Below are 288,358 nucleotides of genomic sequence, written 5' to 3' on the forward strand. Positions count from 1 at the left end.
ATTAACAACAACAACAACAATAAAACCGAACTACAAGCCAGCAGGCAGAAAAACAAACAAACAGGCATCCCTATTACAGTGCACCCCAAGGTCAGGAATTGGCAGAATAGGTACTGTGGGTAATAATGGTGAAAGTGGAGCCAAAAGCAGGATTGGTGGAAAAGCAACTGCTTTGAAAACTGATGGACAGGTGAGCGTAGGCACATTCTGTAACCATTCAAAATGACATTTACACAAGGTCTTTCATTGGGCATTGTTTGTGATAACACGAAATTTAAAGGAACCTAAATGTCCATTGTTTAGGGAACTGGTTGAATACACTAAAGTACAATCACACAGTGGAGTACTAGGCAGCCATAAAAAGCAACGAGGAAAAACTAATGGCTGGTATGGGCTGGTTGCCAGAATATACTGTTCAATGAAAAGCAGCAAGGTCCAAGCAGTGTGAAGAGGTGACAATGACCCCTTGACCAACCAAACCCGACGCATGCAGGAGGCAGCCGATTGAGAGATCGATGTTTCTATCTTTCTATCCTTCCTCTCTCTCCAAAACACCAATAAAAATATATATTTTTTTAAAAAGTTGAAGAAGAAGACATGGCCAACTGTGCTGGGTGTTAGAAAACCTTGCATTTGTACGGCCCTTTTAGCACCTACGGTTCACTCGCATGCGTATTTCATCATTTAATTCTCAGGACACCTCTAGCAGGCAGATTTTTGTCTTTAAAATGAAGGCAAGACAATAACTCTTGGACTTGGGCTCTGCGATCAGTGCTCTCTGCCATGGCTGCCTGCATCATTCTGGCGGCCTGCCTTTGGCTCAGCCCAGTCTTGGAGGGTCCATCGCCACCTCCGGCTGGAGGTGAGATGACAGTCCCCCAGGAAAAGCCAGGGACCTGGGATTTGCTTCTGCCACCCAAGAAAAATCTTAAGTTCTACCATGAGTGTTTGAGACACACAACATCACGAAAGACTCAGAATGGCTTTGATAATGATTATGACCTTCCAAATTAGATAAACCATCTTCCAGCAGAAGTCAATCCTTCAGGGACAAAGAACACAGAAAAGGAGGCCGAGAAACGTAGCATCTGCTTCCAAAGGAAGCCCCGTGACAATTTAAAGCACGGGGGATTTTTGACACATGGAATCTGGTGATTAATTCTGAAGTGGCCCTGGAACAATACAGTTTGTAGCAGGGCAACCCTTCTGCTCTGCCAGCGAGGGGACTCACTCGATGCCAACAAGCTGCAGACGTGCGCACAGAAATGGGAAACGGGGGGGAAGGGTTCCCATGGGTCCTGGGGCAGAAGAGGGGCACCAGGACAGACCCTCAGGAGTCCTGCTAGTGCTAGGATCCCGGAGCTACTCGGAGAAATGGGAAAGGAATTTCTCATACCTGGCACCGCGGACAATACTCGCCCAAAGAAGACAGACAAAGGCTTTCCTGCGTTCTGGGAAGTCTGGGCAGAAACTCTTTTTTTTTTTTTTTACAAGTTTTACATTTTGATGTTACCTATATCCTTTTCTGTGTTTTTAAAAGAAACGCTTTTCTTTTTGAATAGTTTTAAAGTTTTGTTTTCGTGCTCAGATCTTGAAATCATCTGGAATTTACTTTTTGTGTGTGGTATGGAATGGAGATTTTTTTAAAACTTTTTACAGAAAACCAATTTTCCTACTACCATTTATTAAACACCCATACTTTACCGCTGATTAGTGAGACCACACCCATCACATACCGATCTCAGACTACCTGGGTTCTCTGTTTATGGTCTCTCCGTTCTGGTCCACTCATCTGTTTGCTTATTCCTGCACCATATCCACCATTTAAATTACGCTAGACATTAATCTTTTACATGAATTTAAGAATCATCTGTCAAAGGGCCACACAAAAATCTATTGGGAATTTTTGTGAGGGTCACATTGAATTTATAGATCAATTTGGGCAGAGTTGTTATTTCAAGATTACTAGAGTCTTCCCTTCCATAAACATGATTTATTGTTATTCTTACACGTCCTTTAAAAGAACTCATATTGTTTTTTAATAGGAGTTTGCATTTCATGTCTAAGTATCTTATTTATCTTGCTAATGTTAATGGTGACTGTTTCCACATTCTCTCTTATGTTTCTACATGTGTTCCAATTGGTTACTTCTCATGCAAAGAAATGGTATTGCTTTTTTAAAATATTGAGCTTGAATGCAGCCACCTCGAAAATACCCATATTAGTTCTACTACTTTGTCGATTTTCTGGTAATACTGTGTGACTGGGACCGCCAGCACAGTGCTGTCTACTAGTAATAATCACACGTCCTTGTCCTGCTCCTGATCTTAGTGGAAACGCTTCTAAAACTTAACCACTGAGAATGACGTTTGCTGTCAGCTTTGGTAGATATCTTTTTATCAAGTTAAGAAGGCCCCTTTGATTCCTAGTTTGCCGAGAAATGTTATCACAAATGGGCGTTCAGGTTTGCTAAATGCCTTTTCGGAACCTATTTAAATCATAAGGTTTCTCCATAAGGAAGACATCCAGCGTAGGGTCCAGGAAGTTGAAAAGTACAAAGCCGAAGATGAGAAGCAGCGGGGCCAAGTGTCTTCCAAGAATTCACTTAATCCTCTATATTCGACATGAAAGCAGCTGTTGAAGATGAAACACTTCAAGGCAAGATCAACGATGAGGCCAGACGGAAGACTCTTGACAAGTGTAATGAAATTATCAACTGGCTTGACGAGAACCAGACTGCAGGGAAGGAAGAAGCTGAACATCTGCAGCAAGAGCCGGGGAAAGTCTGCAGCCCCATCAGGACCAAGCTGCCAGGGGGAATGCCTCCAGGCTTCCCCGTGGGCGCGGGCGGAGCTCCTCCATCTGGTGGTGCCTCCGCTGGGCCACCATCGAAGAGGCCGACTACGCCAACCTGAGCACAGGTTTAGCTGTGCTCCACACAACAAATTTGTAGCAAATTCCATGGCAGTTTTAAAGCTGAGCTGTTCTGGTAAATAACGGGTAAATATAGTAAATCAGATTCCTGATACTGTACTTGACTGTGGACTATGTGCACAGAATAATAAAGCACTCCTTCTAAGCACTGTGCTGTAAGTGGGGAATGCAATGCCTTAAGTAAAACTGTATTAAAAATTGGCACCAAAAACTCTGTTGATTTTAATCATTTATTTATTTTAACATATTAACTAATTTAATATACTTTCTAATATTATCCTGAAATATAGTTTTCAGCTTTCCAGCCGCTGTAGTCAGAAAGATAACACTTGAAGAAGGTAGAACTGACTGCTGAGTGCCAACCAACTGTCTCTAATACATCCCATGATTTTAAAAAATCTCTACTATCCATGCATTTACGGGCACTCTGTTATCCTCCTAGTATTTATCTCTGCCTCCTCTCCTTTTTCAATTGGTTTGCCAGATATCTGCCTATTTTATCTTTCCAAAAATACTGCTTTGGGTTTCATCAGTCCTTTCTTTTTTATTTTCTGTTTCAATTTGTACCTTTAACTTTATCCTTTCATCCCTTCTGCATTCGTTGGATTCAGTCTCTAGCCTTAAGGTGAACACTAAAGGATGTTTTCAATCTTCCCTATTTCCAACTAAATGCACTGCTCTACCTGCATCCCTCAATGTTGGGTGTGTTTTACAGGGTTTTGTTGTTATTCAGTGTTTTTTCCTGGTTTCTCCTTTGTCTTTTGACTTTGATTTGCTTATGGTGGCCTCTCCCCCCCCCCCCCCCCCCCATTGTGCAGAACTTTGTGGTCAAATTTGGAAAGACCTTCTTCACTCTACAGTTATGAAAGAATTTTCATGTTTCCTTCTAGCAGTTTTATGCTTTTGTGTTGTACATTCATCTTCAGTCTTTAACCACTTTGAAGCTTTGCAGTATATGCTTTGTGGTAGAGATTCAGCTTTTTTTCCAGATGGCTCCCTGATTGTCTCACTACAATTTATTGAATAACCTATCTTTTCCCCCCTACTGATCTGTGACAATCTCTTTAACATACATAAATTTTTTTTTGTATTTTAATCTTTTTTATTTTTTAATTCTATTTCATTGCTTTGTGTCTAGTCACTCATCAATACTCTATTGATTTCATTTTTGAGAGTATGTGTGTTTTTGAGAGTTTAAGGTCTGGGGGGCTAGTTCCCATTCATCCACCTACTTTTTCCATCTTCTTTTCTTTTTTTGTTGTTGTTGTTAATCCTCATCCAAGGATATTTTTCCACTGATTTTCAGAGAGAGTGGAAGGGAGAGGAAGAAGACAGAAAGAAACACAGATGTGAGAGAGACACGTCAATTGGTTGCCTCCTGCACACTCCCAGACCAGGGCCTGGATCAAGCCTGCAACCAAGGTACGTGCCCTTGACCAGAATCGAACCCGGGACCTTTCAGTCTGCAGGCCAACATTCTATCCACCGAGTCAAACCCGCTAGAGCATACTTTTTCTGTTCGCCACACTATTCTTATTTATTTTTCCATATGAATCACAGCATCAGCAACTTCTGGCCCTAAATAAGGGTTTGCATTTTTATTGCTTGTGCATTACTTTGATAAATTCACTTAGAGACTTGACCTCTTTACGCTGCTGAGTCTTCTGATCCAAGAACATGGAATGTTTTTCATTTGTTCAGGTCTCCTACAATGGTCTTCAGCAATATTTTAGTTTGCTCCATGTGGATATTATACATTTCTTATTAAGTTTGTTCTTAGGAACTTTGTTTGACAAGGGTCAATTGGCACATGACATTCACTTGACATTCATTCCCATCTACAGGAGGCAACCAATCGATGTCTCTCACATTGATGTTTCTCTCTCTCTCTCTGTGTCTCTCCCCCTCCCTTCCACTCTCTCTTAAAAAATCAATGGAAAAAATGCTTCCTTTTGATAAGAATGGGGATAAACATGAGATAATAAATCGATGCAAATATGTTTTTAACAATTATTAGTAAAAGCTTAGGGTGGCTACCCTAATCAGCCAGCCGCAGATTCTCCATAAATGAAGAGCATTTATTAAAAATTAAACACACTGCAGGAAGCTCTATACAACTAAATGAAGACTCTTGCACGTAATACTACCCCTTTTATCTCCTTTAATTCTCCTATTCTTCTGTATCAGATGTTATGGCTCATAATGATTAATGATTATTAGTAAAACAGTCCTTTTTGAACAAAACTTAAGCTTATTAGAGTGCCACATTCCCTGAGTCTAAATGTGATTAAGAATACACTCAGCTTCAGCCTCATGTTTGTAGTAAAATGCTACCCTTGGGTAAACTGCCCTTGGTTTTTAACTGAAAGTGCCACTGTGGTTTCAGCTGTGCAAACGCTGTAACATTATTCCTGACGGGCCCATGGGACGTTCCCAGGTGATTAGAATAAAGTTCAAATGGTGCTTCTTCATATCCTTGGAAAAGGTTAGACACAAGGAAATGGGAACTCTGCGTCTAAGGTTTGCTAAATCAGAGTGGAAAAGCCTGGTCCTAGCACTCAGCTACCTTCATCTTTCATTCAATACAACTTGAACTTTCGGCCCTTTGATAAAAAGGATCACCCATTTATTTCATGTTCTGGGCTTGTTGGACATAGCTGCTACAATATACCTCGGGCTACGTCTCACTCAACATACGTCGTTTCGTGGTTTCATTGCCATCTTCCATTTATTTATAAAAAAAAAGTTCCATCATTTCGACGTATGTACATATGTGCTTTATGTCTTTTATTATTTATTTACCACAAATAAAGGTCAGGAATTGTTATTTTTCTTTTAATTTTTTTTTATTGTTTCACTTCATTACTGCTGCGTATGTGCTCCATGTGAGTGCCGTAGGTGCTTCTGTAGGTGGGTTCCGACTTATGGCAAAAATTGTTTTACGTCGCACCCGTAGGAGTGGATCTCCGACATAACCCGAGGACCTACTGTAAATAACTGCTCACGAATAACCAACAGCAGCACCGAGGAGACAACAGTCATGAGCGTTGTCTCAGCTACATCCAGAGCTGATTTCCAGGCCAGCAGGACTCCCAGAGCCCAGGCTGCAGGTCATCGCAAACAGAGATTCCCACCCTACTCTGGGGCAGTGCATATACAATGAGGATTCAGTGTTAGAAGGCCTAGTTCTGAGCCACAGAGAGCTCGTGTGCTTTTGGACAAATTATCTAACTACCCCGAGACAGTTTCTGTATCTGTAAAAAGGGGGTTAACAATGCCCAACTTCCAGGATCACGGCAAAGACTAAGCAACATCATGTGTGTAAAAGGGCGCTGGAAAGGCTGGTTGTCATTGTCCTTCCTCCTTCATCATTTGATTTGGGTCCCCAGGGGGCCACCATCCAAGTGACAAATCATTCTGACCTTTCCAACAACTGATCCGTTTAGAAAATTTGACTTTTTAAGGAAAACAAAACCTGAATGACCAACTATTTAAATTCTCTAAGTCCCAGCTTGTATCTTTAACCCAGACCAGCTATTATTCATATGTGTGTGTTGTTAGAAACAAAGGGGACTGTTGTATGAATAATAGTGGATCATCACAAAACTCTAGGCTGCCAGGCAAAAATGACTCAATGAGAGTGAAAAACAAACAACAAAACGGTAGTATAAACTGATCTCACTTTTGGAAGGAAAAGTCATTTTGGTATACAGATGTATACACAGAACAAAAACATTAAAAAAAATGCCACAATATTTTTTAAAAGGGATTATCTGAGTTTATGCACTCAACTATTGAGCACCCATTATGTGCTGGCCTCTGTGCTATGTATTGGTGATACAGTCATTAATTATCCATATAAGGTGACTGCTCTAATGAAGTATATACAGTTCAGGAGTGATTATAATAAAAGAAGCCAATGAGATGACAGGAGATCTGATGAACCTACTCAATTACAGGTTCCACAAGGCCCTCTGAGAAAGGGACATGTACACTAAGCCCTGAAGGATAAGTGGAAGTTAGCTGGAAACCAGGGTAGAAGTATGGTAACAGCAATATAGATCATGTTCTTCTTTCTGATTTTTTAAAATGAACATAATACTTAGAGTCCTTATTGTTCTATTAGTAATATCTTCACACGCCAAGGCAGAATGTTTTCTGCTCATACCCAGTGTAGGTCAGTCAATTTCCTGGTGTTTATTTGGGGCCAGTGATAGGCCCTACACTCTTAGGCACTGGAAGAGGCAACGGGAGAACAAAGCTAAATCGCCCAGAACCTTAGAATTGGAAAGAACCTTGGAAAACATCGACTAATTGTCTTAGTCCAGAAACAGGCCCAGCAACATTAAGCATTTAGCCAGGACCACACTGCAAGAGCCACTGCTGACCCCATGGCAATGGTCAGCAGGACTTGACGTTTGTTTTTGTTTCATTTTAAAATCCCCAGTCCTCCAATATGTGATTTTTTATCTGACCGGCTAGAGACTGACTCTGAGACATGCTATTGGTAACCAAGGCATTATTGCAACTGACACAGTGAGAAGTCACTGCTCATTGACTGCACTGGGAAAATAATACTGATGAGGGTGAGGTGAACCTGACGCCATCAGTCCATTGATGATGATAACACTGCAAATTGTTATCACACCCAAGTGAAAATCAGCATGACACTGTATTTCAAAAGCCATGAAAACAGGATTCTTGGGCCCAGTAATTCCATTTGTACCCTAAGGAAATAAGTTCTGGTACATCCATAGGGAAATATTAAAAGTAATGACTATGGCCCGGCTGTCATGGCTCAGTGGTTGAGCGTCAACCTACAAAACAGGAGGACATGGTTCCATTCCCGGTCAGGGCACATGCCGGGGTTGTGGGCTCGATCCCCAGTGTGGGGCATGCAGGAGGCAGCCGATCAATGATTCTCTCTCATCATTGATGTTTCTATCCCTCTCTCCTTCTCTCTTCCTCTCTAAAATCAATATATATAAGTATATATATTTAAAGTAACGGCTATCGAGAGCCAATAAGAACAGGGTGAAGTTTACAAACTAATTTTGAAGCCATTCTAAATATCCACTATATTTATAAACATATTTATGAAGAAGCCTATAGCCTGCATCTGTGCCCTAAGCCACCAGAGTAGCTTTCTCCAAAGTCCCCTAAAATTCCTAGTTGCTGAATGCAATGACTACGTTTCAGTCTTCCACTCACCGGAGTGTTGGAAGGTAGTTAACATCCCCACCTCCCTGCTGGGCCCTACAGCTTCTTTTCCTCCTCTTTCCCCATTGGGTAGTCTCCTGAAGCCGAGCTCAATTACTTCATCTATTCCCTCAGCTTTCTCTTTCAGAGGAATTTCCTTCATATCCTATTCCAAACTAGCTTCTAGTTCCATCTATGTGCCAAGGATTCCAAATCCTGACCATTTGGATAACTAGATTGTACTCTCCCTGGCCTCAAGGCACGGCGTCACTAGCCTGCTGCATATTTTCATGTGGATGCTGCCCAGGCTCCTGAAATTTAGTAAGTCTTAAATGGAACTAGCTCTTCCCCACCAAAAGCTGCTCACTCTCCTCATGTCTTTCCTCTTTGCTACGGGATCCTCTCTCATCACTCCCTCCTACCAGGAGGACAACCGCAACCATTTCTTAAATGACCTCACTGTCCCCAGTCTCTCTCCACCCTCAACTTAGTTGAATGAATGATTCCCCCTTCAGGACAAATCCCTGCCAGGTCATTCCCCTGACTTAGTCCTTCAAAGGCTCGCTCTGCCTGCAGCAGAGAACCCGCCTCCTTGGCTGGCACACGAGGCCTTTCCTAATCTGGCCTCTGCACCCCCAAGAGCACCGCTCACACACGCTTTTCTGTGTCCTTGCCCGACCAAGTGCAATTGCCAGAACAAGCCACGTTCTACTGCTCTGGTACTTGTTGAACCCTGTAAATGTCGCAAATCCCTGTCTGTCCCCCTAAACTGAAATGAAGCATCACCCCGCCAGGATGCCTTCCTTGACTCCTGAGCTAACTGAGGTGAGTGCCCTCTGGGAGTCACAGCAGCCTTTCCTCACCTTTACCCCACCCCTAGACCACTTTCATGTTTTATTACTGTGGGTTTTTTCTCCACCAGGAGCTCCCTAAGGACAGAGTGTGTCTTCCACATGTGTGCCTAGAGCCCCGCGCAGAGAGAAATGAGGCAAGAGAAAGAAAATAAAGCCAAGCGGTGACAGTACCTTGTTACACTGATGGGGGAATATGTGCTTATTTTTCCCTTCCTGTTTTCTATATTCTCCAGTATGTGGACCCCACTATTTTCATACATTTTTAAAACTCGGTTCATTTTCAAGATGTGTCCAGTCTCTCCTACATAACTCTAATAAAAGAATTCACGCCCTAACTGGTTTGGCTCAGTGGATAGAGCATCGGCCTGCGGACTCAAGGGTCCCAGGTTCGAATCCGGTCAAAGGCATGTACCTTGGTTGCGGGCACATCCCCAGTGGGGAGTGTGCAGGAGGCAGCTGATCGATGTTTCTCTCTCATCGATGTTTCTAACTCTCTATCCCTCTCCCGTCCTCTCTGTAAAAAATCAATAAAATATTAAAAAAAAAAAAAAAGAATTCACTGCCTCGGTAAAGTCAAGTTCCTCTCTCCTAGACCTCTCTAGCTCCTCAAAACCCCCCACCTCAACCTCCATGAATTCTTCAGAACTTAGCAAAGTAGAAACACTTCCTTCACCACTTTTAGCAGACAGAAGGACCACCCACACACCAAAAAATTCTTTGGCCTTGAAAAGGTTACATTGCTCTAGTAGCTGAGTGCCAAACCCATTTTCGGCCAAACATTCGTCAGAACCTCACTGTATTCACAGCCTAACACAAAGGATGAGGTAGATTCACAGAACCTGCCGAAGACTTAGAGAGCTTGGAGATGATGCAATTTCTGAGTGACAGATCTTTCACCATGCCAACTTGAGACATCAATGAAAGAAGAGGGGGGAGGTTCCTCTGAAAGTTCTTCCCATTTTGGGGGTGGTTGTTGTTTACCAAAACATTATCTTCTAGGGTATCGGCATTTTCAATCATACACAATGGCTTGTAATTCTTTTAAATTTGTGAAAAACAACCCAACCACATATTATTGTTCAGGCTGACATTTGCTATTATTTTTCCTTAAAAGAAAACAAAAACCTAATGATTAGTTAAAAAAAACAAACCCAAAGAAACCCCAGTTGAGAAGCAAACCCTGTGGCTTAGCAATCATCACTCTCGTTAATAGCACATAAGTGTTGCCTGACGAATGGACTCCTATCATAAATGCAATTAACACACAGTTCTTGTGATTCCCCACAGTGTTTAGAATTTGGGCCCAGCTCTGGAAGCGATGACTTTAATAGCAATAAATCAAAGGGAACCTCACCTAGGGCACTTGGGCAGAGTACACTGTTTTCCACCTCAACTGAAATGTTGGACCCTGGCTCAACAGCTGTCCGAGAAGGTACCCACCTCCTACCCTCAGAAATCCTGGCATCTACGCCGGGAAGGGTGCTTTTCCCAGTGAAGCCCATTGTCAGGGTCTACCGAGATCACCAGGACAAGCACGGTCTCTGCCCTCAGGAAGTCCCTGCCTGAGGCACTGCTGGCCTCCATCCTGGGGATGACTCCACCTCAGCTGGTGGTGCCAGAGCAAGGCATTTCTGGCAGCAAGAATGAAACACCGTCCAAATTAAAGGGCCACTGAAGTACAAGAATGTCAAATCTGAGCTCACTGCCTGCAGGAAGTCAGGGGTGTGGAGAAAGATGAGGGATGAAGGGAAGGAGGGAGGTCACGTGGCCTTTTCACTGAAAACATACCATAAACAGGTAGCCGCATTTAGAATGTATACTTTCCAAGGTTTTGATTTAACTCCACACACATTACGTGCCTATAGGTACCCATGATCATTGCCTGGGAACTTACCTCACAGAGATTATTTATGTTCTTATGACAGAGAAGAGGACTAGTTAAAAGGGAGAAAAAGGGAATGTGAAAACAGGTCAGAGGAAGATGAAATGATTGATTCAAAGCCACGTGACCGTCAGAGGCGCTGTCACAGCCAGGAGACACCTGTTGTGCTTCATCCACCATTAGTTTATTGCAAAGTGAAGTTCTGGCAGAACAAAGGGCAAGTAAGTCCACTAAGAATGAATTACACTAATGAATGAAGTCAACTCAACAGATAGTACTTGTATTTAGTATCAGCTGTAGGTGGTTTGCAAAGTCAAAATTTATTAACTATTCAAATGTCCAAGCTGTACAGATTTTTTCCAGATATACATACAACATATTTATATCATAACAAAGTTAAATTTTTATAAAATAATTCCTTAAGGACTAAAGATGCTAAAAAGCTTCAATCACCAATTAATTAAATATTTGATATACATTTACAGGTACTTTTAAAGATCTGACATAAATACATAAGTCACACAGATAAAAAAAAAAAAGAGCTATGACTCATATGATTGCACTTTTTACCTACCCCATATTAAAGCAGAAAACAAAATTATGCCACATAAATTGAGCTGATTTTAATAACCTTTTTATTTGAAGATAAACCACCATTATGTCCATTTAAACCATCATTCTTAAAAGAGCTACCAAACAATAAAATTATTACCTTAAATCCCAAACTACAGTACAATCTTGACTGTTCTAATTACCTTCCCTATTGGTTGATACAGGACATCTGATCCCTCCATGACATACGCAGTGGCAACTGATGAGGACAATTAGCAGTAGTTTTGTATATACAGTGGAAGTAGTATACACAGTTGAATCACTACTTCCACTGAGAATAGGGTCAATAAAAATAAAGGTTAAAAGCATTACACATTTTGGCTACCCAATCACTTGCAATCTTTAGCAGTAAATCCCACACAACCGGCATATTATTTGTTCCATAAAATCTTTACATGTCGAAAATACTTTCTAGTCCAGGTTCAGATTATTAACAATGAAAAAACGTTCATCTTCTTTCTTACCTCCATGGACTATCTGCCCCTCATTCACCAGATACATAGAAAGACGAGTAACTGGACAGACAAGTTGACCATAGAATGTTTGCAAAACAGAAACGCTCTATTTTAAGGCAAGTATCTTTATCACATACATACATAGCAATTTCTCCAGTGGTGAACTTTATCACATAACAGTACAAAATTCAACAAAAAAACTGAGGTATAACTTTAGTTAACATAAATACAAATGTCAGAAGTGTTAAGACATTCTCAATATACTTCACATATTTTACCCATGACTAGAGAACTTTTCTCAAAGTTCTTATTATGTCCAGAAATACCCGAGATTCTGTATTCTAAAGATAACACTAGAAATTAAATACTCTAAAATCTGTGCAATAAGGCTCTCCACATAAGGCTAACCTTTGATATAAGGCTATGTCAACTTGGTTCCTGAAAATAGCACAAATGTGTGCAAAATTCAAGCTATTCTGAACTAACGTAAGAGGAATTAGTCTCATGAGAGATGATGAACTGATAAGTTTATTGAGCAAAATTAAACTTAGGCAATAAGCAAAGTTTAAAATACATCAAATAAAAACGTTTCCTATCATATTTCACCATAAAACTGACCTATTGTGCTATAAACATGGTTGAATATGTAAGGTACTTTTTAGTGTAAAACAGACATACATTTACCTCTACCTAAATAATTTAAGTGGCTTAAATCGATAACTTGGTATGTATAATATATTTAAAAATCTACATTCTATGACCTTTATAAAAGTAGATCTGTTCTTTACTTTCAAGTTAGAGATAGTTTAATAGTTTATCTTTGGATATGTCCACTCAATAGGTATATAAAATGAAAGATAATACAAATCTAAGTCATCACCATTAGGTGCATTAATATGTAAGCCATCATCAGTTTTGGGCCCTGAAAGTGAAAAATTATTGAAACTACATAAAGTGGAAAAATATAAACCCCAGATTTCTGCTCTCATCCAGAAACTTATAGTCAATATATATTTTTAATTATTGAATAGTTTGATGCAATGACATTCAGTGAAAAAATTGGATTACTGATTATATTCATGTTAAAAATGTTGTCCTTAAATGTAGGTAGACAGTATTCATTATGCCTAAATACAAAGGTAAACTAATGACAAGGTAGATTTTTTTTTTTAAATCTTTACCCAAGGATATGTTTAGAGGGAAGAAGGGGGGGTTGGGGGGGAGAAACATCGATGTAGAAGAGAAACATCAATCAGTTGCCTCCCGTGCATGCCCCGTGCCCACCAAGGATCGAACCCACAACCTAGGTATGTGCCCTGACTGGGAATGGAATCCGAAACCTTTTGGTGTACGGGATGACACTCCAACCAACTGAGCCAACAAGCCAGGGCTAGATTTTCTTAAGTATGAAAATTACTGCACTCGTTTCCTTTGCCAAACTCCCAGTAACATTAGAAGGAAAAAAAAATCTAATTTTGTTCACCTAATAATTTAATCAAGCACTCTAGAAAACTATTGCTCTGAGGAGAAGTTAAGCAGGAATTTCTCATTAAATTTCCAAATTGAAGCAAAGTAAGGGATTCAAAAAATTAGACTATGTAACTGAATATATTATAACTACAGAGACAAATGATATACAAAATTTGGAAAACTCCAGAGCAAACATTTCGGTAACTTTATTCTTGTGCTTGCACATGATGAAAAGGAATTTAAGGTTGTAGATGGAGAAATGAAAGTTCCCATTAAAACAGCTGCACACAGAATAACCAGAAAGATCCACAACCCAAATTCCACTTCCACGGTGATGTCAGGCATCATGCGCTCGTGGGTTGTGGGAGTTCCTCCTGACTCCTACAGAACAGGCACGAAGCCTGACAAGTTTTCCCTGGCACCAAACTCAGATAGTTGCTCCTTTGCAAAAATGTCCGAATATACTGGTTAATAGTGGACGTGGGGAAAGAGGACCTGTGAGAGTAAATACCGGAAGTGCACCTTCCTTTCAAGGGATCTAGACATCTTTATGTACTGACCTCACATACCTGCTCTTCTAGAGACAGCCACAAATCAGCCACGGCTTCTGCCCACAGAATGAGTCGCTCTTGTGGTGACGGTGACTCATCACAACAGCAGTTGGGTAAAATCAGTTTTCTGCTTTGAGTACACCAGACAAGGCCAAGCACCAAGTACTGGCTTCTGCCTGCTCGTCGTGTCTAATCAGCAAGATGCCACAAACTTAGTGGCCCAGGGTGTGGTTCTGTGCAATGTCTCTGCAGACCACGTTATGGCAGTTCCAACATTTCCTTCTACAGACAACTGCCCTCAATCTCCCCACCTCCAACTCGGGAGATGGTCAGACTAGTCTGGGATTTGAATAGGCCAAGAAGAAGGCGAATCCACCAGGGATACCAAGTGGAGAAGACCCTGGAAGAGGTGCAGGCAGCAGAGACGCCCACTGCCAACCCTGAGAGGCAGGAAGAGACCATCAGACCCACAGGCTCAGTCAGGCAGCTGCTGTGCTTTACAATAAACACCCACTGCCTCTGGGGGCCTACATGTTCCCTGTAACAAATGAACCTATTAATACAGTAAGAATGATGTATTTTTGAGTTACTGTTGGCTATACTTTTTTTTTTCTCAGCTAATTTTATTTTTTAAGGATAACCAACTAGGGTCAGATTTATTTTCAGAATACTTAATAAAAGTATTAAGCAAAATTAAAATAATTATAGAACGTTAGGACATTCATTTTAATGAAAAAGTTGCCATAATTTTCATTACTCTATAAACTTTTGGAATTGAAACCATTTTCCAAGCATTCACTGAATGACTAGTAACGAGGAATCATACTATCCCTAAGAATGGTTGCTATGAGTATTACTGAATACACATTTATTTTATATTTGTAACAAAGTATACCTCTCTTTGAAACCTTTCATTCCTAATATTTTAGCAAAAAAAAAATGTAGCATACCCCAAATCTTGGATCATAACTCCTTTAGGCTTGAAGATTATGAACATTTGCATTCAAGCTTATTAACATCCACCCAGCATATTCATGTGATTTATTTAAAATGTAGCCATTAGCCAAGACCTTTGGGGTATAGGTACAAAATTAAAGAACAGTAAGTATTCAGGCAAACACTATATTAGCAATACTAATCATGAAAAAAATGCCAGTGGGGCTCTATCCATTAGAAGTTAGTCAGACTGAAAAACTCGATCTTGCAAGGTGATCTTCTAAGCCACTTGAGGAAGTGTTGTTTATAAATAACACTGGATTTTTCTCCAATTATTTTAACTGACATAATTTCTTGGGGGAATTGCAGAATGATTCCTTTCATGGAGAGGGATTACATAAAAAAAAAATCTGGGCTTAGTATTTGTACAAAGCAGCCTCAGGTTAAATCACAGAATGGATCTTCTGCCCAGAACTTAAGGGGTTTTTCAAAGGGCATCTGTCAGGGTGAGACCAGCTGGTGGTCATCTCTGTGCACCCCATAGGGTGCAGCACAGCACTGACCTGTATTAGGTAAAGGCTCCTACTATGTGCACACAAAGGATTTTTTTTTTTCCTATAGCAATACTAGGTTAATCAACTACCAAGTCTTGTTTTTTAAATGAATGGCTTCTTCCCCCAGAAATTCAGTGATACTTGCACTTTCTAGAAAATGCAAACTTTAAAACACTAGGAAACCCAATTCCAGGAAGCTCTGACAGGCCCTGTGTTTCTCCAGTTTTTCTCCCAAGGCCATCTCCAAGACAGACAGAGGCAGAGAGCTGTAGGAGCTCGACCGCTGACTGTCCAGGGGGACAGCCTGTGTTTCTCCACAGTCTGGCATCCTCCTAGTGCTCCTGGAGCATCTGAGTATGAGAAGCACAAGGTCAGGGAATAATGAGGAATTAAAATAAACCAACAAACAGAAACAAAGCATCTTATCTCTTTTGTGTCTGTGTGTCTCTGTATCTTTAGGCAAGTAAATACAAACTTAAATGAACTTGGGTTAATGAAGAGGATCCGTTTAATAGTCTTAGAATCCATTAGATGTCTACCAGCTGACAAACTGTAAAATCCAGCAATGAGCACTTCTATGGCTTCGAGCTGATTAGTATCCTGTCTAGATTTAGAAACTCATTTCAACCAAGTTTATTTCTTTTTAAAAAATATATATATTTATTGATTTTTTACAGAGAGGAAGGGAGAGGGATAGAGAGTTAGAAACGTCGATGAGAGAGAAGCATCGATCAGCTGCCTGCTGCACACCCCTTACAGGGGATGATCCTGCAACCAAGGTACATGCCCTTGACTGGAATTGAACCTGGGACCCTTCAGTCCGAAGGCCGACACTCTATACAGTGAGCCAAACCAGCTAGGGCAACCAAGTTTATTTCCTAACACAGACAGTACAACAACTCAACTCACAGAAAAATCTGTCCATCTCTTCATTGAAACATATCATTAGAGTTCAACATCCTTTCATGATGAAAACACTCAACAAACTAGAAATATAAGGAACTTCTTCAACATGACCAAGGGTATCCATGAAAAACTCACAGCTAACCTCATGCTTAATGGTGAAGACTGGAAGTCGTACCCCTAAGATCAGGAATAAGACAAGGATGTCCCCTCTCACCACTTCTACTTAACATTGTACTAGAAGTTCTAGCCAGGGTAATTAGACAAGGTAAAAAAATAAAAGGGAGGAATAAGTAAAACTCTCTCTCTTTGTAGACGATATGACCTTATACATAGAAAACTGTAAAAAATTCTCAAAACTACTTTTAGAGCTAATCAACAAGTTCAACAAGGTCACTGGATACAGGATCAATATACAAATACCTGGTACACTAGCAATAAACAATCTGAAAATAAAATTAAGAAAACAATTCCATTTACAATAGCATGAAAAATTATAAATACTTAAGAATAAATTAAACCCAAGAAGTGAAAGGCTTATACACTGAAAACTATGAAACACTGGAATAAATTAAAGAAGACTTAAGTAAATGGAAAAACAGTGTGTCCAAGGATTGGAAAGCTTAATGTTGTTAAGATGGTACTACTTCCTTAATTGATCTACAATCGCTATCAAAATTCAAAGTGCCTTTTTCTTGTAGAAATGGACAACCTACCCTAGCTGGTTTGGCTCAGTGAACAGAGCGACAGCCTGCTGACCAAAGGGTCCCGGGTTCCATTCCGGTTAAGGGTACATATCTTGGTTGCAGGCTCCTCCTCAGCCCAGGCCCCGGTCGGGGCTCATGTAGGTGGCAACCAACTGATGTATTTCTCTCACATTGATATTTCTCTCTGTCTTTCCCTCTCTCTTCCACTCTCTCTAAAAATCAATGGAAAAAATCCTCAGGTGAGAAAAAAAAATAGAAATGAACAACCTGACATAAAAATTCACATAAAAATGCAAGGGATCCAGAATAGTCAAAACGATCTTATAAAATAAGAGCAACTCACACTTTCTGAACCCCTACCTCACACCATATCACCAACCTGAAAGGGCTAATACTATAAATTCTTTATAAGAAAACAGAGCAGTAAATTTTGAATTTCTTAGATACAACACCAAAAGCACAAGAGAAAAAAAAATATTGGACTACATAAAAAAGTAAAACTTGTGTGCTGTAAATGATATAATTAAGAAAATGAAAAAATAACCCTCAAACTGAGAGAAAAATATTTGGAAATAATGTATCTGCTATATAAAGCACTCCTAGAATTCAACAATGAAAACACAAATAACCCATTTTTTTTAATGGGCAAAGGATTTGAATAGACATTTTACCCAAAGAGATATACAAATAATCAATAAATACATTAAAAATGTTCAATATCATCAGTCATTAGGAAAATACAAATTAAATGAGATAATACTTCATACCCACTAGGATGGGCATTATACCCCCAAAAAGGGAAAATAAGCATTGGGGAGGGCATGGAGAAACTGAAACCCTCACATACTGCTAATGGGAATGTTAAGTGGTTCAGCTACTTTGCAATATGATATGACCTTCCTCAAAAATTAAACTTATTGTTACCAGTAACCTAGTAATTCCCTTCCTAGATATATACACAAGAGAATGAAAAACATATGTTCACACAAAAACTTGTATGTGATGTTTATAGCAGCATTGTTCATAACATCCAAAGAGGGAAAATAACCCAAATGTCCAACAAAAGAGAAATAAACAAAATGTGGTATATCCATTCAACAGAATATTATTTAGCAGTAAAATGAATGAAGTACTGATACGTGCTACCATATGGATGAACCCTGAAAACATGTTAAGTGAAAGAAGCCAGACACAAAAGACCATTTGTTTCCATTTGTATGCTATGTCTACAGGCAAATCCATAGAGGCAGAAAGTCGATTAGTGGTTACCAGGGTGATGGGTGAGGGGGAAGTAGGGAGTGACTACTAATGAGTATGAGGTACACGAAGCCTTCTGGAGTTAGACGGTGGTGATAACTGCAAAGCTCTGTGTACTAGTATATACCAAACAACCACAGAATTGTACACTTCAAAATGATAAATGTTATGGTATGTGAATTACATCTCTCTCTTTTAAAAAAAATTTTTTTATTGATTTCAGAGAGGAAGGGAGAGAGATAGAAACATCAATGATGAGAGAGAATCACTGATCGGTGGCCTCCTACACACCCCACACTGGAGATAGCCCACAACCTGGGCATGTGCTCTGACCAGGAATCAAACCGTGACCTCCTGGTTCATAGGTCGATGCTCAACCACTGAGCCACACCGGACAGGCTCTCTTTCTCTCCTTTTTTAAATGCATTGTTAGAACTGCCTCTTGTTTATTTAGTTTCATTTTTTTAACTTCCCTAAATACTAGTAGTCTTCCAAAATAGCCTAAAACTTATCAACAAAATCACAATGCTAACAAGTGATTGGTCAATTTAGCTAAATATCCAGTAACTATTTCTCACTCCCTTCCCTAGCCACTCACTTGCCTTTTGGCATAGTGAAGACATACCTAACCTCACTTGTGTGGTTTTCAACAGAATAGGAATGTGGGTCACTAATTTGAGATAAGGAAAAGCAGCAAAGATCTAGAACAGGTAATAGAAAGAAGATATCCATCTACCATCCCCAGCTACCCCTTAGAAAACTTTTGTGAGGACCAGAAAACCACACCTTTTTATTAGCTGAAAAAAGCCTCGTTATTAAGACAAGTGTCATGATAATTTCTCAAATCTGATTTGATACATAGAAGCTTTTCAATAATTTGATCTAAATCTGATCCCCATGAGGTATGCCCTTCTCAAGAAGACATCTCATTCTTACGTACTTGAAAAATCAAATCTAAAAATCATAGACTTTAGGGGATAGTAACACAACAGAAGGATGACTCGCAGATTAAAAGGACTCCCTAACTAAGTTCCTGTATTTAAAGTATAATGTTTCCAAACCTTTTTTTTTTTCATACACATGTTTGGAAACCTATTAGAAAGTGGGATGCACCTAATTACTTCTTGCATGCCACATTGTTCCTATCTCTGCCTTGTATTGCAGCACAGAAAAAATAATAAATTTTAAAATGTTAAGAAAAAGACACAAATATACTTATATTCAATTTCTATCTGACCTTTTAAACTGAGTTGACTGGAAGGTAATAAATGGTGATTTCCCTTAATTACAAGATTACAAGCCATATCTTACCAAGAAGGGGGCTATGACCCATTATCCTAACTTTACAACTATACTACTTATATTATTTGTGTGTTTTTTAAAAAACTTCTAAATGGTAAAATTTTCTGACTAAAGATACAGATATTAGATAATTTATCTAGAAATAAAAAAAATCTAAACTTTCCATTTCTGTCCTATGAACCAAAACAAACAGCTTTCACATGGCCCTGAAAGCGAAGCCTCAGAGTGACTTCATAATGTTGCATTTTACTTCCAAGCGTTTCATATGAAAGAGGAGCAGTGGCTAAACACCTAAGACAAAATAAATATATGCATAGCTACGGACACACACATTTCTCTAGTATCAGAGTTTCAGTAGCTCAGATACTGCTCTCCACTAAGGAAGTGAAGGCCTCCTGCCCTCTGTCCATAGAGAAGGAAAGCATGAAAGTCCATCACAGCTGCAAGGTCAAGCTTGTTAACACACAGTAAAAAGCAATATGTAAGCTAAACAAATCCTTTGTAATACAGGAAAAACACCTGTCATTACTTATGCTTCCTTTCTTTAAAAAAACAAAGCACTTTATAACAATACCCCCTACGGATGGCCTCTACTGGGTCATGGGCATGGTCGCAGAATTATTTCAAAACAAATTAAACCTATGGGAGAAAAAAAAAACACCTACCTAATACAAAAATTATGGGGAATTTTAGTTTTAGTTTTAACACAAGGTTGCATAAATAAAGCAAGAGCAACACTTCAGATATAAATGACATAGCATTACTTAGTCCTGGTCGGTGAAACCCAAATTCTATTTATTCCCCCTGGCTTCCGGAACCCACTAAATGTCATTTATGCTTTCACTGTACTTGGTACAGTATTGATATTTAATATAAATCAAAGGATCCTCACCAAAGTTACTTAAAATTAATTTGCTTAAATTACAGCATAGATGCAGATAATCAAGTTCAATCCCCTAAATAAAGAATAAACTGACAACTGCACTTACACTAATGGTCAAAAGTTGAAGTGCTTATTGGGATACAATTGGAAAAATCTAAATGTTTAGACGTAAGTGGGGAATTGCTAAAAGGAAAAACGTTAGTCACAGGATAGGACAATATAATTGTGCTTGCCGATGGCATTTCCACGAGTCTTTGGAAGGCTCCACAGCATAGAGCAGTAAATCATTAATTTACTTTCAGGGGCAGAACTGATATGCCATGCTCTGAGTACAGATGGGACTAGAAAGGCAGGAAGCAAAACACCATATGAAACATGCTGAACAAACAGAGAAGTGCATGCATCCTGACCAAAATGGAACTTTTCCAGAACATTCCATTCAAGCTTCAATCCATGTTACTTCCCATTCAGCTATGACACTGCTCAACCTGTACCTTCTAAATACTGCAGTGGTAACCAGGAACCACACTTGTTTGTATATACATAAATGGGTACATAACTGAGAATTTTTGCAATTTAAAAACTCTACTGAAAATTTGGCTTCCCTATACACTGGTCCCAAACCCTCCTTCCTGACTTCTAGGGTGTCTAAAAGCAACATTTGCTTTTTATATGACCTATAACAAGGTGTCCCAAAGAAAATATTTTAAATTGTTAGTCACAGAATAAAAAACAAAAAATAAAAAATAAAATAATCCTATATAATAAAAGGCTAATATGCAAATTGTCCCCTCCACTGGGAGTTTGACCAGGAGTTCAACCTGGAGTTTGACCAGGGGATGGGGCCGGCTGGCCAACTGCTTGTAGCCCCTCCCTCTGGCTGGCCCTGCCCCTGATTGCCCCCCCGCCCCCTGCCCACATCAGGAGCGGGGCTGGCCCTCCATCTGCCCGTGGCCCCATTGCTTGATCGGGGCAGGCTAGCTGGACTCCACCCGTGCATGAATTCATGCACCAGGCCTCTAGTATGTAATAAAATAAAATAGAAATATGTCCAGAGAGCACTGAACCAAAAGTCTAAAAGCGAGGTTTCTGGGTCCTGCCCTGACATTAGGATGCCAACTCGCCTTAGACTAAGGGGTTTCCCAGGGTGGGGCACTTTCAGTGCTAAAACCAAGAAAGTCGCAGGCAAATAGGGACAAGTTGGTCTCCCTATGGGTGACAATGGCTAAATCACAACCCATTGGGAGCACAGTGCCCTCGTTGCTAACATCTGGATGGGACCAGAGGTTTCCAGGGCCCTTTAGTTCTAATTTCCTATGACCCTGAACACTATTTACACCATAACTGATTGTATTATACATTGTACACCATAAGTGAATAGAGCTTTATGGAGGGTCAGGGGGCTCTGGAAATATTTTGGGAAGCTATGCATTGTCTGGCGTTATGTAAGCTTAACAGTAAACAGAGCTAGGAGTTTTCAGTTTTTTATTTTTCATTTCTATAGCAAAGAGGAAATAAGCTGCTTCTTGAAAATATCAAGCCAACAAAGAAAATCCTTCCAACACCAACATTCAATTTAATCCATCCTCCCTCACCTCCTAGCTTCCCAGCTCATGGGAGACCTGGGCAAGACATCGGGACAAAAGCTTAAAAACAGGAAATATTACTTTAATTTACTGACAGCCACTGTGAAAGAATATATTTCTACATTTTTAAGAAAGTAAAAACTTACAAAGGTGTGGCCACAAGTAACTGCAAAACCCAAAAGCAAAGCAAATGCAACTGTTTCACCAGCAACCCACAATAACAATAGTCATAAAAGCAAAAGATAAATAAGGCCTTGAATACTTTCAAATGTGTTCTCTAATTTTAGCTTTAATCCTGGAAAAAAATCCTATTTTAGAGAATAAAAAACAAGTCCTACATAAAATCAGAACCATTCCTCTTTCCTCGCTGGGCGTTCTAACTAGGATACTATCTGACTTCTTGCTACTAATAAAGATCCTAAATGAAAGCATTTGTGCCAGGAAGACTGAGTTAGGAAAAATGTCTAAAAGCACAACCAAGAAAGAAGTCCTATTGAATGATTTTTTAAAGGCAATAACATTTAGGGGAAGTTATTATAAAATGCCTCTGTCCTAAAAACAATTACAATATCCATTATATATATTACTCATAAGTGAACTACTCTACCATGTCTCGTCATCATTCTTAGTAAATAGGTAGCTGAACTGTCTTTAGAATTTTTCCCACATGCTCCTTTATGAGGAGTCTGGCAGCACCAACAAGAGATTTCTTACTGGTTATTTAAGAACAGCCTCAAGGTCTATGTGTGTATTCTCAAGCACATGCATAGGAGTTTGCTTCTCCTTGCCTCTTCACACAGGAGCTTCTCCCCCCTCATCAGTGCACAGTTTCTGTCCAAATCTGTCATAGACACTGCGGGAATATGAAATTGTGTGCAAGAAAGAGGATCCCAGTCCTCAAGACACTTCTAATTTACTTGGGGAAGATAAGACATAGTATTCCCACAACGAGTTCCCTGTGCCAGCAAAATGGATGGCGATCATATCTTAATTAGTAATGTTGGGATGCTGTCATCTGCATACTATTTGTATGGCTCACAAAGCCTTAATCCAAATAGGTAAGGAAAATTAAATCCATGCCATTTAATTCAAATATATTAAAATACAATAAATAACAGAATTTATTTTGAGTAGTGACAAGTAGCATACCACTAGTAGTAGGGAAGATGGAGTGAGATTTTTTTTAAAAAATGTATTTTTATTAATTTCAGAGAGGAAGAGAGGGAGAAAGAGAGAAACATCAATGATGAGAGAGAATCATTGATTTACTGCCTCCTGTACTTCCCTTACTGGGGACTGAGCCTGCAACCTGGGCATGTGCCCTGACTGGGATTCAAACCTTGACCTTCTGGTTCATAGGTTGATGCTCAACCACTGAGCTATACTGTCTGGGTGGGGTGAGATTCTTAAAATATTTTTTTTTCATTGATTTCAGAGAGGAAGGGAGAGAGATAGAGAGATAGAAACATCAATGATGAGAGAGAATCATTGATTGGCTGCCTCCTGTATGCCCCCTACTGGGGGAGAGGGAGGGTGGATCGAGCCCACAACCCGGGCATGTGCCCTTGGCAAAAACAGAACCTAGGACCCTTTAGCCCACAGGCTGACATTCTATCCACTGAGCCAAATCGGGTAGGCTGGGTGGGTTGAGATTCTTAATGGCCAAAATATCACATAAACTCAGGAAAGAAATAGGGGGAAAGGAACAGTTTTGCTATTATTACCTCAGCAATGGCACTGGCAAAGAAGTGTGGCTTCTCAAAACCCAGAATTTGTTAAAAATAAGCTGCTGGACTCGATTTCTAGAGATCCAGGTGTTAGCCCTAACTCCTTCACAATCATATCCTCTCTTGCCCTGGTTTTCTACCTAAACCAGACAATGGCTGATATTCCTTTAATGAACACTTCTGGTAATCCTTTCTTGGATAAATGTATCAAGGTCCCACCCCTCCCAGCCCCCCTCCCCCCTCCCCCCGCCCGCCGACTAAATTACAGTGTACAACATTAAATTATTCAATAATCAATGACTTTAACTTTTTGTGTATATACACTGACTTCTTTATGGCAGCTGGTTAACAAAGCAAAAATCTTAATTCACTTTGCTAGAGTTTAGCACTAAACAGTCATCAGTTTTACATCTAGGCCTAATAATCTAGCCAAATTAATGTGGCATATTATTCAGTATTATTGCAAGAAGCTTTGGTGTGGTCATAATTTATGATGGTGAAAATCAGATCAAATGAGTATGTATTCATTGCTCTCAGCTGGCTTAAAATGGCTTAGCTACACAGCAACCAAGAGTAAGAAAATATTTCATTTCTCTTTTTATGTTAATCCAGTGATAACATCTAAGTATGACTTTGGTATATATAAAAATCCTTTCACCTGGTAAGACTTAAACCCATGTTGTTTAGGTGGGGGGAAAAAGCAGAAGAAGAAAAATATGGGTTGTAATATCAAACCACTTCTATTATTTCTTATGTGGAAATCTTGTTTGGACATCTGAATGTTAGGACAATTATCACCTAGTAACAGCAATGAATTCAAATACAATAAACTCCAATAAAATACTAAATAATACAAGCTCTCTTCATTCTAAAATACTTGTTTGAGTCCTTTCAGCAAAGAGATAAAAGAAACCCAGAATGAAAAAGTAAGGGCATACCCAAGCTTCCATGAAGCTGCATGATAAAGTGAATAATAGGAACAAAAATAAACCCGAGAATTGAGAAATTCTGGAAAAGTTTTCCAAATACTATTCTTGCTTGTATCTAGCTCCATTATACAGTTTAAATTCAGCCAAATTTTGTAAGTATTTGTTAAACAGTTCTTGCATGTGACATATGTTTCCGGGATACTTCTGACATTGATATGAGAGATTATAAAACATTTAGAAACGAAAATGTTACTCTCCAACAAAAAACACCATAACTTCCAAGACTCTTCTAAATTCATAAGATAGAAAAACATTTGGACAATAGTAGCTTTCCATTTTAAAATGTTCAAATAATATACTTCAAAACAAAAAAAAAAGTGTCATTGTTCAAGGCAAGGAGGAGGAAACAAGTCTAAATAAAATAAGATATTAAAATTAACTCTAGAAATCATTGCTTTTCCTTTGCAGCCTCAATCTTGTTTACTCCATAATAAGTAAATTGCTTTATCCCTTCATCTGGGAAGGATAATTCTTACCCTACCAAGATGATGACAGTACCACACTGCAGTGCTCACCGAGCAAGAAACACATGAATATGAAGTAGCAGTAAGTCTTTCTAACAAACAAGGTGTATGCAAGACTTGATTTGCGATGCATTAATTTAGGAACTCCGTGGAGAGGCTCCTACTATATCTAGCTGATCTAAATTTGAGCTCATGATAACACTGCACAAAGCTATGGTAGATGAAAGTGATAGGCAATGCCAACAGAACAATTCCACTGACAACACAAACTCCTCCAAGAATTCTTCCAGGCATTGTGATAGGATACATATCTCCATAGCCAACTGTAGTCATAGAGATAATCACCCACCAGCAGGCAGCAGGGATGCTGGCGAAGTCCTTGTTGGATGCTTCCAGGTCCAACCCATGTTCAAGAAGCTGAGAAAGTGCACTGAAGATTGCCATGGCAACACAAATGAAGACAAGTAGCATAACCATCTCTCGGTAGCATCGTTTGAGAGTCAAACCAAGTGTCTGAAGACCAATGAAGTGACGGGCAAGCTTAATCACCCAAAAAATCCTCATCATTCTAAGCACCCTCAAGGTGACCCCGGCCCTCTGGAGCTGAGAGTTCTCGCCTGTAAATACTGTCATCAACACGGAGATGTAATACGGCGTGATTGCCAGTAAGTCAATGATGTTCAGGGGTCTCTTGACAAACTCACACTTGTTTTTGGAGATGATGAACCTCACGATGCACTCTGCCGTGAACCAACCTATGCAGATAGCTTCAATTATCCTGTCAAGAGAACAAAAGAAGAATTGATCATTTTATTTTTAAGCATTTTAATAGCTCTTTGAGTTCTTCAGATAGTACTACACTGACATATTAATTCAGTTACTGACTCCAGAAAACATAAAGGACAGCATTACCAACGTCATCAGACCCACCAGGACGTAACAGAACAACAAATATTACAGTTCAAATGACAATTGAATTTGATAAAGCTCTTATTTATATACTGCATGTAATACCACTGCATTGTTTTTCGCTTGTCACTAATACTTAAAATCTCTTACTTGGCGGATTGAAAATGAACTTGGACTCAACTAGCCACAATACGAAATGTGACATCAGTTATGAGAGGGGTCAGAGAACTCTGCTCCTATAGAGCAGACACACCCGAGTTTTCAATCATGCATTTCTCGGTAAATTGGAGTGAACTCAGGATCATCTCCTAAAATGTGACTCTGCCTTCTTTTCTGGCTTTGTGTGGGAGACACTGAAGCTGAGCCTGCTTCTGGGGCTTTGCAGGAAGGAGTGTCAGCAGCCTCCCCAGCACAGAGCCACCATCCATGCCGAGTGTCGCAGTGGGAAAGGGGCTGAGGACTCCTGCACTGGAGCCAAACCATCACTGTGGTTTTCCCCAAAGACCCAACTGGTTGGTTTGTTTTTTATAGCTATTTTGTGCAACAGACATTTTAAAAATATAAGGCCACATTTTAGCCAGAGCAGTATTTCCCAACCTTTCCACGTCACTGCACACACTAAACTGAAGATAATAGTATTTACACAACATAGTGGCATCAAGGGGTTCTATTCTTGAAGCGGAAGCCACCAGCCTGGGGGCTCTGGCCACTCTCGCCCCTGACCACAGTCACCAAGGCTGAGAAAATGAAATCTCAGCACACCGGTCAGGAAGCTTAGATCCAGAATGAGAGGTAATTCGGAGGTAATTTTTAATTAAATTGCATTTTTAGATTCTAATTAAAAGTTACAATTATTACACCATCATTCATTTTCCTTCACATAATTCTTTCCCCTCACTGACCCAGACCCAAACATCAGAAGTACAATGGAAAGAAAAGACATTAGAGTAGGCGAGATGGTAAGGTCCGTGGGGCAACATTTTGAGAAGAAGTCCTCAAAATGCATGTCACAGAGCATAAGTTATACTGGTTGTTAGTCAGGGAAATAGACACACAAAATTAACCATGATTCACAGGGCTGTAAAGATTGCTTTTATTTTTGAAGCTTTACTCATGTTTGTCCCCTGCCATTATAAATAAAGGTACATGCTATTCACTGAGGAAAAAAAAAAAAAAAAGATTGCTTTTATTTATTATTTGAATAGGTAGTACATTCACATAGTTCAAATTTTAAAGGTAAAAATGGGGGATATAAAAAAATTCTCACTCCGACCCCATTCCCCAACCACCGTTCCCCAGTCTTCACTCCAGCCACCAAATCCTCCGGGCACTGGTTATAACAGCAATAGCCACTGATCACCAAGAAACTGAGAACCCAAGTATATGTTTCCTATGGCAGCTATAGGAAATTACCACAGCCCAGCCAGCATGGCTCAGTGATTGAGCATTGATCTATGAACCAGGAGGCCACGGTTCGGTTCCCAGGATGGAGCCCCGGTGTGGGGCATGCAGGAGGCAGCTGATCAATGATTCTCCTCATTGATGTTTCTATCTCTCTCTCCCTCACCTTTCCTCTCTGAAAGCAATTAAAAAACATATTTTTTAAAAATTACCACAAACTTGGTGGCATAAAACAACAGAAAATTATTTCTCCCTCGTTCTAGAGGTCAGACGTGCAAAATCGATACCACTGGGCCAAAATCAAATGTTAGGAGGGCCACACTCCCTTTGGGGCTCTAGGAGAGAATCCACTCCTTGCCTCTTCCAGCTTCCGGTGGCTGTCGGCATTCCTTGGTTCACAGCCATCTCATTTCAGTCTCTGCCTCGGTGGTTCCACTGTCTCCTCCTCTTCTGTCACTGTGTCAAATGTCCCTCTGCATCCTTCTTCTGAGGATGTGACACTATTTAGAGCCCGCTGGGATAACCCAGGAAAATCCCACCATCTCAAGATCCTTAATTTAATCCCATCTGTACCAGCCCTTCTGCCAGGTACAGTATGGTAACATCCACTAGTTCCAGGGATTAGGAGCTTATATCTTTGGGGGCAGAGAAGGGGTATTTTTCAACCTACCGCACCAAGTAAACACACAGTGTCAGCAGATGAAGTCGCAGCTGCCCCCACTATTTCTCTTCCGTATTCTCTGCCGCTCTGCTCACGGGCCCCATGACCCTGTGGTTGGCGGCAGCTTCCCTGTCCCCACCAGACTATCAGTAAAAGCTGCTGCCATGATGGCCTCTATGAACCTGGAGGCTTAGGAAAGTGGGAGAGTGATGAAACGTGGTCGATCTAGAGAATAAGAAGCTACATTTTTTTTTCAATCTATAGTTTTAACATATATATTACCATAGTATCACTCTCCCTGGTGACGGTCATCAAATACTCCATATGCCCCTTCTCCCCATATTTCCACCACTCTGCAATTAGGCAGGGTTATATGACCAGTTCTGACAGATGAGCTGTGAGCAAAACGACTCTATCACCTCTGGGCAGAAGCATAGAGGAGTGAGTGCGGATCCCCCACCACGGCAACTGGAAGGCATGTGTCCTAACTGGCTACAAGATGCGGCCCAAGTCCCTGAGGGTCTGCACAGAGAAGAGCCCGACTCGGATTGAACATGACATGTGAGCAACAGATAAATCTTCGTTGTGTTAAGCCACTGAGAACTCTAAATGGGGTGCAATCCTAGGTAATAAAGTGATGCATGCAGTCAGGTCCGCATAGACTAGTAACAGGAATGGTTTTCTTCGAGTGCCTATGGTTAAAACATCTCCAGTTCTCCAGCTCACGTGGGCAGGAGCGCTGACTCCCGCTCTGAAGGACTCCCACCTATCCAGTGGCAGATTGCACCGATCTCCTAAGGGCTCTCTCAGCAATAAAATCCTGGGATTCTATTAAATTAAGAAGAGTAAAAAACTTTAAATTGTGCCAGATACCAGAACACTTTCTGTTTAATTATTTCTACCAGCAGCCAAAGTTGTTCAGATGAAAAAGGAGGAAATTCAAATTGTGCAGAATAATTCCTCAGTAGAGGGGATTTCAAAGAGGTAAACTCCTCCATAATGAGGCCCTCTGGGCTCCTCCTGCCCACCCCCCAAGTCAGATGCAGTTTAGCCAGAATTCTATGCTAAGGAGATGAATCAATGAGAAACCCCAGGCCTCCCTCTCTCACCTAGGATTATGCCAAGGCAGACGCCAACAGCAAACACCACTAAACCTGCCAACATTCCCCATGTTTCCGAATAACACTCTTGCCAATGCCACCACCGACAACTGTTGGAAAAATGAGTACTTTACTGAGCACTAGAGCCAACAATTGGGCCTTCCCAAAGGTCACTTCCATAAAAAACAAATAGGTAAAAAGAGCTAAAAGAAGCTACTAGGGGACAACATATATTTTGAAGCCCATTCTGATTCCTTTGAGGCCCAAACATAGAAGTTCATGGATTCATGGCTAATAAAAATATTTACCACTTACTGAGGCCTTTCAGTTGGCCACTGTGCTAAGAAGCACTTCACAGACACCATCTCATTTAATCCTTTCCGAGAAGTCTATGAAGTGCGTATTTCCCCTACTATCTCCATTTTACAGATGACACAACTGAGGCTGAAAAGTTCAACATCTTTCCCAAGGTCACACAACTAAGAAATTACAGTGGCACCTGTAATAAAACTTGACTCTGTTGAGCTTGGAAATTCTAAGGAACATGTGAAAACGCTCATGATTTTATGACAGTGTGCCCTGTTAATACTAAATGATGTATGTCAAACAGCAGCATTTTTCAACTGTCGGTTCTTAGCCCGTTGATGGATCAAAACTGACAATTCTCAGAAATTACAGAGAAAATATTAGAGTGCATCAAAGTATAGTTTCACGAAGCTTTGTTTCGTTTAGCTGTAACTTTATACCAAGTTATGATGTAAAATGTATTCCCTGCTGTAGTTCTGGAGGCCCTCAACAATGGCAAGCATCAGTTATTGGAATTACTCTGATCCGTCATGACTGAAGGTACATCTGGGAATGACTCAGAGGTTTACAAACAGGCTCCAAAGGAGAACAAATGCTTTTATTGCTAACCAGATCTACTCCCACCACCTAACAACCTCCAAAAAAAAAAGAGAGAGAGAGAGAGAGCAGGACAAGATATAAGAGGCCATTAACTGTGCTGTGTGAGGGTCAGTCTCCCTAGATGCTATCTTCTCATCTTTTTCCATCAACATTTTATTACAAAAATTTTCAAACATGAAGCAAATTCATTTATATTTTAAATATACTTGCTTATCACCTATTCATCTCTCTCCATCTATTAATCTATTTTATATATATTTTTAATTGATTTCAGAGAGGAAGGGAAAGGGAGAGAGAGACAGAAACATCCATGGTGAGAGAGAATCATTGATCGGCTGGCTTCCACACACCTTGCACTAGGGATCGAGGCTGCAACCCGGGCATGTGGCCTGATCGGAAATCGAACTGTAGCCTCCTGGTTCATAGGTCAATGCTCAACCACTGATCCATGCCCACCGGTTTAATCTATTTTTTGGATGCATTTTAAAGTAAATTGCAAACATCAGTGTACTTTCCTCTAAAAACTTCAGAGTACATATCATTGACTAGAATTCAATTATTTGTTTCTATATTCTTTTGATGTAAACCTTACATGCAATGAAAGCACAAACCTTAGTGTACATTCACTGAGTTTTGAAAAATGCATAACCTCTAAAACCCAAACTCCTATTAAGATATGAAGCATTCATATCACCTGAGAGTTCTCTGCCTTATTCATCTTTGTATCTCCTGCCCTTACTTCCCAAACCCATCAGACACTTAGCAAGTGCTTAATAGGTGTTTGTCCAGCACAATGTGAGTGACTTTGATAGAACCTTAAGCCCTGGTATAACCACAGCCACAAGAAGCCTCTTTGGCTGAAACCGGTTTGGCTCGGTGGATAGAGTGTCGGCCTGCGGACTGAAAGGTCCCGGGTTCGATTCCGGTCAAGGGCATGTGCCTGGGTTGCGGGCACATCCCCAGTGGGAGATGTGCAGGAGGCAGCTGATCGATGTTTCTCTCTCATCGATGTTTCTAGCTCTCTATCTCTCTCCCTTCCTCTCTGTAAAAAAATCAATAACATATATTTAATAAAAAAAAAAAAAAAAAAAGAAGCCTCTTTGTTCTTCTGGAACCCCTAACCCCTAAGGCAGCAGTTCTCAACCTGTGGGTCGCGACCCCTTTGGCGGTCGAACGACCCTTTCACAGGGGTCGCCTAAGACCATCCTGCATATCAGATATTTACATTACAATTCATAACAGTAGCAACATTACAGTTATGAAGTAGCAATGAAAATAATTTTATGGTTGGGTCACAACATGAGAAACTGTATTTAAAGGGCCAGAAGGTTGAGAACCACTGTGTTAAATGCTTTACAGGTCACATATTATTTTTCTAATTAAAAAAATGTTTTTGAGAAAAAGTGAAAAGCATGATCAACTAGAAGAGCAATCACCATGATGGAGCTGTCAGCAGCTTGAATCAACCAGCTCAACCCCAGAAGTGCCACCTCAGGAAAAGTTACACCCTTCCTACCCCAAGCTTTCAGACTTAAACGTACAAGGCACTTCCAATCACAGTTCTAACAGGCACATACAGCGTGGTAATAGATGGTATAATAAAAATGTCCAACAGGCCCAGCCGGTGTAGCTCAGTGGTTGAGTGGTTGAGCATCAACCCATGAATCAGGAGGTCACGGTTCCCAGTCAGGGCACATGCCCGGCTTCCAGACTTGATCCCCAGTAGGGAGGGTATGCAGGAGGCAACCGATCAATGATGCTCTTTCTCATCATGGATGTTTCTATCTCTCTCTCTCTCTCTCTTCCTCGCTCTGAAATAAATAAAAACATTTTTTAAAATGGCCTACCAATTGCACATCAGCGTCCACCAAATTACCTACAGTCTCTGTCATGTCCATACGTGTGTTTTCTCCACAACTGTAAATTAAATGGGGGAGAAAGGCAAGTTTTGTTGACTTTTGTTCTTAATGCACTTTAATGACCTTCCAGAAAGAAGCCATACCACGCATCTTCCAATCTGGATCACTAATGAGAATAAAAACACACATGAAGCACTTACTCCAGCACCACGCATCTTCCTATAAGTTTACATGCATTAATTCAACTCTCACAACAACTGAAATGAATAGGCTTTGCTATGTTCCCCCCTTTCACATGAGGAAACTGCAGCAAAGAGAAGTCATTTGCTTGAGGCACCCAGCTAATAAATACATGGCAGATTAATAATAGATACTCATTGGTTACATAATACATGAAACCCTGGCTGGGATTTATGTCTACCTCGTAGTTGTGATCAAGGTATACTTATTTTATGTCCCTTGCTTGATATATTTGGTTTATTTATGCCCCTATTTGGATGGCCATTTCTTAAGGATCTGTGCAGGATAAGGACACTGAGGACTGGCTGTGGAGGACTCGGGAGTTTTTATGGGGCTGCTATTATTCTGCAGGATCTCTCCTCCCTATAACCACCTCCACTTGGCTCTCCTTGCTTTTCTCACTTAGCAGACAGGAACATGTAGCTCTCCCCCTTGCCTGGGTAAACGGGGGCCCTACCTCCTGACTGCACAGCAGCTTCTCTTCTGACCTCTGTTTCAGCAACACAGGCGCCAGATCCATATGCTTTCCTAATGGATAAACAGGGACCAATGACCCTCCACAACGAAACTACCTAGTTCTTGACTGTATATCCAAGGGGCTACTCATAGTATATCAATCTCCACCAAAAATCAGAGTGTGGCCCTAGCCGATTTGGCTCAGTAGATAGAGCAGCGGCCTGTGGACTGAAGGGTCCCAGGCTCGATTCTGGCCAAGGGCGCATGCCTGGGTTGCGGGCTTGATCCCCAGTAGGGGGCATGCAGGAGGCAGCCGATCAATGATTCTCTCTCATCATTGATGTTTCTATCTATCTATCCCTTTCCCTTCCTCTCTAAAATCAATAAAAATATATATTTTTAAAAATCAGAGTGTGGAGGGGAAGAGGATGGAGAGGACAGAAAGAGATCAACAAAAGAATATGCACATATGCATAGCCCATGGACACAGACACTAATGTGGTAAAAGCCTGGGGGTTAGGGGGGTGGAGGCAGGGTAGAGGGAGGCAAAAAGGGTAAAAATGGAGGACATTTTAATAGAGCCAACAAAAATAAATATCTCTGTGAGGAGAAAAAAAAATGTGTTTCCATGAAAACTCTCAGGCAATTACTACAAATAACCCTTACCTTCTCTGACTCTTTCTAGCATAATCAATTCCATTTTCAATCCTAAAACACGCATTAAGTGCATTTTGGTAGAATCTGAGGTACAGACATTCCTCAGAGTTATTGGGGGCCTGGTCCCAGACCACCAAAACAGAGCGAGTATCACAACCAAGCCAGCTGTAATCCTTTTGCTGGTGGAGGGTCCTGCCTTCAGTTTGTAAAAAATATGCAATACCTGTGAAGCACAATCAAGCGAAGCACAAGAAAAAGAGCTATGCCCACAGCATATTTCTTGCTGGGAACACTGCCTTGCTAGTGTGACTCAGTGGTGATGAATTCTAAAACCTGAGGACGAAATGATTATGATGCTTTCTCAATGTGGCAGTATTTTTTAGCTTTTGAGATGGCGAATTGAGACCATTCAGCATACAAAAGAAGACAGAACGATATTACGAGCCAACAAGTACGCGGCCCCCATCAACCATCAGCCAATTCCACACCTGCATCCACTTCCCTCCTCCAGCATTATTTTGAAATAAACCTCAAATGTGGGCTTTTATTCCAGAACGCTTTTTTTTTTTCATCCTTCCTGCCTGGTAGGTCAACCAAGTGTTCACAAAGGGAGGCATGAAAAGTCCCTGACTTCAGTCTGGGTCTTGTGAGACAGGCCAGTGCTAGCCGGTCCTGGAGTAAGGATGGGATGACAGTCCATTGATGTGGATGTGTTCTAAGCTTGTGGAGCACACTAATTCATTCATCGAGCAATAAAGCTTACCAGTGCCTACTGAATGCCAGGCTCTACAGAGCCACCAGGAGGCCTATGAAGATGAGGTAAAGATAGAACTTAACTATAGTTATGTAAGATGTTATTATTGGGGGAAGCTGAATTTAAGGGCACGCTGGAACTCTCTGTACTATTTTTGCAACTTCTTGTGAGGATAAAGTTTTTTTCAAAATAAAAACTTTAAAACAACCACAAAAGTTACACTTTAGCTTTAAAAATTTTACAACTTAGTGAAAGGCAAAATACGCCCTCCTTTACAACAACCTTACTCATCTCATCTCTAATATAAAATGCAGACGGTGATCAAGGTACATGAACTTCAGAAAAAGGTGAGTTTTCCTTCCTCTGGGGGATGATGGAAAGCTTCTTTGATAAAATGGCAATTACAGGGTGGGGCAAAAGTAGGCTTACAGTTGTTCATATGGAATATAATACAATAATTAATAAATAATACAAGAATAAACCCTGTGTTCCGTGCACTCACAACTGAAACTGACTTTTGCCTCACCCTGTCTTTTGGAAAGACCAGGAGGAGGATTAAAAATGGCAGCAGAGTAAGTGGATGCTGCACCGACATGCTCCCAGGAACAAACTGGAATTACAACTAAAATACAGAAAAACTTCCTGAATAATCAACGGAAAACTTGCAGGAGAGAACCCTCATACCCGAGGACGCAAAGTGGAGGCTGCATAGAGACTGGTAGGAGGGGCAGATGTGCGAAAGTGCTGGCCGGGCACCCACAGATGGCAAGTCCCGGAGAGATATCTCAGCTGTGGGAGGCTACCACTGAGAACTCTGGGATCGAATCCCCAAGCCGGGCCCCACGGCAGAAAGCACCAAACTAAGGAGAGTACTCACATAACATCTGGCTATGAAAGCAGTGGGGTGCTGTATGTCAGGGAGTGACAGCTGAAAATTCAGGCACCCTCTTAAAGGGCCAATGCACAAAATTCCCTGTGGAGCCACCCACCTTGTGCTCCAGCAGAGGGAGGGTGAAGTGGACTGGAGCTGTGAGAGCAGAAGCCAGGATTAGGGACTCGGGGGATAGAGCTCAGAAGGCAGACACCCCAAGTTTCTTGGGCTGAATCATTCCCTCACACAGTGGAGAACATCTTTCCCACACAGACATTTGCCTTGCCTGGGGGGGAAACAGTTGACACACCCTATTGGAAAATACCTTGCTCTGAGGCCACTCAAAAGATTAAAAATGACAATTAGCCTCCAGCAGAAGCAACTGCCCCACCTATTAAAAAAATCTCTAGCCACACCTGAGGACAATTGCCTGGGGGGGGGGGGGTAATTCAAGCTGAAATCCTACCAGTCTGTAGGCAGAGGTGGTCTCTGGAGGCTTTGAGTCTTTACCTGATCTAATTAGTCAGAAACAGCCTTTAACACTGTCCTGCACTAGAGAGTGAGAGAAGTAGAGGATCTACCTAATACATAGTCAAACTCAGACAGCCAAAATGAGGAGACAAAAACAAAACAAAAACAAAAACAAACCCCAATGAAAGAACTAGAGAATTCTCCAGAAGAAGAAGAGATAAATGAAGCAGAGATAAGAAATTTACCTGAAACAGAGTTCAGAGTAATGAGGGTAAAGATGCTCAACAGCATGAAAAAAGATATAGTAACTATGAAAAAAGAACAGTCTGAGATAAAGAATGACATAACACAAACAAAGAACACATTGGAAGGAATACACAGCAGATTAGGGGAAGCTGAGGATCGATTCAGTGAATTAGAAGACAGAGATGAAAATATCACTCAATCAGAGAACCAAAAAGGAAAAAACAATTAAAAAATTGAAAAGACCAGCACAAGTAAAGTCATGAAAGTGCTGGGTAAATCTGAGGTAGTGAAAGCAATTACATTTAAAAGTTAAAAAAAGAAAAAAAAAGCCTAAGGGAGGTAGCAGGTGATAAAGATAATAAAGATGGAAAGGTAAATTGGAGCCTGAAGTTGATTTGATGGCAATAATCATGGGTACCATTTATTGAAATAACTGCTTTGAGGCTGATGCTTTAAATATACTGTGTCATATTTATAGGCACATATGTACCCTGAAGAGAAACCAGGTTATTGTTAACAGTGGTTGTTCAAGGAGAAAGAAGGAGATTAGTAGGTAGAGAATTGTAAAGGTAGAAATCCTTTTTATTTTTTTTAAGGATATGAATAGTTGATATTTTCACAATTGGAATGTCTTCAAGTATTAACTATGTGGTTTTTAAAATAACTTTTTCGATTTTTAAAATTGCTTTTTACAGAGAGAGGAAGGGAAAGGGAGAGAGAAACATCGATGTGAGAGCGTAACATTGATCAACTGCCTCCTATACAGACCCTACTGTAATCAAGCCTGCAACCTGGGCATGTGCCCTGACTGGGAATTGAACCAGCAATCCCCAGGTGAATGGGACAACACCCAGCCAACTGAGTCACACCAGCCAGGGCAAAAAATAAGCTTTAAGTATATATTATTATTACTCTTCAGGGCCCACAAGTTGGTCATCACTATTACCCCCTATTTTATAAACAAGCTCCAGGCGAAGTCAGTGGCATAGCTGGGGTGCTGGGTTGGCAGCATGAACGTTTCTGCTGGGGGAGAACCTGTAAACAGGTCTGATTAGGGGACTACTAAAATATTCAAACATAAAAATAAAAGCATAAAGCAGTGATCTTGGGAAAAGGAGAAGAGGGGCCAGATCAGAAAAGCGACACTGGCAGAAAAGCATCATGGTGCTCAGAGAACATGCAGCCTCGCTTGGCTGCAAAGTGAGGGTGCAGTGGGAAGAGGGAGTGATTGTAGGAATTACGGTTGGGTGTGTACACTGAAGTCTTATGGCAAAGCTGATGGGTTTTGAAAGTCAAGTCACCACTTTAAAAGCAAAGGGAACCCATTAAATTTGGTGACAGCTGGATTCATTTATTCAATAAGCATTTCTTAAGAGGTTACTATGCGCCAGGCATATTGCCAGGCCAGCCAGCAGTGAAGAGGCCAAGTGTACTGTGGGGAATAGCCATCAGGCAGGAGTTTGTGGGACTGGAAGGTGTGCACAGTCAGGAGGCTCTGACACAGGCAACAAAAGTGGGAGATCCGAACTGGTGGAATGGAATGAAATGAAATGGTGATGTACAGATGCCAGAAGCCTACAACAAGACCCTGCCTGCCGCTGGCTGTGAGAGGCACAGAGCCATGGGTACAAGGATGTGAGCAGACATTCCTCACCACCCCAAACCTCCTGGAGAAATGTGAGGGTTGGAAGGAACCAGACAAAACCCCTAAGGCTGTCCCTAAATCAAAAGGCAAGTGAAGAAAGGAAAACCACTTAGAAAAATCTTATTACAAGAGATGGCCACTCTGAACCATTCTCTTTTCTTAGCAGCATCTTTTCAGAGTGAAATTACATAAAGAATTTCAGCAGCACCATACTTCAGTGTTCGTGTTCATTCCCCTCTAATCGAGGACTTTGGCTCTGGGCTGACTGTGAGGAAACCATGCGTGGTTCTGTGTGTGACTCACCTGAGGCTCTCAAAGTCAAAGCCATCAGGGTAGCTTCTCTTCACCAGATGTTAAGAAATTTGTTTTTAGAAGACCACCATCTTCTAGGTGGACACACACATACATATGAGTGATGAGCCCCCAAATCTGTGGCTCTGATGGTCACTTCTAAAAACTTCCCAGAGATGACAGCAACAGAAACCCAGACCCATCAGCATCTGCCTGCCCAGGCCACCTGCAATCTCCACTCCAGGTGAGCCCCCCTTCATCCTGCAGGTGCAGTAATCTCTCCCAGCACCTTCACCACTGCCCCGAACAGACACAAATTCAGGTAAATAATGCTACAAGGAAATCAATCTCTGTGTGAGAATTAATCTGTTCCCATGTATAACTATCAGATGGGTTCTAATCCCTGTTCATTTAATTGGCAATTCATTAGTAAGAAGAATCAAGAAACTAGAAGGAATATCAATAGACCATCTTCCAGCTCTGGCTGGTGTTGCTCAGTTTCTGGAGCATCATTCGTGCACCGACAGGTCGCCTGTTCAATTCCCGTTCAGGGCACATGCCTGGGTTACAGGTTCAACCCCTGGTCAGAGTGTGTACAGGCTCCAACTGATCAATGTTTCTCTCTCTCTCTCTCTCTCTCTCTCTCTCCTCTCTCTCTCTTCCTCTCTCCCTCCCTTCCTCCCTATGTCCCTCTCCCTTTCTTTTCCTCTCTCTTTAAAATCAGTACAAACATATTTATTTTATTTTTGTTAAATATATTTTTTATTGTTGATAGTATTACAGATATCTCCCATTAGTACAAACATATTTTTTTTAAATACTTTAAAAAAAGAGAAAGAGCCGTAACCGGTTTGGCTCAATGGATAGAGCGTCAGCCTGCGGACTCAAGGGTCCCAGGTTCGATTCCGGTCAAGGGCATGTACCTGGGTTGCGGGCACATGCCTAGGAGGGAGAGTGCAGGATGCAGCTGGTCGATGTTTCTCTCTCATCGATGTTTCTAACTCTCTATCCCTCTCCCTTCCTCTCTGTAAAAAATCAATAAAATATATATATATATAAAAAAGAATAACACAATAAAAAAAAACAAAAACAAAAAAAAGAGAAAGAAATGGCAAGGATTGGGCAACAGTACTCTTATTCACTACCGGTGAGAAAAGAAATCAGTACAATTACTCTGCAGATGGCCTTGGCTATTAGCAACATTTAGGAGAGATGCTCATATTTTTCAACAGAGCACCTCCAGTGATAGGAGATATATTAAAGACATTTTCCTATATGTGCACTGAGACATGAACAAAACTAATCACTGCAGCACTACATAATAGCAAAATTTCCACTGACAGAAGAACAAATAAATCAATGCTTATTACATTATAGTTCAAATGAAAGAGCTATAGGTACAGATACAAACATGCACAAATCTCAAAAACATAAAGTTGAGCTAAAATTCCATTGATGATACCATTTTACAAAACTGGTTTTAACTAACAAAACAATCCTATAATTTATGTGTAGATACATACTTGTATATGCAAGCATACATAAAAATATTGTGAAATATGTGGAAATAACATTGAAATCAGGAAGGTGGTTATTTCTGTGGAAAAGGAAGAGATTTCATCGGGAGAGAAACACCCAGTGGACTAAACTGTGTTTTTTTTATCTCTTACTAGAGGCCCGGTGCATAAGATTCATGCACTTGGGGAAGTCCCTCTGTCCGGCCTGCACCCTCTCACAGTCCGGGAGCCCTTAGGGGATGTCCAACTGAAGGTTTATTGGACATCCTTAGTGCTCCCACAAGGCGGGAGAGGCTCCCGCCACTGCCACTGCACTCACCAGCTGTGAGCCCAGCTTCTGGCTGAGCAGTGCTCCCCTTGCGGGAGCACACTGACCACCAGGGGGCAGCTCCTGCGTTGAGCGTCTGCCCCTTGGTGGTCAGTGCACGTCATAGGGACATGTCATTCTGCCACTTGGTCAATTTGCATATTCGCCTTTTATCATATTGGATTTCTTAAGTTGTGTAGTAGGCACACAGGTGTTCATTGTACTAGAATCTATATTTTTTACATGCCTGAAAGACTTTGTGATGGTTTTATGCAAAATTTCCTCTCCTACCTTTGTAGAAATGTGTTTCTTTTATTTCACAGATTGATTTGTTCTGCTTCTTAGGTTTTTGGTAGTTGTAATCAAGGAAAACACATTTTGAGTGGCATAAGGGATTCTACTTTTTTTAATGCTTAAGTGTTGCTTTATTTGGGGTAGGGGGTACTTTATTTTTAATAGTCTCATAGTTGAAAAAAATTCCTCAGAGTATTAGCTGTAATGTCTTAAAACACCAAAATTTAAATAAATTATACAGATTAATTGAGAAAGAGGGACAAATTATCTTAAAAGCCTTTTGTATATTGTACTGTTACCCAGTAAAACTTTATTTTTATCTTTATAGAGACTGAAAAAATCTCTTTCATTTACTTGTTCTTCAATGATATGTGTAAAAATAACTATCAATTCAATCCAATGTGATCCTTAATTTAGTTCTTGGGATGCGAGTCAAAGTTCCCCACACATCATCTACATGCCCAAAGGCAGAGTTACTGCCGCACAGAAAGCAATGGAGCTTCAGACAAGCACGTAAGCTCCGGAAACAGCCCCAGGCAGATTCCCAACTCTGCTGTTTATGTTCTGTGACCCACAGTCACCTGACTTCTCCATTGCCTTACCTGTAACCTGACATACTAATAACCTCAGAGTGCTTTGTCTAAAGAAGGCAATTCTGCCCGGCCGGTGTGGCTCAGTGGTTGAGTGTCCACCTATGAACCGGGAGGTCAGGGTTCGATTCCCGGTCGGGGGACGTGCCTGGGTTGTGGGCTCCATCCCCGGTGTGGGGCGTGCAGGAGGCAGCCGATCCATGATTCTCTCTCATCATTGATGTTTCTCTCTCTCTCTCTCTCTCTCTCTCCCTCTCTAAAATCAATAAAAATATTAAAAAAATAAAAATAAAAACTAAAAATAAAGAAGGCAATTCATGTGTTGCTGGTTATATAGTGGAGGCCTCTGTAATATTTACTTCACCTGCTCCCATCTCCTGCACACAAGGAAATACGCACATACGCAAAGGTGCTCATGAGATGACATGCAGACTAGTCACACTGCTTCAGTTTCCTGTAAAGTGACACAAATGAAAATGTTTGTTTTCCTTCAAAACATCTTACATCATACCATACAACCATATTCTTGGTGACCATAAATTAGTGCACATTAATAGTAAATAAATAAATGGGTGGATAAAATCCAAACTTAATGTTGTCTCCCAGGCATTTCAGTATTGTTATTCAGGGTTTAAGTGCTTCCTTGGCACCCTCTCCCCTTCATGTAACGGTAAAGTTACTGTTTTACTTGGGTGGCTGTTGCCCTGCCTGACACCCCCTCGCCGAGCATCTCCTGACACTTCATGACACTATAGCAATTCAGTCCCCCCAAACCATCCTAGCAGCTGTTTCTGCCTCTAGCCCACTTGAACACAGGGGTCCCCAAACTTTTGGCTCATGTGACCCGAGTGTGATCACTGTATTGTTAGATAGGAAAATGTCCTGACTTTTAGAAATGCTTAAGTATTTAGAGCTGAAGAGTCAAGATGCTTGTAACCAACTCCTAAATTTTTCAGCAGTGTAATAATAATTATAGATAGACAAATAGAAGAAATGAATAATAATTACGATTATACTAGTGGCCCAGTGCACAGATTTGTGCACATTGAAAAGAAATTAATTAGAAGAAATAATTTAATATTTAGTTGGTCTTCAGATACATTCTGTCAATGACGCTGGCTTCTTTCGGCTTCAGAGGTACATTGTGCCAATAGTTGGTCTTCAGACATATTCTGTCGACAACGCCTCTTTCTTTCAGCTTCAGAATGTCAACAAAAACAACCAAATTCACGTTTGGCAATGACAGACTGAAACACACGTGTGCAATTGGCACTAGTGAGAGATTTATATGTATCATGCATGCGCAAGTCAACGTTTATTTTTAAATTGCCAATGCATATGTGCCGGCCAGTCATTTGGTTGGACAGTCAGACAGACGGAGGCTGGACAGATGGATGGTCAGTCACTTAGTCTTTTATATAGAGAGATTATGACAGATAGATAGAACAAATGAGGCAAAATCTTCACAATTAACGAATCTGAGTGAAAGATATAAGGCTGTTCATTGCATTTTTCTTGCAACTTTCCTATAGGTTTGATATTTATACAATTAAAAATTGGGGGGGTAATATTTTTAATGATTTATCTACTGTGAAATCAATTATGTTCTTCAAACCTGTAAAAGCACAAATTGACAATCACCTAACTTGCAATCAAATTTGTTGCCCATAATTAGAATCATCCACTTTCTCACTTCCTAGGACAGTGATGGTGAACCTATGACACATGAACTCATTTTTTTGATTGATTTTTCTTTGTTAAATGGCATTTAAATATATAAAATAAATATCAAAAATATAAATCTTTGTTTTACTATGGTTGCAAATATCAAAAAATTTCTATATGTGACACGGCACCAGAGTTAAGTTACGGTTTTTCAAAATGCTGACACGCCGAGCTCAAAAGGTTCACCATTACTGTCCTAGGAGGTACTGCATGAAAAAAACAACACTTAGACCAAGACTTATCCAGTGACTGCTAAATATACCAGTTACTCTTCTACTTTGAGGCACCAGTTCTAAATCTGATAATATTAGAAAAGGTTGGGATATTAAAATATTTCAGTACATCTTTGTCAACACAACATTTTAAATTAAATATGTGTATCTTGTCATGTGCTTTCAATATATTTTCATCAAAACCTTTGAACTGCACATCTAGCTTATTCAGCTTATGGAAAATGCTCACCATGTAATTATGCAAAGTCAATCCTCGCTGTCAAACCAATCATTCAAATTGATGTACTTTCTTAAGGAATAGACTGATTTATTTTTTTCAATTCAAATGATGTGTAAATAGTACATTTTCCTAAGACAACCCTTCTCACTTTTGAATTGTACCACAGAGAGGAAAAGAGTGGGCGACAGGGGTAGGGAAAGAAGAGAGAACTGAAAAAAAAAGAAAAGATGTTTGATAGAAAAAAAGGAAAAGACAAGAAGGCAGTACTGGATTATAATTTTGAAAAGAAAGAAGAGATGATTGAGCATTGTCATGACTCTGCTGCCTGAGTGAAATAAGGTACTTCTGGGAACTTTCTCATGGATCTTACTGATTCTCTCAGTATTTCTTACCAAAGTTCTCTTTGTTTTGCTGTCAAATGACTCTGTTTCAGAGAATGGCAAAGGCTTTATTTTTTTAATATTCTGAGTGGTCTCTTTTGGTAGTATCCATAGGTTTTGACTTAATAAGACTCAGGATGGTAAGAGGAATGCTCTTTTTAAAATGTTAGAAGGAGCCGAAACCGGTTTGGCTCAGTGGATAGAGCGTCGGCCTGCGGACTGAAGGGTCCCAGGTTTGATTCCGGTCAAGGGCATGTACCTGGGTTGCGGGCACATCCCCAGTAGGAGATGTGCAGGAGGCAGCTGATCGATGTTTCTTTCTCATCAATGTTTCTAACTCTCTATCTCTCTCCCTTCCTCTCTGTAAAAAATCAATAAAATATATTTTTAAAAAAATGTTAGAAGGAATTGTGAAAGAGCACTGCCTCACCACAGGCATGTTCTCAGGCAGACTGGTTTTATGGAAGTGAACATATTGAAGTTGAGGGCTTGGAAACTGGTGCCTTTAAAATCATGGTTCTCAGATTTTTTGCTCTCAGATGATCCCTTTACACTTAAACATTACTGAGGTCCCCAAAGAGCTTTTGTTTTAGGTAGGTTATCTTTATCAAAATTTACCATGTTAGATATTAAAACTAGCAATTTAGCCCTAGCTGGTTTGGCTTAGTGGACAGAGCATCGGCCTGCGGACTGTAGGGTCCCGAGTTCGATTCCAGTGAAGGGCTCATGCCTGGGTTTCGGGCTTGATCCCCAGAGAGGGGCATGCAGGAGGCAGCCAATCAATGATTCTCATCATTGATGTTTCTCTCTCTCTCTCTTTCTCTCTCTCCCCCTTCCTCTCTGAAATTTAAAATATATATATATACTAGCAATTTTTTAAAAAAATTATTTATTTATTCAACTTAAAACAACAAATATATTACATATACATGCCATATTTTTATGAGAAATAAGTATATTTTCCACACACCAAAAAAGTGAGTAAAGATAGTCTTTTACCTTTCTGCAATTCTCATTACTGTCTGGCTTCATATAGGAAGCTGAATTATCCTATCTGTTTCCACATTAAATATGTTGTGCTATGATATTTTAAAGTATATGAAGAGAATTTAGCCTCACAAAAACAAGGTAATTGAAAAAGGGAAGAACACTTTAATAGCCTTTTCTGATAAATGTGGATATACTGTTTTATACTACACCAAAATGCATAGAGTGGTAGTTTCTTAAAGGTTAGTAGCCATGTGGAAACTGAAATCATATCACTGAACTTTTGGTATTTGGTTACATTAAAGTCCATGGGTCCCTCTGACACTCAGAGTGGATCTTTTGCCCTCACATTGTTTTGTAACATCAAGTATTAGTCATTCGGGATGGTTATTGAATGATGGATGCTGACCTTCCAATGTTAACACATTTCATTTTATGATATTTTACAAATCACACTGATTAATATCATCACCAATCACAGAAGAAAAGTTGTTAAGTATTGGGAAGCTGGCAAGCATGCAATGGCAGATTCAAGTTTTTAAATGTCTATTTTTTACTTGAAATCTCAAATCTTATCATTGGCAACAAATACTGTCCGTTGTTTTTCTTGAAGTGACAGACTCACCTAATTCACTTATGAGAAAATGTCTGCTATATACTCAGGTCTAAATAAACCACAGTTTGTCTGTCGTTCTTTCAAATAAAAATGGTGTTTCATGAAAAAGCTGCTAGTTTAGCTTGCAGCTCATCCAACGGCACCAGAGCTTTCCCTCGAGGCCGCCTCAGTATTTCTGTCTGTAGCAGAGTGCTTTCTGCAACTTCCCACTTCATCGCACAGAAGATTTTACAATATATAGTTAGAAGTCAGGGTGTAATACAATTAACAGTTTTGATTGCTTTGTCAGGGGCATTCTTAGGCAAAACTTTTTTTAACTGTAAGTGGTGGTGGAGAATACAACTTCTAACACGTTAAGTGCCTCTGCCACTTTCATTGTGTTCCTGTGCCTGGCACTCGGGAAAGCAGCGTAGACCTAAATGAGGCCATACACCAGAAGCCCTCCCATGACACCCACGGTTGCCCTGCTCCCACACCTGTGCTCTCGGTTTAGCCGCATCATCTCACCTTATCCTTATTCAGGATGCTAGCTCTTCCTCCGAATGTACAGGAAGCTGCTAGAGAGGGAGGGCAAAGACTGTCTTGGTTATATAACCTCAAGGCGTTATTCGTATATTAGTAAATACGACTCACTTCCTATTTTTAAATCAACTTCCCATTTTATTTCCTATAAAATCATGAACGTTTAACATGTTACAAAAACACAGTCCCCAATTTAATAGGACCTGTCTGATAAATCCAAGTTTTGACCATCTGTCCCTTCCCACCCACCTCTCACATTTAACAATTCAAAGTAAACAGGTAACTCTAAATCTATAATCTGAAATCAATACAGACCGTCCCTAATTTATAAGTACTTGATTTCCCATACCAGCCATAAATATTAATAAAAGCCTCCACTCACCAGAACTGCCATGACTGAATAGTATAATGTGGTTAGGGAAAGTTCTTTGGGAAAATAGAACAATCTGAGTCAGGGTGGGCCTCACTGAGACCCAAAGGCAGAGTTTGGGGCATCAAACTGGTTAGAAGACAAGAATTAGTAATCAAATCCTGGATCCTCAATTCTCAAAACAGAGGTACTATCACTATCCTTATTTTACACATAAAGAAACTCAGGCTTAGAAAAGAATGTGCCTGAGGAAGCACAGCTGGGAAGGCCAGGGCCTTGTGACAGACCATTATAGACCAGGGGGGGTGACACTCTTATCCTGCAAAGCACCAGATGTTGTAAGCTTTGCAGGCCATTCAGTCTCTGTTGCAACTACTCAACTCTGCTGAAGTAGCGGGAAAGCTGCCATAGACAGTATGTAAATGAATTAGCGTGGCTATGCTCCAATAGAACTCTATTTATGGACACTAAAATTTGAATGTCAGATAATTTTCACAAGTCATAAAACAGTATTCTTCTTTTGTTTCTTGGGTGTGTGTTTTGTTTTGTTACCATTTAAAAATGTTTTTTACATTCTTAGCTCAGGGGCTGTACAAAAACAGAGCATCTGAATTGTATGCAGACCATAGTCTCTGGACCACCCACCAGTCCTGCAACAGGGTGTGAAGGACAAGTAGAGACCCGTGTCATAGAACGATGTCAAAAAAAAAAAAAAAAAGAATGTCAGAGGCAAACTTGGCCGATTACAATAATATCTTTACCCAAAAAATGAAGGGGGGGGGGGGGGTAGGGGGAAGCTGCCACCACAACCTGGATCAACATGGCCATTAGCTGCCTGTACCCAGGACCCAAGGCAGCCCTGGGAGTGTCAAGGTGAAAAGGTGTCCTAAAGGCATCACTGGTTCCACTCTTGCCTCCACACCAGGCCACAGTGATCTTTTAAAATTAAGTCAAATTATGTCTTCTGCTTAAAACCCACATTCATATGCAAATCCAAAGTACTTACCATTTTCTCTTTTAACAAAGAAGACTATCAAAAATAAATCCTTTTAGTTGGTGCATCTCTAAGGCTGTACAAGATCTACTTTCCCCTACCTTGCCCCCAATTCCCTACCACTTGCTTCCTTGCTATTATATCAACGGCACACCCAACTCAGGGGGTTGCACTCTGTGCCTGGAACTCTCTTGCCCAGATATCTTCCCGGGCACCTCCTGTATCCCTCTGGCCCTTGTATCACCTTATCAGACAGGCCTTTCCTGACCGTGGCTCATACTTACTCTGTAAATGCCTTATTCTGCTTTATTTCTTCATGGTATTTACCTCCACATATGACATATTTATTTATTAGAATAGCTGGTTCTTGAGGGCAGGGGCTCTGTTTTGTTCACTGCCATATCCCTAGCGCCTAAAAAAGAAGACGTGGTATCTATGCACAATGGAATACTACTCAGCCCTGAGAAAGGATGAAATAGCGTCATTTACAACAACATGGATGGACTTTGAGAACATTGTGCTAAGTGAAATAAGTCAGACAGAAAAAGCTAAGAACCATACAATTTCACTCATAGGTGGGATATAAAACTGAAACATATGAACACAAACAGCAGTGAGGTGGTTGCCAGGGGAAGGGGAGAGAAGGGTTCCTAATATGAGGTGACAGGAGAAGCCTTGACTTTGGGTGATAGACATATGGTGCTATATACAGATTTTGTAACTTACAAATCCACACACGAAACCTATATGTTCATGTTGACCAATGTCACCCCGATAAAATTTAATTTAAAAATAAAGAAGGTATACTAAATAATTCTGTGTGTAAAGTTCGAAAACAAGTAGATTCATCTATAGTGTGAGATCAGGATACACTTGAGGGGTTAGTGACTCAGAAAGGGGCATGAAAGAGGCCTCTGGGTGCTGGTAGTGATCTAGTTCTGTGTTTGAGTCCTGGTTACATGGATGTGTTTACCAAAATTCATTCAGCTGTGCACGCTCCTGTAATTTATATTTCAATAAAAGTTTACTTTAAAAAAAGTCTCAGATACTTGGTAATCACTCAATAAATGTTTGTTGAACTTAATGAATAAATGACTGGGGGCAATAAAACCAATTTGCAATTGATTTCTTAGGTTGAAGACCATTTATGAGTTGTCTCCTATCAAAAATTAAGATGCTGTTGTATTTGCATGGGTCTTTCACATGTATAACTCATTTAAAAATATATACTGAGCCAGTGGTTAAGCGTCGACCTATGAACCAGGAGGTCATGGTTCGATTCCGGGTCAGGGCACATGCCTGGGTTGTGGGCTCAATCCCCAGTGTGGGGTGTGCAGGAGGCAGCTGATCAATGATTCTCTCTCAATATTGATGTTTCCATCTCTCTCTTCCTCTCCCTTCCTCTCTGAAATCTAAATAAATAAGTGCCTATCCATGTTCAAGGTATTGAACTATGTGTTGTGAAGCACAGAATTTCCGTTCTCAAGAACTTCTATACTAAAAGGGAGCTAAGACATAATCATATGCAATCTGAAAAAAAGATAAACAGTGAAACAGGGAAAGATAAAGACCTAAGGAAGTTTAGCTTCTGTTGAGGGTTCAGTCTTCATTCTTTCATTTGACCCTCTGTATGCTACCTCCACTTAACAGGTGACAGGACAGGCCCAGAGTAGGGCAGTGAATTAACTGTCCAAGAAAATCTCCAAACTTCAATTTCTAGATTCTTTCCATCAGAGCCTTTTCCTTTGACATATTTTTTGTCTGATAAAGTTAGATGGTTGCCTCAATTACATACTAGTACCTCCCTTTACAAGTAAAAGCTAAAGTTGAGGAGTTCTTGCAACTCTCAAGCTAAGAAAATAATTAAATATGCATAACTATTCCAAACACTCCAACAAAACCAACCAGCTCACAAATTAATTAATTTAAACACAAATGTTTTGCCTGTTGCTTTGTCTGATTCACCTGCCCAGCCAAAATGCCCACATCCCCTTCTTAGCCATTCATGTGAACATTATATACTCCTTCAAATACACCACCAAACCATTATGTTTAAAACAGTATGGGTGGTGATGGCGATACAACTCCATGAATATACTAAAAGCCACTGACTTGTGCACTTTAAAAGGTGAGCTTGTTGGTATGTGAATTACATCTCAAAAAAGCTGTTACATTTTTAAAAGGCTATTTCCAAGTGTTTGCCATTAAAATATTAGTAATATTAGTATTCTATTCAGTATTAATTGCATTTTTATAATGGCTATTATTATTCATAAAGAGTAGTGCTAAATTTCATTCATCCTTTTAACCCAGCCATTTTCCCCCTTTGGAATTTATACAACATATACTCACACATCAATTTGCAAAGATCTATGAAAAAGATTGTGTTCTGCACCAATGTTTGCATTCTTTAAAAACTAGAGTCAAACTAACCATTTTACAGCAGAGTAAAGCAGGGACGTGTATATCAAATACCAGGTCACCACTTAATATGTGAGTTTGGACATATTACATCATCTATCTAAACTCAGTCATAAAATGGGGATAATAACAGTACTACTTTACAAGCCTGCTATGAGACTTAGATGACTAAATACATGTAAAAACTTAACAGGTGACTAGCATAGGTTAAGTACTACTCATTAAATATTGCCTATTAAAGCCATTACTATTATTGACTGGACAGACACTTGTTAAATGAATTATGACCTAGCCATACTATAGTATAGTATACATACTATACAGATTTTCAAAGAATGAGGAAGATTTATGCAAACTGATATGGAAAGAGTTCCAAGATATTAAGTGAAAAACGAAAACTGCTTCCCAGCAGGTGTGGCTCAGTGGTTGAGCATCAACTCAAGAACCAAGAGGTCGAAGCTCAACCCCTGGTAAGGGGCATGCAGTAGGTAACCAATCAATGATGTTCCTCTCTCATCAATGTTTCTATTGCTCTATCCCACTCCCTTCTTCTCTCTCTAAAAACCAATAAAAGCATATTTTTAAACTGATAAATGAGATTATAGAATGATCCCAGTTACAAATTCTTTTACATCTATATAATGTGTAAATATAATTATACTAGTGGCTTGGTGCACAAATTCGTGCACATTGAAAGGAAATTAATTAGAAGAAATATTTTAATATCGCTATTCACCCTTTCTCTATTTATAATAGAGTGTCAACCAAATTCATGATCAACAATGACAGATAGAAACACATGTGGGCAATTGGTGCCAGCCAGAGCTTTATATGTATCATGCATGCACGAGTCAACTTAGCCTTTTATAGATGTAGAATAAACTTGCTTAATTAGACCTGCTTTCTGATGTAGCTAAACATTTTCCAGCCCAGTTTGGCACCCCAACTTTTCTCTCAGGTAATTGTCAGCAACACAGCAGTAAATATCAACACAAAGCAGATTATTATTGTAGATCATGCAGGGAGAACAAAGGGTAAAATATTTAACTGCAGCAGTGTTTGATTGTATTCTGTGCAGTGAGAAAACCTGAAGTCATTTTCAAGGTCCACCATTTCTTACTTCTTTTCATTCAGGTCAAGTTTCTAAATCCCCGTTTTCCAGTTAATGAAAAGAAAATAGGATTCTACCAAGTCTCCTATCTACCTACTCCAGGACTTCTGTGAGGATCAGATGAGATAAGGCACACGAAAACGCTTCACAGACATTGGTTACAATGTGAAATGTTTCCACTTGGCTATAAAGGAAGCCGTGTTCCTGGACTGAAGAAATTGCAAGGAGGCTAGTCGCTAGGGAGAGGAAGCCGAGCAATGCTACATGACATCATTACCCGGATGGACACTTAGCATATTAGCCTTTTATATATAGAGAGAGGCCTGGTGCATGAAATTCGTGCACCGGCGGGGGGCCCTCAGCCCGGCCTGCACACTCTCCAATCCAGGGCCCCTCAGGGGATATGCCTCTCATAATCCCGGACCGCTGGCTCCTAACTGCTCACCTGCCTACCTGCCTGATCACCCCTAACCACTCTGCCTGACTGCCTAATGCCCCTAACTGCTCCCCTGCCTGCCTGATCACCCCTAACCACTCTGCCTGCCTGCCTGATGCCACTAACTGCTCCCCTGCCTGCCTGATCACCCCTAACTGCCTCTGCCTGCCAGCCTGATTGCCCTAACCACCTCTGCCTGCCTGCCTGATAGCCCCTAACTGCCTCTGCCTCTCAGCCTGGTCACCCCCAACTGCCCTCCCCTGCCGGCCTGGTTGCCACTAACTGCCCTCCCCTGCTGGCCTGATAGCCCCTAACTGCCTCTGCCTGCTGGCCTGGTTGCCCCTAACTGACCTCCCCTGCCAGCCTGGTGGCCCCTCACTGCCCTCCCCTGCTGGCCTGGTCACCCCTAACCGCCTCTGCCTCAACCGCTGCCACTGTGGTTTTGTCCAGAAGGACATCCGAATGGATGTCTGGTCTAATTAGCATATTACCCTTTTATTAGTATAGATATGCATATGTGTGAAAGAGTGTGTATGTTTGTACGTGTATAGAAAATTTCTGGAAGAATACTCAGAAACTAGGTAATGGGAGTGAGAAGAAAGGGGCATTTTTACTCTTCACTTCATAACCCTTAGAACCATACTTTTTTCCCAATGAGCAAAGTTTTCATTTTTTTAAAAATCAAGAGAAAAAATGTTGATGATGACTTGCTTACTAAAAGAGAGGGGAAAAGCACCTTGATTAAAGAAAAGGTATTGACAAAAGAAAGCTTCCACTGAACTCTAAAATTGGCAGCAGATAGAAAAACTCTATCGACATATTAAAAGAAACAGTCCACTGTGAAAGAATAGAATTTAACTGAGGTCTGAGTTATGTTCAATACTATCAGAGATCTTTTAATTAATGGCTTCTGAAAATATCCACCTTATCTGCAAAGTAAAATCACTGAGACTTCCATCTTCAGTTTCAAAGGCTGCTTTTTATTTTTAAAGTACTTAAAAACCTATTGGATTTATGTAATACTAGCCTACAAGGCAACATAAATAATATGATTGGTTTTTAAATTTCCATCAGCTGGTGTTTCATTGTGATGATTTCATTTTTTAAACTTGGGCTTAAAATAACATTACAAGAAATCTTAACATCTTTACATCTCCTCAAATTCTCACCACCACAACATAAAGCAATACAAATTAAAGATCAAAGTTCCAACACGAAGCAACTGCTGGAAATAATTTCTAAAAAAACAGATTAAAACCACAGCAAGACCTTGCATGCTACAGAGATTTAAAACTCAAAAGAGAACACCGCTGCTGAGACTGACTGAGGGGACACAAGTTCAGGGGCAAAAGGGACCAAAAGTAAAAAGGACAGCTACTTTACATCTCACCCTCTTTCTCACCGTTCTGACAAGCAAGCAGCATCTTTTTATGAAACAGGCAGCAATGCTTAGTAACTTTAAAAGATGACTACTGGTATATATGTTCAAATACCAAAAGAACATTAATCTCTCTGGCAGTGTTGAAATGATTACTCAAATGTTACTAGAAGTCAAATTGCCTGAAAAATCTTCAGTCTGCCTTATCAATCAGATATAACATTAAGAGCATCATCATTCTAAGATTAGTTATCAGAATTGTACACGAAGGGAAGTTGTGAATGTTTTCACCTAAGATCTTTAACAGAAGGGGCGGGCAGTTTTCTCAATGAGATGCTTTTGGTTGTACAAAAAGGAAAATGGTACATGATCCCTCTCCCATCCACCCTCAGGAGATCCCTCCACTAGCGCCTTCTCCTCACAATACCCCAAATGGGAAGCAGACCCTACATAGAAAAGAACTGGATTCCCAGCTCACTACATGTGGGCCAAGGCAGTTAAGCAAGAGGGACCCTAATGTCTGTGGGTCCAACACCCCTTCATCCAATAAATGATACCTCGTATACTGTCTAGCACTGGCAAATGAGTCATCAATAGCAGCACCCACATTTTTACCTAAATCCAATCACTTCTCACCATCTTCAGTGCTACTGCCCTGTATCAAGCCCCACATTATCCCACCTGCCAGGTCTTGACACCTCTATGTTGCCCTCTCAGGGCATTCTCCACCCAGGGGTCACTAGTGTTTTTAAAATACATCAGATCCTATCTTCCTTCTGCTTTAAAACCTTCCAAAGTCTTAGCTGTCACGCTTGGAATAAAAGCCAAACTCCTTCCCAGGGCACACGGGCCCTGCCTCCTTCAAATCTCATCTACCCCTCTCCCATCCTTAGGACTAAATGCTGGCCCGCATGGGCCTTCCTTTTCTATTCTGTTGACAAGCCAAGCTCATTGCTTTCTCAGAGCCTGTGCATTTGCTGCTCCCTGTGTCCCAAACACTCTCCCTGCCTTTTCTTAGGCCAGTCTTTCTCATCATTCAGGTCTCAGGCCATGCTGCCTCCTCACATCCTATGCATTCTAGGCTCATTTTCTTTTGCTATCTGAAATTCTTTTTTTTAAATATGTTTTATGGATTGTTTTAGAGAAAGAAACATCAACGTGAAAGAGAAACATTGATCAGGCTGCCTCCCCAACTGGATCAAGCCTGCAATCTGGTAATGTGCCCTGACCAGGAATCAAACTAGTGACCTTTTGGTACACAGGATGATGCTCAAACAACTGCGCCACACCAGCTAGGGCACTATCTGAAATTCTTATTTATTTGTTGACTTTGTTGTCTATCTCCCCTCTCATAGCCCACCAGCTCCATGAGAGCAGAAACCCTGTCTATGTACCTCTGTATCCACAGTGTCTGGTACAGTGCCAGCAGTCAAGAAATGATGGACAGGTGATTAGAATTCACAGTTCTTAAAAGTCATTTATGTATTTTTTTCTCAGTAAATAGATATTACAAGTACAGCTACTATGTTCTAGGCAAATATGGTTTGCTTTTAATGGGATCCTAAATTAGAGAACAAAATATTTGCAATTCATATCATAAACAAAGGGCTGATTTCTTTTTTTTTTAATCTTCTAACTATGAAAGTCATTGACAAAAATGAGCAAGAGGTAAAATAACTCACCAAAAAGTATGATAAAGGACCCCCTAAATAAATGTTAAGATGCACAATTTGCCCTGGCCAGTGTGGCTCAGTTGTTTGGAAATAGAGAGGTGGCTGGTTCAATTCCAGGTCAGGGCACATGTCAGGGTTTCTGGCTCGATCCCCAGTAGGGAGCATGTGGGAGGCAGCTGATCGATGTTTTGCTCTCACATCAATGTTTCTCTTTCTCTTTCCCTCTCCCTTCCTCTCTCTCTAAAAGAAATCAATAAAAGTATTTTTTAAAAAGATGTACCTTTACTCAAAATAAGGCAAAAATAAATTATAGCTACTAGATATCATTTTTCACCTTTCAGCATGATAAAGAATAAAAGCACAATTGACACTTTGTAGATTATGAAGAAATATACTCTCTCACATATTGCTGGTGGGAGTATAAACTGATATAATATTTTTTAGAGCAATTTGGAATTATCTATGAAAATTAAAGGTGTACATGCCCTATGACTTAACTTTCAGGAAGTTAGCCTATGGATATACTTTCATAAAAGCAAAATAATGCACATGCACAAGGATATTCACTACAGCATATCCTACATACAAGAAACAATACAAATATCTAGAAATTATTCTATACAAAGGAATATTATGCAGCTGTATAAGAGAATCAGACAGTTCTTTATACTCGTACTAAAGGTCCTCTCATAATCCGGGACCCCTCAGGGGATGTCAGACTGCCGGTTTCAGCCCGATCCCCACAGGCCAGGCCTAGAGACCCCACAGGTGCACAAATCATTCGTGCACCGGGCCTCTAGTATACATATAAGATCTTTGGTTAATCTCTTCTCATCCTCCACTTTCCCCCTTCCCTCTGAGATTCATCAGTCTGTTCCATGTTTCCATGCCTGTGCATTGAGCATCTGCTCCCTGGTGGTCAGTGCACGTCACAGCTACCAGCTGAAAGATTGAACGGTCGCTTAGGCTTTTATATATGTAGATGGAACAATTTCCATGACATGTTGGTTAGTTAATAAAGCAAGTTTCAGAGCAGTGTTATCATGCTGTGGGTTTTTTGTTTGTTTGTTTGTTTATTTTGAAAATATATATGATACGCTTTGTAAATCTACAAAACGTCTTTGAAATGACAGAAAATAACTTTGGTTGCATGAAAGAACTGAATGGGTGGGTAATGGAGAAAGGCTTGCTTTGGTAGCTTATGGGCTTTAAACTATCATTTATATGATTATTAATCATCTAAAACAAATCAATTTAAAAGACCATATCCATACACAAATTTTTTAAATTACTGATTTGAAAAACCTCTCAAGATTTCTTCCAAACTTCAGATTGTGTGCCATTCCACAATTTCAAAAGGCCGATAAAAAGGAAATCATATTGTTACTTCTTTTGCACAGTAAGTACATCATAAATAACTGTTCTTTGATTTAATAGACTTTTCTCACTCTAGCACAGGATCCCACTGTCCTCAACTAAGACGTGGGCCATCCGAAGGCCACAGCCCTATTCCACCCAGCTCTCCAATCTCTGCAAGAGAAGATATATTCCTGGAAGGTTATATTCTGAAATGTAATATAAACAGTAGTATTTATTGTGCTGAGATAATCATTTTTTTTCCTAGAAGATGCTATCATAATAAATAGTATAGGAGAATTTAGCTGCCTCCTAGGGATTTTCAACTCATCTAGTTTAGGAGCTAGGACATGTTTATTTGAAAAAATAATGACCATGCTAGAAAGGATATTATAGATGCCAAGTAAGTAGCACAAGTAAGCAATCCCTCAAGAAATTCAGAAGGAAAATCACATTTACTAGGGTAATCAGAAAAGGCTTCAAAAGAGAAATAGCATCTGAGCTGGGCTTGATGTATGATCCAGTTTCAATAGGCAAGGAAACGCACAGTATGGTTTGGGAACAAGGGAGCAGACCAGTCTGGACAAATGGAGCCTGCAGGTGGCGGAAGTACTCCTAGCTCCTGGAAGCCCATTTAATCAGTCCCTGAGCCTGTATCCTTCCAATGCCCTAGATTAATTTTGATTCTTCCTAATATCTCCCAGAGTTGTCATTTCTTCTCCATTCTCACTACCTCAAAGCAATCCAAGCTCTCATTCCCTCCTCTGGATAGATCTCCAAACGCATCCTCCTGTTTTCAACCTCCCCCATCTCCAATCAACAGTGCAAAACTCATGAAGTTATTTTACACACATAACCTATCAAAGACTAACCACTGCTTGTAAAACAAAACTATTCACCCTCTCATTACAGCCCTTCTAGCATCTGCTCTCATCTACCTCTCACTCCTTCACTGGATTCATACCCACCGAACATAATATACAAATTTCAAGCCTATGTCCACGCCGTTTCTTTCACCTGAAAAATTCTCCTGATTTTGTTCCCAGGTGGCACACATGGTTGCACAGGTTGTGAACACTGTAGTTTACATAAATAATACCTTCTCCCATGTTGGGCAGTGCACAACCTCTGCAACCTTCCAAAGATGGCTTGTATCCACCCTCCCACACCTTGAAGGCCTTCTCTGAACAACTCAACTGTTGGTCAACTCTCTGATTCCTACATCACCAACTTGACACCTTTTCTTTAAAAAAAAAAAGTTACAATATTTGAAACACCAACAGTGCCTTGAACACAGCAGATACTCAAAAGATTCTTGCAAATTACAATGGGCTAAGTTAAAAAAAAAAGAAGAAGACATATTGTGACATGAGCCTTGAAGGCCAAGACAGAAGTTCTGACTTTATTTGGTAGATGTCAAAATATAACCAATGATCAGAATGTTGTTTTAGAAAGACTAATTTCAGCAACCATAAGCAAGCAGGCGTTGAGAGGTTCTACTCAAAGTGCCAGTTTAGGGCCCTCCGGGTTGGAGGAGGCCTGTGGGAGGCTCCCTCTGTAATGTGCAACCTCCTTAGTCATCCAGTCATCCTTCAGTTTACCTGTTTGGCATTACAGATACTGATTTCCATATACCTACCATCAAAGTGAAGCTTAAAACTGGGCCATTAAGCCAAGAAAAAGATGCTTTTGCCTGAAATATCTGCGTATCTAGGAAACAGTTCTGACTTGAATAATTATATACATACATGAAATACATATACACAAATTAAGCAGTACTCTTATCTTCTTTCTTCACTTCTTTTGCAGTCTTCTTCTTTTCCATCTGTCTCTTCCCTTTTTGGTCTCTCTCTCTCTCTCTCTCTCTCTCTCTCTCCCTTTCTCTCCCTCCCATTATTATTATCCTCGTCTCCTATTTCTTTCCAAATGCTTTATATTAAGCTCGCCAGACTGCCTTTCCCTTCTCCCCAAACACCCCCACCCCCCAAAAATTATTATTCAGCTTATTTGACTGTTTTTGCTTATATACTGATTTAGCCAACTCCCCTAAACATTCATAGTGATAACTCATTTCTCCTGCTTCCTTTGCTAATGTAGCTTAAACCTTCACTAACTGTAGAATTCTACAATTACTAGTGAATCGTTTCAAGGCCAATCATTTTCCTATGGCCCTCTAAAAGAATCAAAGGCACTTACGTATTTAGGTATCTAAATTAATTTAATTGTACTGTTGTGGTACCAAATAAGTAATTCTTATTGATAAATTGAAAACTCAAAACCTAATACATTAAACAAAATTAGTTTTCTAATGAATTTCCTTCCAAAGCATGTATCTTGGATTTCATGCCAAGATATCAGTAATGCACTCCATGGTACTAGACAATTTTATTTACTTCTCAGATTTATAAGAAAAAAAATCTTTCCTCTCCAAAGGAATAATATTATGTGGAAAACACCCACTGCAATATCAAGGCAGAGAAATAACACCATTAGAAACATGCACATGCCTATCAGGAAAAGATTAACTGGCGCAACCTAATTTAAAAAAGGGTTGAGGGGAATCTTAAAACAGTATCAAAGGTAAAACAAAACAAGCAATTCTGTATTTGTGCCCAAACAGGCAGTCTCCCCTAAAAGTCCAACTTTACTCAGGTAAGAATGATCTAAGGAAAGATTTCAATATTTTCCTTTCATCCTAGTAAAGTTTAAAAAAAATTAACTACTCAAATACTGGTTCTGGATTTGGAGCAGTTTAGATGTTTCTCCTCTCCCAAGGTGATGTTTTTTCCCCTCTCCACACTGAAGATCCCTCTGCGTGTCACAGTGTGAACCTTTGGTACCCAATGGTGGGCAGGCACTCTGTGAACTCCATACTTTGTAGGAAAGAAGGAGAGAGAAGAGCATGACCATCCATTACTTAGACTGAGTCTATAGTTAAGTCAATCTCCTTTATAACATAACAATTTCATTACAGTACATTTTATGCAGCGTGCAAAGAATGTGTGGACAGTGTAGAGCAGACCTCATTCACAATAACAAGACCGTCTTTTCAAATACCACCCCAAATCGGCAAATACATAATTCAAACTGCTCTCGGTTCAATTTTAAATTGTCGAATCCTACCAATAAAAGTTTGCAGGAACCTCATTAACCGGCTGGGAACTGCTCAAAAGTAAACTACAAAGATGGGAGGCTTGTCTCTACCTGCCCCTCTCCATGCCTGGCGAGTCTCCCAAGAGAGGGGCGTCTTATATGTACGGGGGCCACTCGCTCGTGCCCGGGGAAATGGGGATGGGGAGTGAGCACCAACCCGTCCCTTGCTGGGCCCCAAACCTAGACCGGCTCGGCCGCCCAGAGGCATACAGGACAGAGACGCGACCGACGAGGACCGGGACGGACAGACGTGACAGGACGGACGCAACGGGCAAAGAAGCAGTGCGTCCTACCCGGAGGGCTCCCTCCCAGGGACGGCGGAGTACCTGCTCCGGTCATCCAGGCTGCGGTTGTCGGCCGCGGCGGCGCGCCAATCGGGCAGTGTGCTGGCGCACAGCACCACCATGGACACGATCACGAACACGACCGACACGCTGGCCAGGATCTGGGCGGCCAGCGACGACGTGGGCTCCTCGAAGGTCAGCCGCATGCGCTCCAGCCAGCGCCTGGACGGGGCCGCCTCGGCGCCGCCGGCTCGCGGCTCCTCGCGGCCCGGCTCGTCGGCGGAGTAGAAGGTGTAGGTGTCGGACATGCGGTCGTCCAGGCGGCGCTGGCAGCAGTACTCGAGGTGCGCGCCCTCCAGGCCCCAGTAGATCATCTCGTTGTAGAAGGAGAGTTCGCACATCCGCGGCGCGAAGCGCAGCTTGCCGTGGCCGCGCACGTAGAGCAGGATGAAGCCGAAGGCCTCCGAGTGCCGGTCGAAGAAGTACTCGTTGCGCTCGCGGTCGTAGTCGTCGCACACCTCGAGCACGTCGCGCTCCGAGCGGCAGCCGTGCAGCCGGCTCACGCGGCGCAGCGGGAAGTCCTTCAGCAAATCCCGGGACAGCGAGTACCGGGCGCCACCCACGTTCAGCACCACGGAGGCCGCCCCGCTGCGCCCGAAGGTCATGGCTGGCCGCCCCGAAGCCCCGAGGCCCGAGGGCGCCGCCGCCGCCCCCTCGCCGCCGGGCAGGGTCTGCCGGCCGCGGGCCGACCCAGGAGCGCGCCGTCGGGGCCCGCGCGCGGTCTGGCCCGCTCTGCCTCGCGCTCCTCTTCTGCTCTACGCCGACCCGGGGACCCCTGGGCTCTCGCCTCCCCGGCTGCCCAGCGTCGCTCCTAGAGACACTCCCTCCGCGCCGCGGTACCTGCAGGTGTCCCGGGAGTCCCCTCCGGCGTCAGCTCTGCACCCCGCAGGCGGCGACCGAGGCTCAGAGCCGCCGCCCCTCGCGACCGGGAGGTCCCCCCTCAGAGGCCGGGGTGTCCTCTCCAAGGCGGGGTCGCTGTTCCCCCGGAGGGGCGCGGGCGCCGAGAGGGGAAGCTGGTGCGGGATGGTTCCAGGTCCTCGGCGCTCCCTCCGATCGCGGATGTGGCAACCGCCCCGCCGCCGTCCAGAGGCGAGAAGCAAAGTGAGCGGTTTCGGAGGCGGCGAGGAGCCGGCTCGGAGAGGCGGGGGCGGGGCCTCCTCGGCTCCCGGCTCCGCTCGGCTCACCTCCCAACGCGCGCCGCCCTCCTCTTCCCACCCGCGCCCGCACCTCCCGGGCTCGCTCCGGCTGGGATTCCCCGGCGCCCCGCCCTGGACCTCGGGCTCCCCGCCTCGTGACGCCGTCCTCCCTCTCCGCTCCCGCAGTGGCCGGGAGGGGTCCGCGGGGCGGGGAGGTGAGGAGCGGGGAGCCCCCGGGTGGAGGGGGGAGCCAAGCCCCGCGGCTGGGATACCTGCTCCCGCGTCCCGCCCGGGGCCATCGGGATGGCTTGGACAGTACCCCAGAGCCCGTTATCAGCCCCCAAAGGGAGGGAACGTGGTAAGCACGGGTGAGGACTGGGGTGCGGGTTTGGAGGGGCGGGGACAGACGGCGTTTGAAACGAGAGCTTTTTCCAGAAACTATCCAGAACCCAGCTCGGTTTCTGAGACCAAAGGGTTTCTCAGAGAAGATACCCCAGCAATTGCTTTCCTTGCCGACTTTGCTCTTCCTCTCCCGGCGCGGAGATCACGTACCGCGTGCTCCGAGGGCGGCCACACACCCCAACGCCCAACCTCGGTGCCACTCTCCCGCGGAGGAGAACGGCCCCGGCCCCCGCTTTCTGGGGCACCGGTCCTAAGAGGGCGCCTACAGGTAGCGCGCCCGGACCCCATCGTGACTCTTGCTGTAGAGTGGGGTGAAAGTCTGGAGAGAATCGCCTTGCCACCGGCAAGAACAGAGTTGCTCGTTGCCTTCGTCTGCATCCTCCTTTTCATAAAGTCTTGATTGCCCCCGTGCACCCCCAAGCTGGCTGCAGCACCGGCCTTTGGAGCTTTAAGAACCCCTGAAGACTCCGCAGGGCGAACTGCCCTGTGCTCTGCTCTGGTCCATGCCTAGACAATGGGTTCCGCTTGGCCGGGATTATTTTAAACTGCTCCCAGCAATTCACGCGACATCTGACACCGGCAGTCCAGCCCGCGCAGAGCTGAAACAGGTGAGTCGTAAGGCAAACTATGTTAAATGCAAAACAAATACTGGAAGAAAAAAATAAGGGTGGAGCTGGGTGGGATGTGCGGTCATCTGACCTGAGAGTAACCCAGCTGGTTACCAAGAAGGGTTTTACTTTGCCCTTCACTTTTCGTAATTTTGTAGGATTGTCTCGTGCCCGCTAGAGGTCACCAAAGAGAGTCATCTTGCTCTAGGTCTAGTATGCAATCCTGGGGGGGAGGGGGAGGATAAGACACTGAAAATTGGGAGTGTTCTCACAAAGTAAAAAAATCACTACGTGGTTTCTTTCCTTTTCTTTTTTAAAGTTAAATTATTGGGATGACATTGGTTAATAAAACCATACAGGTTTTAAGTGTACAACTCAATGACACATCATCTACGTACTGCATCCTGTGCTCACCACCCAAAGTAAGTCTCTTTCCGCCACCATTTATCCCCCTTTGCCCTCTTCCACATCCCTCTGCGCCCCCTTCCATTCTGACAATCACCATACTGTTGTCTGTGTCTGTGGGTTTTGGGTTTTTTTTGTTTTTTTTTTGTCTAATCCCTTACCTTTTTCATCCAGGCCTCCAACTCCCCCCCCTTCCCCCCCCTCCCCCCCCCCCCCCCCCCCGCAGCTGTCAGTCAGTTCTATGTATCTATGATTCTGCTGTTTCTATTTTGTTTGGATGGTTTCTTTCCTTTTATTTATTTATTTATTTATTTATTTATTTTAGTTTATTGGTGGGTGGTTTCTTAAAGAATGAAAATCTATAAGTTATTTACCCCTAGATGCGAATAATTTATCTTAAAAGTATTTAATATGATTGAAAGCTCAAAAGTAGGAGTTTCTTTGCTAAGTAGCTACTAAACCAGGAAAACATCCTGAAGGAAGTGAGTTTCAGGATAGAATCAAAGGAGGTGATGATCATGAGCTGGATGAAAGAACAGAGCATTCCAAGGAGAAAACTCTCAGATGTGAAGGATGAAAGTCTAAAGAAAGCGAATGAATGCATTTGCTTAGCTGTAAGGATGGGGATCTCAACTGCAGAATTTAGATTTCATCCTAGAAGGTTTTAATTATATAAATGGCCTTTATTAAAGGAAGATTCCTTTGCCTGTTGGGTTATTCTAAGGAGAAGTCCTTCTGCAACTCAGGAATGAAAACCCCATCCCCAAGTCTTTGTAGATGAGAAAGGAAACATGGAGGCTGAGAGCTCAGCAGAGCCTGGACACTGATTTGTTATAGCAGATGAGGATGGACAAAAGTTTGCAGATGTGAGTTGAGAGAAGAGCCTGGCTTCAACAAGAGCCAATTCCTCAGGGAACTGTTAAAAATACTTTCTAGAAGCATCACAAGCCACAGAATAGAGACCAATTATTTTGTTGATTATTTGCTCCAACATTACTGTATTTATTTCCTGTGTTCTCCATCTAAAATCGCTCTAAACTCTGTTGATTGGACCAGTTAAAGAAATATCACATTTTGAATTAAATATGAGCTCAGAAAACAAATTAATATGATGGCAATACAATTTGTGCCTCCAACATTTCTTAGAGATGGATTTAAATCATTTCATTTGTTTCCAGAGTAATATTCCTATTTGATTCATCAACCACTGCTGTAGCAGCAATACCCAAATCATTTTCTTAAACAAAGGAAACAGTAAGGTGCAGAAACAATTGGCTTGTCTGGTTTAGAAAACCTTCTTAAAAAACGATTTTACTCTTTTGTACTTTGAAAACTATGTTAAGAATTATGACATCTAAATTCTTTCTTAGATTCCAGATGATATTTAGGGCCTTCATATATAAATCTTTAGAATGCATTAAAATTTAAAGGCATCAGGCAGAATTTTAGAATTTGAAAGAACCAAGAGATTTTGTCATCTCAATTTATCAACCCATTATTTAGGGAGGAGTAAGAAGGCTCCAGAGATGTGGTGGCTGTAACTTGCCTGAGGTACCCCAGTCAGCAGCATCATGGTAGAGATGGGCTGGAACCAGGTTTTCTAGTTCCAAACTCTAATCACTCCATCTTCAGGGCCTGCATTGCTGCCACAACCTTCTATCTGATCTCCCTGCACTCCAGCTCTTTCCTCCTCATGTGAATCCTGTAATATGCCACCAGACAGCTCTTCCTTCTGTTCATTTTAATCAAGTCATTCCCAAGTTCAAGAACCAAAAAGGTCTATAGATCTACAGAATTACAATATTATCTATACTAATAAAAGAGTAATATGCTAATTAGACCAGATCGACCGGATATCTTCCGGTCGCCCGGTCCTCCTTTCAGACAAAGCCACAGTGGCAGGGGCCAAGGCAGAGAGGTTAGGGACGATCAGGCAGGCAGGTAGGTGAGCAGTTAGGAGCCAGCGGTCCCGGACTGGGAGAGGGATCGGGCCTAAACCGGCAGTCAGATATCCCCTGAGGGGTCCTGGATTGGAGAGGGTGCAGGCCGGGCTGAGGGACACCTTCCCCCTTTACATGAATTTCATGCACCGGGCCTCTAGTCTATAATAATAAAAGTGTAATATGCTAATTAGACTGGACGTCCTTCCGGACAAAGCCGCGGTGGCGGGGGCTGAGCCCCTTGCACAAATTTTGTGCATTGGGCCTCTAGTATTATAATAAAGTTCAAACTGGTTATTAACGGCCCTCCCTAGATTGAAATCTTGGCTGCACAACTTGTTTGCTAAGTGACCTGGATCGAGTTCCTTAATCTCCTTAAGCCTCCATTTTCTCCTCCACGTAGCAGAGATAATGATAGCTACATCAAAGAGGTGATGTGAGGATTAAATGAGATGATGTGAGGGTGGGGTATAGCTCAGTGCATGACACGGAAAAAAATCTCACTTCATGTATGCTTCCACAAGCCCAAATAGGCCATGTCATTCTCATTACAGGGTTCTAAATAAATACAAATTGGACAAGTGAATTGATTCATCTAAAAATGTGACCAACCGCAAATCAGTAACCTGAACCATCGAAAATTCAGTGTAATGCCCTAGCTGGTCTGGCTCAGTGGATAGAGTGTCAGCCTGGGGACTAAAGGGTCCCAGGTTCGATTCCGGTCAAGGGCACATGCCCAGGTTGCGAGCTCAATCCCCAGTAGCACAGGAGACAGCCAATCAATGATTCTCTCTCATCATTGATGTTTCTATCTCTCCTCCCTTCCACTCTGGAATCAATAAAAAATATATTTTAAAAAATGTTCAGTGTAAAGTTGTGAACCTTATACTGCTGACTCTGGATTGAACACAGACTCCTCTATCACTTTGCATTGCACAACTAGATGTGGTCAGGGACTCTGAACACCTGCCCGGAAGCTTTATAAATTGAAATACCCTGTGGGCACTGCTGGTCCTTGCAGCTTGCTTATCAACTTTGCTTTAGAAAGCCTTCACTCTGCTGTTAATTCATATTTCCAAGTATTTGTGTTAAACCAGTTAGTTTCTCAGCATCTGCAGCAACAATAGATTCATTAAAAAGTTGGATTTTTAAACAAATTTTTATTGATTTGAGAGAAAGAGAGAGAGAGACATCAATTTGTTGTTCCACTTATTTGTGCATTCATTGGTTGCTTCTTGTATGTGCCCTGACTGGGGATCGAATCCACAACCTTGGTGTGTCAGGACAACACTAACCAACTGAGCTACCCGGCCAGGGCCAAAAAGTTGGCTTTTTGAATAGAAATGTAACCTGTACACGTCTCTATTTTCATGTATGGAAGACTCTATTGACATCATCTGCCATTACCCCTGTAGAAGGTAAACTTGTAACTTTGAATAAACTGCCCTACAGAACCATCCCACCACATGGACCCCATTCTTAAAAATGAGAAGACTCCAGAGGGTTATGTCACCCCATCCCACACCAATGCCCCTGCCTTTTTCTCAGCTCCGGGACACTTTATGCCAGTGGTTCTCAACCTGTGGGTCGTGACCCCTTTTGGCAGTCCAACGACCCTTTCACAGGGGTCGCCTAAGACCATCCTGCATATCAGATATTTACATTACGATTCATAACAGTAGCAACAATACAGTTATGAAGTAGCCACGAAAATAATTTTATGGTTGGGTCACAACATGAGGAACTGTATTTAAAGGGCCAGAAGGTTGAGAACCACTGCCTTAGATGCTTTGTAGATAAATGTAGCAAGAAAGAGGAAGGAAGAGAGAGAGAAAGAGAGAAATCGATGTGAGAGAGAAATATCCATAATCGGCTGTCTCCCATATGTACCCCGCCAGGGTGGTCAGCACACATTGCTAAGTAGAAAGAGCCTAGGTCCTGAGCTGTGGGCTAAATTATTCCTTCTTCATAATAAAGATATATGAATATCCTATGTAATAAAAGGCTAATATGCAAATCAACCAAATGGTGGAACAACCAGTCGCTATGATGCGCACTGACCACCAGGGGACAGACACTCACTGCAGGAGCTGCCCCCTGCTGGTCAGTGCGCTCCCACAGGGGGAGCGCCGCTCAGCCAGAAGCTGGGCTCACGGCTGGTGAGCGCAGCAGAGGTGGTGGGAGACTCTCCTGCCTCCGCCTCCTGGGCAGCGCTAAGGACCCCTCAGGGAAGGTGGACATCCCCCAAGGGGTCCTGGACTGTGAGAGGAATGTCGTGCACTGGGCCTCTAATAGGTATATAATAAGATTTCTGAAAGAATACATAAAATACAGTTATGGGTGGCTGTTTCTTCATTGAGGGACTGGGAAGGTTGGAGTAGATAGGAGACCTACTTGTTATTGGTTATTATAAACCTCTTGTCCTTTTATTTATTTTATTATTTTACCAAATGTAAGAATTATGTTTCAGTTTTGAAAAAACTAGTTTTGTTTTTTTTGAATGTCACAGCACATACCCTCCTACCAAATTCTCTTTCTCTCCTTTTTCTCCTCCCATCCTTACTGTGACCTGCCTCCTTCTCTGCTCAGTTACATTGGGCGCCATGCACCTGCCACTCCCTCTGCCTGGAACACTCTGACCCAAAGCACTGTGGTTGACTCCTTGTCAGTCAAGTCTCAATTCAAATGTCACTTCCTCAGAGAGGCCTTCCCCAACCATTCGTTCTAGCATATCAACCTGTTTTCTTTACTCCCTTCTCACTATAAAAAAATCACCTTGCTCATGCACCTGCTTCTTGTTTATCATTACTCTGCTCACTCCATTTGAGAGCAAGAATCCTGGATCTCGTTCACAGTGGTGTCCCCAGCTCCCGGAGCAGTGCCAGGCTCCTTGTTGAAGCTCAGTAACTATTTGTTGAAGGGATGAATGACTATCAGTGTTGATTAAAGTTCTCTGAGTGCTGAACTAACAGTATCAGTGTAGATGTATAGTGAGGCAGGAATTGATCACCTTGGGAAATCCAGGCTCTTTCTGAAAAAAACACCTCAGTTTTGTTAAATGGTTGGCAGAAGAGACCTTGGCACTGCTTACCCTCTGTACTTGCAGTATATGCCAGCCTCCTGGCATTTAAAGGCACTGCAGGGTCCTACTCATAGAGGGGGCCCTACCCTGGATCAGTGAGCACCCTATATTCCTTATCTAGCAGGTGCTTTCTTTAGAAAAGTTCTTAGAATCAGCTCCAGTGGTGTCTGGGTCCCATCATCCTCTCCTACTTGTCCCTGGAGGAAAGAGACAACGTGGAGACAGACCAGGGGCTGCAAGGAAAGAACTGTCCACTATTAAATCAAATTCTTTCCAAAAAATGAAACTGTCCAGAAAGGGTTGGATGTGGATCCAGAAGGCTCTGTGTGTCTTAGCTCAGGAACTACAGGAAATATGGACAGAAATGTAAAAGGTCATTGTTCCGGTGGTAGATGGACATCTCAGAGACCCAACAGCCTGACTGGGTGCTCCAGATCAAGAAGAGAAGCTTTCCAGCAAAGTAGGTCTTGCACCCAGGCAGGAAGGAAGTGGGAGAGCCAAGCAGAGAGACAGGGATTCCCCTACTCTGCTCCTTATCACATCGCAGGGCACAGACAGCCTGAGGGAGGATTCTACTCACAAGAAAAATCAAAGACATTTTCTAAATGATGGAAGTTGCCAACTCTGTTCTATCCATTCTGCAAAGAGGACAGCTGCCTTATCAATATAATGAACCAAAATTAACCACTTTAAGAGTCAGTTTAAAAAAAACACCTGCTGTTCTTATCCTTCTGTCCCAATCACAATCAATTTCCCTGACCCACAGTCCCTACCCCCCATGCCCAGTGCTGTTATTTCTGTCTGAGGAAAGATTGGGGCTGGGGTTGACTGAAATGAAGCATAGGGTATTCCTGGAAATGATCTTCTCATTGTAGATACAACCAAAATAGCACTGGCTCCACACTTAATAATTGATATACTCTTCAACAGCAATTGCATTTTTCTCCAAAGTGTACAGAATTTAAAATACAGAGCTTTTTTCTCCAGTTCTTAACTGGAGATAAAATAATCCAATTCTGGTGTGTGTGATCCCATTACCCTTCTATGGAAAAAATTCCAGGCATTTTTCTGTTTTTCCTGCAACACATGTTCTTACAGGTTAGAAAAAATAAAGTAAAAAATATGCTTTCAGTAGAAAGCTGAGAGGTACAGCAATTTGGAAGATTTGTAGTTTTCAAAGGAGGTTTGAAGCAGAAGCAGTTAGGTTGGTAAAAGTCTGTCTCAGGCCTGGGTCAGAGAACAGAGTCAATGGCTCAGCAAAAATAATGCTGAGCCTTAGCCAGTTTGGCTCGGTGAATAGAGCATCAGCATGTGGACTGAAGGGTCCCGGGTTCAACTCCGGTCAAGGGCATGTACCTCAGTTGTGGGCTTGATCCCTGGCCTTGGTCAGGGTGCGTGCAGGAGGCAGCTAATTCCTATGTGTCTCTCTATCTCTCTGTCGCCCTCCCTTCTACTCTCTCTAAAAAAACAATGGGAAAATATCCTCGGGTGAGGATTAACAACAGCAACAACTAAATGCTAAGATGAGTACCCACTGTAATTCCATGTGGCCGCATGGCCCAGGAACATCCTGTCCTCAGATAGGACCTTCCTGTGTCTTCAAGGAACATTGCCCTCTGCTTCACATTCGCTAGTGTTGCGGGAAAAGTAGTGGGCCAGATTTCCCTGTCGCTCGTGGGAGAGGGGTTCTTGAGGCACTGCTGAAATGAGCATGAGATGTGGTAAAGACTTTGTTTGCATGGAGTTACATTTCTCAGGTTCCAAAGTCCCATGTCCCTTAATCCAGTCTTGGGAAAGGCGCAGCTGGGGTTCCAGTAGAGCCAAAAGCAAGGCCAGTGTCCAAAGTTTCCTTTCCATGTTGGAGCTGGGCCTGGCAGAGCATCAGGCTAGATTGAGTCCATCAGTCCACTGTGTAAGTCCCACATGGCTGTGAGTCAGGTTGGTGAATGCAAAGGAATGCGCCCCCTGCAACTGGAGTCCCCAAGAGAGCCAGAGGACCGAGAGCCAAGATCAAGAACTCCCTTTGCCTAGGAGATTAAATGTTCAGGTTTTGTGTCCATGCAGTGGCCACACCTCTTCTGGCCACTGACTTGTTTCCAGGTGTGACTGACAGGTAAACACCTTCCTACCTCACCCAGACCTTACTGGACATGCATCTATTGTCTAGTCCCCATCAATCATCAGGGAACAGACTCGGAGAGTGTTAACTACAGCTTTCTGGCAAAGCTGTATAAATGGCATGCCTGTATTATCTAGTCTTCTCTTTGCTCCTTTCTTGTTATATAATAACCAGATTATTACAACAGTATCACCAGCACTTTAGGTTTTCCAAGGAGGATTTTTTTTCCTTCCCGCGGGAAAGTCATCACAAATAAAAATCTTTATAACAAAGGACTCTGAGAAGCTTCTTATCCTTTCACTAGCTTCTGTGGTGATGTCTGAAACTGCAAGAACAATTAGAGCAGATGTCAGTGTAAATCTCCAAAGAAAGGAGAAAATAGGCTTACCAAGTTTCCTTTGAGGATGACAAGGCATTCTCTTCTCTAGATACAGTGTGTTTTTAACTTAGTGTCAGGGGATTAGCAGACACTCAATGACTGTGCCAGTCAGTGGTCTATCTCAGTAGCCACAGATACTTACAGAAAGGAAGACATAGCGAATATAATTTTCATTAATTCAACATTAGTCAAGACATTCATGTATAGTCACTGTGATTTCACAATAGTCACCACCTCAAGAGTGTTATTTGCATTCTATATAAACATTGCTGAGACTTACATATAGGAGGACCCTTAAGGAAACTCCAATTTTAATGGTGTCACTCAAACAAAGTTTTCTCATACTGTGAAATTTTGTGAGATATACTAGTAATAGTGCCAATTCATTTGATTCCATCACTGTGGCATCCCCTAGAAGAATGTGCACTCTGCCCTTACTTCTAACTTTCTAAATAATCAAGTAGACATATAGGAGAGGCTGGCATTTTTCATTCCTGCAGTGGGCACCCAATTTCATCTCTGCCTTAGCAAGCACCTTGTTTAATGTATTTTTTGGATGTCAAACTGTAGTGATTTATATTGCAAAACCAATTGGGGTCAGAGGGATTTTATGGGATAAAATGAGAACTGCTTGGAATAACTTGGTTCCTCTTCAGAATTTGACCGAGAAAGGATCTTGCCATCATTGAGCTTGAGTAGGTCAATCTTCTTGGTGCAACAGTACCCTTAGAACTGAACATTTTAGGGGCTATAAAAAAAAGAACCTTCCTGAGAGGGCCACTAGGAGGCATATGGAGGAAAGAGCAGTGACTGCATCCAAGAAAGGGGATGGACTCTAAATTAAGAAGACAGCCACCTGGCATTCAATGGTGACACTGTTGAATGAAGTCTGAAGTCTAGCAAGAGGCCCAGCTTCATGAAAGAGTATAACCAGACTTTTCAAGATCTTCAGAAACATTCTTTGGATAGTCAGATAGGACAGAGAAAGGGTAGAACTTCCAGGGCAAAGAAAGAGGGATCCCAGGAGGGACATTTGGAAAATTAAACTCACCTGGCTTGAAGCCCAGAAGATGAGTGCTGGAGGCAGTGAGGTGGGAATTGGGGAGAACCTGAGAGGGCCAGAGAACCACCAGGGTGGGTACAAGTCCCAGGCTAGTTTGAGGGGCAAATGGGGGCTCATGCCAGGAAGGCCCAGGGATGATCTCAAGACTCCTATCAGACCCAGCAATGCTGGCCCTCTCCTCCACCTCAGGTTGAGAGACAGAAGTGAGAGCATGAAGCATCCCATGTCTGCAATAAAGACAATTGGGCAAATCATGGTTACCTTAGGACAAGAATACTGTGCTCTGTTAGCTCACCATTTCTAAGCTGCTTATAAAAAAATCTATATTTTACTTTTTCATTTGTGTGTGTGTGTGTATTTTTAAAGATTTTTATATACAAAATTCAGTCTATGTTAAACTGAAAAGAGAAGGACTTGGGGCCATACTTGGGTTTCGGGGTGGCAGTAGCAGATATAAATGATTTTAAAAACCATAAATATGCCCTGGCCATGTGGTTCAGTCGGTTGGGCGTGGTCCTGAGCACCAAAAGATTGCCTGTTGGATTCTCTCAGGGCACATGCCTGGGTTGTCTGCTTCATCCCCAGTAGGGGGCGTGTAAGAGGCAGCCAGTTGAAGTTATGCTCTCACATCAATGTTTCTCTCTCTCCCTGTCTTTTCCTCCCGCTTTAAAAAAATAGGTTTTTTATTATGCACAGAAAATTGACATATCTTCATGAGATTCAAGTCTTTTCTGATTAGGATCACACTGACTCCAGTTTCATAGGTGCCCAAGTGACTCCCTCTTTCCTACCCCAGAAATGATTTTATAGAATTCTAATTTTTACAGGGTTACAAACTCAAGGCAAATGTCATAGTTTTATTTTACAAAATGTTGATACCCTACATTCAGAAGGAAAGAAATGGATGCAGATGCTCAAATCTAGACTTGAGACAAGAAATGTGATTGAGCCCTGACCGGTTTGGCTCAGTGGATAGAGCGTCGGCCTGCGGACTCAAGGGTCCCAGGTTCGATTCTGGTCAAGGGCATGTACCTTGGTTGCGGGCACATCCCCAGTGGGGAGTGTGCAGGAGGCAGCTGATCGGTGTTTCTCTTTCATTGATGTTTCTAACTGTCCGTCTCCCTTCCTCTCTGTAAAAAATCAATAAAATATATTTAAAAAAAAAAAAAGAAAGAAAGAAAGAAATGTGATTGAGTAATCTAGTGGTGAAAACCCATGGACATCCCCAACCAAAGCTTATTTAAGCAGCTTTAAATATATAGAGAAAGCAAAAGAGAGAATGAGTATCAAAGTATACAAAGAAATTAGGAAACCAAAATGGAAGCAAAAGTATAGCACACTTTACCTTAGGTCAGGAAATAGTAGAGAATGAAACTATAGTTGAGCACACCTAGTGGCCTGATCTTGGCTTCTAATATCATTCTCCAATAAAGGAACCAGGACTCCTTAGAGAAGCAGCTGATTCTAGGACTGGGGCACAATGAATCCGGAGTATCATACAGTGCCAGAAAGTAAGGAACTGCTAATGAAACAAAACCACCACAATGATGGCAGTATGTCCAGGCAACAGAGGAGCCAACTGAAAGAGCTTCCAACGGCCAAAGCTGGACCAATTTCAGCAAAAATAATTAAGTGGTATTGAATTATTACCAAAGTACAAAATACATATCCATTAGTCTATAATAATATAAATAAATGATTGAATGAATGAATGAATAAATAAATAAATAAATAGGGAGGCAGAGGCCTCCAATCTTGGAGTGGTCCTATGTTGTCTCAGAATGTGGTAGTACTAAGGCCCTACCACCTTGTATTTTGGCACTGGTGGAAGAGAAAAAAAGTATGTGTTTTTTAAAGGGCACCTGCAGTAAGGCTACCCTCCAGGCCTGATAGCCCAAACTGGAGAGACCTAATACAGCGGGGCCTTGATTTACGAGTTTAATTCTTTCCGTGACGGAACTCGTAACTCACATTACTCGTATGTCAAATCATAAAGTGAACGAGTGAGACACGTGATGCTGGGCTGATGTTGTGGCGTTCACTGTGACGTTCGCTGCGCCAACTAGCGGTGGGGTATCTGAAGCTGGCTCGTAACCCGAATTTTAGCTCGCAACTCAAAGCAAAAAATCGGCCGAGAGACGGCTCGTATCTCGAAAAACTCGTTAGTCGGGACACTCGTAAGTCAAGGCCCCACTGTATTCCATGACATACAATTGGATTACCAAAACCTGAATCCTCTTGGGTCTCTTAAGGGTGAGATATGGCAGGTGAATTGAATCCTGTTACTTCTGCATTTCCATTGAAACCTCTCCTTTGCCACAGGAAAAGAATGGCCGTGTCATGTCAATCAGTGTTTTCCCAGGGAGCCAGGATACATAGGGACTCCAAATACCACCTGAAGTCTATAGCCAGATAACCCCACCCAAACCGAGAAATCAGTGCCCAGAACCACCAAAAAATTGAGTGGAGGAGCGCCAGCTGGTGTGGCTCAGTTGTTTGGGCCAAAGGTTGATGGTTCGATCCCCGGTAGGGGGTGTGTAGGAGGCAGCTGATCGATGTTCTACCTTCACATCAATGTTTCTCTTCCTCTCCCTTGCACTCTCTTTAAAATTCGTGAAAACATATCCTCGGGTGAGGATTAAAAAACACACACACAGTAATGACAATTGTTTACAAAGTAAAATATAATATGTTAGATGCTGATGAATGCTATGAAGAAAAAGCTGATCAGAATGATGGGGTGCTCTTTTATTTTTATTTTTTTAAAATATATTTTTATTGATTTCAGAGTGGAAGAGAGAGGGAGAGAAAGATAGAAACATCATTGATGAGAGAGAATCACTGATGGGCTACCTCCTGCACAGCGCCCACTGGGGATCAAGTTCACAACCTGGACATGTGCCCTGATGGGGAATCAAACCTTGACCTTCCGGTTCATAGGTCAACTCTCAACCACTGAGCCATGCTGGCCAGGCTGATAGGGTTCTCTTTTAGATAGGATAATCAAGGAAGGCCTCTGCATTCAGCAAAGACCTCAGTGAAGGAAAGGAGTAAGGTGTGAGGATTTTTGGAGAACAGAACAGGAAGAGTGCAAAGGCCCTGGGGCAGCTACATGCCTAGTGTGTTGGAGCAATACTGAGGCCTGCTTGGCTTTGTCTCCCTCCCTCCCTCCATTTTTCTCCTTTTTCCCCCCTCCTCCCTCTTTTCTTCCTCCCTCCCTTCCTCTCTTCTCTCTCTTCCTCCCTTTCTTCCTTCCCTTCTTTACTGAAAAAAATGTGTTTTAATGTTCAGTTTAGAGCAGTGGTTCTCAACCTTCCTAATGCCGCGACCCTTTGATACAGTTCCTCATGTTGTGGTGACCCCCAACCATAAAATTATTTTTGTTGCTACTTCATAACTGTAATTTTGCTACTGTTATGAATCGTAATGTAAATATCTGATATGCAGGATGTATTTTCATTGTTACAAATTGAACATAATTAAAGCATAGTGATTAATCACAAAAACAATAGGTAATTATACATGTGTTTTCCGATGGTCTTAGGCGACCCCTGTGAAAGGCCCGTTTGACCCCTGAAGGGGTCGCGACCCACAGGTTGAGAACCGCTGGTCTAGAGGGAGAATGGCTGGATGTGGTCCTGAGATGATGCTCATAAGCAGGAGTGAGACCTTTAAGACAGAGCCCTTTTGACTTCCATGGTGTTATAGACAGAGGGACATAATACAGGCTTGAAGAGCCTGGGGAAGGTATTTTGACTGAAACATTTCAAACAGTTTTTCTTTTTCATAAAAAAAGAGATTTTTATTTTTATTTCTTTTTTTGGTATCTTTTTAAAAAATTCAAATACTCACCCTGGCTGGTTTTGCTCAGTGGATGGAGCATCGAACTGGGGACTGAGGGGTCCCGGGTTCGATTCTGGTCGGGGGCACATGCCCGGTTGCAGGCTCGATCCCGAGTGGGGGTCGTGCAGGAGGCAGCCAATCAATGATTCTCTCTCATCATTGATGTTTCTATCTCTCTCTCCCTCTCCCTTCCTCTCTGAAATCAATAAAAAAAATATTTTTTTAAAAATTCAAATACCCTTCTGATCACCCATGGTCGAAGAACAGTAAGATAATAAACCAAAAGGAAACAGTTATTAAAGATTGGTCTTCAGCCCTGGCTCAGTTGGTTGAGCATCATCCTGTGCACCAAAAGGTCACAGGTTTAATTCCTGGTTAGGGCACATACCCGGGTTGTGGGCTTGATCCCCAATAGGGGGCGTGCAAGAGGCAGCAAATTGATGCTTCTCCCTCTCCCTTTCTCTCTCTCTCAAATCAATAAAAACATTTTCTAAAAAAGATTGGTCTTGAAACATTATAGCAAATGATGCCACGCTTTCCTATGATCTTGCCGACATAAAACCACAACCACACCTCAGTGGTTACCAAACCATTCAGCAGAGCTTCCTTAACTTTGAGCATAGGAAGCTACCAGTTAGAATACTACTATTTTTTTTTTTCAAGCTCTGAATAGCTTTAGGGATCTCAGCAAGAGCTGGAGGAACCAGCTCAACCTTGGCATAGTGCCAAAATGTGGCCAATCTACATTTCAAGTAAATCACAACAGCATTTACCAGTGCAGATGCCTTCTCCATGAGGTTACGGACAAACTGGGCCATGGTTCTAGGATGGAAAGTCTGTGGCCTCGGACAACCAGCTGAATGTCCAAAGAGCTGTTTCTTGGTATATAAAAATGTCAAAAATCTTTTGTAGAGTCCTAAGACTTCTCTGCTTGTTAGGGCCACATTCTCAAGGAGAGTTCGTTACACCCAGATATTATCACTGAATGTTAAAGATTCATTCTCCCATCAGATACCATAAGCTCTCTTCTTGGTCTCATGACTCTCTAGGCAGCACATGTTTTTGTAGGGGCCAAGGGAATTAGCTTTCTCTCTTCTAAAAGGGCCTTCGCTTTAGGAAATATACCTGGTCATTTGAATCCTGGCTTTACCACTGCTTAGCTGTGTGATTAGGAAAATCACCTACCCTCTGTTAGCATCACTTTTTTTCATCTATCTCAGCGATGTTCAGGTTTTTGTTTATTTTAGGTAGAGCCACTTAAAAAATAAATAGTGCCTGGCCAGCATGGCTCAGTGGTTGAGCTTCAACCTATGAACCAAGAGGTCACAGTTCAATTCCCAGTCAGGGTACATGCCCAGGTTGCTGGCTCGATCCCAGTGGGGGGCATGCAGAAGGCAGCTTGTCAATTATCTAATCATTGATATTTCTATCTCTCCCTTTCCATTCCTCTCTGAAATCAATAAAAATACATATTTTTTTTTAAAGATGAAAAATGCATTAAAAAATTAAATAGTGCCCTGGGGTTAGAGTGTCAGACCGAAGGGTTTGATTCCTGGTCAAGGGTACATATCTTGGTTGCAGGTTCAATTCCCAGCCCTCGTCTGGGTGCATGTGAGAGGCAACCAATCCATGTGTCTCTCTCATATGGATGTTTCTCTCTCTCCTTCTCCTTTTCCGCCTCTAAAAATCAATGGAAAAAAATATCCTTGGGCAAGGATTTAAAAATCCTATATAATAAAAGGGCAATATGCAAATCGACCGAATAGCAGAACGACCAGTTGCCATGACATGCACTGACCACCAGGGGGCAGACACTTAACACAGGAGCTTCCCCATGGTGGTCAGTGCACTCCCACAGGGGGAGCACCACTCAGCCACAAGCTAGGCTGACAGCTGGCAAGCGCAGCGGCCCGCCTACACAGCAGCACAGGAAATGGGCCTTAAGCTGTCAGTCGGACATCCCCCACCGGCGCCCAGACTGCAAAAGAATGCAGACCAGGCTGAGAGACTGCCCCTTCCCTGCCCCCCCACCCCCCAGTACATGAGTGGCATGCACCAGGCCTCTAGTAAATAAATAAATAAGAAATAATATGCAAAACCTCAATGTATAAATATATAAAAGATACCCTGCTCAGGTTGAAGGGGAGCTTGGGGAGCTCAGATTTCTACCCACTGTGTCTCCTTTTTGTTCCCCCTCCATCCTATTTCAGGCAGCCCCTAGAGCAGCGGTTCTCAACCTGTGGGTTACAACCCCTTTGGGGGTCGAACGACCCTTTCACAGGGGTCACCTAAGACCATCGGAAAACACATATATAATTACATATTGTTTTTGTGATGAATCACTATGCTTTAATTATGTTCAATTTGTAACAATGAAATTGGGGGTCACCACAACATGAGGAACTGTATTAAAGGGTCCCGGCATTAGGAAGGTTGAGAACCACTGCCCTAGAGGATCTCCACAAACTAGGAACTTCACAGGGCACTGTTTGAAGATCACTGCTCTACCCACAGGAACTGGCACAACTTTACCAGTCCCTAGTCTTGATCCCTCATGCTCCAGTTCCTCACATTTCTTTAGGTGCCAACAGCCATGCAAGAGAAAGTTCTTCTGCACTTGCTTTTGCCCTATTCCCCAATTTTCATTTCCAATCTGAAGACTTGCCAATTTCCCAAGTGATTGGCAATCAAGAATAATCTTACTGATTAGGTGATTCTCCCTCCCACTCTGTTTTCTTCGCAAGAGCTTAACTCTTGGGAAGCAGTGATGTGAAATTGCCTATGTAAAGGATTATCCATGTACTTGAGAAGCACCCAAGGAACTTCACCCATCTGACCTTTCCTTTTAGACTACTGCAGTCATCAAGGCTAGGCACGGAATGGAGATGGGCTGGTCCATCATTGTGCACCAGGAGAAAAGGATCTGAAAGATCCAAGAGCACTCCAAAAAAATGCATCAATCCAAAAGGGTCAGGCTTAGAGGCAAAACCTTACAATGAGATTACAATGAGAGACAGGAAGATGGGCTGGCTGGCTTGGGAGGAGAAAAGAAGCAGATTCTAAACTTGCTCTGTACAATATGCCACTAGTCACATGGAAGTATTGAGATGCCTGTAAATGTATAATATACACTGGATGTCAAAGACTTAGAACAAAAAAGGAATGTAAAATACCTCATTTATAATTTTGATATTATGTTTGATCCAATCGAATTTATAATGATTCTGTTTATATTGATTATATTGAAAATGATAATATTTTGTATATATTTGGGTTAAGTAAACTGTATTATTAAAATTCATTTCACCTATCTTTTTACTTATTTATGTATTCATTTTTATTTATTTTAAAATGTGGAGTACTTCATGAATTTGTGTGTCATCCATGCACAGGGCCATGCTAGTCTTCTCTCGATTGTTTCAATTTTAGTATATGTGCTGCCAAAGTGAGCACCCTTTTTACTTTTTTAGATGTGGCTACGAGAAAATTTTAAATCGCCTTTACAGCTCACATTATTGGGCAGTGGTGCTAGACTCTGGCTCTAGACTGGAGAGACGTCCTAAGACAAGGAAACAAAGAATCAGGGACATTGTCAAACCTGAAGCCTTACCTTCAATAAAGAGGCAAAGGTAAAGAGCACACCCTCTCAGACTTCCTCCTCTCACAAGTAGCTGAGATGAAGTCTCTCTACCCAGTTTGCTCGGTGAAAGGTTTAACAAGTTTGGGAGGATGCTGAAGGTGGGAGCAGATTCCCCCAGGGCCGTACCCTTTACTCACAGTGGGCCTGGAACCAGCCCCATCATGGACTCCAATATACACTCCAGTGCCCTAGGTTACTTAATTGGGCTCAGTTACATAAAGCAGACAAAGCCTTGTGAAAATTAATAAGCAGAAACCTCATTTAAAATGGTGTATGTGGAGGAAGGGCCTCTAGAAGACCATTTTCAGGCACATTATCACTCAACACACACTATTGACCCCAATAAGGAGAGGCACCTTGCATCTCTGACAGGAAGTGATACTACCTGTCTACCTCAGCAGGAGGAAGAAAAGAGTCCTCCCTGCCCAGTAACAGCTCAGCCAATGGGAGACTTCCATAGTTCAAGTCAATGACAAGTCACTATACTTTGACCTTTCAGTTTCCTTCAATGGACTCTACCTTTTACAACAGCTCCTCCCAAGTCCACAAAAGAGCAGCTTCTCTGGACTTGGGCCCGGTTTGCCATTAGACCTGCATGTTGCATATTGCAATTCTTTGTTGTTCCTGAATAAACACATTTTGCTGGAGAAATATATGGCAGTCTATTTGTTTAAGGTCAACAGCCCAAAATAACAGTCGCATAAACAAGAGAGAACTTTATTTCTCAAGGAGAAAAAAAATTGAGAGAAATAATCTTCTGTCCTGTTTTGCTACTGGTTTTTTGGACTTAGAGTCTATTATATGCAACTGGACCTAATGAGAAAGGGACGCATGGATTTCTAACAGCTATCGTGGACCATGAGAAATGAGCTAATGAGGACAAAGAAGCAAGATAGAGGGAACTTGGGTCCTGGATTACAGAGGAGCTGTCATTGGTTTATTGTCTCATGATGCAAGAAGGCCATTAGAGTTCCATGTTCCAGGTAGAATAAAAGTGAAAAGTGCAGGAGTAAGACCGTTTCCTTCTTTTTAAGAGACTCCCAGTAGTAGCATACAATGCTCTATATTTCTTTTCTTTTTAAAAAAAGATACATTTTATTGATTTTTTACAGAGAGGAAGGGAGAGGGATAGAGAGTTAGAAACATCGATGAGAGAGAAACATAGATCAGCTGCCTCCTGCACACCCGCTACTGGGGATGTGCCCACAACCAAGGTACATGCCCTTGACCAGAATCGAACCTCCGACCCTTCAGTTCACAGGCTGATGCTCTATCCACTGAGCCAAACCAGTTAGGGCACAATGCTCTATATTTCATTGGCCAGAACTTAGTACAGGGAATAGGAAATGGTATTTAGATAGGTGAATGGATGCCTTGAATAAAATCAAGATTCTACCACTGAGAAGAAAGAGGAAAATGAATGTTGGAGTGGGCAATACATTTGTACCCCTTGGGTACATGTTGATGACCTGTATCACTCTGAAAGGACCCACAGAATGGTTCTGCAGCTCCCAGCATGGGCATGTAGATAAAAGATAAGCCATGGAGCATTGACCTTCCGATCTCCCCCTGGTTCTCACAAACGGAGCATAGAGCAAATCAAGTCTGTGCACAGGGACAGGTTGAAAACCATCTCTAAAGCAATCCTGCATCAGTAGCAATTGGGTGATTAGGAGTGTGTAGTAGTGATCACTTGTTGTCCCATGTTTGACAGGTGTCCCAGTTGGTGGCTTTATTGATTCATGTAACCAAACTGCAAGAAGGGCAGGTGCAGTTGGCCTCAGGGAAAACTGGAGTCACTGAAGCGGCACCGTCTCCCTGCATCATCTGCAACTTTCCTTCCTGCTGCAGACTGGCTTCCGCTCGGCTGGGAATTTGTCTGCCAAATCAGCCTCACATCTACCCCCAAAAAGGAGCTGCATCTTCCTCCCTCTCTCTGAATAGAAATTTTAAAAATGCCCAGGGGAGAGTTCTGATTGGCCCAGTGTGCATCACCACCCTGTCCCGACATTAACATTGAGTGGGGTGAGGGGAGGGAGGAGCCTGACTGTGGACGGACAAGATAATGCTTTGTAGAAACCGTTATTAAAATGAGAGATGAAAATACAGAGAAAAAGTTTTGCCCTTTGTTGTAAATTTCTCCCCCAATTTGACGTTTGCATTTTAGCTTTATCCATTCAATAAACACTGCAAAGCACTCATTTTGTACTTGACTCCTGTACCCTTTGGTATCTTTCAGTCATGGTAGCAGTTGATTAAGTTACAATTTTTACTAAACCTATTTCAGTCCTAAAGGTATACTCAGCCTATTGATAGGATTTAGGTATCTCCTGAGTCCTCTCAATAATGTCTATTCTAACTGCTTCTCTCCTTGGTTCCCTTACCCAAATGGCTACTCCCAATTAGTTAGGGGTCCTTGCTGGTAAATAATAGAAGAAGGCTCAGTGGATAGAGCGTCAGCCTGAGGACTGAAAGGTCCCGGGTTCAATTCCGGTCAAGGGCATGTACCTTGGTTGCGGGCACATCCCCAGTAGAAACATCGATGTTTCTCTCTCATTGATGTTTCTAACTCTCTATCCCTCTACCTTCCTCTCTGTAAAAAATCAATAAAATATATTTAAAAAAAAAAAAAAAGAAGTCTGCTTAGGTCAGCTTAGGCAAAAAGAATGACAGAACTTATGGGCATTGGAGAGATTGAAATCTGGACATGAAAGGCTGTAAGGTAGCTAGGTAGCCATTTTATCAGTTTTTCAGTGTTTCTACCTGCCCCCCCCCCTGCCCCCACCTGGGGCTATGCTGATTATCCCTGCTTTAATGTACTTTCTCTGCAGATTAGCTTTCTTTGTATTCATGGGGAAGATAGCTGCCTCACACCCCCACCATTCCAAAATGAGTATATACTCCTACAAGTACACAGCCTCCCAAGTCCCACCCTCAGATTCTTGAGTAACTGACCCACTTGAGCCAGGGGTCTTCCTCTATTTTTTTTTTTTTTTAAGTTCACTAAATTTATTTTTTAAATCATAAAATGTTTATTTATTATTAAATTATTTTTCTTCTAAAGGGTCTTCCCCTACTCCAGTCAGCTATGGTCAGGGGAACAGAGTCTCAAATGATAACCATGCCCCCTAGACCCACCTGTGCAGGGGGTTGTTGAGTTCTCAGAGAATGCTTGTTGTTAGAATCTTTCTGAGAAGTTCCTGAGACAGATCCCCAAGTGGGAAGAGAGGGGTAATGAACAGCCAGGACCACCCTTTTTATTTCTTGCCTGCATTCTTGGCAACAGTTGGCAGTTGACAATCAGCGAATATCTTACCTTGAACAACCCATTCTTTGATCAACGTAATGGTTTGTTTTGGTCCCACAGAGAGCAGAGGCCTCTAACACTTAGAGTCCGGGTGATGATAGAAGCAGAAAACAGCTTGGTCATGAGATCATCAAGATTTTTTGTTTTTGTTAATCCTCACTGGAGGATATTTTTCCATTGATTTTTAGAGAGAGTGGGAGAGACAGAGAAACATAGATGTGAGAGAGACACATCAATCACACATTAATTAGTTGCCTCCCACATGCACCCCAACTGGGGCCAGGGATCGAGTCTGCAACCGAGGTACATGCCCTTGACTGGAATCAAACCCGGGACCCTTCAGTCCACGGGCCAATGCTGTATCCACTGAGACACACCAGCTAGGGCCACCAATATTTTTAATTCCAAAGAACGCTGTCCTCAAAGTGAATTCTCAAGTAGATGAACTAATGTCACTTATGGATTTTGTGACATCATAACAAGAAGAGACATGTGAAAAAATGTTAGTCTTATCTCACTCTACAATTTTCCCTTCAGTGATCCTATCCAATTCTATGGTTTTAACTGCCATCTCTAGAAAAGACGCATAAATCTATACTGTAGTCTTCCCCTCTAGACTCAGCTCTATATGTATTACCAACTGCACTATGTATTGTTATAAATATTCAAAATTCATTGTGACTAAAGCAAAACTATCTTTCCCCACAAATTTGCTCTTACCACATTACCAAACAAGCACTCAATGGCATTTCCTTATAACTACTGCCAAGCTAGACGCCTCCCTGCATCCTCTCCATCTGTCCCTTTTGGGTAAACATTCATGTCTTATCTGGACAACTGCAATGAACTCCTCCCTATCTCACTTTTTCTCTCTCTGTCCTCCAGTCCATTTTCCATGCTAGAATCAGATTTTCTTTTTAAAAACATAAGTCCAGATTCTGGCCATTGTGGCTCGGTTGGGAGTTTTCCATGCACTGAGAGGTCACTGGTTCGATTCCTGATCAGGGCACATGCTCGGTATAGGGGTTTCAGGCTTGATTCCCAGTAGGGATTGATGTTTCTCTCTCTCTCTCTCTCTCCCCCTCTCCCTTTCTCTCTCAAAAATCAATAAAAACATTTTTTTAAAAAAAAATAAGTCCAGTGTTGCTTTCCACATGAAAAGCTCCTGATCACCTACCAAAGCTGCTTAGCAATCAAAGCTCTTAAGATTTTTCTAGCTTTTGCTTGTCCAGCTGCATCCCCCATTATGTGCCAGGCATCACACCTCACCTCCTCTTTACACCCTATTAATGTCAATCTCTCACCCTTCTTGAAACAAGTATTTTCCAACCTAGATGCCAGAGTGTATACTCCAGAGCAAGGAAGAGGAATGTGATGTGCTATGATGGAGCTACGCGCAAGTGCTAAGGGAGCCCACAGGAGGAGCATCCATCAGTCTACGTGCTTGGGGAAGAGGAATTTTAAGTCCTGAGTAGGAATTGCCAGGTGGAATCTAAGGGGAAAGGATCATCAGAATAAAAGGCTAGGAGACGGAAGGAGCACAGGAGCAGCTTTCAGAGTGTTTAGCATTTCACTGTAGCAGAGTGTGTGTGGTGAGGGAGGGAGGCAGGGGACTGGCAGTTCTGGCCCAGCTAAACTGTAGAGGGGGCAGTACAGCATATTAGGGGAGTAGCTTCAAGAGATTTGCAGGACAAAGAGATCCCTCTGGAATATAGAAAGAACCTAGCAAAATGCAAAGCTTTGCCAGTAATTCAGAAGAGAAATGCTGTGGGCGAGAACCAGGGCAGTGAAGGCCATGGTCTCCCGGAGAGAGTCAATGAGTTGGATTTAATAAAAAATGGAGGAACGTGGCACTCTTGCACAGGGAGAGGTGTCAAGGAGGAATCTGGTTACCTAAATATGAAAGAATATAATGTTTTTATTTAAAATTTTTATTGTTGACGCTATTGCTGATGTCCCCCATCCCCACCCCCTTTGCCTACCTCCACCCAGCTCCCACCCTCTCCCCCCTTGACCCTCACCACACTGTTGTCTGGGTCCATGGGCTATGCATACATGTTCTTTAGCTAATCCCTTACCTCCTTCATCCAGTCCCTCCACCCCTCTCCCCTCTGGCATTTGTCAGTCTGTTCATATTATCCATGCCTCTGGTTCTATTTTAAAAACAAAATTCAACAGAGTACATTTGAAGATCCAGTTGACTTTGTTAAGCATATTATGAATCAGGAGCATTCCATGGAGCAACTAAATGGGCACTCCAGCCCTAGCCGGTTTGGCTCAGTGGGTAGAGGGTTGGCCTGCGAACTGAAAGGTCCTAGGTTCAATTCCAGTCAAGGGCACAAGTCCAGGTTGTGGGCTCGATCCCCAGTGGGGGACTTGCAGGAGGCAGCTGATCCATGATTCTCTCTCATCAAGGATGTTTCTATCTCTCTCTCCCTCTTCCTTCCTCTCTGAAATCAATAAAAATATATTTAAATAAATAAATAAATAAATAGGCACTCCAAGGGGCTGTACAAAATGGAAGGTTTTTTATAGGCAGATGGGTGGGGCAAGGTTACAGTTAGCAGAAGATTATTTTTTAGTTCAGGTGTGTGGTGGGGAGGGAACAGTAAGGGTTTTTATCATGCAGATTGCCTCTTCATCCTAAAGGGAGGAGGGAGGGGGGAGGATGGAGAGGACTCACATGACAGATTACCTCATCAGTGTTGGCCAGAAAATTTTAAACTTGTTAAGATTATATTTCTGGTAAGGATTGAAACTACAGTTAAGTGAGGCATTAAGTCTAGGTTTGGTATCATGGGCATTAAGTGACACTATTTTGGGCCTGCGATGTTCTTTTTAACAATAAAATGCCTACCCCGCCGGAAAAAAAAAAATGTGCAAAGCCTCTAGTTTTTGTGCCTGGTGCATGGCAGGTTTTCAAGAGGGTTTAAAGATTACAAACCGGCCGAAACCGGTTTGGCTCAGTGGATAGAGCGTCGGCCTGCGGACTGAAAGGTCCCGGGTTCGATTCCGGTCAAGAGCATGTACCTGGGTTGCGGGAATAGAGGATGTGCAGGGGGCAGCTGATTGATGTTTCTCTCTCATCGATGTTTCTAACTCTCTATCTCTCTCCCTTCCCCTCTGTAAAAAATCAATAAAATATATTTTTAAAAAAAAGATTACAAACCGTTTTTAATACATGATACTATCTCAGAAGTGTGGGATACAAGGGCAGACTACTTACCAGCATGAAAACCAAGGCCCAGGGCTTCCAGCTCTTCAAGTCAGTGGGGGATGGAGTTGAGATTCCAGACCAGGCCTTTGACCTGAGACCCGAGCCTCCCACAATGCCTGGAGGCCATTGTAAGAATGTACAGCCTGATATTATGGTGGCTGAAATCTTTTAAGCAGGGTATCTTAATTCTCCTCCCCAGAAAGATTCCCAGAAATGAAAGGAAGGTAATCACAATTTTAATGGTACACTGTGACAATCCCGAAGCCGTGATTGGCTGATTCGGGAATTCATTCGGTAGGTAAGCTGGTTGGGTGGGGGAGGGAGGCTCTTAGAGTTGAATAAAAAACCATTAACTTCAGCTAATAGCAAAGACAGTGGGGGCCCCTGGTGATTGTAGACACTTAACTTGTAAATGGCAAACAGGAAGGCACCTACGGGTCCTTTGTTATATGCTAATGAAGTGGCTCTGCTCAAACAAAGGCTGAAGGGAGATTAGAGGAGTGTGTTGCCTGTTCCCACACGGGGCTGGCAGTCCCGGACCCGGAATTAGGATGTGTTCCTCTGCCCTACTTGGCCTTGTGACCTAGAGCAAGACCCTGAGCTCCCGGGGACCTCTCTGTTTTTTAGTAAAATATATATAATCAAATCTAGGGGTGGCTGCTGCCTACCGTCCAACTTGGCAACCAGGTCATAGATCATCTTTTTTGCTAGTCAAATCAACCAAGAACTAAAAGCCTCTAAATAGAGTGGTGTTTGCAGGAAACTTATGAGCACCGCACTGAAGCTTTTTCTGCTTTATGCATGTTGCAAATCCTTCCCAAGCATCCATGTTCATGGAATCTGTGGTGGTACCTGATGGGGTCCCTGCCCTTAACGACTCACATTTGGATAGGAGACAGGACACGTGGGTAGACAGAAAGCTGGGTGGGACACGTAAACAAGTTAACTATACAATATGGCAGGATGGGACCCATGTCACACAGACTCCATTGTTACCGGAAAATGGGCTGAGCCCGAGTGGGTCGGCCTCAGCCCCGCCTAGAGTGTGTGGATTCTTGACTCTGTGCAGGAAAGATTTCACAGCAGGTTTCCCAGTGACTTTGAGGTTGCGTTTATTAAAGCTGAGGACAGTGAAACAGGGAGGGGCTGGGAGAGAAAAGGCAACAGGAGAGCCTGCTTTGGCTCTTTAGAAATACTGTAGGGAAGACATGAGCCCCGGCGGGCTGATTTGGCTCACTGAGAAGTCAGAGAAGAGGGGCCTTGGAGACAGGTTCGGGGGGTTAGCCCAGGACAAGCTGCCACTGCCCGTTCCTCCTCAGGCTGCAAGTCTCTGGCGTACCTTAGGGTTTAGGAGTTGCACGTCTGTGGGGGAAGAGAGGCAGAGGCTGAAGGGTCAGGAGTGCTCCTGGAGGGAGAGTGTGAGCTAGGTCCTCAATTTTGAGGGTTTTTAAAGGCTGGGAATTTAGGGGAGGTCTTAGGGGAGAATTCAATCGAGTATTCATCAGCTTCTCCAGGTGTGCTCTTTCAGGGTCCGGGCCTCCCCTGATTGGTCTTTGCAGCTGGTCCTGGCATCGCCCGCCTGGCTTTGCTGCTTTTCTGAGGCAGGTGCTGAAATACAGCTGAGGCGTAGATGTTATTTCTAAGGAGGCGACCTTCTGTATCTGGCTGTAAATTCCTCGGCCAGTTTGTCCAGCTATTTGTCTCCGTTTTCCCATTCTACTTGCCAAGGAATTTTCCTAGCTTCTTCCTCTCCTGCCTCCCCATCACGAGAGGCACAGAGGTGGGAACAAAGCCCTAAGGGAGCCAGTGGGGCTGGTCTGGGAAGCTTCACAACCATGTGGTCTATGAGTACAGAGGCCGCCCACTCCTGGCTGATGACTACAAATCAATGGAGGACTCTATACATGCAGATTCCTGGGCCCCTGCCCCAGAGACACAGATTTTGTAGGTCTAGGGTAGGGCCTGGGGGTGTCTAGGAAAAAAAACCCCAACAATTAGAAAACAATGTGTCCTGCCTGCCCGGTGCTCCTGTGAAACAGCCAGTTTTGGAGCCTGTTGGTGCAGTGGGTGGACAGGCCCAAATAATCATGGTATTTCAATAGAACCATTGAGGGGTGTTAGTGCTCTGGGGAGGAGGTTTGTGTATAAGCTGAGAGGTCCACCCAGTGAGGAAGGAGGGTGGGCCAGATCCTGAGGATGTGATTGCAGAGGCCAAGGTCAGAAAAAGGCCATGTCCTGCTCAAGGAGCAAGAGTGGCTCCTAGCTGGTGGAGTAGACAGAGAAAGGTAGGACGTGAGGCAGAAGGGGAATTTGAGGACAGCTTGTAAAGACTAGCCTTGATTATTATGCTAAGGAGTATGGAGTAGATTGTGGAGATACCGGAGAACCAGCCAAGGTTATTTTTATGCTCATGATAACCTTGATAGAATAATATAAGGTCTTGTAGTCTTTGTAGTCTTTGTCTCTTCTCTCTCTCTCTCTCTCTCTCTCTCTCTCTCTCTCTCTCTCGTATAAATTAATGAATAATTAAGAATGCGAGTGAATTTCAATCAGCAAATTTAGAGCAGAATAGGAGGAAGCATGTCTTCAAACAACCTCTCCCTTGGCCTGTTGAAATAGCTTTTTGTAATTGGACACCTTGCTTCAGACTCGTCTGTCTCAGATTGGTCCTCCTTGCTGCTTTTGAAAGGTACTGTTTCTAAAATGCTTGTCACATCCTTGCTTAAACCCTCCAGTGGCCCCCTGTGGTCTCCACACAATAAACCAGGGGTCCTCAAACTTTTTAAACAGGGGGCCAGTTCATTGTCCCTCAGACCGTTGGAGGGCCGGACTATAGTTTAAAAAAAAACTATGAACAAATTCCTATGCACACTGCACATATCTTATTTTGAAGTAAAAAAACAAAACGGGAACAAATACAATATTTGTATTTGCATGTGGTCCTCGGCCGTAGTTTGAGGACCCCTGCAATAAACTTTCCTGTTAGCCTGGGGACTCAGGGGATTCTGGTGACATAGGACACAGGCATTCGTGGTCTGGTGGCATCTTCTTATTGTAGGTGTTTTGTTTTCTTTTGGTTTATGTAAGCTAATTTAAATTATTTTAACCAAAAGAGAGGGGCAGGGGTGGGGGGGGTTGTTATTATTGTTAAGGAGAGGAGTGTCTCATGAACCTGGAGGTGCAATGAGGCTATATCTCAGAAAGGCACAGGAATCGGAGGTACACAGCAAAGTTGGCGAAGTTTTCTGCCTTTCCCTCTGCCTCAGTGCCTTCCTCCATATTTTCTTTCTGCCCAGCAGACAGCCTGGTTGGCTCTGGGATTGGTGTAAGCAAAAGGTCAAGCAGGACACCCAAGAGAAGGTGAAAATCCCTGCACTGATAAACTTGGCTTCAGAAAGTCCTACTCTATAATTTTGTGTCTCTGTCTGTTGTTTATCCCCCCATAATTAAAAAAAATGTTTTTGATGAAAATCTAACACATTCTCATTGGAAAAAAATTCAAACAATGTGTAAGTACACAGAAGAAAACTAAATTTTTTAGAAATAGGTTTTTATTGATTTTAGAGGAAGAGGGAGAGAGTAAAAAAGAAACATCGATGTGAGAGAAAAACATCCATTGGTTGCCTTCGTACGTGCCAACCCACAACCTGGGTATGTGTCCTGACTGGGAATTGAACCGGAACCTTTGGGTGCATGGGAGGATGTTCAACCAACTGAGTCACACCAGCCAGGGCAGAAAATTAATTTTTCACACACCTTCCACTTCCTGCCCTGAGAGTTAAATACTGTTGGGTGCCAAGATTATAGCCAATCTTCTCACCTCTATATACCTACCTGTTTATACTACTTAATATATTTTGTAGCTTTTTTTTTTTGGTCAGTCTTCTAAATTTCTCAGACATTTAAGTTATTTTGCAAATGTTAAGCCTTGTCTCTACGAACAAATTTAAAATGTGTGTTTCTGTACTTGATTCAGGAAAGTGGATCAGAGAGCCGCTACCTGGAATTGCAAACTCATCTATCTTCAGTGTCCACAGAGAGACAGCAGAGGGAACATAGAACCACATCCTTGAGACTATTATAAATTTTGGTCAACCATTACCCCTCATTTCTTCTCAAGTTGCTTAATGTTTCCTTTTTAAAAAATATTCTTTTTATTAATTTCAGAGAGGTAAGGAGAGGGAGAGAGAGATAGAAACATCAATGAGAGGAAATCATTGATTGGCTGCCTCCTGCACGTCCCCCACTGGGGATGGAGCCCTCAACCCCAGCATGTGTCCAGACCGGAATCGAACCATGACTCTTGGTTCATAGGTTGATGCTCAACCACTGAGCCATGCCAGCCAGGCTCCTTTTTTTTAAAATTTACCATCTGTTATCTCTCCATTTAATTTTTCAAAGGCCTGGACAACTTCAATCTTCAGATTTTTCAAATGTGGATGATTCCAGCTTCCTAAAAAGCTCCAAGCTCCCATCATCTGGAAGTCTCACAAGCCTGAGTAACTACCTCTCTCAAGTTCTTCAGCTTAAATAATCCCTCTCTCAGGAGCCCCCATATCTTCATCTGTTTCCCATTGATAGAATTCTCTAGGGCCTGGGTTGGTCTCATCCTCCGGGACTCCTGAGACCTCAGACATCTGGGGTATCTGAAGTGGGGGCCAACCCACAGGAGGGGTCCTCAGGGAATAAATGCCACCTCTCATATTTGAGTCATTTTTGCCTTTCCCATAGACTGGGTGACTTATAAACAGCAGAAATTTATTCCTCACAGTTTGGAGGCTGGAAGTCCGAGATCAGGATGACAGCATGACCAGATTCTGGTGACAGCCCACTTCTGGGTTGCAGAGTGCCAACTTCTTGTTGTACCCTCACATGGAGGAAAGAGTGTAAGAGAGCTCCCTGGAGTTTTTTTTATAAAGGCAGTCACCCCATTCCTGAAGGCTTCACCCTAATGGAATCACCTCCCAAAGATACCTCCCCCCACCTCCTAATACCATCACAATAGTATTAGAGCTTCACATTAGAATTCCAACATACAAATTATGGGGAAACACAAACATGCAGTCCATAACACCAAAATAAAAGAATGGAACTTTAGCTATTAGCTCTAATTGCTCCCTCGTCTTCTCGAATACTTTTCTCTGTTGAAATTGTCTTGTAGGGAGCCTACCTGTTTTACAGGGTGGCAGTATTTTATTTTATTTTTTCAGAGTTCAGTTTTTTATTGAATATGTTACAAAAGAGGTTTAGTAAAAAAGACCAAAGCCCATGTCCTCATCAGACTCCTCAGAGTATTTTTTCTTCCATTTTCTTCTCCTCAGCTGAGGCAGCAGTGGGGGTGGGGGGTGGGTAGGACCTCCTGCTGGTGCAGCACTAGCTGCAGAGGCAGGTCCACCAGCCCCTATGTGGCAGATGAGGCTCCCAATGTTGACATTGGCCAGAGCCTTTGCAAATAAGCCTGGCTAGAAATATTCAACATTTCCACCGGCTGCTTTATAATGAAGGCACTGATCTTATCCTCCGTAACCGTCACCTCATCCTTGCACAGGATAAGGCTGAGTGGGTACAGGTGAGCTCCGACCTAGACAGAGGCCAAGGTGTGGGCCAGTGCTGCCCTGAGCGGTGCTGGTTGCCAGATGAAGTGAGGGCCTCATCCCAACGTGGCCTTAGCTTCATCAGAGAGCCGAGCACCTTACCAGCAGCTGGGAAAAGGGTGGTTGGCAGTATTTTAGCTGATGCTGTATTGTCAGCTCTGCAGGTCTAGAAGCCTGATATATTTATGCCAACTCACAGGAGACTGTTACATAAATCAAAATGCCAATGTATTACACTTTAGCCACTATACTTTTTTCTTTTTAAATCGATTTTAGAGAGAGAGAGGTAGGGACAGGGACAGAAAGAGAAACATTGAAAGAGAGAAACATTGATCTGCTGCCTCCTGCACACCCCCTCCGGGATTGACCCTGCAACTCAGGCATGTGCCCTGACTGGGAATTCAACTGGAGACCTCACGGTACATGAGATAACACTCAACCAACTGAGCCACACTGGCCAGGGTGACTATACTTCTTTTAAAATTTTAAAATTATTGATTGATTTTTTAGAGAGAGAAAGGGAGGGAGGGAGAGAAAGAGAGAGAGAGAAAGATTTGTTGTTCCACTTATTTATGCATTCATTGGTTGCTTCTTGTGTATGTCCTGATTGGAAAGCGCATCCGCAACCTTGGTGTATTGGAACGACACTCTAACCAGCTGAGCTACCCGGCCAGGCCACTACTATATTCTTAAATACAAATACAGAGTGTCCCCAAAATATGTATAAACACTTTGAATAATTAATTCCAATGGGTTAAATCTGCAAAGAAAGATCTATCAGCTGAGCTATCAGCTGTTACAGTGTATATACATTTTTTGGGACACCCTGTATACTCATGTTGGTTTAGGACAGTCAGCGGTTCTCAACCTGTGGGTTGTGACCCCTGAAAATACATCCTGCATATGAGATATTTACATTACGATTCATAACAGTAGCAAAATTACAGTTATGAAGTAGCAACGAAAATAATTTTATGGTTGGGGGTCACCACAACATGGGAACTGTATTAAAGGGTCGCAGCATTAGGAAGGTTGAGAACCACTGATTAGCTTGGCATTCAAGGCCTTTACAATCTGGCCTTGAACCCACTTGCTATTGGTTCTCATATGTCATGCATGTACTACCTATATGCAGTTCCCTTTGTCTGGAATGTCCTTTGTGACACTTTCCCAGACAAAACCCATATTTTAATTGAAGGTTCAGATCAAATATTACCTTTTTTCCATCCTTCTCTGACAAACCCTGCCATTACAGCAACTATATTAATTGCTTCCAATTCAAGGGTATTATGGTCCTTATTAGATTATAACTTATATATCCTCATGCCTGCCTCTCCCATTGGATAGTGAGCCCCTTGAGAATCAGAATGCTATTTCATCCAAGGTAACCCAGAGTACAGCACATTGACCAAGTACAAGAATCTCAAAAATGTTGCACTGAACCTATCCATTTGTATTTTCTGCAATTCTTTTCTTTTTTCTTTCCCAAGTTCCTTATAAAAATTAATTTTGAAAACGAGAGCCTTCCTCAGCTGTCTTTAGAGGAAAGGAGGAAAAGGGCACTTGTTCATGCTGGGACTGAGAAAAAGCACATCTCTGGGGGGCCAGGGAAGGTGACTACTGTGAAAATGCAAGCAAGGAACCCCACAGGGAGGAGAAAATGCAGTGGGAAAAGCTAGAGCAAAGGACAGCTGTTTCTTTCCACCAGGAAATTTCCTTTTGGGATCTTGTCTTTCCTCAAATCGGGGGATTTCTGGACTCTGTAAATAAGGGCCAGGCTCCCTTGTGTCCTCTGTGTAGGGTCTCCTCCGTGTTTGTGTGCAGTGGGTGGAGGTAGTTTTCGTGATTGAGACTTGTCTCAGGTGGGATAAGAAAACTCAAGACAGGGCTGTTTGGTGTGGCTTAGTTGGTTGACTCATGCACTGAGGGGTCTCTGGTTTGATTCCCTGTCAGGGCACAGGCCCAGTTGTGGGCTCGATCCCCAGTAGGGGGCATACAGGAGGCAGCTGACTGATGTTTCTCTCCCTCTCCCTTCCTCTTTTTCTAAAATCAATAAAAACATATTTTTTTAAAAAAGAAAAAACACCAAAATAATAAAATAAAAAATAAGAAGAATCAAGACAAGAGTTTTAGTTCATGGTTGCCCGACATCCCACCTCCCTCCTTCCAGCTAATCTAAAGGTAAGAGTGATGATGTGGGTGAATGCAATAGAACAGATCTTGTAAGACCAGGAAATGGCAGCCACTGGAGAAATAACAGCCAGAGGCATGAATCCAACCTGACTTTGTTCTGGTGTCTCCTAATCTCATTCCCACAGTGGCTATGACCAGTCCTCTGCCTTCCCTTCTCCCCTCCCCTGTTCTGACTCTCACGTCGCCTGCAAACCTTTTAGATCTGCTAGAGAGAGGGAGCTGGGTGGGAGCCGACCATGCAGGGGAGCCATAGACCAAGGCTCCCAGCCTTTCCTCATCATCTGCGTGGTGTTTACCACGTCCCCAGCCTTGAAGACACTTTTGGCGCTCTCTGCCTTACTGAAGAAAAACGGATTTTTGCCTCAATTCCTGATTCCTGTTTAAATATTTAGTTTAATCAGCACAGGCCCAAGTGCCTTTTCCATTTCCCCTGGTGCCTGGGAGCCATGCTGACACCAGCATCATAAATAATGCATCCACATGCCGCCGGCTGGGAGTCACTCCATCCCTCAAGTCTTGGGGCCTGCCCTCTGCTACAGCTGCTCTGGGAGAGGCTGGACTAAAACAGAAAAGTCAGTCTTGAGGTTTGAAGAGTCTGCCTCAAACCCACTCCTGGAAGGAGTCATAGCGACAGGCAAGCAGTCCCCACTCCAGCCCAGATCCCAGGGGCTGTGGGAGGGGTGTGAGGGTGGATGTGTTGGTGGGGAGCACCAAGGCCACAGAAAGTTCAAGCTCTGGCTTCTAAGTTGCTCTGACCTGGTGGAGAGACTTCAGGGCCACCTAGAAAGGTCTGTGCTAGACTCTGTGTGAGTGTGCAGCAGAGGACAAGGACACCAGATAGGAGGAGGCAGCGGAGTTGGAGGGCAGAGAAATAAGGAGGCTTCATGAAACGCTGGAACCTTCTCTTCTCCCTCTGCCTCCAGAATTCTGGCCCTAACACGGGCTCTGCCCTCTAGTCCAAGAACAGAGTTCAGATTTCATCCCATTACACTAGAAGCCTGGGGGTGGGGGTGAGGGTGGGGATGGACGTTGGGGCTTCCAGGAGGTGGACACTTTGTCTCCTCTTAAAGAAAAGAAATGATGACGACGATGACGATGGGATTTGACTGGACAGGTCCTGGGTGTCCTTTGCCAAAACCTCAAAAAGGTTAAACTGCCTCCAGGTGCCCTCTCCTTGGAGCAAGCTCCTCAGCTCTCTGATCTGTGCAAGTAAATGGAAATATTGTGTTGGTTGCCACTAATGATATGGTCCTGGCCTGGCTTTTATAAAAGAAGCTCCTTGGGGGCAGCTCTTTAATAGTCATGCTTTTTTTCTTCCAAAACTTTGCAGGGATAAAAGGAGACATAAACAACCATTCATTTATCCAGTAGTTCAAAGTTTATCTTTGAGTCCTCCAATATTTTCTGTCCTTTTTGAAATCAAGAGTGCAAATAAACTTCCCTCTCAGTCCCTTTTGGAAAGCACAGCTGCTACAAACCTACAGATAAGAGATAAAAGGAGCTGATGAAAGGAGCAAATTCTGGTCTCCAGCCCTCAGTCTGGGGAGTGTCAGGAGCCCACCTGCCTGCCCTTGTGGTCATCTGCACAATAGAATATCTATGGCCAGAACCCTATCAATTCATTTCAAGCTGCCTAGGACCTGGACAGTCAGGAAAGATGGCGGGGGAGTTGGTCTCCAATGACCGGCACTTTGCCATATCCAATTTTGCTTGGCTTCCGGGGCCTGTATTCCTCTGGCTTTTCTCTATCTCTCTCATTGCTCCCATATTCCCCCCTTGTGGCTCTCCTCTTTCTGATCACTACATGCATAGCTCTCCATCTTGGCTGCACATTAGAATTGCCTGAGGGTTTTCTTTTAAAACTGAGAGGGGGGTCCACTCCACACTAATTAAATGGGAATCTTTGGGAGTGGGGCTCAGTATTGTAATAGCTCTGGTGTAGTCAGGGTACAGAGCCAACCTCTGTTCTCAGTACTGGCTTGTCCCTCCTCTATACTATATCCCTGGTGATCTGACAAGTCCCCAACTTCATAGATTGCTTACACAATGGTAACTCCCAAATTTGCATTTTTAAATTTTTTTTTTAAAGCTTGGGCCTCTGTGCTGAGCTCCGGAACCCAGATCCAGTTGTCTGTTTAACACCTCCAAACAGATATTTATTTATTTATTTATTTATTTATTTACTTACTTACTAGAGGCCCAGTGCATGACATTCGTGCACTGGGGGTGGGGGGGGTGGGGGGGGTGGGGGAGGTCCCTCAGACCGGCCTGCGCCCTCTTGCAGTCCTGGACCCATCAAGGGGTCCTCAGCACTGCCCTGGAGGTGGGAGAGGCTCCTGCTACCACAGCTGTGCTCGCCAGCTGTGAGCCCGGCTTCTGGCTGTGTGGCGCTCCCCTGTGGGAGTGCATTGACCACCAGGGGGCAGCTCCTGCATTGAGCGTCTGCTGCCTGGTGGTCAGAGCATGTCATAGCGACCGGTCATTCCGCAGTTCAGTCGATTTGCATATTAGGATTTTATTATATAGGATTTTAAATTTAATTTATTTATATTATTTCATTGAATTTATTGGGGTGACATTGGTTAATAAAATTATATAGGTCTCAGGTGTACAATTCTATAACACATCATCTCTGTATGTATTGTGTGTTAACCAGCCCAAGTATCCTTCCATCACGATTTATCTCCCCTATACCCTCTTCTACCTTCTCCTACCCCCCTTTCTTCTGGTAATCACCATACTGCTGTTTGGTGAGTTTTGTTTTATTTTGTTTTTGCTTAATCTCTTCACCTTTTTCACCCAGCCCCAAATCCCCCCGCTGATAGCTGTCAGTCTTCAAACAGATATTTAGAAACATTTAAATTTGTCCTCTCATCTTCTACATCCAATTCTTCCACAAGAACTGTTGGCTCTATCTTCAAAATATATCTCCATTGGCCATGACAGCTACCATTCTATTGGAAACCTTTGTTTTTGTTTTTTAGTTTTTTTGGTTAATCCATATCTGAGGATATTTTTTCCATTTATTTTTTTAGAGAAAGTGGAAGAGAGAGAGAGAGAGAAACATCGATATGAGAGAGACACACATTGAAGATCAAATCTGCAACCCAGGTACATGCCTTTGACTGGGAATTGAACTCTTGATCCCTTGGTGTGCGAACCAAAACTAACTACTGAGAAACAATGGCCAGGGCCTCTCTTTAATTCTCTTATTCTGTTTCAGTATCCCTTAGTCTCTGCATAAAGTGCTCAGTTTTCAGGCTGAATCTATGTTTATTTAAAATTGAGTGGAGGATACCATCCATACTAGTTTCCTAGGGCTGCTGTAACAAATTACCACAAAGTAGGTGACTTCAAACAACAGAAATTTATTCTCTTAGTTTTGAAGGCTAGAAGTCAGAAATCAAGGTGTCAGAAATCAGGAATGTTCCTTCTGGGGAGCTCTGAGGATTCTATGTTATGAATCTTGGTCTTCCTTACTTATAGCTTCACTAGTGACCCGGTGCATGAATTTGTGCACATTGAAAGGAAATTAATTAGAAGGTGGCCAGCAGGGCAGGACTGGGCAAGATGAGCCAGACACGCCTTGGAGCCAACCTCCTGTGGTCCCTCCCCAGTGTCTGCAGAGTGAGCAGGGTCCCTCTGGCAGGTGGAGACCCTCCATCTGGCCTGTGGGGATCAGGGCCAAAACCAGCTCTCTGGCATCCCCCAAGGGGTCCCAGAGTGCAAAAAAGCACTCTGCAAAGTTACTATCTTATAGGGTGTGGAACACAAATGCAAGTGTGCAGTAAACCAGATTCAGGGCCAACAGTGCCCCAGAAACAACATAACCCACAGCCTAAGGTGGAATCGTGCAGTTCCGTGAGGAATCAAGCTCCCTCCTCTCTGGTTCCAGGGTGCATCACCTGAGAACCGCCACTGACAAGTCATTGCAGCTTGGCAGTTCCTGCGTTGAGCGTCTGCCCCCCTGGTGGTCAGTGCATGTCATAGCCACTGGTTGGATGGTTGGACACTTAGCATATTAGCCTTTTATATATATAGATAACTTCAGTCTCCGCCTCAACCTTCACATGGCCTTCTCCTCTTCACTCTGCATCTTTTCTTCTGTCTCTTATAAGGACACTTGTCATTGGATTCAGGGTTCAGCCTAATCCAGGATGAAATTATATCCAGATCCTTAATTTTGTCTGCAAATACCCTTTTTCTAAGTAAGGTCACATTCATAGGTTCCAGGTGGGCATATCTTTTGGGAGTCCACCATTCAACCCACTACCATCTTAGAGGCAAAAGGGAGAGGTAGATTTGCTTTTTCAGGCTGTGTTAAATCCGTTCTCCTGTTCTTTCTGTCTTCCCTCCTCCACCCCACCTTGGCTGCTTTTCTAGAACTGGGAGCAAAACTGTCTTTATCTGAGAAATCTGCCGGCCCTTGTGGGATGGTCAGCCTGAGGCATTCTCCCTTGTCTTCACCATCTGTCTTGGTCAATGACTTGTATGCCTCTCTGCCCATGCCCTGCATGTTTGCACATTTGGACCTGGACTCTGATCTTCTGAACCCGGACCTGCTAAACCTGTTTTCACCAAGCTGAAGGACTCAGGGAACCTGCTTTTTCCCCTGGGGCCAGGGTTTGGCTTACTCCTTAGACAAGACAGGCTGGCTCTCTGTGCTGATGGTAACTCAGAAGAGGATATTTCCAGCTCAGGTCTCACTCCTAAACTTCAGGCCTGTTCATCCATCTCTTTCCTAAAGAGGAAATATCTACCTGGATGTTCTCAAAAGCATCTTGAATGCAACTCATCTAACACTGAACCTGTCGACTATTTCTTTTCCCCCAACTTGCTTCCCTTTCTGTATTCTGTACTCACTGAATTGAACCTCTTTCCACCTAGTTGCTTTTAACTTGATATTACCCTTTCACTCCATCCCTCTCCAAATTCACCGGATCCTGTAGCTCCTACTTCTTAAATCTCTCTCAACCCCATTTACTTCTCTCACATTCCCACTGACTGTATCCTAGGTCAAGCCATCATCCTTTCTCACCAACCTCTCAACTGATCTGGCCTGGACTCTCTGCTCTCTATGTTACCAGCGATGTCAGCTCCGGGTTCTTGAGTTCAGCAAAGAAAGAATTCAGAGCCAAAAACTCTAGCACAAGAAGTTGAAGAAGTTTATTTATTTATTTTTTATTTTTATTTTTTTAAATTAAATCTTTATTGTTCTGATTACATTTGTTCCTCTTTTTTTTCCCCATAACTCCCCTTCTCCCAGTTCCCCGCCCCACCCTCCGCCGTCACTCCCCACCCACTGTCCTCATCCATAGGTGCACGATTTTTGTCCATTCTCTTCCCGCATCTCCCATTCCCCTCCCCCCCCCCCCCGCCAAGAATAGTCAGTCCATTCCCCTTCTATGTCCCTGATTCATTGTAATCACCAGTTCATTCTGTACATCAGATTATTTATTCACTTGATTCTTAGATTCACTTGTTGATAGATGCATGTTTGTTGTTCACAATTTGTATCTTTACCTTTTTCTTCTTCCTCTTCTTAAAGGAAACCTTTCAGCATTTCGTATAGTACTGGTTTAGTGGTGATGAAGTCCTTTAGCTTTTCCTTATCTGTGAAGCTCTTTATCTGACCTTCAGTTCTGAATGATAGCTTTGCTGGATAAAGTAATCTTGGTTGTAGGTTCTTGGTATTCAGCACTTTGAATATTTCTTGCCATTCCCTTCTGGCCTGCAAAGTTTCTGTTGAGAAATCAGCTGACAGTCGTATGGGTATTCCCTTGTAGGTAATTGAGTCTCTTTCTCTTGCTGCTTTTAAGATTCTCTCTTTGTCTTTTGCTCTTGGCATTTTAATTATGATGTGTCTTGGTGTGGTCCTCTTTGGATTCCTTTTGTTTGGGGTTCTCTGCGCTTCTTGGACCTGTAAGTCCATTTCTTTCACCAGGTGGGGGAAGTTTTCTGCCATTATTTCTTGAAATAGGTTTTCAATATCTTGCTGTCTTTCATCTTCTGGCACCCCTATTATTCTGATGTTGGTACGATTGAAACTGTCCCAGAGGCTCCTTACACTATCTTCACACTTTCGGATTCTTTTTTCATTTTGCTTTTCCAGTTGGGTGTTTTTTGTCAAATCTTTGGTTTGATTCTTGTGCTCCTCTGGTCTGCTATTGGGTATAATATTCTTTATTTCAGTCCGTGTATGCTTACTTTCTAATTTCTTTATCGTAGCATCGAGGGTCTCATTAGTTTTCGTGAGGCTCTGCACAAATTTATGGCAAGCCCTCAAAATTGCGATTCTTAGCTCCATATCCTCCATTTCTGTCATGTTTTTTTGTCTCCGCATCTTTTATGCTTTCTTGGTGCACCCCCTTGTGGTCTTTGTGTGCAGTCTTGTTCTAGCCACGCCTTAATTGTTGTAGTTAACACTAGAGGGATTTGACCACCAGGCCGACTGGCTGCAGGAAACAGCTGTGTGGAAAACGTCTGCCTTCTGGGGAGGCGCTAATCCAGCCTTTGCCTGAGGCGATCGGCAAATGGCTGTGCGCAGGGTTTGGGTGGGGTGGGATCCACAGGGCGGGCGGAGGGAGCAGTTATGGCCGCTCTCAGTCCCGTTCCCAGAGGCTCTGCTTCTCAGAACCCCGGCAGCCGCTGCAAACCTCGGAGAGAAAGCTGCCCTCAGGTTCCAACTGATGCCGGATCCCGCTTCTCCCGTTTGAGTCTGGGTCCCTAGAGACTCGCCCGGATCTGGAGCCCAGAGTCTGAGACTCACTCCTGACCGAAAACGACAACCGCGCCCTCAGCCACCAGCCCGCTTTCGCGCGCACCTCGGTACCTTTGTATTTTCCACACTGCGCCTCCTCTGAGCCTCGGTTTGCTGTTCTCTTTCCTTCTAGTTGCAGAGTCTCTCTTCAGCCAGCCTTCCTGTGGTTCTGGGTGATGTCCGTTCCGTCTTTTAGTTGTATTTTTGAAATGGTTGTTTGCGGCAGCGGTCTCCGGTGTTTACCTACGCCGCCATCTTGGTCTCTCCTCTGAAGAAGTTTATTTAGCATGCGAAGCGAAAATATCCTCAAGAGAAGATTTGAGAGGGCTGTTCAGAGAGTTGCCTTGGCCTTTTATTATTTACTAGGGGCCTGGGAGGGGGTCCCGCTGGGGTGCCTGGCCAACCTGGGTGAGGGGCTGATGGCTGTTTGCAGGCTGGTCAAGCCACCCCCCCCAGTGGGGACCCTCACCCCATGGAGGTTTGGCCAGCCTGGGTGAGGGGCTGATGGCTGTTTGCAGGCTGGCCACACCCCCTTTAGGGTAGGGGGTCCCACTGGGGTGCCTGGCCAGTCTGGGTGAGGGGCTGATGGCCGTTTTTAGGCTGGCCAAACCCCCGGTGACGGAAGCTCCCAGCCTCTCCTATTTTCCTTTTTTTTATTCTGGGATTTATTTATCTTCTATAATTGAAACTTTGTTGCCTTGAGTGGAGCTCAGAGCCCGCTGCAGCAGGTGGGAAGCTTGGCTTCCCCCATAACTGGGGCAACCAAGCCTCCTGCTTGCTCCTGCTCTGTCGCTGCTGGCTGCCATCTTGGTTGGGTTAATTTGCATATAGTCGCTCTGATTGGCTGGTGGGCATGGCTTAAGGTGTAGTGAAGGTACGGTCAATTTGCATGTTTATCTTTTAATAGTGTAGATTAAATATATTTTTAAATATTTTTTTTATTAATTTCAGAGAGGAAGGGAGAGGGAGAGAGAGATAGAAACATCAACAATGAAAGAGAATCATTGATTGGCTGCCTCCTGCATGTGCCCTACTGGGGACTGAACCCACAACCCGGGCATGTTCCCTTGACTGGAAATGAACCTGGGACCCTTCATTCTGCAGGCTGATACTCTATCCGCTGAGCCAGACCAGCTAGAGCATTGCCATGGCCTTTTAGAAAGAAAACAGAAACAGAAGAAATGAGCCAGCTGCACTCCATGGACTCAGGAAACAAGTTACAGAAGCAAAAGAAGGGCCCTTGGAGATAGTTTCAGGGGGCTAACCAGGGTCAAGCTGCTGCTGCCTACTGCTCTCCTGGTTACAAGTCTTGTGGGGACCCTTAGAGCTTAGGAGAAAAAAAAGCAAAATATATGCCTGAAGAAAGAAGGCATGGGGTGTGCTCTAGAGAGAGAGCACCTGCTCTGGGTCTTTTGTCTTAAGGGTTTTTGTTATCTAAAGGCAAGAATTTTAGGGGAGGTCTCAGGGCAGGATCTCAATAGCATATTCATAATTTTTCCAGATGTCTTCTTCAATATGCTGATTCATCAAATGAGTGTATAGAGCCTGGCCACGGTGGCTCAGTGGTTGAGCATAAAAAATTTCAGTGTAAAGTTGTGAACCTTATGCTGCTGACTCTGGATTGAACACAGACTCCTCCACCACTTTGCATTGCACAAGTAGATGTGGTCAGGGACCCTGCCCGGAAGCTTTATACATGGAAATACCCTGTGGGCACTGCTGTTCCTTGCAGCTTATCAGCTCTTTAGAAAGCCCTCATTCTGCTCTTAACTCATATTTCCAAGTGTTTGTGTTTACACTGGTTTATTTCTCAGCATCTGAAGAAAGTAATGCTTTAAAAAGTTGTTTTTTAAAATGGAAACATAGCCTACACAGGTCTCTATATTCATGTAAATGAAAGACTATTGACATTACCCACAATTACTCCAGTATAAGGTAAACTTGTAACGTTCAGTAAACTGCCCTCAGAACCATACCACTACATGGATCCCATTCTAAGCCTGGCCTGTTGAGCATAGATCCATGAACCAGGAAGTCATGGTTTGATTTCCTGTCAGGGCACATGCTCAGGTTGTAGGCTCAATCACCAGTAGGGGGTGTGCAGAAGACAGCCGATCAATGATTCTCTCTCATCATTGATGTTTCTATACCTCTCTCCCTTCCTCTCTCTGAAATCAATAAAAGCATATATATATTTTTTACAAATGAGCATACAGAGTCAGGGTCGTGGTCTCTACTAGTTGGTTGGCAGTAGGGTAGGGGGGGTCATTGGTTATTGCATCTGGTCCTGGTGCCAGCCATGGCATTGCTTCATCTGCTTTTGCTGCTCTTCTGGGCCTGGAGCAGAAACACAACTGAGGCCTAGATGTTACCTCTAGTTTGACCAAAACTCTGTCTCTGTGGTCAACAGACTCGAGGCTTTGTTCCTAAAGTTCTTTGATGCTGATCAGAACCTCATTGTCCTGAGGGCTTAATTCTTAAGGGAGTGGTCTCGCAAGGGAGGAGGAGGAAGGTAGGTCAGGGTGCTGGATGCAGCCAATGCCAATTTGCATCAGCTCTCTGTCTCAGTTTCTCCATTCCATTTGACAAGGGATTTTCCTACCTTCTTACTATCCTGCTTGTCTCCACTCACTCTCTTTGCTGAAGCTGGAGTCATTTCTATAAACACTCCCTGAGATACCCCTTCAGTGCTTTCCCATTGCCCATTAGGATTATTTTTCCTGTCGGTCCCACACCCTATACTGCTCAGCCATCTCGCACTTAAATGCACAGCTCTCCAAACATTAAAAAAGGGAAGCGCCAGTTAGGTTAAACTTCTAGGGGCTCGTCCATGCCCCCATTGTGACTTCTAGTTCCTTTTCCACTACCTACAGACAATGTCACTAGAGAAGGAAACTGTGTGGATGCAACCAAAGAGCTGAGCTAGCTCCCCTTTGAGGGCATGAGGAAACCAGAGAACCCTAAAACTCACACTTTCAGAAAGCAGGACATTCTGGGATTGATCCTGGTTTTCCTGTGTTTAGCACAGAGATACTAGTATGTGGAAGGAGAAGCTCCATGCCTGGAGAAGCTTCTTCAGGCTCTGGTTTCCTTTCCTGTAGGGCAGTGGTTCTCAACCTGGGGGTCGCGACCCCCTTTGGGGGCCTGAGACCGTCGGAAAACACATATATGATTACATATTGTTTTTGTGATTAATCACTATGCTTTAATTATGTTCAATTTGTAACAATGAAATTGGGGGTCACCACAACATGAGGAACTGTATTAAAGGGTCGCGGCATTAGGAAGGTTGAGAACCACTGCTATAGGGGCGCCCTTGCTTTGATTCTTGCTGTCACATACCTGCCTTTCTCCCTGTGACAAAATCCTCCTCCTTTAAAAAACCAGGACCTCCTTAGAATAGCTGCAACAGGCTAACTTCTTTTCCAAAAGAATTTTACTAAATAACAAAATGAGCTAATGAGAGAGAAAAAAAGAGAGAAATCATAGAACACACAAGCATCGGGTTTAAGATTACTGTAATTACATTTTAGACCTCCATGCTCCTTCAGTGAGGCTGGCCACCAAGCTCCTAGACTTGGCATTTATAAAAACTTCACCGTAAAGTTGAACACCCCCCCCCCCCCCCCCCCCCCCCCCCCCCCCCCCCCGCCTTCAACTTGCCGTCTTGTCTACAGCTCTCTTGCAGTCCATTTCTGTTCAGCTAAATGGTGGGACGCTTGGAGATTGACTCAGAGAATGTCCCGAGCTTTTAGGCAATCCCTTATCTAGTCCTTTAATCACAACAGCCATGTTAGGAAATTTTACCCCTGGGAGAGCTGGATTGGCCCTGGGGCTCCTGGCATGGTCTGAGAAACACTTCTTAGTAATGAGGGTGGCTGGAGCAGGGAGGAGAGACCTGATAATTATGAAGCTCTTAACATGGGCTGAACACTTGACATATTTAATTTTTAGCACGGACCTTTGCTGTAGGTGTCAATCAGTAGTTGTATTTTGTAGAACTTGGAACTCAGAGGGTTAAGTAACTTGTTCAAGATTTTGAAGCTAAACGGCTACACTAAGAATGAAGTTTGGGCTGGTTGATGATGTTTGTGATCTGGATCATGCAGCATAAGGAGGTTGAGGTGCCCTTGCTTTCTTTGAATGTGCAGGCTTTCCCACCTTATTTGTCTGGTTGGAGGGATCCTTTCAGTCTAAAAACATTTGCTGAACTCCCTTATGTCCATTCCTCTTTGATAGTAGGAGGTATAGACGTTTCATAGACAAAGTCCTTGCCTGCTGCCAGTTTACTGGGTGACTTAGGTGAATTATTCAACCTACTTACATGTCAGATCAGAAATGGAGTGATATCAGATAAGGCACAGTATACTTTTGGTGGTATCTTCAGCTATGCAGTGTGCATAACAGAACACTTATTTTTTTCTCTGGGTCAAAGAGATGATGCAGGCTCACAATTTGACACATGGTATAAAACTCATGGGAATCTGAAACTTCCTGAAGTTCTTTTTTTTTTTTTTTAAATAAAAGCAACAGACATCAGTTATTTGCATGGTGCTCTACAAAGCGTTTTCAGATATCTTCACCACTGATTCCTCATCCCACCTGTGAAGTTCAATTAATGTCCTCATTTTAATAGAGGAATCTGGGGGGTCACACAGTCAATCAAGGTAATGCAGGCAGAGGTGCTTAACCTTATTTTACTTTTCAGCGTGCCTCAGTTATTTAGAAAATTATTTTTTGACCTCAATAATTTGTAATAGTGCACAACACAGATACCATCAACAGGCAAACGAAAACACAAAGCCAGAGTCCACAACACGTAGTTGTAAATCATTAGAAACTCCAAACAATCCATAACAGTAAGGGATCATCTTCATGTTTATTATACAACAATGTCTGGGAGTCGTTTGGAATGGGTTGGCTTCTCTCAAGAAAGTTGTTTGTGTTCAGCTGAGGGATAGCCAGCTAAGATTCAACTTTTTTATTTTTATTTTTTTTTAAATTTTTATTTCTGTGAGGGTATGAAGGCTGAGCAAACAGGGATTGTCTAGAGAATTAGCACGGGAAAATAATAACCATCTAAAAGCTTTAGGCACACAAAGAAGTTAACCGTCCCACAATCAACAGCAAGCTGATTGACAGCAGGCCCTCCTTTGGGGGTGGCGGTGGCGATGAACTGTGGAGCCCAGGCCCCCGGCGAACAAAGGACACCCTCCCCCACCCTCTTCTCCCAGCAGGGCCCGCAGTCTATTAGGCCTGGTTAGAGGCAAGACCTCCCGGGGTGGGGGAGTGGGTTCCGTGCCGCCCAGTTTTGGGGTGAACGCTGGTAGGCCTGCCAATGCAGAGAGGGTGGACTTGGAAGGGAGCCCGTTTCTCCCGGGTCCTCAGCGGGGCCCGGGCTTGGGGAGCTGGAAGCACCTGGGGGCGGGGGTGGGGGTGGGGGGTGGGGGGTGGGGGTGCCTCCTGGCCCCTGGGCCTCCCCCGTCGTCACTAGGAGGGCGCCCTGTGCGTGCACCTTTTTGCAGCCCAGGGTTTGCACGGAGGCAGGTACCTACGTGCCAGAGGTCACCTTTCCTAGGGCTCCCAAGGGGGCAGACCTGCCTCGGGTGGCAGGTGACAGGGGGCCCTGGGTGAGGCGATGGGGGCGCCGCAGAGGCTGACCCCGAGCCCCCACCCTAATCCCCTAAGGGCCCCTGGCCCACGTGGGCGAGTGCCGGCCTCCCCCGGGGGCAGGCCCCCCCCCCAGGGGCCGCCCCCTCCGGCCAGGCCCCCCCACCGGCGCGTCCCCAATCCGCCGCCGCCCCGCCGCGCTCCCACCCCCCGCGGCCCGCCCGCTCGGCCTCCTCGCCCGAGGCGGGGGGCGGGCACCTGCCCCCACCCCTCGGCGCGCCCTCCCCCTCGCTTCCCCCCTCCCCTCGCGGCCGCCCTCCCCTCCCCTCCCCTCCCCCCCGCGGCGAGGCGGCAGCGGAGGCGGCGGCGGCCGAGGCTGAGGCGGCGGCGGCGGCGGCGGCGGCGGGCGGGGCTCGGCTCGGGCTCCGCGGGCGGGCGGGCGGACATGGCGGCCAACATGTACCGGGTCGGAGGTAGGAAGGCTCGGCCCGACCCGGCCCGTTTGGGAGCGGGCTCCGGGAGTGGGGGGCCGGGGCGAGCTCACCCCAACCGCTGGGAGCCGCGGGCGCCCGGGCTGAGGGCGAGGGGCGCGGGGGGCGGGGGCGGCCGAGGGGCCGGGGCGCCCCCCTCCCCGCACCTCCCTCCCCTCCCCCCGCCGCGGGCCGCTCGGGGCCCGGGCCCACCCCACCCCGCCCCGCGGCTCCGGCCCGGCCTGCACCTGGGGTGCGAGTGACCCAACGCCCCCTCCGCGGAACTCCCGGGGGGCCGGGGCCGTCGAGCCCCCGGCCAGGGTGGCGCCCCCTGGGGGGGCTGCTGGGCAGCGGGGGTGGCCGGGGGTGGGGGACAGCACCCCATCTCCACTGCTCCCCGCGGCAGGGCGCGGTGGGGGTGCGGGCGACGGGGGCCCGGCCAGGCAGGCCTGCTGGCGGGGCGCAGGGCCCGGCACCTCTCCGCCCTCCACCCCCTCCGCTTCTCGTCCTGCCCCCCGAGCGCGGGCGGCGTGGGGTCGGGGGCGCCGCCGCCGGAGCGGGGAGCCGGGCGCCGCCTGGACGGGCTCTCCCGGCCGCCTCCTTCCCCGCCTCCCGCAGGAGCGAGAAATAAGGTCAAACAAACTTTCTCCTGCTCGCGACGCCCGCCTCCCTCTCCGGGGGGAAATAATAATTCAGATACGCGGCGTGTTTGCGCGCGGCGCTCCGGCTGCCCTGCTCGCCAGCGGGGCCGCCGGTGGCCGTGCTGGGAGCGGCCTGCGAGCGCGGCCACTTGCAGGAGAGAGCTGCTGGGATGCACCTTCCCCGCGCACCCGGCCCCTCGCACCCTGCAGACGCGCGGTGGGAAGTTTCCAGGGTCAAAGCCACGCTTGAACAGTTTCCTTATCCTTTTTGTTGGGAACCTGCAGCAATTTAAAAAAAAATAAATATCAAGGTCCTAAGTGGATCTGGAATACATAGGGTAAAAGATATTAAAAAAAGAGTGATGCTGTCTCAGACAGCACCCCCCCCCCCCCCCCCCCATCTTCCCCGTATCTTCCTATCTAGATAGAACTGTGGGAAAGTTTGTCAGTGTGTGTCCTCTTACCTGCTCCGCTCACCTGATTTTTTTTTTTTTTCTTCCAAGTTGATGATTGCAATGCACTTTGAGCTGCCAAGCCGTTCAAGATGCTCTGAGTTTGTCTTAGGTCAATAGTTTTATGTGAGAAGCCTCCTCCAGGGCACAGTGGATTGGAGGGGAAAGATGTGGAAGCAGTTATAGTATGAAAGACACATGTTGAGTCAGCCCTGACGACTCAGTGATGACAAGAGGTGTCTTTGTTATTAAAGAAATGACACGTGTGGAACAGGAGTCTAGGAGAACTCCATAAAACATGAATTGAAACGAAAATGCCAGGAATATGAGGGTCTGTGAATAGTAGGCACAGGAGAGAATATATTAAGGTTGCATCACGAAAGTTGCTTTTACCAGGGAATGAATTACATGCTTCATTTTTGAATGTGCATCGCCTAATATGCAGTCACAGATTCACAGATGTGAACTTTCTCTTGGAAAGATTAAGCCCCTTACTTTCTTTAATTACAGATTATGTCTACTTTGAGAATTCCTCCAGCAACCCGTACCTAATCAGGAGGATAGAAGAACTCAACAAGGTATACACTTGCGTGTTCTTGATTCTCATATTAAAAAATAATTGTTTCTATTGAAGATAATTGGGTAAAGAGCATAAGAGGTGATTTTACTTTGTCTCAGACTTTCTGGAATTAGAGACTTCAGATTAGAGAATTATGCAGGATTCTGAATATTCTTTGCCTTTTTATAATTACCTCTGATATTAAATGTTATTGAATATTTAACATCTGCAGATTTCTTCAAATTGCTTAAAGTTTCTCAGAGAAGGTCATTCCTGTAATTCAGTCCCTTTTTATAGTTAGAGTCATAATTTTTAGGGAGTTAATTTTTTCCTCTTCCAGCTTTAGAAGGAGGAAGCTAGCAAAGATAATGTTGAAGGGAACTTGTAAAATTCTGCCCTAGGCTAACTAGTATAATATAAAGTGGCTGTGTAGTTTAGGTCCAAGTAAATAAAACTTTCTCTGATCACAGGTGTTCAAGGACATCAGAAGCATTATGACTGTAGTAGATGAGCGTTTACAAAGGAGGCACATGAAAACATGGCCATCAACTGCAGGAACCATAGATTTCTAATGATGCTCTGGTTTCCTCCACACCCCTTTGAGGGTTATTTGTGTAGCTTATGAGAAGGCATTGTGTTAAAATGCTTGGGGCTTTCTAGTTGATAACTTTACCCCAAAATATCATCTGGAGACTGGTCCAGTTCTGAATCTCAGGAAGCCAGGTCTGATCAGGGACACGCCTGTCTTACAATCCTTGAGATCTTGGTTTGCTTCTGGGATTGTAGCAGGGGCCTTGCATTTTAAAAAATATATATATATTTTATTGATTTTTTACAGAGAGGAAGGGAGAGGGATAGAGATTTAGAAACATCCATGGGAGAGAAACATCGATCAGCTGCCTCTTGCACACCCCCTACTGGGAATGTGCCTGCAAACAAGGTACATGCCCTTGACCATAATCCAACCTGGGACCCTTGAGTCCGCAGGCCCACGCTCTACCCACTGAGCCAAACCGGTTAGGGTGGGCCTTTGCATTTTAAAGCTTCTGTAGTGTTCGTGACCACCGCCAAATGACGACAATGGCTTCAGGACTGGAGCAGTCTGTGAGTGGGAACCTCCACTCTTGCTGCTCTGCACCTCCCTCATTTGGCTCCAAGTATGGTAGACAATGAATGCTATTTCACTGCTTCTCACATGTGACAGTTTAGTTGTTACCATTCTCTTGTACTTTGCTCTTGTTTCCATATCTTTTATCACCTTTTAATATACTTAATTATTGTTCTATTTTCATTGCTGTTTCCCCAAACTAGAATGTAAGCTCAGTGTGTGTAATGATTTTCTCTGTTCACTAGTGCATCCCAAGTGTCTTAGAATAGTGGCTGGCCCATGGTTATGACGTTAATAAATATTTGTTGAATTAATGGATTTCTCAAATGTCTGCTGTTAATAATTGTACATAGTTTTACTGTTTACAAAGTATTTCGATTCATTTGTTTTACAGATATTTCTGAGAACCTGCTACTTGCCAGGCACTTTTAGATAGGCACTTTTAGGAATTCAGGGATGAACAAAAATAAAAAAGTGGTGACAGACATCAGCCAAATAATCCCACATGAAGGAAATTGCAGCTTTGCTAAATTTATAAAAATCAGAGCGTGATTGTCTGGAAGCATATAATCTGGGGATTCACATTTGTTACCTCTGTTGAACCTCACAATGGTAACCTTAAACCTTTAAGGTAGATGCGTTATGAACTGTGGTCATGAGGCACACAGTGGTTAAATGACTGGGTTATACATTGAGCTTGAACATAGATCATTTTGCACTCCTTTATATTAGCGTGCATTTCAAAAGTACCCCACCTGCCCCCCACAGTCCTCACCTTCTCCCTGCCTCTCTGCTTTCAGCAAAGATTCATTAATATAATAATTGTCTTTTGGGAGCTGGGGATGACAAAATTGAGGTATGGGATTCTCTTTAATGTCAAGAATGGCAGTTTGATTGGATGGAGTGTTGGTAAACAGGAACTGAGATTGGTTAGTTAAGTACTAAATATATATGTAGGGCCTTTATTTCTGAAGGGGTGTGAAAAAGATATTTTTATTTTTTTAATTTATTGTAATGGGATCCACACCAAGAGGAATGGGTGAAGGGTAAAGATACCTCACTTTAAATAATTCATTAAGCAAATATTTCTTGAGCACCTATTATGTACTAGGGGCTATGCTAGGCTCAGATCCAATATTGAACAGTATGGACACAGTCCCTGCTTACATAAAGTCTGTGTTCTCATGAAGGAGATGAGGGAGATACATGAAAAGATGTTAATAGGCATAAAGAAAATACCGATAGCCCAGCCAGGGTGGCGTAGAGGTCGAGCATTGACTTATGAACCCGGAGGTCATGGTTCGATTCCATGGTTCCACATGCCTGGGTTGTGGACCCAATCCAGGAGGCAGCCAATCAATGATTCTCTCATCATCAATGTTTCTCTCTCTCTCTCGCTCTCCTGTCCTCTCCGAAATCAATACAAATATATTGAAAAAAAAATAGTGATAAACTGTTAATTTCTAAGAGGGAAATAAGCCTTGCGTAAGGAATAATAGAGGTCACTTCCTTTGGACGGAGAAAGAAGGATATTAAGGACATTGAAGTTGAGGCCTAGAGGATGAGAAAGAGGCAACTGTGAGAGAGAGGCCACAGAGTGTTCCAGAAAGGCCTTGCCTATTCAGAGGTCAAGTTTGCAAAGTGGGGAAAAGTTGCCCTAACCGGTTTGGCTCAGTGGATAGAGCGTCGGCCTGTGGACTGAAGGGTCTTGGGTTCGATTCTGGTCAAGGGCATGTACCTTGGTTGCGGGCACATTCCTAGTAGGGGGCATGCAGGAGGCAGCTGATCGATGTTTCTAACTCTCTATCCCTCTCCCTTCCTCTCTGTAAAAAATCAATAAAATATATTTAAAAAAAAAAGTGGGGAAAAGTTAACATGATTGGACAATCCAAATAATGATTTTAAGAACACTTGATATATAATTGATAAGCCAGAAGAAGAAGAGACATTAACCTATTTTATTAACTATTTTATCTTTTAAATAGAATTTTTAAAAAGTCAAATTCCTAGGATAAACTGTCAATCACCATTGTAATAGAAAATGCACTTTTATATGCTGGTTCCTGGTTTTTAAAAAAGATCCTATTTAAAATGTTACTTGCTTAGGTTGAAAGCTGGACTACAGGTTTTTTTGTTTGTAACAGTAATATATTTTAGTCTCAATTTTTCTGGAAAAGTTTTGGGAACTTTTATGTGCAAAACTAAATACGTATCATTTGATGAGCATAGTTCAACATTGGTTATCATATGTTCCCTCTTTTCTTCTCTCCTAATTTGTACCCAGATATAGTGAAGATGATTTTTTGGAGGAAGAATATAAGGTTAAAATAGAAGAAAACTTTTTGGTAAATTTTATTTAGTCACTACCTAGGTTGGGTGTTGGTCTTGCTTCTAAAGATTGAGTCTACATACATGTTGGAAGAAATCTTTCTGCACCTAATAATGAGGATGTAGTCACAGAGACTTTTGCTTGTGGATAAATTAACGTGTTATTTACTATTGGGTTTTTTTGGTTATTATATTGTATAATTTATGTATCTTCACATTCTGCACATTTTATTAATCTTCAAACTTGCTCTGAGATTCATTTGAATGTTTAGGGTCTTAAAATTTTTTGGTGGGGGGAGGGGAGTCATGTCTTTAAGCATCTGATGACTCCACCCCCCCCCCCCCCCCCCCATCTACATTTGCACATAATTTCAGAAGATACTCTCAAAGCCCCTTTTATGGAATGCGGGTTAATACCCATCCTGTCATTTGGGATCTTTTGGGACTAAGCACAGAAATTGGGAAAGGAAAGTCACTTTGAAATGGAAAGTGTTTTTTGTTTTTTTTTAAATATATTTTTATTGATTTCAAGAGAGGAAGAGAGAGGGAGAGAGAGATAGAAACATCAATGATGAGAGAGAATCATTGATTGGCTGCCTCCTGCACGCCCCCCACTGGGGATCGAGCTGCAACCCTGGGCATGTGCCCTTGACTAGAATCGAACCTGGGACCCTTTGGTCTACAGGCCTATGCTCTATCCACTGAGCCAAACCAGCTAGGGCTGGAAAGTGTTTTTTTAATTAAAAAAAGTACTTTATAAGTGTGATATAGAAACAAACATGAGTATGAGGTTCACTGAAATTATTTTAGAGCTTAAGAAAGCCTCCTATCGCTAGCTAGGGGATACTTAGTAAACATGTTTGACAGAATAGAGAGTTTAAGATGCTGCAACCTAAATGGAAAAAAGAACCCAGAAAAGAGCCCTAGCCACTTTGGCTCAGTGGGTAGGAGAGCATCGGCCTGCGGATTGAAAGGTCCTGGCTTTGATTCCGGTCAAGGGCATGTACCTTGGTTGCAGGCTCCTCCCTGCTGGGCCCTGGTCTGGGCCCTGGTCGGGGACTCCTGCAGGAGGCAACCAATTGATGTTTCTCTCACCTCAATATTTCTCTCTGTCTTTCCTTCTCTCGTCACTCTCTCTAAAAATCAATGGAAAAATATCCTTGAGGATTAAAAACAAACAACAACAAAAAAACCCCCAGAAAAGAAATTGATGTACATTATCGGTTCTTTATACATGTCCCCACTTTCCCCACCTGTGGGTTTTTGCTCTAGGCCAGTGGTTCTCAACCTTCCTAATGCTGGGACCCTTTAATACAGTTCCTCATGTTGTGGTGACCCCCAACCATAAAATTATTTTCGTTGCTACTTCATAACTGTAATTTTGCTACTCTTAATGAATCGTAATGTAAATATCTGATAATGCAGGATGTATTTTCATTGTTACAAATTGAGTATAATTAAAGCATAGTGATTAATCACAAAAACAATATGTAATTATATATGTGTTTTCCGATGGTCTTAGGCGACCCCTGTGAAAGGGTTGTTCGACCCCCAAAGGGGTCGCGACCCACAGGTTGAGAACCGCTGCTCTAGGCCTTTTTTTTTTTTTTTTTTTTTTTTTTTCATTTTTTTGTTTTATTTTTTTGTTTTCTTAGATTGACATTTATGAACATTCTCACCTTTAAGAAATATATTTTTATTTATTTTTAATTTCTTTTTTTTTTTTTTTTTTTTTTTTTTTTTTTTTAAATAATTTTTATTTCTTAAAGTATTACAAAGAGTATTACATATGTCTCCTTTTTCCCCCCCATGACATTCCCCCGGCCCCTACCCCCCGCCCCCCCCCCCCGCCCCGTGTCTTGTGTCCATTGGTTAATCTTATATGCATGCATATAAGTCCTTCAGTTGGTCTCTTAATCCCCCCCCCCCCCAACCCTCCCCAGGCTCCCCATTGTAGTTTAACATTCTGTTCAATGTTGCTCTGCTTCTGTATCTACACCTGTTCATCAGTCCATACTGGTCCCCTTTATTTGTCCCAACCTCACTGGAGTAGTCTCAACCTCACCAGGGCCGTCTGAGCCTCACCAGGGCCATTTCAACCTCACCGGGGTCGTCCCTACCTCTCGGGGGCCGTTTCAACCTCACCGGGGTCGTCCCTACCACACCAGGGCCGTTTCAACCTGACTGGGGTTGTCTCTACCACACCGGGGCTGTTTCAACCTGACCGGGGTTGTCCCTACCACGCCGGGGCCGTTTCGACCTGACTGGGGTCGTCCCTACCTCACGGGGGCTGTTTCAACCTCACCGGGGTTGTCCCTACCACACCGGGGCCGTTTCGACCTGACTAGGGTCGTCCCTACCTCACGGGGGCTGTTTCAACCTCACCGGGGTTGTCCCTACCACACCGGGGCTGTTTCAACCTGACCGGGGTTGTCCCTACCACGCCGGGGCCGTTTCGACCTGACCGGGGTTGTCCCTACCACACCGGGGCCGTTTCGACCTGACTGGGGTCGTCCCTACCTCACGGGGGCTGTTTCAACCTCACCGGGGTCGTCCCTACCACACCGGGCCCGTTTCGACCTGACTGGGGTCGTCCCTACCTCACGGGGGCCGTTCCAACCTCACCGGGGTTGTCCCTACCACACCGGGGCCGTTTCAACCTGACCGGGGTTGTCCCTACCACGTGCTCTAGGCCTTTTTCTTTTTCTTTTGACAGTTCAGTCCTCCAGGCTTCAGCTGTTGGGACTCCTTTCCTTCTTTTCTAGCATGCTAAGGTATTCTCCACCTCATTTCCTCCATGAAACTTTTTCTGTCCTTTCCCCAACAGGTTGGACTAGTACTTCCTATCTCCATGAGTGAGAAGTGGAGTCTGGAGGGGAGAGGAAGAAGTAAAGGAAAATTGTGCTGGGAATATTGTCAGGGATGTTTTACCTTCTTGTTAGTTGTGGGGAACCAGTGGAGGTGTCTAATCAGGTGAGGGACAAGATAACTGGGTTTTGGAAGATTTGGAGAAGAGATGACATGTGACCAGGCATCCTTGCTGGAGTGGAGGCTTAGTGAGGGCAGGCACCATGTATCTGCAGTGCTTAGCTCAGTGCTTGGGCACATAGGAAGGACTCAAAAAATTTTGGTGAGCCCTGGCCTGGTAGCTCAACTAGTTAGAGCATCATCCCCATTAGAGCATCGTCCCCAATAGCCTGAGGTTACAGGTTCAGTCCCTGGTCAGGGCACATACAAGAATCAACCAATGAATGCGTTAAATAAGTGGAACAACAAATTGATATTTCTCTCTCTCTCTCTCTCTCTCTCTCTCTCTCTCTCTCTCTCTATATATATATATCTGTCTATCTGTCTCTTTCCCCCTCTCCCTTCTCCTTTTCCCCTTCCTCTCTCTCAACAATCAATAAAGTTAAAAAATTTTGGTGAATAACCAAAGAATATATATATATGTCTCCAGGCTTTATTTAACCTAGGTCACAGAGCAGTGTTTTTTGAGCTATTTGTGGTAAAGAGTTTTCACTATCTCAGATTGCTTTTGTAATATTAAAAAGGCAGAAAAGTTAAATTTGAAATAGGCTTATAAAAATACAAGGTCCCGCCCTGACTGGTTTGGCTCTGTGGATAGAGCGTCAGCCTGTGGACTGAAGGGTCCCAGGTTCGGTTCCGGTCAAGGGCATGTACCTTGGTTGTGGGCACATCCCCAGTGGGGGCGGTGCAGGAGGCAGCTGATCGATGTTTCTCTTTCATCGATGTTTCTAACTCTAATCCTCTCCCTTCCTCTCTGTAAAAAATTAATAAAATATGTTTAAAAAAATACAAGGTCCCATTTTTCATTGTTAGATTCAATAGCTATAAAATTAACTCTCAAATGCTATAATATACATACTCTCAATCCTGTACTCATTTTATTACATAGTACATACAGTGTGGACTGAGTCTTGGACCACATTTTGGTAGCTCAGCTTTAGAGGGATGCTTGAGGGTGTGTATGTGTGTGTATTGTAGAGAAATACTGTAGTCTTAAACTACCTAATAGCCAAGTGTGTACATAGTCCAGAAGAGAAATTTATTTTGAACTATGCCTCTCCATCCCAAGCATGTTTAAATAAGAATTTAATTAGCTTCATAGAGTATTCCTATGGAAGGAACTCACTGGTGAGGCAGAAAAACTATTCCTTGAAACTCTTGTTTTGGGTTTTTAATATACTTTTAGGTCAAGGAGACAAAAGAGCTTATAATTGAAGTCATTGATAGATTTTATTTACGTGGGAATATTGGCTTGCTCTTTTAGCAGATTGCTGGATCATTATTGCTGGGGGATATATTCGATCACAATATTGTGAAATATAGAAACACTTCGGTTAGGACTTAATATGATTTCAATTTTAAGGGGCAGTATTTCTCTAAGACTATTTTTCACTCTAAAACTGCTGCTGAACTTCATAAAATTGACAAATTTACCGCAGCATATATATATTCTTATTTCTTTATGTTTGAATATATCTGTACGCCCAGAGAAATTCTGAAAATTTGTTTTTAAACATGTTTAAAATTGGAAATCACAGTAGCTTTTTATTGTTCTCTATATGTTTTTACAAGGAACTTTGTAATGAATGATTGACCTTCTTGAAAGCTCTCAGAATTCATAAAGAATAGGAGTGTTGGAGCCTGGGCCCCAGCTGCAGTAAATTACAACTTAACTGAATATTGATTGTATTCTAGACTGTAGTCAGAAAGAAATAAGAGCTTCAGTGTTCATAACTCAAGGTTTTTAATACTTTCCTGTGGGAAGGTAAAGTAAGTACTACTAAGATTATTGACTATTTATTATGGGTTCATAGACTCCCTTAGGCTGGAGAATGCTTTTCTAAGTCATCTGGCCCTTCTACATGATGGCTGTCCTGTACCTACAGAGCTTCCTCATCAGTCCATTGTGGGGATGTGCAGGAGAAGGCTGGATGATTCTACTCTTAGCCTGTGCTTCTGGGCGTAGTTTTAGAGGAGATATGTTTAACTGTCTTAAATCCTATTGTGGCTTTTGATGTTTTTGGGATTAGTTTCCTAAGGCTAATCAGATTTAACTGTGTCTGGCTTTATTTGTTAAAACGGTCTGATTACTTTAGTTTAATTGATGCCAGAAAGTTATTTTATGTTTGACATATTAGTTCTACTTGGAACGGAACAAATGTTGCTCATCCTTATTTGAGTGTTTTAGCTCTCTGATTATTCTGCAGTAGTGGTTGGCACAGTGTAAATGAGAGTGATCTTATAATTGTGCTGTATCTAGTTTTGTTTTATAAACTACTTGAATCTAATACTCAGTACAGATGACTTTTGTTTTTCTTATTTCTTAGACTGCAACTGGCAACGTGGAAGCAAAAGTAGTATGCTTCTATAGACGACGAGATATTTCCAACACGCTTATAATGCTTGCAGATAAGCATGCTAGTAAGTTGTTTTTTTTTCTTGGATTAATAAAAAAATGTTTTAAGTCTTTCATTATCCATGATGCGAGGAAAAAACCTTTTTTGTTTCCTGTAGGTTTTTGCTTTCTAATTTGTCTTCCTCTTAGTTTAGATGGGAGTAATTTTTTTGGGTGGTGCTTGGATTTAGTATATTTTTTTAGGTTGCATCATATGTTTCTTAATTAGTCAAAATGTTGAAATAGAAGTCTTTGCAAGTAGGCTTCAGCAGACAATCAGGGCAGTGCTTTGCCATCTCTCATTTTTGATGGTGGTTTGAGTGTACAAATAGGAGGAAATTTATACTTCACTGATATTTTCTTGGAGGACTTTCCCCTGCCCCCTAAATAGCTGGTTAATATTTACATTTTTAAAAATTCTGAATATTATGTTTATTAGGCATGTATTAAAAATTGCTAGGAAAAAATACAAAGTGATGTTTAGATACTCATTCCTATAGGTAACAACTCTGAGCACTTCTTTTTTAAAAAAATATATTTTTGCCTGGCCAGCACAGTTCAGTGGTTGAGTGTTGACCTGTGAACCAGGAGGTCATGATTCGATATCTGGTAAGGGCACATGCTCGGGTTGTGGGCTTGATCCCCAGGGTGGGGCATGTAGGGGGCAGCCGATCAATGATTCTCTCTCTCTGTTTTCTTTCTTTCTTTATATTTTATTAATTTCAGAGAGAAAGGGAGAGGGGGAGAGGAAGAGAGGTAGAAACATCAATGATGAGAGAGAATGTACTCCGTTATACATTTTAAGGTTGACATAAAAAATTTTTCTTCAAAATTTAAATAGTTGCAGAAATATTTCTAGTGTGTTGTAAATACTGACATTTAAAAATTGTTGATTCTGTTAAAAAAGAAATTTTGCAACCATTTGCCCATCGTCATAGGTTAAAAAAATGTATGAACAAGCTCTGTTTTAACAGTTTGAAATCTTATGTGATCCCTTTTTTTCCTTGAGCTCCTTTCCATTTTTTTTCTCCACAGAATTTTAGCCTGATGTAGTTTTATGTTTGATGGGTTTCATCATGTCATTCTCAGTAACAAAAATGAATGTATAAATTAAAATGTAAAACCTGTTTATATTTCCTGTGTCCATAAGGCTCAGTCTTGCTTTCTTTTGGACTTATTATAATTATAGTACAAATATTATAAAATGTTTGATAATTACTCAACATAAAAATACGCTTTTACTGAAAATCATCTCTTAACGAGATGGGTGGAGCTTACTCTCATCCAAAATAATGCGTCCTTGCAATACTATAACTCATTGCTAGAATGAGGCAGGGTTTGGCATTGATTCCATTCCTGATTTTTGTGTTTATAGATGTAAGTTCTGACAAACTTTTTAATTTCAGTAAGTAGATGAGAATGGTGGAGTTTTGCTCATTTATTGATTTATCAGGTATATTTTGAGCTCCTGGTGTGTTTTGGACACTCTTGTATGTTCTGGTAGTGAGCAGTGAACAGAGCAGCAGAAATCCCTGATCTCAGAGCTTACAAATTATCTCATTGTTTGTTCTTCTGAGTTGTATGTGAAAAAATGATGTAGCAGTTTTTCATCAAAAGTGATTTTTGAAATGAGTTAGCAGCTGACAGTTCAATTAGAACCTCCTTCAGTTTTGCTGAGAGCAGAGAATTTGAAACCATCAAGCTTGGAAGAGGTTTGTTAACCAGTCATTAGAGTCATTCATGGTTTCATTTTCTGAGACGCACAATAAAAAGGCTTTAGCAAGACCTAACAAATGACTGTTAATTATACTTTTTACTTTCACACATAGGGATTGTATTACCTATGGTTCTACCAGAAAAAGATATATGTCTTTCTTATATATACGTATACTTTCCTATGCATCCACAGGATCACCAACTGGTTTATATAAATACTAGCGGCCTGGTGCATGAAATTCATGCACAGGTAGGGTCCGTAGGCCTGGCCAGTGATCAAGGCCGATCTGTGGACCAACCGACAGGGCGATTGGGGGACCCCCACTGGCACCTGCCTTGACCGGCTTGGCGTCTCCTGCTCACCGGCCCTGCCCCCACAGTTGCCACTGGTTGCCTTTCTCTGTGGGGCTATTGGCAGGGCAATTGGGGGCCCCCTCTGGCACCTGCCTTGGCTGGCCTAGGGCCTGTGGGCTGGGGGCAGCTCCTGCATTGAGCATATGCCCCCTGGTGGTCAGTGCACGACATAGCAACTGGTTGCTCCACCGGTCGCTCTGCTGTTCGGTCAATTTGCATATTAGGCTTTTATTATATAGGATAGGATGTAAAGGGATTTAGTGCACGTAATAGACTAAGATTGTGGGGGTTGGCCAGGCAAGTCTGAAATCTGATGGTGAGGCCTTTCAACTGATTGGATGAAGCCAGATTACTAAAGATAATACCGGTTACTTAAAGCCAGCTGATGTTTGGAAACAGTGAAGTCTTTAAGTGAAATTGTTCATATATCTCCCTATTGATTGATCGGTAGGTAGATATCTGATGTCATAGTCAAATATTTTTGAATTTATAACATTCTAACACTGGGCAAATTAATTTGTAGGGAGAAAATCTTTAGTTAACTCAGTAGGGAATAAAGAAAAGCAAATATCCTTACATTTAAACAGACATGTTTAAACTTATATTTTTTCCTCTCCCCTTAACATCTTCTATATATATAAAAGGCTAACTAATTGACCGTCTGTCCCTCCGATACATATGATGCACACTGGCAATCTAAAAATAAACGTTGACTTACGCATGCGCGATATATATAAAGCTCTCACTGGCGCCAATCGCACACGTGTGTTTCGATCTGTCATTGTCAATCATGAATTTGGTTGTTTTTGTTGACATTCTGAAGCTGAAAGAGAGCAGTGTCGTAGTCGACACAATATGTCTGAAGACCAACTATTGGCACAACTATCCCCGTCTGACATTGGCCTCCCATTTAAATTAATTCGAAGACAGTTTCCTGTGATGCCAGCATTTGCGATGACTATTAATAAATCACAAGGACAAACTCTAGACCAGGGGGTCCTCAAACTTTTTAAACAGGGGGCCAGTTCACTGTCCCTCAGACCGTTGGAGGGCCGGACTATAGTTTAAAAAAAAACTATGAACAAATTCTTATGCACACTGCACATATCTTATTTTGAAGTAAAAAAACAAAACGGGAACAAATACAATATTTGTATTTGCATGTGGCCCGCGGGCCGTAGTTTGAGGACCTCTGCTCTAGACAGAGTAGGAATATTCCTACCTGAACCTGTTTTCAGACATGGTCAGTTATATGTTGCTTTTTTTTCGAGTTTGAAGAGTGTGTGACATTAAAGTTGTAAATACTTCATCACAAAGGAAATTAGTCAAGTACTCTGAAAGTGTTTTTACTCTTATTGTGGTATACAGGGAGATATTAGAATAAGTTTAATCAATTTATCAGTCATTGTTTTTATCAATGTTTTTATATCATGTCTTTGTTGTTTTATCATGTTGTTTACTTATTAATTTATATACTTTTCATATACATTTTACTAATTTTCTTTCATCTCTGACATTTCTATTGAAGAGAAAGGGTGGATAGCGATATTAAAATATTTCTTCTAATTAATTTCCTTTCAATGTGCATGAATCTGTGCACTGGGCCAGTAGTAAGGAAATAAATGTAGGTCACATTTTCTTCCTTCCTTGCTCTCTTCCTCCCCTTGTTGAAACTATGCAGTGTTTAGTTCTAGATTTTTACTAAATAACAGTAATGACTTAATAATAACAACACATAGCACCAGACACTGTTCTAAGTGCTTTTACATATATGTTCATTACGTAGCTACTCTTTAAGATTTATAGTTTTACTTGTTTGTTGCCTCTCCACTGTTTCTTGTATCCAAGTCATCTTTATTTTTAATAACATTTGTGTTTTGCCTTGCTGAAATGTTCTCATCTAAATTATTTTTTCAGAAAGCACCTGTGGGTGGTGGACTTATTAAATCTTTACATGTTTAAAAATGTGTTTATTTTACCATCATACTGCACTGCGAGTTTGTCTCAGAATTTTGATGATGTTCTATCATTGTCTTCTGGAATTCAGAAGTCTGATGTTAGTCTCATTCTTATTCTTTTGTAAGTAACACATTTTTTTTCTCTGGAAGTTTTTCTCTTTTAGAATTGGCATTCTGAAATTATCCTAACATGTTTACTTGTTGGATTTATTTCAGTAATCATTCTATGCATTTTTGGTGAATACATTAGTGTGAGGGAGGACCTTTAATTAGTTTTCAGCTCAGGGATGTTTTCTTCTAAGATTTCTGTTTCTATGTTTCCCCTCTGTCTTTTGTTCTCTTTATGGAATTCCTAGTAACAAAAGTTTGTGACTTCTGTTAACTTGGTCTCATTCTTTAATTTCTTAGAACTTTATGGGACTTACTGGGAGAATTCTTTGATATAATACTCCAACTTACTTATGTGATCAGCATCTTATCTATTCTGAGATTTATTTAGCCCATTTGTTGAAATGTTATTACTTCCAAGAGGAATACTAGAGAGAGAAGGGAAAATAAAGAACTTTTTCTTATTTCTAATTTTTGTACTTTGACCACAGATTTTATTAGCAGGGATAAGGTTAAACATACTCGATTTCTAGATGTCCGTTGTATTTTTCTTAGGAAGTTTGGCATTATTAGAACATAGTCCATAATTCTGTGTCTCAGTCTATAAAGTATATAGGTACATAGATCTAAGCCTGACATGCTCCTTTTCTGAATCCAGGGACACACCTGGCTAATCTGAGACACTGAGCCCTAACTCTGCCCCTGGAGACTCTTCTCCGTCCTTCCCAGGCAGTTACTACCAGTTGATTGGAGTTGGTACAAAAAACTACTCTCTGTCAACACCATTCAAAGAAATAAACATTCATTTATAAGGACACTTTTCTCTTGCTATTTTATAATGTTTTTATTTTTGTGAATGACATTTTGTAATTAACAGTTATGGCAAGTTTGTGTCTCATTAACCAGATTATTATCTACTGTAAATATAAAAAGGTTTATTATTTGACAAGTTAATTATGTTTTATGATACACATTTTCTTTTTAATCTGTTACTTGGAGTGTTAATGAGTGCTATTATCTTTTTAAACAAAGCAAGTACTATATTATTACTTTAAAATTGATGTCACATTGTTTATTGATTATTAAATGAGGCATTTCAATAATTAGATAGCTTCTTGAAAGGGCTTTTATTAGTTTTACTTAATTTGTGGGTTGGAAAGTTTTAGACTGATATTTTTTGTTTTGTTTTTAAAAATATACTTTATGGATTTTTTACAGAGAGGAAGGGAGAGGGATAGAGAGTTAGAAACATCGATGAGAGAGAAACATCGATCAGCTGCCTCTTGCACACTCCCTACTGGGAATGTGCCCGCAACCAAGGTACATGCCCTTGACCAGAATCGACCTGGGACCCTTTAGTCCACAGGCCGATGCTCTATCCACTGAGCCAAACCGGTTAGGGCTAGACCAGTGATGGCGAACCTATGACACGCGTGTCAGAGGTGACACGCGAACTCATTTTTTTGGTTGTTTTTTCTTTGTTAAATGGCATTTAAATATATAAAATAAATATAAAAAATATAAGTCTTTGTTTTACTATGGTTGCAAATATCAAAAAATTTCTATATGTGACACGGCACCAGAGTTAAGTTAGGGTTTTTCAAAATGCTGACACGCCGAGCTCAAAAGGTTTGCCATCACTGGCCTGGACTGATGTTTTATGTTTGACTAGTTGAATGAAAATAATTTTTGTAGTCAGAGTACCTATCTAAAGTTTTCCAGAGGTTATCTCTTTTTTTAAAATATAATTTTATTTTTTCCATCACCGTTTTTAAAGTTTTTAATTTTTTAAATATATTTTTATTGATTTCAGAGAGGAAGGGAGAGAGGGAGAGAGAAACATCAAGGATGAGAGAGAATCATTGATCAGCTGCCTCCTACACACCCCCCACTGGGAATTGAGTCTGCAACCTGGGCATGTGCCCTGACGGAATCAAACCATCACTTCCTGGCTCATAGGTCGACGCTCAACCACTGAGTCACACTGGCTGGGCTTTCCATCACCATTTATACCCTCTATGTCCTTTTCTACCTGCACCCCACTATCCTCCATCTGATTTCTTTAAAAAAAATCTTTTAATTGAAGTGCAGTATAGAGTTCTGTAGCTTCTTCCTGCTTTTTCTATTTCCACTAGTGCATTTACCTTTATGTATTCCCTTTATTTAGAAAGGTCTGGAAGGACCTTATAAAAAGTCTGTTTAGCCCTAACCAGCTTTGGCTCAGTGGATAGAGCGTTGGCCTGCGGACTGAAGGGTCCCAGGTTCGATTCCAGTCAAGGGCATGTACCTTGGTTGTGGGTACATCCCCAGTGAGGGGTGTGCAGGTGGCAGCTGGTTGATGTTTCTCTCTCATCAATGTTTCTAACTCTCTATCCCTCTCCCTTCTTCTCTGTAAAAAAATCAATAAAAAAAATAAAATAAATAAATAAATAAATAAATAAATAAGTGTGTTTAAACCCTCTGTATTTTATAGCTGAGTCCTTGACCCAAGGTTACCTAGATGGACTAATATTCTGTCCTTTGATTGATGTTTTCTGAATTTTGTTTATTTACCTCTTTAAAATATATTTGGAGAAGTTAAATATGAATAGACTCCATTTTCTGTTTGTCCAATTTGGCATTGTGGAAAAACAGAGGTTTTGGAGCCAATCCTGGGTATTAATGCTGGTTCTGTCTGCCCTGTGGCCTTGGGCATATAGATTAGCCTTGCTGATCCTTGGTTTCTTCATGTTCGCAAGGGCTTGATAACACTTTCTACCTTATTACCCTCTTTGTCTTGAGGGTTATTGTAGGAAGTACATAAGTAAAGTATCTAGGTAATCATGAGATGCACAGAAAATGATAACTTCTTTTTTTGTTTGTTTTTCATTAAATTTTTTTAGACATATCTATTATTTAAATTGAATTTATTGGGGTGACTTTGGTTAATAAAATTATATAGATTTCAGATGTATAATTCTATAATACGTCTTCATATAATATTGTGTGTTCACTAGCCCAAGTCAAGTCTACCTCCTCCCAACCCCCTTTCCTTCTGGTGATCACCATACTATTGTTTTTGTGTCTATGAGTTTTTTGGTTTTTTTAAAAATCCCTTTACCTTTTTATACCAGCCCCCCCCCCCCCCAACCCTCCCTTCCCTCTGACAGCTGTCAGTCTGGTCTCTGTATCTATGAGTCTGTTTCTATTTTGTTTGTTATTTTATTTATTAGATTCCACATATAAGTGAAATCATACAGTACTTGTGTTTCTCTGACTGGCTTATTTCATTTAGCATAATACTCTCGGTCCATCCATGCAAAGGGTAAGATTTCCTTTTTTGTGGTTGAGTAGTACTCCATTGTGTAAATATATCACAGCTGTTTTATCTACTCATCTACTCATGGGCACTTGGGTTGCTTCCATTGCTTGGCTATTATAAATAACACTAGTGGTTCGGTGCACAAAAATTTGTGCAGGGGGGGCGGGAGTGTCCCTCAGCCCGGCCTGCACCCTCTCCAATCTGGGACCCCTGGAAGGATGTCCTACTGCCGGTTTATAGGGATCGGGCCTAAACTGGCAGTCGGACATCCCTCTCACAATCTGGGACTGCTGGCTCCTAACCACTCACCTGCCTGCCTGCCTGATTGCCCCTAACCACTCTGCCTGCCAGCCTGCTTGCCCCCAACTTCCCCCTGCCGCCCGCCTACTTACCCCCCCATGCCCCCCTGCCAGCCTGATCACCCTCAACTGCCCCCTGTACCAGTGTGCTCACCCCAACTACCCCCACTGCTGGCCTGCTTGCCCCAAACTGCCGCCCCCTGCTCGCCTGCTTGCCCCCCACTGCCCCCCTGCTGGTCTGCTCACTCCAAATGGCTCCATCTTCTATTTCGTTTGTGTCCTTTCCACCCCTAAGTTAATGCCATGTCCTTAATACGTGGTTATGAGATGTCTCTGTGACTGAGCTGGGAAACCTTTCACATTTCTCTTTCTTTTCCTTTCATCTCAGGATAACTGAGCTCTGCAGTTTGTGTGGGACCAGAGGCCCTGAGAATATAATGCTGAGCCCTCTGAACTCATTTTATTTTTTATTGTATTATTTGATTCCTGGGGCTGAATCTAACGTGAAAACAGAAGAAAATATACCCTTAGATATAGGATCTGAGTCATTACCCCGAGATTTTCTGCGGGAGTTGATACTGAGGCATGAGATACATGTGTTTATTGGTCAGTTTCCTCAACTATGGAACGAAGGTTGATCTTGCCCCTCGGATCCTTTGGAGGTTGGATATGATGCATCCAGAGGGATTAACTGGCAGCTCTGAGAGTAAGATCAGAAGTCAACAGACACTTATTTCCTTTACCCAGACAGAGTTAGAAAAACACAACTCCTTTTATCATAACAGCAGCAAGGGCCATGCCTGTGGGAGGAGGAGCAGGGAACCAGGGCTTCCCCCTTGCTCCTTCCCCGCCCTTCCCTCCTCCATTCCTGCACTGGTCCAGCTGCTATCGCTATCGTGGAACTGCTCAACTCAGGCTCTGGCCCCGCCCATCTCACAGGGAGGAGCATGCGCAGTTTCTTGCAGACATAGAAGCAGCTGTGGAGTAGGGAAGTGGCGGTTATTCCCCTGAGCAGGCGCTGAAGTCCTTGTTGAAGTCTCCACTCCGGAACCTGCGAGTTCGAGTCCTGGGAGGCTGCGCAGTAGAGGCGCCACATTCCTTTCAGTAGAAACTGAAGATTGATAGGAGCCTGCCGGCTGAGGGGAAGGACCAGGAGGTCTGCCTTGCTCCCATTCGCCAATCCCCAGTCCTGCTTTGCTGATCGCGCCTCCTGAACCCCGCGCCGCCCGAGCCACACAAGGGGGCCTGGATGGTGGCTCCCGCTGTCCCACCCTGCCTACACTATGCAAATTAGCTGCCATCTTTGTTGGTTAGTTTGCATATCGCTATGATTAGCCAATGGGAGGCGTAGCGAAGGTACGGTCAATTACCATGTTTGTCTATTATTAGATAGGCTAGCCAATGAAAGTAGGGGTATATATAGTTTTTCAAATTAGTGTTTTGGGTTTCTTTGGGTATATTTCCAGAAGTGGAATTGCTGAGTCATAAAGCAATTTCATTTTTAAATTTTTGAGGAAACTTCATACTTTCTTCCACAGTGGCTGCACCAATCTACATTGCCACCAACAGTGCACAAGGGTCACTTTTCTCCACATCTTTGCCAACACTTGTTTGTTGATTTATTGATGATAGCCATTCTGACAGGCCTGAAGTGATATCTCATTGTGGTGTTAATTTGCATTTCTCTGATGATTAGCGATGTTGAGCATCTTTTCATATCTCTCTTGGCCATCTGTATATCCTCTTTGGAGAAGTGTCTATTCAGGTGCTTTGTCCATTTTTTAATTGGATTACCTATGTTTTTGGTGTTGAGTTTTATGAATTCTTTATAAATTTTGTATATTAAGCCTTTATCAGATGTATCATTGGCAAATATGTTCCCCCATTCAGTGGGTTGTCTTTTTATTTTATTAACTAGAGGCCTGGTGCACAACATTCATGCACTGGTGGGGGGTCCCTTAGCCTGGCCTGTGCCTTCTCCTAGTCCAGGACTCCTCAGGGGATGTCTGACTACCGGGATCGGGCCTAAGCCTGCAGTCAGACATCCCTCTCGCAGTCTGGAACCCCTCACTTCTTACCACCTGTCTGCAGCGGAGGTGGGAGAGGCTCCTACCACTGCTGCTGTGCTCGCCAGCCATGAGTCCGGCTTCTGGCTGAGTGGCGCTCCCCCTGTGGGAGTGCACTGACCACCAGGGGGCAACTCCTGCATTGAGCATCTGCCTCCCTGGTGGTCAGTGCGCGTCATAGTGATTGGTTGTTGTGCCATTTGGTTGATTTGCGTATTAGCCTTTTATTATATAGGATGGTTTCCTTTGCTGTGCAAAAACTTTTTAGTTTGATATAGTCCCATTTGTATATTTTTTCTTTTATTTCCCTTGCCCCGAGGAGACAGAGAAAGTATTGTTATGAGAAATGTCAGTGAGTGAGAGAAACAGAAAACAATCTGGATTTGATCTGTTACTGAGAATTAATTAGGTGCTTACAAAATGATGGAATGATTGAGGAAACATACAAGGCTGGGCCTTTGGAGGACTCCCAGAACCATACAGAGAACTAACCCACAGTGGAAGCTGGTTCCTCTGAAACCTTCTTTGGAGCTAAGCTAGCAGCATGCTTTTTCAGTTGCCCCTCACAGCCAGGATGTTGGAAAATGATCACCTGAAAGCCTCAAGTTGGAAAATGGTCATCTGGAAGCCTCAGTCCAAGGTTTTAGAAGTGGTATCCAGAAGCTGCTGACACGCTTTCTTGACACCTAGGAACTTAGAGAACGGATACATTGCTGCATGAATGCCTCACCCTTTTAAGTTTGCTTGCTAATGGCTAAGAGTCTCAGGAAGATGGCCCCTGCGTCATAGCCTCCCAGTACACCTCATGCCAGTTTCCATGCACAACTTGGGAACTGGAAATCCCAAACCCAGTCATTTTCAGTGGGCCATGCTCCTTCCAGTAGCTTATTCTTTAGTCATTCAAAATATAATTCATTTCAGTGTGAGCAAATGTCTGTTCTGGGTGCTGGGGATGTTAGCAGTGACCAGACACTGTCCCTGCTCTCAGAAAACCCGAGAGGAGACTTTTAAAGTGACACCAAGTGCTTTTAGGAAATGATCATTCACAAGTTTGAGTACCTCAGTTGCCTGTTCATTTTATAAAAGAGTAAAGAGAATTGTTTCATGGCAGTTTTTCATAGCACGGCAGTACAGATGGAAGATTCTTTCTTCAGAGAGATGGAGAGGTACATGAAAGGAGAAAATCCTCTTAGATCTGGCCAGTTCTCTTGTTGAGCGGAGGTAGGAGGTATCTTTAATGGCTTCTGCCATTGCCATTTACCATCACCTAGAAGGCTTCCATACATATTCCTTTCCTAAAAAGCCAGGCAGGCATCCGTGGCATAAGGCAAATTCTAGGCGTAATGTCCAGAGGTTCTCTCTTCTTTTCCCTATTATCTTTGTTTTCTTCATCTAAGATGTAGAAAGGGGCTTCTTACTCTTATCCCATGTGTGCAATAAACAAAATTTTAAGGCACTGAAGAGGGTTATTTTTCTTCCATTTTTCTTGACATCTAGGTGTGGTTTTCTTCAGTTCTAGAGGACAAAGATGGGGAAAAAAATCATAGCTCGTGTCAAAATTGCCTCTGCATTAGACAACAGATACAAATAATTAAAAAAAAAATAGACTTACAAATAATATCCTGGGATATTGTAAGATATCCATTATACATTTTGTATAATACATTTTGTAAGATTATACATTTTGTAAGATTATACTGACATTTTGTTTGATTTTAATTTTGGGCAGTCTTTAAGCTTAATTCAGATGTATTTGCTCTGTGTGTTGGTTATAGATCAGTATAATTTTTTCTGGCCTTTGTTCATAGGCTTTGCATTTTAGTAAATGTCATAGTAACATTGTATATCAAAAGAGATTCTACACTTTCACACTACAAATAGTTTATCTTGGATAAGGAAGAAAAACTAACGTTATGATCTCTGTGTTTGAGGTGCTATACCAGGTACTCACATACTCATTTTGTCGTTTTAATGTTTACAGTTAAAATTTGTTAATTTATGTTATTATCTCTGTTTCTATAGTGGCCCAAAGAAAGTCAGTAACTTACCAAAAACCATAGCAATGTTAAGTGGAATTAGAATTGAACTTTTTGAGGGTGGTGCCCCCAGTCTTCTTACCATCTATTGCCATTTTCTTTACATTGTGGGGACTTAAATATTTGCTAATGAATGTCTCAAAAGCTCCTGCTTTCTAATGCAGGGAGGAGCCTTTTCTATCAGTTCAACCTTTAGTAATATTTTCTTTTCTAATTTCCCTCTTCCCCAAGTTCAGAGTCCTCTTTAATAATAAAAAAAAGAGATAATAGGATACCTCCATTTACAAGTGCAGCCTCATATCTGTCTGCTTTGTCTACCACCAGGAATCTGAGTGCTACTGAGAGAGTTAAAACTTCCCTCTGGGAAAAGCAGGCCTGGCTGCGTCATTTCTCTCTTTGGCAGGAGGCAGGGAGGCCGACTGGATGTCATTTTGTCTTTAGTCATGGATCTTCAACATCACAGTTTTCCTCTAGAGGATTCATCTGGGTCAGCAACCTCACTTTTGCTTAAACAACCTTGCAGATGCTACACTTTTTACCATATGACATGGCTCTCAATGTGCACAAAGTTGGAGCCATGGACTGGGACCCCCGGACTGTTGGGGATATAGACTTTGAGGGCTTGATATTGACATCCAGGCTGAATCCTAGAATGTAGATGGCCAACCTTTAGTAATAATGTACAAATAAATAAGTTGCATTGCTTTATATATGTTGGTACCTCTCCCATCACTTCATGTAGAGAGCCATTTGGCTTAAAACACTTCCCTCTTTTCATACGCACGTTCCCCATTTTAAGGTCATAGTACTTAGGTCCCATTATATCAGAAAAACTATTAAGACGAAAATCAGGGCGGGAGATATACTACAAAGGGCAAAGAATGCCCCATGTGCCTTTGGGAAGCACAGCCCCACAAGACCAATAGTTGGTGCTGTCTTGTGCTCTCTCCTGTGGGGAATAACGAGTCCTCACCATGTGCCTTTCCTAGAACATCTTTCTCTATCACCTGCCTCCACCACTATCACCATCCACATATTGGCAAGGGGTAAATAGGTACGGGTGAGCTGGAAGAGTTGTTTTACTTTGTACATGCAGCAGTTACTGTACTGGTAGGGAAACATCGATTGGTTGTCTCCCTCAGGCACCCAGATGGGGGATCAGACCCACAACCTGGGCATGTGCCCTGACTGGGAATTGAACCAGTGACCTTTCTGTGCACAGGACAACACTCAAGCAACTTAGCCACACAGGCCAGAGCTCCTTGACTATTTTCATTCAGCACCATACTTGGGGCATCTCTCTATGCTATTGCTTGTTATTAGTTGTTCTTTTTTCTGGCCCAGTAGTATTCATTCTCCTATTAATGGGCATTGAATGATTTCTAGTTTTTGGCTTCTATGAAAAAAAGCTGCTATGAACATTCTTGTGAAAGTCTTTTGGTGTACTTAAGCTCTCATTCCCCCTGATAAATACATAGGAGTGAAATTGCTGGTTTATAGCAGGCTTAACGTGTCAAATTGACTTCAGCATTATTGCCAAAAAGTTTTCCAAAATGGTTAAACCCATTTTCACTGCCTCTATTTGAATGTATGGAAATTCCATTCAGTTTATGTTCTTCATAAGATTGGTAGTTTCAGTCTTTGAAATTTTAGCCATTATGAGACCACAGGTTTTCTTTTAGTAGGCCAAAGCATAACGCTTGGGTTGAGTAATATGAGGGCTAGGTGACCAGCTGTACTGGTTTGCCTGGTACTGAGGGGTTTTCTGACCTTAGGAATTTCAGTTTAAAACCAGGACAGTTCCAGTCACCCTGAATAAGGTTCTCTGCTGATTTAGTCAGCAGGATGTGAAGGTAAAAGCAGGAAATTCATAGTCAAGCCAAGCCCAAGTACTGATAAGGAGCTGGGCAAGCTGTACCCACTCTTGTATTTTCTTGTTTAAAAAGACAGGGACCCACCCACTCCACCCCCTTTCCCTTCAGGTCTCGCCTTAAACTGTGTTTCTTTAGGAAGGCTCTGTTGGCCCCTCAGGATACGGTAGTCTCCTCTGTCATACTTCTGGAGCACCTTACATAATTTACAATATTTATGACACTTGGAAATGTATATTCTTGTTTATAATCCTGGGTCAAGTGCAGTTTTTATCAGGGCAGGACTTTTTGTCTTCCTCACAGAATATCCCCAGAACACATCGGTAGGCACTTCAATAAATTTTTTTTTTTTCTTTTGGGAGTGGGGTGGGGTTGGGGGAGGAAATAGGTGAAACAAATGGCAGGGCAGGTTGCTGGGAGATGTTTTTCAGCCATGAAAGTTTTGATCCAAATAGTGGTTGAAAGTTCTTGAGTGTTGTGTTTTTTTTAATCAAAGCAGGGGAGAAATTTGAGTTGTGCCCGTATGAATTGGAGAGGATGATGGTCTGGTGGTGCTGTAAAATTTGGTTATTTCTAATCCTTTTATTTTGTTTCTTAAGTTTTAAAATTGATAGCAAATGGAAAAATGCATGGTGACATGTTAAGCCTGTATAAAATTCCAGATGGAATTTGACGATATTACAAGATTGGGCAGCCTTTGCCAGATGCAGTATTCTTTGAATACATAAATGTAAAGCAGAAATAGCTGAAATTTCTGATGGGATCCTAATTTGCTAGAGAACAAGATATGAGTCATTGGATCTCACACTGTGAAGATAAAATTTCTGAGCCAGGTTTCTTAAACCCAATAAAGTAAAAACCCTTGCTTCAGCCAGTTTGTTTTTAATTTCATGTTAGACTTTCAGTTAATACATCTTTTGCATAAGTTCCTGAATATGTTTTAGGGGGTCTGTGAGGACAAAATAATTTTCATAATAATATTAAGTTGCCATTTAATTTTTTCGTCGATTTTCTCCTGAGTACAGTAGCAGAGTTTGTCCAGAGGCTCTATAACACATGATGACATCATTACCCTCATGATAATGGATTGTGTGCTTGTGATTTCTTGTGTTTCAAATATTTCTCCATTATAATTTCTAATATGGTATTGGTACATATAACTCATATAAACAAAAGTTCTTTGAGGTCCTTGATAGGATTTGTGAGTATAAAGGGTCCTGAGATTAAAAAGCTTGACAACAACTGGTATAGGTGTTCTGCCAAAAAAAGTTTTAAAATTAGTGTTTTATAAAATGACTAGAGGCTCCGTGCACGAAATTCATACACTCGGAGGAGAGGGCGTTCCTCAGCCCGGCCTGCACCTTCTTGCAGCCTGGGAGCCCTCGGGGGATGTCTGACTGCTGGCTTAGGCCCGCTCCCTGTAGGAAAAGCTCCCGCCACTGCCACTGCGCTTGCCAGCCATGAGCCTGACTTCTGGTGCACTGACCACCAGGGGGCAGCTCCTACATTGAGCGTCTGCCCCCTGGTGGTCAGTGTGCATCATAGCGACCGGTTGTTCTGCCGTTTGGTCAATTTGCACATTAGCCTTTTATTTTTTTATTTTTTTATTTATTTATTTTTTTTTTAAATTAAATCTTTATTGTTCAGATTATTACATTTGTTCCTCTTTTTTCCCCACATAACTCCCCTCCTTCCAGCTCCCACCCCACCCTCCACCCTCACTCCCCACCCACTGTGTTCATCCATAGGTGCATGATTTTTGTCCAGTCACTTCCTGCATCTCCCACACCCCTTTTTCCCCCAAGAATAGTCAGTCTATTCCCTTTCTATGTCCCTGATTCTATTATAATCACCAGTTCATTCTGTACATCAGGTTATTTATTCACTTGATTCTTAGATTCATTTGTTGATAGATGCATGTTTGTTGTTCATAGTTTGTATCTTTACCTTTTTCTTCTTCTTCCTCTTCTTAAAGGATACCTTTCAGCATTTCATATAATACTGGTTTGGTGGTGATGAACTCCTTTAGCTTTTCCTTATCTGTGAAGCTCTTTATCTGACCTTCAATTCTGAATGATAGCTTTGCTGGATAAAGTAATCTTGGTTGTAGGTTGTTGGTATTCAGCACTTTGAATATTTCTTGCCATTCCCTTCTGGCCTGCAAAGTTTCTGTTGAGAAATCAGCTGACAGTCGTATGGGTATTCCCTTGTAGGTAATTGAGCCTCTTTCTCTTGCTGCTTTTAAGATTTTCTCTTTGTCTTTTGCTCTTGGCATTTTAATGATGATGTGTCTTGGTGTGGTCCTCTTTGGATTCCTTTTGTTTGGGGTTCTCTGCGCTTCTTGGACCTGTAAGTCCATTTCTTTCTCCAGGTGGGGGAAGTTTTCTGCCATTATTTCTTGAAATAGGTTTTCAATATCTTGCTGTCTCTCATCTTCTGGCACTCCAATGACTCTGATATTAGACCGCTTAAAGCTGTCCCAGAGGCTCCTTACACTATCTTCACACTTTCGGATTCTTTTTTCATTTTGCTTTTCCAATTGGGTGTTTTTTGTCGAATCTTTGGTTTGATTATTGTACTCCTCTGGTCTGCTATTGGGTATAATATTCTTTATTTCAGTCCGTGTATGCTTACTTTCTAATTTCTTTATCGTAGCATCGAGGGTCTCATTAGTTTTCGTGAGGCTCTGCACAAATTTATGGCAAGCCCTCAAAATTGCGATTCTTAGCTCCATATCCTCCATTTCTGTCATGTTTTTTTGTCTCCGCATCTTTTATGCTTTCTTGGTGCACCCCCTTGTGGTCTCTGTGCGCAGTCTTGTTCTAGCCAAGCCTTAATTGTTGTAGTTAACACTAGAGGGATTTGACCCCCAGGCCGACTGGCTATAGGAATCAGCTGTATGGAAAACGTCTGCCTTCTGGGGAGGTGCTAATCCAGCCTTTGCCTGAGGCGATCGGCAAATGGCTGTGCGCAGGCTTTGGGCGGGGCGGGATCAACAGGGCGGGCGGAGGGAGCAGTTATGGCCACGCTCAGTCCCGTTCCCAGAGGCTCTGCTTCTCAGAACCCCGGCAGCCGCTGCAAACCTCGGAGAGAAAGCTGCCCTCAGGTTCCAACTGATGCCGGATAATCCCGCTTCTCCCGTTTGAGTCTGGGTCCCTAGAGACTCGCCCGGATCTGGAGCCCAGAGTCTGAGACTCACTCCCGACAGAAAACGACAACCGCGCCCTCAGCCACCAGCCCGCTTTGCGCGCGCACCTCGGTACCTTTGTATTTTCCACACTGCGCCGCCTCTGAGCCTCGATTTGCTGTTCTCTTTCCTTCTAGTTGTAGAGTCTCTCTTCAGCCAGCCTTCCTGTGGTTCTGGGTGATGTCCGTTCAGTCTTTTAGTTGTATTTTTGAAATGGTTGTTTGCGGCAGCGGTCTCCGGTGTTTACCTACGCCGCCATCTTGGCTCCTCCTCCCACATTAGCCTTTTATTATATAGGATTCTTAACGCCTAACTGGCCTGACTACCCCAGAGTTTCTAAATCAGGATCTCCACAGAGGGATCTGGATATCTGTTTTTGTTTACAAAAAGTGAAAACATTTTTAATTTGTTTTAATTTTAATATAATTTGCCTTTTAAATTAGGAGCCATTGTTTTAGGAGATAGAAATGGTTTTCCAAATGTCAAAGAAAATCACATTAAATTTTATTTATAAAAAGTAATAGCATTTTTTTTTCTGTAGCACTGTTAGTCACTGTGCTAAGCAATTTATATATGAGGGAGGAATTAAGTACACATTTCATAGATGAAGAAACTGAGGATTACAAAGAATAAATAATTACCCTGACTCAGAAGCAGGTTGTCTGTGAATGGTGTAGTGCCAGGGGCTGATGGCGGGCGTCTGGCTGCGGGGAGGGACCATGGGCTGTTGGCTGGCCGTGGGAGGTTGGCTGTGGGAGCTCACTGACTACCAGGGGGCAGCTCCTGCATTGAGTGTCTGCCCCCCGGTGGTCAGTGCGCATCATAGCGACTGGTCGGTCGTTCTTGTTGTTTGGTCGTAGCGGTCGCTTAGGCTTTTATAAATATAGTAGGAGCCCAGCACGCGATTCGAAATCGCATGGTGCCGCCCACTCCCTCTCTGGCCCGTGAAGCAGCCATGGCCGCTGCTGACCAGGCCCTCCCCCAGCGCAGGCGCGTGGAGGCCCCTGCCACCCCACCCCCAACGCTGGCGTGCAACCTCCTCCTGTCCTGTTGACCCGTTACGGTGTCCCGGTTAATTAGCATATTTCTCTATTTTACACTGTGTGTGTGTGTGTATGTGTGTGTGTATAGATAGATAGATAGATTTTTTTTTTTCCTCTTGGAAACCAACATTTATTTGTGTATTTATAAATATGTAAATTTATTGATGTTTAGTTTAGAAATTGATTAATGTTATACAGAATGCCAGTTGAAATTTATGTTTTGTTGTGATGATAGAAAGAGATGAAGAGAAGGGAGATATGGTAAAGAAATGATTATTAGCTGTGGTGATTATCCCCATTAAAGAAGGAAATCTACAGTTTAATGTGGATTAGAAGTGTTATCTTTCTGTTGGGTCCTACTCACTTTTTATTTTGAAGTATTTTTAGTAAGCAGAAAAGAGAATAATGAATTACTAATTATGAACCTACTAGCTAGCTTTGTCTTCTTAATATTTTGACATATTTGTTTCAGATTCTTTTTTTGTTTTAAATATATTTTATTGATTTTTGACAGAGAGGAAGGGAGAGAGATAGAGAGTTAGAAACATCGATGAGAGAGAAACATTGATCAGCCGCCTCCTGCACACTCCCTACTGGAGATGTGCCTGCAACCAAGATACATGCCCTTGACCGGAATCGAACCCAGGACCCTTTAGTCCGCAGGCCGACGCTCTATCCACTAAGCCAAACCGGTTAGGGCTGTTTCAGATTCTTATAGTGCTGTGTGTATCCCTCCCCAACTCCATTCCCTACCTAGTTTCCCCATAGGTGAATTGCTGTCTTACCTCTGGTGGTTTTTTCCCTATTCATGTTTTTATACTTTTGCTACATGTATGTAGTATTTATATAGAGCATTGTTTTTGCATTAAAAAATGTCATTGTGTATATATGTCCTTCCTCAGATTGCCATTTATTGCTTAGTATCAAGTTTTGAGATCTATGTTAGTGTGTGAATTCACTTATTCATTGTAAGCTACTGAGTGGAATTCCATTACATGACTATACAGTAGTCCCCCCTTATCCACGGTTTCTCTTTTCGAAGATTCAGTTACCTGCAGTCAACCATGGTCTGAAAATATTAAATGGAAAATCCAGAAATAAACAGTTAATAAATTGTAAATTGTGCACAGTTCTGGGTAGTATGAAATGTCACACTGTCCTGCTCCGTTCCCCCTAAGATGTGAATCATCCCTTTTGTGTAGTGTATCCACGCTGCATATGCCACCTGTCCATTAGTCACTTAGCAGCTGTCTTGGTTATCAGATTGACTATATTGCAGTTTTTTTATTCAAAGAACCCTTGCATGCCACATAATTTTTATTACAGCATATTGTTATAATTGCTCTATTTTATAGTTAGTTACTTATGTTAATCTCTTATTGTGCCTCATTTGTAAATTAAATTTTATCATGGGTATGTATGTGTAGGAAAGGAAACATGGTGTAGATAGGGCTTGGTACTGCCTGCGGCTTCAGGCATCCACTGGAGGTCTTGGAACATATCCCCATTGATAAGGGGGCACTACTGTACTGAAACTCATTCGTTCTTCTTTTGACTCGGCATTTCATTTGCCCTCCCACCCCCCTTTTTCAGGTTTAGCTTTTTTCTTTTTGATATAATTTACATATATCATTCACCCTTTAAAAAGGTGTACAATTCGTGGTTATTACTATAATCACAGATTTGTGTAACCATAGCCATTATTTAATTCCAGGACATTTCACCACTCCAAAAAGAAACCCATACCCATTAGCAGTCCACTCCCCCATTTCTCCCTCCACCCGTCCTCTATCAGCAACAAATCTGCTTCCTATCTCTGTAGATTTGCCTATTTTGGACTTCTCATATAAATGGAATCATAAAATATGTAGTCCTTTGTAACTTTCACTTTCGTAATGTTTCTTTAGTATGTCTCAAGGTTCATCCATGTTAAAGCATAAATCAGCACTTCATTCCTTTTATGGCTGAATAATATTCCATTATATGGATGTACTATATCAGTTTATCCATTTTATCAATTTGGGTTGTTTCTACTTTTTGGCTCTTATGAATAATGCTGTGAACATTCATTTACAAGTTTTCCTGTTGATATATGTTTTCACTTTTGGGTATATACCTAGGAATGGAATTGCTTGGTCATACAGTAACTGCTAAACTGTTTTACAATGCAGCTACACCATTTTACATTCCCACAAATAATGTACAGAGATTTTTAATTTCTCTATTTTGCAAATGCTTCTTATTATCTTTTTTATTATAGTCATTCTAGTTGGTGTGAAGTATCTAAAGTTTTGATTTGCATTTCGCTAGTAACTGATGATGTTGAACATTTTTTCATGTATTTATTTGCCATTTGCACATCTTGGAGAAATATTTATTCTCATCCTTTGCCCATTATTTCATTGGGTTGTCTTTTTATTCTTGAGTTATATAAGAGTTCCCTATATATTCTGGGTACTTGACACTTATCAAATACATAATTTGTAAATATTTTCTCCTGTTCTGTATTTCTTTGCTTTCTTGATAGTGTCCATTTAAGCATAAAGATTTTAATATTAATTTCAATTTATCTATTTTTTCTTTGGTTGCTTATGCTTTAGGGTCCACAGTGAAGAAACCATTGCCTAGTCTAAGGTCATAAAGATTTATACCTGTGTTTCATTGTAAGAATTTTCTAGTTTTAGCTCTTACATTCAGGCCTTTGATTCGGTTTGACTTAATTTTTATATATGGTGTGAAGGTCCAACTTTATTCTTTGCATGTGAATATCCAGTTGTTCTTAGCACCATTTCTGTAGAAAACATTATTCACTCCCCCAGTGAATTATCTTGGCACTCTTGTCCAAAATTAACCATAAATGTATGGACTTATTTCTGGACTCAGTCCTATTTCATTGATCTGTATGTCTAGACTGATACCAATACCACATGATCTTGGTTGTTGCAGCTTTAACGTAAACATTAAGATCTGAAAGTGTGAGTTCTTTAAAGTTTTTCCCCCCAAAAGTTATTTTGGCTATTCTGGGTTGCTTACATGTTCATAAGAAATTTAGGATTACTTTGTCAGTTTTTGGAAAAAAGGCAGTTTGAATTTTGGTAGGATGCATTGAATCTGTAGATCAATTTGGGGAGTATTGCCACTTTAGCAACATTAAGTCTTCCAGTCTGTGAACATAATCTTTCTATTTACTTGGGTCTTCTTTAATTTAGTTTAATGATGTTTGTAGTTTTTAGTATACAAAATTTGTCTTTTGTCAAAAATATTCCTAAGTATATTTTTCCTTTCGGTGCTATTGTAAATGAAATTGTTTTCTTAATTTAAGTTTTAGATTGTTCATTGCTAGTGATAGAAATAGAATTGATTTTTGTTTATTGATCATTTGCCTCTAGACTGCCAAACATTTTTTCTCTTCATTTAGGTAGTTCCCTGAAATCACAGCTGTCATGAAAATTCTTCTAATTTATTCAACTTGCTTATTCCTTTTTTGAGGATTTTTTTTTTCTTAACAGGCAGGCTTGAGTTACCAAGCTATTTTCAGTCCAGTAATATGTCTTCAAACATTTGGGTACTTGTTAAATGCCTCTGTAAACAAATTGTTAACCACCTGCTTTTCTGTGTGGTCTGTATGAGCTAATATCTTATCACTGTGGGCAGATATTTCATTAAAATAGAGATCTAGGAAGCTGGAGAATAACCTGTGGAGAATTCTCCTCCTGCCAGCTCCCTGCTTCATCCCTCCCAACTAATAGATAGGAATTACAATTCTGATCTGTTCTGAAAAACACCCAGTTTCAGGTCCAGTACTTACTCCTCTTGCTTACATTCTGTCCCTCGTTGTTCAGTTAATACATTGCTTAGTCGCCTACTCTGGTCTTACACATGTCACATGCCCAATCTCTAAAGCTTTGCCTGAGCCCCTGATTGTAACCTGCTGCTGAGATTGATCTCCCATATCCCATGGCTGATGCTTTGGTGTTCTGGAAGACACTCACCTAGTTTTATTTCTTCTCTGATGGTGCCTCTTAGACATTTGTGCTGGCCTTATCCCATCCCCTCTCAGCTTGCAAGTATAATTAGTGTTAGTGAGCTTTTGGCCATGCTTTCTTTCTCATCCTGCAGTCTAAAACTTTGCAATTTGTGGAGCCTTGATGGGTCATGCATTTATATGGCACATGCAGTGTTAAGAATAGTGATATTTATATGCCCCTTAAAACTTCATACAATCCCTTTTGTGCAGATTTCTCTTGTACTCTGTCTCCCCTCCTTGCCCCAGTGCTCTCTTGCTAGTAAAGTATAGTTTTGTGTGTGATCTTCGCTGGTGCTAATTATGCCAGTGCACATCGTTTTCTACTGGTGAAATGTTGTTACACTTGAAAGTAAATGGCTCTTTTAGTGCTGTATTTTTCTTTGAGTAGCTCATTAAAAAGAAAATTTAAGAATTTTAAATAATTTTATTCTTTTTTTTGAGCTAGGTGAATCTTTCTAAATCAGTTTTTCAGGTTCATTTTCCATTCAGAGCTTTCAAAATTTGGAAGAAGAAAAGATCTGACACTTAGCCCATTCATTACCCTCACACATTTCAAAAGAACTGCCACAACTAGGGGATTATATGGGATAAAAATCTTTTTATGGTCCAGGGTCCATAAATAAGAACTATTAAGAATTGTGAGGAACAGAAAAGTGGTGTGTGTTTGTTGCCAATCAGTGTCCCAAAATTAAGGCATTAGAGGCCTGAACTTGAGTTCTACTTTCTGTGTGAAGAGTGACCCCTCCTCCCCACCTTGGCTCACACTCTGCCCCTCAATGCTCCTACTATTCCCATAGATGTACACGTCTGATCTAGGTAAGGTTGCAGAGGATCTGTGAGCCCCTAAGAGATAATTGTATTTAAAACATTTTTGTATCTAAAATTATTTGTGATTATATCTGTAAATGACATTTGGTCATTTTTTTTCTTTAAAGAGAGTATTAGCCTGGCTGGTGAGGCTCAGTGGTTGAGCGTCGACCTATGAGCCAGGAGGTCATAGTTCGATTCCCAGTGGTGGCACATGCCGGGGTTGTGGGCTGGATTCCTGGTGTGGGCCTGCAGAAGACAGCTGATCAACGATTCTCTCTCATCACTGATGTTTCTATCTCTCTCTCCCTCTCCCTTCCTCAGTAAAATAAAAGAAAGTATTAAATAGTGCTTTTTAAAAATCTGATGTAAAACTTTGTCTTCTGTCTTCTATCACTTCCTTCCAACCCTGCTTCCCAAAGGCAAGCACTTTGAATTGTTTCTTCTTATTAACGTTTTGCTCATTGCTTGTCTCCAATACCTTGAATAGTGCCTATTTAGACACCTAATATCTCTTGGTTGAATGAATGAAAGGTTGTCCTTTCTTTGTTTCCATCATGATAGTTTATTATGCAACTAGTGGCCTGGTGCATGAAATTCGTGCACATTAAAAGGGGATTAATTAGAGGAAATATTTTAATATTGCTATTTGCCCTTTCTCTATAATAGAAGTATCAGAGATGAAAGAAAATTAGTAAAATGTATATGAAAATCTTCCTCCTGTCAGAGTCTGGGGCGCACCACGGGACCTAGAGTCAAGTCCCCGCCCACCCACCTCAAAATCGCGTGAGACCCAGACCTGGCTGCCCTCCGCCCCCCATTGGGCTAGATCCAGACCCAGCTGGTCCCACCCTTGTTAAGCCCTGGGACGGGGGGGGCGGGGGCTGCAGCCTCAGGTCCCCTGGTCCGGGGCGGGGGGCGTGGCCTGAGGTCCCCTGTCAAGCCCTGCTGGGTGGGGGGCATGGCCTGAGGTTTCCCATCAAGCCCTGCTCGGTGGGGGGCATGGCCTGAGGTTCCCCATCAAGCCCTGCTGGGTGGGGGGCATGGCCTGAGGTTACCCTGTCAAGCCCTGCTGGGTGGGGGGCGTGGCCTGAGGTCCCCCGGCCTGGTGCCAGGGCGTGGGGTGTGGCCTGAGGTTTCCCGTCAAGCCCTGCCGGGTGGGGGGTAAGGCCTGAAGTCCCCTGTCAAGCCCCACAGGGGCGGGGGGGGGGGGTGCACAGCCTCAGGTCCCTGCTGATTGCTCATTAAGGCTCTTTATGGGAATTCGGCCTCCGCTATGGGTGCAGCCATCTTGTGTTACAGAAACCCTGCCTCCGCTGTGGGCGCAGTCATCTTGTGTTATGGAACCACCACCACCACCCCCCCCTGCTGTGGGCGCCGCCATCTTTGTGGCGGAGTGGCGGTCAATTTGCATATTCCCTCTTTATTATATGGGATTGTGGGTTGAATATCAGTTTTCCTCTTAGATGGCATTGCTCTACCATCTTATCATACAATGTTGCTGTTCACATGTGATTCCACTAAGTCTAGTTTTTTTGCACATGACCTATGTTTCCTTTCTGCAAATTTTTGTGATCTTTTCATGTTAGCACTTAAAACATTAATTATGCTGGAAATTGAATCTAGACATTCATCTTGCTCAGTAAGGGGAAATTTTCTTGAATCATTTCTTTGAGAGGTCTTCCCTCTCCCCCGTCCCCCTAAGAAAGGTAAAGAAATATGTTTTCTCTGTTGGTTCTTTCTGGAATTTTATTACTGGGATTTTTAAAACTTTATTATTATTATTAATTAATTTATTGTTAATCCTCACCCCAGGATATTTTTCCATTGATTTTTTTTTTTTTTTTTAAGAGAGAGTGGAAGAGAGAGGGAAAGACAGAGAGAAACATTGATGTGAGAGAAACACATCGATTGGTTGCCTCCTGCCTGTGCCCTGACCAGGGTTTGGCCAGGGAGGAGCCTGCAACTGAGGTACGTGCCTTTGCCAGAATTGAACCCCGGACCCTTTGGTCCGCAGGCCGTTGCTTTATCCACTGAGCCAAACGGCTCGGGCAGTGTTCTTTATTTTAAAAAAATCTTTAGTTATTTATCTCTTTGTCTTAATGTTGTAATTTCTGGGAGATTTTCTTACTGTTACCTTCTAATCCTTCTATTAGTTTTTTATTTGTGTTTTCTAATTTGAAATGTGTTATCCTATTTCTTGTTTTCTGATTATTCTCTCTTTTTAAAAAATCCTCACTTGCAGATATGTTTCTGTTAATTTTGAGAGAGAGAGAGAGAGAGAGAGAGAGAGAGAAAGAAAAGGGAGGGAGGGAGGGAGAGAGAGAGAGAGAGAGAAACATAAATGTGTGAGAGAGAGAGAGAGAAACATAAATGTGAGAGAGAGAGAGAGAGAAACATAAATGTGAGAGATAAACATTGATCTGCTGCCTCCTGTATGAGCCCAAATCTGCAACCTTGGTATGTACCCTGACCAGGAATGAAACCCCGCGAGCCTTTGGTGCATGGAAAAATGCTCCAATCAACGGAGCAGCCCCAGCCAGGGCTGACTATTCTCTTTTTAAATGGAGTATCCTGTTGTTATTGTTTTGTAGATAGACTTCTAACCCTTTCCTCTTGTTATTTAGCTTTTGCCCCACTCCTATTTCTCCCAACACTTGGTATCTTTTCTGAGCTACTCTGCCAGGGCCCATCTGCCATTTTTAAATTGCAGTTCTTCTTCCTTTGAAGGTATGTAACTTAATTTTATGATCGTAATTCAAATGAAAAGCTAAATATGTAAATTTAACATTATATGAAGAAACTATTGAATGAAAGTTTTTTTTGTCTCTCTTAATATCCAGATAGATATTGTGCTTTGTAATAATGAATTCTTTGAATTTTATTTGTGTAGAAGAAATTGAAGAAGAATCTGAAACAACCATTGAGGCTGACTTGACTGATAAACAGAAACATCAGTTGAAACATAGGGAACTCTTTTTGTCTCGCCAATATGAATCTCTGCCTGCAACACATATCAGGTAAGAACTTTTTAAGAAGTCGTTAGTATTCAGTAATATCATGACAATTAAAAAAAACACCAGGCAACCTTCTTTGAAGCATTTTCCAAACTCTGCTCACGATCTTGCTCAAATTAGTTTACTAAATACTTCATAATGGAATCTTATCTTGAAAATTTATAGTGTGTCTTTGCATATTAAAGCCCTGAGAATGTTCTGCAGTAAAGCAACCACGTAGCTTTATTTTAATCCTGACTTTGCCAACTTATTTGGGTATCTATTAGCATCCTGTATAAAAGTGTCCAGGAGACATCCTGCATTTTGGGAAATGCTGGTCTTTTCCAGAGTCCTAGAACATTATAGAGTCACTGGAGGCCCAGTGCATGAAATTCGTGCACGGGTGTGGTCCCTAGGCCTTGCCAGTGATTGAAGGGTGAGTGTCTGGCATGGAAAGGCAGGTCCCAGCTGACCTCTGGGCCCTGGGCAGCACCTGGGCCCCCAGGCCCCAGCACTCCCCCCTCAGCCTGAGTCATCGGGCCCCCGCCCTGCTCCCTCAGTGTCTGGGAGCCGGGTGGCAGTCCTGCCCCCCGCTGCCGCCACTGGTCACCGTCTGCGGGGTGATTGGCAGGGCGATCGGGCCCCGCTTGCACCTGCCTTGGCCTGGTGCTGCCCACTCACCTGCTCCACCATCCCGCCATGGTCCCACTCTCGTTGGGGCCCATTGAGGCCAGCAGTGCCTACACTGCTGCCAGCATCACGTTGCTGACCCCCACCATGTTTTGCGCCGCTCCCTTGTGGTTAGTGCACATCATAGCAAGCGGTTGAACTCCCAGACGAGGGGACAGTTTGCATATTAGGCTTTTATTATATAGAATAGGATTAGAGTCCAAGAACTAGGACCCAAGATCTGGTTCCTAGGGCAGGCGACCTTTGATACTGTAGAGTATATGGCCTTTTATTTTTCTTTTGAGGAGCTCTGGGCTAAAAACTTTATATTCTTTATTACTTACTTGCATTTGCTTTGTGCATTAATAGGTTGTAAAAGTGGGAAAATTCAGTCTTGGTTTGTAGTTTGGGAAGTTGTGGAGGAATGATGGTGGTTTTATATGACCTGCTGATAGTGGTATCATTTAAGCACACACAGTTAAGCTGTTTCTCACTGTAGTTTATAATAGGTGCATCTTGGAGGTGTAACAAAAGTTTGAACTAAAAAAAAAACAGGTAGTTACACACCTTTAGGATCAGGAAAACTTGGGGAGTTGGCATTTACTCAGTCTTTGAGATACTATGGGACATGTTTCAGGCAGAGGAAACAGGTGAGCATAGATGTGTAGGGAACAGAATGTGTCCAGGGTGATAGGTGTGAGAAAATGCAGTGTTTCTGTCTCTTGAGGTAAAGAAATTCCTTCAACTCTTGTTCACAATCTTTATTTATTTTATTCAGTTCTCTTAAAAACTATTAATATAGGGAGTAAAATATGTTATATGTTAACTATTTAGTTCAATAATTGCCCCTCCCTCCTCTTTAGCCTTCAATTCAGTATTGTATTTAAACCTGCCTTTTTGGGATTAAACAGGTTTGATTTGGTCCTTGTAACCACATACGTGTGCGCACACGCGCGCGCGCACACACGCACGCGCACGCATGCACTTCAACTCCAAGGACCTCTTTTCAAAGTAGGCATAGAGATCTTCTAAGGTAGGAAATGTATGACAAAGATACTATAATTCTTTTTCCCCCAATTCTTTTAAGAAATGTCTTGATAACCCCCTCAATATAAGTTAACATTATATTGTTGCTTTATTTAGGGAATACTGTGTTTAGATCGGCTACAGTTAGTATATTCTGTGTGAATTAGGTCCTTTTCTGAAAAAGATAATTAGGCCAGATAATTTGGATAGTCATTTTACCCACCAATTAGGGGTATTTCAGGAATTAGGAGAGTAAGTTAATTTTTGCTCAAAAAGATAAAATGTGAAAACCTTTAATCATTTTCTTACAGATGTATGTAACTAATAAATGCTAAAGAGCCATATGAATTGATTATTTAATTGGAAGAAGCTAGAATGTAAAAATTCCTTTTAAGCTCAAGAAGTTATGTGGCCAGTTTTAAAAATCTTGCCAGTACAAGAATGTGACAAATGGTTTTTAAAATGTAACCAAAACACACCAGTATATTTTTAATTTACCCTCCTGATAGCTTAGAATCTGTTTACAAGTAATGCTAGTTTCCTTTAACAGATTGCTTGGAAGGGAAAAAGTGATGTTTTTTTCATCTTTCATAAGGACTGAGAGAGTATATTGAAATATAATTATCAAGACACCCTGTGTTGAACATAGAAATTACATGGTATATGTGATCAGTCACCGTTGAACACATTTCCTGAGAATATTCCAGATTGGGTAGTTTACTAGGTGCTTGGTAAGTAAGACAAGGTCCCTAGCTCATAAACTCAAGAAGGACTTGATCAGGTGGCAATTCTTTTGAATTATGACAGAGACACAGGCATCTGGGGCTTTGTTTTCTTCCCCAAATTAAAAGGGACATTTGTAGCTTTCATCTTTGGACAGCTGAACGGGGTTCGGGGCAGTCTCTGGCCAAAGCATGGAGTCGTGCTGCCCAGCCCTCATGCTGATGTGGAACAAGTGCACGTTGAATGCGATCTGACATTTTGCTCCTGTTGAAGTCATGCCCTATCTATTTCTGCTATAATAGGAGGAAATTACTGGAGCCCCGTTGTTGTTTGGCAGCAAAGAGGGCTCATTGGGTGAATACTGGCTTTTTAGTCTCAGGGACATTATCACATGCCCAGATTTTCCTTGTGCCATGTGGAGCATAGGAGAAAACCTGACTGAGGTATTCCTGAGGTTCTTTGTAATTTGTGAGCTATAATACTGTAGTTTGAGATGCTATGAGCTTCTCAGAGTGACAGGGAAGCAACTCTTTGTTCCTTCTGATTCCCTGATTCCACTGGAAGAGAGAGATCCGGACAGTTCTGGGTAGGGTTAGTGATTCAGCTCTTGTTGTGAAATACATAGGACTTGAGCAATGAGAATGCGTTGGGAACTTTTTTGTTTTGACAAAGGGAAGAGGCAGCATGCTTCACACAGTGTCTTAGGCCATTAATAATAAATTATATATGCTGCATACACCATTTATAAAGCACTATAAAATGGATTGTTAATGCCAGCTACGAGACCTGTTGTAAGTATATATAATACTATATTCAGTCATATATAGCCCATGTTTATTGAACTTGGCTTTTAAAATATCTAACATTTATTGAACCTTTATGATCACTGTTATCCCATTTGCTTTACATATATCTTATTTAATCCTCACAATGACTTGATGAAGTAGGTCCTGTTATAACCCCCATTTTACAGATGAGAAGACCGAAGCACAAAAAGGTTAAGTAATTGTCAGACTCACAGCTTTTTTAAAAAATACATATTTTTATTCATTTCTGAGAGGAAGGGAGAGATAGAAACATCAATGATGAGAGAGAATCATTGATTGGCTGCCTCCTGCATGCCCCCTACCAGGGATTGAGCCTGCAACCAGGCATGTGCCCTCGACTGGAATTGAACCCAGGACCGTTTAGTCCACAGGCCAACACTCTATCCACTGAGCCAAACCAGCCAGGGCTGGACTCACAGCTTTTAAATGGCAGATTCAGAAATTGAACCCGGACTGCCTGGTTGCAGAGGTACAGCATTATGTTGTGTACATGACATCAGGCATGGAAAGAAGCTATTCATAACTTGTTTTTTTTTTTTTTTTTTTTAAATTAAATCTTTATTGTTTAGATTATTACATTAGTTACTCTTTTTTCCCACCATAACTCCCCTCCACCCAGTTCCCACCCCACCCACCGCCCTCACTCCCCACCCAGTGTCCTAATCCATAGGTGCACGATTATTGTCCAATCTCTTCCCTCACCTCCCACATCCCCCCCCCAAGAATAGTCAGTCCATTCCCATTCTATGTCCCTGATTCTATTACAATCACCAGTTCATACTGTTCATCAGATTATTTATTCATTTGATTTTTAGATTCACTTGTTGATAGATGTGTATTTGTTGTTCATAATTTGTATCTTTACCTTTTTCTTCTTCTTCCTCTTCTTAAAGAATACCTTTCAGCATTTCATATAATACTGGTTTGGTGGTGATGAACTCCTTTAGCTTTTTCTTATCTGTGAAGCTCTTTATCTGGCCTTCACTTCTGAATGATAGCTTTGCTGGATAAAGTAATCTTGGTTGTAGGTTCTTGGTATTCATCACTTTGAATATTTCTTGCCACTCCCTTCTGGCCTGCAAAGTTTCTGTTGAGAAATCAGCTGACAGTTGTATGGGTACTCCCTTGTAGGTAACTGATTTTCTTTCTCTTGCTGCTTTTAAGATTCTCTCTTTGTCTTTTGCTCTTGGCATTTTAATTATGTGTCTTGTTGTGGTCCTCTTTGGGTTCCTTTTGTTTGGGGTCCTATGCGCTTCTTGGACTTGGAAGTCTATTTCTTTCACCAGGTAGGGGAAGTTTTCTGTCATTATTTCTTCAAATAGGTTTTCAATATCTTGCTCTCTCTCTTCTTCTGGCACCCCTATAATTCGGATGTTGCTACGCTTGAAGCTGTCCCAGAGGCTCCTGACACTATCTTTGTATTTTTGGATTCTTTTTTCATTTTGCTTTTCCGGTTGGGTGTTTTTTGCTTTTTCGTATTTCAAATCTTTGACTTGATTCTTGTGATCCTCTGGTCTGCTGTTGGGAGTCTGTATAATATTCTTTATTTCAGTCAGTGTGTGCTTAATTTCTAGTTGGTTCTTTATCACAACATCGAGGGTTTCACCAGTCTTCTTGAAGATCTCACTACATTTATCGGCGGCTTCTAGACAGTTCTTTAAAGACCTTAAAAGTGTGGTTTTGAACTCTATATCCAGCAGTTTGCTTTTCTCCAATTCTGTCGTTTGTGTTCTATTTCTTTGTCTCGGCATTTTTTATGCTTCGCTGTGTCGATAGAGTGCCTTTCTGTGCTAAGTGTCCCAATTACCTGAGGTAGACACTCTTGGTGCACCCCCTTGTGGGCTTTGTGCACAGTCTTGTTGTGGTTAAGCCTTGATTGTTGTAGTTATCACTGTGAGGAATTGACCTCCAGGCCAATTGGCTGTGGGAATCAGCTGTGTCTGCGGTGGGAGAACTTCTGTGCTGGAGACACCCCTCTGGGGCTAGACTTGCTTCGATAGGGCTTTTGTGCTCACTGAGTCTGCCCCCTGAGTGTGTCTTTTATGGTTCCACGGAGCTGCAAGCTGGATGGTCCCACTCTGACCTCTGGGCTTCCTGGCTCCTGGATCTCTAGGGAGGTGCTAATCTAGCCTTTGCCTGAAGCTATCCAGCAAAAGCCTCCCTGCAGGGCTTGGGCGGGGCAGGTCCCATGGGATCAACAGGGCGGGATTAGCAATTATGGCTGCTCTCAGTCTTGCCCTCAGAGGCTCTGCTTCTCAGTGTCCCAGTAGTCGCTGCAAGCCCCACGGAGAGAAAGCTGCCCTAGGGTTCTGAGCGATGCCAGACAGTCCCGCTTCTCCCGTATGAGTGTGGGTCCTTAGAGACTCGCCCGGAACTGGAGCTCAGAGCCTGAGATTCCCTCCTGATTGAAAACGACAACCGCGCCCTCAGCCTCCAGCCCGCTCCGCATGCACTCCGAACCTTAGTATTTTACTTCAGCACTGCGCCTCCTCTGAGCCTCGGTATGCTTTTCTCTTTCCTCCTAGTTGTAGAACTTCCACTCAGCCAGCTTTCTTGTGGTTCTGGATGATGTCCGTTCCGTCTTTTAGTTGTATTTTTGAAGTGGTTGTTCGAGGCAGCAAACTCCCGTGTTTACCTATGCCGCCATCTTGGTTTCTCCTTATTCATAACTTGTTGACTAGGTAGGCTCACTCTATAATTCCTCCACCCAACAGCACCAATATTTTGGTGTATCGTTAATACCTTTTCTCTTCTAATTTTAAGTGTATTTGTTGGACTTTGGCCGCACGTTGCTGGAATTTACTTGGAATGACAATGTGTAGCTTCCTCTCTTGCTAAGTAGTGCTATTCTTCTGCACCACTATGTCATCTTTGCTCTTTCTAGCTTCATTGATTTGTTTTTAAATATGTGAGAAATATGGTTGGAAAATGATTGATGGAACAGCAGAAGGAGGGGAGGACAGTTAAGTACAGGAAGGGTGTTCATTCAAGAAAGAATCCAAGTGTCACTGTCTTGGAATAGGCAAAGATTTTTAAGATTGTGAAGAGAGTCTATGTTTTCTTGATGTTTTACTGTTTCATCTTTTGTATTGAAGTTTGTTTTATGTATATGGTGTGAAGAGGGATCAGTTAGAAAACTAAGTTTAAAAAGATAACCATTTACAATATCATCAAAGAACACTGAACACCTAGAAATAAATCTCAAGATGTTTGAAAAAGGGGAAAGATGTGTAAAAACTATTATAAAGTATTGCTGAAGGAATGAAAAGACTTAAGTAAATGCATGACAATATGTCAGTTTTCTCCACATTATTCCAAAGATTGAATACAGTTCCAAAGAAAAGCTCAGCAGTGTTTGCGTGTGTGTGAAGTATAAGTGTGTGTAAATTAAGCTGATTTTAAAATGTATGGGAATGTAAAGGATCAAGAAAGGTGAAAATAAGGAGTTTTAAAAGCATGCATGTACTCTGGAGTGTCCCTCTAAACCAAGCCTGTGCCCTGACCAGGAATTGAACTGTGACCTCCTGGTTCATATATCGAGGCTCAACCAATGCACCACACTGGCCAGCAGGGCTCTTTGTCCTTTCTTATATTTTCTGATTTTGGTTCTGAGCTAACTCTGACTTTTATCTTTTAGCCCATCTACTGATACTTTAATTACTTAGTGTGCTTAGGCTCATAGGGTTGCTAGTAGCACAACTAGAGGAAAAGTATAGTAAGTGGGGAAAAACCATATCCCAATTTAACATTTTAAAGTTAACATTTTTATACACACTTTAAAAAAATGTGGTGGTTACACTATATAATCTTTCCTTTGAAATGATCAATTTATTCCCTATGGGTTGAAATGTTTCCTTCTCTAACCAAAACCACAATGCAGAAAAGCCCTGGGCTAGATGGAGGTACATACTGCATATTGTCCCTAGTACGGGTGTTCCACACAGTTGTGGAAATGCCTGTGATTTTCCTGGCAATCAAAACAAATTGTCATCCTGTTCTGGAGCAGGGGAACTTTCTAGTACCCTACCTTTTGGACATTTCACTGGCTCCTAGCTGTAAAAGGGGAAAGTGGCACCGAGGGAGGGATAACCCCCTCCCTTGAATTTACTTGTGGACAGTTTCTTTCACATTTTTATCCAATCTCCTGAATTGTGGATTAAAGTCTTAATCTTCAGTACTCTTCACATGCCACAGGCAGAATGGTCTTTCCAAAACATTGCTTGTCATTTTTCTTCATAAAGTCCACAGTAAGCCTTAACTTCTCTTCTTGGTTTTTATTCCCCTGCCTTACTCAAACAGATGTTCCAATTTTGTGGGGTTTTTTTTTTTTGGTTTTCTTTTTTTGATCCTTCTTTTATTTTTATTTCTTAACATCTGTTAAAGCAATATTAACAACAAAAATATATCTTTGAATAGAAATGCTTAAAGGTTTCCAAATTCCTTTGTCTTCTTTGTCCTCCTCCTTTTTATAATCTATAAAATCATATTCCTTCAGTTAGCATAGGCAGTCCTTGAATGTTTGTTGCTAAGGTTTATGTAATAGTATAGAGCATTGGTTTTTAACCAGTTCTTAAAGCAGTTTTATGTCCTCGGGGACTTTTGGCAAGGTCTGGACAGTTCTGGTCGTCACAACTCGCTGTGAGGATGCTACTATCATCCAGTGGGGTAGAGGCCAGTGATGCTACTTAAATATTACCCTACCAGGATAGCCCTTGCAACATATGTCAGTAACATGAAGGTTGAGGAAAATTTGCTCCCTTAGTATATATCGTAGTCATACAAATTTATGCACTTTATCTAATGAGGATTCCCCCTTTTGCTTTAAATTTAGATTTTACTATTTTAAAAATCAAATAAATGTGTTTCCCCCACTGCAGTCATTTTCAACTTCTCTGCACGTTTCCCACTCTGACGCTGCTACTATTAATTTTTCAGTTTTAGAAATCTCTCTTTACTTCCTCTTCCTTCCCTTCTCTTTCCCTTGTGTTTCCAATATATCACAACTTTTATTTAACTTAATGATCAATCTTTGTATTTTATGACTTGTAAATATTCCTTACATCCTGGTACTCTTTCTCGTACAATCTTTTGTTTTCCTTAGAGTATGATAATTGTTTTGCTTTTTCCTTTCCATTAGTCTTCTAAAATGTAAAAAGTTTTTAGTGTTTACTTACTTGAAAATGTTTTTCACTGTTAATGGAGATTTGTTTAAGCATAGAATTCTGGTTTAGAAGTAATTTCCTTCAGAATTTCTAATCTTTCTGAAAGCATGGTGGATCTTTGAGCTTCATTATTTTATTTGGTTGTTCATTGTATTTAATGGATACGATGCTGTATAAAACTGTCTATTCGCTGAATTTCCAATCACAGAACCTAGCATGGTTTTTTTAATATGAAAAAGTCTTCAGAGCAAATGTAAACTCATAAGGCCAGCGAGAAAAAATGCCTTTTTTTAAAAATGAAGAAATAATGGCTTTCATTGAACAAGGACTAAGGTTAAAGCAGACCTTGCATCTGTCGTAGTGGTATCCCAAGTTCAGTGTGCCTTGTCACTGGTGATGCTTGTTGATTAGGTAGATTCCTGATCCTTCCCCAAGATACTTGGATTCATTCAGTCTGGTGTGCCTAAGAAATCTGGATTTTTTTCCAAGCAGGGATGGTAAATTCTGAACCGTTCCACAAGCTGCAGTTGTATGAAACTGAATGGAATTCTTCAGGCAGTATGGAAATGAATGCTAATTTAAACTTCCTCTTTTTCACTTATCCAGATTGGTAACATCTTTAGGTAAAAGAAATATATAACCTGTATACACATTTTTACATATGGTTTTTGAATTTCTTGGATTATACAGGACATCCTGATAAGCAAACAGTAGGCTGATCAGCACCTGCCATTAAACATGGGACCATGTTGTGTTATGTTTATTCACATGTCTCTCTATCCCAGCACGGTCTCTGAAACAGTATATTTTAAAGAACTTTTTGAATGATCTGTGGGGTAGTATGTTATCTCCATGGAAATTCCTTGCTCTTGCATGGTTCCCTGTAGAAAAGCAGTATGAATAATTATATGGGCCTGGAGTGTTCTTTCTTTGTGTATGGTCTTTGATATATTTTATCATCATGTTTGGGTATCTTTATTCCTTAAGGATTAAAGTATTATGGGAGAGAACAATGAGGATCATTGCTTGAGATTTAGCATAAATCATATTTAGAGTTTGATAATAATTCGTTTAGTTTGGGGTTTGCTTAAAATTTAGCATGTGTTTATCTATGTGCCAATATTTGTTCAGCATAAAGGAAGACAACACTTTAAATCTCATTTAAACTACTTTTATCAGCAACTCTTGGCATATAGCACGTGTTTATTACATAATCATACTTCATAAAATAATTCTGACTCAACATCCTGCTTTGTTAGCTGTTAATACGTGTACATGAATATTTTTGTGTTGGATTTTCATTTTTAATTTGGGAAAAGTATAATATAGCTATAGTAAAGAAAACTTAAAAACTAAAATCACCTATTATCCTTTCATTTTTGCATAAAAGCTATATTGCCCCAAATAATTTATATTTTAGATTGGCTGAGGTATCCTATTGGTGTTTTTTAATCATGTGCCTATAAAACAATATAACCAGTGTTTTCTATCTCCTAATATAATTATGAAAATGGTTTAATTATTCAGTTTAACTTCTCTTGTCCTTTCAGACAGTATGGAGGAGACTTTAAGTATGCTATATTGTTTATATGAATTTCCAGTGACTGTTAACCCTTAAAATTCAAGTGACTACTAAAGAAAGTGGTATCTATTAAAATAACATTTAGCAGATTTTTCTCCTCCCATTAAAAAATACTCAACTTTTGAGAACTTAACAAAAATGAATTTATTTATTCTAGGTAATGTATTAATTGTTACAAATATTGCTTTGTTAAGTGTTATTGAGGCAAAAAAAATGGAGTTTACTTTTGGAAAGCCCATTTATTATTTAAGCATGCTGCATGGGGGAGCACATAGCCACAGGTCAGCTACAGAGCACATCTGTGGCTGCTGTAGATGTGCTCACAGCAACAGAGCAATTTCCCACTCATAATTTTGTCCTTTGTGAAAGCATGTCAAGTAATTGTTGACTTTTGAGTGTTGTTATGTGTACTGAAGTAATAATGTTAATTTTTCTGCTTCAGTATATGCATGAATAAAATATATTAGAAAAATAGAAAACCTTTGTAACTCTTGGTAACCAAAATAGAGATTGGATATTATGGAGATATCATATGCTCTCAGAGATATCTTTTGAAGTGATGTTAATTAATCTAAGGTGATTACCAGAAAAAGATGTTTTTATGAGGAGAAAATGATCTTAAATTTGAGGAATATAGAAGTATTGCAAAATGTTTAGAAAACTAATTTTTTTAACCTATGTGCTAGTATTTTACTTTGCTTGTGGTATTTTTTTCCTTTGAATTGTTTTTCTTAATTTAATTTTTTCTAATACAGTTTACATCAGTATTATTTTGTATTGGTTTCAGGTGCATACCATAGTGATTAGACAATCATATACTTAAAAAAATTTTTAATTGATTTTTTTTTGACAGAAGGAGGGAGTGTGGGGGGGGGGGAGAGAGAGAGATATGAGAGAGATGTGAGAGAGATGTGAGAAACCCACAGGCGCCCCAACCAGGGATTGAACCCTCAACTTGGGAATTGAACTTGCCACCCCTTGGTGTATGTGATAATGCTTCAACCAACCAAGTCACACTGGCCAGGGAATATACTTTACTACAAAGTGATACTCCCACCCCACCCCCACTCATCTGGTGACATGCATAGTTGTTACAATACTAGTGGCCCGGTGCACAGATTCGTACACATTGAAAGGAAATAAATTAGAATTCCTGGGGTGGCTCTGCAGCTCGAAGGGCATCTGCGGAGTGAGGCGGGGAGAAAAAGAAAGAAAACTCATGCTCAGGTCTTTGGGCTCGAGATGCCTGCTTGCGGAGCTGGCTCAAGGTGCTGGCTCTGGTGCAGGGACTAATGCAGGTGGTCCCGGGTGGTGTCCAATGGGCGGGACTGGGCGAGACAGGCCGGACACACCCTGGAGCCAACCTCCTTTGGTTCCTTCCCAGCTAGCTGCACCTGGGGCGGTGCCACAGCTCATGGGCATCTGCAGAGTGAGCAGGTGGGGTCCCTTGGCCTGGCCTGTGGGGATCAGACGAAACCGGCTCTCCGACATCCCCCGAGGGTTCCCAGAGTACGAGAGGGCACTCTGCAAAGTTGCTGTCCTACAAGGTGTGGAATGCAAACGCAAGTGTGCAGTAAACCAGATTCGGAGCGACAGTGCCCCAGCAACAGCATAACCCATGGCTGAAGGTGGAATCAGGCCGAAGGTGGAATCATGCAGCCCCACAAGGAATCAGGCTCCCTCCTCTCTGGTTTCAGGGTGCTTCACCCAAGAACCACCGCTGCCAAGTTACCGCAGCTTGGCAGCTCCTGCATTGAGTGTCTGCCCCCTGGTGGTCAGTGCGCAAGATAGGTACCAGAGGTCGGACAGTTGCTGGGGTCCAGCCCCAGCAGGTCCAGGGGTCCCCAAAGGTGTGGACGGAGTCGGTGAAGAAGAAAAGACTCAAAGGCAGCATTCAGTTGATCAGCATGGTTGGGTTCTCCCTCCAGGATCTCCAGCCAAGTTCTGTCTAGGTTCTCCAGCCAGGTTCGGTCGCCAGGTTCTGTAGCCAGGTTCCAGCCAGATTCTATCCAGGTTCTCCTGCCATGTTCTGTCTAGGTTCTCCAGCCAAGTTCTGTAGCCAGGTTCTGTCCAGGATCTTTTGCCATGTTCTCTCCCTAGGTTCTGTCTCTAGGTTCTGTCTCTAGGTTCTTCAGCAAGTTTCTCTTGCTAGGTTCTGTTTCTAGGTTCTTTTGCCGTGTTCTCTCCCTAGGTTCTTTCTCTAGGTTCTGTGTTTAGGTTCTGTTCTGTTGTCTTGTTACATCTGTATTTATACCAGTTGATTTTAATCCTGTCAATTTCTATTCCAAAGGTTAGGGCGTTGTTTCTTATCTCCATTCCATGGAGTAAAGATTATGTAGCTTAAGCGTGATTGTTCTTAGTTAAAGTGATTAACTACCCGCCTGGCACTTAGTTAAGGGGTTTTATTCCCTCCCTAACTTCAGGGAAAAATTCCTACCTGGGGAAACATCCTTTCTCAGAGAGGTGACCTTGGTTAAAACACATAGCGCCAAAAAGGGGAGCAAACATATTAAGAACAGTATGCCATATACGCCAGGTCCCTTGAAACATGCTGTGCAGACTTTTCTTCTCTGCAGCGACTGTGTCAAGCAGCAAGGATGGACCAGCTCCCGGCAGACAGTCACTTAGCCTTTTATACATATAGACTATGGACTGTATTCCCTGTAATGTGTTTATTTTTGCTTGTTATTTTGTGGGGAGCAAGTAGTGACTTTTGTTTAGAAAATTAAATACATCATATTTAGAAAATATATCTGAGCCCTGACGAATATCTATAACTTGAACAGTCAAAATTCTTCTGTCAAGACCGGCCAGCATGGGTCAGTGGTTGAGCATCAGTCTATGAATAAGGAGGTCGTGTTGCCCAGTGGGGGTCCTGGAGGAGGCAGCCAATTGATGAGTCTCATCATTGATGTCTTTTTTTTAAAAAAATATTTTTTATTAATTTCAGAGAGGAAGGGAGAGGGAGAGAGAGATAGAGACATCAGTGATGAGAGAGAATCATTGATTGGCTGCCTCCTGCACTCCCCCTACTGGGGATCAAGCCTGCAACCCGGGCATGCGCCCTTGACCGGAATTGAACCTGGGACCCTTCGGTCCGCAGGCCGACGCTCTGTCCACTGAGCCAAACCGGCTAGGGCAGTGGTCGGCAAACTCATTAGTCAACAGAGCCAAATATCAACAGTACAACGATTGAAATTTCTTTTGAGAGCCAAATTTTTAAAACTTAAACTATATAGGTAGGTACATTGTTATTAAGTTAGTTAGGGTACTCCTAAGCTGGCCTTTGCTAAAAACGTCCTCAATCTGATTGAGGTACATTCGCTGAGGTCGACCCCTTCCAACTCACCCATCCACACTCGTCTTGTATACTTGTTTCGTCTATCTCCTTTCCAAAAACCAACTTCTGCGCATGGGCCACGAAGTTTCAATCGAACTGTACGTGCCGCACGTGGTATTTTGTGGAAGAGTCACACTCAAGGGGCCAAAGAGCCGCATGTGACTTGTGAGCCATGGTTTGCCGACCACTGGGCTAGGGCATCGTTGATGTTCCTATCTCTCTCCCTTTCTCTCTGAAATAAATAAAAATATATTTTAAAAAATTCTCCTGTCACATATATAGCTATATTGAATTTTTCAAGCTAGTGAGGATAATTTTAAAAGTGCTCATAATTTATGCCTCTACCTGGATAACCTTCCTTTTTCTCAAGTCTAGACCAGCCTTTTTAAATTGACATAATTTCCAAACTCATGCGTAGGACTTAGGATCAAAGGTAATTGCTAGCAAACTTCAAGGTCCGCACAAGCCTGTAGATCGTTATTTTGCCCCTTGCTCTGTAGAAGTTCCTAGTGTTTAAATTTTAACTAATCTTTAGAGCAGTTTCAATAAAGGTAAGTTAGTTAATCCTGATATGAATGTGCATTATTTTTAGGTTATCATATGCAGTGGCTTCTTTAAAAATCTGGAGGTTATATTAGATACTGGTTTGCATTGTTTATATAATGTCTTTGCTTGAAAAATATAAAACCACTTCATATTTACTCATTATAGACTCAGAAACTGACTTAATCTGAAGGTTTTTCATTGTACTTTTTTCTTGAATAATTAAATAACTATAAAATGCTTTATGATATAAGCTTTTACCGCCTAACAGTTCTTTCCATTTATAGAGGTTAGCTTCTCTATAAATGTCTACAAAAACAGTCTTATGTTTTAGATTATGCAACACTAGGATTGTAAAGCCAGTCTTACACATATACATTTATGTATATTCCTAACTGCCATTTGGATTTTTAATGCCAACTTTACATTTTGAATATTCCGTATTTTGCATACGTCACCACTGTGAAGGTGGAGTAGCCTTTCTTAAACGCTTATTTGTTCATTCACTTTTCCCCTCTTTCAACAGGGGGAAATGCAGTGTGGCCCTTCTGAATGAGACAGAGTCAGTATTGTCATATCTCGATAAAGAGGTAATTCACAATTACACTTGTTTTCTGTGTGTTTTTCCATTTTTTGCATGAAGCCATATCTTTTGAATTAATTTCTTTTTGTACCAAATTATTGCACCACCATAGCAGTATTATAGTAAAAGATAATCATTAAAATGTATTTGGATAATTTGATTTTTCTGGTTGAGGCAAGAGTTGACAAAACCCCTGTGTCTGTCTCTCTCTTTTCAGTTGGTAATGAAAAACTATATAAAGTACAGCACATGATTTAGCTGGTAGAAGAAATATTTTGGCTTATGAAAACATGACTTTACTGTAATTGGTCCTCTTTCCTGGTTTTTGTTTGTTTTGTTGCCATCATTGTTTTTAATAAATAGCTTTTCTTTTAGACTCTTTTAGATGAGATTTTACCATTGGTGGTGTGCTTTCTTTCCTGGAACCCTAATAAACTTTGTCAACTAAAAACATTTCTTTCTGTAAACTTCAAGAAAAATTTTAACTATGTTTAGCAGGTTGAATTCGAGCATGTGCTTCAAATGAAGGGAGGAAATGCTTATAAACAGAATAACCTGTATTCCACTTTATACACAGTTGTATGTGACTTATTAGCATTTTATTATGGGGAAAATATTTTACTGTTGGTGTTGCTTCAGTATTTTACCTTTATATATAGTTTCATGGTGTTTTTGTTTTCCGTAAATCTTTATTTTATATACGTGTGTGTGTGTGTGTGTGTGTGTATTTTTAAAAAAGAACTAAAGGGACATATTTCTTATCACACTCAAGTATTGTCCTCATATTTCAAATGAAGAAAACATAAAAGGATAGCTAAAATATGTGGATCTACTATGTATTAGGAACTCTAATAAAGAAAACTAAAAGGAAAAAAATATTCAAGGCAGAAAAAAAGGCTAATAGTCCTTATAATGTATGCTTATGAAATTTAGAAAAGAAGGTACTCACATCAGTCTGTCCAACAGAATGGTTGATAATAACATGGATAATGATAATGCTATAAATTAGCACAGAAGCAGAAATAAAAGGAGGGAACATTCAATATGTTTCAGTGTATTTTATTGGTATATTTGACTGTTGAGTGGATTTTTAAAAAATGATATTTTTTGCCTTCTATGTTATTGTTAGCAATTTGGATATGCTAAGGACTGTAATAGGTGAAAGTTTGCAAAGGTGTTTGTTTTTTTCACCACTTAGGCTTTTATCAATCTTTGAGATAGGAACTGACCTGTGGCAGTGCGTTTAAGGAAACTTTAACAAAAAATTTTTTTTAAAAAAAATCTTTACTCAATTTCATTGATTTTAGAGAGAGGGAGAGGGAGAGAGAGAGAGAGAAACATCAATGTGAGAGAGAAACATCGATTGGTTGCCTCCCATACACACCCTGACTGGAAATGGAACCAGCAACCTTTCGGTGAACAGGATGACACCCAACTAACTGAGTCACACTGGCCAGGGCGCAAAATCTTGTTTTATGGAATACTATACTAACATATTACAGACTGAAAGTGACCTAAAGCGCCTCTACTTTTAAAGCTGATAGTGAGCCAGTGGTAACAGCTTTAGTTACCTAGTAACATTCTTTGTTGCTCCTGTCTTAAAAAATAAAGAAACAACAACTCTGATTATGTACTGACTGTCCTTACCCCCTGCCCCCCCCTCAGGCTTATTAAGCAGGTTTATATAATCTGCAGATTTTTTTTCTTTTCCTTAGATAGCATTTTTTTACATGTCACATAATGGTGTGACTTTTGAACAGTTTTGCTGTTTAATTTTTCTGACAGTGAACCATGATTAAAACACTGCAGAATTTCTTAGTATCTCCTTTTTGGTTTTCTCCTTTCCCATTATCACAGCCTCTAAGACCTTGAAAGGAGAAAGCTTTATAATCTAACTCTTATTTGCAGTTTGCTTGGCTGGGTCTTGGTAAAGTGCGGATGGTAATGATGGGCCCGGCCTTCCAGGATGTAATAGAGAGGTTCATGCAGTAGGTGACCCTCAGAATCATAGCCGAAAGCAAGGACAAGACTTTACTGGTTCAGATGGCCTCCATTGGTTACCCAGAATTCAGCTAAGGACTGGTGGCTGGGTCTTCTTATCCATTAGGCTCAGTAACTAGGGCTCTGTTGCAGTTTATGGGACCACGGATAGTCAGGTGGGTGTGCTGATGGTGGTGGTATGTATGTATGTTAATATACCTACCTACGTATACATATGAATGCTTCAGAATTTAAAGGAGAACTATAGAATTATAAGTAATAAATGTTTAATTAAATGTTTACAGTGTGACATTTTAATCAGTAAACTGTATAAAAGCTCAGCTCTTCTATAGTTTAATTAATGTGGGTGTGTGTACATTTTAATAAAATGTGGATGGACACTCAAAAAGTAAGAGTGCCTATTATCTATGTAAGCATCCATACTGTTTAGTGTGGGCTTTGGACATTTAAATGATTACTTGATTTTAGGTATCTTACCTTTGACTTACATGGCTTAACTTTGCCAGCTTTTCAAAATCCTGTTTTAGAGCAGTGAAATGGTTTTCTTTTAGACTAGGACAAATAATAAATCTTTATAATATATTTTTCTAAGCTATTTGTTTTGGCTTGATTTAATATTATACTGTATTACATAATGATAATAACTTTGTGTTCTCCTTAAACATTTACGAATTTGTTCACCAAAGTGAAATTTTATACACTCTCTGAAGTTTTGTGGTTTCATGATCATGACATTGGATTTTTTGTTTTATAAAAAGTTTACCTAGGTATTTTCTGTTGTTTTTTTTCCAGGATACCTTTTTCTACTCATTGGTCTATGACCCCTCTGTGAAAACACTATTAGCTGACAAAGGTGAGATCAGAGTGGGACCTAGATATCAAGCAGACATTCCAGAAATGCTCTCAGAAGGTATGACTTACTTTGGGCTTCAAGTACTATGAGAACATATACTGTATCTCAAAACTCAAACATTGGTTTTCTCAGTTGGGAGAAACAACCTTTAGGCTAAAGTTTAAAAGGGTTCTCCCAATTTTAGAATTGTGGAAAAAAGCAAGGGATAATAATTTATTTCATCAATTATTCATTTTTGATTTTACATTTTTATGAGTGTTTTGGCTGTTTTCTCTTTTGTTTTTAAAGGGCAAACTTAAGAATGTTCATATTGTTGAATTTGTGTTTTAATGTGGCATGCTGGTGCCTTGAGATCCTGAGTGCCTGTAAGCCATCTATAGGAAGAGACCATGAAATCTAGCGAGCAGTTACATTTTGGTGGAGATTTTGGCTGATCTGGGTAGCTTAATGTAACAAAGAGATTCCAAGCTTTGTATTTTAAAAACATCTTTCTAGCAAAACATATATTATAACTGCATACTCAAAACTTTTATTTTGTGATTTCAAAAGTAAAACATTCTTACATTAAAAAATGAAACACAAAATAGAGAAATGTATAACATAGGGAATGAATGTTATCCCCTTTCCTTCATTTCAAACCCATGTTCAATTACTCTGATCAAAAGGGCATGTTTATTTTGTTCCCACTTTGGCTTATACTTCACCCAGGAATGGTCCATGTGCAGTGGCAGGTTGCACGTTATTTTTGCAACTGCTTCTTTCAGTTAGCAGTGTATCTTCAGCATCTTTTCCCGTGTGTAGAGTAACTATTCTTTTTAGTGACTGTACAGTTCTTACGTTTGCATAGAGGTATGGTAATTTCCTTTTCCAGTCTTCTGTTGATAGACTTTTGGATGTTTAGGATTTTTTTTTTTTTGGTCATTACAAATGATGCTGTTAGAAAATCTATACATATATTTATGCTGTGTAAATAGTTTTCAAGCATAACTCCTTGGAAGTGAAATGGTGTGTACATTTTAGATATCTAAAATGCTTCTTTGCCATTCCAAAATACTGTATTGTTATAAATGAAAGAACCAGATGCCTTCAGCAACACTGTGATTATGAGGGATATTTTCCCCTTCACATTTTGAATTCTCATTATTTTAATTTAAAAAAAGATGTAGAATTTGAGATTATGCTTGTCTTAGTTATCTTTAGCCCTTCTATAAATACCTTGTGCATTTTCTCCTTGGTTATTTACCTTTTTATGTACTGGCAGGAGTTCTTTGAATATTAAAGGTAAACAAATACAAAAGTATTTGCCCTTTGTCTACAACTATTGTAAGCACCCCTCCCCCACTTCATTATTTTATTTTTAAGACATTTTAACAGTGATGTAAATATATTTTATTTAGTTTTTTTGTCATATAGAAGTTTAGAATTTATTAATCTTTTTCTTTAAGACCTGTGTGATTTGCATTATTCACAGAAAGGCCTCTACATTTATTTCTGCCCTCTGATTATTAAAGCACATGAGCTCTTCCATAGGTTCTTCTCTCTACCTTGCCTTCCTTCTAGAATATGTATGCAGAAAAGTTAGATCAACAGGTACTCAGGATAGAGTTTGTGAACCGTAGGACACATTGATGTCAGTCGTGGGTAGGTGGGATGGCTGTGAATAATGCAGACTGCAGACTTTTGCATTTTCATGAACTTCAATACCAGGAAAGGTCAGTCAGTAATGATTAAGCCTGGAGAACAGAATGCTATGTCTGTATTCAACTGTGTTGGGACATGTGTTTTTTTAACTGGACTATATCAATTTATTATAGGCTGGGAGATTGCATTTACTCACATTCTGATTGGTGCAAACTGGCTTGTCTTCCAGAAACAATTTTTGGATATTTATAGTCCTTAATGTTTGATATTAGACTTATATCATTTAGTGTTCACTAAATTATTATTAAAAAACACTTGATTTTAAAATGTTACCAATAGTGCTGTAATGGTATAATGGATAATTTTGTACTCTGGATATAACTGGAAAATATGTTCCTAAAAGTGCAATTGCTAAATCATAGGGCACATGTATTTGAAATTTTTACAAAATGTCAACTTGTCTTCCAGGTAGTCATTTATAGGTGGACTTTTTCCTTGTTGTAATTAAGTTATAATTTTTATGTTGTAAGTACATTTCACCCTTTTTAGTGTACAGTTCTATGAGTTTTTGACAAATGTATATGCTCCTAGTGAGATAGTTTAGTAAGTCCATCTGTGCACAGGCCAAAAGCCAGGAACATCCGTGGTGCTCATGTGTGTACAGGCACCCAGCCCAAGTCCTATATATCCTGGGCTGCCCTTTATTACTCCTCCCTGAACTCTGATCTCTCCCTTCTTCAAACTGTGCAGACCTGATGCTCATGTAATCCTGAATGCTATTCTTATTATTTGACTTTTACCATTTTGTACTGCCTGAGTCATTGACAGTGAGGTTCTCCCTTGAGGACTGAGCATAAGCCTAGGTATATAAAAAGTCTGGAAATTTTGTGTATTGCTCATGTAGACATACATGCTGAACAAAGTAATGAAGCTGGGCTGTTTCACGTAACAGTGGGCAGAAAAATCAGGTCAGCAATCTCACGAGTTCCCATTTATCCAAAAACCATTTAAATATAATATTGTCCCTGAAAAGCAAAAGTCTAGTCAGAGTCATATAATTTGCAAAACATGTCCGCCTAGCTTAGAATTTCAAAAAATTATTTTAGGAAACAGTAATACATAAAATGCAATAATTTACTCTGTAGTCCTCAAAATGGACTTGAGGTTCTTCTAAGTAAGAGGAATGATTCTAGACAGCTGTGCCATTGGGAGAGTTACACCAGTAATCTGACAAAGGCATTCTTTGTATTTAGAAAATGTGACTCAATGTTCACTAATAAAATAGATCTTAGAGCTCATTAACAAATACTAATTGCCTTTAATATAATGTTTCTCCTGATAGTCTTCTTACAAACTTTATTTAGGCACTAAAACCTTTTCTTTAAATGAAATATTACACAACATGACCTTAAATAATATAAGAAAAATTAGGTAATTATGGGTGAGGTGGGGGGAGAAGGCCCTATTAAATCTCTTAAGGTGTCCCAGGGAACCTTGGGATTCCACTACAAGTTGAAAGCTGCTGTTAGGTACTTCACATTTCTTAGAATCTCACCTTTTCAATACGTAGTCAAAATACCCAAATGAAATTTGCACAGTTACAAATATTAGGATGAAATCCCTTTTTAAAAAAAAAAAATATATATATATATATATATTTTATTGATTTTTTACAGAGAGGAAGGGAGAGAGATAGAGAGTTAGAAACATCGATGAGAGAGAAACATCGATCAGCTGCCTCCTGCACATCTCCTACTGGGGATGTGCCCGCAACCCAGAATCGAACCTGGGACCGGAATCGAACCTGGGACCTTTCAGTCCGCAAGCCGACGCTCTATCCACTGAGCCAAACCGGTTTCGGCTAGGATGAAATCCTTTTTAACATAGCATAACAAAAGGGCTCCACTGTATTCTCTTTGCTTCTGCCCATTTTTTTAAAAATCTTAAAATTATTTTATTGCAAATAATAGGAATTGTGGAAGATAATGATGCCATTACACTGGAAATAAAAGTAGTAGTACCTCAGATCATCCCTTCTAAGTCACTGTTAACCACTGTTATTAATTTAACATAGTCTCCCAGACTGTTACATAAATACTCTATAGAGACCCATAAAATTATATTCCAAGCAGAGTTTCATGTGTTAGAGATCCAACTTTACTTTATCTATCTCTTATATGTTTTATGACAGGGCAAGTTTTCCCTTACTGTTTTTTAAAATTTCTTAGTGGAGAGATTGCATCTCTTAAGATTGTTTCCCCCTTACTGTGGTTGTTTATCAACAATTTGTCAATTTCTTCTCTTCCAGATTTATTAAGATTCTGATTGAAATTGTATTAACATTATATATTATGTTGGAAGGTGATTGATCATTTCATAATATTGAGCAGTATGTGGGTCTGCTTTTGAGATTTCTGTCCTGTTCCACTGGTCTATTTGTTCCTGCTCTAGTAACTCACTGTTTTAACTATAGAGACTTTGAGATATGTGTTAATATCTGGTGAGGATAGTCGCTGTATCATTTTTCGAAATGAGTTTTATTATCAGCTTGACTAACACCAGAGAGGAAAAAATAACAATCTTCCTATTTTTATTGGGGTTTGCCATTAATTTTTAAATTATTTTAAGGAGAACAGACATTTTGATGAGGTTAAAACATCTTAACCAGAAACAAGAGATGTCTTGCTCTTTGTTCAGGCCATTTTTGGGTCTTGTGGGAGTTAAAAAAAAAAATAGATTTAGTCTTGTAGTTTTGTGTATTACTTGGTACGCTTATTTTTAAGTCTATAATCTATTGGCTTTATTTGTAAGTATTCAACTTTAACAAAGAAAAACACCATATTTTTCATATAATTGAAGAAGTCACTTTAGATTCTTATTTCAGCTTAAAGCATTTAGCATATACTAAATGTTTCTTTTCAGTTATAAATAGGTAGTCAATTACTAGTAGATACAAGATTTAAAGAACTCCTTTTTTCTAATTAATATTTTTGTCAAGGGAGAGGGTGTTGGGCTGTAAATAGGTATGCCAGTGGTTAAACCACACTTGAAAAACATGGACATTGTCATCATAGAAACTTCCATATATAGCTAGTACCTGTTTGCAGGGAAATTAAATAGTAGAAAACATCATATTCGAGAAAGGATATTTATGGCCCTGGCCGGTGTGGCTCATTTGGTTGGTTGAGCGCCAACTTGTGCACTGAAAGGTCACTGGTTCGATTGCTGGTCAGGGCACTTGCCCAGGTTGTGGGCTCCATTCTGGTTGGGGTGCATGTGGGAGGCAGCTGATCGATGTCATTGATGTTTCTCTTTCTCTTCTCTCTTCCCCTCTCTCTAAAATCAATAAAAACAGTTTTTAGAAAAAGAACAGATATTTACTTTGATGCCCTTGAGTGGGTACATTTGATCAGTGGCCAGATTCCAGTTTGCACCGGCATGGGTTGCAGAACTAGAATTAATATCCTGAGGAGGTGGCAACATCAGCACCATGTCAGAATATATTATAGGCTTACATTCTTTGTGTACATATCTTGATGGATTCTAAGATATTGTTGTGGCATTTTTCTTGCTAGGGAATAAATCTTTTTGTGACTTTAGAGTTTTGAAATTCATTTATGACTGCTCACCATCTAACAAACTCTTGAATATCTGGATTGGTATGTAGTTTGCAAAGGAAGGTAAAGGGTTCTTTGAGATTTTAAATCTTTTATTGAGTTTGAATAAAGCACCTAGAGAATTTTCTGTAGAAAAAGGTATTATAATGTGCAAATTTTTGAATTATTAATTCACTGTGTTGTAACACTGAACATTTAAGAAAGAAATCTATTTACATATTAAATTAAAATTGTGGCTGCTAAAAAGTATAATAACATTAAATTATTAAACTACAATGAGTGGATTCACAGGTTTGGGTAAAACCTGGCTGTGCTATGTTTTTGCTGAATAACCTTGGAAAAACTGTTCAACGCCTCTAAGTTCCCATTTCTTCCCCTTTAAAAAGGGGATAATGTATGTACATATATAGGGGGCAAAAGTAGGTCTACAGTTGTGAGTATGTGGAAGAGCTTATTCTTATTATTTATTAATTATTGTATTATTTTCCATACGAACAATTGTAAACCTATGTTTGCTCCACCCTATATAATAGTGTTGTGATGACCAAATGAAGTAATTTATTTAGCACAGCTCTCAACACATTGTTAGCTACTACAGTTGCTTTCCCCTGGTCACCACTGTCTGCTGCTACTAGTTCAATACTTTTGTCAGTGTTTGAGAACTTCAGGAGGCTCCATCTTTGAGAGTTAAAGAGTTACATTAGTATAGTCTCCCTGCTGCAACATATGCTTTAAGACCTTGAATTAGCTCATGTGCAGTAGGTAAGTAGGAAAATGTCATTATGGTGTGGAAGTTGGGCTAATTCATCTAAGACTTTCCCCCGCGATCAGGAAAGCATGTATTCTCACAGAGAGCTTAAGAGAAAAAAAAGATGGACATTCTACAGAAATGTCTTCCTCTAGTGCAAGTAGTGGCTGATTTAGTGGCCTTAAAATCTGTGGCACTTTCTACTGTGTTAAAACTATATGGCTGTCTAAACACTATATTACACAACTGAAACCAATGCAAAATACTAAAAGTAAATTGTAATTGAAAAAAACAACACCCAACTATGGGGAAGCTTGGAATTATAGATGAAGGGGCTTATGAAGATATTTCCCTGTGTTCAAAAACATCTGCAACCTGAATTCCATTTTTTATTTTGTTGAAACTGTACACATGACTTATATCTCAGTGGCGGAAGCATTAGCCAGGGTTTAAGGGGACAAAGGATTGATTGACCTTTGTGCTTGGTGCCAAAATAGGATGCTAATATACAATTCATACAGTTAGTTGGTAAATACATTTCATGGGAATTCAAGTATTAGGGAGATCTTCATGAACTGGATGATTTGATGATGTGGGACTTGAGCAGATTATCATAAATGGAGGAGGAAAGTAAGATTATTGCGATGACTGGAATGAACAGGAGTAGAGCATGGAATTAATCTTGGTCTAGTCCAGTGGTTCTCAACCTTCTGGCCCTTTAAATACAGTTCCTCATGTTGTGACCCAACCATAAAATTATTTTCGTTGCTACTTCATAACTGTAATGTTGCTACTGTTATGAATCGTAATGTAAATATCTGATATGCAGGATGGTCTTAGGCGACCCCTGTGAAAGGGTCGTTTGACCACCAAAGGGGTCTCGACCTACAAGTTGAGAACCGCTTCTCTAGTCTCTGGCTCATACTACAATTGCCAAGACCATTCCAAAGAGTACTCCTTACACTTAGCTGAGAATTTAGTTATATAGATTCCAAATAAGATTATTCAAGAGCTTCTTAAAAGTTTTTTTTTAATTGTAAAGAAGTGATCAAACTGTTATATAAATCTTATTATATGTTGAATCCAAAATGGGGAATCCTTATTTAGTTTAGAGTGACTGTTTGATATTTCTATCTTCATTTTGTTGTTGCTATTTTTGTTCTCATTTCATGGTATTAATCTGTATCTTAGGTGTTAGTATAAATGCATCCAGGAGTGTTTTCTTATTGTTTGCAGCAAATTTATTTTAGAATTCTTATATGGATTCTCTTTCTGCTGTGTGCTGCAGAATGAATAGGTGGGATTGAAATATCAAATTTACTAGAATTTGAAAATTAAATATCAGTTTTATCCTTTCGTTCTGGAGTATATAACAGAGAGGGGCGCAATACTGAGTAGCATTGTCATTTTATCTGGTATTATTTAAAAATTAAGATATCAAATTTTTATTTTCATCATTACTATCTTTTTTTTTTTTTACCATTACTATTTAACTTACTTAAAATATATTACTGGAAGATATAGGGAAGTGTAAATGTGACATTCTCCTTTCTCAAGTTTTACACAGTTTGCAAATTTTTTGTTTTTAACTATGAACCTAATGTTGAATGTCTTGGCTCAGCATGCTGAGGATTGTAAACAGTGAAAAATGAAATCCTTTCCAACACTTTAGATCTGTTTGGCCCAGTACTCTTTCTACTCTGCGTGCGTTTCTGTGTGTTGGGGGTGGCGATTGGCTCTCTGGTTATCTGCCTTTGAACAAGGGGCAGGATGGGCAAGTCCCCAACCTGACAGCAGTGGTTGGCTTAGGAGACTACAGGTAGAATGGCTGATTCTGTCCTCCCTCTTTCTCTGTTTGAGCCATTGATGCTTGCTTGCTCCTATACCAGGACTGAACACATTAGAAGCCCATAGCCTGAGCTTGTCAGGGATGTTTAGCTTCATAGTATGTCAGTCAGTGCAAGGCACTGCCTGATTTTGTAGTTGGACTGATTCAAAAGCAAAACAAAGCCAAAACCAGTTCCTAGCCTGATAGGAAATCCATAGCTGTAAATCAAAATTTCAGTCAACTCCCAAATCTGTTTCCCATTACTATCCTTTGTCCTCACATTGAGTCCTGCCTGATGGTTATGTCTCTTTGTGAGCGATTCCTGAAACAAAGTTTCCTGCATTATCTCAGTCTTCTTTCTGATAATGCCAGCACCATCCCTATAGTTTTCGAGGCCTGAAATCTACCCGCTGCCTCCCGTCTGTCCCTGACATTCCTAAATCTCCCTTTGCTGTCTGTTGTCATTGTCCATGTCATGTTGTTTCTGTCTTCATCGGGTATGTCCATAGAGCAAATTACATACCATTGTTAAGTGTGAGATGAGAAGTTTGATTCTGGTCTTGTCACTCCCTTACTAAAAAGGCAAGGGCTTCTCATTACCTCCCTTTTCAGAAAATCTATGTGGCATCTTCAGTAACATGTTCATAGTCCACTTCCTTAGCTACCTCCCCTGATTCCCCTTAATGTGCTCCTGACGAAACAAACTACCTTTCTAATCACATTTGGGAGCCCTTGACTTTGCTCACGTCCCTTTCTGAGTCTTACGTCCTGTTCTCCTGCCAGTGGACTCCTTTACCTTTCAGTTCTTAGCAGAAATGCCACCTGCTGCATGACCTCACTCCCTAACCAGCCTGAAATGGTTTCTCTACAGCCTTATCGGTATGTCTCTTATGACATCTAGGGTTTTTGGGTGTTTTTTCCATTTGTAGCATAGTTATTTATGTGTAAGTTTTATTATAGTTTAAGCGTCTTTCTGCAGGAGTGCTTTCTTTTTTGTTTTTATATCCCTTAGCATGAGGCTTAGTGCCTCACCCATACAAGTATTCAGGAAATACATGTTAATGACAAATGAAAATACCATATGGTGTGGTTGCATTTTTATCAGTGTTCACTTTACAAAGTGTTCTACATTTGCTGTCTGAAAGAATGTACCAAAAAACCATGAACATTTACCTTACATTTTTAATGCTGTGGTTACCGCCGTCATCAGTCAGATGTGACCGTGTATGTGCCTTATGGGTAATAAGACTCCATTTTCCTTGCTCTCGGACAGGAGAATCAGATGAGAGGGAACAGTCAAAATTGGAAGTTAAAGTTTGGGACCCAAATAGCCCACTTACAGATCGACAGATTGACCAGTTTTTAGTTGTAGCACGGTGAGTATGACACATTGCGTGAAAACATCTTTCTCTCTATAAAATAATTTATACATATTTTCCTTTCTTTGTATTCTGCTTTTTTCATTGGTTGTGTTTTTTTTAATTATGTAAGAAAGCCTAATATATGTCACACCACTTCCTAAATAAAATGGTTTATTATCATTAGTTTCTGTTTTAAAAATGAAATAGATTTATTAAATTTCATAGATTAAAAAATAAACACACCTTGTAAAAATGTAAGCACTGCACAAAAGTATAAAGAGGAAATTCAACTCCTAAAATCCCATGTCTTTAATTTAAAGCAGTGATTAGTCATGTGTCAAGTATAATGCGTGCCTCAAATTCCTCTTACCTGCACCCATGCATGGGGAAGGCCTACTGCTGAGCATATGGCTTTCCTTTGAGAGCTCTAAGCCTGGCTGCCAAACTGGCTTCCTTCCTCTCTACCTGACCTCTTTTCCTGTTTTCTTGATAAAATGAATGGGATAGAAATTTATTTTTATTGTTTTATTTATAAAAGTAAATGATGTTTGCCTGGCTGGTGTGGCTCAGTGGTTGAGTGTCAACCCATGAATCAAGAGGTCCCTGGTTAAATTCCTCCTGCAAAGCAGAAGGGAAATGAGATTATCATAGCATTGTAATAGAAAAATTAGAAAAAAACTAAGAGTACATCAGCAAGCAATAATACTTACATGGAATATTACTTTACAACAATTAAAATGAATGAATTAGAGTTACATGTAGCAAAGAGAGAAATCTCAAAAATAAAGTTGAGCCTGGCCAGAGTGTCTCAGTTGGTTGAGCGTCATCCAGTGCACCAAAAGGTTGCCAGTTCGATTCCTGGTCAGGACACATACCTGGGTTGTAGGTTTGATCCCTTTTGGGGAGGGTAGCGAGGGCAGCCAATCAATGTTTTTCTCTCACATCACTGTCTACCTCCCTCCTTTCCTCCCTCCCTCCCTTCCTTCCTCTCTCCCTCCCTCATCCTACTGGTGGGAGTATGAGTTGATATAGCTGCTTTGGTAAACTGTTATCATCTAACCAGAAGACCCATATGCAGATGGCATGAATATCACTATCCAAACTGGAAACAAATATCCATCATCAGTAGAGTCGAGGGAAGAGGGGGAGCATCATGCAGAGGATGCGCCACAGCAAGGAGAGTAAATGAACACAGCTACAGCTAGCAACATGTGTGAATCCACAAACATAACTGAACAAAAAAAGATGGATACGAAAAGAGTACATAGTATTTGGTTCTATTTAAGTTCCCAAATGAGCAAAATGTGTGTAGTGTTAGAATCCAGGATAGTGGTTCTTTTGGAGGAAGAGGGAGAGAGGGAGTAGTGTAGGGTGCTGTCATCTTCTGTTTCCTGACCCTGGATATCGGTGACATGGATGCATTCACTTTGCCAGAACTGCATAGCTGTCCAATGTGTACTATGTGTACTTTTTGTTCACGTGTTATAGTTTAATTACAACCTTTTAAAAACTTTTTCTTAGCTAACATGTTTAAAAGAGAGATAGACAAGGAGCAAGTCATTGTCGTTTCATGCTTTATTTCTTGAAGTTAGGGTTCGTTACATGTGGGAAGTCTTTCTAAATCATACGATAATCAGTGTGGTAATTCTTAAAAATGGAAATATATATTGAGGCCTCATAAGAAGAGGTTGACCATATTTCAAGAAAAAATGTTACTGGGATTTCACAATTTGGGCTAAAAAAAGGGGGTCAGAACTTGCTTTGCAGTAATAGTTGAATTCTAGCTAATTTAATTCTCATTTTTTAGCACATTTGAATGCCAAATTGTTTACTCTGTGGCATTTCAAAATAGATCTTTCCCTCCTTTATGCCTCACAACCTACTTTTTCTTTTAATTTAATGGTAATGGCTCATATGGTAAATTGGCTTGTCAATTCTTAAATTTTATGGAAAATACTATTTTTATTTGGTACTTGATTTTCAAACATCCAAGAACTTGATTTTTCATTCACTACCAAAATGTGTTTCTTTAAATATAAAAGAAATAACAGAGTCTTGATTTTCCCTCTTTGTTTTTGTGGCTTATTTAGTGCTGTTGGGACATTCGCTCGAGCCCTTGATTGCAGCAGTTCTGTACGGCAGCCTAGTTTGCATATGAGCGCAGCTGCAGCTTCCCGAGACATCACCCTGGTAAGATGCTTTTTGAAATTTTAGGGTTCTTTCTGCTGCTACTTGTTTAATTTTAAGCCCAAAATAGCAGTGTTGTAGATATGAGAGTATATCTTGGCTCTTATGTTCCTTCTAGGCAGGTACTTTCAGATCCTCCAGTGTTTCCATCTCTTTTGTTTTCTTTAGTATTTAGCAGTCTGGAGGTCACTTTTATATTACATCTAATATCCTAAATTATTTATTACTATAATTGTTAATTATTTTTTTAGCAGAAGTATACTCAGGCTCAGGAAATTCTGTTTTGGTCTGTTTATACAACTGGTTTCAGAGATAGGATTTGGATCTGTTCTTGATTCCTACTGAGGAGTTCTCGCTACCAGATTAGTCTTCTGTTTCGTTCTCACTAAAATGGCTTGGGTTTAAATATTATTATTGTTATCTATCTTGGATTAGGCAGCACTGAAGAAAATCTGCAACATTTAAATGCCTTGGTTTCCTTCTCTACCTACTCTAAGTTCAGCTTTACTTGGACTCTTTCTATATGTTGTTCTTGTGTTGAAATTATGTTTTTGGTGCCATGAAATTGACATCTTTTAGAAGTTGCGAAAGTAGGAAGAAATCGCCTTTTGTTATTCAGATGCTATGATCTGCATCTTTAATACTGTTTGCCCAGCTGTGTAAGGCCTTCCACTTTGATGTTAAAATATAAGATACTGAGGCATTTCTAGAAAAATGAGTGGGACTGGTTAAAAATTGATTATTAATATGTTGATGACATGAGTTTTACTGATTGTTTTCCAAAAAGAACATGTGAAAGGCTAAGTTGTTTTGTGCCTTTAAATGAAAATTGATTTATCATTCAGGTGAATTTGGAGAGTCAAGTTCTTTCTTTTCTTTCAGTGTTTGCAGGCCTGTAAGAGATCAGGTAGTACCTTTCTCCATCAGGTGACCAGACCATGCATCTGAAGACCTCCCAGTGCAGAGAGGGCAGGGCTGGGGAACTGCAAGAACCTCGGTAGCCTGTCAGTTGGTTTTCTTGTGGTTTTTCCTGTGAGGACTGCAGCTGGGCTTTCAGCACTCCTAACCTGACACATCCATTTATCCAAGACAATCAATGTATGCCACTTGTCAAATCACCAGTAATTTTTTAGGAGCAGGTACTTAATCTACCAGCAGATTGCTAGGTCTAACTTCCTCATAGCTAGACTGTGAATTTCAAACACTGCTAGTCTAAGGTATATAATAAGATTTATAATTATTAGAGTATTGAAGCCATGGAGGCTTCATAGATTTCACCCTTGTTTCATTAAAAAGTGATGTGGAACACAAAAAAGAAAAGTAAAGTGTATTTTGTACAATATGCAAAGGAAAAAATCATCAGTTTACAATAATAACTACATTGACCTTTCCTCCACCCCTTTGAGGAAACAAAGTTCCTTAGAACAAAGTAAACCTTGAGGTGGTTAGTAAGTAGTAGTTGGTGGATGTTCTAGCCTGTTACTTCATGTTTGTTACACCCACATGGCTGGAGGGTAGAGTGCCATGTACATTGTTAGGGAGGTATGGCTGGGGCAAAGCTTCAGTCTCAGAGAATAGGTAATTGTGTAGACACTGGATTTCTCTTTTGCCTGGACTCTGAGGACTAAATTTGGAAGGTAGGATACCAGAAAAAGAATTTTTTGAGTTGTTTGGGGCTTAAGAAGTCATCTAGGATAGACTGTATTAGAGATAATGGTGAGGTAACTTATATAAAATATAAAGATTCACATTTAATTAGTGACAGAATCAGGACTAGAAACTTAGGCCTCCCAGTGCTAAGTCTGATTCTGGGAAAGGTCAGGATGTGTTGATTTAGTAGAGAGGAAATTTTATCCTGAAACCTCTCTAATTCCTATATTATGTGTGATCTTTTAAAAATGCAACTTTGATTTTGCTGTTTCCTATCTTATATCCTTTCAGTGGCTTTTGATTGCATTTAGGGTAAAAACAACAACACCCACACCAGTCAACAAGACTAGGGGATTTTGCCTGGACTGTTTCTCCAGTCCCTTGCCCACACTTTCCTCTGTGTCCCTTGGGCTCTAGCCAGGCTGTATCCTTCCTTTGGTTCCATGGTTTGCCTCCTGCTACAGGACCTTTGCATGTCCAGTTCCGTTTGCCTGAATACTCTCACAGCCCCACCAAGGTAACTCCAGTCTTTTTAAAAATCTTGTCTAATCCATCAGTCTGGGGCAGGCTACTTTGTGATATGCTCATGCAGAGAACCAACTATGTTCCTCCATGTTAGTTGTTTATAATTAAACACTCATTTTTGTGATTATCTGCTTAATGTCTGTTTTTCTCCTTCCCATTCCCCACATGTCAGCTTGTAATATTCATTAATGTATTATTATATCTGTTCTTCCTCATTGAAAACATAGGTTTTCAATAAATATTTGAGAATGAAACATAGGTTTTCAGTAAATATTTGAGAATGAACAACTTAACTTCTATTTCTGGGACAGATTTTTTTTTTTAAAAAAATAGGTCATTGGAGTATATTATTTCTATTTTATTGTTTTAATCTTTTACTGAGTACATCTCATCACTAAGATGAACTATTTGAATTCTAATATTGTATTATCAGAGCTATACACACCATCTGAAGACCAGGAGTCATACAAAGATTTAAGTAGGAAAAACTTGATTAAAAATTGTAGTAAAATATATACAACATACAAGTAAAATTTATCATTTTAACCATTTGTAAGTATATTGTTCTCTGGCATTAAGTAGCCACATTGTTGTACAACCAGCCATCAGCACCAGCCATCTACAGAACTTTTCATTTCCAGCTAAAACTCTATACACATTAAATAGTAACTCCCCATTGCCTGTTCCCTAGCCCTTGGCAGCCGTAATTTTACTTCTTGTCTCTTTGAATTTGACTATTGTAGATACCTCATATAAGTGGAACCATACATTATTTGCCCTTTCGTGACTTGCTTATTTCACTTAGTTAATGTCATTTAGTTAAGTTTCATACATTTTGTAGTATGTGTCAACATTTCTTTCCTTTTTAAGGCTAAATAATAATATTGTACTGTATGTGTGCATCACATTTTGTTTATCCATTCACCCATCAATAAAAACTTGGATTGCTTCTACCTTTGGCTGTTGTGAATAATGGTATGACTTATGCAAATGGATACACTTTTATGATTCTATGGTTTTCCTCCCCTGGAACTGTAGCTTATGATCCATATAGTATTATGCAAGTGACTTAACCTCCCTGTGTCTGTTTCATCATCTGCAGTGGAAATAGTAATAGAACCTATCCACCCTGCTTCAGGGGTTATGGTCTGACAAGAAGAGGTATTATAGACATACCTCTATAAGTTGCTAATTAGTGTATCCAAGCACATGGAACTTGATGGAACTGGAGTAGCTCTCCAGAACATGCCTTAGGGCTGATTTTCCTGGGCCCTGGGTTCTCTGAGGGGCATAGAACTCTCTATGACATTGGCTGTCCAGACTGGATGGAAGACATCTGATTTATAGCTGTCACAAGTCTTTTCGAGCTTCCATCAACATTCCAGAAGAAATTAGAATCAACAGCTTATATCCTTCGTTTAAGGTAATGTTCACAAACACTGGGCTTTTAGCCTCTTGAAACCCTATTTCAGGCCCTGTCCTCACTGGGAGAGAAAGCGGGTTATGTCTCAATGCCCTGAACCAAGACCTTTGGCACCCTCTCTCCAGCTTCCAGAAGGGTCTGTCTCTGAGTTACTGTGCAGCATCAGCTTGAGGATTAAATGAGATAATGCTTGTAAATAATTTAGAACAGTGTCTGGTGCCATATAAGAGCTCAATAAATATTTACAATTAGTTATTATTGTTGAGATGATGATGATGATGACGACGACGACGACGACGACAATGATGCATTTCCCCCACAATCTTTGTTGAGTCTCATTTAATTCTGATTTTGTAGCATTATATGGGGCTTTGTGATGCCATTTTTATTGTCATTGTAGTAGATTATCACATTTGAATATGGTCGTTAGGCCATGATTAACCACACATTTTAGTATGATTGTTATAAGAATATCACTCTATAATTTCTCCTTACAACAAGGTATAATTTTTATAGTAAAAATTTTCCCATCAAGAAAAACTTAGAAAAAAGAGGAAGTTGATTTAACCAATAATAATTTGTCATCAGATATTAACTCTTTATAAAAATGGTAGCCATAAATCTTGTGAGTGACTCTCTTTTATTTGTGAGTCCTAGTCAAATCACACTTTTCATTTAGGACCTTGAGGATACTGGAGATTTGAAGAGAACTTGCAAATCACAGTCATCACATTATTTAAAGAAATTGTACTCAGCAGAATATATAAACCTTTTGGTTAACATTTTAGGCATTAACTTACTAGTACACCAGAAATCTAGTCTTCAAAATGAATATAAAATTGATAAAATGAGAATTCATATAATTTTTTAAAAAGTCAATTTGCTTATGAGTACTATCTCATAAGCAAAGCTGTACAATTAGAACTAATGGACTATCACTGCAGTAAAAAATATGCAACATGAATTTTCCTTCTAAATACTTCATTAAGGCAATAATATTGTACATTACGCACACTTTTTGTCTGATGATTGTAAAATGATATTAAATGAGCTTAGAAATACTGTAAATTGTCCTCAGAGAATTGTTTGTGTGTGTTAAGGTATATTTACCCATCTTTTTCTTTCAAATTTAAGCTTAAATTAGTTTTTCTTTTTGGTATATGTAACCTTTTACTCTACTTTTTCTCCTGTGAATTTAAGAAGCATCAGAAAAATCACTGTAGATCTGAACTATGGAGAAATATAATGAAAACTGTTGTAAGTTCTTTTTCTAGTGTTAGGGTTAAGAGATGTGGATTTATAGGTGTGAGTAAATGAAGGTGTGGGTTTATCGTTTTTAAAACTTATCTTTGTATTTTGAGATAATATAAAATATAAGATTTCCTATATTTCCTTCACCCAGCTCCCCAAATGTTAACATTTGGTACATTTTCTTTATCATTTTCTCTCTCTCTCTCTCTCTCTCTCTCTCTCTCTCTCTCTCTCGATTCGTGCACTGGTGGGGAGCATGGCCTGGTTCGATTACCGGTCATGGCACAGGGCATGCAAGAGGTAGCAGATCAATGATTCTCTCTCATCACTGATGTTTCTATCTCTCTTTCCCTCCCCCTTCCTCTCTGAAATCAATCAATCAATCAATAACTGCTGATAAATTTGAAACTTAGGAAAAATCTCCTAGACTGACATAACTGACCAAAATGATCTTAAGTTGGATAAAATCTTATTTTAATTACAACCACAACCCAAATTGAGGAACATTCAATAATAATAATAACAACAACAACAATAATAATAATGGCCTGTACTTTTCAAAATACCACGATTATGAAAGACAGAAAGAACAAGGAACTGTTCATTCAGGATTGAAATAAATTGAAGAGATATGACTACTAAATGCAATAAATGATTCTCAAGTAGACCTTAAACCAGAATATTTTTTTTCTTTCGTTATAAAGGACATTACTGAGACAACTAGCAAACCTGACTAAAGCCTTTAGATTACATAATGGTACTATAGCAATATTCATTTCCTGAATCTGACTATTGTACTGTGGTTATAGTATTTATAATCTTAAATATTGATTAAGTAGACTAATAAAATTAGTGGGTTAAAAACTGGTCTTAAAAGTCTGGAATAAGAATACCAGAGTAAACCCAGAGAAATATAAAACAAAGAAAATAGTAAAGAACAAAAATAAATAGAAAAACACAATACAGAAAATCAAAATCAACTGATTGACTATATATGTATATCAGTTAGCTGTCGTCAAAATAATGCTACATGATACAGGTTGGATTCCTGGGAAACAGACCTTGAGATGGAGATTTGCATGCAGGAAATTTATTAGGGAGGACCCCTGGGATAAGTACTTGGCAGGATTGACTAGAGGGAGAAGGTGGACCATATGGTGCATTCTGAATGAAGGCCTCAGCTGACTCCATGGGTTGCTCTAAAGACTTGTCCCAAATCAGTGTGGAAGGCTGGGCCTTGACACTCCTGAGTCATTAGTTGCAGGCTGCCCTAAGAAGAGAGCATGGCCTTGGGTGATGAATCTTTCTTAAATTGAGATCATTTCAAAGAGGACCAATAGCTGAGGGCTGTCTGTTCACAGCACTTCTAGCACTGGCTAAATAAGTTCTTTATTTTCAGAGGGAAAACACAGTATTCATTATACTGTCCAGAATTTCAGTGGCTTATAATAACAAGCATTGATTTTTTTGTACGCTCTTTGTCTAGGATTCTGCTGAACTAGACTGGGCTGATATAGGTGCCACGCTACAGGTTGTGACCAGATCTTCATGTGTCTCTTCTTCGTTGACAAAAGTCAGTAGCACAAGAGGGCAAGTCCAAATGCAAAAACATTCAGGGCTCTGTTAACTCACATGTCTAAACATCCTATTGGCCAGTCAAGTCACATGTCCAGGTCCAACATTAATGGAGTAGAAGAATACCCTTCTATGGAGGTCCAGGGGAGAAAGTGAATATTTGCTAAAGAATAACCCAGTCTACCATAGTGTGATTCTGCTTAATGAACAAAAGATGAGAATTTCACTGCCAGGATTTAATTGTCAGTCTTTCTCTTAAAATATTTCTATTTGTCATCTCCATCTGTTATGAATGAGATGAAATGTGACAACACCTTCAGTGCTATTTGGCAAAGAAAACAGCTTGTTCTTATAATTTTTAAAATTTATATTTGAATGGATCTTGTATGTTATTTGTAAAGCTATTGAAAAGATGACAACTTTGTATTTATCTGGAGGGAAGACTCAGTTTTTTATGTTTAGTTTTTAAGTTCTTTTATTTTAAACTAAGCTATATATACAGTAAAGCGTATTAAGTATCCTATATTTTAGGTACACTGCTTATACATTTTTACATATATATATACATGTAACCACCACCCAGGTCTAGATTAAAAAAAAACACACAAAAAACGATCCTGAATCCCAAAAAGGTTTCTCATGCTCCTCTCCTATCAGTGTCCCCCACCTCCCTTCTGAAGTAACAACTGTCAGACTTCAGTTAATTATCTCACCATCAATTAATTGTTACTTTTCTCAAAGTCCATATAAATGGAATCAGCCAGTATGTTCTCTAGTATGTATGTCTAGCTTTTTGTTATCTTACTGATAAACCATAGTCATTGGTTACATGTCAAACTCCAATGTCTTTTTTTAGCTTACTTCTGTGAATCTTTACTACTGGGTGTTGTCTCTTCTATTATAGAAAGTGTCTTCCATGTTTTACTAATACATTTTCAGGGTAAGATTAGACAATAAAAGTCTATTCAAAAGAAACTGCTATGATGGAGGGGAGGGTCTAGAGTAGAGGGGTTCAATGGAAAAAAAGGGGGGGACACTTGTAATACTTTCAATAATAAAGATAAATTTAAAAAAAGAAACAAGAAACTGCTATCTATGCCAGAAAGATGGAGTTAATAATAGGAGCTCCAAGCAAATAATGTGATTGGTTTCCTTTGTGCAGTTAGTTATCGATTTCAACAGAATTGTTCCCTAGGAATTCCACAGTGCATGTGCCTGATGGGAATGTTTATTTTGTACATATACTGATTATTACTACACTCTCTTCTAGGCTATGGAATAAATGTGGGCTTTGGAGGTTTCATAGCTCCTGGTAAGCTGTGAGTCTGCCCCATTCTTTCCATTTGAGTTGTGGCACAATACAGGAGCTAGTCTTCCAAAGGCAGATGCTTACTTCACTGTTCAGTAACACAAACACTCTGTAATCACTTGAGAGTTTGGTCATAATAACTTACAAAGGTTGAGAAAGTACTTTGGTTCTTTGAAGTCTTATTAGATAATAGCTCATTATCAATTTTAAAAGTGACTATAAGAAGAGTATTTTCATTCATCTAACGTGAACAAAAGACAGAAAATCCATTTATGCTTTGAGTGGTTAGTATAATATCAGTTGAGAAAAACTCATTTAATTCTCTCACTTCTGGTTTCATAGCACTCGTTAATTATAAAAATTACTTCTACCTCCTAAGGAATCTCAGCAACATAATTAATTTGTATAATTATTGATTTTGAGTACCATTTAATCTTTTTTAGTTTTATTATTCATTATAAATACTAGAGGCCCAGTGCACAAAATTTGTGCACTTGGAGGCGGGGGGGTGTCCCTCAGCCCAGCCTGTGCCCTCTTGCAGTCTGGGAGCCCTCAGGGGATGTCTGACAGATGGCTCCTTAGTGCTGCCATGGATATAGGAGAGACTCCTGCCACCACTGCTGCGCTCACCAGCCATGAGCCCGGCTTCTGGCTGAGCAGTGCATCCCCTGTGGGAGCACACTGACCACCAGGGGACAGCTCCTGAGTTGAGCGCCTGCCCCCTGGTGGTCAGTGTGCATCATGGTGACTGGTCGTTCCGCCCTTCAGTTGATTTGCATATTAGTCTTTTATTATATAGGAATTTAAAAAATAATCACTAATGGCCTTGGCTGGGTGGTTTGGTTGGTTGGATTGTTGTCCCTTACACAAAAAGGTTGAAGGTTTGATTCCCAGTCAGGAACATATCTAGGTTGAGGTTCCATTTCTGGTGGTGGCCGTATGGGAGACAACCAACTGATGTGTTGTTGTCAAATTGGTCTCTCTCTATCTCTATCTCTATCTCTTTCTCGCCCCACCTCCCCACTTCCTTTCTCTAAACATATCCTCTGGTGAGGGTTAAAAAAATAACAATCATTTATGAAAATACATTATTAATTGAAGGGATCAATAAATGCTATTGAACTTTCTTTTCATTTTCATAAGTCATATATCCAGAAACAGTAATCATTTAGTTTCAGGGATGCTGGAGTTTGCAGAGGACAAGCAAAAAATGAAGATTAATTCTAACATATTTTGTAACCCCTGCTACAGAAGAATGAGAAGAAATTTACTTGAAAGTTGAGGTTATTATTCTACAATTGTGACACATATAGCAAAAGACTATACATGGTCAGTGGTCTTAGCTGTGCTTATAACTAGGAAATTGATGGTTTCAGGTGTACAGCATAGTGATTGGATATGTATATAATTTATGAAGTGATCCCCCCAGTAAGTCTAGTACCCACCTGGTACCAAACACAGTAATTACAATATTATTGACTGTATTCCCTATGCTATACTTTACATCCACATGACTATTTCATAACTACCAATTTGTACTTCTTAATCCCTTCACCTTTTTCACCCACCTCCCCCAAACCCCCACCTACCTGGCAACCATCAGTTTGTTCTCTGTATCTATGGGTTTGTTTCTGTTTTGTTTGTTCATTTATTTTTTAGATTTCACATATAAGTGAAATCATATGGTATTTGTTCTTATCTGCCTTAACTTCACTTAGCATAATACTCTCTAGGTCCATCCATGTTGTCATACATGGTAAGATTTCATTCTTTTTTTATGTCTCAGTAATACTGCATTAAATATATGTACTGCATCTTCTCTCTCTCTTTTTAAAAAACAAAACAAAAAACTTTTTATTGATTATTAGAGAGCGAGGAAGGGAAGAGGGATAGAGAAATAGAAACATCAATGAGAGAGAAACATCAATCAGCTAGCTCCTGTACCCACCCTACTGGGGATTGAGCCCACAACCCAGGCATGTATCCTGACTGGAATCAAACTAGTGACCTCTTGGTTCATGGGTTGATTCTCAACCACTGAGCCATATTGTCTGGGCATGTACCACATCTTCTTTTCCAGTTGTCCATTGATGACTTGTGCTGCTTCCATATTTTGGCTATTGTAAATAATGCTGCAATGAACATAGGGATGCATATATATTTTCGAATTGGTGTTTTGGATTTCTTCAGATAAATATCCAGAAGTGAAATAGCTGGGTCATAAGTTTGTCCTATTTTTAATTTTTTTTAGGAGCCTCCATACTGTTTTCCGAAATAGCTCTACGAATTACAATCCCACAAACAGTGCACGGGGATTCCCTATTCTCCACATCCTAGCCAACACTTGTTATTTGTTGAATTATTGATAATAGTCATTCTGGCAGGTGTAGGTGATATTTCATTCTGATTTTAATTTGCATTTCTCTGATGATTAGTGACATTGAGCACCTTTTCATATTTCTATTGATCATCTGTATGTCCTTTTTGGAGAAATGTCTATTGAGGTCCTCTGTCCATTTTTTAATTGGATTGTTGTTGTTTTTGGTATTGAGTTTTTTGAATTCTTTATAATTTTGGATATTGACCCGTTACCAGATGTATCATTGATGAATATGTTCTCCCATTCAGTGGGTTGTCTTTTCATTTTGTTGATGGTTTCCTTTGCTGTGCAAAAACTTTTTATTTGACGTAGTCCCATTCGTTTATTTTTTTCTTTTGTTTCCTTTGCCCAAGGACATATATCAGAAAAAAATATTACTAAGAGAAATGTCAGAGATTTTACTGCCTGTGTTTTCTTGTAGGATTTTTATGGTATTGAGTCTTACATTTAAGTCTTTAATCCATTTTGAGTTTATTCTTGTATATGGTGTAAGAAGGTGGTCTCTAGTTTAATTTTTTCACATGTATCTGTCCACTTTTCCCAACACCATTTATTGAATAGACTGTCTTGATTCCATTCTATGTTATTGCCTCCTTTATAAAATATTAATTGATTAAATAATTATGTCTGGCTCTTTATTCTGTTCCATTGATCTGTCTTTTATGCCCAAATCATGCTGTTTTGATTATATGTATCCTTGTAGTGTAGTTAGATATCAGGTAGTGCGATTTCTCCAACTTTGTTCATTTTTCTCAAGATTGATGTGGCTATCCACGATCTTTTGTGGTTCCATGTACAATTTTGGATTATTTGTTCTAGTACTGTGAATACGTCATTGGTATTTTGATAGGAATTGTGTTGAATCTGTTAATTGCTTGGGTATGTTCATTTTAACAATGTTAATTCTTCCAGTGCATGAGCACAGTATATGCTTCCACTTATTTGTATATTCTTCAGTTTCTTTCTTCAGTGTCTTATAATTTTCTGAGTACAGATATTTCATGTAAAAAAAAAAAAAAGGTGCAAGACTTGGCTTTCATTGTCAGAAAGTTAAAACAGAACTAGTTCTTACTTGACAAGATTTGATCACCTTGTCCGCCAAACCTGCACCACACCTACATGCTTATCCAGAACTAGAACCAGTTGTCCTGTCTTGTAGTTTTCCTGTATTCAAATGGGCATACATGTTATAGATGAATCTCTTTCTCGCCAGTAAAAAAACCACCAAGTTTTTCAAAACTTAAAAGTTTGGAACCTAGTTTATTCTCTCCTGATGGGAGGAAAATGTTACACCCAAGGTACTTTTGCAAAAAGCCACTTTTATTATTGTAACCTGTCTTTTCTTCTTTCAAATTATTCTTTAAATCACTCTTCCTTGAAATTTATAGGAAACCCCCACCAACCTAGCTGTTCCAAGCCCTGCCTGGTCATTCTTGGTCTTAAAAATGTCAACCAAGTTAATTTTTAAATGGATAGGTAATTTTGTTTCGTTTGTTTTATACAGATGTGTAATTTTGTTTTGTATTACTACCATTCATTCTCAGTTCAATTTCTTTCTTTCTGTTTCTCCTTTCTTAGTACATCATTTTCTTAATCCAATCTGAGAAATTTTTTTCTCACTCTCTGACACATGATGTTTTTTGCCCCCTTGATATATTTTTTATTGATTCCAGAGAGAGGTAGAAACATCAATGATGAAAGAGAATCATTGATCAGCTGCCTCCTGCACATCCCACACTGGGGATAGAACCTGCATGCCGGGCATGTGCCCTGACTGGGAATCGAACCGTGAACTCCTGGTTCATATGTAGATGCTCAACCACTGAGCCATGCTGGCCGGGCAACATGACCTATTTTTTAGGATTTTGTTCAGGAAGGCTGTGCCAGCCTTGTATAGTAGCTGAAGTGACTTTGGCATTTTAACAGAAAGGATGGTGAAACATACAGGTTTCCAATTTAATGCCTGGAGGTCCTGGATATCCATAGTTAGGTTGCTATAACAAATGAATCATTAAAAAAAAATACACACCGCTGAAACCGGTTTGGCTCAGTGGATAGAGCGTCGGCCTGCGGATTGAAAGGTCCCAGGTTCGATTCCGGTCAAGGGCATGTACCTGGGTTGCGGGCACATCCCCAGTAGATATGCAGGAGGCAGCTGATCGATGTTTCTCTCTCATCAATGTTTCCAACTCTCTATCTCTCTCCCTTCCTCTCTGTAAAAAATCAATAAAATATATTTTAAAAAAAAATACACACCTTAAAAGGCACAAATCAACATTTTCTTAAAGCAGTAAATGATATTTTAAATAATTGTTAACTAATCTGTTATTCAAATTTTTCTTAATTTTGTGAGAAAATAACTACCTCAGTATATGGTTGTTAATTAACTGCATTATGCACTTCAGTATCTGTTCTTAAATAATCTAGGACGTTTGCATTTATGGCTGATCTTTTCTCTCCATTTTGTTTGTTTTCTTTAGTTTCATGCTATGGATACATTATATAGACACAGCTATGACTTGAGCAGTGCAATAAGTGTCTTAGTGCCACTTGGAGGACCTGTTTTATGCAGAGATGAAATGGAAGAATGGTCAGCCTCTGAAGCTACTTTATTTGAAGAGGCACTGGAAAAATATGGCAAAGACTTCAATGATATACGTCAAGACTTTGTAAGTAGAAAATTGTGAATGATATAAAATGTTGAGGTTGGGGATATTTTATTTGTTTTAGAAATCTGTGACTTAGTAATTTTTATCTGCTCAACATAGAATGAAGGCCAGTATTATAAAGGGAGAAATTGACATTTATTCTCGGAATTAATTGTGAATAAGACCCAGGGCCAGGAGGCCTTGAGTTCTTGCTGTAAACCTTGGCAGTGTGAATTCATCCTCTTCACCTTTCTGAGGTCTAAGTTTAAAATACGGACAGATTGTCTAACCATTTGCACTAAACATATCTAATATATCTAATTCCTGCCTCTTAAGCTCATTGCCCTCCTTTAGACCTTCAGTGTTTTTCTAGTTGTCTAATTGTTGAGCCTGAAATTTTGATGTGGACCTTTAATGTGGAAACAACCTGTAAAGCAGAGTAGGAGAATTTGCTTTATAGGCTTTCTATCTTTGACTCCTCTTAATGATATGCAGTATCTAATTTGCCTTTTAAATATTAGATAGTCTTTTCTCCTATTATGTACTTCCTTTTGTCTTTGTGGAATTGCTCTAATTAAGTTTATAATCGCTTTGAAATGGAGAAATTTCCATTTGAGAAGTCTATAAATAGATTTCTATAGCAGCCATTCTTTATAAAAAGTTATGAAAATAGAATCTTTATAGACTATGAAGTATTTGATGCAAGTTAATATCCTGCCTTTTATGTTGTTGAATTTTTGTTTGAATTATTCCTGAAGAAAAATTATTACTATCAATATGGATACATTAAATTCCAAACATGATAATTGATTAATTAGTGTCACTAACATTTGTTCTTCTGGCAAAACTTCATTCTTACGCAGATTGTTATATGTCATGATTTCAATTTATAGGAGGTGCAGGTGAGGATTTAAAATGCATTGGTGGCATTTAGCTTCAGATGGTCAGAATAATGCACCAGTGTGATGTTATTACTATGGTATATTAATGTACCATACCACTAAATAGAAACCACAAAAACAAAGCCCCCTAAAGAACAAAATCCACAGGTCTGACAAAGGAATGGAAGGAGAAACACTAAAGTGAAACTACTTTCCCTGCACTGAGTGTGACATGCTCATTTTATGTTCTAGTAATTCTGGACCCATTTCAATTCAACAAATGTCTGTTGAGCATCTCCAGCATGCCAGGCCTTCAGGTAGGCACTAGGCATGCAACAGAAGCATAACGTTACTTTAGGGAATGAGTTCATAGTCAACATCAAGTGATTGAAGCACATACACCAATTAATATAAAATGTAGTCATTTCTGTCAGCGCTATGAATAAGTATTATGGGGTATTGGGCGGGGAACTATCAGTTGTGTCAGTCAAATCAGAAATGGCTTCACGGAGTTAACTGGCATTTCAGCTGGATCTCTTAGGTAAAGGGAGAAAACAGCAAATTGAAAAGTATACATGAGGTATGATAGCATTCCCAGGCACCTAACACAGGACTAGGAAGTAACTCGCTGAAGAGTAACTTGGTGCAATATACTCAGACACAGAGGCTGACACTGATATGAGATAAAAGAACTGTATGAAAATGAGTATGACAGTAATAATGCTGTTAGATGGTTTTTGTTACCTTCAAGATTTAACAAAATTCTTGTAAATTTGCATTGTGGTATATATTAGTTTTGCTGAGGGTAGTTATATTGCTTGTTGATTAGCCAATCACATTAGGTTTGTAGTATTTTGGAGACTGAAATTTTCCACCAGTGTCAAAAACCTTAAAGAATATATGATACCAGGAGACTGACTGCCCAAAGGGTTTAAGTTTTTCTGTAGTTTGGAGTGTTTTTAAACTAATTATTCACCTTCACCCCCTAATACTGGTAAAAGTAATACATAAACCTGAAGACCATATATGACAAGCCCACAACTAATATCATATGCGGTGGTGAAAGACAGAGGTACATGAAAAGTACTCAACACCACTAATCATTAGGGAAATATAAATCAAAACCACAATGAAATATCACCTCATGTCTGTTAAGACAACTATTATAAAAAAGACAAGAGATAACAAGTGTTGGCAAGAATGTAAAAAGGGCTTGGCATTAATTCTTCATTAAATGTTTGATGGAATTCACCAACAAAGAAATCTGGTCCTGGGATTTTCTTTGATCAGAGGTTTTTGATCCCTGATTAGATCTCCTTCTTAGTTATAATCTATTCCGATTTTCTATTTCTTCATGATTCAGTCTGGGTAGGTTTTATGTTTCTAGGAATTTATCCATTTTTTCTAGGTTATCTAATTTGTTGGCATATACTTGTTCATAATAGTCTCTTAACATAAGCCTTTGTATTTGGGTCTTCTTTTTTTTGCTTAGTCTAGCTAAAAGTTTTGTCAGTTTTGTTTTATCTTTTCTAAAAAATAGCCCCTAGTTACATTGATCTTTTCTATTTTTATAGTTTTCACTTCATTTACTTCTGCTCTGATCTTTATTTCCTTCCTTCTGCTAATTGGATCCACTCTCTTTCTCCTCCCATCTCCCCTGGATAATTCCTAATGACCTGTCTTTTAGTTCACATATTCTTTTTTTTTTTTTTTAATTAAATCTTTATTGTTCAGATTATTACATTTGTTCCTCTTTTTTCCCCCCATAACTCCCCTCCTTCCAGCTCCCACCCCACCCTCCACCCTCACTCCCCACCCACTGTGTTCATCCATAGGTGCATGATTTTTTTTTTTTTTTTTTTTTATATTTTATTGATTTTTTACAGAGAGGAAGGGAGAGAGACAGAGAGTTAGAAACATCGATGAGAGAGACATCGATCAGCTGCCTCCTGCACATCCCCCACCGGGGACGTGCCCGCAACCCAGGCACATGCCCCTGACCGGAATCGAACCCGGGACCCTTCAGTCCGCAGGCCGACGCTCCATCCACTGAGCCAAACCGGTTTCGGCGATAGGTGCATGATTTTTGTCCAGTCACTTCCCGCATCTCCCACACCCCTTTTCCCCCCAAGAATAGTCATTCTATTCCCTTTCTATGTCCCTGATTCTATTATAATCACCAGTTCATTCTGTACATCAGGTTATTTATTCACTTGATTCTTAGATTCATTTGTTGATAGATGCATGTTTGTTGTTCATAATTTGTATCTTTACCTTTTTCTTCTTCTTCCTCTTCTTAAAGGATACCTTTCAGCATTTCATATAATACTGGTTTGGCGGTGATGAACTCCTTTAGCTTTTCCTTATCTGTGAAGCTCTTTATCTGACCTTCAATTCTGAATGATAGCTTTGCTGGATAAAGTAATCTTGGTTGTAGGTTCTTGGTATTCAGCACTTTGAATATTTCTTGCCATTCCCTTCTGGCCTGCAAAGTTTCTGTTGAGAAATCAGCTGACAGTCATATGGGTATTCCCTTGTAGGTAATTGAGCCTCTTTCTCTTGCTGCTTTTAAGATTTTCTCTTTGTCTTTTGCTCTTGGCATTTTAATGATGATGTGTCTTGGTGTGGTCCTCTTTGGATTCCTTTTGTTTGGGGTTCTCTGCGCTTCTTGGACCTGTAAGTCCATTTCTTTCTCCAGATGGGGGAAGTTTTCTGCCATTATTTCTTGAAATAGGTTTTCAATATCTTGCTGTCTCTCATCTTCTGGCACTCCAATAATTCTGATATTAGTCCGCTTAAAGCTGTCCCAGAGGCTCCTTACACTATCTTCACACTTTTGGATTCTTTTTTCATTTTGCTTTTCCAATTGGGTGTTTTTTGTCGAATCTTTGGTTTGATTCTTGTGCTCCTCTGGTCTGCTATTGGGTACAATATTCTTTATTTCAGTCCGTGTATGCTTACTTTCTAATTTCTTTATCGTAGCATCGAGGGTCTCATTAGTTTTCGTGAGGCTCTGCACAAATTTATGGCAAGCCCTCAAAATTGCGATTCTTAGCTCCATATCCTCCATTTCTGTCATGTTTTTTTGTCTCCGCATCTTTTATGCTTTCTTGGTGCACCCCCTTGTGGTCTCTGTGCACAGTCTTGTTCTAGCCAAGCCTTAATTGTTGTAGTTAACACTAGAGGGATTTGACCACCAGGCCGACTGGAAAACGTCTGCCTTCTGGGGAGGCGCTAATCCAGCCTTTGCCTGAGGCGATCGGCAAATGGCTGTGCGCAGGGTTTGGGTGGGGCGGGATCCACAGGGCGGGCGGAGGGAGCAGTTATGGCCGCGCTCAGTCCCGTTCCCAGAGGCTCTGCTTCTCAGAACCCCGGCAGCCGCTGCAAACCTCGGAGAGAAAGCTGCCCTCAGGTTCCAACTGATGCCGGATAATCCCGCTTCTCCCGTTTGAGTCTGGGTCCCTAGAGACTCGCCCGGATCTGGAGCCCAGAGTCTGAGACTCATTCCCAACAGAAAACGACAACCGCGCCCTCAGCCACCAGCCCGCTTTGCGCGCGCACCTCGGTACCTTTGTATTTTCCACACTGCGCCGCCTCTGAGCCTCGATTTGCTGTTCTCTTTCCTTCTAGTTGTGGAGTCTCTCTTCAGCCAGCCTTCCTGTGGTTCTGGGTGATGTCCGTTCCGTCTTTTAGTTGTATTTTTGAAATGGTTGTTTGCGGCAGCGGTCTCGGGTGTTTACCTACGCCGCCATTTTGGTCTCCTCCCACATATTCTTTTTTTCTGCTTAATCAAGTCTGTTGTTGATGTTCTGTATTGTATTTTTCATTTAATTAATTGTATTTTTCAGCTTTAGAATTTGTTAGGTTCCTTTTCATTATTCTTTGTTGAACTCATTTTGTTTGTATATTGTTTTACTGATTTTATTGCATTGTCTGTACTTTCTTATAACTTATTGAACTTCCTTAAAACAATATTTTTTAAATTCTCTTTCAGGCAAGTAGTAGATATACAGTTCTTTGGGGTCAGTAACTAGAAAATTATTGTGTTTCTTTGGTGTCATGTTTCCTTAGTTTTTCATGTTTCTCATGGGCTGTGTTGATGTCTGTGGATTTGATAGAGCAGTCACCATTTCCATAATTTACAGGTGGTTTTGGTGGTGAAAGGCCTTCACCAGCAGGTGGTGCAAGGGCACTGGCTTATTGGGGCCTGATGTTTCCAGCTCCCAGGTAGGTCAAGTGGCATAGTCACATTCAGCTCCACCAGCTGAAGTCAATGTTGCTAAAGATTGCAAGGGTCCTCCATGGTGTCTGCATTGGTAGTGAGGACTGTTACAGTCTTCAGTGACAACGGCTTGGGGAACTTCCTGATCTCTTTTCTCCCAGGGGGCTATGTCATAGCCAAGGGATCCCTCTTGGCAATGGGTCTGGCTTTGGAGGGACCTTTGGTGGTATTGGTGTGAGGCATGGACACACTTGGATCCGTCACGGAGCCAGGAGTAGATCATGTATGCTCCTTGAGGGGCTAAGTGTAGGGTCTAGGCTGCTGGCTAGTTTCCATGGCTCTGGTACCTGAGATGTGTGCACATGTGAAACAGCTGTGGAGCTGAGGTCTGAAGCACAGGTACATGTGGAGCAGCCAGGACTTTGGGGTCCAGGGTATGCACAGAGTTGGAGGTAGGGGCTGGCAGCCCTGTTCCAGGGGGGCACAGCAATGTCTTCTGGGAGTGACCCAGCAGCATCTCCTAGCGGCAGCAGTAGATGTTGGTTACCTCAGTGTCAAAAGGTGCTAGTTTTCTCTGCAGAGCAGGCTGCTGAGGTCCATGCCAGCATACACTGTGGAGCCCTGTGCTGGGAGAGCTGCAGGAATTCTGTCCTGGGGGCTGTATGAGTGGCAAAGGCTGCCGGGCCCTCTGTAGAGCAGGTCACTGGGGACCTCAGTGGCACACACCTCATGGCTTATATTGATAGCCTCCACCCTTCTTCTTGGTTCTTCGCCATTTTAAGATGTCTCAGCTAAGCCGTCTCCACGTGATCCTTTCTGTGTGGTAATTCATTAATTGCTCCACCGTGTTGCTGTAGGTTCTTAATTTGAGTCTTGTGCCCTCCCAGGGCTATTTTTGTTTGTTGATAGCAGTCTATTTACTGTTTGGTTGTTTGTTTGTTTTTGGGTGGGGGGGAGGGGGCAGACCAAGACTGGTAGCTCCTATTCCTCTATCTTGCTCCCATCCACTTTAAGTTGTCTAGTTAACTGTCATAAGGTTGTTCATAATAGTCCTATCACCCTTTTAAGGCCTTATATGGAAACATGTGCTAATGTGTCCTCTCATACTCCTGATGCTGATGATTTAGCTCTTCTCTCTTTTTCCTTCATCAGTCTGGCCTTAGGGCTTTCTCAATTTTATTGATCTTTGCAAAGAACCAGCTTTTGGTTTGATTGATTTTCTGATTCATTAATTTCTGCTTTTATGTTTATTATTTCCTTCCTTCAGCTTGCTTTGGACTAATGTGCTTTGTCTTTTCCTAGTGTCTTTTTAAGCTTGAATCTTAAATCATTTATTTGAAACATTTCTTGTAATGCAATCATTTATTGGTAGCATATGTTTAGCTAGTAATGATTTATTTCAGCTTTGCCTGAAAAAGATATTTCCTCTATAAAGATATTTCATTCTTTCTAGAATTCATTTATTTTCTTTCTTAATACTCTAAAGATGTTTATTTGGTTTATGCAGTTTCTGATGAGAAAGTTCCTCTGTATGTAAATGTTTCTTTTTCTTTGTGTTCAAGATTTTTCTTTACTCTTGGTTTTTAGTAGTTTTACTACTACATTTTGCCTGGGTGTGTTTTTATTTGTAATTATTCTACCTGTAGTTCACTTAGTTTCCTAGAGCTGAGATTTTCTGTTTGTGCGTTAGTTTACATAATTTGTATTGATTCGTCTTCTAGTACACTAATGCTTTTCTTGGCTATATCCAGCAAACTGATTAACTTGTTAAAGGAATTCTTCAAACATGATAGCATGTTTTTTTTCACATGTATACTTTATTCTTTTTTATGCTTTCTATCTGTGTTTAAATTCACCATCTGTTTGTGTTGTCCACCTTTTCAACTGGATTCTTTGTTATAATTATCATAGTTTAATATCTGATACTTCCAAAATTTGGGTCATATTGGAGTCTATATCTGTTGCCTGATTTATTTCTTGAAAATGGGACATTTATTTTCATGCTGTTTTTTAATGTCTTCTATCTTTGAGTGGATATGGAACATCCTGTGTAAACAACATAGGCTGAGTTAAGCAGTATTTGTATTCTGAAATGAGCATGCCTCTTCATCTAGGTCATTATTGTAGGGGATTGAGTCTGTCTGGTTAGTAGTGGGCCAGGTTTGAGTTTTCCTGTTCTTTTAACGAAAGTGGAAAGGAGGGAGGGAGGGAGGGAGGGAGGGAGAAAGAAGGCAGGAAGAGGAAGGGAGGGAGAGGGAAGGAGGGAGGGAGAAACATCAATGTGAGAGAGACATCAAATGGTTGCCTCCCACATGCACCCCAAACCATGACCTCCTGGTTTTTGGGTCGACGCTTGAACCACACTGTCCGGGCTTGATGTTTTGTTTTTCCCATATATTTTCTGTTACTAAATTCTAGTTTAATCAGAAAATATACTCTGTAAAAACCAAATTTTACATTTTTGTGATTTGATTGCTTCTGACCCAGTGTATGGCCTGTTATGGTGAATGTTCTGTGTGCTCTTGGAAAGAATAGATATTTTGCTGTTAGGTGGAATGTTCTGTAAATGCTACTTAGGTCAAGTTTATTGATAGTGTTGTTCAAGTCTTCTGAAGCCTTATTGATTTTCTGTCTACTTGTTCTATTACTTATTGAGAGAGCTATTACTTATTGAGAGAGCAGCATTAAAAGTCTCTAGCTATAATTGTGGAATTTCTATTCCTTTCAATTGTAATTAGGTTTTTGCTTTTAATTATGTTAAACTCTATTATTAGGTACATGCACACTTAGGATTATTATGTTCTCATGGTGAATTGACCATTTTATTTTTAAATCATGCTTCTCTATTCATGGTAATACTCTCTGTGGCGAAGTCTACTTTATTTTCTATTAATATAATTACTCAAACTTTATTTTTTTACATGATATATCTTGTTTTCATCCTTTTATTTTTATCTTATTTATGTCCAAAGTGGGCTTTTTGTGGACAGAATACAGTTGTATTTTAAAAACATAAAAATATGTTTTTAAAACATATTATTTTTTATTAAAATAATAAAAAAGCTCTGCTTTTTAGTTGTAGTTTTTAAAACTAATATAATTATCATAATATAATTATGAGTTTAAATCCATCATCTGAGCACTAATTTTCCATTTGTCCCACTGTTTTTTGTCCTTTCCTCCTTATTGATCAACTTTTTATGATTCCCTTTAATCTATACTAGTGGCTTACTAATTAAACTTTTGTTTTATTTGTTTAGTGGTTTACAATATGCATCTTCAAAGTACCATAGTCTACCTTTCAACCAAATACCACTCAATTACATAGATTATAAGAATTATATAACAATGCACTTCCAGTTCCTCCTTCCCCTTACTGTGCTTTTGCTGCCGTACACTCTATGATCACTATTTTTTGCTTCAGATAATCAGTGATCTTTTATTTATTTATTTTTATTTTTATTTTTATTTTTTTAAAAATATATTTTATTGATTTTTTACAGAGAGGAAGGGAGAGAGATAGAGAGTTAGAAACATCGATTAGAGAGAAACATCGATCAGCTGCCTCCTGCACATCTCCTACTGGGGATGTGCCCGCAACCCAAGTACATGCCCTTGACCGGAATCGAACCTGGGACCTTTCAGTCCGCAGGCCGATGCTCTATCCAATCAGTGACCTTTTAAAGAGATTTTAAAAAAATATCTTTTTCCATAACTATAACTATATAAAATATATTTACTTATATTTACTTATTATTATTATTTTTAAAAAATATATTTTATTGACCTTTTACAGAGAGGAAGGGAGAGGGATAGAGAGTTAGAAATATCGATGAGAGAGAAACATTGATCAGCTGCCTCCTGCACACCCCCTACTGGGGATGTGCCCGCAACCAAGGTACATGCCCTTGACCAGAATCGAACCTGGGACCCTTCAGTCCGCAGGCCGACGCTCTATCCACTGAGCCAAACCGGTTAGGGCTACTTATTATTTTTTACCATTTCTGCCCCTGTTCATTTCTTTATGTAGATTCAAAATTTTATCAGGAGCAGGGGCTTTCTCAGGCTTCCTGCTCTTGCCCAGTTCTTTCTGAACACCTGATGGACGTCTGTGGCAAGCGTGTGTGGATTCCCCTTGTGTCTAGAGCAGGGGTGGGCAAACTTTTTGACTCGAGGGCCACAATGGGTTCTTAAACTGGACCGGAGGGCCGGAACAAAAGCATGGATGGAGTGTTTGTGTGAACTAATATAAATTCAAAGTAAACATCATTACATAAAAGGGTACGGTCTTTTTTTTTTTTTTAGTTTTATTCATTTCAAACGGGCCGGATCCAGCCCGCGGGCCGTAGTTTGCCCACGGCTGGTCTAGAACTTTCTTCTGTTAAACAGTTGTTGTAGCCCACTGTTGACCTTTGGTAAATTTTTTGTGTTCTTCTTACTTTAATTTTTATTGGTCACCTGTTTCTTTTATGCTCTGCCAAAGTAAAGGTAGTTCATGAGTCCTGTGTCTCTTCAGAATGGTTTTGGAATTCAGTTGATTGTCTTGTAACCTTAGCTTTAAGATAGATTCACACATTGTTAAAGTTTTTGTAGATTATCTTTTTTTCCCCCTAATTTTTAGGGTAGGAATGACATTCTCCTGTGGAATCCTATATCCTAAACCTAAACAGAAACAGAACCTGAAATATGTAAAGTAACCTATAAAGTTCGAAGTTCAAAATAGCCAGGTCTTTCTTTCTTCATGCAATCAAGTCAGTTTAACAAAAATATTGCCTAGCTGTTCCAGATAACAAAAACACAGTAGCTATTATGAACAGAATGGGATATAAATTCGGAAATTTGTTGCTAAAATCATTGAGAGGGTTGGAGAAGTAGGCCCCAGGCTAGGTTTCAAAACAATCCCACAGAAATGGCCCAGCGAGTGAGCTCCTACCTCTGCCCCATATGGAAACTGGGAAGCTGCTGGGTTAACTTCTGCTCCAGGATCACACTACTTCACCTTGATGTTGGGATCAGGAAACCACTAGCAGAGCTTTGGGCTCTAGAACCATTTTGTGCTTCTTCAATGCAGCAGAATACTAGTAATTGCCTGGTGCACCATCCTCTCTTAACCCTGCTTACTTCACTTCGGAATTTAGGTCTTATACACATATGGTACATCTGATTGGAAGAAATAAATCACAAGGGAGTCTTGGAAATATGTTTGGATTTCTGATCTTTACATTATAGGAAAGTGAAACTACAAGGAAGTTGAAAAGGATACTGAACAAACTGTAATTGGAAATGACAGAATCCATTTGAGTGAGCTAGTTTAAGGAGGAAGAAATTTATTATAGGGTGTTAGAAGGCTTACAGAACCTCTATGACAGCGGTTCTCAACCTGTGGGTCGCGACCCCTTTGGGGGTCAAACGACCCTTTCACAGGGGTCGCCTAAGACCATCGGAAAGCACACATATAATTACATATTGTTTTTGTGATTAATCACTATGCTTTAATTATGTTCAATTTGTAACAATAAAAACACATCCTGCATATCAGATATTTACATTACGATTCTTAACAGTAGCAAAATTACAGTTATGAAGTAACAGCGAAAATAATTTTATGGTTGGGGGTCACCACAACATGAGGAACTGTATTAAAGGGTCATGGCATTAGGAAGGTTGAGAACCACTGCTCTAGGAGTTTCCAGGGATTCAAGTTTAGATGCTTCACAGCCAGGACTTGTGAAGCCAAGAGCACCCCACAATGGCAGTGTTCTAACAGGAACCTCACTACAAAGACTGCTGCCTCTGCCACCAGTCTTGCTCAGTTTCTGCTTTCACTTTGATTCTGTCAATAAATGCCACATCTCTAGGGTCTATTCTTCAAGCACTTCACTTCTTACCAATTTTTGTATTAGAGTGCTTTTGATTATGGGTGAGGGAAACTCATCCTCACCTAGTTTAGAATAAAGAATAAAGGTATGGGTTATCTTAGAGTTCTTAGTTGCTAAGTTCAGAATTCACTATATCTAATATCAGCAGAAAGGAATGTAGGATATTAAGTTCTCATAGAATCTCTGGAGGACTATAGAACCAGGCTTGGATGCTATACTTTTCAGGAACATTGGAAACACCCATGTCCTCTGCTGCTTGTCACCCATGATTTCAAGCTTCAGTTGAGAAAGGTCAACAGAGATGGCCCAGAAGAACATGATATCTCAACCACTGTTCTTGCCAAACTATCCAATCTCCCTGCATGCAGCCTCATTTTGATGTTGCTCACTTCTGTATCTAAATGTCATTCAGGTTTGTCAGTTTGGCTAACATAGCCCATTAGTCTGCACCTTTGTTCAAGGGTACCTGGGGAAAATACAGTTTAGGGTTTCAAGGAAAATGAGCTAGAAGTGGTTTGGAAGTGGATGTATAGTATCTGCCACCTTTGACTAATCATTCATACTTGCTTTCTGTACCTGCTTCCTTCCATATATCAACTTTTAAACAATAGTAATTACTCCTGAATCATCGGAAAATGTGGTACCATTTCTTCAAATGGGGAGGCACAAATTTACTGTCATAGCATCTCTGGTTGATGTTTAGTCTTCCTCTGATTTTAGTCACAACCCAGCTTGTAGCTTCTACATTAAATTATAATGGTAAAATCATCAACAACAGACCTTATAAAAAATAGAAAGGGAATTGGGGTGCAGGAGGGAAATAATTATACCAAGCAAGGAGGGAAATATGGATGACTTCTTTAGTCTTCTTTTTCTCTGTTTTTGAAACTCATTCTGAGGACTTCATTGGCATTCAAAATCGACTTCCCTCACTCTTCTTTACCCCGCAGTACTTTTAATAATCACAGTTCTTAATCTAGTAGGGTGACCCAAACTTCATTTTTTCAGGGTTCTGGGCCCTGGTTAGAAGCAGTATTTTGTGGGAATAAGTCTTTCATAAGTCTGTGGGTGGTTTGCTAGCTAATGCATTATAGGCAGAAAAGGCAAATCATATTTAGAATAATAGTCTGTTCAATGAGAACAGATGGCTGCTATTCTATGATGCTGAGAGTTTAATGTAACTGACATGTTACCAGGAATGGGAGGCCCAGTGTACTCCGTTCCTTGCAGATTGGACACCTGGAGTAATTGGATCAGATTTGGTGAGAGGACATCCCGTGTAGCACCCATGTGTAATCTCTGTCTCCTTGCCTCTGTGTCCACTTGTTTTTGTATCCTTTGAGTATTGGTGTGGTTAGGAAAAGAGTCTGGTTGATCATCATAGAGGAGATAACTTTATCCACCTGATATTAATGAGAATTTTTCTGCAAAGGGAACTTATGAGTAAGCATGAGGACACAAATATCCTCACACTCAGGTCTGTCCCATAAACCTCTTTTCTAAGCCTTATTGTTACCAATATTCTAATCTGATTTCTTTCAAGTCTCTGATCATTGTAACAAGTGAATAACCACTGCCCACAAATGGGTATGGATTAGTAATTCTGGCCATCTCTCCTTCAACTCAAAGTAGAAAGCCAGATGTTTACTCTAATATTCCACCCTCCAAAAGGATCTACCTTCTTTACTGTGCTTTAGAGCCACTCCTGCTTGGGGCTGAAATGCAGGAGTAGGCTAGTTATACTTGTTGCCAGTATATCGTGCAAAGCCATCTGCCACAGTCAGATTTCTTTCCTCTTAAATTGACATGTCCTAGGAACTCCCATGAAGCCATAAGTGAGAGTTGAGGAAGAAATGATACTGCATTAGGAGTAGACACACTAGGGCATGTTTCTCATGTGTTCATGACCTCCTCCTCTTCTTGATAAGGGAGTGGTGGTGCTGAACATGCCTGATTAGGATTTCATGGCTTACCGTTAGGTAAAGTCTGGCTCATGTTGAAGCTCAGGTTACATGGTCCCTTGGTTTCCAGGTTTCCAGGTAATTGTATGTCAGGGGGTTATTTCTCAAAAGAATAATAATTAGCAGATGAAGAGTTTTTAGCTTGCGTAAAACCTTAGGGGACTCTGCCAATAACTGTCATGTGGTCTCACCCTATTTGGTCATGTCATAAGCTCCTTAAACCATCCCTCAGACCCTTTCAAATCCATTAGATTGCTTGTTGGATTGGAGAAAACTGCTTTAGTTGTAATGCAAATGCCAGTGACTGAGCAGATTTGGTCCTGCAAGGAGACCATATTTATAATTACTGTTGTAATTGCCACCCAATTAAACTTAAAATAAGTTCCTTTCCCTAAACTCCATCTGTTTTTACTTCAGATCAGATAGGTGAATTAAATGTGCAGGTGATAGGAATGGAAAGATGTTTTACTAGTATGTGTGGGACACAAGCTGCAGTGCAGTCTGGGAAGCACTATTATTTTTTCTTTGACTAAATAATTTTTTCCTTTTCAGTTACAGTTGACACACAATACCATGTTGGTTTCAGGTATACAACCCAGTAATTAGACATTATATAACTCACTGAGTTTAGGAAGTACTGTTTTAATTCTCTCACCCGATAGTGCATTAGGGACAGCAAGATGGGAGTCAGAGGGAGTGCTGAGACACCTATCTGTAAAAGTCTGCTGCTACAGTTAAAAGTTGTGAATGTTATCATTTTGTTTGAAATTTGATCTGCCCTGATTTGCATCTTGAATGACTAACAAATCTCCCTTTACAAAAGGACATACTGAATATATTCTTTGGTTGTGGGTCTCATGTGTGGGAGCTCATGTGACCATTTTTGAATAATGAAAAATATCAAAGACAAGCTTTCTGTTTTTCTAGTATGAATGATACTTGGCTATGTTTTTCTTCTGAGATTTGTTTTAATTTATTTTACAACAAAAATAAGTCAAAATAGAGCAGTTTTTTAAAGGATGGGAAGTATGTCAGAGACCACACGCCACCCAATGATAGCTGGCATCTTTGGAAGTTTAAGTAACTGGCTAGATCTATTTCAATATCATTTCTAAAATTTGTATTCCTGAGTAAGTCATAAAATAGTATCAGTCATAAAGTTTATAATTTTTAGCAAAACGGGAAGTAGAAGGGAAATGTGTTATATTAGTCCTAACTGAATATAACTTGTTTGGGATACCCTTTGCTAAGAATTAATTGCAGTTTTCATAAACTGGATGAATCTTCTATGTGGATATTTGACTCATTATTTTAAAGTAGTAGTTTTAAAGGAAAGCAGTTGCTATAGTAGCTTGTTTTTATTGTCATATTAAATATATTTTCAGCTCCCTTGGAAATCATTGACTAGCATCATTGAATATTATTACATGTGGAAAACTACTGACAGATACGTGCAGCAGGTAATTTTTTATGTCACTACCAATATGATTGCATTAAAATGAACTTTCTGTTTACATTTTAATATTTCTTAGCAATATACTTAAATTAAAATTTGTCTTGTTTGCTTTATCTTTTCTAGACTATTTTAAACTGCATGATTTCATATCCTTAAGATATTATTTTAAGATTTTAGTCTTAATATATTTTTTTTTACTTCAGAATTTATTATGATAGCTATTTTGGAAGGACAACAGGGAAGGTACCGCTAGAGAGGCAGTGTTTTCCTTGCAGGTGCCTGGTGCCTCATCTCTTTGTGAGTATACTTGGAGGGAATGCCCTAAGATGTGATGTTAGCACACACCTTTTGAGCAACTTATTTTTACATATTGAAAATTTAGACCAATGCCATTTGTGTGGATATATCTCCTAAATCTTTTATCTTAACTGTAAAGTTAGTCTTACTAGTTTGATGCCTTGGTGTACTGTACATAAATTTTTATCCGAAGTTATTTCTAGACGCAGGGAATGATTTGTTTCTGACTCCTTCCTACATGTCCCAAATTGAGGTAACTCTCTCAGTTACTTATTTCGAGCACTATTTCCTGGGAAAAGGCACATTTTCCCAAAGTGACCCCAGTCAGTACTTGTTTTTATATTCTTCTAGTCTCATGTCAGAACTGGTAAGGAAAGGGGCAAATATATTTAACACAGACATTATTTTTCCTAAGTATGTGATTGCACAGTGGCAAGTGTTGGATGCTATAAAAATACATTTTAAGGATCACTTTAAAAATTGCCATAGTGAGTTGTTGAGATCATGAATAGTGAACAGCCAGCCACCCATGGCTTATTGAAACATTTCCAGAATCAACATCATGTATAATTTAAAAAGTGCTTATTTGAAACAATTTAGGTAAATAGAAATGAAGACCAGGTCTTCTGAAAACTGTTTCTCAAAGCAGAAAGAGTCCCCGAAGATGGTGGAGATGATTGCTCAAGGATGGTTGAAAATATTTGGATAAAATTCTTTTCAGAAATTTCAACTCCGTCCCTAAAAGTTTTAAGTTGTCCCCCTAAATGTTTTTGTTTACTTCTCATTGAGAAAATGAGGAGAAATAATTTGGTTTATCTTATTTTTTATATCTACCATATATTATTTTCCTTCCCTATTTGCATTCATGTTGTGTTGATCAGTTTCTGGATTTGACTACATAATCTTTTTCCCATTCCTTTTCCTGCATTTGGCTCCTAATTGGTTCCTAAAATCTGATGTGAGTTCAGCCAAGCTATAAAGTATACTGCATACCTCCCAACATTTGAGGGTAAATGCTTATTTAATTGTACTTAGAATAGTTACTATCTCTTTCTTTTGCATGGACTTTGAAAACTAATCACCTCTGAATATTTTTCTAAAAGTAAAGATGATGTGTGTTTTTTTTCCTCCCAGAAAACCAAAAGAAGAAATACAGTAGAAAATAAATTTGAAAAGTAAAAACGGTTACTTACAAGTCCTGTTTATTCACTCATGTGGGGGACGGAGTTGTTCATTGCTTTACTTTTAAAATCTATGTCTAAAACATTATTAATACTTACAGTTCTGTTTCTCAGAATCTAGTGATTTTTCTTAGAAATTACTGCAGCTTATATGCACATTTTAAAATGGCAACTTTTGAATTATGCTTTAAATTCATTTTCTTGTGGATTTTTTAAAACAATGAAGTGGTAATAGTTGCTAAGCATTGTATGTAAAATATTTTATGTATCTTTTGAATTAGAAACGTCTAAAAGCAGCAGAAGCAGAGAGTAAACTGAAACAAGTGTATATCCCAACTTAGTAAGTAATGGAAATCTTTTAAAATATTTGTCATGGTATTAATTCTATCAAAACAAAATATGTCATTTTGGTCAGTTCCAGTCAAATTTGAATTCATTGTGTATCTTATTTTCTTCCACTACAAAGCATGAGACTTGCTTCCCATTATATCACTATAGTAATATTTTTAGAGAGAAAAATGGCTGGTAGGAAAAATACCACGTAGACAACAAAAGGACTAGAGAAAGAATGTCCCTAAATTGTACTTCTGTCACAGCTGTGGGGAAAGTGTTAGGAAACTAACCTATGAAACTATTGTTTAAAGCAAATGTATTTCAGAAAGCTACCAACTCATGAAACTTGTATGTGGTAGAATGGATTTTTTTGGTTAATACACATTGCCCTTTTGAGGCATGTTGTTTATCTAGTTGATAATTTTATATTATTTGCTTAGGGCTAGGGCTAGGGAAAGTAATTGGAATCATACTTTGTATATGTTGGATAAATAGTGAATAACTTTTTATTGTTTTGGCTTAGCATTCTATCATTGTTTTCCTTTGGAGTTAGAAAACATTGTTATATCAACATGGATGCCAATTTTCTTTTCATATGCTATGTTTTAAATGAATTATAATCTTTTTCTTGAGATCTTTGGATTTCAATCATTCATTTGTTCAGAAAAATTTAGTTTATTGAGCACCACATATATAGTGCTATCCTAAGTTCTTTAGGGATAATAATGAAATTTACTACAAAGTTCTATGTACTGCTCCAAGATTTTTCTTACTCTGTGAGCTCAGTACAGTTGCCTTTATACTTAGCCTTTTGTTTACTGAATTTTGATACATTAAGACAGTTTTATATACTAGTATAAGAGGCCTCATAGGAATGAATTGTAATATTTCTTACTAATCTTTTTTTTAAAGTCCTCACCCAAGGGTATGCCTTTATTGATATTTGAGACAGAAGCCAGGGTGTGGTTGGGTGGAGACATACACATGCACACACACATTGATGTGAAAGAGGAGATCGAACCTACAACCCGGGTATGTGCCCTGACCGAGAATCAAACCCATAACCTTCTGGTGTAGGGACAACACTCCAAACCACTGAGCTACACTGGCCAGGCATCTTACTAATCTTTTATCTCAAGACAGATAATATGTCCCTTCTGCAGAGTGGTTTCTAATATTTTTAAATTTTATATAGTTTATTTGAGTTATTTACAAAAGAATAACTCCCCAAAAGAATAGCTTCCCATTATATCACTATAATAATATATCATCTGTCTCAGATTTTCAAAAGCAGGCATACCAGCTTTCCTGAACTTTACAATGTTTGTCATATCAAAGGAAAAGTGCATTCACCAAGCTAAGAAACTGTGGTGGAGAACCAGGTTAGGTCTAGGTCATTTTGAGTTTGTTGTGTCCACAGAGGTGTTGAATATACTGTTGGATATATTGGAGGGGAAAGTTCTGGGCTAGAGATACAAATTTGAGCTTCATCAGCATATATCATTGTGTTTTAAACTATGTATGAGATTTCATAGGAGAATCAATAAGAAAAAAAATGCCTTGGACCAAACTTGAGGAAATCTAGTATTTATATGTCAGATACAGATAGAGAATGAAAGCTAAAAAAGAATAGCAAGGTGAGTGCATTATTATCATTAAAGCTGAGAGAGGAGTGGGTTTCAAGGAGGGAAAGAGATCAACAGTGTCAGGTGCTGGTGAGAAATAGCCAGGGAACTTAGCACCACAGAAGTTATCGGTGATCTTTAATGCCGTGGTGAGGACTGCATAGAGCCACAGTGCTGCAGACACTGAAGATTGCAGCTCTCAAGAAACCTGGCTGCAAAGGGCAGTCGAGAGAAAGTTCTCGGCTTTGGGGAGTAGGTTGGGATAGAGAAATGGGAGAGTTTTTAAAATAGGAGAAATACATTACATGTTAATGAGGAGGGTCCAGGAAGGAGAATCAAGGGAACAAAGTTCTCAAGAGGGTGGAGGGGTAGAATCTGGAGCACTGATGGGGGAGGAAAGGTTTTGGCATCAGATAAAAGGACAGTTTCATATAATGTGACTTTAAAACATCTTTCATGTTTTTCTTAGAGTAAAAGTTTATCTGGATGGTCACATTGACCTCAGTCATTTGTGCCCTGAATTAACCTGCAGGTACTTGGTTTTGCAAAACATAGTTTAAGTGATTCACATGTTTACGTATATTCAGCCTTTGAACACTTGTTTTCCTTTTGTAATTATTATAATATTAAGATCAGTAGTTTATTCAGTCAAATAACGTTCTAGATTCAGGTGAGGAACTAAAGTTGTATGTACTCTTGTTCTTTTTTTCAGGCAGTTCAACTGTAAATTTATATTAGCTCTTTTTCAACACATATATTTTAGCCCAGGGTTAAATATCAGAAATTTTCATATTTTGGGGAAGTCATTTAATTTCAAGGGGCCATCATGTCTATTAGCTATAATAGATTTTTAAAAATCAGAAATATTATATCTCTTGGACATCTTAATCATTCTAAATTACCACTTTTCATTTTGTACATTTCCACATGAAAACTATAAGAAGAGAAATACATTCTTTCTGGCTTAAAATGTGTTTTTTAAAACCAATTTGTCTTCCAAACACATTGCTGGCACAGGTTAAAGTGTAAATAATAGCCCTGTATATCGAATAGGGACTTCAGAGCACTCAGCGGTTCAATGATTTCATCTGGGGGTGGTGATGGGTGTCACCAAGAGTTACAGTAACAATGCCAGGAAGAAATCTTAATTTGCTGTCAGGCCGTTTACATACTAGGCTTTTGCTGGTAATTGGAACTATGGGAATGAAAAACAGCAAAGAGGAAACTCCTGAACCAACTCTGTGTGGAAACGCCAAGTGTCTTGATAGTTGTGACCACTCATTACTTTAGTAATCATGGGAAGTTATAGTCATTCAGCATTTATTTCTCCCAAATAGACGTGAACGTTCCTTGAAGTCAGGTACTGAATAAATACATTAAGTGAATTATGAGTTTATTGAGGACATACTATATATACCTGTGCAGTATCCTCGGTCATGGCTTATAAGCTGGGGAGTTAGCCTATCCTAGATGGGGACAAATTAGCCATGTTTGCACAGCAAGTAGAAGGTAATCTGGGGTACATGTTTCTGGGGAATTATGGCCGCTGGGAAATTTGCACGTACACTTCTGATGATGTCACTCTTTTCCTCCTAAAATTTTTTCTTGAAGAGAAAAACCTCTACTTTCCAATGCTATGTAATCTTCATAAAGGTTCAAACATAATAGAAATTACTACCATGAACAAAGTCTCCTGAAATGCTGACTTAACTCTGGATATGCCCCATTGACAGCCAGTGTTTGTGTTGATCATGGTCTTTTGTAAGTTCCCTCAGGAGTCAGCAGGACCAGGACAGTGCCTTCCTCTGAACACAGCACATCGCCTTCAGCTTCATTTATATGATTCATAAAAGTATTTTATGTTCTCAGGAGAATTTGTGATAGCTAATACAGCTTAATAACTTGTATTTTTCAAAATAATCAGAGGGTGTCCTAAGGAAATTGTATTTGTGTGGAGAAGAGAGATGGCTGTATTTATTTTGTGAGTGTCAGGCATAAGAGATCGGTTTGTACATAGCCTTGTTTCGTAAAGATGAATGTTTTGGGTTCACTTTTACCAGTGTATTTCTTCTTCACCAAGCATTCAGATTTATTTATGTGTAATTCAGATAAATCAGTAATGAAGTGTAGAGCCTTTGCCTTATTTGTACAAGTCATTTTTATGACCTTACTTTACATTTCATTGGAAGCAGCAAACCGAATCCCAACCAAATATCCACCAGCAATGGCAAACCTGGTACTGTGAATGGGGCCGTGGGAACCACATTCCAGCCGCAGAATCCCCTCTTAGGGCGAGCCTGTGAGAGCTGCTACGGTAAGTTTTCTCCAGCGGGGCTTTCTTTTCTCATTTGAGGCCTGTCTCTGAAGTGCGTGGAACTGTGCTAGCACTGTGGGAGGAAGGTACATGAGGTCAGTACTGTGCAGAGGGCAGAATAATGCAGCCTTAGAGTGAAAAGATGCCCATCCTTACCTTCCGCCTGGACACTGACTATTTAAGTCTTGGGTTTCCTTTGATTTGCTTTTGTGGGGTCCTGTGTTTGTTGATACAGCATTGTTAGCTGAGTTGCATTCAGAGTTGGTACTAGCTTTGTGCAAACCATGGTCCCATGAAATATTCCAAATCCCCTTTTGGAGTTTTTCAGTGTACTTTGACAAATTAAAGGCTCCAAATAATTCTGTAGGAAACACCTGTGTGGGGGTAAACTGCTGCTTATAGTCCTCAGACCAGATGCCCTCAGAGCACTGGTTTGGGAGATGCAGTTCTATGATATTTGTTTTTGGTCTCAGGATCTCAATTTATTCATTCCTGTCAAAAATCTCTACCAGAGGCTGGTAGTATTATATTTATTGGGTTGGTGAGATGAATTGTTACATAGTTGATATACTTTTTATGTTTATGTAAAATCTCATACAACAATATCATCTCTTAATGGAGTATTGGTGACATTATCATCTATGTTTTCTACCAACCAAAATATGGTTGGGTGGGAGAGGGAAGAAAACGAATATTTATTAAAAGTCTACTTGGTCCCTAGTTTTTGTCTCTCAGCAGCTCTTTGAGGGTAGATGCAGCCGGCTGCCCTACGGACCTATGAATGAGGGCGTTTCAGCATTAAAAAGGCTCTTAAAACCAAATCATAAAATTTCTCTTCTGAAACCAAGGAAGGTGTGAGCCAGACAAATTGTGACTTCATAGAAATGGTACATATCTACCCATTTTCTGCACCATGGGAGCACAAGGGGAAACAGTTTGTGGAAAATTAGCTTCTTTTAGTCAAGATTTTACATGAACTGCATCACAAATGTTTTTGAATTGGGAATTCTTAGATTTCGAAGTGCATTTATATTTAAATAAAACTTAAAAAAAAAGAATCCTGGAGATAAATGGTAGTGACTTAATCTGTCTTGTCTTTTATTTATAACCCCCTTTAGACATAAATTATCTCACATATACCTTTAAATAATTATTCTGTCATTTTTCTGTGTGCATGACAAATAAGCACTCTTAATTTTATAATATTTATTTTTGGTTCATATTTTAAAATAATTTCTATCAAAATAATATAATATGTTTATAAGATTTATCATTGTAGAAAAAATTGCTCTTTTCTATTTGTCATTTTTCAATTGAACATGAATGAATTATGTGTGGAGAAAAGCATTTGTTGACAAATATTAAATGACATGTCTTAGTTTGGGGTAAAAATTTTGTTTTCAGAATCTAAAATACGTCCATGCCTAATATGTAAAATTCTTATCATTTGTGTTTGTAAAAAATCAACTTATGATTTGTTTTTAAATTTTAAGAGGAAGGTTTTGGGGCTGCTGCTTGCAAGGAGTCCTCCAAAAGTAATACATGACAAGGTGCACAGTATAATTCTCAATGAACTAAAAAGGCAATTTGATTATAACGACCACCATATCTTCTTTTTTTGACATTGGCTGTGAAGTGTTAGCTGACTCCTGACTGTGCTGCTTGAACATTATGTGCTATAGATCGGGAGGAATATTCCAAGGCAAACTTACAGAATTATAATAATGATTTTTATGCACCTCATTAACTTAACACTTGGAGTGCGGGTGAATTTCCCGCCAAAATATAAGATGGCTCTGTCTTTTGGTTTTGTTCCATCCACCAAAAGGGTGGATTACAAACAAATATTTGGTAATACGCAGTTACAATCGGCCCGAGTTTACACGTTTCCCGCACTCCACCGCAAATCTATATGAACCGAGTTAAAGACGGCTCCCGCGGAGTACGCGCAATTCACGCGAGCCGACTTAACTCATTTCCCGCACTCCAAGTGTTAAATGTGTCAGTGTCAATGTTTTCAAACTTCAGATGGGGATGCTTTGAATGTTATATGGCAGTAATTTAAACTGCAGAATAAGACTAACACAGGCTTGCAGTGTTTAGCTATGTGGTAAATCAACCAAGTTACTAGGTCTTAAGCATGCTGTGATGTCGGCCACATATGCTCACTGAATATATACTTACAGTTTTGAAGGAATTCTGTTTTTTAAAGGAAGAAATTTAAAATAATTATTTTATCTATTGATTAGGGAATGAAAAACAGATACCTGCTTCTGTCACATTCCTACCTCTGTCAGTGGGGCCCCTCTGAGTACCTTAACCGAACTATAGGTTTGGAAAACTGGCTTTAAACTTTTAAACACTAATAGCATTAATAATTTTCTGATAGCTTGTTTCCAGAAATGTACACAATAGAAAATATTTGTAATTAACAAAAACTCCCCCAGCAGCACAACATACTATGTAGGATACATCATCTAATAGCTTCTCTTAGACAGATGCCACAGGCACTTGGTATATATATGTAGTTTTTAATGAATTCTGAGTCTTGAAAACTATATGTATACTAGAGGCCTGGTGCAAAATATTTGTGCACTCGGGCGGAGGTGGGGGGTGTCCCTCAGCCTAGCCTGCGTCCTCTTGCAGTCTAGGAGCCCTTGGAGAATGTCCGACTGATAGCTTAGGCCCGCAGTCAGACATCCTTAGCACTGCAGTGGAGGCGGGACCCGCCACCACCGCTGCACTTGCCAGCCATGAGCCCAGCTTCTGGCTGAGCGGCGCTCCCGCTGTGGGAGCGCACTGACCACCAGGGGGCAGCTCCTGCGTTGAGTGTCTGCCCCCTGGTGGTCAGTGCGCATCATAGCAACTGGTCATTCCACCGGTCAATTTGCATATTAGCCTTTTATTATATAGGATATTAAACTTTCATATATGGTTTGTAAGTTGGGGGAAGAAAAATAACGTAAACTGAAAGTGGCTTTGGAATATTTTTTGAAATGTTTGATTATATATTGATGTTACAAATTCTATAGCATCTTTGTTTTTCTTTTTCCTCCATCTTTAGCTACACAGTCTCATCAGTGGTATTCTTGGGGTCCACCTAATATGCAGTGTAGATTATGTGCAACCTGTTGGCTCTATTGGAAAAAATATGGCGGCCTGAAAATGCCCACTCAGTCAGAAGAAGAGAAGTTATCTCCCAGCCCACCTACAGAGGTACATGAGCAATAGTCCTTATAGCCTTGAGGATGGTCATATTTTTCAATGGCTGTATCAGTCCTTGAAAACAGTAGTACAGTGTTAGGTGATTTAAAAGCAAACAAAGCTATTTTTATAGCTAAACTTAGCACCATAATATTCAGGGTGAGGGTGGAGCGAAGGGCAGGGACAAATCCAATCTTTACAGGTATTCAGTGTTTGTTTTGTGAGAAGATTACTGAGGCAAAAGAACAATGTGTGTGGGAGGCCTTAGCATAAGTAGAAAGCTTACCGGTTAAATGTTTGTTTTAATTGCTTTTTTGGGAAAACGGTTTGCAGCCTTTAGATACTATTGAAATTGTATCTTGTTACATAAAATAACAACTTGAACATTTTTTCCCCACTCCTTGGCTATCATAGGAGGCACAAGAAGGTGTGGATTTAATCTCGAGGTGAACAACAGTTGAAATAGGATTTTGGAAAAATTCTCATAGCAGATATCAGCACCCCGGTCTACTAGAGGGGGACTATTATATTTGAGGACTAACAGGATCTTGGAGTCCTTTAATATTTTTTTAAACAACACTCAAAATAATCTAATCCCTTGGCATATTTTTAAAAACCTATTATGAATATAGTTTGGGATTGTTAGGGTCAATTTAAAAACACATACATACTCCCCCACCCCAAACCCAGTTTTCTTCTCTACTTCCCCACCTTCTTTCCAAAAGTACAAACTTTTTAATCTTGTCCTTTGGGGTAGGGCAGTGGTCAGCAAACTGCAGCTCTCGAGCCACATGCGGCTCTTTGGCCCCTTGAGTGTGGCTCTTCCACAAAATACCACATGTGGGCACGCTCATACAGTGCGATTGAAACTTCGTGGCCCATGCGCAGAAGTTGGTTTTCAGCCTGGGCAAGTCTATTTTGAAGAAGTGGCATTAGAAGAAGTGGGGGGTGTCGGGTGGTCGGGCGGTCGGGCGATGGGAGAAGCAGCGCAGGCACGGGGAAGGCACGCACGATTCATGCAGGAGTTGAATGAGCCAGTCAGTCAGCAGTCTCATTGTGCAGTGGTTAGTGCTAGTCGCGTCCCCAAATCGCTCGCAGGTGACAAAAGATAGCGGAAACAAGTATACAAGACGAGTGTGGATGGGAGAGTTGGAAGGGGTTGACCTCAGCGAACGTGCCTCAATCAGATTGAGGACGTTTTTAGCAAAGGCCAGCTTAGGAGTACCCTAATTAGGTTAATAACAATGTACCTACCTATATAGTTTAAGTTTTAAAAATTTGGCTCTCAAAAGAAATTTCAGTTGTCATACTGTTGATATTTGGCTCTGTTGACTAATGAGTTTGCCGACCACTGTGGTAGGCTATTGAGTTATAGATGCTTCAGTGGAAGATTTAAAAACTGCACTGTTCTTTGAGCATGATGCCAGTAGTACTGCACTTTAACCAGCCCTGTTCTTCACCTGTGTGTTGGTGTCTGATTCTACAGGACCCCCGTGTCAGAAGCCACATGTCTCGCCAAGCCATGCAGGGGATGCCCGTCCGCAACACTGGGAGCCCAAAGTCTGCAGTGAAGACCCGCCAAGCTTTCTTCCTTCACACTACATATTTCACAAAATTTGCTCGTCAGGTCTGCAAAAATACCCTCCGGCTGCGGCAGGCAGCGAGACGGCCGTTTGTTCCTATTAATTATGCTGCCATTAGGGCAGAATGTAAGATGCTTTTGAATTCTTAACCTTATGTGTTGTGCTTCTGACCATTTTCTCTCTTTCCCGCTCTCTTTTTTGTTTTGTTTTTATTTGCAATAAACATAAGTTCTTGTGTACAGCCTTTTATTTGGTTTATTTTTTTTTTTACATTGTTTTTGTCTGCTGCCATTTGCATTATGCCAACCTGAAAAGAAAACATTGCCACCTCTGCAGTTTTTTGCATAGTGTTCAGCAAAAGATGATGGGAGGTGGTCCTGTCCAGTGGGGCTTTGTGATGGAATTGCCTACATAGGTCTTATTGAGGCACTTTTACCTGGAAGGTGGTGTCACAATGTATCCCGCAGGGTGGTGGTACAGTGAAACTCCATAACTGAGACATGCAGTCCAGTCTTACATGAATTCATTAGGTTTGAATAAAATTTGCCAATTTACACTAATGAAAAATTGTATGTCATTATAAATTGTATTGTTTTCCCATGAACCTTTTACAATTATCATCCAATATATTGGAAATTCATGGCGCTTTATAATAAACACTAGATTTATTAGAAGATTTAGCAAATTACAAATTAATTTTAAAGTCTTGGGTGAATTTTCTGAAAATACACATTTAGTTTTTACAAACTGATGTCCAAATTTGTGGTTGAGCATTCTTTCTATTGTCCAATTTGGTTTCCATTTCATAATCATATATCATATATATTTCCACAGACATTTACATGACTTAATTACTCTAATTTGCAATGTGTTCATTCTTGCTTATGTTTCATTTTTTTGTTAGAACAAAGGTCATATGTACGAATGAATCATGGATTGTTCTGTTATTACCATGTACCCATAAATGTGTCCATAAGTTATGTGTTAACTCTGATTCTAGTCATGCTCCTTTCGGTCACGTTCCTGGCTAGCATGTGAGAGCCATGCAACTTTCCCTAAAGGATGAGAAGAAAACTTGCTGTCTGGCTTAACATGGGAAATAGGAAAGATATTCAGTAGATGTTTTTTCTTTGTCCTTGAGATAAGAAAGTTCTTACTACAGGATGTTCCCATTTTGATTTAAAGAGGGTATCCATAAAAGGAATAATGATTGAAAAACATTTTGTTCCTAAAGATAATTTTCAGCAGGATAGTTGAAAGGCTTTAAAAATGTACAGGTAAAAGCTTTATAAGAAGAAAAGTGCTTTGTAAAGGGAGTGGAAATTGATAGTAATCTCTGAGTCCCATGGAGGGGAAATTTAGCTACATTAGATTCATATGTATTTGAGAATTTAGGCTTATGTTGATGTTTCGTTGCTAGCATTTCAGAGTTGAGGGATTTATGCTATTTTCACTTTTTACAATCAATCTTAAGGAACTGGAATATTTATATTCATCTAAAGTGCTTAGTTGATTTAAAACACATACATAATTTCTTAAGTAAGAGGAAAAATATTTGAGAAAGAAAATGAATGAAATTCTTTCATTAAAGTTGACTGGGATCCATTATCATCTTTGTTCCTATGAATGGAAAAGAAACCATCACCAACTAAATTGGCTGCTTGAGGAAGCTTCTGTTTCCTGTGGCTTTTCTGTTCATTACTCAGTGAATTTGCAAATTGTGTTTATTTTGATGATTCTTCAATGAAGTATATTTTTCTGCCGCCTCATTTTATCCCCTCCCCCTCCCAATTGAAAGGCCATAGTGCTTTTAAAAAGTCAAGATTAAATTACCTGTATTTTATTTCTACAAACATAGATATATAGTAATAATAAGAGAATAGTCACTTGTGATGAGATTCAAGGAACATTTTATTTTGTATTTAGCTTCATTGGGTTACATATAGAATTAGATTCTCAGAATAATTAATTTTACCTTTAGATTTAAAATGATAAAGCTTCAGCAGGCATCTGCTCAGTAATTTTAGCATATAATTGATTCTTGCATCATCTTCCTTATGTGTACCTTATTGCAGCCTCTTCAGCAGGTCCCTTGATGTTGGCTTGTTAGTGAGAAGATCAGGTGTTAATAACCTGGTGTCTGTAAGCAACCATGTCTCTGGTCCAGTGAGAATGTATGTGTATTTTGGGGTATAAGCTTTTCTTGGTTTCTCAAAGGCGATGGTGACCCTGTTATTTCCCTCACAAAGTTAATCACTGTGGTGCAATATGAATTTCTTTCAGATCAGGTAAAAGGTTGTAATTCTAAAGATATTGATAAATTAAGAGCTCTAATTAATGCATTTTAGAATACATCATAATATTGGAAAAGGGAAATAGTTTTCCCTGAGAACTTGAGCATCTTCCTCTTATAAGCACTATAAAAGTTGACCCCTTCATTAGCACCATCAAAAACAGAATTTATGGGGTTACAGACAGCATATGACTGAAAAAGAGGGGAGCTAAACTCTCAATTAGATGGGGGAGACCATACTCTTAATTGCGAGTTCTTAAAGGGGACTCCGTTTGCACATGTGTAAAATATCCCAAGGAAAACGTAAGTAGTGGTGTGGGGAGGGAAATTGGAAAGCTGAGAGAAAGGTGTTGGGAAGGAGACTTCACCACTCACTTCATTCTTCCAGACTTTCAATTTTGAACCATAGGAATATAGTTTCTGTTTTAAATAATTTAAAAGCAAATAAGTATATTATATGACCAACATGTTTAAATATATATATATATATATATAATATATGGAAAATGATTTTTTAAAACCAGTTTCTCCAAATATTATAATAATATACTTTTATGTGTGAATATTTAAGTCCATGCCCCAAATTACTAAAATTAGTAGAATACCTGAGCCAGTTCTTCCATATAGATAGTGCTTATTAAAAATGCATTGCTAGCCCAGGCAATGTGGGCTCAGTGGTTGAGCATTGACCCATGAACCAAGAGGTCCCTGGTTCATTTCCTGGTCAGGGCACATGCCCAGGTTGCAGGCTTAATCCCCAGTAGGGAGGGTGCAGGAAGCATCCAGTCGATGATGTTTCTCATTGATGTTGCTATCCTTCTTCCTTCCTCTCTAACATCAATAAAAACATTTTTTAAAAAATGCATTGCTAAACCCCAAACCAGACATTGCATAAAGGTACTGTGTCTGACAAGATTTGCAGACTGATGTCATGGTTGTAACAGCATCAAGTTTCAGACAGACTAGCCTGTCCCTTCTCCCCTTTGATGCCCCTCCCCTCAGTAAAACCACGATGTGATGATGGGGTTCCTCCCTTGATACTGCCATCAGACATTAAGTTATCAGATGACTTCGTCAAAGCTCAGTAAAATCACGTGATACCAGCTGAGCACAGGGTTACTATTTGAGATTCAGAATCCTCGGAGACTGAGGAAGAAGTAGGTGCATTAGCAGCATCCTGTAGTTCAATGAAGCTGGGTCTTAGAGAAGTGGATCCAAAGGATTTACCTGCCACCTTTGTAGCTTGCATGGGTCAGTAAGTGGTTTCTGAGATGACAGCATATCAGACTTGAATAACAGCAGTATACCCACAATGAAGTTCAAGAGGCACCTGGAGCCATATTTCTTTTCCTGTTCAAAGTTGCTAATTCCACTTGGAATTATTCCAAGGCCCCATATTCATAAGAAATTTGTAACATATTTGCTGGTTTTTTTCTAGAGGTGCCTCAGCAAAAGTTATTGCTTGTATAACCTTTTGTGAAATTTTAAGCTCTAACATTAGGAGAGAACAGTTGGGTTTTTTATTTTGGTATTTTTGGTAATAAAATTTGTTTCTGAATGGATACTTCAAATCTTTCTAAAGATTCAAAAGTGGTTACAAATCTCATCACCGATCCCATCCTACTCTACAGAGGTAACCGCTGTTACCAGTATCTAAAGTATCCAGAGGTATTCTGGATTACTTTTTTAAAAATTTAATTCGGTTAATTAGCCTAAGAATTCCTAGGCTATTTCCAACCATTTTCTATTAGAAGTAATGTTGCAACAAATATCCCTACATAGATATTTCAAATTGATGAACATGCATTTTGAATTTTGATAGTTGCTACCCAGTTGCCCTTAGAAAAGTGCAATTTACACTCCCACCCACGGTGTCTAGAGATGCCTGTTTCTTAGCACCTCGCCAGCGGTGTTACCCATCTTTCAAACGCTTGGCTAGTTGACGGGTGACATGTGGGCTTGCATTTCTCTTTTTGAGTGAGATGGAAATCTTTGCATATATTTGTACATTTCTTTTCTGTCAACTTTTTGCCCCTCGCCTATTTTCTGGTGGGTGAAAGTCTTGATTTGTGGGAACTTTTTACATTTTAAGGAAATTAGCTCATCTGTGATACGTGATGCAAATATTTCCCCATTTTGTCTTTGACTTTGTTTATGATGTATTTGCCAAATAGATTTTTTAAACGTAGTTGAATTTATCTTTTTTTAAATGGCACCTATATTTTGTATCTTGTTTAGAAATGCCTCTACCGTTCCTAAAAGGAAATTCTGTGGATGGTTTTATTTTGACAGCGATCTCGAAAGCCCATGTGAGATGTTTTTGTGAATTTTAATTCGATGTTTACTTTTTGCAGTTTTTCCATTTCATTTATCCCCCTAATCTTCCCAAAGCAGTTTTTTAAAAATGGCCATCAGTTGCAATAAAACTAACAGTGTTTTTCCAGGTTTACCTGAAGGAGCTGTAGAGCATCCTCTTGGAAGCCAGTGACAGGTGCCTTGTGTTCAGTCCAGTAACTTGAGTGAGATGCGGAGTTCACCCTGTCGCTGGGCAGATTCTGATTCCTTCTGGGTTCTTTGGGCATTTGTCAGATCGCTTTCTTTATCTGTGCACTTTTACTGCACATTAATGAATGATCTCTGTTTAAATAGTTAAGAGAATAATTTGGGAGTGAGGACTGACTCACGCTGGCCTGGTCTTATTCGAAGATGCTAATTCAACTTGGAATTAGATTCTACTACTTAACCAACTCAAGTGCAAACCTGATAATCCTATGTTTATGATCATTCCCTCAGGGTGGAATGTATTTTTCCCATTTATATATCACTGAATGGCTACCATTTTTATGTTAAACAGCAACTCATTGTCTTAGCACCTTCCCAATTTCTTTATAGTTGAGACTGATAATTCCTGTGGGATTAGTGAAATACGGATCCTTCTTAAGAGCTTTGATCCCCCATTCAGGTGCTCTGTAAATTGTCACTTGGAACATCACATAATTACTCCAACTAACTTAATGAGGAATTAAAAACATTAAAGTGAAATATCTTTGGGTATTGTGTTGGTGACCCCTTTGATGGATTTGTTGATTCTTGTCAGGGTGATGGTTTTAGGGGAGTCCATCGATTGCAGCCACACTGGTAGTTTTCCTTTGGGCCTTATAGACTGGAATAGAGCAAAGTTAGTCTAATCGCTAGTAATAGTGATATAGCGATTGCCTTTGTCTAGTACACTGAGAAAATAAGGGGATTCATTCAAGCTTTATTAATAGAAAGGAGAAATTTTTCTCTTGTCCTCATCCCAAATAGAGCTTCAGAAAAATTAATAATATTAGGAAGGAATTATTTAGTATTAGTTCACAGTGATTTGACAGGTGTTTGATCCTTGTAGGATTTGGGCTGCTTTTTAATGTTTATTTAGATTACTCTTCCAAAGCATGGTGATTATATTTCCACCTGTATCTTCGCTATTAATGATGGGTGAAAAGCTTCATAGCTTAGTAAGTCTCCCCCCAAAGGAAATCAGCTGAATAGTAGGAAAAGAAATGGAATCTTCATAGTTGTCAGTGGTTTCATAATTAGCCAGTGTTTGGGATACATATTCAGATTCCTATTTGAGGATCTCTGTAGTGTGTACTTTGTCTATTTTCATATTTTTAAAATGCTATTTTCCCACCTTTTACTGTTTGTTATTAGAAAAGAGTTTCCTTAGTGAAAGAGAGGGCCAGAGCTTATGAAAAAGTTAATTTTTTAACTTTAAATTACTTGAGGTTCCAGATAGAATTGTATGTTTTAATAGTGCAGAGAATTCCTATGGATGTCAAAGGAAATGTCTTGTATGTATGCCTAGAACTGTGGCCTCAGCCTGTGAAAGAGCAAATTCTCTAAGTTGAGTCAGAAAGCCTGTAGGACATTTTTGTCCAATATTTGAAGGTGGGGAAAAGGCATAGATATAGAATCATACCTGCCAGAGCCACTCCGTTAAGCTTTATGACAATATATGCAAATTTAAACAACTTCAATACACTTTTTTGTCCCTTCAAACTCTATTTTTACAACAACTCTGGTATGAGAGGCAGCCGGGTCCCACATCTATTCTTCTGTCCTAATGACAGCTCATTAAAATGCAGAGTGTTCATGGTGTATGCTTTATTTTTCTCTGTCTGAAATGTCTGCGGCAGGGAATGAGGAGTGTGCTGTGAGCTCTTATCCACTAATATCCGTCCTCACAGTACCTTACTGATTCTGATTAGCAGATAAAATACTCTACATACAGGTGACCTTTTAAATCTCAGCACGAATGTCATCAGGGTGGGATACAAGGATAGGAAACCAGTGATAAAACCAAATGACCCATTTTCGTCCTTGTGAGGCTGTCATCTCACGGAATTGAGTGTCACCAAGCTAGACCAAGTGCTCCTCAGTGGAAAACCACTCCATCCGAGTCAGGGGTGGCCAAGGGGGTAGTTACCTTCGTCAGCTGTCACTTCTGCCTTCCATGCCAGGTTAATCTTCCATCAGGATGGACTCGGCCTCGTACTTCATGGAAAATTTTCTGCTTTAATGTAGAAGAGCCGTGGCTAGAAAGGAAGCATATTCCCACTGCCTTTCAGATGGGCACGCACAGAATCTCAAATGGTTTTCTGAAACCCGAAAGGAAATGACAGGAATCTGGGGGATGTTTGGCACTGTTTTGCACTTGCACCTGTTGTTTCTGTGGTGTATGTAGTGTAGGAAGAGAAAACGGCCTCATTGGTTGTCTCCATGTTTCTTTCTCTCCTCAGATGCAGACAGACATGCTGAACTCTCTGGAAGTCCCCAGAAAAGCAAAAGCACCAGGAAACCTTTGGCATGTATCATTGGGTATTTAGGTGGGTACTTTCTAATAGAGGGAAAAACCTCAACAATTTCTGTATCTTATAAATATTCGGCTATCCTAAATTGACATACCTCAACTAAATTCAAGCCTTTTGAATAGCTGAAATTGGATTCCTTCGTATGTAGAGTCAGTTTATCTTGTTTTAGAAACTTTTTTTATTGCCAAAATATACACAACAGACACAATTATGGATTTGTTTACTTTTTCCAAAAAAGTCATTGAATAAAAATGCAGTGTACACTTATGTATATAAATACAGATTAAGCAACAAAATGAAAATAACCATTAAATTATTAATGAATGAATCGTCTTAAGATTGTAGATTTATTTTTTAAAAATATATTTTTATTGATTTCAGAGAGGAAGGGAGAGGGAGAGAGAAATAGAAGCATCGATGAGAGAGAATCATTGCTCTGCCATCCCCTGCACTCCCCCTACTGGGGATCAAGCCTGCAACCTGGGCATGTGCCCTGACCAGGAATTGAACCTTGACCTCCTGGTTCACAGGTCGATGCTCAATCACTGAGCAACATTGGCTGGGCTTAATATTATAATTTCGATCCTTCTAGTACTTCAGTCCACCTCACTCCTTCCCTTAAATAGAGAGAAAAGGATTGGTTTATTTACCTTTTTTAAAAAAAGATAAAACTGATTTTTAAGCTACCTTAAAAAAATTATAGTTTTGATATGCCAATTAAGGTTACTTTGAAAGAGGAGCATTTGTATTGCTTTCTGAAAGTTGCCAAAGATGATGGTTCCATTTACATGTTGAAATATCACAATTAACAATAGTATAAAAAATTACTGGGCAATGACCTTTTTTCTTTTTGGCAAAGGTTTAAGATAATTTGCAAAATAATGGTTTCTAATATACTGGCATATTTCTAATATTCTTGCCTTCTCATTTTCTCAGTAAAAGTGTAGCCAGAGTTGCACTGAACATTATTGCTCTGTCAGAATTTGTAGTTAGGAAGTGTTCAAACTTCAGACAGCCAGTCGTTTAAATCAAAGTGTAGCCTTGAGCCTGGTATATTATCTGGTCCTCACTGAGCATGCTAGCAGTCAGAAGCTCACAACTCCCTCTTTGATGTTAGTCTGCCACCTTATTTCTTGTTTTATTCCTCAGGGGCTAACGAGTTGCTTTGATAGCCCCTGAGCATATCACATGGTTATCATAGGCACAGCCTAGGACATGGTGGTTAAATCCTTGAGGTTGGCTTTCTGTCTTTTCTTGCAAGACCTAATCCTAGAAGTCCCTTCTCACTTGTAAGGATAGTTTCTGATCATAGAAAATAGAATATGGCATTGCACATTAGTTGGCCACAGGTAATTGTGTATCCCTCCTATGGGTAAACTGGTGTGGGTTTCTCCCAGATATGCTCAAAGCTGAGTTGTCCTACTAGCTGAATTATATCCCTACATAACATATATCTGAGTATTTACTATGTACAAGACACTATACTAAGTGGTTTGGGAACACCCAGATGAGTAAGACCTTGCCTTCAAAAATCTTAGTCTACTGGGGAAAGTATACAGGTTAAGACAGTAAAGGAATTACAGGAAGTATGCATGGGGCACTTGGAGGAAGGAGTAGTTATTTTTGGTGAGTGTTAAGGCAGCCTACATGAAGAAAATGATATTTGATCTCAGCCTTGAAAGATATATAGGATTTGAAAAACAGGAAAATAATATTTTTTCCCTTATTAGGCTAAGAGAACCAGGTAAACAAAGGCCTCAATGAGTCAAGGACCTAAAAAGCTCAGGGAATGCAGGTTTGTCTTGTCTGGATGGAGCATAGAGTGTGGAGGTTGCAATAAAAAATAAGGTTAGCAGCCCTGGCCGGTGTGGCTGGTTGGGTGTTATCCCCTGCACTGGAAGGTTGCCAGTTTGATTCCCGGTCAGGACGCATTGCCTGGGTTTCGAGCTCGATCACCCATAGAGGGTGTGCTGGAGGCAGCTGATGGATGTTCTGCTCTCACATCGATGTTTCTCTCTCTCTCCCTCACCCTTCTTCTCTTTCTAAAAATCAATAAGAAATACATATTTTTTAAAATGAGGTTAGCAGACCTTCAATGCTATTTTGGAAAAAAAATCAGTGCCATATTTTGGTTAGTACTTGATCCAGTTTTGACAAGTGTAGGATTTTGACCAGAACAAGATACAGTAATTCTAATAATGCTAAGGGCTCTTCCTAAATTTCAGTAAATGAGGCTGTTATCCTGGCCCTCACCTGAAAAGAAGGGTGGCTTTTCACCCTGGTTGGCACACTGGGTGTTAACTCAGAATCAGGGAGCAAGTTGAGCTTTGGAGAAGAGGTTGTTCAGTATCAGTAATAGACTGAGGTCCTTAAATTCCAATTCCTACAGTATTGCAATTGCTGTCCCTCTACTCTGTCCAAAAAGTGAATGAGTGGTTCTGGACTGTGTGCCTGACAACAACATGCTTCACTTAAACACATATACCACGTGCACATTACAGTTTTGTGATATATCCTCTTTTCTTCTTCTGCTTCTTGACTCGAGTATTTGGAGTTTGGTGTCAGATTACACATATATCAATATGTTCTGGGCTGGGAGTGATTGGCCCTGGTTCCCATACCCTGGGTGAAGAACCAGAGGAGGAACCCTGTTTTTCAGAAAGCTCTATGCACCAGATATGGGTACTTGCTAAGACTGGTTTGATAGAACACGGAGGTGGTTTTTCTCTGAGGCTACCTCTCCAGATAGTTTCTGGATTGCTAATACCTTGAAGAGTCAGATGCCTTATTATTCCCTTAGTAGAGCTTGCATTTAAGTGACCTTCTATGTGTTGTTTTTTTTCCTTTTCTTTCTTTTTCTTGCTTGTACTGACAACATGAAGCTAGAGCTCCAGTTAGCAGGAAAGAACCAGCTCACTTTTGATAAGGAAAGCAGTCATGGTAACAGCACTTGAAGCTGATTAATTATGCAAGTCCTTGGGAAAACAGGCTGGCTCCTAAAGAACTGACTCTCAGCTCATTAAGAAATAAGATGTGTGCCTATTAACCAGGGAAGTTCCACACAGATTTTAAATACCATGTTCTGAGTCGAGAAACCTTTTTTTCCCCTGTCAGAGATCCATCCTTCGAAGAAACCTAATGTAATTCGATCTACACCAACTCTACAAACTCCCACTACCAAGCGGATGCTGACCACCCCGAATCACACGACTCTGAGCATTTTGGGGAAAAGAAACTACAGTCATCACAATGGCCTGGGTGGTAAGTAAGCCCAGAAATGCAGGGGCTGTTCTGATATGCCAGGGCCCCTGGCCACTGCTAGGCATCATCTGCCAAGTCTAAGAATGTATAACTACAAGTGTGGTGAGGGGAATGAGAGGGAAGGCGGCCATGTGCCCTGGTGAAGACATTTCCCAGGGGATATTTCTCCTCTTCGGGAGGAACATTTTTGCTCCCACTTCCTCTTAGGAGGCTTGTTCGGAGATGAAGTGTGTATGTAGCAGGTTGCCTCTGCTGGGTAATAATGTTCTTGCTGGGATGCACAGTCACTGCTCATTTATATTTCCTTGAGCAGAAGGGATGATTTTGCCTTCTGTCTGAGACAGCAGTGCTCTCTGGGGTTCTTCAGCCTTCCGTGGGTTGTTCTGAATTTGACATTTGTCCCCTACTTCTTTCATCTTGTAATTGTTTTTAATTGCTCAAGAGTACTATAAGTCATGAAAGGAATTGCCTGAGTGATGCCCTAAATACAGAAATAATAATTTGTTTCTAATGGAAAAATAGAACTATCACCTCTTATCCAAAGTGCTTCTCTTGGGCCTGGCCATATGATTTCAGGTGGAATTGAATTATGTTCCCATTGGAACTATAGAGCATCCAGACAATATGTAGTGTTCATTTCAATAGTCCTGGAGTTTGAAACTGTCTTGATTGTTTAAATGTTGGCATTTATTTATGAATTAAACCCTTTCCAGGCTTTGCATGTCTTATAGAACACTAATTTCCATCAGTGACAGTACATTTTTTATAATGGATCAAGGATGCAAAATTGACCTTCTAGTAATAATTTTCCATGGTGTTCTTTTTTTTTCCAGAATGACTTTGATGGTCATAATGATGTCAAAATGAGTAAAAATTTGAGGGTGAGGAGTTTAGTTTGCATTTATAGGCTTATCAATTGTTGTAGATATGGCTTTCAAGAATTTAGCTCCACAGTAATCTTGCAGAAACAACTTCCTCGCTAATGAGAGCACTGGCCATCATTGCTACGATAGGCCTAATGTCTAGACACCAGAAGACCAGGGAATGCTTATGTCAAAATGTGGAGATGGGATTTCTTTCCAGCGTTTCCTTACCCACAACCTGGGGCCCTTGCATTCAGGCTTAAATGGAATCAGGAATCTTTCCTTTCCATCTCATCACTTCCCTGTCCTCTCTAGGCTTATAGTCTTACTGCAGAAAGCAAAAAGTAAGTTCTGGTTATTTGATATGTACGTATCAATGAGTGTATATACATAGATACATACTTTCTTTATGGAGAAAAGTATCTCTTCCACTCGTACCCCTTGGTCATGGTCATTTGGGTCTCAGACCTGCATTGCAGTTGCTGTTGCTCTTTCCTTGAATCACAGGTAACTGTCTCCGTGGGAATTCTAGAAAAAAACAAAACTACTTGTAGTGTTACCTCCCTATGGCTGTCGTCCCATTTCCTTCTGAGTGAATGCTGCTACAGGTCGTTGTTTCTCTCAACAGGAGGAATGGACAGGGCATATGATGAAGCCCGGGTGTTATGTTGACTGAGACCTTCAGCCTTATGGAGGAAGGGACACTTGCTGCATTTTCTGAGAGACCTAGCTGTTGAGACACTTTTTTCTTTAAGATCTGTTGGCCTTTGCTCTCCCGTCCTGGTACAGAGAGGAAGGCTGAGGAGTGCAACAGAAGGCCCCAGGACGTCAGGGGGTTTTACTGTTCTGCATAACATTTAGCTCTCTCTGCCTAGCACAGTGCCTGGAAGGTGGTAGGCACTCAATACATGTTAATTGAATAAATGAAAGCGATAGAGAAAACGAGACCTAGAGAGATGAGTTCAAGTTTTCACAATTACCAGGCACTACATAAATAGATTGGGATTTCCCTGCAGTGTGACTGGTATCAGTCTGTTCTTTTGACCACTGTTATAAATAAAGTTGTGGCTCCCAACTGCACTGTATTTGTCAGCAAAATAGAAACCACATAAGTCATTTTAACAGCTAATACAAAAATCAATATGACAGATATGGAGGGACAAAAGAGGTAAATGGGGAACATGGGGTTGGTGGTGGTGGCATAGGAAGCAGCCACCATCCCCAAGGTTGGGAGAGTAGAAGGAAGAAGCTGGGGTTATCACAAGGTAGAAAGAAGCTCAAGAGGGCCCTGAGGAGCTGGAACTCAGAGCCCTCGAGAGGACGCTGTTCTGTCAGCGGTGGCATCTGCCAGGTGTGATGAGGCTGGTTCTGGGCGTGTGAAGTAAAGCTGGGAACTGGAGCTGCTATTGGGGTGATGCTGACAGGAAGAGATAAAAACCAGTCTCTTCTCCATCCTTAAGCCTTTCATGCTCCCTCTAGCACCCCCTACTGGTGTGACAGGGAACCTGGTGGCTGAGGAGAAATGTGTTTGCAGAGTCCCAGCCCCAGCATCACTACTGCTTAGCACAGTGCCTGGAACTTAGTAGGTGCTCAATAGATGTTAATTGAACAGAAGTGAGTTTAGATGGATGGATGTGGAGCTGAGAGACGAGTGTAGCAGAAATACACATTTTGGAAAATGTCCCCACTTTTGTATTTCCAGTGGACCTTTTTCTTGGGTCTGTTTCTTATTTCTTTGGGATATGGAATGCTGACCAACCTGCATTTACAAGGTGACCTCAAAATACCAGAACAAATGTTAGGCTAATAGTGAGTTTTCATGGGATAGTTGATACTGTCATATACTAGAGTTGATAGATACAAACTCATGGGAAGCCAGGCCCTGTGTGATCAATAATAAAGTCACTTAGCATTGCCATTTAATGATCAGCAAGTCAGACAGATGATCGCACCAAACAGGATTTTGATGGGCAGAACTAACCTGATGAAACGAAACCTGATCGTACTGAAATATCCAGGTCTCTCCGCCTCAGGGCTTCCTGGCCCCTTCTCAGTGGCTTGCCTCCTTCACTCACCCTCTGTCTTTAGGTGGAGGTTCTAGATGATGGGAAGAGTCAGGATTTCTGTTGGCAGAAAGGATTTACCTGACATTTTAAAAGAAAATGATGTTCAGCGTTTCATTGTCTTCCTGAAAGTCGCTGTCTTCCACCTGCCTGGCCCGGCCCTTTAAAGGCCCTGGTGTACAGGTGACTGGGAGCCAGCACTCGGTGTGCCCTGCAAGCTTCACCACGGCACCGGGCGCACGCAGACTCTGTGCCTACCTCACAGACTTCAGCTCGGAGGGTGAAGACAAAATCTGCGCACATAAGAAGCCCCTTGCTGGGGGTCAGTAATGATAAAAAGAGTGAAGTTTCAAAATATAGACCTACCTAGTACCTTGTCAGTTCCTAAACTTCAGTGCACCCCCCCACCCCCCCAGCCGTTGGTCCAGTGGCATGCCACACGCAGTCACGGTGCTTTCCAAATCCTGTCCCTCCTTTTCAGGCTTACAGATGCTTTGGTGACATTTTTATTGCCAGCAAACCAACCCACCTGCCTGCTTGGTTAGCTCCAAGTGGCTGTGAGTGGAGGAGGTCCTGAGAGCAGGATGGAGGAGACGTAGCTGGAAAGCCTTTCTGTGTCCAGGAGCCCAAAGACAGGGCAGCAGTGGGAAGGAGGCGGTGCCTGGACATCCGAGCATTTGCAGTCAGATGGGATTCATTGCTGACATCTCTGATTATTTCCTGTGTGGCCTTGGATGAATCACTTGGTTTCTTTAAACCTGTTTTTTCCTCTGTGAAGCACAGAATTTGTTTGCCTTAGGGAAGTGTTATAATGATTAAAAATTCTTCACTTACTTTATATGACTTGATTTTGTAAACACTTCATGAGCTAAGTGTTATAACCTGCATTTTTTTAATTTGTTATTTTATTTTTTAAAAAGTATTTTTATTGATTTCAAAGAGGAAAGAAGAGGGAGAGAGAGATAGAAACATCAATGATGAAAGAGAATCATTGATCGACTGCCTCCTGCACGCCCCACACTGGGGATCGAGCCCGCAAAATGGGTTTATGCCCTGGACCGGAATCAAACCCAGGACCTTTCAGACCACAGGCCCACGCTCTATCCACTGAGCCAAACCAGTTAAGTCTATTTGTTATTTTAAAATTTTTTATTTTTTAGTTACACTAGTAATTAGACTTTTAAGCCTAACTTGTGAAGTGATCACCCTTATAGGTCTAGTACTCATCTGGAACTGGCATTTTAATCATGAAAAAACTGAAAAAGGCTCAGAGAAGTTAAGGGATTTGCCCAAAGTCACACAGCTAGCCAGTAGCAGGGATGAGATTGAGACTTCAAGGCCAGTGTTGTTTCCCCTGGGCCAGTAAGGACCCAGATTGGTGTGTTGAGTGCAGCATGTACCTGAGAGGTGTTTAGTTTTCTGTGTGTAGGAGATGGGTGTGTTTGTGAATATAGAGAGGAATGTAGAAGGTGCTTTTCTTTGTTCAGACTGTAAAGTATAAGCCATCATCTTATATAATAAAAGGCTAATATGCAAATCAACCGAACAGTGGAACGACTGGTTACTACGACATGCACTGACCACCAGAGAGCAGACGCTCAATGCAGGAGCTGCCCCCTGGTGGTCAGTGCACTCCCACATGGGGAGCACCACTCAGCCAGAAGCCGGGCTCATGGCTGACAAGTGCAGTGGCAGTGGCAGGAGCCTATCCCGCCTCCGCAGCGGTGCTAAGGCTGTCCAACTGCTGGCTTAGGCCCACTCTCCCTGGGGAGTGGGGAGTAGGCCTAAGCCGGCAGTCGCATACCCTGAGGGCTCCTGGACTGTGAGAAGCCGCAGGCTGGGCTGAGGGGACCCCCCCCCCCCAAGTGCACAAATTTCGAGCACCAGGCCTCTCATTGTCTAATAAAAGCCTTCACCTTCTTTTCCTGCCTCTCTGAAACTCATCTGCCCATATTATACCCCCTCCTTTTTTTTGGAACTTAGGGCATAGAAGCTATCTTAGTTTCAGAGAGAGGAAAGAAAAAAGGAAGAGAAAATTCATAGAATCACCTTTAGGTGAAATGTCTTTAAACTAAAATATATGCTATTCCCAGCACCAACTCTGATTTGTAGTAGATGCTCATTAAGTATTAAGATTCCATCCCCTCCTTTAAAGGAGGACTGTTATTATTTTGGGAAATTTTAGGATATCAACCAAAGTTTTCGTAGTCATATGTGAGTTATATAAAAATAGTGTCAGTTCTTTCCTTAAAACTACATCGCTTCCTTACCTAAGAGTATGGTTCTCAAAAATGACTCATGCACTTGCTTAAAGGTAAATGATTACACATCAGAGGAGGCCAGTATCTATAAAGAGAAAGTGCCCTTGGTTAAGTTATTTAGAGGCTTATTGAAGACTGGAAATTAGGATTATAGAGAAGACTCACCTAGCTTCCTGCAGGCCCCTGTAATTAGAGACCCTACAGCAGAGGGGGTGGGACATCATGATCCTGAGACAGTGGAATCTTTTTCAGAGTGAAGGCTGAGTCAGGAAAAACAACCAGAGACGAGAGGGACAGATGAGCTGTGCAGGCATCTCTCATCCTCTCCTGACCCGCTAAGAAGATGTCCTTGGTTGCCCCCTGCTGTCAGATGCTTGAGTTGTGGTCAATCAGCAGATCTTTCATTCTGCTGCACAGGGATAAGAAGACTGCTACCATGTCTCCATCAGTGGGGACCGCTGAGAACAGATTGTGCTGTATAGTGACATAGACCAAGGGAGCATCAACTGAAGTTGTCCTTAAGCCTTTTCTGAGATGACAGCTTTGGTCCCAGGGGTACTACTCAGTGTGTCAGGAAAACTAAAGCGACAGGCTCAGAAGAGAGGTAATTTCAGTGGGACAGAGTCAGGGCATCTGAGCCTAGGAAATTGATGAATTGTACAATAAGCTTCTTTTTAATCTGCTCTCCTCTGGCTTATTTCCCCTGGGCTATGTGAGTCCACTGTAAATCTAATTTTTTTCTTATTTGTTTTCTACATCGAATAATATTATTTCTCTCAATCTCCCATGTAGAGAGAATATCTAACATGGATGTCTCTAAGTACAATATTATGATCTGGGGTGTGAAGACTGTCCTTTTGGTGACTTGTTTCTGAAATCAGTGACTCAACAGTTCCAACTGTTTGCGTTCCAACCCTGGGAGATGGGTGGTGGTGAGGACCATGGTACCAGTGAGAGAGCTCAGGGACTGCATCTGCTGTCTTCACAAATCCCAGTAAAAATAGACGGCCAGGAACAGCTGATGGCTCTCCTAGGCATGCTTCAGCCTAGCCTGCCTTCTGTCAAAATTTTTATGCCATTTCCAAAGATTATAATATTTTTGAATTTTCCAAAACATTGTTTATGGAAGAACATTGAGTACCCTAGACTCACCTCTGATCTGCTTGTCTCAAGGTGTAATGTTATATAACCTGATTAAGTACGTAAAAGTACCTTCAAGGTACACCCCCCTCCTTCCCCAGTATTTTTTTAAAATGGATCCTTATGGCTGCAGGGTTTACTGAATGTGAAGCAATCATAGCAGAGTACCTAATGTATCTAGGAGAGGTCAGGAAAGTTGAAGCATTATCTGAGAGCAGTGGTAGGATGTTCCCTCATACTGTGTGAAGCTTTGGGATGGGGTTTGTAGAGGAAGACAGACTCAAGTACGTTAGGCATGAGTAATCCACAACTTGGTGTTTTGGTATATTCTGGTAGGATGCCAAATTAGCCACCCCTTGGACCATGCCTGGGTTTACTAATAATCAAATACCTCTTTCCTGTCCCTGAGGGAAGTACTAGCGTGTGAGCTGTAAGAGGTCTATACCAGTGACCCTCCCCCAGTATTGTGGAGGTCTTAGAAGGGTGACAGAAGTCCATGGTAGTTACGCAAGGGTCCTCAGCTTGAGGGCCAGCTCTGGCCTCCTCGAAAAGTATCTCTGTTTACCTGCAAGGGTCATTACAGGAAATCTTTTAAGCCAGCCTATCCCTATGTACTTCCATTCTCAGTGACACGTAGAAGGTGAACCTTTGAAAAAGAAAGTGAACCTTTGACTTGAAAGCCAGGTCCCAAGGTTTTTTAGATGCTTGGGAAACGAAAGGGAAGAAACAGCAGAGGGAGGGGATTTGGTCCCGGAAAAACACTCTTCTTTGGAATAGATTCAACTCATCCATCAAAAGAGCAGGCACAAATGTCTGAGCAGGCCACTGGGACATCAGCATTAGACGCCCCCGGGCAGTAAAGACCAATCCCCCAAACAGATTTAGGCACCCCCTGAGCAGTCTCTGTGGGTCCCAGTGAAGGAGTGAGAAGTCTTCTGGAACTGCAGAGTCCCCAGGGCAATGGAAATGGAAAAATTCGTCGCACTCTCGTTGATTTGGGTCCCCCACTGGGTTCATTTTGAGCTTCTCAACCTTGCTCTTTCCCTGTTTCTTTTTTTCCCTTCCGGATGGTTGAGCACTCTTTAAGCTCAGAAACCACCTGAGTTATAATCTATGTATTCTTCTCACTCAACCAAATATTTTTTATTAGCAACTATTTACGTATTAATGAATATGAAAAATAATTAATGTAAAATGAGGAACAGGCTTGAAGGCAACTTTGTCAGATGGCGGTTCCTAAAGAGGATATCTGAGAAGACTATTTTCCTGACAGTCCTATGGCAGCTTCCCCGAGTGCCTGTAGGAGCCTCTCGGGGCAGTCAGTGCGCATGGCGGGAATAAGTCCTGGGAAGTAGGGCCGACCACCTGAAGGCACCTGAGAGCAGTCAGCAGAAAAATCGTTAAGACAGTAGATACTGGACCTCCTGCACTGGTTCTCTGGTTTTCTTGTCTTTTTACTCTACTTTCTGGAGACTTTCTAAATGTTATACTCCAACCAGACTTGTCTATTTAGTTTGTCAAATTTTGCTTCATGTATTTTGAAGTTCTGTTATTGAATATATATGTATTTGGAATTTTTGTCTTTTTTACTATTTTATCATTATGAAATGATCTTTCTCTCTGTTAATATTACTTGTCTTGAAGTCTATTTTGTCTGATGTTAATATGACCACACCAGTTTTCTTTTCCTCTTGTTTTTATTTATTTTATTAAAAATTGTTTTTAAATATATTTTTTATTGATTTCAGAGAGGAAGGGAGAGGGAGAGAGAGAGAAACATCAACTATGAAAGAGAATCATTGATCAGCTGCCTTCCTTCATGCCCCCTACTGGGGATTGAGCCTGCAACCCAGGCATGTGCCCTTGACTAGAATCAAACCTGTGACCCTTCAGTCTGCAGGCCGACACTCTATCCACTGAGCCAAACCAGCTAGTGCCTCCTCTTGTTTTCATTTTTTTAAATGATTTTTTTTTTAGTTTTATTAAACTCAAAGTAGAATGATTCTTATAGTATCTCTAAAGGCAGGGCATGCTGTTCCAGCACAGATTTTTTAAAAACCCTAAAGAGCCATTTTCCATTATCATTTCTTTTTAAAATGACTTTATTGAAGCATAATTGACCTTCAGTAAACTATACACATTTTTAAATATACAATTTGACCAGTTTGACATATATGGACACCATGACAGCAATCAAGATAATAAACTTATCCATCACCGTCAGACATTTTCTTGCACCCTTTATAATCTTTCTAGTCGCCCTTCCTCCCCGTCTCCCCCACCCCTCCCAGGTGACCACGGATTTGCTTTTGGTTGCCACAGATTAGTTTACACTTTCTAGAATTTTATATAATGGAGTCATATGATATGTACCCTTTGTCAGTTTGAATAATTTTTAGAGATCTATCTTCAAGTTCACTCATTTCTTCCGTAGTATTAAATCTGCTTTTAATTCCATCCAACAAATGGTTTATTTCAGATTTTATGTTTTTCAGTTTTAGAATTTTCACTTAGTTCTTTTATATTTCTTCTAAGATACATCATCTTGTCACCCATTATATCCAGATTTTTCTATAGATTCTTTTTATTTTTATTTTTTACTTGTGGACATTTTAATGAACTTCCCTCCATGTAGCTTCAAGCTACCAGGACACAGGCCCTACCAACACCCTTAATCTTCTCCTCAGCTCCTCTGCTGAAGAATTTGGCCTTCACAATGACAGGCTGCTTTGGGAGCTTTCCCTTCCCCAGAACTTTGTAGTAGCCCGATCGTACCACATCAGTGATAGGAGCAGCTCCAGTCTTGCTTTTGCAGCATTTACCTGTGTCTGCTCACTGACCAGAGTCCACAGTTTATCAAGGTTGACAGTTGGGCAGAAGCTCTGGTTCCTCTTTAAGTGGTAATGCCTCATACCGACTTTCCCAAAGTAACCTGGGTGATATTTGTCAAAGTTGATCCTGTGATGATGCAAGCCACCAGCATTACCGCACCCTCCCCCTGCCCCAGGTGCTTCCTGTGCTTGCCGATGTGGCTGTGGCCGTGGCTCACATGGCCCCGAAGTTTCCGGGTCTTCCTCAGTCTGGATGGCATGTCGGTGGCCGAGCTGTAAGATCTATAGATTCTTTAACATAAATATATAGTAAATAGTTTAAGTCCATATCTGCTAATTCTAACATCTGAATCATCCTTTAGTCATCTTCCAGTGACTTTTATTTTGGTTATGGGTTGCATTTTCCTGCTCTCGGGTCTAATAATGTTTAATGAATGCTGGTCAGTGTGGATATAAAGTTGTAGAGACTGGCTTCTGTTATTTTCCTCTGCAGAGTATTGAATTTTGTTCTAGAAAGCAATTAAGTTGGCAGATCATCTCGACTATGTAGGGGCTTGGTTTAAAGCTGTATTATATCTGGTTTATGTTAGTTTTTTTTCTTAGTCCCATGAGATTTCAATAGAAAAACCAAGTTGTTTGCCCATCCCTCTAACTTTGCAGAACTTGAGTTCTAAACTCTGTCTTCTCAGCACTGGACAGCTGTGAGGTTGCTGCTTGGCCTCCTTTAGCCTTCCAGCAGATGTTTCCCACTGGGCTTCTTGCAGTCTCACCTGCCCACGGTAGTTCAAAACTCAGCCAGCCCTGGCCGGTGTTCTCAGTGGTTAGTGTTGGCCCACACACTCAAAGGTCTCAGGTTTGATTCCAGGTCAAGGGCACGTACTTGGATTGTGGGTCGCTCTTTGCCCCTGGTAGATCTTTTCCTAGGGCCTCTGCCAGGGTTGCCCTGCTGGGGGCCTCTGTGTCTGCTGCGTGTGGCTCTCATTCTTGCTTCAAGGAAATGCAGTGAGGCCGGGGAACTTCTGAGCAGCTGGGATTGAAGTGATAGCCTTCGGAGGGCAGGTGATAAGCATTGGGCTTCTTCAGCCTGGAATGCAGAGAGGTGACATATCCCAACATAAAGCCATGGCCAGTGTGGTGAAGGCTGATGTGAACCTGGATGCCGGATCCCGAGATGCTGCGGGAAGAGGGTTGCTTTGGAAACTGGAGCAGATAAGTTGAGTATAAAGAGATGAAAGCACAGTTTACCATGGCAGACCAGACACTTGGAAAACTATTAAAGGTAGCTCTTCTGGCAGATGGCTTAATTCCATTGGGGTTTGGACAAATAAATGAATGACAGAACTCACCCCCCCCCCTAAAAAAAAGAAAAAGAAAAAAGAGAGAGAGAAAGAGGCTTCTGAAATGTAATGACACATATATAGCCATTAATTCAGACACTAAAGAGGATAGTATGCTCTTACTGGGCTGGATATAGAATGGGCAGCTTGGTATAGTAGAAAAAACTTGATCTGAATTAAGATCTGGGTTCAAATCTTGATTCCTCAACTTACTTGCTGTGCGACCTTGAGAGGTTTCCTAACCTTTCTCACCTAGACAAGGTTCTGATGAAAGTTAAATAAGTCCGTTACATTGTCAGTAGGCTCCATAAAGCAAAGGTTAGCCCGAGTCCTAACTGAATTACCTGGGTTTTTATTGAACACGTATCTGCTGAGCCCTACCAAATACCAGGCTGTGCACATATATCTCCCCTGTTCTAGAAAGGCTCCTGAAGTGAAGGTGCAGCTCTGCTCCGGCCTGCAGACCTTCCTCAGGAGGGCGGGAGGCTGTGAAGGTGAGCGTCCCCCTGTCCTCTGCTGGCTGCAGGTGGCATGCATGATGGGCAAGAACAGCCGAGTGCCACCTAGCCTGGACCCACTGATCCCCATCTCAGCAAACAAGCCCCACTTCCCTCCCCGCCACTTTCCCAATAACCAAGCCAAAGGTTTCACAACCCACTGATAATGCCAGATGGTGATGATGTGGTTTTCAGCCACTTCTGCTTTTCATTTACTCATTTCTCCTGAGAGTCTGTAGGTGCCCAGCTCTGGGACAGGAGAATTGAAGGTCTTTGGGGGAAGTGGAGAGGGTGAGAATGAGGGACCCTGTGGATGTTTGAGGTTTATTCCCCTCCTACAAAAAAATTGTGTTTCTAGCATCTGAGTGCCCACATCCTTATGGTTAATTATGCTTACCTCAGATCCGGTGGTGCCTCCTCCCCCGTTAGTGTGCGCCCCGTCCCTTGGCCTCTGGTCACAGAAGTTCTGTGATGGCAGTCTGATAAGCAGATAAGCACTGGCCAGGTGAGGGGTTCACCTGCAGTGATGACTCAATCTGCCCATCCAAAACCCAGCTTTTAACACTTCAGTATTATTCACATATTTTCTTGGCCTCAATTAAAGTCTCCTTTGGTCCAGCCTTAAACTGCATTGTGAGCTTTTATTTGACTTCATGCCCAGCCTCCTTCCCTCAAAGGTTGCCATGTTGGTGGGAGGGCTGAGTCCATCCCTCCTCAGTTTGCCTCTGCCGTCGGAACTCATTTAACTCTGACCCTTTTTCTTTCCTTTTCCAGAACTCACATGCTGCGTGTCAGACTGAGCTACCCCTGTTTCATCCTATAATCCAAGACTTGCTCCACTGCCCTGCTGCTGTTCATGGCCGTGCCTGGGAAGGAGGCAGCCCCATCCCCAGTACATTTCAGTGGGAGACCTCCATGCCCACCCCATGGAGACTCGATGAGGGGGGAGGGGGAAGAAACTGTAGGAGTGCACGTCCCAAAAGCTGAGTCTCCCTGTGTGAATCAGTGTCATCTCGCTTTCCTCAGAGACCTTGCTGTCCCCGAGAGACCTGCCTGAGAATTAAGGGCAAGAGGGAGCCACTCCGCTTCCTCCCTTTTCCGCACCCTGCATCCCTGCACAGCAGCTCTTGGGGCAGGAGGGCGGCTGAGAGCTCCGAGCCACTGCTGCCCTGCATGCGCCAGCTCAGCTCTGTTGTAAGCTGTATGACCGTGTACAGGAGGGACATGGCATCTTTCTGAATGGATTTTTCTTAACAGATGTGCCAGTGTTTATGCAATTCACAACATTTCCCTTGTCCTCGCTGTTATTGTCACTGTCTTTTTCTCAATCGGCCTCATAGTAATTTTTTTTTAATGGGGAAATTTTCCTCTTTACCTCCTGCATCCTATATTTGATCCCTTCCCTACCCCTCCAAGGTACAGACTTACCCGAGATCCTGACAAATGATAAGAAAAGTGTCTTTGGGAAGCCTGTGACGCTTCATATTGTCTGTATTTTGTCACTGAAGAGAAGCTGGTGTTCTACTTGGTTCTGCTTGGTCCCTGACAGCTCCCACTGGAGCAAGTGTTTACACTGAGCCAAGCATGTATATCACTGTGACAAGCCATTTGCATGCTGTCCCATTCGCATACGGCCAGACCAGCCGACGGGGCATTGCAGCCAGGTTGTTCTTTCAACAAGTTACAGATCACCCACCTCTATTTTAAGCAGATGGAATTATTTGATCACAGAAAGTGAAGTGAGAGGGCTGGGTTCGCAGGTGGGTCTGAGAATAGGACACCATGAGTCCCCACCCTTCCGGCCCAAACGCTTCTGTGAGCACCTGTGCCTGGCCCCCAGGAGACCTGCCTGCAGCCTGGTTTCCACTGGCTTGGGCTCCTGTCTGCTGTCAGCACCAGCCCTCGGTGGCACCATAGACTGTGCTCCACGCTCTGTGCATACAGCTGCAGGGCCAGGAACTTGGTGCCCCCTGGCTCCCCGAGCAGATGTGAAGTCTGGCTACTCCCCTGCCCTCCGTTTGCAGGGACAAGGCTACAGAGCACCCGGTCACAGCACCAGGAGAAAACTGGAGTCTGGCCTCCCAGCTGTCCATGGGGTCTGCAGCTGGGAGGCAGCTGGGCGGCTGATGGTAGGTGCCCCAAACAGCCAGGCGGTTGCAGGACAGAGTGGCTGCCATTGAGTTGATCCCACCCCCTCAATCCCCAGGCAGAGTGAAGTATCACTAAAATGACCGTGACATTCTTGATGTCCAGATCCTCAGAGCTGGGTGCCGCCTGCAGAGAGGATGTGATGATGCATGCTGCTGACGGCGAGGCTTGGAGTTGAGCTGCCTTTTCCTTTTCTGGTTTTGCAGTCACGGTGGCTTCTCTCCTGAGGAGGAGTTGGCTCTCGTCTTGGGCTCCTGTGGGGGTGACCCGGGGACATTCTCACCACTGCCAACTCTTGGGCTATTCTGGGTCTTGGCTTGGGGCTCCACGGGTGGGCCCGTGTCAGAGGAGCTCAGGGAGCGGGAGGAGGTGGCAGGTCTTGTCCTTAGGGTTTCCCAAGAGAAGCCCCTTCAGAAAAGACCTGGGGGTGGGGGGGGCTGGCTCCACAGCACACACCACGTGGTGTGTTCTTGAGAGACACGGGAAAGCTGTCTCTCCATGCCCTGTCTGTCAGAGAAGCAGTGAGCTGCCCGTGACGCTGCTCCAGCTTCATTCTCTCTGCCTGGTTACCAGGCCCAGGAGAGGTGGAGACGGGGCCAGGCCAGGTCTGAGGGAGGAATGGGGAGGCCCACCCCAGTTCCGGGGCACATGTGGCTCTGGCACAGGTGCAGCTCCGTGTGAGCCATGTGTACCAAGAAAGCTCTTCCTCCGCCTTGTAGTCAGAGCTGGCTCTGCAGCCCAATCCTCCTATGAAGAGGATGTTGAGTAAGATCTCATGCTCTCACTTCACCTCTGGAAAGCCCCGTAGCATTCGAGTGAACACTCCAGGGAAGTGGAAAGACGCTAAGGAGCCTCCAACGTTGGCCTTTGCCAGTCTGAGCACTTGGTGCTGACAGGGTTTCCCAGCCACCCCTTCCTGGGGCCACCGTGTCACCATTGTATGTGTCAGTGGTGTGCAGTGTTGTGCAATGAGCTTGTGGGTGGACATAAGTCTGTCTGCATGGCCCACAGCCGACATGCGCAGTGGGTGCTGTGCTGAGCCTGGTCTGTGCTCCCTTGGATGAGATCCCAGAAGCTCTGCAAGTCATCTCCCCTCTCCTCTAGCATACCCCTCCGAACCCCCAATTTCCTATCCTAGATGGGGTGCAAAAGAGGAGGACACCAGACTGGCTCTTTAGCTCGCCTCTCACAAGTCCACCTTGCCCACAGCCCAGTTTCTGTGTCAGTGTCCAACCAGGAAAACAGAAGCCTCTCTAAGTATTAAAACAGAGGGGTTTTAATCCAGGTGATTGTAGCACAGAAACAAGGAAAGCTGCGAGGCCAAACGGGAGTGGGGGGGGGCGGGGGCGCAATCCAGAGGTGAGTTGGAAGGCTGATGGGACACAGGGGAGAGGCCATGTTACTAGAGCCTGGGGCGCAGGAACACTGGGAGGAACCTGGGACCCTAGGGGGCCTATCCTGCAGGGGCTGCAGCCACAGGAGGCACGGGAGAAATGGCCTGATTCTCCCTAGCGTGTATCTTCCCAATTTCTGCAGGCGCCTCTTGTTAGCTACACCCAGCTGGAAGCGAGCCGACCTGGGGGCCTGGGACAGGCAAGCTCAGCAGTCAGCTCCCCACCACTCAGCGGAGCTGGGAAGGGCAAGGAGCAGGTCTGAGGGTAACCAGGCTAGGACATGTGCTCTGTATCATGTCCGAGCCTGGTGTTCATGCCCCATGCTGTCCTGAGGTCCCGGTGAGGGGAGACAGAGGAACTGCCCCTGGGTTTTTATAGATTTTTTTTTCACTCTACCCAGAGAGGAACGTGCATTTGGAAGGGAGGGAGAAAGCCTTTATTCTTAGCAGTTGTCCCTGTTTTCCTTTGGGGGAACTTACCCAGGTAGCAGCCCCACCTCACCATGGCCCTCAGGAAAGCTGTGACCCAGGTATCTGTCCCCCCTGCCCATGTCTCTCCCCCGATCTCTGGTTTCCCTGCCGGAGAACAGTGCCCCAAACATGCACCAGTGGTCAGAAGTGTTTCCCCAGGACCATTCATTCGGAGAGCGACATCAGTGTGCACCGTCTATCTGTAGGTAGCTGCCATCTACTGATCAATCATCGTGTTTCCAATCAATTTCGGGAAATGATGCCTGGTTTATGCTGTCTTTCACTGGGGCAGTGGCTCAGCTGTCCAGCTGGGTGCACACAGCCCTGGCACCAGGCGCTCCTGGTCTTGGGTGCTGCATCCCCTGCGAAGCTCTGAGGGCCTTGGGGAGCCATAGGCCAGGCCAGTGACCTGATGTCTCCACATGCCGAGACTCTCAGTGTTTGCATCTTCTTCTGCTGTCTCATAAGCCAAATGGACGTTTTGTGAGGCCAGGTCACTCCGATAGGTGGCCTTTGACCCTGTGTCCCCCAAACCTGGAGGTATGAGGAGCAACAGACAGACTTTTGCCCATCAACCACCTTGCACTGCTCTGCCCAGTGCCAGCCGTGGCGTGTGAGCTGAGGGCGTGTGCTGTGCCCTGTGCATGGGGAAGGCTCCTGTGCAAAAGAAGTGGACGCAGGAGCTGCATGTTCCACAGGCAGGAGCCCAGCACCCGCTTCTCATACCGTCCTCCTCGGGCCTGAAAGGCAGAAATAAAAATGTCTGAGGTGACTTAAAAGGCAAAGGGAGCCTGACCCGAATGCCCTGCATTCTCCCTTTCTTTCCCAGGCCGAGTGCTGGCGCCTGCCTGGAAACATCATTCTCTAGTGCGTATCTCATTGGTCCCAGGCTGTCTGCCGGCTGGGTAGACTCTGCCTCAGTTGCTGTGCTGGGCCATTGCAGGCTCACTCGGGACTGCTCCAGGCCATGTCTGGGAGGAACACCTGTTTGTGACTCTTGTTTGCTGGCATTTGTGAGAGACTGAGAGATTGTGAGATAGAGATAGAGAGATACAGAAATGCAAGAGAGGGAGAGAGAGATTGTCAGTCCAGGTTTCTTTCCGGAGTTTCCGGAGAAGCAAGACGTAAGCATGTGAGGTTACTCGAGAACAGAGAAGCTTGTACCTTGGGCTGTGCCAGTACTTGGAGGAGTTCCGGGATAGAGGGCTCAGTGAGGCTGGACCGGTGGTCAGGGAAGGCTCTGTGAAGCAGAGGGAGCCCTCAAGGTTGAACACAGCAGCACCCCCTCCATGGAATCCCTAAGGTGCCCGTGGTTCTTGGTGTCATTTTATTTAGACTTTTTATCCTGACTTGAATACTTCCTTCTTTCTGGAAGCTGATCTGTAGAGCTCAGAGTGTCCCATGCCCTCCCTGCCAAGGTGTACCAACCTTAAGTTCCATTGCCGAGACTGGGTTTGTTATGGTCAAACTTCCTCAGGAGGTTTCTTCTGGCTAAGTTTTACCTCCTATTTGTTCCACTCTTGCTCCTGAACTGCAGGGGTCACTGGGGGAAACCATGCGACCTGCAGGGGCTGTTGCTGACCCATAGCTGTGGGTGCTGACTCCCCAGGTACCTTTGCGTTGCTTGCTTAGTGGCCCTTTTATGTGTATGCTAGGAGCTTGTTATCTTTAAAAAAAAATGTTTTTATTGATTTCAGAGAGGAAGGGAGAGAGGGAGAGAGAGAGATAAACATCAATGATGAGAATCACTGATCGGCTATCTCCTGTACACCCCACACTGGGGATCGAGCCTGCAACCTGGGCATGTGCCCTGACCAGGAATCAAACTGTGACCTGGTTCATACATCGACACTCAACCACTGAGCCACGCAGGCTAGCGGGTCAGGAGCTTGTGTTCTTATTTTCAGAACCAGCTATTCCAGTCCTTAGTCACTCCCTAAGCCCTCACACACCGAGAGCCAAGCCGTCTAAGAATCCCTTCGCCTGTCTTCCCCTCCGCCCCAAGGCCCTCTGTATGTAATAGTGCCTTTCCAACAACCCAAGGAGGCACCCCCGGGCCTCTAGAGGACCCTTCTGGCATCCACATGCTGAATCCATCCCTCCCTGACCCCCCTTGCAGTAGAATGTCCTGACTCAAACCAGACTGTCACTTACTAGCTATATGACCTTGGGCAAGTTATTCAACCTCTCTGTGCCTCAGTCTTTCCATCTGTAAGTTAGGATAATGGTATCCACCTCCTAGGACTAAATAAATCGTACAGTGCTTAGGACAGGGCCTGGGACAGAGTGTTTTTTGTTCTATCATTTTCTTCCCTCTTCCCTCATTTTCACCTTCTCTCCCTTCTCCCATCACTGGATTTAAATTTCTCCATCTAGTCAACACAACAACAGAACGAACAAACCACCACAGCTTCTGTCCTCTACTTAGCTTTGCCTGAAGCTATTGGCGTATCTCCCTTTGCCGGCAGGCACATTTGGAAAAGGGGAGAGTTGTCTCCATTGCTTCAAATCTCATTAATATCTCAACCCATTATCGTACTTTATGGCTTCCATTCTGCCCCTACTCCCAGCCACTCACTGAAATTGCTGTCGATAAAGGCATTAGTGACCTAATTGCCAAACCCAACACTGTTTTCAGTCATCGCACTTGAACTTTCTTGAGCATTTGAAGCTGTTGTCATCATATTACTTTTCTCTGTTCATGACACCGACCCCTTCATTCTCTACCCAGAGAAAAGCTAAGTAACATTCAGATACTGCTCATAGTTACTTTTTCCAGATTTTTTACAAAGATAATTTCAGATACAGTGGTAGTCACCTGTGAACCCCCTTCCCTTGTTCCCCGTCTCACAAGCAACCACTCTCTTTAATTTGGTGTTTATCATCCCAATGCATGATTTTACACAATACGTATCTATGAATCTATAATCAATACAGAACATGTTTTACATATTATTATATTTTACACAAAAGACAGTCTATCACTTTGTTTTTGTTAATCCTCACCTGAGGATATTTTTCCATTGATTTTTAGAGAATGGGAGGGAGGGGGAGAGTCTGACAGAAATATCAGTGTGAGAGAGACACATCAATTGGTTGCCTCCTGCACCCACCGTGACCAGGGCCAGGGAACCTGCAACCAAGGTATGTGCCCTTGACTGGAATCGAACCTGGGGCCCTTCAGTCTGAGAGCTGATGCCCTATCCACTGAGTCAGACCAGTTAGGGCCAGTCTATCACTTTTTAAAAAGCTTGTGTTAATAGTACCAGACAATGGGTTGTTAACCCAGGTTTTCAATCCAAGATGCTTGAGCAGACTGTCAGACACACGCTTTTGTTTTCATTTTTTAAAATTATATTTTTATTGATTTCAGAGAGGAAGGGAGAGGGAATGAGAGACAGAAACATCAATGATAAGAAAGAGTCATTGATCAACTGCCTCCTGCACACCCCCTACTGGGGATCAAGCCCGCAACCTGGGCATGTGCCCTGACTGGATTTGAACCATGACCTTCTGGTTTATAGGTCGATGCTCAACCACTGAGCCATGCCGGCCGGGGCACATCCTTTTGTTCTCAGATCAGCTTTCTTCAGCATGCAGTTAGGAGTTTTGGAAAATGCTTTATTCTTTCACGAAGCACTTTGCAGCCTGTCTGGGTATTTTATGTTTGGCTTTTACCCTCATAACGAGTGTCTCCATTCTGTTCTTTTTAATGGGAATCTCTATACTTGAGCAGAGAGATTGCCTTGCACAGTTTATGTTCTTCCTGCAAAATCCCTGGTTTTCTTCCAATTAGAGGTTTCTTCTGGGCATTTTACTGGGTCTTCCTCTATGTGTCTTACTTGTGGGGATTTTTTAAAAAGGATGACTCTTAGTCTTCTTTGCTCTTTTCCCAGGTGACCCCATCCGTCCCCTTAAGCTCAATTCCGAATTAGTAAGAGGAAGATTCTGAAATCCTACTTCCAGCCTGAGTGGGTGCGGAACATGTTTACCTGGAGGTCCTCCAAGCCCCTCCAACTTGTCTTCTTTACCTAGACTGTGCCTCACTGTTGCCCCTTCACAGTCTCCCCCACTGCCTTTATTCAGGTCCTTGCTTGGAATACAGACTGTTTCCTACTTAGGTCGACTCCCACACCCCTTAACCAGTCTGTGCACAGTGTTACCAGAGTTGACTGATCAAGATGCCAAACTGGTCCTCTTTGATTTCTAAAAACCTCACACATATTCTCCTTCCTGCCATATTGATCATCTTGGGGCCAACCCAGGCTCCTGAGCTTGCAGGGCCCAGCCTGCCTGTCCTGTCTCCTAACTCTGTGCCTAGGCCTCCTCCTTTCTTGCCTCAGTGATCTCTTCACCCCTCTCTGCACACTGAGTCTCCTCACAGCTCTGTGCCCTTGTTCATGCTCTTCCCCACATCAGGGATGCTGTTCCCTTCACTAGTGTCCTCATCCTTCAGGATTCAGCCCGCCACGCATTACCTCATTGACACCTGGGCAGAGTTAGCTCTGTCTGTGCTCTCAGGTGCCTTGCTCCCTCAGATGCCCTGGATTATCCTGGCTTGGGTTGCATTTGATCTATTCGCAGGTCTGTCTCTCCCAGGCTTGGCCTAGAGGGCTCAAGGTCAGAGTTTACTGTCTGCCTTTGTAGCTTAGTGTCTGGCTACTGGTGGATGCCCTGTAAATGCTGGATGACTAGTGGCCACAGGCCCATCAACCCAGTCCGGCCTGCTATCCCCCCGTACAAGAGTCCCAGGAGCAGAGTCATGGATGCCATTTGCTTGTCCCTCAGAGTGACAGCAGGTTATATTCAGAGCAAGAGGAGAGAGAAGGCACTGTTCAAAATCCACTCTGAGTAGACAGCCCACCCAGGGACCTTGTGCTATTTGGAACCCGAATGTAGAAATGGGGTCTGTATTCACCCTGCCTTCAGCTCACTTTATACTACCTCGGGCATTGCCCTCCCATTTGTAAAAAATCCTGCACTTCAACAGTCTGCTTCCTCCTCCATCTTTTCTCACTCCCCCCTCCGCCCCCCCCCCCCCCATAACTGCCTCCCTCACTCATGCTCTGGCTGTGTGCCTCGGGGTGGGGCTCCACGAGAAAGTGCTCAGTCCCCAGCCTCCAGGAGCATTCGAGCCGTTTATAAAAGTGTCTGACTTGGAAATTCCAAACCTCAGGCCGAAACTGAGCTGGTCCAGGCTTGGCCCGCTTGTCCCCGTGGTGGCAGAAGATGGAGAGGAGAGGCATCCCTGGGAGAGGCTCTACCAGGGAGAAAAAGGCAGCAACAAGAGTGGAGGAGTGGAGCAGGAGGCCCTGGGGGACAGAGAAACACAAGGAGACAGCTTGGAGGGCCCAGGTGGCACACCCCTTTCTATCCTTGGGCTGGGTTCTTATATCTGTGAGGTTCTAAGAGTTCCTGGTAACTTTTCAGAAAGGGTAAGAGGATTAGCTATACATTGAGGAAATGGGTTCCAATATGGATTCCACCCATTGTCCCTCAGCCACCGCCCTCCTCTGGACACGTTCTCTCCATCTCCCACCCCAACATCCACACTGTTCCTGGATGCCTCCCTCCTGGGGCGTGGGGGACAGCCAGTGCTTTGGCCTCCATTCCTGAGGTGGAAAAGCATCCCTGTCCATGATATGAGAGGGTTGGACTGAGTGGATTAAACTCCTAAGGAAACAGGGAGAGAGGATTTGGTCCCTGTACTTGAGGCCTAGAAGCCCTTGTCTGGGGTGATAAGTGGAGAACCAGTCCCGGACCCTTCCATCTCCCCAGCAGGAAGGCACGTGTGTGTTGCGGGAGGTGTTTGTTGTTCTGAGGTGGTCAGGGCTGGGGACACATGGGGAGATGGAAGGGGCCAGGAGATACATGTTTGGGGCTTTAATGACCTCTAAGTAGTCCTTTGGGAGCCTTGAAGGCTATGTCCCCACCCTGTGACTTCCCCTTTGGACACTAGGGACAACCACTATCCCCTCCTCCAAAAAAGAGCAAAACCCCGATTCATGCCAGGTTACACACCTGTACCTGAGAAACCCAGGCCACCAGATGAAGTAGCCCAGATGGTCTCAGACACCACTGGCATATTGAATAGAACAGAAAGGGGTAGGGGTGGGCAAGATGATCTTCGGGGAGAGTTGTGAGCCAGCGCTGGTGACCCTGAGGCCCCGGCCCTCACCCCAGTCCTGTCCCGTAAGGTCAGGGTCAGGGCCATGGTCGTGTACTTGGGGCTGAAGAAAGCCTGGGGGGGAAGGGGAGCTGGAAGTGAGCCAGGAGCCTGGACTGGGTGGAGGTGGTGACTTCCATATGGTCTCAGGGGAGAGCAGGGCAGGGCCTGGTCCTTGCTGCTTTGGGCAAGACCTCAGGGATTGTAGAAGGGAAGCTGAAGGCCAGAGAGGACCAGAGACCTCTCAGGGGCCTAGCATGGCTGTGGGACATCTCGGGGGCCCAGCAGGGCTGTAGGGCCTCCCGGGGCTTCAGTAGGGGTGCCCTCCCATGATCCTGAGGAAACTTCTGAGTTGTGTAGAAGCATGGCAGCCTGGATGGCTTCCCCACACCGTCCCCAGAGTTTCCCTTCACCTTGGGGGCATTCCCTTTGAACCCTACTGATGCCAGGACTGGATGGACCCAAAGACATTTATTCAGGTTTCTTTAGAACAGCCAAGATAGGCTTGCATTTTCAAAAGGAAGTTTATTCTTATTGAAAGGGACAAGCGAGAAAACGCAGCTGCTCTCAGCCATCAGCTCGGACCAGGCGGGATTGGGCAGCTCCTGCAGCCCCTGCCGTCCCCACCTGCCATCAGACTCCTGCCCTCGGGATGGCACCAGGGACACAGGTCTCAGTGAGGCCAAGCCTGTTTCTCTCCCTGCCACCCACCTGGCTCCTGCAGATGTCCCTTGTCCAGTTGGTTGTGGCAGTCTCTGTTGGCAACAGTCCAGGAGTGACCTTGTCCCTCCAAGCCAGGCTCCCCACTGCCGCAGACCCTAGTCCCTCACTCCAACGAGACCTCCAGGGAGCCCTGCGCCTGCAGCTTCCCCGGGGCCTCTACCTCCTGGAGGCCTTCTGGAGCCCTTCTGGAGGCCTCCTGGAGGCGGGCGGGGGGCTGGCTGGAGCTCTCATCGCTGGCTGGGTCCTGTGAGCCCTGGCCGAGGCCCAGCAGGGCCTTGCACTTGCAGAAGAAGCTGGGGCTGGAGAAGCAGTAGAGCACGGGGTCCAGGACGCTGTTGAGGTAGGTGAAGGCCAGGGAGCCGTGGAAGAGCTGCGAGCAGAGGGCCAGGGCGCGGCAGGCGTGCAGGTGGAAGGCCACGATGGACGCCAGGCCAAAGAGGACACTGGGCAGGAAGCAGAAGGTGTAGACGGCCACCACCGCGGCCAGCATGCGCAGGGCCCGCCGCGGGCCCGCCTGCCCGCCCAGGCCCCTGCGCCGAATGGTCAGCCCGATGCTCACGATGGCGAAGAGGATGAGCGCAAATGTCAGGAAGAATTCCAAGACGAACAGCGCTTGGTGCCAGCGGAGCCCGGACCAAGGGCTCGAGCCCAGTTTGTAGCTGATGCAGAACTTCCCCTGAGAGGGGATCTGGAGCAGGTGCCCGTTGAGCAACAGGATGCCCCCCCAGAGCCCCCCGGCCACCCCGGCGGCTGCGCGGCCCGAGGCCCGGCTCAGCGCGTGGTGCGGCCACACCACCTTCAGGTAGCGGTTGAGCGCGATGGCCGTGAGGAAGACGACGCTGGCCGAGCGGTTGGCCGACAGCATGAAGAGGTTGGCCTTGCAGGCCGTGGCCCCGAAGCGCCAGGTCTCCCAGTAGTAGTAGTCCACGCGCAGGGGCAGGCTGACGATCAGGAGAAAGTCCGCCGCCACCAGGCTGACCAAGAACACCACGTTGGAGGACCAGGGCCGCGTGTGAACGCAGAAGATGAAGAGGGCCAGGCTGTTCCCCAGCAGGCCCAGGATGAACTCCACGCCCAGGACTGGCGCCAGGAACGCGGCCACCTTTGGGGAAGAGGCTGGGAGGCAGGGCGAGGGAGTGCTCAGGTTATGAAATTCCATGTGCTGCTTGGGCCGCGGAGCTGAGAGAAGTGTCCAGTCTTTCTGCTTCTAGGAGGGTGCAGGGATGAGTGCTCTCTATCAGCTGCCACCACAATGACTCAGTATTCTGGGGTTTTCGTCGGTATCCTCGAAGCCACTGAGAAACACCCAGTGTTCCTGTTTGATAGCAAAGAGGAACCCCCGGCCCTCCCTCCCTCCCCTTCCCACACTGGCTGATGCCCCTCCCCGGGTCTCTGAACCCAGCCTGGAGGGGGCATCTGTGCTGCCCCTGGCAGAGGAGGAAACAAGGCTCAGCAGGGGTGAGATGGAGGCCCAGGGAGACCCTGAGGTGGGAGGAAGTCCCACCTGGGGTGAGGTGGGGAGAGTGTATGTGGCTCTGGGTGGTCAGACACCTGCTTGCTGAAGGCAGAAGCTGGTCCTGGAAACCCATAGCTCTCAGGATCATGCAGACCGACCTGGACAACCCCCACCCTCCATCACAATTAAAGGCTGGGCAGCCGTCTCCCTGCCCCCACAGCTCTGGTGAAGGGACTAGGGCCCAACAGGATGTGCTGAGAGAGGGAGGTGGGGCTCCCATACACCTGACAGTGAAGTGAGCATGGCCTGTGGGAACCAGCCCCCTTATGCCCTGCCAGCTGCTGTAGTTACTTCCAGATTCCTGATGACTCCAAATTCTGTGATGGCCCCACATCCAAGTACACGATGAAGCACATCCCACAGGGAGAAGGCTCCCCTGCCGTGACCTGGGGACCTGGGGGCTTCTCCCCCGAGCAGAACAATCCTGAGATTACAGTGGGGTCTTGACTTACGAGTTTAATTCGTTCCGTGACGGAGCTTATAACTCAAATTACTAGTATGTCAAATCCTAAAGTGAACGAGTGAGACACGTGATGCTGGGCTGATGTTGTGGCGTTCACTGTGACGTTCGCTGCACCAACTAGCGGTGGGGTATCTGAAGCTGGCTCGTAACCCGAAGTTTAGCTCGCAACTCAAAGCAAAAAATCGTATCTCAAAAAACTCGTTAGTCGTGACACCTGTAAGTCAAGGACCCACTGTACTGGAGTCTCCCTGTCCACTGTCTACTCCACTCCGCCTCCACCCAGCATCCGCAGAGGAGAGGGGAGTGGGAGGCTGCGGCTGGCTTTGGACCAGGTGCAGGTCCTGCTATCCCACTGTCAGGTGTTCTCATGAGCCCATGTGGCCAGGCCTGAGGGCAGAGACGAGAGCCTAGGGCTCCTGATAACCTGGGTCAGCACCACGGGAGGCTGTGGTTGCAGGCTCCAGGCCCTGGCACCCACCCTGGCCAACTGACTGTGGTCAGCAGTGTGCCATGTGCTGCCAACTCTGCCTAGGCCTCTCGGTTTTAGGCATCGTGGCCACTGGCTCCTCTCCCACAGATCCCCCTGACCTGGACTTCTGCCTGGCCAAGGCCAAGGGCAGTCAGGCTGCGTGCCACTGCAGGGTGCAGGGTGGTGAGACCACCAGCCTGAATTCTGAATGCAGACAGACCATGGTTGGAAACAGAGCTGCCTGCTTTCTAAACTTCTCTGAGCCTCGTCTTTAAAGCAGTGCTACCGCCTTCCTAGGGAGTTGTGAGGATTAAGTAAGACAATGTATGTAAAAACTTCTAGGGAATTCCCTGGCACAGAGCTAGTGTTCAAAAAAACAGAACATCTAATTTTCATTATTTTCTGTTTTGGATTAGGCACTAGGGAGAACTCCCTCTTCTCCTGGCCACCTGTACCCTCCTAGGGGCCTCCCTGAGACATTCCTGTGTTTCCCTGGCTTCTGCACGGAGCCACACATGGCTGCAGCCCTGGCGTGTGCCAGGCCTCTGCCCTCACTGCCGTGGGCTGCTTGCAAGCGTTGGGAAGGCTGGGGATGTTTTTTCTTTGCTTTCAGGAGAGGAAAGCCCTTGGGAATAGAGAGGTGGGTAAAGGTCCTTCTATCCCTCAGGGCCAGAAGCCCCTTCTGTGAAGACAGGCTCTTCTCTGCTCTTCCGTGGAGTGAACCAAAGCAGTGAGCCACCAGGCTGGCGTGGAGAAGGCAGGGCTCAGACCCCCGGTTTTCCACAGGAAGCTTTGACTCTAACCAGGGACATGCTCCAGGGACGTGCTCCGTCCAGCGCCACCTTCAGTTACCCCCACCTGAGACCCCTCATCGACGTCTCATTGAAGCCCCAGGAAGACAAGATCGCCCCCTACAGGTGTCCTGTTTCATTTCTACCCACTGCTGCTTCTGGGGCTGCCAGCACTCCTGACCCCAGAGCAGGCCCAGGAGCCTTGTCTTTGGAGAGGGCACCTGTCAACAGCAGGGGAGCAGGGGGCGGAGGACTGCCAAGCTCCTCTTAGACCTGCCCTCTATGGGCTCATCACAGTCTTCATGTATTAAGACGGGTTAACTCTAGGGGTGGAATTTTATGTATTTCTGTATTTTCTACAACTAGCAGAAATCACTCCTGTTATTGGGAGGAAAAACCTAACTGATGCTATTTTAAAAATTATGTTAAGAAAATACGTGAGAAAGAGGCAGAGAGACAACATTCTCTGTGCCCCCAGGACAACCACCTGGCCCGATGGACCAGGCCACAGGCACAGTGATGAAAGTCCCTCTACAAGCAGGGTCACCCCCTAATAGACCCTCCACACCTTCACAGTCACCCGGTGCATGGACACTGCAGATTACAGTCACGTGAGCACATGGGGTCAGCCATCGACCACAGCCTGTGTCCTTGCAGACCCACGGGCGCTCATCCACCAGGAAGCCTTTATTGAGGGCCTTCTGGGTGGCAGACAAGTAGTGAACTGAGGCTGTGAGGACAGAGAGACGCAGAGGCAGCCCAGACTCAGGGACAGACCACCTGACCGAACTGTGTGGGGCAGGGGGCTGAGGGCTGTAGAGGAGAGGATGAGGACAGGAGGAGGATGAAAGACAATGATGTCCAGGGCCCGGTGGGGGAGGGGCCGCCGAGGCACTCAGCAGCAGTAGACGGAGGAGCAGTGGGGGCTGGGAAAGAAGTAGTTTCGGCAGGGATGGCGCTGTGCACATTCAGCAGGACGATCACCCCAGGGGCTTCTTGCGGGCGGGGTCTTGAGTCACAGCCAAGGCCACAGAGCCTTGCCCTCGCTCCCAGGAGTACCTGTGGAGACACAGGTGGGCAGGGGTGAGGCAAGGCTGGGCCCTATGGATCCCAGGGAAGGAGGGAGTCCCACAGCTGGGGAAAGGCCTCCCAGCAGACTCACTCAGTCTTGGCTGGCACCAGGAGGCTTTCATCGGGGGTCAGGCTCAGGTGCTGTCCCCCCATGGTCACCACAGAGGAGCCCTCCTGGGGGAGAAGAGCAGGAGAATCAAATGGAGGCTACCCAGCCCCAACAGCTGTCTGAGAGTCCTGAGTCGGCCTTGGCAAGGAGGCCCGGGGAGCACAAGGCCCAGGAGCAGCCTGGTCCCCAAGGGCAAGAGGTTGTGCCACCCTCTCCTGCGGGCCCCACTTACCAGCTGCCACAGCCACATGTCCACGTTCTGCTTCCAGCCTTTGCTGCTGCCTTGTCCATGGACGATCACCTGGTGGGAAGTGACACAAATCTTTTTGGTGCTTCCTGCCCCCTTAAACCTGGCCCCCAGACACCAGGCCTGTGTGGGCCAGGGCGGGGCCTGCAGTACAGCCTCATCTCCCTGTGTGATGCAAAGACCAGGACTTGGAGTGAAGGCTACCCTGCTGCCTCCATCATGATGGGAGCTGCCCACCTGCCCTTCGGGACCACACATGTCTGCCCTCCATACACACATGCACATCGGGTTCCTCTGTAGCCCATCACAACTATTACTGGCCCACAGGAATACCCGCAGGGGCACACACCTGTGCACGGCATAGTGCAGACCCACGTAGCCCACATGCACAGTTCCCCAAGGGGCGCCCACCTCCTTACTCTGAGATTCTGGCCTAAGGAGCAGGAGGGAGGTGGGAGGGGATGAGTGAGAGGGAGGCTGAGCCTCTGTGATCTGCATCAGCCTGGAAGCCCGCAGCTAGTGTGCAGGCTGTGCTCCTGCGGGCCCACGGGGGACTCAGTAAGTATTTGTTGGTATAAACTGAAGCAGGTGGGAGTAGGGGTGAGAAAGGTGGAAGTCAAGGCCATGCGGCCAGCTCAGCACTGAATGACGCTGCCGTGATGGTGGCAGGGGCTTTGTGGCTGTGCCTGCTCTCACAGTCCTGCTAAACTAAGGCAGGTCTGTATCCAGTGAGCGTCTCTCTGGGAGGCAGGGTGGGTGAGTGCTCTAATTCAAACTGCAAGGATGTGCCAGTAGAAACTGTAAAGCACAAGCGAGCACAAGCCTTCTGGCAGGTCTCCTTGCCTCCACGCTCGCCCTCCTAATGCCGCCCCACACAGGGTACAGTGGTCTTTCTAAAGCAGCACTCTGGCCTCATCATCCCCCGTCTTCAATGCTTGGGTGAAGTTCTGTTGTCCCCAGGATAAGTCCCTGAACCTTGCCTACCCCAGGAGACTGCCAGGACCCAGGCACCGCCTGCTACTCTGACCATCTAGCAATCATGCCTGTGGGCCCCACTCCCCTGCCCTACCTTTGTTTGGGTCTCTGTGTGCCTTTCGACCCGACCCTCACCTCCAAACACCTTTCTCCCTTCCAACTTCCAACGCTGTGACTGGTCAAAGGCTCAGGAATTCCGAGCAGGGGTGTAACCCCAGACCCTAGAAACCTATCACTGGATGAGGCCACACCCCACTCTGAAGGCAAAGAAATAATTGCTTGGGACCACATAGCCTCTGCAGGCCTCTACTAATAGCAAAACCATCATTTTTTGAGTCAGGGAAGAAACAGGAAGGCCAATGCCCATGTCTACAACCTCTGAAATGTGTGTGTGTGTGCGTGTGTGTGTGTGTGTGTGTGTGTGGTTCCCATTTTCCGGCTGCTGGGTAGATGCCCTGGGTGGCCCAGGGCTGCATTACCTGGGTCTCATAGGTGTCCCCAAACAGGTTGATGGATGCGCCGCCCTGCAGCTCCCTGCGGTGGCCAGCCAGCCAGGCCTCCAAGGACATGGCCTCCATGACGGATCGTGTGCTCAGGGGGAACGGCGTGTCCATGAGCAGCTGGTCTGCACCACAGCCCAGCTGTGGTCAGTGTCCTCTGGCCCAGCCCTCCCAGCCCAGCAGACCCAGTTCCCAGGGGCCCCAGTTCTCAATTGCGGGAATGGGCCCAATGACCCAGCAGCTGTATGGGGGGCACCATTTGGTGCCATCTTCCTGTACCTTGAGTACTGGGCAGAGGACTCAAAAGGGGACTCCCTAGCATCCTGGGCTGAGCCCCACCCTGTTCTGGGAAAGGGGGGAGGGAGGAGAGAGGAAGGCAGTTCCTGTGGCCTCACCAGGGATGGGCTTTCCTGTCCTGTGCTGCTCAGAGCTGAAGAATCTGCAGGGACATAGGGGAGGGGGAGAGGGACCAGCTTTCCCAACTGAGAGGTCAGTGAGAGACATGTGCACACACACACACACACACGCACACACACATACACTCTAGGCCATACATACATGTGAGGCCCTCATACGACTCATATCCACCAGGCCCATGGAGCAGCCTCCTTTCCTCCCCAAGTGGGTCTCCTCCCTATGAGAGGTAAGCTTTCTCCCTGAATCCGACCGCTCCAGGCTGGCAGGTGCTCCGTGGAGCACTTCTCAGAGGGGCTGCTCCCCCAGCCAGAGCACGGGGCCTCAGGAGAATGCGGGGCTGGGCTGGGCCTCACTCCTGGATGATGGGGGCCAGCTGTGTGCCGAGGTCCTCGCAGTAGAACCACTTCTCAAACAGGACATCCGTGGTGTTTCCTACGTAGTACCTGCCAGAGCAAAGGATGGGCGACCAGTTTCCCATCTGGGCAGCCTCAGGGTTGCTCCCTCAGGCTTAGCTCTCTGCGTGCTGACTTCTGGGCCTGCCTGGCTCTGCTGCATTCACCCTGTTAGTGCAACCCAGAGGCCACAGTTGGCTCTCCCAGCAGCAGTGTGCACCCCAAAGTGAGAGGGCTGTTCCCCACCCCATTCACATAGCTCTTCCTACTTCCCCAAACTTGACAAGTTACAAAGTGGACAGAACTCTGAGGCTCAGAGAAGCTGGAAGTTCAGCAGGGATTACACGGCCTGTAAGTGGCAGAAGCAGGACAGACTAGAGACAGACTTCGAAGCACAGAGAGCATCAATGACAAGTGTCTTCATGTTTCCCAAAGCAGAAGCTGAGGCAGAGCTGAATCCGGGGCCTGCCTGCTGGCGCTCTAGGTCAGAGCTCATGGGACCTTAAGGAACCAACATGTGGAAGATGCCCCCAGACAGAAATCCTTCTCCTTTATGGATGCCTTTGAGAGCTGGAGCAAAGGGCTGGGCCTCTCCCTGAGCCCACCCAAGCCCCAGCGTGGCCTGGGGAGCTGGCCTGAGGAGCACCTGGCAGACAGGGCCGTGCCTCAGGCCCCTGTGTGCTCAGCAGGTCTGTTGACTGAATGCCTAATCCCCAGACTCAGCTCCCGGGGCCAGGCCAGCTCTGCCTGCTCTTCCCCCAAAGGGCAGTGGTCCTGCTTACAGACACACAGTGCACCCCCGACCCGGCACCCTAAGTTCTATCCTGGGATGGAGTTGGTCACCACAAAGCTTCACAACGGGCCCGTGATGTCATCCAGAAATTGCCTTCTGAGTGGAATTTTAATGTGGAGTCCCTGGCTTTTATTAAAGGTCAAAGCAGCCAGATGAAATCTGTTATTGAATTTGCTGTAAAAATGTTATTGAGGAAACTGTCCCCCCCCCCCCCCCATCACTAAAGACTCCCTCGATCAAGCCCCGAGGGGAAAATTTCTTTTAGAGTTTAAGGCCAGGCATCTGCTTCTACCACAGACTGTTAATATGATCAGTGTGCAGTCATTAACATGGTGTTTTTTAAAAAGAATTTAAAAGTATAAGAAATACTCATGAGATTTTTGTATAAAAAGCAAAATTCAAACCTATGTTCGCAATAAGACTGCGATGTTGGGAGGTGCAGAGACGCAGAGAAAAAAAGTCAAGATGGAAAGTTAAGCACTTTGTTAGGTTTAATTGGTGGGATGACAATTTTTGTGTGTGTTCTCTTTATTATTGTTGCTTGTTTGCTTGTTTGTTTTGAGATGTCATTCACACACCATAACATTCACCCTGTCCCTGACAGGTCATTTTAATTTGGTTCATGATTTCATGTACTTTTCCTGATTCCCAGAATGAATGTGAATGATTTTGGTAATTAGAAAAAAAGGGGAGCATTTAAAAAATGTGCACTATGGCCTAGCCGGTTTGGCTCGTGGACTGAAGGGTTTTGGGGTCGATTCTGGTCAAGGGCACGTACCTTGGTTGCAAGCTCAGTCTCCAGCCCTGGTTGGGGCGCGTGTGGAAGGCAACAAATCGATGTGTCTCACACCATCTTTCTCTCCCTCTCCCTTCCACTCTCGCTAAAAATCAGTGGGAAAAAAATGTCCTCAGGTGAGGATTAACAAAAACAAAAATGTCCTCAGGTGAGGATTAACAAAAACAAAAAAATGTGCATTATAGCAGATGTTAGTAACTTGTTGGGAATTTTAAATTTTCTTAGTTAAAACATACAAAACGTAGTTTTGCTTTTGTAAAAATCTGTGGCCCCTCCCAAAATCTGTGTCCCCACCACAAAAAAAATCTGTGCCCCCTCCCAAAATCTGTGTCCCCCCCCAAAAAAATAAATCTGTGTCCCCTGAGCCACAGGCTGCGCCCTCCTTTCGGAGGATAATGACTGGGTGACTGTCAGAACCAAACTGGAACTCAGCTCTGGAAACAGTGCCCGTCTCTGCACCGAGCTGGTCCCCGTGCAGGTGTTGACTCCCACCCTATCCTGACTGTCCTGGCCCTGACTTTGTATTTATCATGCCAGCTCTGCCATCTTCCAGTAAACGCAACTTCCCCGGGCCCAATCTCGTCACCTGTAAAGTACAGCTGGTAACGGCACCTGCTCCGGAGGATCATTGTGTGAATGAAATGAATAAATACACATAAAGCGCTAGGCGGGCGCCCGGCCCATAGCAAGAGTTATACAAATGTTAGTGCTGGTTGTGGAGTGAGTCAGGGCAGAGACGCCAGCAGAGGAGTGTGCTGGCGGGTGCCTCTGGGGACAGAGGCTGGAGAAGCAGCAGTGTTCCGAGCTGCCCTGGGCCGGGTGGGCCTGACTTTGGCAGCCACCCCACCCCCAACAGACAGCAGTACAGAAAGCACAGGCTCTGGTCCCAGCTGGAGGTCTGGGCTGCCTGGGCAACCAGAGGGTCCCAGAGAACATCCTACCTGCTCCATCATCAAACCCACCCCAGCACCTACCCTAATCTCTCCCTGCCAACCGGCAAATACAGGATCCCCACTGCCTCCTCATTCCTGCTCGATGGCCAGGAAGAGCTGTCGTGAGCCATCCGATTCTTTCCCAGCTGCTTGCCTATCCTCCCGCCCCATGTCTGCCTCAGACCCCCATTTACCTGAGCCCATCTAGCTCGGTTTTCAGCCGCCTCCGCTCAATCACCAGCCCCACCGTGTTGGCAAACCTCTGTGGAGAGTGGGGGATCCCAGCGGGCAGGAGGAATATCTGCAGTGGCGGGGATGAGGTGTCAGTAAGGCACAATCCCCCACAGGGTCCTCAGTCAGTGCCTGCTACATCTGGGGCCTCCGACTGACCCACAGGTTTCGGCCCAGCCCACAGTGAAGGGGAGGAAATGGGCTGTGCTGAGGATAGGACAGCTCAGGAGGAGGAGGTCCGGGCAGGTCCAGTGGGCAAGAGGGCAGGAGGACAAGACCTTGACCAAAACCAGAATGAGTGGACCCCATAGGTTCCTGTTCCCGTGACCCTTCAGCTCCCAGCCCCTGGGGCCCCGCCTCACCTCTCCCTGCCGGATGACCACATCCCGGTGTTTCCCTCGCTCCAGGACTTGGAGGACCATGTCGCCCTGCAGCTGGTAAAACACCTGTGGAACAGGACAGCAGATAGGCTCAGACCCTCCCCATCACTTCTTCCAGGGTTTTGGCCTGATTTCTCACTGGGAACCCTGAGAAAGTTCCTGAAGTCTTTGGAGTTTATGAGCAGCTCTGTCACTGCTGCCCGGAGGCCCCAGTCTCCCCTGACACAGGCCACAGACAGTAGTGCTAGTGACACAGGGATCACATCTTGACATGCAAGTGATGACCAGGGTACCCAGGATGCAACAGCTGGTGTGTGGCTTGGGGCAAGAGGCTGGCTGAGATGCTCGCTGGAGAATTCAATGACCCTTCAGTCAGGTAAGGAGGACCCCCTGGCTGTGCGTCAGGGGCTGTGCAAGCACTTTCCTGTACATGATCAGAAATCTCTACAACCTCCCAAACTGGTATTAGCCCCGTTGTACAGAAAAGGAAAAAGAAGACTGAGGCTCAGAGAGTAAAGCAACTCGTCCAAGATCACAGTGAGTCCTGGAGCCACAATTTGGAGCCGAGTCTGCATAGACTAGTAGTTCTGGAGCCCGAGCTGGCTCCTCTGGCCACCGTGATGCCCTGGGACGGGGCAGGGCTGTGCTTGTCCAAATCCCTCAGGAAGTTGCCCGTGTAATTGGTGGACTCAATGATGCTGGAAGCTGGGGTGGGTTGAAGGTTGTGGGGGATGGCAGTACTCACCTCCTGCTAGCTCCCCGGATGGAGCTAGGGGGCTGCTACTGCATCTTCCCTATTCTATCCTAAGTCCCTAATTCATGTGTTTACTGAGATCACCCCATGGAGCTGGGAGGAGGATGCAGACACATTTTTTCTCTATCAGTCACACATTGTATGGGTGTTAAAGGCCCCTGTCAAATAGTTTAGGGGTATTAATAATAAGAATGATGATGATGATGATGTAAGAAGTTAGAGGAGATAGAGATCCTTGTCACAGCTTCTACTAAGAGAAATCAGCCTTAGCTGGTTTGGCTCAATGGTCAGAGTTTCAGCCCGAGGCCTGAAGGGTCATGGGTTTGATTAGGTTAAGGGCTCATACCTCAGTGCAGGCTTGATCCCCAGTCCTGGGTTGGGGCGAGTGTGGGAGGCAACCAATCCATGTGTCTCTCTCACATTGATGTTTTTCTCTATCTCTTCTCCTTCCTTTTAATCTCTCTAAAATCAATGGGAAAAATATCCTCAGGTGAGGATTAACAAAAAACAAGAAGCAAAAAACAACAAAAAAAAGAGAGAGTGAAATCAAGCCACGCTCAGAGAAAGTAGAGAAATGAAACTAGAGAAATGTGGCTTTGCAGTCTGTCATGAGGGACAAGTTGACACACGCCTCTGAAGGACATTTGGCAACGGGCAGGAAGAGCCTTCTCAGCTCACACCCCTGTACGGTGGCCAGAGGGGGTTCTTAGGATGTAGGACCTTCAGTGCTGAGACCAATGATGTCCAGGATGAACCAGGACAGTGGTCACCTCCTGAGCAAGTAATTGCATCTCTAGGCAGGTGGCTGTAGTCGGTCAGTAATGCACCTTGTTCATGTTGGGCATACATGGCTGCGTCATCACAGCACATGGTAGCTAAAAGCATGGATTCATCGTCACCTGGCCCTCAGCTCAGCCAGGTCACCTCGTGCCCTTGGTCCATTCAGTTTGCCTTCCTGTGCCTCTGTCTCCTCATCTATAAAATGATAGCACCCACTCAGAATGTTGCTGCCTGGGACACTGCACACAATGTACAAACCACGGAGTCAGCGCTCACAGACCTCCAGCGATGGCGGGAACAGGAAAATAATGTGAACAGTAGTAACAGGAGACATGTCCCTATTTTATGATAGACTCAAAATATGGACATTATGCAGCCATTAAAAACTATTTTTGAGCCCTGGCCAATGTGGCTCAGTTGGTTGGAGCAACCTTCCATACATCAAAAGGTGGCGGGTTCAATTCCCAGTCAGGGCACATACCCAGGGTTGCGGGTTAGATCCCCAGTCATGGAGTGTGCAGGAAGCAACCAATCTCTCTCTCTCTCTCTCTCTCTCTCTCTCACTCTCTCTCTAAAACACAAATCAGCAAACATTTTTAAGAACCACAAAAAACTATTTTTAAGTAACTGTTAGTAAGGTGGAAAAATAGAAAATGCTAAAGTTATCATGTTAAAGCAAGATTCAAAATTACACCCAGCAGGATCCTAATTATGTGACCATACATGTGTAAATGCAGGCAGTGTAGGGATTGATGTAGGGATTCCCTGAGTGGGGGGATTATGAATGAGGTATACATTTCATATTTCCCCCCATGTTTTCTTACAATAAACAATATTTACTTTTATATTAAAAATAACCCATGCAAGTTATTTAAAACAAATAAGAAAAAACTTCCCAAGGTCTGTTAGGGGAAATTCTGCAACTCCCCCTCATCCCACCCCCCAGCTGGGAGGAAGCCCGTGTGTGTGTGTGTGTGTGTGTGTGTGTGTGTGTGTGTGTCTAGGGGGGTCCTTTCATGATAGGGAGGAGGAAGGAAGGGCCCAGAGAGTGGCCATAGCCCTTAGGCCCTGCGAATATCAGGGGCAGCTGGGGTGGGGTAGGGGTCCGGTCTGGGCCACATTCAAACCCTGTGCAGGCAGGTGAAAGGTATTAGTAGCCATCAAACCAAAACCCAGGAAGGAAGTGGAATTTTCCTCAGTCTTGTCTCTCTGCCCAGAAGCTGCCTTGTGATGAGGGACAGGCCTGGCCTGGAGCAGAGGTGCAGATCCAGAACAGCAGAAACTCTCACACAGCCCTGGGCGATCCAAAAGGAATTATGCTTCATTGGAAGTAAATGATGTTTGGGGCCTGGTGCTGGCTGGAGGATTAACGATCCCTGTGGGCAGATACTGAATTGAATCAGGCCTCTGGTGCCTGGAAAGGCCTTACAGGCAGAATAGGCGGGAGAGCGGCTGAGGGTGCAGAGAACCGATGCATCCTAAGCACCTACTGTGCCGGGCTCTATGCATACACTCCACAGACACTGACTCCCTCCACCAGGCGGGGGCAGTGTCCCCAGGAGCCACAAGGAAACGGGCTCAGACAGTGATGTGATGTGGCCTGTCCAAGATCACATGGTTAGGGGGACTCAGATTCCCACCCAGGTTGGCACATTCCCAGCCCAGGCCCCTTGGCACCCGAACCAGAAGAGAAGGCCTGGGGTAAGTGGAATATGAGTGGTGGGTGAGCCTGGGCCCCTGAGGGGCTGTTGCTGAGGCCTGAGCTCAGCATGGAGGAAAGTTTGGCTCGGTGACTCCCCTTCTCTCACCAGGAAGGAGTCTGGACCCTAAATCAAGCTGTCACAAACCCAGAGTGGGGACACCTGCTCAGGCCAGTCCTCCTCATCTGTCAGTCTCCCAGCTAAGTCAGGTCTTGGCCTGGTCCCTAAGTGGGCACCCATCCATCAGAGCAGCTCAGGGAGACCCCAAGATGGGGTGTGGTACAGAGGTGATAGGGGGCAAGAAGGGAGGGAGACAGAGAGGTGGGCATTGAGACCAGGGTTAACAGAGTGGAAGCCTCTGGAAGACAAGATGGGGGGGTGTCCTGAGGTGGGCAGGAGAGACCTTGGCCGCCATGGCCACTCCCACCCAATCCCATCTTCTCTCTGCAGTTTTGGATTTTCCTGTGTTTTTTTCTACAGAAGAAAATGGTCTCCAGTGAGATGTGATGTGAGAAGTTGTATCCGGGGGAGGTGCAGGACCTGGAAGTGTGAGAGGTGAGGGGCTGGCCGGCTCTGCCTGCTGGATCCTCACCCCACTGCCCGCCCCCCGCCACATTCAGTGCTCAGCAAATATTTGCCCAGTGAGTGATTCTCCTATGTTCCCTTCAGCCCCGAGCTGTGGCAGGGCTGCCAGCAGTGGGGGTGAAGGCTAGAGACTAAGCTGGACTCTGGATCTTGAACCCCAGGGCCAGGCCCCAAAAATGATAGGTAGGGGGCCCCATAGTGATCATTTGCCAGCAGACATTCTGATAACTGGGGTACCATCTGTGTCCTTCCTTAAGAGGCCCCATCTTTTTCTATTAAATTTTTACTGTTGTTTATTTACTTTGGGGAAGGCATCACAGAAACAGTCCAAAATTCAAGGTACAAAAGGGTGTTCAGGGCAAATTGCAAATCCTCCCCCCGCTCCCTCCTCCCGCCCCACTTCCTTCCCCTTACTAGCAACTGATGTAGGTCCTAGATTAGGAGGGGTCCCCCAGCCCAACCGTTCCCAGAGAACTTGGCTCCTGGGGCCAGAGTGGAGCACCCAGTTCCTTCTCAGCACTTGGGTCTCATTTTTGGAAGCTAATCTTGCATATTCGGGCTTGGAAGGAGGATTCAGGGCATCCCATCAGGCCCTGTGTCCAGGGGGTGATGCCAACAGCTGGAGCCTCTCATACCTGCAGAGGGTGGGCTCTTTCTGAGGATGGAGCTGTCAAAGGGGGCACTGGGTGCCCACACCTCCCAGGCAGCAGTATTGCACTGTCATTTCCTTTGAGCCCCCTTCACCCTCAGCCATCTGACCACCCCGTCTCCTGTCCATAGGCGCTGGTCCTGGCTTGGGAAATGGCCCCTTGCCCCGGGGTTGGGTCAGGGGAGGGGCAGTCTGCAGACCTACCTCCTCACCCTCCTCGATGTGGTAGTCCTTCCTGATGTTGGGACCCCCGATGAACATGACTTTGAGCTGCTCCTTATGCCTGCAGTGGAGGAGAAGGGAAAGGTGCTGAACCAGCTCCTGGGAGAGGACAGGAGGGGCCTGGAGGGAGCCTGGGCACACCTGGGAAAGGTAACAGAGCTGTTCTGCATCATTGTCTCTGTCAGTTTTTTAAAAAAATTATTATTATTTTATTAATTTCAGAGAGGAAGGGAGAGGGAGATAGAAATATCAATGATGAGAGAGAATCACTGATTGGCTGCCCCCTGCACACCCCCCACCAGGGATCGAGCCCGCAACCGGGGCACGTGCCCTTGACAGGAATCCAACCAGGGACCCTTCAGTCCGCAGGCCAACACTCTATCCACTGAACCAAACCAGCTAGGGCTGTCCCTGTCAGTTTTTGAGGTTTGTCCCCATCTACTTTCATCCCAGGGTGCCCGTGTGTGTCTGAAACTGTAAATGCGTCTTGCTGTATCTGTGGCTTGGTATATTAGTGTGTGGGGGCATGTCCCTCTGTGCGCACCCCCCACATCCTCTGACCCAGGAGGGGGAGTGGCGTGGTGGTGGATCTATCTCTTCTTCAATCAGGATGACTGGGCTGTATTCAAGATCTTTAAGTACAGGAGAGCAAACTGGAGGTCCCACTTCCTGTAGGGGTAAAATGACCCTTATCTACCTCCCCTCCCCTGAGTTGTCTGATTATGCGACTATCTCTTCCCCCAACACTGCTGGGCTAACGCTGTGAGGCACCTGCTGTAAGATGTGGAGGGGAAACTGGTACAGGGCCCTGGGACCAGGTCCTGGTGCCGCGGGAGCCGTCTTGGGGAGCGATGGAGCGAAGACTGGATCAGGATGGGGGACCAAGTCACTCTAGGCCTTGAGAGCTCAGCCAAAGAGTTTGGTCTTGGCCCGAAGGGTGCCAGAGAGCCCAGGAAATTTTTTTTCTTTTTTAGTCATCTTTTCTGAGATATAATCTAGGACAGCAATTTTCAATCTTTTTCATCTCATGGCACAAAATAATTTAATTACTAAAATTCTGTGGCACACCAAAACATATGTATTTTTTTTGCTGATCTGACAAGAAATAGGTATAATTTTGATTTATTCACACTGGATGGCTATTGATGTTTGTCTTTTTTTATTTGACAATCTAAGGGAAAAGAGGTCAGGGCCCCTGACTAAATAGTCAGGTACTGCATGTTTTAACAATTCTTTTGGCGTACCGGTTGAAAATTGCTGATCTAGGTAGATGTGGAAAGTTCTTGAATGAGCCCACTCGAGAACTATTCTAACCCATCAGTCAGAATGCATAAGCCAAGATCATGTCCTTCCTCTGCTCAAAACCTTCCAGCAGTTTCATATGTCCTGCCTCCCACCACCCCAAATTCATAGGCTAGAGCAGTGGTTGGCAAACTGCGGCTCGCGAGCCACATGCGGCTCTTTGGCCCCTTGAGTGTGGCTCTTCCACAAAATACCGACTTCTGCGCATGGGCCATGAAGTTTCAATTCCACTCTACATGTGCGCCCGCACGTGGTATTTTGTGGAAGAGCCACACTCAAGGGGCCAAAGAGCCACATGGGCTCGTGAGCCGCAGTTTGCCGACCACTGAGCTAGAGTCCTAAGCCTCAGCACCTCAGAAGGTGCCCCAAGTTGGACATAGGGTCATTGCAGATGGAGTTAGTTAAGCTATGAGGAGGTCGTCCTGGGATCAGGCGGACACCTAATCCTCTCTGCCGGAGTCCTTACAGAAAGGGAGATTTAGACACAGACACACAGGGGAGCACCACGTGAAAGGTGAGGGCAGAGAAAGGGCTGATGCTGCAGAAGCCAAGAGTGCAAAGATCACCACTAACCCACCAGGAAGCAGCCAGAAGAGGCCCAGAGCAGGGTCTCCTCACAGCCCTCACCAACACGGGGTACAACCACAGCCCTACCCTGCCCTGTGGCCCCAGGTCTGCCTGGGCCTCCACCCGCTTTGGTTTCTATTTAGTGGCGGCCTCCTCAGTTCCGGAGGAAGGGACTCTTGTCCGTTGGTTTCCTGCTGTGTCTCTAGTGTCTGGGACAGTGCCTGGCATGTAGCAGGTGCTCAGTGAACAGAACAGCTGCTGAGTGGCTAAAGGCAGGGCCTGCGTTTTGTGATCACTAATGTTGGGGCAGTGCTGGAGGGCTGGGTGGGAGAGGGGTGCCTGGAGGCGGGCAGCCCACACTTTCCAGGCTGGAGAGGAGCAGGTGGATCTGAGACACCATTAGGGGAGAAACTGCAGGACTGAGAATGAGACTGTGGTCAGGGATGAAGTGGGAAAAGAGTGGAGGCTTTGGGGGAATGCTGCACAGTGACCACAAGTGTGCACTTTGGAGTCAAACTCTTCCATGGGCGTGAGGCAGGACCCTGTCCCACACTAGCTCCGTGACATTGGGAAAGTTCCCTATTAAAATCCCACCTTCTGGGACTACTGTGACCGTGAAACGAGATGATGTTAAATCACTCGGCACAGTCTCTGGCCTGTCAAAGTATTGGTGGTTGTAAGCGTGTGCTTTGAGGTGTTGGAGATGTTCTGTGGACACAACAAGGATGGGGTTGTGAGCCTGGAGCTGGGAGCCCCGGCAGGGGAAGGGGCTTCCGGGGAGGGCCTGAGAGTCTGCTGGAGAAGGACTGGCGGGATGGGATGGCCCCCTTGGGTGGTACGGGCAGAGTTGGCTAGGGAGGGCCTGGGGGAGTGTGTGTGTGTGTGTGTGTGTGTGCGCGCGCGCACGCGCGCACCGGGAGCCAGTCCACCCTTGCTGCTTGACACAGTCACTGCAGGGAAGAAACATCTGTACAGCTTATGTTTCAAGGGACCTGGCGTATATGACATATGTTTGCTCCCCTCTTAGCGCTATGTGTTTTAAACAGGACCACCTCCCCGAGAAAGGTTGTTTCCCCAGGTTAGGGGTTAACAGGACTAGGAAGAGAATAAATCAGTAAATCCCCCTAGTGTTACAGAACTACCATGTACTACTTATGAAGACTTGGAATAAGACTGTTGGCAATAAATTTGGGACTTGTTGGGCCCGCATCCCCAGGGGTCTGCCCACCAGGGAAAGTACCAAAGCCTATACCCATGGAGACCCACTGACACAGGGCAGTCCCAGGGAAGGCAAGCAGCGGGGCTGGGAGGACATAACCTTTACTGGGTGGGATAATCTCCTTCGGTCACTTCCTTGTAGCCTATCAGTAGAGCAGTGACCTTGGAATAGCCCTTGTAATGGAAACACAGAGATAAACCTAGACAAGATTAAAATCAACAGAACTAGATAGAGACAGGATTTTTGGCAAAGGTCAGATAAGAAACAAGGAACTGTAGAACGTTACCCAAAACATACCATGATGTAATTATAGAGGCAAGCTTATGGGATCAAATAGATTAAATATAGATGTAATAGGACAATAAAGAGAACCCAACTATGATGATCACCTGAGCGCTGTCTCCGTGTCCTTCCTTCTTCACCGACTCCGTCCACACCTTGGGGAACCCCTGGACCTGCTGGGGCTGGACCCCAGCATGTGTGTGTGTATGCGCACGCACGGGTGTACCCGTGTGTGTGTGCGCGCATGTGTTTGTGTGTAAGCATGTGTGTGCGTGCGCTCACGCCTGCCAACAAAGAGGGGAACTGGGAAGAGCAATAAATCACAATCCTCCCCGAGGGCTGATCCTCCACCCCCTGCCTGTGGCTTCCTGATAGAGTTGGTGTAAGATTGGACTGTCCCCAGGCCTGGCTTCTACTGCCATTCTGGGATCCATCTTCTGAGAGTCGCTGGGGGTTGGAGAGCTGTCTGGGGCCTGGAGGGGAAGGGCTGCCCCCTGCCCTCCGCATCTCTCCCGGCCTCAGCTCGCCCCGCCATCCTCAGACGGCAGGGTCACAATCTCCGTTTCTGAGTCGCCAGAAAGAGGAACAGACAAAGGTGGTGGAACCCGGAACAGCCCGCCCTCCCCCTGCCCTGAAGACACCGTGAGGATGGAGGCCCCTGTCTATACAGGCTCTGGGTCAAGAACTGGGAGCTGGGGGTGAGGGGTGAGGGGTGAGGGTGCGGATGGAGAAGGAGGGGTGAGGACAGAGAGCGGGAGAAGGGCTGCCTGGCACTCACAGGAGCTTGTTGCAGACGGGGGGCAGGAAGGAGTCCCGGTTCTCCTCCACCCAAGTCCGCACTCGCACCGGCCGCTCCATGGCTCCCGGGAGCAGCGCTGCTCCCAGCGGTGTCCTGGGCCGTCGGAGGGGCGCGGTTCCGCCCAGCCGCCTATTGGCCGCCTGGTTAATCAGCATCCCGTGGGTTAAAGGGCGGGACAACCCCCAGGGCACCGAGTGGCAGTGGTGGGGACCCCCGCGGTGGCCCCTGTCCGCCTCTGGTCAAGGAGCCCTCGCACCACCACGTCCCAGGTTCCTGCCAGACACCGCTGGCCCGCCGCACTCACATCGGGGGTCGCCCGGCACACTGTGCGGGGGTTGGGAGCGGAGACAGGCGAAAGGCACAGACCCCAGCACCATCCTGGTCCTTTGTCCCCAGACTTTCCGCCTGGGCCCCCAAAGAAATGCTGTGATGGGGCGCAGGCGGCTGGCAGCCCCAGGGACTGAGTGCACGGGTGCTGGCACTGGATGGAAGCCTCAGTTTCTCGTCTGAAAAACGGGAACGTCTCCCCAGCCTTCCAAGGGTCACAGAGCGGCCAGCACGGCCCCATTCATGCTACCCTCTGTCCGGTCACGAGCGCGGAGTCAGGCCAGAGTCCACGGGCTTACAGGGTGCCGCTGGCGGCCCTCCTCGGGCTGGGTGAGGGGCCCCCGGCGCACCACGGGGACTCCTGGGCCCCATCTGAGGGCACGGTCCCCTCACCTTCATTGGTCAGAGGAGGCAGGCACCGACAAGGTGCCTGTTCTGAGCTCCTTCCACGTCTTAGGGACATAGGACCCACGGCGACTGAATGAGGAGTTTTCCGGGCGAAGAACCGGGCCCTCGGGTCCCGGTCTGGGAGGGGACTATCCTGTGCTGAGGTTGAGAGACGCCCTAACGCAGTTCCCCTGGGGCCCAGGAGACACCTGGCACCAGGTGAGCCCGGGGGAGGGGGAGAAGGATACCTGACACCTGCTTGCTCCTCTTTCTTCTGGACTCCGAATTCTTAGGGAAATTGCGCGCGTGTTGGGGAGGGTGGGGTGGAGGGAGCTGGTGGGTGGGGAGAAGGGAAAAACTCAGGCTCTGACACCAGAATCCAGACTAGGATTCAAAAATTCGAAACTCCTCCAATTCGCGCCCTCCCCCAAGCCCATCTTGTCCCCTCCCTTCCGTCTGGGTTGGCTGGGGTTCTCAGCACCCCCAGACGCGGAGACTGTCGCGCGCAAATCAAAACCCAGACAAGGAAACAAGATTCCCACCCACCTCCGCTGGGAGGGACCCTCCTGTTTCCTCTCCACGCCCCCCTCACCCCCCTTTCCCCTTTCTCTTTATTTATAACTTTTTAGCTGAGCATTTCTTTCTAGAATATTGATTGGCACCAAAGTAACTGAAACAGTATTTACCTTTCTCATCTACAAGTAATGAGTGCAGTGAGACAGCAAGGGTCTAGGATAATTGTTAGGTTGGACGTTTGTTAAAAGGATGGATGGGATGGATGGTGGGTGGACAAAGGCATGAATGAATTCACATTAAAAGGGAAAACAAATGATTTCAGACCAACAGATGTTCTGTTACATAGTACAAAGGAGAGAAGGATCATTGCCCCGCATTTTAATCTACCTAATCAAATAATGTGAATCGTTGATGCTACAAGTGAATGTTTGGGGTCTGAATTATCCAGGTGAATCTTTAACACAGGCTACATAACCTGCTGTATAGCCCCTGTCAGACTGCCCTCTGGTTTGTGCCGAGTAAATAAATTACCAGGTCTGTTCAATTGGTAGCCTTCTAACTTGGGTGTTGGGCACCATTTGACTGCATTCTAGAAATATTCTTCAACCTAATCGCCCAGTTCACTGTTTAAGTTGAGCTGGTGTATTCTATAGTTCAGCTCATCTACTGAGTGTTCTTTCTTTCTTTTTTTGGTTAATCCTCACCCGTGGATATTTTTCCATTGATTTTTAAATTATTATTAATTATTATTATTTTTTTAGCAAGTGGAAGGGAGGGAGGGAAGGAGAAAGAGAGAGGGAAAAACATGGATCAGTTGCCTCCCGTATGGGCCCCAACTGGTGTTCGAACCCGAAACCTAGGTATGACTGGAAATCGAACCCGCAACCTTTTGGTGTCCTGGATGATACTCCAATCAACTGAGCCACCCTGCCAGGGCCAAAGAAACTGTTTTAAACTGTAATCTCTTATCAGTGAAGATAATATTAGCTGCTGTAACAGGAAAAAAATTTCAATGCAAACTCAGTGATTTAGCACATGGAAGTCCACTTCTCATTCCTATGAAGTGCAGTGGGAAGCAGCAGTGCCCTGCACATTTAGAGCCCTAATTTGACGAAGTTGACATAGGATCTTGTCTCCTTCATCTTGTAACTTCCAACAACACCCTGGGCACTGAAATCTGGCTGGCAGAAAGAGGAAGAGAGAGTGGAGGTACTTAAAGGCCACACCTGGCCAGAAGTGGTGTACACACTTCCGGTCACTTTCCACTGGCTGAAGCTCAGTCAGTGGTCTCACCTAACCTCAAGGGAGTCTGGGGAAGGTTCTGGCTTATCTCTCTTTGATGATATTGGTTTCCCTCAAATGTTTAATGATCCTCGTGCAAATTCACCTTTATGGTTGACATTCTTTGCACAGTCCACTGAGGGGGAAGAGGCAAGAGTTGCACTCTTGCCTCTTATTTTCAGAGTGAAGGGGGCGGGGCAAGACCTGCCACCGAGTAGGGCAGGGGTGGGCAACCTTTTTGTGAGTGCGTGCCCAAACCAGCAAAATCTCTGACTCAAAATTCTTCTGCGTGCCAACCCTAATTTTTTGAGAACATGTTACGCCTACTTGATATCTCTTAAGGTGTACGTATGTGAAGAACCTTGAAGAAATAATAAAATTCATTCCAGCAACAAAAACACAGTATATGATGATGAAAAATACATTTATTTTCTAATGTATACGTGTACACTGATAGTCCGACAGAAAACTTTATGACTCCGTTTGATATTGTCAGTGGGACTTTTGCTGCTGCATCACTGATGACAGAGATTTTACATCAGGTTTATATTTCGTGACCTTCAGAGATATCCATCAGGCTACCCCTATTATGAGACTTAACAGAATTCATCACTGAGAACAAAGATTCACAATTGTAAATGGAAGATTATAAGAGAGGGTTTCGTGTGCCAGCAAAAGTTACTGGTGTGCCATGTTTGGCATGCGTGCCAGGGGTTGCCCACCCCTGGAGTAGGGTATCTTAGCAGCTGGTCTTCTGGGTTTGGGCACTGCCAGTTTCTCCTGGGTGATCCTTGCCACCTCAGTACTGCCTTGTCTCTCTGCTCTAAACTCCCACATCCCACCACAGCTGCCTGGGTTACGATGGGGGTGCTACCTGTTCCTGCCTCAGTGCCCCAACTAAGTACCCTCGCAGTGGTCCCTGGATCTCCTCCCACATCTTTACCCCACTTGGGTCTGAAGCATCCTAAGGGCTGCTCCCAGTACCGTTGGAAAGACTCTCTTCTTGGCTCCTCTACACATTGTGGACTGAGATTTCCTTCTTCAATCTAACTTTGCCTTCTTTTAACCACTCCTTGTAGGTTCAGTTCCAGGCCTGTTGAGACCTCCTCTTCCTGTGTTTCGGTGTATTTGTTTATTTCATATTTATATCTTTCATTTATTGGATTTTGTTAAAAAAAAAAAAACAGCCAGACTCTTCCCCAAAGTGGCTGCACCATTTTAGCTCCCCATCAGCAGTGTGTGAAGATCCTGATTTCTCCACATCCTCACTCTGGTTTGCTATTGTCTGCCTTTTTGGCCCTGGCGCTCCTATACTCACTTCTCTGGGAACTCAATGAGAAATTCTTGGCATTTGGACCTGTTGCTACTTACCGATACTTTCCTTAGCCAGTTCCCTCTTCAAGCAATCATGGAGGAACATTTTCTCCCCGGGAGAGGTGTGAGGAACCTAACTAACTACAACAACAGCAGCAGTAACACCCTCTCTGGTTACCACTTACTGAATGATTACTACACGGCAGACCCTGTGCTAATCACCATAGGTTCTCTCATTTGATCCCATTTACAGATTAGGAAACTGACAATGAAGTTTAGGGCTGAGCTTGGCATTTCTTGTAGTCCAGGGGTCATGGTGGAATTCATACCTGCTACCTACAGATGAAGAAAGTGAAGAATATCAGCCAACCCTACAGTTTAATAAAAAAATAATCAAAAACCAAAAAAATGATAAAACAAACTGAAAAAGCACACATCAACAAAACAGTGGGCTAAAGATTGGAACAAATATTTCACCAAGATATACAAATAGTCGATGCTCAACACTATTAGTCATCAGGAAGATATTAATTAAGTCTACAATGAGATACTATTATGCACTCAGTAGAATGGCTAAAATAAAAAAGACTGACAACAGCAAGTGTTGACAAAGATGTAGAGCAATTGGAACACTCAGTATCACTGGTGGCAGTATAAAATGGTACAACTACTTTGGAAATAAGGGTCTGGCAGTTTCCTAAAAAAAACTAAACATAAGACTTCATCAAAATTAAAAACATGTGCATCAAAGGACCCACTCAAAAGAGTGAAAAGGCAACCCCAAAAAATGGGGGGAAATATTTGGAAATTATATAGCTAATGAGGGATTAATATCCAGCATATACAAAAAACCAAACAACCTAATTTAAAAATAGGTTAAAGATTTGAATAGACACTTCTCCAAAGAAGATACACAAACAGCCAATAAGCACATGAAAAGATGCTCAATATCACAAATTATTAGGAAAGTGCAAATCAGAACCACAACGAGATACTACCCCACACCATTAGGATGACTATTACTAAAAAACTCCCAAACATAAAACAAGTGCTGGCGAGGATATGGAGACATTCGTGGTGGGGAAATAAAATGATACAACTTCCGTGAAAACAGTGTGATGTTTCCTCAAAAAATTAAACAGAATTATCATATGATCCAGCAATTCCACTTCTGAGTATATATCCAAGAGAAGTGAAAGCAGGAACTTGAACAGGTATCTGTACACTCACGTTCATAGAAGTACTTCTATTCACAATACCCAGAAGGTGGAAGCAACCGAAGTGTCCAATGACTGATGAATGGATAAATAAAATGTGATATATAATACAATATAATGCTATTCAGTCTTGAAAAGAAATGAAATTTTGACACAAGTTCTAACACGAATAAACCTTGAAAACAGTATGCTAACTGATGCAAGCAGACACAAAAGGCAGATGTTGCATGAGTCCACTTGTTTGAAGTACCTACAATAGTCAATTTATAGAGACAGACAGTAGAAGAGTGGTTACCAGGGGCCAAGGGGAGAGGGTTATTATTATTATGGGGAGTTATTATTATTGTTATCATTGATTTTAGAGAAAGAAAGAGAGATGAGAAAAACATTGATTGGTTGCCTCCTACATGCACTCCAACTGGGGATCAAACCCTAAACCTGGGTATTCGCCCTGACCAGAAATCAATGCTGTGACCTTTCAGTGTATGGGACAATACTCCAACCAAATGAACCACACTGGCCAGAGCTGAAGAGTTATTTTTCTAAAAAATATTTTTTATTGTTGATAGTATTACAGGTATCTCCCATTTCCCCCCTTTCCTACCACCCTCCAAGCCCCTTGGAGAGTTATTTTTTAATGGGTACAGAATTTTAGTTTGGGATGGTGAAAAAGTTCAGGAGATGGATAGTGGTGATGGTTGCACAACAATGTAAATATGTACATGATGCCGCTTAAATGTGCACTTCAAAATGGTTAAAGTTACCTGGGAAAAGCCCAAATACTCATCAGTAGATGAGTGGATAAAAATCTGTGGTACATTTACACAATGGAATACTATGCAGCTGTAAAAAAGATGGATCTCTTACCCTTCGTGACCCCATGGATGGACCTGGAGATTATTATGCTAGGTTGAAATAAGCCAGTCAGAGAAAGACAAATATCACATGATCTCACTAATATGTGGAATCTAATGAACAAAATAAACTGACAAACAAAATAGGTCCAGAGGCATGAATGGGTGGAACAGACTGACAGAACTCAGAGGAGAGGGAAATGGGGGGATGGGAAGAGATTAACCAAATAACATATATGCATATATGCATAGCCCATGGACATAGACAATAGTGTAAGGAAGGCCTCAGGTGGGGTGGGGGTAGGAAGAGGGGGGAGATGGGGGAGGAACCTTGGTAATACTGTTAACAATAAACTTAAAAGTTACAGACTTTTAAGTATGTATATTTTACCACAACAAAAATTTTAAAAAACTCTGCATAAATTTACCTTATGACCCAGAAATTTCACTTCTGTATTTACCTAAAAGGAATGAAAGACTTGTACCAGAATGTTTTTAGCAGCTTTATTTATAACAGCTCCACACAGGACATAACCCGATGTTCATTAATAGAATGGCTAAACCAACTGTGATGTATAGTGTAAAGAAATATAACCAAAGCCACTCAGTCAGTTGTGGGCTAAACAGATATGAAGGAAGGTTGTTTTACTTGTTCCTCGTCTTTCTTCAACCCCACAGGGTGAGCTTTTCTACTCACCCCAAAATTTGACCTAAGGACAGCCCTGTGTGTTACTGAAACCCTTGAGGCTCATGGCTCCCACTTCCGTCCTCCTCTCCAAGGGAAGACTCCGTCATTATCTATGCCTCGTCTCTAATATCTGCTACCCTGTCCCTGGTCCAGTAGGTTTGGGTTCAACTGTTGCCATAACTGACAGAGGAACCACCCCATTTTCTCAGCAGGCGTGCTTGGGGCATTTGGGAACCCCAGCATAGCCGGTCCCCGTTTTCATCTCTCTAGTGGTCCTAGTTCTACTTTGTCTTTCCCATATTTCAAGGTAGGACCCTTTGGCCACCGTCACCCTGTGAGCCCTGATTAGCGCCTCTCTTGAGGGTAACCCCCTGAGGCACAGTTTTAAATGCCAGGCACTGTCTCAGGTCTCTCTCCCTCTCTTGTCAATGGCAGACGGAGCACTCCACTCTCTAGTGTTGAGGGCATGGACCTTTAAGTCACATAATTTGTATTTGAATCCCAGCTCGACCACCCACTTAGGTCACCCCACTGTGCCTCAGTTTCCTCATCTGTAAAAGGAAATAAAAATGCCACTTACTTCATAGGCTTGGCATGAGGATTAAGTTAGTTAAAAAGGTGTAAAGTTCTTGAAACATTGCCCAGTATATGGCAAACAGTGAATAATGTGCTATTTTTACCTACCGACCACTATGTTCTCCATTTTCTTTGAGAGACCTTGTTCTCAAATGAGAAGTGAAAGAAGTAATTAATGCATTCTGTATCAGCCAGGATCCAGTCAGGAGGCAGAAACCACACCAGTCCTTTGAACAGGGAGCATGCAATATAGAGAATTGTTAATTAGTAAACGAAAATTAACCACTGAATGGGGTAAATAGGACTCTAGAGAATACAGAAAGCACATACACAGGGAGCAGCCACAACCTCCAGAGATGACATAGAAAACCCACGGAAGGAATAAACGTGGAAATGGCCCTCCCTCCCCGCCAGCACTCATTGGTGAGGGCGTGGTGGTGGCCCACGGGACGGCAGAGGAGTTTGCTGAGGTGCTGCAGGCTGCGGTTGGCAAGCAGGAAACTGTGTGCTGGGTGATGGCAAAATCTCATTGGGAAGCCGCCCACTGGCAGCTGTGCTGTAGAAACCCGCAGAAAGTTCTGGAACAAGGAAGAGAAGCCTGTGTTCCTCTAGCACCTTCCTGGTGTTAGGACTGATAAGGCACTGGCTGACAGGATCACAGAGCTGGGCAGAGAAGGGTGTGTTTGGAGCAGGGAAGCACCAAGTTGGTAACAGGCACACACCCATCCATGTTCTCAGGTGCTCCCAGCCAGCAGCAGTCGGTGCTCAGTGGGGTGCAAATGGCCCACGCAGGTCAACCAGGGGAAATGCCAAGTGGAATAAAAACCAACATCAAGTCTGCTTCAGTGCATCCCGACCAGCGGTGAGTGTGGCCAGCAACCTCCACTCCCAGGTGCTCTTTGCTGAGCTGAGCAGTGAAGTTGCCTTTTGCCCAAAGCTGACCTAGATGGGTCACTAAAAGAGCAGGGGCTTTCGGCCACAGACAAAACCCTGCTCCACCGCTGACGAGCTGTATGACCTTGGGCAAGTGACCTAATTTTTCTGAGTTTGTTTTCTTATTTGTAAATGGGTTGTTGTGAGGATTGAAATGAGAAAACAAATGTAAAACACTTAGTACAGTTTATGAAATAACCGCTATTCAATAAATGATAGTTTCTACAGTAAAAAAAAAATTTAATAGGGAATCTTTCCTGTTTTTGTTGTATGTATTTACAGCAGTGCAAAGGGGGCTATGATTAGGGTGGTCATGTGTTCCTGGTTGTCTGAGACAGTCACAAGGCATGCTCGGTGATCCAGTGTTATTAATAGTGCCCCCTTTCACGCTCAGAAATGTCCTTGTTTGGAGGATAAATTATATGGTCACACAAGATCTTGACAAGTCAGTGTCTATCAAACTACTCCCACTGACAGTAGCTAGAAATACAATAAGTACAGGTGTTTGTGTGCACACACACACACACACACACACACACACCTGTTTGAAAGCAAGAAAGAGCTACTAAGACACTGCAGGGGTTGAGGGTCCAAGATTTCAGGGAGAAAAGAAATGCCGTGAGGTGAGTGGGACACCCCAAGCTGCTTTCTTTCCTCTTTGAAGTGTTGGCTGGTTTGTAAGTGGAAGAAACAAAGGGGCTGAAAAGCTGAACAGAAAACGATAGTTCTCAAAAGGAATATATTATTTAAAAAAATATATACAGTGGAGTCTTTTAATAAGTATAAAAGAAAAAGCCTAAGTGATATGAAAGCATGGTATTATAGTGAAAGTGGCAGTTTTTTTTATTCCCTTTTAAAAAATATATTTTTATTTCAGAGAGGAAATGGAGGAGAGAGAGAGTGAAACCTTAATGATGATAGAGAATCACTGGTTGGCTGCCTCCTGCACGCCTGCTCCTCCCCCACTGGGGATTGAGCCCACAACCCAGGGATGTGTGCCCTGACCCCTTGACCCTGACTGGGAATGGAGCCGTCACCTCCTGGTTCATAGGCTGATGCTCAACTGCTGAGCCACGCACGCCAGCTGGGCAGCAGCTTTTTCTTCTTAGTGGTACATGTTACAGTTTAGGGCAGTGGTTCTCAACCTGTGAGTCGTGACCCTTTGGGGGTCGAACGACCCTTTCACAGGGGTCGCCTAAGACCATCGGAAAACACATATATCATTACATATTGTTTTTGTGATGAATCACTATGCTTTAATTATGTTCAATTTGTAACAATGAAATTGGGGGTCACCACAACATGAGGAACTGTATTAAAGGGTCGCGGCATTAGGAAGGTTGAGAACCACTGGTTTAGGGCATCTTAGGTTTGATGAAATATGGTATATTTGTTCACATGTATGAGTGTCTCACAGGAGAAAGGTCATATGCATTTGGTAAGATTCTGCTAAAATGTCATTGAAACAAAACTGAATAGTGTCCTTTTCTGCACATTCTTAAGAACATCGATGTTACCAATCTTTCGATCTTTAAAATTTTTCCTTATCTGATAGGCTCTCACCAAGGCTTCATTTAAGCTTCAATTCAGAATGAAAAAGATGTGTGCCTCCCCACATTCTCATCATGCTTGATTCAGATCTGCACCCCAATTCCTCAGAGCTCGGCCGAGGGACCTGCACATCTCTGTCCCGAGGGAAGATAAAGGTCACCTCCCAGGTGGTGCTGGTGGGGAGCACGGGCGATGGAGACAGGAAGGGATCTTAGATGCCACCCAACCCCAGGGGTTCTGCAAGGCATTCAGGATGGTTGGCCTTGTTACAGGTGGCAGTGACTTCTTTCAAATTTCTATTTAGAAAAATAATAATCAAATTATTTAGACAACCTCTTGGCCCATTCTACAAAGATCACTTTGGGAGTCTCTTTCTACTGGTTAAGAATATAAAACATAAGTTTACTGAAATAAAGACCATACAATGAAGCTTCTACACAGTTGACTCAAGACAAATAGTAATGAATGTAACAATAAATCCCATCAATCCAGCCTGGATTATGCTTGTCTTTATTTTGCTGTAGTAAAATATAATTTAAAAAAATTTAAGAAGTGGCCCACATAGACAAAAAAAAAAATAAAAAAGCACAGGATAGTCATTAATTCAGCCTTGGGGGCAATGTTCACATTTTCTGGTTTTTTAAAAAGAAGTAATATCCAGATAGTTGTATGCGACCTCTTGATTAAATACTAGGAACCAGTTTAAAAATTAAACAAAAAACTCGCTGCGGCCCGGCTGAGCCCCGCGCGGCCCCGCCTGCACCTCCCGCGGGCCCGGGCTGCCATCGCGCCCCCGGAATGCCGGCCGCTTGATTCGATTGGGGGGACCCGCCTTCGCCCGGCGCGCCCCCAGCAGCCCGCTCAGTGGGGACAAGAGGCAGCGAGAACCTTCGGGGTTCGAGGCTCCGATGCGAAGCCCCCGCGCCCGGACGGGTCTTCGGGCTCCCCGGCTGCCCCGCTGGCGGGCGCGGGGTTCGCGCGGTCCAAGGCCTTCCGCTCCCACGCCTTCCCCGGTCGGGTCGGCCGCTCGGCCCCACCCCTCGGCCCGCCGCCGGCCGCCCGGCCGGTCCGGACACTCGGACCCGCGGGCCCGCTCGGGGAAGGCCAGGCTCCACGGCGGGCGCGGAGGGGTTTCAGAGCTCAGCGGCCAGACTCCTCCCTCCGCACCGCCCGGGAAGGCGGGCGGCGGCCGGCGCGCCTTTCTAGGCCCCCGCGGCCCGTCCGTCACGGCCCTGCCAACCGGCCCCTTCATCCCCGAGAGAGAGAGACCCTCGGGGCGTTCCCCGGTTTACTCTTCTGGGGGCGGCCGGGCCTGAAGGTGCAGGGGGAACCCGGCCCCGTCCCTTCCCGCCGAGCCGCCGGCCGCGAGTGCGCATGCTCCGCGGGCCCGCCGCCGCCGGTAAACCCTGATAGAGCCATCGCGAGGCGGGCTAAACGGAGCTCCAGTGGCGCAATCGGTTAGCGCGCGGTACTTATACAGCAGTGCTTGCAGAGCGATGCCGAGGTTGTGAGTTCGAGCCTCACCTGGAGCACGACCCTTTTGGGTGTCGGAGGCCCCCCTTTTATCCCTGCCCAGGAGAACAAGTTAGTCTCTCTTTAGCCCTCCCAGTTCCTGTCTCGGCTCCGAGCGCACGTACCGCTCAGTCGTTGGCAGGAAGCCGATCGCAATGGCGCCTCTAACCTGCTTTCCGAGCTACTTGTTCGCCCCGCGCGCCGCCCAGCTGCTCGGGCCCGGGTTACTTACTGCTCCCTCCTAGTTCTCCCCCTACGCGTTTCCTTTCATGGCACCCAGTCCCGGCTACAGCCCCGGGTGTGTGGCCCGGAGGTCCCGGGGCGCAGCACCCGTGATGGGGCCACGCCTAGGCATCGAGTTAGAAAATCCCCGGCGCCCCACTCCACCCGGCGTGCCGAGCTCTCGGCGCCGGGACCAGCCAGCCCGGTTCCCGGCTGCTGCTCCTCGTCCCGGGCCCGGCGCGGCGCGGTGCGCTTTGGGTGGCGCGGCCGGAGCCGGAGCGGGGGCCGGGCGACCACTCCCGGGAGTTGGGGCTGAGGCCCCGCGCGGGGGCGCAAGTGGAGCAGCTCACCCCCTTCCTTTTCAATAGTAATAACTGGTCATCCCCCTCGCTCCCATGTGCGGGCTCTGAGACCGCGGGCCGGCCCTACCCCCCCCTCCCTAGGCGGGTTGGCGGAGTTTGGGGAGTGTGCCTGGGCGTCCCTCTCTCCCCAGTCTGTGCCCCTTCTCCCCGGGGTGAGTCAGGAGGGGTGGGTTCGCTGGTAAATCAGATGTTTTCTAGTGCTCTCCGAGGGGCTGGTGCCCTTCCATGCCGGCCACAAACCCCAGGCTCAGGGTCCTGGGGTGCACGGTGGGGCAGGAAATGCCCCCCCCCCCCCCGCCCCCGCAGTGGCCAGCTGGCGTTTGAAGCCAGCACCAAACACTGCCCTGAGGCACAGGGGCTTGCGCTGCTGAGGGGTGGGTGTCCCGGGTCGGATGGATGCCCATATTCCCAGGAGGTGTGGGTGAGAGGGAACAAGTTTGGTTGGGGTGAGAGGCCTCCTCCTGGACGCGTTCTCCCCAAAGAGTGGTTTCAGCTGTTTCTATGGACGTGATGGGAGTTAAAGCTTGGGATGGAAATAGGACCTGGAGTGGTGAGAAGCTAAACCTAGAAAACTCGGAGGAAGTAGGAGGTGGTGGGTGGAGCTCCTGTTTGTCTCCTGGTCCTACTACCCCAGCCCCAGCTTCAGAATGGGGAGGCCCAGGCCAACCAGTGTGAGAAAGCCCACCCGCCTCACCTGTTCCTCACCCAACCAGGGCCTTTCACAGGCTCATCCTCAGCAGGGGGCGAGAGCGCCCTTTAAAAATCTAGCCCAGGCCTGGAAACAAATATCTATTTACTAAAAAAGAAAAGAAAAAAAGCTTGCTTAATTTTTTAAAAAAGCTTTGTTGATATATAATTCACACACCACACAATTCACCCATTTAAAGTGTACAATTAAATGGATTTTGGTATCTTCACAGATATGTGCAACCATCACCACAATTTTATTTTATATACTTTAATTCATTTATTGTATACTCTTTTTTCTGTTTGTTAAAAAATCAATTCAGCAAATATCTCTTAAACAACTACATGTTTTAGAAATTGTTTGAAGGAATATTCTGATTTCTGAAAGGCTATTTACTAGTAGTAAATACTGTGATTTAATATCAGTTGTAATTAATTAGATTATTAACTATTAAGCATTTCGTAAGGTATTTTTCTCAGACATCATCATGATAAATATATAAAACAAGATCCAACAAAACACTGTGTTAGCTTCAGCCAATCTACTGTTATTGCACTCATATCGCTCACACATGTCTAGGTCCATATGGTTAGCATCATCCATTAAGGCAGTAAGAATCCCTGTGCTTAGTTTGGTTACTAAATAGATATTCAAAGTTTTTTTTTTTTTTTTAGTCCAAAAATAGATTTAACTCCACAGCTTAGGGAGTCATCAAAGCACCTTTTATTGCGCTAGTTTTTTCTTCCAGGTGATTCTGCAAATGACCAAAGAGAGCACTAAGAACCTTATTGATCGCTGGTTTACTTCATTATCTTGCTTTCAACTTAGACGTCTTGTTTGTACCATCACCACAATTTTGGAACATTTTCATTACCTCGGTAAGAAACCCTTTAGCCACCTCCATCCCAGCCTGAAGTAATCACTAATCTAGTTCCAGTGTCTCTATAAATTTCCCTATGGTGGACTCTCATATAAGTGGAATAATATAATACGTGGTCTTTTGTGACTGGCTTCTAATGTTTTCACGAGTCATCCATGTTCTACCCTCTGTCAGTACTTTATTTCTTTTTATGGCTGAATAATACTCCAAGGGATAGATTCTCTCCATTTTTGAACAATGGAGAAAAGGTCGGCATTTTAAAGAGAAAATTTGCTGAAAACTGCTTTTAATAAAAGAGAATTAGTTTTTAAAATGTAGGAAGCATAAAAACGATCAGACTTGCCAAGGGTATGTTTCTGACCTTCAGAGGTTACTTATTGCGAGAACTGGTCGGGTACTATTGAGAGCTGAGCACAGAGCAGGTTCCCCACCTGGACAGAAACAAATGACTGAAAGACCATTCTGCCCCACTCTACCCACGTTGAAACCCCTTCTGCAAAACCCCAGCTCCTATTTGGAAGCTTCTGGCATCAATATGTCATTTCTTCACGAGGCAACTCATTCCATTTTCTGTCAACTCTCATGGCTAGAACCTTCTTCCTCTTCAATATAGTTTCTGTCCCTATTGGTTATTGCTGGAATGGCGGTAGTTTGGGGACCCGTTTTTCTGGTGAGGTGGGAAGGCAGGAAGAGAAATTAGTTGCCCTTCCTCTATTTAATCTAGAAATCCCCTGCTAGGAAATTATTGGTGGGTGACAAACAGACCACAGCAAATTTGTAGTCTATCATCTTAATGTGCTAGTGATAGGATGTTTCAAAGTTGTAATGGGTGATAAAGATCAAGTCAAAATTATGGGAAAATGCTTTAAAAATCATCATGTCCTATACAGGTCTAAGGAGGTGATATTATTATTACCACCATATTGGTGTGTATATAATGCATGGTAGCTTCAATGAGGAAGATGGCTAAATATGAGATAGACAAACTTCGAGCGTAGGTTGAAGTTATAACTGATTTCTAGCAGGGGAGAAGCCTGACATAACCCAGGCTGACATTAGCTTTGTAGATGGCTTGGATGAAAACAGGCTTATTAAAACGGTATGTGATATGAAGCCAGAGGGAGAGCAAATTCAGTAGGATGTGGAGCAACAGAGAGCCAGTCCAGAGACAAATGTTTCTGACAAATGACAAGATGCAATCTGATAGAGACAATTGTCAGCCTATGTTCAGTTCAGAGTTCAGTGCCGGGAACACGCCTGGCTTGACAGCTGTTTGCGTGTAAAGGATCTGGGGATTTCAGATGTGTGCCGTCTCAGTTGTCCCAGCCTTGTGACCCAACGGCTAATAATGTCAGCCCGTTATTAATGCATTACTGTATAATGCATGACATGGTCTGGTGTCAGGGATCACAAAACAGCAGTCTGTGGAACAAATCTAGCCTCCAGACAGGTTTTGTTTGGCTTTATAGCACTGACTGGCAAAGTGTTCAGATTTTTTTTTCTTTTGCCTGCAAGCTGGGAGATTTTACTGAAATGCCCAGATTTCAACTTTCTAATGAAAACTCAGACTTGGCTCTCTGGGGCCCTTATTCCCATAGGGCAACATTGGTTTTCCCCTTGGGCTGGGCATGTGATCTTCCGTTTGCCAGCACAGAGGTGGGTGCCGGGAGCCACTGCTTCCCTCCCTCTCCCCCATGGCTTGCTTTGTGGTTTTCAACCCCTGACTCACGTCTCTCATGTTTGCCCTACAGACATTGAGCATGTGGCCTGAGAGGGGTACTGTTGAACTCTCAGTAGGTCAGAACACAGCCTCAGGGCTGTGATCTGTATGAACACAGCCCGTTTAAAATTCAACAAAACAAAGCCCCAGTTCTTTATTATGGAAAATTTCAAATGTACCCAAAAGTAGAGAAAAAAAAAAATATATATATATATATATAAAACCCCCTATGTAACCATCCATCTTGACCTTTAAGAATTGCAAATGTTGTTCATCCATCTCCTTCCCTCCCCCTGCACCATCACTAGAATATTTTAAAGGAAACCTCAGGTATGGTTTAATTTAGCTTGTAAATACTTCAGTAGTATGTATGCCCAACAGGTAACCACTTTTTAAAAAAGCATGACCCCAGTGTCATCATGACACCTAACAAGATGAATAATAATACCTCTACATCATCTAATACCTAGTCTGTTCAAATTTCTACTCATCTCTGAAAGGTATTTTTACACTTGTTTGTTTGAATCAAGATCCAAAAAAGGTTCACACATTGCATTTGGTAAATCCATTAAAAATTTTTGTTTTAAAAATGTTTTTATTGATTTTTTTTAAGAGAGGGAGGGAGAGGGAGAGAGATAGAAACCTCGATGAGAGAGAAACATCAATCGTCTGCCTCCTGCACTCCCCCTACTGGGGATCAAACCCAAAACCCAGGCATGTGCGCGACCAGGAATCGAGCTGGCTGGGCTGATCAATCTGTTTTTTAAGTCTCTTTTAATGTATACCAACAGCTTCTCTTCCTACTCCCTTTTATGGTATTTATTTGTTGACCTATAGAATTTCCCACAGAATTTGACTATTGCATCCTTAAGGCATTCTTTAATGAGTTCTTCAAACCTCCCTGTACACACACACACACTCACTCACTCACACACACTTAGATTCCTAAGCTTGATAATACTCAGATTCTTTTTGCAAAATATGTTCTAGGAGGTTCTAGTTGTTCCACATTCCGTGATGTGAATTTTATTGGTGATTTCAGATGTGGTCAGACAAATCCATCCTTATAAAATTCCACATTAGCTTCTAACCTAATAGTTTTAGCAGCCATTGGTGCTCTTTGTCCAGATTTATTATTTTATTCATGATTACACAATAGTGGTTTTCTAACTCTGTTATTCCTTCTGAATTTATGGCTGAACCATTGACTATTTGATTTTCCTAAAGCATAATTCATATAAAAAAGACTAGGTAATATTGCTTGACTCTTTTCCTTTTTCTACTAACCTTTAGAATAATGAGTTAATATCCTAATAACTCCCAAAGGGGATGAATTCGTTTTTATTTTACAGCTTTTTTTTTTAGTTATATTTGACATACAGTGAGTTGCATTAATAAAGTTGAGTAGCAATATTTGCCTGTATATCTTTGAGATAGATTCTAGATGTGGGATTATTGGTCCAAGGGTTGGATATCTATTATATATAATATAAAATTATATAACTATGTAAATAATAACTTATATTATACCAAATATAATGTTATATAATATAAGGTTATGTATAAAATATAATTATATTTATATATATATATATATATATATATATATATATATATATATATATAAAATTTTCCAGATGTACAAAGTCATCTTTAAAGAGGGTTTCTGATGGATTAGATACATTGGGAGCAAAAGGGCACAATCAAGGCTGCCTCCTAGGCTTTTCCCTTGGAAGGAACCCAGGTGAAGGGATGAAAGGACCATTTTGTGGGATGGGAAAGACTAGGGGAGGAGCAGGGTTGGGAAGGGGGAAAAAATCAAGTGTTAGGCTTTGAATGAGTCATCCAAGTGGAGATGGCAAGTGTGCTAATAGGAGCACTGGTTGAAGGGCCTGGCTGACGGATGCCAGATGGGGCACATGCATGTCCTCCAATTCCAGGACTGGCATGCAGGTAGTTAAGAAAGAGGCACTTCCCGAGGCTCTGACTTAAGGCCTAGCTGGTCAAAGATCTCAGCTTGCAGGGGTGCCTTGAAGAGAACCCAGGCTTAGAAAAAGCCCATGAGACCCCCCCCACACCCCCACTCTCCCAGCCTGGTTTCTCTGGCCCTTGGACTCTGTCCTGCTGACTTTGGCTTAACCTGCTTCCATTTTATCTATTAGTCTTATAATGTTTAAATTCATTTAAAAATATTTTTATTTTGTTTAAGTGGTTATTATTTTATTAACTGAATATTTACTACTTATTCTTATCTTCAATTTTTTTGTCCTGTCTTAGCCATTTCGTTCCTTTGACCACTCTTGTTAACAAGTATATTCTTTCCCTTTAAAATTCCACTATGTCCTTAGTCTTTTCATTTATTTCCTCTTGGTCTTCCTTTAACTTTTTCTCCTGGACCGGGAGAATGAAGTCTACATTTAATGAGAAGCAGGGTCAAGAGGTTGAGAGGTCTGAAAGCATCTGAGTGTCTGATTCTAAAGACTGGCCTCTACCAATTCTCTTTCTGTGGTCTGATTGTGGGACCCAAAAGAGTACTCTTCTGCATTAGCCAGTTAGACTTGGGTTTCTGTCACTTGTGATCAAACGGAGTCTTGACTGATGCAATTGTTTTTGTACAAAACATCACTTGACACTGATGACCAGTTTTCCAAATTCCTTACTGAGAATTCCTTTCAGAAAGAAAAGGCAGCGTCCATTTCTGGCTAAACTAAAAGTTACTGTAACTTTTCCAAGTATTAAACTGGCCTGGGGATAAAGGCAATAGAAATCCCGTGTGCCTTTGTTCAAAGCCCAGCCGTCGCCATGAGCACATTTGCCATCGCCACTCGGAAGACTCATTCAAAGACTCATCATAAAACTTGATTTTCCCCTTCCTAAGTGAAAAGCCTGGGAGGCAGCCCTGATTGTGCCTCTTTGCTCCCAACATGGCTAATCCATCAGCAAGCCCTGTGCCTCCCTCCAGTATTTATCTGGCATCCTTGCACTTCTGTAGGTTCTGTCATCTCCTGCTTGGACTATTGCAGTAGCCTCTTAACGGATTCCCCACTTCCACTTCTTGTCTTTCTCCAGTTCCTTCGCCACACAGAATCCCAAAACGAGCTTTTAATAACACAAATCAGTTCCTGTCATTTCCTTGCTTAAAACCATTGATAGCTTTCCATTGCCTACAGAATAAAATGCAAAGGTCTACAGTGGTCCAGAAGGCCCCATGTATCTGAACTGGCCCCTTCCCATCTCTCCAACCTCAGCTCCTGTTATGCTGTCCTGGCTTCCTATACTCCAGCCACTCAGTCTTTCTGTTCCTTATTTCTGCCTCAGAGCCTTTGCAATGGCCATTCCTTCTCCAGAAACACCTTTGCCCAAATCTTAGTGTGGCTGGCTCTTCAACTTTCAGGGTTCGACTATTACCCCCTCAGAGATGCCTTTGAATGTAGTATAGTAGTATTTACTACTACCTAAAATTAGTGTGTATATAAGTGGTAATTGTTTATGTCCCATTATCCTATATAATAAAAGGCTAATATGCAAATAGACCAAATGGCTGAACAACTGGTCGCTATGATGCACATTGACCACCAGGGGGCAGACGCTCAACACAGGAGCTGCCCCCTGGTGGTCAGTGTGCTCCCACAGGGGGAGCTCTACTCAGCCACAAGCCAGGCTCACAACTGGTGAGTGCAGTGGTGGTGGCGGGAGCCTCTCCCGCCTCCGTGGCAGTGCTAAGGACCCCTCGGGATGTCTGCCTGCAGGGAACGGACCCAAGCTGGCAGGCAGACATCCCCCGAGGGATCCCAGACTGTGAGAGGGCACAGGCTGGGCTGAGGGACCCCCTCCCTGCCAAGTGCACGAATGTTGTGCACCAGCCTCTAGTTAGGACATAAATTCCAACTGGGCCAAGCCAATAGGTGTTCAACAAATATTCAATGAATGCATGGAAGAATAATAGAGGAGCAACACATGGGCACAAACTCTAAAACTGAGTAGAGAACATGGGTCCCTTTGCTGCTGGTTCACTTTGCAGGTAGACGCCTGGTGCCTGGTGTTTAGAAGGTTCTTCAAAGTCTTTCCAAGGTCACGTCACTGAGTGTGTGCGTTGCCTCGGCTGGCTTCCGGCTTAGTTGAAGAGTAGTGCCCCCACCAGAAGCCTAGGAGAAAACGGGGAGGGTACCGGGGCAGTGATGTGGTGTTGATAAGAATCACCTGGGGATGTTATGGTGCAGCTTCCTGGGCTAATGCCCAGCAATTGTGAAGTTCTAGAGCTGGACTGCAAGGAAAGGAAAGGATAGGTGACCCCCTCATCCAGGCTGGCCTGGGACGTCACCAGTTCTAGCACTGAAGGTCCCTCACTCCCTGGAAATCCCTCAGTCCCTGGCAAACCAGGTGAATTGGTCACCCAACCCGAGGGGTTCAGAGAGGCAAATAGTAGGATGCAGGAGCTCAGAATGGTTTCTCGGAGGAGCCGAGGTGGGAATGCTTCTCATTCTCGGCCTTGGGTTTGGCTGTCCTCTCGGCCCTACCTTTGAGCAAGTCTAGGTCTCCCAGACAACTAGTCCAGACAAAAGGGAAAGGAAACCACGGCTCCTTGAACACGTGCAATGAGCCAGCGCTGCTCCAGGGCTTTATTACCCAATCTCTTCCTCTGCAGCCTTTTTATTGCTCCCATTTTAGAGGCAGGGCACTGAGGCTCATGAGGTTGTGTAATTGCACAGGCTCAGAGGAGACGGGAGTGACAGAGTCGACCTGACACAGAAGGCCAGGCCTTTTCTAGGTGTTTTGCTGCAGGGAAGGCCAGAGATATGGCAGGGCCTCAGCCTGACAGTTGTCCTTCAGGCCCCTGGGCTGGGGCTCTCCTGGGATCTAGGGAAGAACCCTAAGGCTAGAGTCAGTGAAACAGTTGAGGAAGAGACACCCAGGAAGTTTCTTGGATTGGTTCTGGCCTGGCTGCACAGATGGCACTCTACCACAAGGTGGCGCTGTGGCTCTGCCTTAGGAGGCCCCCCCTTCTTGAACTGGATCCTGTGCAGGGACCAGCCACTAAGCCTTATTTTACCAGCAGCCTGTAGGGCAACCTGGGCCTGTCCATAGTTTTCTGCCCTTCCCTGACTCTCCCAGGCCAAGAAGAGAGGGCAGAGATGGGCAGGAGGCCTGGAGATGAGAAGGCTTGAGCCGGTGCAGAGTCCTAGCAGTGAGGGTGACTGCGGAGCACAGCTCTCAGGGGGAGGACCAGGGAGGCTGTTCTGGGACTAATGGGCTCATAACAGAGGCCCAGTCCACTCCCAGCATGTGCAGAACACTTCAGAGAAATCGGACCTGCTCCCCCAGGGTGGGTGTGGGTCCGGAGGGGCTTGGGCAGACAAGAGGCTGCAGACTGTTTTGGCCAAGTGAATGTCTGGGGCTGGAAAGTGGGGGGACAAAGAGGAAATGGGAGTCCTAGGTGCCCCACGTGGGGGGAGAGTGAGGAGAGGGCAGCTTTTGAAAGGGGGGTGCTTGGATGTGGGACAGGGAAGCAGAAAGCAGAGAGTGGGGCTGCTGGAGGCAAATATAGTCAACTTTACTCTGTCTTTCCCTGATCTCTGGGCTGAGAGGGCTGAAGCAAAAATGCCCCTTAGGAGTGCTTTTTATATTAAATTTTCATTCATCATTTATATAGAATCTATTAAAATATTTTGATTTATATTTAAAATGTCATTTTTTAAAAAGTTCAGTAATCAATACATTCAGAGGTTCCAAATTCAAGGGGTTCAAAATAAGTAACCTGTTCTATTTATGATCTAAACCAGTGATGGCGAACCTTTTAAGCTCGGCGTGTCAGCATTTTGAAAAACCCCAACTTAACTCTGGTGCCGTGTCACATATAGAAATTTTTTGATATTTGCAACCATAGTAAAACAAAGACTTATATTTTTGACATTTTTTAATATATTTAAATGCCATTTAACAAAGAAAAATCAACCAAAAAAATGAGTTCGCGTGTCACCTCTGACACGCGTGTAATAGGTTCGCCATCACTGATCTAAACAAACAACCAACCCAATTCTCCCAACAGAGAAGCAGCAAGGACAGTAAAAGACAATTCGTGGAAAAAAATGTGTTAAGGGCGTCACCCTTAGTGTTCCAAAAACTCTCCTGAGGCTGGCTTGCCTTTAATTTTGAGATATTTTTCATGTGCAGAAGTTTCAGCGTTTATGAAACCATGTCTTTCCCTGTCTGATCTGATCTCTTCTTTGCCTGGAAGGTCATTGCTCATCCTGAGATCAGTGAAACAGTCTTTTTCTTCAGTTGTTTTTTCATGGCTTCATAGTTTGCTCTCCAATGCACCTCAGAGACGTTTCTGTTAGTGATGTGATTCCAGAGGAGCCGAGCGCTGGTGTGGCTACCTAAGGGCCATGCCTTTGGAGGCCAGTCGGCCTCAGTCCTCAGCCCCAGCTCTGACCGTCTCTCCATTTGGCACTTTTCAAGGCAGGACAGGCAGGCTGAGGGGCCTCTGGAATTGGACCTTCCCATCTGGAGAAGAAGGCCGGGGCGAGCTGAGCCTACCGTGGGAACTGGGAAGGGAGTGGGCAGACTCTGGCCACTGTCTGGGTGTTCTTGTCAGCTGGTCCAAGAGGCAGGTGTCCCTAAGCAGAGGTGAGCTGAATGTGGGCAATCTGGGCAGTTCCGGAGGACGGCCTGCTCACTGGGTGGCATGCAGAGCTGGAGCCCAGACTCCATGGCCCAGGGAACTAGGCAGGCCGGACGATGAGAACTCCTGAGCAGGGTCTGGGTGGGGTGGGCCCTCTGGAACACGGAGGAACCCAGGGAATCAGGACAGGCATTAGCCAGGTCCCCCTGGCAGCCAGACTGCCTTTGTGGCATTTTCGAAAAGGGTACCCAAGAGGCTGAAATGGCCTGTGTGGTAGTGTGTGTGTGTGTGTGTGTGTGTGTGTGTGTGTATGTGTGTGTGTGTGAATTCTTGAGTCAACTACAGCACCATTATTACTGCCTGGTGCCTTAGTCGCCTCAGTCCCAGCAGGAGGATGTAGATGCCCCTTCCTCCCCTCATACCATCTCCCTAGATATTGGGGATAGCCCTATCAACCTTGTTTATAAAGGGGCCCCTGTGATTTCCCGAGACACCCTAATCTGCGCACTGAGGAGAAAGCGATACAGCTCTTATCTGGGAAGCAAGAGACTAAATGTTGCCTTCAAGCAATCCCCAATCACATGGCTTCAGATAGCATCCTGCTCTTTTCTTGGGAATCAGTTTTCTCATCCACAAAATGGGATGATGATCTTGCTCCAAGCAGCAAACCAAATGAGCAGGTAAAGGAATAGGTGAGGTGCTGTTTTGGGATAAAGAAAGTGAGTCATCTGAGTGTAAGATTCTGAAGTGGTTGCACCCAAGGCCTATGGAATACGGTTTCCCAGCTGGGCTGTCTCTTCTCGAGATGGCGGCATCGCCCCCGACCCCACTCCCAGAGACACCGTGTAGGATCTTGAACCTCCCTCAATTCATTTCCCACATTGTTACTTCCCAGGGGAAGGAGGGATCTCAATGGCCTCTGAGACAGTAGCCAAGACTAGGAACCTCAATGACCTGGATGGGAAGAGCCCAGCAAGAGAATGAAAACCTTGTTCTTTCCCTCAAAAAAAGCACAGATAAGCCAGGGGGAGGGGACCCAATGTGCATGAGCCCCACAAGGCTGAGTGAGCACTCGGCTGAACACAAACCTTCTCCTGTTCTGCCATGACCTGTCCCACTCCACCTGGAGGAGGCAATTTGGGGTCCAGAGGCCAGGACTTGTCCTCTGCTAGGGTCATCGTCTTTAGTTGGAAACACATTTCAAGGGGGGCCAAGGGGTCCTCTTAACAAGAATAAAAATTTAATTCACACTTCGATTAATCTGTGCAGAAACTTAACTCACACTTCGATTCTCCCAATCCCTACTGGGTGAGCAGTGAGAAAAACAATGAAGTGTTCAACTACATGTGAACGTCGTGAGACCCGCAGTATAGCCTGTCCTGTTAAGTGATGTTTTGTTTCTCTTGGATAAAAGTGCTCAGTTCTCAGATTGCCTTTCCAGCTTCTCCCACCAAGATGGTGCTGAGTTATGTGGGCAGACATGGGCAGCCTTTGCGACATCTGGCAGGAGCGAGGAGTTGGGATCCTGGGGTGTGGTGTCCTCGTGTTTCCAGGCAAATCCCTCATCCCAGCTGGCCATGAACTGCACTTGAAGCTGAGTTGTGTAACTCATGGTACAGTCCCTCCTGGTCTGGCCAGAGCCCCGAGATGCTCCAGCTGACCAGCTCTCTGCACCTGGGTGCTTCCTGGCTGCCTCCCACAGCGCCCCCTCCTGTCATGCGGGTCTCCTTGCTGTGCCTGTGGCCCTGGCTGGCCTGCTGTCTCACAACCTGGCAGCCAGGCCTGTGGGAACTGCAGTTAGCTTGTGAAGCTGAGTTCCTGAGACTTCTCTGCCTTACCCGGGAGCCCTGGTGTTGGCGGCAGAGGCTGAGTGGGTTCCGTTGGCCCGGAGCAGTCTGAGACGCTGTTTCCTCCCAAAGTGGGGCAGAGCCCTCCCTCCCGGGCTTCCTTCCTGGAGCAAAGCCCGATCTGACTGCTTGGTTCCCCTTGTTGCTCCCCTTCAAGTCCCTTCCCATCATCCTCTGGGCAGGAAGGAGTGAACTGAAGCATGTCCTCTTCTTGCCAGGGCATCCACTGCATGAAACTCCAGGGTCATGCCCAAGGAGAGATGCAGGCATCCAGAAAACGTGCTCCCTAGAGAATAGCTGGTCTAGAGACTCTGATGCCACACAGTCCTCTTTTGCACGTCAGATGCCAAGCTTTTCTGCATTTTTTTCTTCTGCGCATTCTGCCCAAGTCAAACCTCATCCTAGTCTCTCCTCAGGCAGAAAGGGATGCCTGGGGCCCAGGGAGACGAAGGCCATTGTACTCAAAAAGGCGAGAAAGAAACGCACATTCATAAAATTTCAAATATTCTTTTATGCTTGAAATGTTACCAGCATCGGATAATGGAAGCAAAGGAAACATAACAGGTCAAATGTGAAGGCTTCATCCGCAAGGGACAGTCACTATCTGGCTCCTGTTAGGCTCTGTCCTCCCAGGGAGGATAAGCAGTGAGTCAGAAACAGATGCCACTTGGCAAAAAATGGCACGCACTGCGAAAAGATGGCCCAGCCCTGGAATCCTGCCCGAGCTCCCTGGGGCCAAGGCAAGACCAGGGCTGTCATAGAAGGAAGGCAAGGCTGTGATTGGGCTCTTCTTCAGGCTCCTCGTTTGCCCTCTCCTGTTGAAAGAAAAGAGACCCAGGCGATTCCAGCTGCCTGGGAGCCTGGGAAAGGCAGTGGGTAGTGGGTATTCCATGCCCCATTCAGTGCTGTGGTCAGGCAGGCTGTGGCGTGAGTCTTCATCTCGCTCTCAGCTCACTAAGGAAGGGAGTCTCACCACACAGGGCCAACATGCCCCACTGACAGGCACTCGCCGGCGCATATCTGGACACGTGCTCAGCTGTGCACATTCACGGGTGTGTCCACATGAATACCTGTAGAACTCTTAGAATAGTGCCCGACATGGTAAACATGATATGAGTGCCAGCTGTTGTTGTCATTGGATGCACAGAAAGGTCTCCTACACCCAAACACACACAGAGAGACACAGACACTCAGATGTGTACATTCTCAAACTCAGAGACAGACAGACACCCATCAGTCTTTCCATAGAAACACTTGAACCTACCCTTGTAGATGTGGGTATCCAGTCACACATAGAAATTGTAACTAATACCCATTGGAAATTTACTACACAGTAGACATTGTTCTAACACTATACAAGAGGATTAAGCAATTGAATCCTTACAACACCTTCATGAAGTATGTATTGTAATGTATCCCAGTTAACGGATGGGTGAATCGAGTCACGGAGAAGTGACAGCTCAAGGTCGCAAAGCTGGTAATTGGTAAACTTGGGCAGTCTGGCCTCAGAGCCTGCACACGTAATCACCAGCTATTCTGCATCTTCTTCACAGACACCCATGGTCTTTCCAGTGAAATGTTGTCTCAGTTAAATATAAGGTCAAGATGCGACTGTAGGACCCTTTGGTCAGGCCTCAGGAAAATTGAGGGGCATGCCTTTAGACCAAGCATGTCAAACTCACGGCCCACGGGCTGCATGCAGCCCACAATGAGTATTTTTGCGGCCCAGCCAATATAACAACATGTAAGAAACATTTTAATAAAAATTTCGTAACTTAATTTTTACAATATCCTGTTATACATAACTAGAGGCCTGGTGCACGAATTTGTGCATGGGTGGGGTCCCTCTGTGTGGCCTGCAGGGATCGGGCCAAAACCCACAGTCCAATGCCACCTGCAGCTCCTACCTGCCGCTCCCGCTCATCCCAGCCTCACTGTGCCTGCCACCAGTCTCGTGCCCAATCAGTCCCCAGCAAGAGAGGCTCTCACTGCCACAGCAGCGCTCACCAGCCATGAGCCCTGCTTCTGGTGCCCTCCCAAGGGGAGTGGCCTGTGGGATTGGGCTGAAACCGGTTCTCTGACATCCCCCAAGGGGTCTCAGATTGCAAGAGGGCACAGGCCAAGCTGAGGGAGCCCACCGGTGCATGATCAGGCCAAGGAGGGACTGCAGGAGGGCTCCAGGGTATGTCTGGCCCATCTCGCTCAGTCCCGATCAGCCGGACCCCAGCAGCAAGCTAACCTATGGGTCGGAGCATCTGCCCCATAGTGGTCAATGCATGTCACAGCGAGTGGTTGAGCAGCCTTAGCATATCATTAGCATATTACATTTTGATTGGTTCGGTTGTTCTGTCGTTTGGTCTATTTGCATATTACCCTTTTATTATATAGGATTATTAATGAACTACAATGTTCACTAATGACTGATTACTATAATCGTGTTGCATTCACTTCCCTTACGTACCTTACGTGCCTTACGCTCAGGTGCACCATTTCTCTCCACTAATACCAGCATCGAATATTTTAGCAGCCGATTGCCACACCATTAGTCTTGGACTGACCTTTTTGGTGTGTGCAACAGGAAATATTTCGCTTTCAGAGAACAAGAAAAATAGGTTTATTTGCATTACGCTTATTAATCTGTGCAGTTATTCAGTGTCTGGTAAGTTAATGTTCAAGAAAAAATACTAATTTTTATTAAAATGTTCTATTTTATGTTAACGATTACTCATTTATTTCAGCCCTTTGTATTCAGCATGTCTCTATCGAAATCAAATGGTAGTGAAAATAAATGAAAAATTGCTGATGAACATCGGAATTTCCAAGAAAAGTGGGAATTGGAGTATTTTTGCTGTGAAGTAAAAATATAGAATAATCTGCTTGATATGTAATAATGCTATTAGTGTACCAAAGTTATACATTGAGAATTGAAGCTTTTGGTGTTTTTTTTGGACCCACATAAAATTAAACCTTGTTTATTTGGCCCGTGCTAGACTTTGAGTTTGACATCTTGCTTTAGACTCTTTGGATAGACAAAGGGCTTCTAAGAAGGTTAAGGGCATACTTCTTAGATCCTCCCTGCTGGACAACAGGACTAAGAATCCCACAGCAACCTCACAGGTGGCGTAGGTGGGAAGGGCCTTTCTGGAACAAATGCAGGTGCGACTTTTGTCTATGGAGTAGATTATAATATGACATATTAGAAACCCACAAGTTTTTAACAGAATTATATCAGCTTGGATTAAGAGAATTCAAAATGAAAAGAGACCTATTTTATGGGCAGGAAGCAGGCTGAGAAGTCTCTTTGGTTGCTAATACTGACCCTTTCATCTGGAAAAGGAAGGGTAACTCAGAGTCTGAAGCCAAGAGCCATGGACAACCACTCCCAGAGAGCAGGACCAGGTTCCCAGGAAGGAATTGGCATGCTTTTAGAATTGCTCTGCACACTTTTTTCTTCCGTTCTGAGTGGGAATATCTGCTGTTATCTGGTGCCTACCTCCTTGTTGTGTGTTGGGTTTGGGGGAAAGTTAACTGATCTCTTGAATTCCCAGATCTTTAGATCTAGTGGAACGATTCTCCAAGGGACCACACCTGAGGGGCCTCCTCTGCACCAGATCTGATTTAGATGTCGAGGTCCTGGATTCGGAGCCGAAGCCTGGTGACTTTGCAGATGGACTTTGGGGGTCTTGGAGGGTAAGTGTATTTTTGAATGTGTGAGGGTTGTGATTCACTGGGTACCAGCAGGCAGACAGTGGTAGCTAGTCTTCAAAGCTAGCACCCAGAGAACGACATCTCCTGGTATTCATGGCCTTGAACCCTGCTGTCCTTGTGACTTACTTTTGGCCAATAGAAAGCAGTGACAGTGATGCTTCATGATTTCTGAGGACAGGTCCTAGGGAGCCTTTTGGCTTCTGCCTGGGTCTTAGAATGCTCACTTTGGGATGGGCCAGCCAGCATGTGAGCAGTCTGATTTCTCAGCATGAGACTGCCATGCTATGTGGGAGCCAAGCTAGCCATGTGGAAAGGTCACCTGGAGAAAACAATATGGTCACTCAGACTACACGTGTTCCAGCCGTCCCAGCTGAGACCCCAGCCAGATGAACCTGCATTTGACTCTAGACCTCACCCCTATTGTACCTCAGGTTTTGAAAATTTAATGAAATCTCATTATTTTTCTGAAAATGTCATTCACAGTTCTATCACTGTTCCATGTCTAATCGCCCATGTAAAGAATTGGTATCATACCTCATGCATGTCACATCTTGACCTGCATTTGTGCAAACGTAGGAGAATTATGAATTATTTATATTGGAAAATGTTCCTTAGCTGCCACGTGCAACTGTAGCAAATGCTGTGCTTATCTGCGAGTACCTCTGGAACCACTAAGAGAAGCAAGACGATTCATGCTTGCCACTGTTGGGACATGCTACTTCCATTGCATTCTTGCTGTCTGAGAGGAAGGATTTGATCAATTAATCTCTTTTCTCTTCCCTCAGTGCTTTCACCATCCAGTCCCTCCCACACTCCAGAGCAAGGCCCATCTCTGAGGTCAGTAGCAGCATGACCCATGCGTTCTGACAACATTCAGACACAGTCTCCTTTCGATTCAAGGACAGAACACCAAGGATGTGGTTCCCTAGGGCCTGAATGGTGTTACACATCCGAGTGGATGTCCAGAGTTAGTGATCATAGTGTGCTAGTGCTGAGTGCTTGATCCCCAGGGGCAGAGGTATCCACGTGTTCTTTAACTGTGCAGTGCATGTGTGTGCAATGAGGGCCTTCTGAAGTGTGGGCCTCAGAACTGAGTGTAGTTCCCGGGAAGGAACTTGGCGGGGCCCCTCTTGCCTACCTCTCAGGGCATTACTGCTTCCTGGTGCCTGGTACCGGCCTGGCCAAGGCCTCTTGTGCCTCTTTCCTGAAGGTCAGTGGAAGTCGGCCCCTTGGAAGACTCATTCTCACTCTGATTTAGTTCTTTGGTTTGAAGCACATTTCATGGTCAGTTATTAGCCTGGTGTAGCAATTGAGTCATTGTCAGCTGCACGTGACTGGCCAATGCAGAGAGCAAAAAACCTATACAGGGATCCTCCAGTTTTCGAAAGTTTGCGTTACACACTGTGCTTTTACGAAAGATCTGTGTTAGTACCTGTTATCTTTAAATAATTTTTTAATTTTTCGATTACAGTTGATGTACAATATTATATTCACTTCAGGTATACTACAACCCAGGGACAAGACATTTTTATATCTTACCAAGTGATCACCCTGATAAATCTAGTACCCATCTGACACCATACATAGTTATTACTGGTTAGTGCCTGTTTTTGATAACCAAAAGAAATTTGAAGGGGATTTTTGCTTTCATGAAAAAAGGCGAAAAGCATTTAACTTTTGTTTTGCAACAGTCATTAAAGGGGCAGCGCCCACTTGGAGCAGCAAGAGTGGCCCCGCCAAGTTCCTTACCGGGGAACTACACTCAGCATCTCGGCGTCGAGCCCTGTAGCTTTAAACTGTGTCTCGATTTATTTTGTGCACATCCCTTAACAAGATGTGTCCTAAGATATCAGAAAAGCTAAAGAGCTCATAAGGGTGTAATGCATGTCCAGTGTAAAACTGGACATAAGTGTTTTCATCGTGGGGGGTGAAATAAAGACATAAGTTAGTGGTAATTGCTTTGCATCCTGCCATTTCAGCTTAGGAAAGACTTCATAGGAACACTGCTTTGGATGGGGGGAAAAGCTGTATTGGGCGCCACAACTGGAAAGTCCAAGGGCAGAGATATAGGGCTCAAACTGTTTTAGGGGTGAGGGTTGGGGAGTCCTGGGATGGACAGATGGCCCACCAGGACTTCTAGAGTTGGGGTGGCGGGAAGAGTGCGTGGTTCCTTAAGGAAGGGAGGGAGCCAGAAGGAAGCCCGCCCTCCACACCCGGTTAAAACCTTTTGCGAAATTCAGTTACTTAGTCTATTGTGCTGGGCACCTGGGCCGGATTTCTCAAGCAGCCCAGCTGGTAGGCACTATCTTCCTGAACCTGTTGGTGCCTGAGCAGATTTTGCACCCACTCCTGTTTCAAAGCTTGCAGTCCCTCGCCAAGCCCCTGGTGCAGGTGTGACCTGCCACCTGCAGAGCAGAAATGTGGGCGAACCCTGGGCCCTGTGAAGGTGGGAGGCTTTCCAGGTGTGGTTCACCATTTCTTCAGGTCTCCCCTAGAATTGTAGAAGTCTGTACAGTGAACACCGAAGACATCACTTCTGCCAGGGAGCGAGGAGGGCCATTTCCCCACCCCCACTCGCAGCTCTCCTGACAGGCTGGCCGTGGGTGGAGACCCCTGTGGTTGGCCCATCGTCACATTTCACTTCACACAGCTACTCCTTCACCGGCAGGTTGGACAGATTCCCCTCCCAGAGATCCCACAGGGGCCCTCCCTGCATTCCCTTTCCACTGACCCTCCCCGCTGAATGGAGCTGCTGCTCCTTCCTCCTACTCCCCTCATCAGCCCAGAGTCCCCGGTGTTTCATGACACACATTCCCAGGGCATTTTAGAGTTGGCTGGAAACTAACCATATGAGGAAAGAAGGGAGGTCTGGACAATATGTCCTCAAGGTTGCTTGCCCAAGCTCCGGGAGGCCTGCTGCCCGCCAGCAGTGCGTCTATGGATGTGTGGGGGCCACACCTTGAACCAAGACACTCTCAATGGGCCGGGAGTCCTCCTGGGGGCTCAACCCCCTGCTCTGCTCTGAGTGATGCTTCCTCCCTCTTTCTTCTCTGTCTCTCCCTCTCCTTTTCTTCCTTTTTCCTCCTTAGATCTCTCTATTTCTCTCTCCCCTCCTGTG

The 288,358-nt window shown here is 43.0% G+C and overlaps 4 protein-coding genes, 2 non-coding genes and 1 pseudogene across 13 annotated transcripts; 2 read left to right on the forward strand and 5 right to left on the reverse strand.

Annotated features, from left to right (window-relative positions):
- Window positions 1–25,383: 25,383 nt before the first annotated feature.
- KCNG3 (potassium voltage-gated channel modifier subfamily G member 3) lies at window positions 25,384–58,964 on the reverse strand. Of its 2 annotated transcripts, none has more exons than XM_070428420.1 (2): window positions 58,342–58,964; window positions 25,384–26,043 (listed from the first exon to the last, which is right to left on the reverse strand). In XM_070428420.1, the coding sequence occupies exons 1-2, from the start codon at window positions 58,962–58,964 to the stop codon at window positions 25,398–25,400; spliced, it is 1,269 nt and encodes a 422-aa protein (XP_070284521.1). In that variant the 3' UTR covers window positions 25,384–25,397. The 2 variants fall into 2 exon arrangements, with proteins under 2 accessions (XP_070284521.1, XP_070284520.1); XM_070428419.1 differs by having other exon boundaries at window positions 58,309–58,964.
- Window positions 58,965–59,892: 928 nt separating this feature from the next.
- MTA3 (metastasis associated 1 family member 3) lies at window positions 59,893–229,666 on the forward strand. 7 transcript variants are annotated; one of them, XR_011473157.1, is made up of 18 exons: window positions 104,071–104,130; window positions 105,731–105,798; window positions 114,570–114,663; window positions 140,304–140,430; window positions 154,805–154,868; window positions 157,655–157,772; window positions 166,823–166,925; window positions 169,001–169,100; window positions 181,691–181,879; window positions 196,187–196,261; window positions 198,017–198,075; window positions 201,883–202,007; window positions 205,072–205,223; window positions 206,698–206,920; window positions 213,869–213,955; window positions 217,055–217,201; window positions 228,117–228,190; window positions 228,968–229,666. XR_011473157.1 is itself a non-coding variant. In XM_070429106.1 (17 exons), the coding sequence occupies exons 3-17, from the start codon at window positions 114,642–114,644 to the stop codon at window positions 226,667–226,669; spliced, it is 1,725 nt and encodes a 574-aa protein (XP_070285207.1). In that variant the 5' UTR covers window positions 59,893–60,505; window positions 105,731–105,798; window positions 114,570–114,641; the 3' UTR covers window positions 226,670–226,684. The 7 variants fall into 7 exon arrangements, 5 of the variants coding, with proteins under 5 accessions (XP_070285207.1, XP_070285206.1, XP_070285204.1 ...); XR_011473158.1 differs by having other exon boundaries at window positions 228,121–228,190; window positions 228,968–228,996; XM_070429106.1 differs by lacking the exons at window positions 104,071–104,130; window positions 228,117–228,190; window positions 228,968–229,666 and adding exons at window positions 59,893–60,505; window positions 226,536–226,684.
- On the reverse strand, window positions 73,811–74,154 carry LOC139019628 (ATP synthase subunit g, mitochondrial pseudogene; annotated as a pseudogene).
- Window positions 76,684–76,789, reverse strand: LOC139020193 (U6 spliceosomal RNA). Its single transcript, XR_011473214.1, has one exon. It is a non-coding gene; the product is annotated as a U6 spliceosomal RNA (small nuclear RNA).
- Window positions 229,667–238,910: 9,244 nt separating the features above from the next.
- OXER1 (oxoeicosanoid receptor 1) lies at window positions 238,911–240,404 on the reverse strand. Its single transcript, XM_070428421.1, has one exon. It carries the CDS (start codon window positions 240,251–240,253, stop codon window positions 239,198–239,200), a length of 1,056 nt encoding a protein of 351 aa, XP_070284522.1. The 5' UTR covers window positions 240,254–240,404; the 3' UTR covers window positions 238,911–239,197.
- A 2,580-nt stretch (window positions 240,405–242,984) lies between these two features.
- Window positions 242,985–258,168, reverse strand: HAAO (3-hydroxyanthranilate 3,4-dioxygenase). Its single transcript, XM_070428422.1, has 10 exons — window positions 258,015–258,168; window positions 253,849–253,927; window positions 249,159–249,242; window positions 248,760–248,866; window positions 246,006–246,095; window positions 245,631–245,674; window positions 245,215–245,360; window positions 243,746–243,814; window positions 243,496–243,578; window positions 242,985–243,392 (listed from the first exon to the last, which is right to left on the reverse strand). The coding sequence occupies exons 1-10, from the start codon at window positions 258,092–258,094 to the stop codon at window positions 243,314–243,316; spliced, it is 861 nt and encodes a 286-aa protein (XP_070284523.1). The 5' UTR covers window positions 258,095–258,168; the 3' UTR covers window positions 242,985–243,313.
- A 10,950-nt stretch (window positions 258,169–269,118) lies between these two features.
- TRNAI-UAU (transfer RNA isoleucine (anticodon UAU)) lies at window positions 269,119–269,211 on the forward strand. The gene is given in 2 exon segments: window positions 269,119–269,156; window positions 269,176–269,211. It is a non-coding gene; the product is annotated as a tRNA-Ile (tRNA).
- The last annotated feature ends 19,147 nt before the right edge of the window (window positions 269,212–288,358 follow it).

Source organism: Myotis yumanensis, unplaced genomic scaffold, assembly GCF_028538775.1.
Source record: "Myotis yumanensis isolate MYYU_CA2020_CCGP unplaced genomic scaffold, mMyoYum1.0.hap1 SCAF_11, whole genome shotgun sequence".
Lineage (NCBI taxonomy): Eukaryota > Metazoa > Chordata > Mammalia > Chiroptera > Vespertilionidae > Myotis > Myotis yumanensis.

What these genes read in the sequence shown, in the direction of transcription:
- KCNG3 (XM_070428419.1), bottom strand. Translation starts at nt 58,964, where the DNA reads ATGACCTTCGGGCGCAGCGGGGCGGCCTCCGTGGTGCTGAACGTGGGT. An exon ending in CCTGGGAGGGAGCCCTCCGG is followed by an intron (nt 26,044 to 58,308) that starts GTAGGACGCACT and finishes TTCTCTTGACAG; the next exon opens with GATAATTGAAGCTATCTGCA.
- MTA3 (XM_070429103.1), top strand. Translation starts at nt 104,103, where the DNA reads ATGGCGGCCAACATGTACCGGGTCGGAG. An exon ending in CAACATGTACCGGGTCGGAG is followed by an intron (nt 104,131 to 105,730) that starts GTAGGAAGGCTC and finishes CTTTAATTACAG; the next exon opens with ATTATGTCTACTTTGAGAAT. An exon ending in TGCTGCCATTAGGGCAGAAT is followed by an intron (nt 206,921 to 213,868) that starts GTAAGATGCTTT and finishes TTCTCTCCTCAG; the next exon opens with ATGCAGACAGACATGCTGAA.
- OXER1 (XM_070428421.1), bottom strand. Translation starts at nt 240,253, where the DNA reads ATGGAATTTCATAACCTGAGCACTCCCTCGCCCTGCCTCCCAGCCTCT.
- HAAO (XM_070428422.1), bottom strand. Translation starts at nt 258,094, where the DNA reads ATGGAGCGGCCGGTGCGAGTGCGGACTTGGGTGGAGGAGAACCGGGAC. An exon ending in CCCGTCTGCAACAAGCTCCT is followed by an intron (nt 253,928 to 258,014) that starts GTGAGTGCCAGG and finishes CCTCCACTGCAG; the next exon opens with GCATAAGGAGCAGCTCAAAG. An exon ending in TGGTCATCCGGCAGGGAGAG is followed by an intron (nt 248,867 to 249,158) that starts GTGAGGCGGGGC and finishes CCGCCACTGCAG; the next exon opens with ATATTCCTCCTGCCCGCTGG.